This window comes from Eubalaena glacialis, chromosome 2, assembly GCF_028564815.1.
Source record: "Eubalaena glacialis isolate mEubGla1 chromosome 2, mEubGla1.1.hap2.+ XY, whole genome shotgun sequence".
Classification (NCBI taxonomy): domain Eukaryota; kingdom Metazoa; phylum Chordata; class Mammalia; order Artiodactyla; family Balaenidae; genus Eubalaena; species Eubalaena glacialis.
The window spans coordinates 121,206,822-121,415,554 of record NC_083717.1 but is presented as its reverse complement, the minus strand read 5'-3'; the positions used below and the strand labels follow the sequence as shown (position 1 = coordinate 121,415,554).

General features: G+C 51.6%; 21 protein-coding genes across 45 annotated transcripts; 9 read left to right on the top strand and 12 right to left on the bottom strand.

Annotated features, from left to right (window-relative positions):
- The first annotated feature begins 5,045 nt into the window (after positions 1-5,045).
- On the top strand, positions 5,046-10,885 carry TINF2 (TERF1 interacting nuclear factor 2). 5 transcript variants are annotated; one of them, XM_061180705.1, is made up of 10 exons: positions 5,046-5,565; positions 5,708-5,812; positions 5,933-6,034; positions 6,114-6,221; positions 6,326-6,422; positions 6,590-7,052; positions 7,138-7,205; positions 7,313-7,404; positions 7,540-7,624; positions 9,856-10,885. In XM_061180705.1, exons 1-10 carry the CDS (start codon positions 5,374-5,376, stop codon positions 9,975-9,977), a joined length of 1,434 nt encoding a protein of 477 aa, XP_061036688.1. In that variant the 5' UTR covers positions 5,046-5,373; the 3' UTR covers positions 9,978-10,885. The 5 variants fall into 5 exon arrangements, with proteins under 5 accessions (XP_061036688.1, XP_061036687.1, XP_061036686.1 ...); XM_061180704.1 differs by lacking the exon at positions 9,856-10,885 and adding an exon at positions 9,335-9,849 and having other exon boundaries at positions 6,114-6,212; XM_061180703.1 differs by lacking the exon at positions 9,856-10,885 and adding an exon at positions 9,335-9,849.
- GMPR2 (guanosine monophosphate reductase 2) lies at positions 8,282-14,642 on the bottom strand. Its single transcript, XM_061180708.1, has 10 exons — positions 14,494-14,642; positions 13,991-14,111; positions 13,731-13,850; positions 11,540-11,623; positions 11,216-11,389; positions 10,307-10,388; positions 10,109-10,215; positions 9,881-9,923; positions 9,043-9,202; positions 8,282-8,867 (listed from the first exon to the last, which is right to left on the bottom strand). Exons 2-10 carry the CDS (start codon positions 14,075-14,077, stop codon positions 8,678-8,680), a joined length of 1,047 nt encoding a protein of 348 aa, XP_061036691.1. The 5' UTR covers positions 14,078-14,111; positions 14,494-14,642; the 3' UTR covers positions 8,282-8,677.
- Positions 14,643-14,977: 335 nt separating this feature from the next.
- On the top strand, positions 14,978-24,783 carry NEDD8 (NEDD8 ubiquitin like modifier). The gene is made up of 4 exons (XM_061180701.1): positions 14,978-15,113; positions 23,709-23,756; positions 23,925-24,007; positions 24,593-24,783. The coding sequence occupies exons 1-4, from the start codon at positions 15,096-15,098 to the stop codon at positions 24,687-24,689; spliced, it is 246 nt and encodes an 81-aa protein (XP_061036684.1). The 5' UTR covers positions 14,978-15,095; the 3' UTR covers positions 24,690-24,783.
- A 983-nt stretch (positions 24,784-25,766) lies between these two features.
- On the top strand, positions 25,767-27,249 carry MDP1 (magnesium dependent phosphatase 1). 2 transcript variants are annotated; one of them, XM_061180698.1, is made up of 6 exons: positions 25,768-25,888; positions 26,005-26,065; positions 26,139-26,249; positions 26,580-26,687; positions 26,785-26,870; positions 27,048-27,249. In XM_061180698.1, exons 1-6 carry the CDS (start codon positions 25,852-25,854, stop codon positions 27,137-27,139), a joined length of 495 nt encoding a protein of 164 aa, XP_061036681.1. In that variant the 5' UTR covers positions 25,768-25,851; the 3' UTR covers positions 27,140-27,249. The 2 variants fall into 2 exon arrangements, with proteins under 2 accessions (XP_061036682.1, XP_061036681.1); XM_061180699.1 differs by lacking the exon at positions 26,785-26,870 and having other exon boundaries at positions 25,767-25,888.
- A 445-nt stretch (positions 27,250-27,694) lies between these two features.
- On the top strand, positions 27,695-31,510 carry CHMP4A (charged multivesicular body protein 4A). Its single transcript, XM_061180697.1, has 6 exons — positions 27,695-27,805; positions 29,343-29,492; positions 29,583-29,760; positions 30,349-30,463; positions 30,629-30,764; positions 31,191-31,510. Exons 1-6 carry the CDS (start codon positions 27,775-27,777, stop codon positions 31,247-31,249), a joined length of 669 nt encoding a protein of 222 aa, XP_061036680.1. The 5' UTR covers positions 27,695-27,774; the 3' UTR covers positions 31,250-31,510.
- A 998-nt stretch (positions 31,511-32,508) lies between these two features.
- Positions 32,509-34,757, bottom strand: TSSK4 (testis specific serine kinase 4). The gene is made up of 4 exons (XM_061180702.1): positions 34,491-34,757; positions 33,928-34,142; positions 33,151-33,550; positions 32,509-32,703 (listed from the first exon to the last, which is right to left on the bottom strand). The coding sequence occupies exons 1-4, from the start codon at positions 34,710-34,712 to the stop codon at positions 32,521-32,523; spliced, it is 1,020 nt and encodes a 339-aa protein (XP_061036685.1). The 5' UTR covers positions 34,713-34,757; the 3' UTR covers positions 32,509-32,520.
- Positions 34,758-40,299: 5,542 nt separating this feature from the next.
- On the top strand, positions 40,300-46,440 carry TM9SF1 (transmembrane 9 superfamily member 1). Of its 4 annotated transcripts, none has more exons than XM_061180695.1 (6): positions 40,300-40,379; positions 41,035-41,399; positions 42,765-43,386; positions 43,687-43,872; positions 44,929-45,202; positions 45,779-46,440. In XM_061180695.1, exons 2-6 carry the CDS (start codon positions 41,052-41,054, stop codon positions 46,170-46,172), a joined length of 1,824 nt encoding a protein of 607 aa, XP_061036678.1. In that variant the 5' UTR covers positions 40,300-40,379; positions 41,035-41,051; the 3' UTR covers positions 46,173-46,440. The 4 variants fall into 4 exon arrangements, with proteins under 4 accessions (XP_061036678.1, XP_061036675.1, XP_061036676.1 ...); XM_061180692.1 differs by lacking the exon at positions 40,300-40,379 and adding an exon at positions 40,498-40,574; XM_061180693.1 differs by lacking the exon at positions 40,300-40,379 and adding an exon at positions 40,590-40,731.
- Positions 46,441-46,662: 222 nt separating this feature from the next.
- On the top strand, positions 46,663-55,290 carry IPO4 (importin 4). Of its 2 annotated transcripts, XM_061180689.1 has the most exons (30): positions 46,671-46,860; positions 46,941-47,027; positions 47,156-47,235; positions 47,314-47,355; positions 47,788-47,917; positions 48,006-48,185; positions 48,435-48,500; positions 48,606-48,707; positions 48,794-48,877; positions 49,134-49,298; positions 49,399-49,452; positions 49,618-49,727; positions 50,016-50,124; positions 50,286-50,415; positions 50,605-50,718; positions 50,822-50,935; positions 51,176-51,296; positions 51,427-51,538; positions 51,647-51,762; positions 51,872-51,949; positions 52,026-52,083; positions 52,182-52,287; positions 52,389-52,582; positions 52,734-52,775; positions 53,166-53,291; positions 53,400-53,608; positions 53,715-53,847; positions 53,928-54,032; positions 54,749-54,818; positions 54,944-55,290. In XM_061180689.1, the coding sequence occupies exons 1-30, from the start codon at positions 46,792-46,794 to the stop codon at positions 55,072-55,074; spliced, it is 3,237 nt and encodes a 1,078-aa protein (XP_061036672.1). In that variant the 5' UTR covers positions 46,671-46,791; the 3' UTR covers positions 55,075-55,290. The 2 variants fall into 2 exon arrangements, with proteins under 2 accessions (XP_061036673.1, XP_061036672.1); XM_061180690.1 differs by lacking the exons at positions 53,715-53,847; positions 53,928-54,032; positions 54,749-54,818; positions 54,944-55,290 and having other exon boundaries at positions 46,663-46,860; positions 53,146-53,291; positions 53,400-53,602.
- A 16-nt stretch (positions 55,291-55,306) lies between these two features.
- On the bottom strand, positions 55,307-61,499 carry REC8 (REC8 meiotic recombination protein). Its single transcript, XM_061180696.1, has 19 exons — positions 61,017-61,499; positions 60,848-60,916; positions 60,587-60,729; positions 60,427-60,502; positions 60,214-60,334; positions 59,039-59,114; positions 58,605-58,684; positions 58,273-58,366; positions 58,076-58,148; positions 57,906-57,997; positions 57,689-57,738; positions 57,230-57,364; positions 56,855-56,921; positions 56,585-56,751; positions 56,357-56,405; positions 56,028-56,094; positions 55,804-55,935; positions 55,627-55,733; positions 55,307-55,515 (listed from the first exon to the last, which is right to left on the bottom strand). The coding sequence occupies exons 1-19, from the start codon at positions 61,070-61,072 to the stop codon at positions 55,424-55,426; spliced, it is 1,746 nt and encodes a 581-aa protein (XP_061036679.1). The 5' UTR covers positions 61,073-61,499; the 3' UTR covers positions 55,307-55,423.
- Positions 61,500-66,680: 5,181 nt separating this feature from the next.
- On the bottom strand, positions 66,681-71,934 carry IRF9 (interferon regulatory factor 9). Of its 2 annotated transcripts, XM_061180687.1 has the most exons (9): positions 71,349-71,934; positions 70,397-70,577; positions 69,891-70,074; positions 69,521-69,651; positions 69,351-69,432; positions 69,176-69,247; positions 68,217-68,558; positions 67,258-67,373; positions 66,681-67,110 (listed from the first exon to the last, which is right to left on the bottom strand). In XM_061180687.1, exons 2-9 carry the CDS (start codon positions 70,574-70,576, stop codon positions 66,982-66,984), a joined length of 1,236 nt encoding a protein of 411 aa, XP_061036670.1. In that variant the 5' UTR covers position 70,577; positions 71,349-71,934; the 3' UTR covers positions 66,681-66,981. The 2 variants fall into 2 exon arrangements, with proteins under 2 accessions (XP_061036670.1, XP_061036671.1); XM_061180688.1 differs by lacking the exon at positions 69,176-69,247.
- A 95-nt stretch (positions 71,935-72,029) lies between these two features.
- Positions 72,030-82,345, bottom strand: RNF31 (ring finger protein 31). Of its 3 annotated transcripts, none has more exons than XM_061180684.1 (21): positions 81,766-82,345; positions 81,533-81,679; positions 81,227-81,382; positions 80,942-81,001; positions 80,763-80,838; positions 80,358-80,535; positions 79,496-79,883; positions 79,031-79,321; positions 78,525-78,773; positions 78,242-78,427; positions 77,924-78,130; positions 76,275-76,448; positions 76,093-76,191; positions 75,910-75,999; positions 74,385-74,499; positions 74,156-74,274; positions 73,777-74,001; positions 73,572-73,629; positions 72,755-72,851; positions 72,283-72,451; positions 72,030-72,171 (listed from the first exon to the last, which is right to left on the bottom strand). In XM_061180684.1, the coding sequence occupies exons 1-21, from the start codon at positions 81,955-81,957 to the stop codon at positions 72,118-72,120; spliced, it is 3,330 nt and encodes a 1,109-aa protein (XP_061036667.1). In that variant the 5' UTR covers positions 81,958-82,345; the 3' UTR covers positions 72,030-72,117. The 3 variants fall into 3 exon arrangements, with proteins under 3 accessions (XP_061036667.1, XP_061036669.1, XP_061036668.1); XM_061180686.1 differs by having other exon boundaries at positions 73,777-73,890; positions 78,525-78,605; positions 81,766-82,344; XM_061180685.1 differs by having other exon boundaries at positions 73,777-73,890; positions 81,766-82,241.
- Positions 82,346-82,949: 604 nt separating this feature from the next.
- On the top strand, positions 82,950-86,272 carry PSME2 (proteasome activator subunit 2). The gene is made up of 11 exons (XM_061182386.1): positions 82,950-83,074; positions 83,385-83,417; positions 83,855-83,917; positions 84,162-84,248; positions 84,353-84,383; positions 84,470-84,567; positions 85,158-85,226; positions 85,381-85,448; positions 85,613-85,667; positions 85,968-86,054; positions 86,145-86,272. Exons 1-11 carry the CDS (start codon positions 83,027-83,029, stop codon positions 86,223-86,225), a joined length of 720 nt encoding a protein of 239 aa, XP_061038369.1. The 5' UTR covers positions 82,950-83,026; the 3' UTR covers positions 86,226-86,272.
- Positions 86,273-87,280: 1,008 nt separating this feature from the next.
- On the top strand, positions 87,281-89,697 carry EMC9 (ER membrane protein complex subunit 9). Of its 2 annotated transcripts, XM_061180683.1 has the most exons (6): positions 87,281-87,469; positions 87,708-87,750; positions 87,892-87,968; positions 89,050-89,119; positions 89,210-89,304; positions 89,467-89,697. In XM_061180683.1, the coding sequence occupies exons 1-6, from the start codon at positions 87,351-87,353 to the stop codon at positions 89,645-89,647; spliced, it is 585 nt and encodes a 194-aa protein (XP_061036666.1). In that variant the 5' UTR covers positions 87,281-87,350; the 3' UTR covers positions 89,648-89,697. The 2 variants fall into 2 exon arrangements, with proteins under 2 accessions (XP_061036666.1, XP_061036665.1); XM_061180682.1 differs by lacking the exon at positions 87,281-87,469 and having other exon boundaries at positions 87,525-87,750.
- A 4-nt stretch (positions 89,698-89,701) lies between these two features.
- On the bottom strand, positions 89,702-92,469 carry PSME1 (proteasome activator subunit 1). 2 transcript variants are annotated; one of them, XM_061180679.1, is made up of 11 exons: positions 92,278-92,469; positions 91,651-91,683; positions 91,439-91,501; positions 91,209-91,343; positions 91,079-91,124; positions 90,864-90,961; positions 90,556-90,624; positions 90,402-90,469; positions 90,258-90,312; positions 90,096-90,182; positions 89,702-89,922 (listed from the first exon to the last, which is right to left on the bottom strand). In XM_061180679.1, exons 1-11 carry the CDS (start codon positions 92,314-92,316, stop codon positions 89,842-89,844), a joined length of 774 nt encoding a protein of 257 aa, XP_061036662.1. In that variant the 5' UTR covers positions 92,317-92,469; the 3' UTR covers positions 89,702-89,841. The 2 variants fall into 2 exon arrangements, with proteins under 2 accessions (XP_061036662.1, XP_061036663.1); XM_061180680.1 differs by having other exon boundaries at positions 91,209-91,319; positions 92,278-92,462.
- Positions 92,470-94,555: 2,086 nt separating this feature from the next.
- FITM1 (fat storage inducing transmembrane protein 1) lies at positions 94,556-95,813 on the bottom strand. Its single transcript, XM_061182385.1, has 2 exons — positions 95,548-95,813; positions 94,556-95,168 (listed from the first exon to the last, which is right to left on the bottom strand). The coding sequence occupies exons 1-2, from the start codon at positions 95,811-95,813 to the stop codon at positions 94,556-94,558; spliced, it is 879 nt and encodes a 292-aa protein (XP_061038368.1).
- Positions 95,814-98,648: 2,835 nt separating this feature from the next.
- DCAF11 (DDB1 and CUL4 associated factor 11) lies at positions 98,649-106,614 on the bottom strand. Of its 6 annotated transcripts, none has more exons than XM_061180673.1 (15): positions 106,468-106,614; positions 105,633-106,000; positions 104,588-104,715; positions 104,228-104,355; positions 103,889-103,953; positions 103,476-103,576; positions 103,097-103,243; positions 102,830-102,884; positions 102,406-102,474; positions 101,987-102,044; positions 101,715-101,900; positions 101,104-101,257; positions 100,544-100,696; positions 99,590-99,696; positions 98,649-99,492 (listed from the first exon to the last, which is right to left on the bottom strand). In XM_061180673.1, exons 2-15 carry the CDS (start codon positions 105,785-105,787, stop codon positions 99,358-99,360), a joined length of 1,641 nt encoding a protein of 546 aa, XP_061036656.1. In that variant the 5' UTR covers positions 105,788-106,000; positions 106,468-106,614; the 3' UTR covers positions 98,649-99,357. The 6 variants fall into 6 exon arrangements, with proteins under 6 accessions (XP_061036656.1, XP_061036658.1, XP_061036659.1 ...); XM_061180675.1 differs by having other exon boundaries at positions 105,633-105,867; XM_061180676.1 differs by having other exon boundaries at positions 105,633-105,862.
- Positions 106,615-114,488: 7,874 nt separating this feature from the next.
- PCK2 (phosphoenolpyruvate carboxykinase 2, mitochondrial) lies at positions 114,489-122,896 on the bottom strand. 2 transcript variants are annotated; one of them, XM_061180670.1, is made up of 10 exons: positions 122,685-122,891; positions 120,322-120,567; positions 119,701-119,885; positions 119,411-119,614; positions 118,857-119,044; positions 118,367-118,529; positions 117,865-118,083; positions 115,773-115,910; positions 115,379-115,474; positions 114,489-115,145 (listed from the first exon to the last, which is right to left on the bottom strand). In XM_061180670.1, the coding sequence occupies exons 1-10, from the start codon at positions 122,711-122,713 to the stop codon at positions 114,691-114,693; spliced, it is 1,923 nt and encodes a 640-aa protein (XP_061036653.1). In that variant the 5' UTR covers positions 122,714-122,891; the 3' UTR covers positions 114,489-114,690. The 2 variants fall into 2 exon arrangements, with proteins under 2 accessions (XP_061036653.1, XP_061036654.1); XM_061180671.1 differs by having other exon boundaries at positions 114,694-114,813; positions 122,685-122,896.
- On the top strand, positions 121,951-136,390 carry NRL (neural retina leucine zipper). 3 transcript variants are annotated; one of them, XR_009699420.1, is made up of 3 exons: positions 121,951-122,078; positions 126,194-126,323; positions 126,552-126,736. XR_009699420.1 is itself a non-coding variant. In XM_061180672.1 (3 exons), the coding sequence occupies exons 2-3, from the start codon at positions 134,454-134,456 to the stop codon at positions 136,178-136,180; spliced, it is 789 nt and encodes a 262-aa protein (XP_061036655.1). In that variant the 5' UTR covers positions 121,951-122,078; positions 134,427-134,453; the 3' UTR covers positions 136,181-136,390. The 3 variants fall into 3 exon arrangements, 1 of the variants encoding a protein (XP_061036655.1); XM_061180672.1 differs by lacking the exons at positions 126,194-126,323; positions 126,552-126,736 and adding exons at positions 134,427-134,834; positions 135,773-136,390; XR_009699421.1 differs by lacking the exon at positions 121,951-122,078 and adding an exon at positions 123,502-123,555.
- Positions 136,391-139,169: 2,779 nt separating this feature from the next.
- CPNE6 (copine 6) lies at positions 139,170-144,272 on the bottom strand. The gene is made up of 16 exons (XM_061182384.1): positions 144,101-144,272; positions 143,495-143,674; positions 143,070-143,144; positions 142,838-142,912; positions 142,595-142,678; positions 142,415-142,504; positions 141,936-142,040; positions 141,625-141,711; positions 141,327-141,386; positions 140,929-141,062; positions 140,798-140,852; positions 140,654-140,705; positions 140,189-140,322; positions 139,834-140,070; positions 139,461-139,635; positions 139,170-139,361 (listed from the first exon to the last, which is right to left on the bottom strand). The coding sequence occupies exons 1-15, from the start codon at positions 144,266-144,268 to the stop codon at positions 139,498-139,500; spliced, it is 1,674 nt and encodes a 557-aa protein (XP_061038367.1). The 5' UTR covers positions 144,269-144,272; the 3' UTR covers positions 139,170-139,361; positions 139,461-139,497.
- A 3,747-nt stretch (positions 144,273-148,019) lies between these two features.
- On the bottom strand, positions 148,020-164,893 carry CARMIL3 (capping protein regulator and myosin 1 linker 3). Its single transcript, XM_061182383.1, has 40 exons — positions 164,779-164,893; positions 163,245-163,339; positions 162,882-162,932; positions 162,718-162,777; positions 162,517-162,632; positions 162,215-162,312; positions 161,915-161,985; positions 161,738-161,811; positions 161,428-161,503; positions 161,259-161,347; positions 160,718-160,812; positions 160,404-160,490; positions 160,081-160,190; positions 159,864-159,941; positions 159,230-159,306; positions 159,046-159,150; positions 158,883-158,952; positions 158,363-158,444; positions 158,138-158,234; positions 157,935-157,989; positions 157,682-157,854; positions 157,371-157,439; positions 157,054-157,147; positions 156,867-156,965; positions 156,303-156,431; positions 155,992-156,105; positions 155,365-155,540; positions 154,491-154,578; positions 154,212-154,349; positions 153,869-153,932; positions 153,543-153,751; positions 153,043-153,143; positions 152,096-152,411; positions 151,632-151,760; positions 150,579-150,645; positions 150,385-150,474; positions 148,821-148,939; positions 148,555-148,735; positions 148,273-148,383; positions 148,020-148,152 (listed from the first exon to the last, which is right to left on the bottom strand). Exons 1-40 carry the CDS (start codon positions 164,816-164,818, stop codon positions 148,124-148,126), a joined length of 4,122 nt encoding a protein of 1,373 aa, XP_061038366.1. The 5' UTR covers positions 164,819-164,893; the 3' UTR covers positions 148,020-148,123.
- A 791-nt stretch (positions 164,894-165,684) lies between these two features.
- LOC133084297 (dehydrogenase/reductase SDR family member 4) lies at positions 165,685-177,928 on the bottom strand. 3 transcript variants are annotated; one of them, XM_061180667.1, is made up of 8 exons: positions 177,757-177,925; positions 176,435-176,612; positions 172,124-172,213; positions 169,428-169,498; positions 169,281-169,332; positions 168,519-168,653; positions 168,018-168,073; positions 165,685-166,224 (listed from the first exon to the last, which is right to left on the bottom strand). In XM_061180667.1, the coding sequence occupies exons 1-8, from the start codon at positions 177,885-177,887 to the stop codon at positions 166,110-166,112; spliced, it is 828 nt and encodes a 275-aa protein (XP_061036650.1). In that variant the 5' UTR covers positions 177,888-177,925; the 3' UTR covers positions 165,685-166,109. The 3 variants fall into 3 exon arrangements, with proteins under 3 accessions (XP_061036650.1, XP_061036649.1, XP_061036651.1); XM_061180666.1 differs by having other exon boundaries at positions 172,112-172,213; positions 177,757-177,921; XM_061180668.1 differs by having other exon boundaries at positions 166,136-166,224; positions 168,466-168,653; positions 172,112-172,213; positions 177,757-177,928.
- Positions 177,929-208,733: the final 30,805 nt, after the last annotated feature.

The following is a 208,733-nucleotide window of genomic DNA, read 5'->3' as shown; positions in this document are numbered from 1 at the left end:
TCGCATCAGTAGCCCAGGTTCTCCTGAGTGTAAAGACCCAGTATTATCAGTTCCTTCTGCCCCAAGATTTAAAGTTGGGAACATTAGTGTGGACTATGGTAGCTTCAACTGCAGCCCAATAGCAGGGAAGGGAACCATCCCAGCCTTGGAGAACTAGGCTGGATACAAGGGTGCATGAATCCCATGTAGGTGGGTTTGACTTGGCAAAGTCTGGGGCTAATGCTGGAAGCTCCTGCAGCCCCTTAGGCCAGGGAGCAAAGTCTGGACCTGGATATAGAATCCTGAGAGCTCAAGTACGAATCCCTGTCGTTGGTTTTCTAAGATGACATTGAGTGGGTGGAAGAAGCATGGCAGACCCTGTAGGCAGCAGAGCTCTCCCCAAACAGGCATGGAAGCTAGAAGGTCTGCCCTTTTGGTCACAATTCTTAGGAAATTCTGGGAAAGGTAAAAACATCAAAAGGAAGATTTTATCTTCCTGATAATAAACCAGGTGGAGTTAATTACAAATTTAAAAGAAAAATTTTATAAGATGTGACTTATAAATGTTTCTCAGATTTATGGATCAGGCTACAGTGATTGTAATTCATTTTAAATAAAGTTAATTTTTAAAATAATGGCTAGATTCTGCTGTTATAAGGTCCACCCTGGAGAGGGATTTTTGTCTACAGCTGGAGCAGAATTTTACAGGAAACTCTGACTGGCAGGGTCCAGCCATAGTAGCAGATAATGAACCCATTCCTCCACCCATTTAACAAATATCCAATGACATGTGCCAAGCAATGGGCTAAGTGCAAGAACACAGGGCAAACCTAGTTCCTGCCTTACGGAGCTTACAGTCTGAGAAAGAAACAGATTAATTGAATAACTGCACAAGACAAAGGAGAGTACGTACAGAGCTCTGAAGTTTATGGTGAAGGTGTGTGACCTGGCCTGGTGGTGGTGGTTAGGAAAGCTTTACCTAGATAGGTGACCCTGGAGGATAGGTAGGTAGAGGTGGAAGGGAAATCACTCCAGGCAAAAGGAATAGCCTGTGCAAAGATCCTGTGGTGGAAGGGCATCTAGAAGAGTAAACAAGACTAAAAGAAGGACAGTGTGGGGAATTCCCTGGTGATCCAGTGGTTAGGGCTCTGTGCTTCCACTGCAGGAGGCACAGGTTCAATCCCTAGTTGGGGAACTAAGATCTGGCATGCCGCACAGCGCAGCCAAAACAAAACAAGAAGAAGGAGAGGGAGAGGGAGAAGAAGGAGAGGGAGAGGAAAAGGGAGAGGGAGAGGGAGAAGAGGGAGAGGGAGAGGAAGAAGAAGGAGAGGGAGAGGGAGAAGAAGGAGAGGGAGAGGGAGGGGGAGAAGAAGGAGAAGGAGGAGGAGGGGGGGAGGAGGAGGGTAGAGGAGGAGGGGGAGGAGGAGGGGGAGGATGGTGTGGCTAAAGCAAGGAGAGCAAGGGACAGAGTGGAGAAGGTGAAGCTGAGAGATGCAGGGCAGAGCCTTGTGGGGCCCCATAGGCCACTTTAAGCCTTTGGAAGGTTTAAGGAATTGGAGGTGACATGATCACATTGTGTGTTTTGAACAGATTATTCTGCCTGTGGTGTCAAGTAACGGATTGGAGCGGGGCTGGAGTGGATGCAGAGACACAGATTGGAAGACAGTTGTAATATTTTATGCTAGAGATGGTGATTTGGGCCAGAGTAGTGGTGCTGGAGACAGAGGTGGAAAACTTGGAGAAATATCTAGGAGGGAAAATTCACAGGGCTTGGGGAAGGATGGGATGTGGCTGGGTGGAGGGTGGAAAGGAGCAGTAAAGCTAAACACCAGGTTTCTGGCTCATGGAACAGGACAGATAGGTGGTCCCATCCACTGATACAGGGACTAGTGTCCTTCACCAGAGAAAGGAAACTGTGAGGGAAGGTGAGGCTCAGAGACACCCTTTGTATAGCTCTCTTCTACCTGGAAATTTTCCTTTGGGTGACCTTTGGAGGATCTGGGCTTTGGTTTGAATGAAACTGTTCTCTTAACCCAGGATTCTTCAAGCATAATCTCCAGACCACTTGCATTAAAATCATCTGAGATGTTTATTAAGAATTCAGATTTCTGGGCCCCAGAATAAACCTCATGAATCAGAATCCCTGGAGCAGAGGCCAAGAAGTCTGTATTTTAATAATCTCACTAAGGGGTTTGACTCCTATGCACACTAATTATTGAGGACAATGACCTTCCATTTTTCTTCTTTCTGTACTTTTTCCATGCTCTCCTTGCCTCCACCCTTCTTGGGCCAGGAGTAGCCACGAGTTCCCAATGTTCTAAGAGCCGACCTCTAGTCTTCTTGATCCTTTGAGTTTGAGAAGGTTTGCAAGACAAGGGGCTCCTGGGGCAGGACACAGAGGACTAACAAAGGAGCTGCTCATGTTAGCCATGAACACATGAACCGGAAACTGCATGAGGCACTAGTGACATAACATGTATGAGAAAGAAGCAAGTCCTTCTCTCAAGGGGCTCCCAACAGTGGGGGTGACAGACACGAAAACATTCAAAATACAGTAAATGCATATGTAGTATTTACTAGGAGCCAGGCACTGTTCTAAGTGCTTTATATTTACTAATTCATTTAATCCTTACAACAACATTGCAAAATAGATTCCGCATGACAATGGTGGTGATAAAAAGATGTACGGGGGACTTCCCTGGCAGTCCAGTGGTTAAGAATCTGCACTTCCACTGCAGGAGGCACGGGTTCAATCCCTGGTCAGGAAATGAAGATCCCACACACCACGCAGTGTGGAAAAAAAAAAAAAAAGATGTACAGGATGATGCTGAGGAGCCTGGGAAGAGAGCTATGAGGGGTTTCATGGAGGTAGTTATCAGATGAGCCACAAAAGATGAAAAAAAGTCAAGTCCAAGAGGCAAGAAGGACAGAGGAATCATCCAGTATGTGCAAGGCACAAAATATGAGACAACACAGTATATTTGGAAAATGCAATCAGTTTGAAGAGGAGACATGATAAGTGCAAAGTGGCAAGGAATGTTGATGAAGAGGTAAACTTAGCCAGATCATTAAAAATCCTTTTGCCATATTTTGGAATTTGGACTTTCTTTTGAAAGTAAGAGAGAGCTTTCAGTTAGGGATGATATGATCAGTTTTGCATTTCACCAGGTTTATGATGAAAGCAACATGGAAAAGAAATTAGGAGTTGGGCTGGAGGTAGGGGGACTAGAGTCTTCTCAATGTGAGAGACAGGGAACCTGAAATAAGATACAGTCAGTGAGAATGAAAAAAAAGGGGGGTGGGTTTAAAAGTTCTGTAGGAAGTAGAATTGATTAGACTTGGTGAGGGATTAGATTTGGAGAAGAGAGAGGACAGAGTTAAGGGTGATGGTCTTGTTTTCTGACTCATGGGTAAAGAAAGGTGCCATGCACAGAAATACAGAGGCCAGGAGAAAGAGCAGAATTTAAAATGGAAGATAACTTCCAGTTTTCAGTCTGGCATGTAAGGAGCTTAGAAGTTCTCACTCCTGTCCTTACAAGAAGAAGGATGAACAGAGAATCAAAGACCAAGGGAAAACCTTGAACAAAACTTGAGGGGTAGAAGGGGGGACATCTTACCTATAGAGGAGCAGGGATTAGAATTACTTCGGGGCAGCAGGGGAACTTCCCAAGTGGCGCAGTGGCTAAGACTCCACACTCCCAGCGCAGGGGCCCCAGGTTTGATCCCTGGTCAGGGAACTAGATCCCACATGCATGCTGCAACTAGGAGTTCACATGCCACAACTAAGACCTGGAGCAACCAAATAAATATATAAATAAATAAATATTTAAAAAAAGAATTACATCGGACTTCTCTTCAGAAACGATGCAAGATGAGAGTGCAGTGAAATGTTTAAAGTGTTGAAGGAAAAAAAGCCTACCAACCTAGGCTTTTGTATCCAGCAAAATTATCTCTCAAAAGTGAAGGAGTAATACTTTCTCAAACAAAAATTGAGGGAGTTTGTAGCCAGGAGACCTGACTTGCAAGATATGCTAAAAGAAATTCTTCAGAAAGAAGGAAAGTGACATAGGTCAGAAACTCAGATCTACATAAAGGCAGAACTTTACGGAAAGAATAAATTAAGGTAAAAGTAAAAAGGAAGATAACTAGAATTTCGTAGATGTCCGATTTGGGTACTTTGGAACTTCCAGCTAGATGTCCCAAGGGCAGTCGAATGTGTGGCTCACCTCAGAAGACTGATCTTGAGTGGAGACAGGGAGGGATATGGGAGCCATTATCTCTAAGAAAGGAGATGGCCCAAGGAAAGGGTAGTTTCACTAAATCCCTGTAAGGTAGTCAGAGCAGGTAATTAATTCAGTCAACAAAAAATATACACTGTGTGCCAAGGTTCTGTCCCTGGCAATGGAAATAAGGAGAGACACCAGGAAGGGTGCCAAGGAGAAAGACAAGTAAAACGGTCAACTATATTAGGCGGCTGACTGGCGTAAGCGCACAACAGAAATTCGAAAAAGGAAATCTATTTTATTTATTTTAGAACTACACGATTAAAAAAAAAAAGATATCAAACACAGAAAAGCACAAAAATTTCCTGCAGTCTCACCATCTAGAAAAAAACCAGATTAACAATCTGATGTATCTTTTCAAACTTTGAATTTTACTTTTTAAAGGCGGGCGCCCTCTCCCATTCTGTAAAAAAAACAGTTGAACTCTTACTGCAAGCGGCGCGCCGCCCGGGGAAGGCTTTGAAGGCGCTGGTTTGGGCGCTGGGATTTAAGGAATCGTATTTGAGAGGGTGAAGACGATGGAGAGGGAAAGTGGCATAAGCCTCGCTTTACAGACTAGAAAGTCAAGACCTCAAAGAACGATGGGCCCCCTCTGCAGGCTCCGCGAAGAAACGCAAAGGCCAGAGGCGAGGCCCAGGTCCCCAGTCCCCGCCGCCCAGCAGCCGTCGGAAGTGCAGGGCAGCGGGGGCGGGGACCGGCAGCGGCGCCGGATCTGCCGGGGCGCGGCCTTATGACGCGACGTCTCGTCTCCCCTGTCTGGCGGCCCATTGGTTCTCCACTACCACCCTTCTCCCGGGTAGGGAGACTGGTCGCGGAGCCGGAAGCGAAGTAGCCTTTGGGTTCGAGACAGCGGCGGCGTTTAAGGCAGAACGACCTGTTGCCAGTGGAGCTGGCCAGCTTCTCCATTCAGGCTCCAGCCCGAGTTGGAGAAAAACCCCGGGATTCCGGTGGCCCATGGGAGGGCGCAGTCTCGGATCGCGAACTATCCGGCACAGACCGAAATAGCCGAACCTGTGAGGGCCACCGGAAACCCCGCCTCTAGGAGGAGTCGGGAAGCCTTGCCAGAGGTAGGAACCCAAAGGGACGGCTCCTGGGGTGGGGCCCGCCGGCCATGGCCACGCCCCCGGGGGCCGGTCCCGCCGCTCTTCGCTTCGCAGCCGCTGCCTGCTGGCAAGTCGTGCGCGGACGCTGCGTGGAGCATTTTCCGCGAGTATTGGAGTTTCTGCGATCCCTGCGCGCTGCTGCCCCCGGCTTGGTTCGCTACCGGCACCATGAACGCCTGTGTATGGGCCTAAAGGCCAAGGTATTGGAGTCAGTAGGACCCGGTAGAGGGGAAAGGGACGGGATGCGAGGACCTGTCCTGGGCCGACTGCTTGGGGGTGGAACCGGTTGGAAAAGGGCAGCTTGCCCGGACGTGGGGATTCTGAGCTCAGTACCCTTCACAGCTGGTGGTGGAGATGATCCTGCAGGGCCGACCTTGGGCCCAGGTTCTGAATGCCCTCCATCGCCACTTCCCAGCGTCTGGACCTGCAGTGCGGGACCCCAAAGCCGTGAGTCGTCCCTGGAGCAAGCCCTACCCCCAGTTAACACTTGGTGCAACAAAGTTGCTCCTCCTCCCGGTCACTGGATTCTGGTGCCCCTAACTTGTTTGCCTTCCTTACCCTCAACAGACAAAGCAGGATCTGAGGAAGATCTCAGAGGCTCAGGAAACCTTTTGCCAGCAGGTGAAGCAGCTGGCAGAAGCCCCTGTTGATTTGGCTTCGAAGCTACAGGTGGGACTAGCTGCTTTGGAAGCTATGATGTAGCTGTTCTCTCTAGTCCTCTTCTGACCGGCTTCTTTTCCTCCTGCAGGAACTTGAACAAGAGTATGGGGAACTTTTTCTGGCTGCCATGGAAAAGCTGTTTTTTGAATACCTGTGTCAGCTGGAAAAAGCACTGCCTACACTGCAGGCACAGCAGGTTTTGCTAGGGCAAAACACATAAGGGCAGAATGCTGGGGTGGGGGATAGGGGGTGGAGTTGTATCAAGGCCTGTGGTCTTCATGCCTCTCTCCCTGCCCACAGCTTCAGGATGTGCTGAGTTGGATGCAGCCTGGCGTTTCTATCACTTCTTCTTTTGTCTTGAGCCAATATGGTGTGGACATGGGGTGGCCACTTCCAGGTACCAGGACCATCTAGGAGAACTAAGAATTTGGGGGTGGAGTGTTTAGCTTGCGACCTTTTGAGGCAGCCTATTGGAAGGGTTACATGGGCCTGAGGCGTAAGAAACCAGACTGAGTCGATGTGTTACTATATTACCTTTTTAAGGAGATTTGTTTTCTTTCTCAGAGTGCTTTGCTACTGATTCAATGAACATGACAGAGCCTATGGAGCAGAGTCCTCCCCAGCAACCAAGACCAGCACTCCACGACCCTCTGCCAAAAGCCCAGCCTGGCCCACACCTTCCTCAGGGTCCAGCCTCAAGGAAGCACCCGGAACCTTTGACTGGCCACCACTTCAATCTGGCCCCTCTAGGCCGGCGAAGAATCCAGTCCCGGTGGGCATCCACTAGCAAAGGCCATAAGGAGCGCCCCACAGTCATGCTGTTCCCCTTTAGGAATCTGGGTTCACCAACGCAGGTCATATCTAAGCCTGGGAACAGGGAAGAACATGGGACACACACATTAGATCCAGCAGGTGCTGTGGGCACCAGAGCAGCCTCGACTGGCAAGTCTAGGAGTCCGTCCAAGACCCTGGGAGGAAGGGCTCTGAAGGAGAACCCAATTGACTTGTCTGCCTCAGAGCAAAAGGAGTGAGTAGAACAGTTGCTTCTCCCTACTAGCAGCACATGCCCTGCCTGCTTTCCTTTCACCCTGTCTTGCTTGCTCCCACCCTAGGAACTGCTTGGATTGCCCCATGGAACCCCTGAGATTGTCGTTATCGCCTCCTAGGGCCAGGAAGTCAGGTAGGTATCCTGAGTCAGGACCACATCAGACAGCCTCCTCTCTTGGGGACTCCTGAGGTCCTGTGTTCACTGAGAAGAGTACTTGGACTCTGGTTTCCTCCCTGCAGTGCGTCCTCCATCTCTGTGCAGCTCTGACATTACTATAGGGGACCTGGTTTTGGACTCCGACGAGGAAGAAAATGGCCAGAGGGAAGGAAGGGTGAGTAGGAAGGAATGGAAAGCTGGGGAAGGGGATGGGCGGGCAGAACAAGACAGAAAGCCATATGATGCAGGATATGGAGGGCTCAGGGCATGTTTCAATGATGATAGGATCTCCCTGCTCCCTTCTCTGCAGGACTCTCTGGAAAACTATCAGAAGACAAAGTTTGACACCCTGATCCCCACCTTCTGTGAATACCTCCCCCCTTCTGGCCCCAGCGGTGTGTCTGTCCCTGTTCCTAACCATACAGACAGTTCTAGACTGTTGTGATTAGACTGGAATGCCCACGGCACTCTGCCTGTCTCCTTCCTCCTCAGCTCTCATGCAGTTTAGGGGGAATAAAGTGGAAGTCCAGGCTTGGGTTGCCTGACTACATTGCTAAAGTTACTTTGTAATATTTAATAATTAAATTTTGGATTTGTTAAAACACTGTCTTCGTTCGAGGGAGGGGAATTAAGGCTTCTATAAGGTCAGTGTAGGTCATTCCTTAGAAACAGAACCGGCCTCTCCAGGGCTGGAAGGGGATCCCTTTGCCATTTTACTTCCCTTGGAGAGTGTTGTTCAGACATGCCCAAAAGGGTTACCAGGGCTGAGAGCCTGGAAGAGAAATTTCCTTTTGCTATTCTGAAAATACTGTGTGTGGTCTGATGCCAGAATATACTTGTAAATTCTCACGCTGCCAGGTTACCTGGGGGTGGTGGCACTAGAATGGAGATGCTTCATGGGAAGGGCACTCACTGTCCTTGACTCCACTGGGTCAGTGCCAACTCCTCCACTTGCCCTGCAGCAGCACCCAGATGCCAGCCTTGTGCAGAAACCCCCAGAATCTCAAAGTCATTGGGATCTCTCTTTATTGAGGTATTTAAAATACATAAACACTTCTGAGCTTTGTAGATATTCAAAGATCTATTTAATGAATCTGATTAACAAAACATCATTCTAAAAGCCTATCTCTTCCAGACCAAGGCCATATAAAACACTTATGTATGAATCAGCATCTTTTCCTTTTAATAATCTTCAGGATTCTGGGACCCCAGGTTCCCATTTGATTATCTTAACTTTATTTTCTCAGCCTGCCTTCCTTGCTTCCTCCCCAGTGAGTGCCCTGGGCATTTTGCATGTGCAGATAAAGTACAGAATACTGCAGGAGCCCTCAGGAGAGAGAGGATAGGAAATGACCAAGTAATAGCCCTAGTAGCTGGGATGGGAGAGGGGCCCCCTGGGGAGCCCTGTGGTGGGTGCTGGCGCCCTGGGAGGGCAGAACTGCTCAGGTCTAGCTCTTGTCACTGAAGATCGGATTCACCTGCTGGGTGACACGGATGAAGGTAGTTCTCCGGCTCAGCTCCTTCAGCTTAGCTGCTCCCACGTAGGTACAGGTGGAGCGGATGCCTCCAAGAATGTCTCGGATGGTATGTTCCACATCCCCTTTAAAGGGCACCTCCACTGTCTTTCCCTCTGAGGCCCTTAGAAGAGGAAAAGCTTTCTTACCTTTTCTCTCTGGATTCCTTAAGCCCAATGACTCTTCCCCAGTCTCTAGCATTTAGTCCCTGCTCATCACTTTTCTTCCAAGTTCTGCCACCACCTTACTTGGAAAGTCACGCTTTCCAAGAACCCTCAGCTTCTGGCCTCCACACCTACCTGTACTCAGCCACGCCCCCGGCATACTTCTTCATGGCCATTTCAGAACTCATGCCATAGAAGAGCTTGTACTTCTTGCCATCCCTCTCGATGAGCTCACCACCTGACTCGCTGTGCCCAGCCAGCATGCCGCCCAGCATCACGAAGTCAGCCCCTGCCCCTGCCAGCACCAACGAGAGGGGAAAGAGATGAATCTGGCCCAGGTGCCCACATGGTCACCCTCAGAAGCAACGCACACCAAATTCTCAGGCCTGCCAGTGATTCCGGCATCTTCCTGGTTTTGTTTCCCTAGCTGGCCCACAACCCAGTGCACAGGCCTACTCTGCCCTGGCTTCTATTCCTCAGTGGACTTGCCAAGAATTTAAAATAGAGCCTCTGGAGATGCCCTGCCTGGCCTCTGCTCTCTCCTTTTTGCTGCTTTCGCCATTTTCTGGTCACCTCTTTTTACTCTGCCCAGCCGAACAAGACTCACTTCAAGTGTCCCAAGAGCAAAGCTCTCCAACTTCAGTGTGAACAAGGATCACCTAGGAAGCTGGGAAAGTGCAGATCTGTAGCCCCACTCCCCAGAGCCAGATGCCATGGGTCCAGGGTGGGGCTTGGCATCTGCACTGTCCCGCAGTCCAGGGGATGATGCAGATGGCCCTGGCCCACACTAGGAGTCCACATCAGAGTCTCAGGATTTCCCCTGCTGGTTTGCCCCAGATGACACCACAGGCTTCTGGGTCACTAGTCACATAAAAGAATCTGAACAGCTTTCTTAGACTTCCCTAGCCTGCTCCTAGACCCTCAGAGGTGACTCATCCTCTTCTACAGGATCCTCCTTCTGTGCCCTCCTTACCGAAAGCCTTGGCCACATCCCCGGGACAGTTGCAGCCTCCGTCCTGCAAAGTAAGGAGCACTATGAAGAGAGAGCATGGATGCCCCAAGCCCTCTAGGAGGTCCCAGTGGCCCACCTCAAAGCTGACAGGAACCCAGGAGTCCTGATCCACCTCTACCAGAGCCTCCAGACCTGCCAGAGAACCCAGATGTCTGGCAGCCTCACACCCTACCCTGCCCTTGGCCTTACGGAAATGATGTGGCCTTTGAGGCCATGGGCAGCATCTGCGCACTCCATCACTGCGCTCAGCTGTGGATACCCCACTCCGGTCTTCTTCCGGGTGGTACACACGGAGCCTGAGAAGAACGTGACAAGGATGAGAGGGAAGTTCTCCACAGGTGTCTGCCACTGAAGCAGTGGCCAGTGGCCCCCAGTGAACCAGCTTACCTGGTCCAATTCCCACTTTGATGATGTCAGCCCCAGAGAGAATCAGCTCTTCCACCATCTCTCCTGTTACCACATTCCCTGCCTGGGACAGAACCATCAAAACAGAGCATTCTTAGGGTCAGAAAAAGAGGTGATTGCATGCTTCCAGCATTATTACAAAGAAGAGTACCTCGGTTCCCTCTATCTGGGCCCTCTGAGGGCTTTTAGACCAGTCACTTCAAAGGACCCTGCTTTCCAAGCTGAGGTAAGGGGGTGAGTGGCCAGTGTCACTGTTGTACTGGGGTAAAGCGGGGGTCCAACTGGAACAAGCTCACATCTGATTTACAGTAGATTTATCTCCCCCTCCCCTCCAAAAGACCCAAACACATCCTTTGCTTAAGCTGTTATGTCATGAAACCTCTCTGGCTTCCGGGAAAGGGGGAGGACATGGTAATGTCAGCTAAATACCCATCTACACAATTGTCTTTGCTTTTGATGGACAGAATAGAGAGACCCCTCAATGCTGCGAAGAAAGTGAGGCCTTGTCATCACTCCCCTGAGCTTGTAAAAAAAAATAAAATAAAACATCATTTCATGCAACTCCTTCAATATGACTGTAGTATCTGTCCATACTTTTGGGCAGGTGTGTATGTACCAGAGGTATGTACGATGCAGAAATGTTCCACTGTGGTTTAGTGAGTGATGTCGGGCACTGGATTTACAAAGACTAGGTATCAAGGTTTGGAGAAGACGGCACTGGCCAGTACACAAACATTTAAAGCATGGAACCATGGATAATCATCCAGTGACATGATTAAGCGGACTAGGAAATGCAGCAGAGGAGAAAGGAACTGGTGTAACAAAATGGTGTGGCGGGAAAGAGTGGAGGAAGGAGAGGAATGGACCCACTACAGGGTAATAGAGACATACCATGATGGTGTGTTCAGGGAAGCGCTTCCGCACATCCTTTACAAATTCAACAAAGTGTTCAGAGTAGCCATTGGCCACGTCCAGGCATATATATTTCACCTGGGGAATAGCGTCCAGGATCTGTTCCAGCTGCTTAAAGTCAGCAGAGCCTGTGCCTGAGCTGGCAGCCAGATGCTGTGAGAGAAACAGGGCCATTAGCATGTAAGAAACGCCCTGGTTGGTTAGCCAACAGGGGTGGGGAGGTAAGGGTTGGTCCCCAGGAAGCCAAACAAAGATTCCTGGAAGACTGGGCTAAGGAATGGATCAGGGGAGGACCAGTGTTACCTGAAGACAGTCAGGATTCTGGCTAGCAAACTCTTTCCACTGCTCGAGGCTGTAGTGTTTATGGACAGCAGTGAAGAGGGAGAACTGGGAGAAGAAAGAGCCATCAAAAAGGAGGGAACTTCGTTAGAGTCTCTTTTTCTAAAAATAGACCTTTATATTATCCTATCTGAGGGACAAAAGGACTGAAGTCTGGAAAGAGCAACTTGAAGAAGTCAGTGGTTGAGCTCGAACCTCAGTTCCACCATTATTCTCTCTACAAATGCAGTCGGGCTTTTCCCCATAAGCTAGTACTTGCCCAACACTCCCACCAAAGTACTAAGTCACCTGGATTGGATTTCACCTGCCAGCACGTACAGTGCTTCTGAGTTAAAAGGTGACAAGGACAAGCTGTTGGTGCAGTGGGACAAGCAGTAGACAAAGAACCATGAAGAGGCTGGACGGAGCCAGTGTCTGCCTGCACTGACTCAGCCCCTCCTCCTATGATAACCTAGTAGGGAGCTAACCTACTTTCGGTATCTTCTGGTCCATTTACCAGCAGTAATTCAGTGAGCCTAAATGCTCACAAAATCACAAGAGGTAAGGCCTTAAGGTTAACAGTCAATAAGGTGCTACCCTTTCTCCATCTCTGCTAAAGTAAAGGACGAATTTTCTTGAGACATGGACCAACCTGAAAAGTCTATCTCATTCAGTCTATTTCAGTCAACCAAGTTCAAGGATATAATGACTCATCAGACTTGTATTTCCTAGCTCAACAAATTGCAAACAACATGCCAATACTTTGAGAAAGGCATTCAAAGCCCACTTGTGAATGCTGGTGTTTGTGATTTAAAAGTGCAGACATGGAAATAGACAAGACAGCACAAATCTTGCAACAGATGAGAGACCCAAGGGAGTCAAGCATCAGCCAGCAGTAAGGAAGTGCAAACGCTATAATACTCAGAGATCATCATCAACACTACCTAGCTAACGCTGGTACTGAACTGTGCTTTCTCAGCAACACTCTGCCATCAACATGCTAATAGACAAAAATCACTCTAGGAGGTCAGCAGACCTTGGAGATAAACTGGCATAGGGTGGCATGATGAGCATATCCAATTACATACCAAGCTAGAGATCTAGAAAAAGATCCTTGCTTGCATCCAACCTTTTAATTATTACTGAGACTTGGTTGTATCTCTAAAATCTGATTTCTTCAGCACTCAGCAGTAATGAAAAGCCAGTCTCAACATAAAGCATCAAGACAGTCCTGGCAAGGTCCATACATTATAGGACATTTGTTAACACTGAAGTCAGATTCACCATTCCTTAACTCTGCTGGACAGGCCCGGTGGAAAACGGGCAACAGTGGGATTCCTAAGCAGTTGGTAAATGGCAATAGTAATACAGTACTAAAGCTGCATAACTATGAACCTCAGAGAAATGACAGCAGACATTCCACAAAAACTTACAGCAATCAAAAATAGAGAAAGGGAGATGAAGTCCTTAAGGCTGACAGAGCCACAAGCAGCAGCAGAATCCATCAACCAGGGCTACCTGGATTAACCAGAAGAGTGCATATGTCCTCAGGATGCCCAAACTATCTACCTTCTCAGCTACAAATATAGAGGCAGGTAATATTACTGAAAGGAGCAGCAGCTTCCATTTTGAAAATGAGCAATAACCTGTATATAAGAAAAACACATTCCATTTTGGGCACATCCCAGAAACACCCAGGAACCTAGGACTTAAAGAAGAGGAAGATTAAAAAAAAAAAAACAGGCATGAAAGAAAATAAACTTCTTCTCTCTAGGATCTTCTAGTTAGGAATTTTTGAATGCTCAAACTATATCTAGTTTCTGGACTAAAACAGTGAATGCTGATTATCATAATAGTGTAAAGAGGGATGCAGGTGATTTGGAGAGGGTGATCTGGGTGGTGGGAAAAGTTGGCAGGATGTATAAACTGCTGGGCAGGAGAAAAGGGAAAGTTCTGTTAAAATGGGGGCAAAATTTAGCTTTGAATCTCATTAACTCAGATGGCCCTTTAAAGTTATCAGATAAAGGGGCCTTAGTACTACTGCAGAAAACAGAAATTGAGCATCCTGACTGTTAACTGCCAGAGTTGACCCGGGATGGGGGTGGGGATGCAGATACCTCTGCAGTCAGCCCACAAAACTGGACACCATGAGGAAGGGGTATGAGGGAAATCCTACCTTACAGAGAACCTGGGCCATCTCAAAGGTGCCTACGGTATCCATATTGGCTGCAATGATGGGGATCCCAGCGTACATCTGCTTTGAGTTCCGAAATGAAAAGGATCTTGTGAGATCCACCTGCAGATATGAACAGGAAACTAAGCATTTCATTTACCAAAAAACAAGTATTGCAGGAGGGCAAAAGCCAGGAATCTTTCCCAATCCTGGCCCTCCAGGAGCTTGGGATCAAGAAAGAGCAACTAGAGAAGCAGGCTCACCTCACTTCGAGACTTAAGGGTACTGCGTTTGGGCCTCAACAGGACATCCTTGAAGTCCAGTTTGACGTCGTTGTCGATGTGAGGCATGGCAGGCACCTCAGGGTAGCAGCGAATCTGAGGGCTGGAAGGTAGGAAAAGTCAGGAGGCAGTAGCTGAGCCAATTTTCCCTTAGAACTTAATGTTCTGTTAGGGCTGGCGGCAGGGCTCATCTCTCTCCTCGCTTAAATTGTGGAAGGTCAGGGCATTGATCGAGGCATAGTCCCTGAAGACCGTCACCTCAGACCCGTGTGGTTTCACTTACTCTCGGTGTCTTCAACCCAGGTACTATTTGTTGGGGAGAAGAATTGGGATGGAGTCGTGAGTGACCCTAAATGGTGCGTTCCTTACCCCACTACTCTTCTTTCTCCCACCCCTGCAAAGAGCAGTTTGGGATAAGAGGCAGATTTGGGAGTGAGAAGGAGTGGTGGGATCCCATAACCAGCTTCCGGAATAGGGGTACTCACTTCCTGTCGCCGTGGCCAGGTGGCAGTTGACCGAAGCTCCTCTTGATTAGCTACTAGCCTCGCGCAGCCCCGCTGAGCCTTGTGGGCAGCGCTAACAGGTTCCGCTAATTGCCGGAGAGAACGAGTAACTGAGGGATTCCAGCTTCGGTGCTGGAGGCCTTCTGGGTAATAGAGTTCACACACTGAGGATGCCGTTGGATCTGAGGGGCAGGGGACTACAACTCCCAGGGTGGGACGCGCGGAGCTGCCTCCTGGCATGATGGGAGGAGTAGTTCGTTCCGCCCCCGCTTTATACTAGCCTCGGCTCGCTGGGGACTCTCAGAATTGCAGAGGCATCATCTCTGCTGTAACTAGGCGGGCCGCCTCCTTTTCTTTCTTTTTTTTTTTTTTTTACGACGCCACAGAAACGAAACGCGAAGGCATTCCTGAGCCTTTCCGGAACCCCGTGGAAAGAAGGGGGAGGAGCGAGGGGGGAGGGTGGAGCCAGGCAGTGACCCGGAAGCAGAAGTGACTCCCACAGGCTGAGTGCTGGGGAGCTGCATCGGCGATCGCAGCGGTAGAAGCAGCAATTTATCTGTGTGCAGCCCCAAACTGGGAAGAAGATGCTAATTAAAGTGAAGGTGGGAGCACCTCCAGCCTTGCCAAGACGCAGTGGTACTGGGCTGGCCGCTGTGCCTTAAGGGAGAAGCCGGGAAGGAAAACCACGCCTTTCCCGAGCGTGGAGGGGGCTGACAGCCTCGGGGCTGCGCGCGAGGGGTGATGGGGTGTAGGGGGGTGCCCAAAAAGGCTTCGAGAGCAGGGGCTGGCCCAGCCAGACGACCCCGGGGTCTGTGCTGTGCCTGCTTTCATTCCGGGACCGTTCCTTGACCCAGAAGGAGGCCGCCTTTGTCCGGGGTCTCGCTGTGTTCGAACCCCCGCGGTCATAGAGAAGGCCTAGCAGCATCTTGGCCCCCCTCTCTCTCGGATTCTGGGAATAAGCTCTGTTCTCCATCGTTCAAGCCCAAGTTACCTGCTTCTCCCAGCGCCTAACGTAGGCTACTCCGAGTACAGCACAAAAACGTTAGCCTAGGGAACCGGGGCCTCCCAGGAACTAGACTGTGAGCTTTTGCTAGTTGTCGCCAAGGTGTAGTATCTCAGCCGGCCTTCAGGAAACAAAGCTGGGAGCGTGTTCAGTTAGCACCTGACTTTCTGAGCCAGCATCCTGGACCAGCCTCACTTCCCTTGACTGAGGCAGGTTAGTTATCAGTGCCCTAGTTCCTGGTACTAGCAGTGTTTCCTTCATCTCCATCCCGCCTCCCGTGGTTCTTCACCAATTTCCAACCCTCATTAGTCCTATCTGCTATTTCCTCCTTTGTGCCTTAAGAGGGAGGGACAAAAACTAACAATTGATGCAGTGCAACGTTAGTTTAGCCTTTTTTTTTTTTTTAAACTGCCAAGGAAGTCTATCGTTATTTCATCAGCTCCTTAGTGTATTTATCATGCATAATAGCCATTAACCTCTTCAATCCTTCTGAACCACCATCTTAGCTGAGGACTGAGGCCAAGCAGCATGTTAAAGGTCATTGTTTTTTAAATTTTGAGTAATGACCTATAAAACAGTCACTAGTGGTAAAATCAGTTTAATAAGTCCGTGGGTCACAAGCAACAAGAAAAAGAAAAAAATAGAAATATCAGGGTATACTTCTGGGTAAGAGGATTGTTTGTGAAATTTTGGTTTTTATTTTGTATGTATATTACATGCATGGATGTGATATTCGTTCATATGTATTTCTTAGTGTGGGTCACTGTCCAAAAAGTCTTGAGAAACATTAGCAAGTGAATGCTTATGTCATTTCAATACATATGGATTCTCAGGTTCTCTTAGTCCTCCCTTAGTCCAAAGAAGAGGTTATTACTATACTTTTGTTCAATGTTTTGTAAACCTTTTTTTAAATCTCAACCTACACAAAAAAATTTTATCTCATGGTCCCATACAAACACAAAATAACTGTGTGTGATATGCTCTGGTATTTTGAATTCTATTCCAAGTTGATTTCATAACCCACTGATGGGTTGAGACCTGCAGTTTAAGAAAATACTGTATTCTAGATGGGCTTCTCAACTTAAAAATGTGTAAGAATCACCTGGGGATCTTGTTAAAATGCTGATTCTAATTCAGTGGTCTGGGATGGAACCCGAGATTCTGCATTTCTAACATTCTGCATTTCTGCTTGTCTGGGGAGTATGCAAGGTTCTACTTTCTTTGAATCCATTTTTATTTAGTACGTCTCTAAAATTGTCAGGCTCCTTTCCCAAAACACTTTCCTTTCCACCTTCAAATAGGTTTCTCTGTCCATCTTTCTCTTTCTTTTTTGTATGTTAAATACATTTTTGTATGTTAAATAAATAAAGCAATTAGTTAGCTGTGAATTACTATACAAATGATAGGTTTTTTAGCAGGGTTCCTTTGTAAATTATTCATTCTTCCACTGTCGTTCTCCATGTAGGTAACTTATTCCATATCTCTTTTTGCAATCTTTTACAACTAAATCCCTTGTCGACTGAAGGAAAAACACACAACGTAAGAGCTGTGAGTTCAGTTTTATTTGGGGACTTACTGAGGACCTTAGCCCAGGAGACAGCCTCTTAGATAGCTCTGAGGAACTGCTCCAAAGGTAAGTGGGGGAGGTCAGCATGTATGTGATTTTGGCAAAGGGTAATCAAGCACACATCTCGGTAGAAGGTTGCTGCTAGTCAAGAGGAACAGACACCTTAGTTAATGGTTTTAGTGCTTTTCTAAGTATGGGAAGATGTAAGAATTTGGGTTCATAAAATTTTCTCCTGAAAATATCTAACTATCTAAAGGCCTGTTCTATTAATTTTCCCAGAGCACATTCCTGATGTGCCTCATTCCTGCTCTCCACCTTGAACTCCTTTCAGGCTGGGTTGAAGGTCAGCGACTGCAGTGGCTAATGACTTAATTCTTGTAGAACCAGGAGGCAAGTGACATCCTTTAGTTGGCACACTCGTGATTTAAAACTTCTCTTGATACCTCATCTCTGTGTTTCTAAAATTAAATACATCATCTTCTGTCTTAAGCCATCTTCCCAATACTCATCTCATATATTGATCCCATCAATCTACCAGTTACCTGGAACCCAGTTCTTTAAAATCATTGTTCTCTTATAGAACCTAATTTTTCTTTTGATACATCTTTCTGTTGATTTTCTTTCCATTCCCATTACCCTTGTTCTCATCTGGGGTCTCATTAACTTATATCTTTATTTCTCTGTGATACCTCCAGAGAAATACCTCTTGTTGGGATACCTCCAACAAGATTTTCCTACTGCCATTCCCCTCTAAAGTTTAGAGTCTAGGGACTTCCCTGGTGGTCCAATGGTTAAGACTTCACCTTCCAGTGTAGGGGGTGTGGGTTCGATCCCAAAACATAAAACAGAAACGGTATTGTAACAAATTCAATAAAGACTTTAAAAAATGGTCCACATCAAAAAATTCTTTAAAAAAAATAAAGTATATGTATTTTTAAAAAATAATAATAAAGTTTAGAGTCTATACCAAAATATGGTGTACAAAATCATAGTGTACAGGTCTTCTTTAACCTTCTTTTTCATCATATTATTCCCTAACCTCAGATCCTGCATTGATTCCTCTTAGCAAATTACTTTGGGCACCTGTCTTTACTATCTAAGCCCCAGTTTTCTCATTCATGCTTTTTTAAACATAAAATAAAACACAAAGCTCTTAAGGGTTAAGTTCAAGGAGTTTTTAACAACAGTATACCCCCATGTAGCCACAGATCTAGAACATTTTCACCCCTGCCCTCTGAAAGTTCCATAGGTTAGTTTTGCTTGTTTTAGAATTTCATATAATGGAATTATAGAATATATAATTTTTGTGTCTGGCTTCTTTCACTCAGCATTATGTCTGTTGTTGTGTCTGTAGGTCTGTCTCATTACTGAGTAATACTACATTAGATGAGTATATCACAATTTGTTTATCCATTCTCCTGTTGATGGACGTTTGGGTTATTTCCAGTTTCTGGCTATTATGAAGAAGGCTTCTAATAGCCAGAAATGATGATATGAACATTGTCTTTTTGTGGACTTATGTTTTCATTTCCTTTGGATAAATACCTAGGAATGGAATTACTGGGTCATGTATAACTTTAAAAGATGCTGCCAAACAGTTCTCCAAAATATGGCACCATTTTACATCCCTACCTGCAATGAGTGAGCATTCCAGCTGCTCTGCACCCATCTTTATTATAGCTATTTTAGTGGGTGTGAAATGTTATCTCAGTCAGGTTTAAATTAATCACTGTTGATTTTCCCTCACCACAGCACTTTGTCACTGCCCCTTGTATTTTGGACGATAACATTCAGTATGGCATTTCTTGTATATTGGTTTGTTCTATTAATTGTATGTCTCAGTGTCTCTTGGTTGTAAATCTTCACTTGAAGAAGATTGTTGGCAAGGGCTAGGTCACTTAATTTCTTTTATATCCCCTACAGTGCTTATAGCAGAATGTCAGCCTTAGGTTCATCATAGACTAGTTGAATAGCATTGAATGTATTCCCAGGTCACAATGACCAGATTTGAGAGAAGAAATCCAGTATGACATGGTCTTTTAAAATATCTTTTAAAATTGAAATCAAGAATATCTTTTTAAATTGTTCAGTTTTAAATGATTTTAATTATGACAATTTCAAACATATACAACAGCAGAGAGAAGGAATAATGCACCCTATACGAAGCTTCAAAAACAGTCATCTCATGGCCAATCTTATTTTATTTATACTCACCAACTTTCCTTACCTTATGTTTTAAGGAGCAAGTCCCAGATAGCGTAGCGTATATTATTTGTATATATTTCGGTATTTATCTGTAAAAAAGAACTTTTTTTTTACTAACATAACCATAATTATTACACCTAAAAAATCAACAGTGATTTCACACTATCATTGTCTCATTTGTTTTTTACAATTTGTTTGAATCTGGATCCAACTAAGATTCATACATTGTAGTTGGTTGATAAGTATTTTGGGCCTCTTTAAACCTGTAATTCCCCATTTCCCCCATTTTTTTCTTGTTGAATAATCTAGGTGGTTGGTCCCATAGAGTTTCCTATAGTTTGGATTTTGCTGATTACATCCCATGCTGTCTTTTAATATATTCCTCTTTCCTCTGTATTTCCTGTCAATTGGTAATAAGATCTAGAGGCTTGATTAGTCCTTTTTGTCTGTTCATGTGTGAGAATAATTCATAGGTGGTATTGTGACATATACTTCTGTCAGGTTGTTTTGCTTTCTGCGATGTTAGTCATTGCCTAGATCCATTATTTCATTGGCGGTTACAAAATGGGGATATTCTGATTTTATTGTTGCTTCCTACATTAGCTGGGATGCTTGAGCAGTGTCCAGTACAGTGGCCATTAGCCCACGTGCACTATTGACCACTGGAAACGTGGCTAGTGAGACTGAGGAATTCAATTATTTTATTTGTATTTAATTTTAATTAATTTAATATAAGAACTGAAACTTTATTCAGTAGTTGGAAAACCTTTTAACTTGTTTGGAACAAGTTGGGAATGTAAATGTACTTTTTCAACTGTAAATTGTGAAATTTAAATACAGATCAAGTATTTCAGATGATAACTTACCATCTGAATTGAGGTGTGCTGTCAGTATGAAATGCACACAGAATTTTGAAGATATGGTTAGAAAAAAAGAATGTAAAATATATTAATAATTTGAATATATTGGGTTTCAGAATATTAAAATTAATTTCACCTTTTAAAAATGTGGCTATAGAATATTTAATATTGTATATGTGGCTTTCACTAAGTTTCTATCTCTAGTGGACAGTGCTGCTTTACAGAATGCTTTCCTTATACTCTCATCAAGGACATTGTTTTAAATTTTTTTTCTCATCCCAATGTATTCATGGTATTAAAAAATGGAAAATACAAAAAAGCACAAAGAAAGTAATTTAAATCACCCATAATCTCACAACTCAAAATAAAAGCACTGATGTCTATATCCTTCCAAACTTTTCTGAAAGCATATAAATACATGTATGTGTGTGTTTATTTATTTAGTTACAAAATAAGAATTATACTGTTAGTCAAAACATTGTTTGAGAACTGTGTGATTTTTCCCCCTGTGTTTGTACCATAATTTATTTAACCCTCAATTGTGTGATATTTGGATTGTGTTTCTAGTTTTTCAGTTTCAAAAAGTTGCAATTCATTGTCATAGGTATATTTTTGGACAGAGAATTATTTTCCCAGAAGTGTTATTGCTGGGACACCATATGCCAGATTGCTCTCTGGATACATTCATAGGCTTCTATAGTCGATCTCAGAAACAAAGGACCAGTGCTAGAGTTTTAGATTTTATAAACCAATAATTTTTTTCAAATGTCATAAAGCCCAAGCATCTGACTCTTGGGAGAGCAGTTCTAGGCTTTCTGTTAGAGTCTTTTGTACTCTTTAAAAATTGTTATTATTAAATCAGAATGAATATTTATTAATATTCATGTGATAAAGGAATATATTTTTATTAGATATTTTATTAGATAGTACAGATAAAGGGAGAGTTAGCTTTGGTCTCCTCAGTCCTACTCTCCTTCTCAAGGATAATCATAATTTTAGGAGATAGGTATACTTTTAATCCTTTCTTCTATGCATGTATGTATGTATATATTTACATATAGAAAATGATACATAATCATACATTCTCTAGATCTTTCCATGTTAGTGTATAAACTGTTGCATAATAAATGTATCATTCTATGGGTGTACCATAGTTTAATAGCTTTCCTATTAATAGGCATTAGGCTGTTTCTAGTGTTTTGCTTTTATGAAAGGTGTTGCAGTAAACCTCACATGTTCCTCTGAATACGTCCTCAAATTTCAAGTTTTTCCTTTAAGTTAGTTATCTAGAAATAGAATTGTCTGGTTAAAGAGTCTTTGCATTTAAAGTATTATGATCAATAAATTGAGATAATTTGTGGACAACATGGAATTGCATACTTTTCATTTTGTCAGGAAGGAGCCTAAAAAAATACCATATATTGTCACTGTCGTTTCATAAAAGGACATTTTAACACCTGAAAATATTTAGTTTCATGAAAATCTCATTGTTGTCATTACTTTTCTCATTTTACCATAGACTATTGAAAATTTTCAAACAGACCAGCTTGAGTTGGGGTGGAAACTTGAAAATTACTGTTGTAATTTATTCTTTTGCATCCAAACAGGTCAATCCAAAGGACTTACTCTTGCATTTTTTGAAATATCCTTAGTAGTGAATCATTCTCATGGTTGAGAAATTAGATCCTAAGTACTTTCTTCATGCTGGTCTTTGTGAATACCATAAGTAGGAACCATATGTTATTTTGTGAGTCCACCACAGGAGTGTACATTGGGTCTCAATACTAGATCAGCCAGACTTGGGCAGTACTGAGTACAGAGCTGAAAGCTCAGGTTCTGGGGCCAGAGAGTTTGTGTTTGGATTCATACTCTCCTTTTGACTTCATAGGCATGCTTTTTAACCTGTCCAAACCCCATTTTCCTCAGCTATAAATGGTGATAGTAATAGTACATATCTCCTAAGTACTTGCAAGGATTAAATGTATTGAGGCATGTAAGACACTCAGCATAGTTTCTAACTCTTGGAAAGTGTTCAGTAAATGTTAGCTCTGATCATAACATGATCATCGGTGTATTTAGCCGTTCCACAAATATTTATTGACTGCTTCTATGTCAAACACTGTGCTTTGTGCTTAAATTAGGAAGATTGAACAGTCTCTGTCCTTGAGGGAGCTGGAGTATAAATTGGAGAGTTTGACACTTAAACAACTAGCTGTAATGGCTATTAAAGTGTATTGGGGACAAGTCATCAATCTTAAAGTGTCCCTTGAAGGTTTGCAAAAGAGCGGAAGAGGGCATGGCAACAAGAAAAACAGTAGAAGCAAGGAAAATGCCCCTAAATTATGGATTACTGTAGACTGGTGCAGATGGAGTTTGAAGAGCAAGGATGGATAGGAGATTAGATTGGATGAAGCACATTTGTAAGTGTACAATGAGGGACTTCCCTGGTGGCGCAGTGGTTAAGAATCCGCCTGCCAATGCAGGGGACACGGGTTCGAGCCCTGGTCCGGGAAGATCCCACATGCCGCGGAACAACGAAGCCCGTGTGCCACAACTACTGAGCCCACGTGCCACAACTACTGAAGCCCGCACACCTAGAGTCTGTGCTCTGCAACAAGAGAAGTCACCGCAATGAGAAGCCCGCGCACCGCAACCAAGAGTAGCCCCCACTCGCCGCAACTAGAGAAAGCCCGTGCGCAGCAACGAAGACCCAACGCAGCCAAAAAATAAATAAATAAATAAAATTTAAAAAAATAAATAAATAAGTGTACAATGAGTATAATTATTGTGTTTGGATATCAGCAGCCCTTTGCCTATAGAAGAAGTCAAGAAGACCAGAGCTGCAATTTAGGATTTAGGTGGGAGTCTGGAGAAGATATGGGAGAATAGAATGTTGAATTCTAGTATTACTTAAAAAGTTGGTCAGGGACTTCCCTGGTGGTGCAGTGGTTAAGACTGCGCTCGCAATGCAGGGGACCTGGGTTCAATCCCTGGTGAGGGAACTAGATCCCACATGCATGCTGCAACTAAGGGTTCGCATGCCACAACTAAGGAGCCCTCGAGCCACAACTAAGGAGCCCTCCTGCCACAACTAAGACCCGGCGCAACCAAATAAATAAATAAATATATTTTTTTTAGAAGTTGGTTACAGGTGATCTCCAGTGTCCTTGAGAATTCTCTGAGTTATCTGAATGTTAATTTCTGGCATTGGTACATAAGACAAGGTCCTTCTCAAAGGAATACTTTCCTTAGGACAATTCTCATTGCTGTCTTATCAAAAGGAGTTATGGTATTCTCTTGGATTCTAGCGGAATGGGAGGTGAGATGACCTGTGAGATTAAAAGGGTCAAATGGTTTACAGAATCTTCCCCTATCAAAGTTGTTCACAGCCTAAAAATGTCTGAAATCGGGTGTGGTCAAAATTTCTGACACTTCAAATCAGCTTTGAGAATGTGCATTTCTCAGAAGGTAGTAGATCCCCCAAGACTAGGCCAGGATGTTTTACCTAGGAGACAAATTTTATATTGGGCTATAGGATTCATGAAACCCTTGCCTGTTTCAGACGCTGACCGGAAAGGAGATTGAGATTGACATTGAACCCACAGACAAGGTAATGTACGCCCAATACCTCTCCATGCCTATCTCCCTACATGTACACTTGCTTGGGTATGCTGATGAACTGAGTCCTTCCGCTCTCATACTCTCTGCATAGCTCTTGTTCTTTCCCGTTCCACGGTCCTTCCCCCTGAGCAACCCCTGACTACTTGTACCCCTAAAGGTGGAGCGAATCAAGGAGCGTGTGGAGGAGAAAGAGGGAATCCCCCCACAGCAGCAGCGGCTCATCTACAGTGGTAAACAGATGTAAGTTTGGAATGGGAATGAGGGCGTGGCCATCTTATGTGAAGGTGAAGATGCAAGTACTGGAGGTGGAGCAGGCCTGCCTCTTTTTTGTTGTCTCAGACCCTTTGGCAATTTGATGAAGGCTATGAACCCCTTCTCAGAATTAGATTTTTGCAGACATAAGATAAAATGCATGGAATTACAAAAGAAACTAATGGGATCGAAATACACATCACACTACTAAAGCAAGTTTGTGATATATGTACTTCATTAAGATCTAATGATGGATATAATAACTACTATAATTTTAAAAGATTTTCAAGATACCTACAAACAGTTGTGAAATGATAGGAAAATATCTAATTTTTGTTGTTAACAAGTTACCCATATTGCTAATAATACCCCTGTGGGTTTTTTGCCTGTGTTCAAAACTGAAAGAAATATCAAATTTCAGTTAGGGGTTAGTAAAAATATAAAGATGTAATTTTTTTCTCATCTGCATTCATAGATCCCCAGACAGATCCATGAAACCCAGGTTAAGAACCTTGCTCTAGATGGTATTTCTAATACCTTTTTTTCTTTTTTCTTTTTTGCCTCTTCTTGCAGGAACGATGAGAAGACAGCAGCTGATTACAAGATACTAGGTGGTTCAGTCCTCCACCTGGTACTGGCTCTGAGAGGAGGAGGTGGTCTTAGGCAGTGATGGACCCCCCCCCCATTTCACCTCCTTGCCCTGTCGCTCATTATGAGACATCATGTATCCTCTCACACTGTGGGACACCAGAGCCACTGCCCCCTCTCCTGGATGCCCAGTCTTGTGTGTCTGTTGGTGGGAGACTGTGAGGACCCCAGGATGCAGTGTTCCTGGCCCAAAGGGCCCTTGCTGGCTATTGGGTTTTAGTTTGCAGTCCTGTGTGCTTCCCTCTGTTAATGGCTATGTCCCTGGTTGTCAATAAAATATTTCCTAGCCTCCTGGAATCTTTCTTCTATTGCACAAACGTGACTGAAATCAAAATGGGCCAATGCACACTCAGTTACACCAGGCTGAAGGAGTAGGACAGTGTAAGAGAATGTGCCCTTAGAGGGGTTCTCAGACTCTAAGAGTCTACATTCAGTGGTGTGCTGGAGCCAGCTCTTAACCCGCTCCAGAGCTAATTGTTGGCATCTTTCCTAACCCCGTATTAAGTGAGTTCATGTTGGTAGCTTGAAATTGGCCATGGTAGGAATATTTACAGAAATTGACAAACAATACAAATCAGCCCTTCTCCCCAAACTGGTTGTTACATATCTGTCAGCATACTACTGACGTGGGTGGTAGAAACCAGGAGAGTGAATTCTCCCCCATTGTGACCCTACTGGACATTTGGGCCTGGTTCAAGAAAGGCATCAAGAGCTTAGCAGACACTGCATTCTTTTATGGCTGGAATATTGCTGAGGGCTCTAGGCTCTATACGGTGGAGTGGCTGATATGGAGAAAGGATGAGTGTGGAGTGACAAGCTATGATGGATCACTTTAGGACTCGGTGAGATAAAATGAGAGACGGGTGCCAGAAGAAAGGGCTTCCCTTCCTTGTCTCCTCTAGTTCAGTAGAAGCTGGCGAGGCCGGGTGGGGTGGAGAAGCAAGGGAAGAATATCCCTTGGAGAGACTTGAGGACCATTGCGATCCTGTGAGCAGTCGCATTGGCACTTTGCTGCGGGCTTCCCCACCACCACCACCAGAGGGCGCTCTTGCGAGGTTTTGGGGCCGATCTTCCCAGCTCAGGTTGGCGGCGCTCTAGTCGCCGCTTCTCTAAGGCCCGCGGGGCGGCCTGGGAGCCGCGGCACAAAGGCCCGCCTCCGTGCGCGCAGCCTGTGGGCGCGGGTCATGGCGCGGCTCCCGAAACTCGTAGTCTTCGATCTAGGTGAGGGGCTGGATTGGGAAGAGTTTCGTAGGGCACAGTTTTTTCCAAACCCCAGTTGATGCTCTCGAGGCCCTGCGCCCGCCCAGGCTGAGACCTCCCCCTCCTTCCTCTCACAGATTACACGCTGTGGCCGTTCTGGGTGGACACACACGTAGACCCGCCGTTCCACAAGAGCAGGTGAGGCGGGGCTGGGGAGGTCTGGGGCCAGGCGGGGCCCCGCGGGAGCTGAGCACACTCTTGCCCTCTCCAGTGATGGAACTGTACGAGATAGGCGGGGCCAGGCCGTCCGACTGTACCCAGAGGTGCCTAAGGTCCTGGAACGATTGCAGGGCTTGGGGGTGCCCGTCGCGGCCGCTTCACGGTAAGAAGAGCGACTGAGTCGGTATAATGCTGAGAGGTGCATGCATGAGGAGACTTCCCGTGTAACCCCTTGGCTGCAAAAATTTAGGCGGTGCAAATGTGCAGGTATTTGTATATTTTTCGAATTGTACCCTCTCCTGTGCATTTTGTTTGATAAACATTGGCTCAGTGCCACCTGTGTCATACAGGAAGGATATGGAATTGAATCAGGGCGGAGGATGCCTACCCATTCCGGAAGAACAGCAAGTTGATTTCCCCCTGGTTACACATAATTTCACTTGCAGCCTTGGCCCTCCACTCTCCTGATCCCATCTACTACACCTTTTTGCAGGACAGGTGAGGTTGAAGGGGCCAACCAGCTACTGGAGCTCTTTGACCTTGTCAGATACTTTGTTCATCGGGAGATCTATCCAGGCAGCAAGGTCACGCACTTTGAGAGGTACGCTGAGATAAGGGGAGAAGCAGGGAGACAGAAGACCAGAGAGGCTGGAGGAGCTAAGAAGCCAGAGTGGTTACCCTCGCCGTGTCTTGCACAGGTTGCAGCAGAAGACTGGAGTTCCTTTCTCCCAGATGATCTTCTTTGATGATGAAAAGCGGAATATTGTAGATGTCAGCAAACTGGGTACTGAGTGGCAAGGATAGCCATTTGGGGAGTGAGGAGAAAGGGTTCCTAAGAGGGAAGGGGTTAGGTAGATATGTACAGGATGGATAGTTTGCATGCAAGTGACACCCCAAAAAGGTGAGAGTCATAATAGGGAGCCCTGAAGGCCTGATGAAATTGTGGCTTCTTTCTTTCTAGGTGTTACCAGCATTCATGTCCAGAATGGAATGAGCCTTCAGACCCTAACTCAAGGATTAGAGACATTTGCAAAGGCGCAAGCTGGACTCTGAGGTCCAGTCCTGTGGATGAGCCTCATTTGAGGCATAGAACTGAAAGGAAATCAGGAGGGCATTTTCAGGTGCATTTGTAAATTATTAAAGTGTATTTGTGTGTGGCAGAAGAGATCTCACCCAGTGTGTGTTGTTTCTAATTTTCTAGCGTGTGACCCGGGGTGGGCCATCCGGAGGTGCCAAGACCAGTATGTGAGGCATTAGACTGCATCAGGTTCTGCCTTATAAACTTGTGGCAAACCCAAGACTGTGATCCTCTTATGCTCTCCCCATCCCCACACCTCTCCTGAGCTCTGTCAAGGGCATGAAGAACTCTTCCACTGGCCCCAAGTAGTGGGGTGCATTACCCTGCACATTTCCTTCCAGGAAGCAAAGACTTTGTTTTGGGGTGGGGAGGGTGAGGCGACCTTTTTATATAGTGGGAAACGAAGCGCCCTCTTTAAGAGGAGCGCGTGGGTTTGGGGCTGGTGTGTCGGGTCACACGTGATAGTGGTCTCGCTGGCGCTTGTTGATGATGTCGCCGCGGTGCCCCAAGGAAGGATTGGCCGAGGCTGGTCTCGGAGTGATGATTCCCGGGAGCAAGGCGGAAGCGTACGGGACGCCGTAGGGCGGAGGCGGGAGAGGCGAGGGTCGCGATGAGTGGGCTCGGCCGGCTCTTCGGGAGGGGTGAGCCCGGGCGAGACTAGTCCCCGGGAGGTGCTGGCCGCAGGGGGCGGGGGGAGAGCTGGGAGACGCTGTCCTGAAAACGCCGGTGGCCCAGCAAGGCCTTCTCCCGGGCCAGGAGGCGCCGCCTTGTCAGGGCGCCTGGCTCCAGCTGCCTTCCTTCCCCCACCGCGGAGGGAAGAGCTCGAGGCCCGGGAGGGGGCGCGAGTGGAGAGCGTGGCAGCTGCGCTGGCTCCCGCTGTTAAGGCCTGGGGGACAAGTTGCTGCCTGTCGGCATCCAGTCCTTTCCAAAACACTGGTGGCTTCCTTTATGCTGGGCCAGAGGCAATCTGAGGTGACCCAAGAAAGACAGCCCTCGTGAGCTCCTCTGTGGTGTGGGAAGACAAGCAAAGTCTGGCATTTACAGCGTAGTGTGGCGACTCCGTGATGGGGAGTTTCCTAAACAAGCAAAATCTGGCATTTACAGCGTAGTGTGGCGACTCTGTGATGGAGAGTTTCCTAAACAAGCACAATCTGGCATTTACAGTGTAGTGTGGCGACTCTGTGATGGAGATTTTCCTAAAGACCAGGGGTGCATGGAAGAAGCAGGCACGGCGGGTGGTGATCCAGAAGGCTAGAAGTATGCCAGATGGGGGGTTGAGGTTCTCCAGGAAGAGGTAACTGTGCAAAACAGAGGCAGGAAAAAGTATGCTATATTTAGGGGAAAAGAGTTCTGGCTGCCCTGTGAGTGTGTGTGTGTGTGTGTGTGTGTGCGCGCGCGCGCGCGTGCGCGCTGAAGAAGAGCAAAGTAGAAGTGTGGATGGAGAGGTAAACGGGGGCCAGATCATGAAGGACCCTGTGTGTCTTAAAGTTTTTTGGATTTTATTCTGTAGGCAGTGGAGAGTATGGAAGGATATTAAGCAGGCTAGGGCCTTCAGATTTTTTTTTTTTTTTTAATAAGTCTGTTAGAAGTGCAGAAGATGAAGGGAGAAATTGAAATCAGATTTTTTTTCTCTAGCCCCCCTACTTCATTCAGTTTGATCCTGTGGGATGAGGACCTTGAGTATCTCCTAGGATAGCAAGTGGAACAGTAATAAAAAGTGATTGAACTCTGGTGGGGAACACGGTAATGAGGAGGTTATGCATGTGTGGGTGCAGGTGGTATATGGGAAGTCTTTGTACCTTCCACTCACTCAGTTTGCTGTGAACCCAAAACTGCTCTAAAAAAAATAAATTCTATTAAAAAAAAAAAAAACAAAAACTGGAAATGACTTGAAAGGTAACTAGGAATAGCAAAAGAATATTGGCTTTGGAAATCATACTCTCACATTTCAATTCCTTTGCAGTCTCTTACTATAGTAGTTGAGATTTTAGACCAAAATGTTAATAACCTCTTTATGCCTGTTTTCACATTTGTAAAGTAGAGATAGTACGTTCATCGTAGAAAGTTGTTCAGGGATTAACAATAACACAGTCAAGTGCCTAGCACATACTATGCACTCAATAATCGGTGGCTAATATTTTTCCTTCACACAATGTGGGCTGCTCCATTGGACTCCAGAGAAGAAGGAGAGGGGGCCAACCCCTGAAGAGGCAATACAGAAACTGAAGGAGACGGAGAAGATATTGATCAAGAAACAGGAATTTCTGGAGCAGAAGATTGAACAGGAGCTACAAGCTGCCAAGAAGCATGGGACCAAGAATAAGAGAGGTAATGGGGGAGGGAAAGGCACCACCAGGGAGGGCCCGGGGGGGGAGCAAGGGCTTCTGGCTCTGATGTTCAGGGTGTGGGCTGGATCAGCCGCCCTACAGGCTTTGCGGAGGAAGAAAAGGTTGGAACAGCAGCTGGCACAAACCGACGGGACATTATCCACCCTGGAGTTTCAGCGTGAGGCCATTGAGAATGCCACCACCAATGCAGAAGTGCTTCGTACCATGGAGCTTGCTGCCCAAGGCATGAAGAAGGCCTACCAGGACATGTGGGTACGGGGGGAGGGGAGGAGGGGGCCCAGGCACTGGGGAGAGTAGCTTGATATTGTACTGTGAATCTTAAAACCTCTCCAGATGTGAATTTACAGTAGAGTTGCCTGTGATGGCTAGACCCCTGTCAGCCTCCTTGCTTATTGCAAGGCGACCTCTTTGCTGGCTGGGGCATTCTAGGGAGGAAAGATGATTTTCCTCTTTGTTTTGTTTTGTTTTGTTTTGTTTTTTTGTGGTTTTTTTGGCTGCACTGCAAGGCTTGTGGGATCTTAGTTCCCCGACCAGGGATTGAACCCGGGCCCTCCGCAGTGAAAGCGCCCAGTCCTAACCACTGGACTGCCAGGGAATTCCCAATTTTCCTCATTTTTAAAGATCCTTCAGAGAAGAGAGTGCAACCATTCCTCCCCAATGTGTCTTCTTGCCATTTCTTAGCCCAGATTTGCCTCTTTACACTTTTCCAGGGATCTCTTTTACCTAGTAGCCATGGATTTGTCAGTCTGAAGCCACAGGCAGGAGGGTCTTCATTCATGTGAGATGAAAAAGTCAGGGTTGTCACCTGATTTCTGGGCTATGTATCTTGTTCTCAGGGACATTGACAAGGTGGATGAACTGATGGCTGACATCACAGAACAACAGGAGGTGGCCCAGCAGATCTCAGATGCCATTTCTCGACCCGTGGGATTTGGAGACGATGTGGATGAGGTGATTGGGAGTGAGGGGTCAAGGAATATTGGAGAAGGCATGGGACCAGCCAGAAGGAATGCCCAAGAGAATTGTGGGACAGGTTTGGGGGAAACTCCAAAGGTGGTATGTTTTTGGAAGTAGAATTTTCCTTTGTCTTGAGTGATCTTGTCATCCCATATCCAGGATGAACTGTTGGAGGAGCTAGAGGAGCTGGAGCAGGAGGAATTGGCCCGAGAGTTGTTACATGTGGGCGACAAGGAGGAGGAACCCCCAGTCACACTGCCCAGTGTACCCTCTACACATCTTCCTGCAGGGCCAGGTACTCAGGGCTGTTCTGTCATCTCAAGGACTTGAGAGGGTGGGATAGATATGGGGAAAAATTATTCCTCATCCATCCTGCCTGAAAGGATCCAGGCAGAGAGGGTTGCTGCTACAGTTGCACAGGTTGTTGACTGCATAAGGGCACCTGGCTGAAGGGGAATGAGGACTGAAATCAGGCCTGTGCTTCACTCAGCAAACTGTGTCCTCTGGTTTAGGGCTGCAAATGCTGGGAGAAAGAGGCAGCTTCTTCTGATTTGCACAAAGGTGCTGTGGGAATTAGCAGCAGCCAGCAAGCAAGACCATACCCTTATGTTCTTTGCTGGGAGAGAGCGTTTGCAGGCTCTGAGTGTTATAGGAGGGGATGGTTGGAAGTTGCTGAGGCCTTAACACTTCTTTCTTTCTCTGGGTGTCCTTATCCCCAAAGCTCCCAAAACGGATGAAGATGAAGAAGCACTAAAGCAGTTGGCTGAGTGGGTGTCCTGATGAGTCTGGGCTTGTCTACCTGACACTGCCTTCATTGTTCTCTTTTCCTTAAGTGCCAAATGCTAAGCTAAAGGAACATGGCCTTGTTGGGAGGTCCTGCTGAGGGTGGTAGTGTGACCCTGCCTGAGAAAAGGGTCTGTCGCCCTCCCATCCCTGGCTCAACCCTTAAGAAGGATCTTGGTGCAGGAGGAGCCCCTGGGCTCCCTTTGATAGCAGTTACAGTGCCCTCGTTCGCAATAAAATTGGGCGGATGGAACCCTAGTGCTTATACTGCCTTGTCTACAACTGAAACTCGTCTCCTGGTCTTTGGAGCTTTGTTTCAAGAAATGAGTAATAATGAGAGTAATGAAGGGGAGTTGGAGCATAGGAGAAATGGGAGCTTCCATTATCTCAACCTACTAAGTTCCAGGCAGATACTGTTCCATCTCTCAAGCTGGTGTGTCCTAGAGCTGCCTGGTGCTGAGGATGAGGAAACTGCCATCTGTTATTTATTCTAGAGCCGTGTGGAGCTGTCCCTGAGCCTTCCCTCATTGCTTTCACCCAGTTGTGCCTCTGCCGAGAGAGCCCCGTGACCCACCAGCCATCCCCTTACAAAGCCCACTTTCAAGGGTAGGAAAGGAGACGTACGGGGATAAGGGGTCAATAGGTTTCCTTTCTCCAGAACGCATAGTGCATAGGCTTGGTTTGAACTGTCACTTCAACGTGTAGGAGCAATGATGAGGGACCATGATTCACCAGGATTGTTTCAGTAGTGAGTAAGGTGGCACTTGGAGGAGGAAGGAACCAAGATATTACATACCTCCTGTTACCCATCTCTAAAAGAACGAACATTGCCGTCCCCTTGGACTGTAGACAGGCAGAGCTGTGACCAAACTGAGCAATCAGGGTAGAGCAACTTCTGCCCCACTACTTGAACATTTAGAGTGCATAGAGATAGACAAAACTGAGCATGTACTCAGCCAGAATAATGAAGCTTCCCCAAAGCAGGTGTTCCTCTGAGCATGCCCAACCCACTCACCTATGAGCCACATATGCGCTACACTGTAAATTATAATGTTGACTTAACCAGTGTCAAGATGACTGGTTACAAGCTCTGGGCAGAAACACACCTCTCACCCTCAGCAGTGTTCCCTGCTAAGGTTCCCCTGAGGAAAGAATGTGACTCTAGCTGATGGAACTAAAACAGAATTAGATTTATTTTTGGTATAAAAGATTTTTAGCCCAAGACCCTCCTGCTTTGCTCCTCTTTCAACCCCCTCCTTCCGCCACTTTCAGGTACTGATTTCCAAGGATTGGTGACGATTAGTGGTGCTGGGGGGCTGGCACATGGCCTCAAGCTGCCTGATCTCATGGGTGGGTTGCTCAGGCTGGAACTTGAGCACCCAGGGATCCTTGATGATGTCCAGGATGGTGGCACGCTTGGTGGCTTGGCGTAGCGTCTGGAGGACCAGGTTCTAGGGCAGGGGAGAGAGAGGTCTTGGCTGAGCTGGCCCGCATTGTGCCACACAATGAGTAGCTGGACCTAAGAAAGAAGCAGGATAGCCCATCACACCACTCTGGTGAAAGGGAGTGTGGCCCTGACTTTACCCTTAAAAGCCTCCTGTCTGCTCAGAAAGCCAACACCTTGAGGGGAAGGAAAGGAAGGGTTCCGTGGGGGAAATCCTTGCAGAATCCCCTTCTGGCCTAAAGAGATAGAGACTAAAACCTGCTTATCACTCACATCCCAGGTGCAAGCCCAGAGGTTGGCCCTTTAAGCCCTCCCCACTATTCTAGGGCAGGGCAAGGGTGTGGAATGGCCCTGGTATCGGGGGGAGGCTTCCCTGGGGTTGGGAGGTCTAGGTTGGGTATCCCCTCTCTGCAGGTCACCCCTGAGGCCTCAGCCCTCCTGGGGGAGCCAGCACCTTGCACTCCTGGGAGATGGCATAGTTAGGTGGAAAAGTGACCTCCTTCTGAGTCTCTCTCAGCAGTTTCTTGAGATTGGTGTCATCGAAGGGCAGACGGGCAACCACTAGCGTGTAGAGGATGACGCCCATGCTCCAGGTGTCAGACAGGAAAGGGTTGTAGGGCAGGCCTAGCAAGATCTCCGGGCAGGCATAAGCAAAGCTGCCACAGTAGGTCTGGCTGAGGTGGCTAAAGCAGTTCACTTGGCGGTAAGAAGGGCTACTCCGCACAGACTGGTTAGAAGGCACCATCTTGGCGAAGCCAAAGTCCGATATCTTCACGTTCTCCCTCTTGTCCAGCAACAGGTTCTCCAACTTTAAGTCCCTACCAGCAGCAGAAAGGCTAGGGGTCAGGAGAGGGCTTAGTGTTAGACTGGGAGCTGAAGGGCCAGGGGTCAGAGGCTAGAGATAAGGAAAGGCAAAGAGGGAAAGAGATGCCATTATGAGGACACAGGGCAGAGAGGAAGGAAAGTCATGGAGTTATGAGCAGAGCCCAAAGGGAAGAGAGGATGGTACCTGAGGATCACTGGGAGCTCACCATCACTTTTCATAAAGTGCTCTGCTCACAGTGGGTACTTAATAAATGTTCTTGACCGGATGATTAAAATAAAGTGGATGAATAGGCCTAGATACTGAGGAGGGAGGTCAAGGGAAGAAAAAAGAGGGTAGAACATGGAAGACGTGCATAAAACCCCCTTGGGAGCCCAAAGGCCCCAGTCTGGGTGGCAGCGCCCTCACCGGTGCACGATGCCCTTGCTGTGCAGGTAGGCGATGCCCAGGGTCATCTGGGAGAACCACTTGCCAGCAAGGGGCTCAGAGCAGGCCCCATAGTGCTGGATCCACTCAAGGACGTCACCACCCTGAACCAGCTCCAGAATGATGTACACTCGGGATGTGGTCTCGATGGCCTGATAGAAGTTGATGAGATACTTGTGCCGCAGGACCTTCATTACCTGGCCCCAGAAGAGGGACCCATCAAACCCAGGCAGGGAGCACCCTGGCTGCGCTCCCAGCCTTCTCCTACTCTCCCACTGCTACTTTCTTAGAACTTTGCAACAGAATCAAACCCCAGAGGGCTGGTGGCCTATGGACAAACCCTATGCTTTGCACTTTTTACTTTTTGAGGGTCTGGAGGTGAGGTGGAAAGAAGCTGAATTTACATCAAGTAATTTTCCTAGCTGCCTAGTGAGTCATTCAGTTGTGGTATAGGGGTTTCTGGCTCCACCCCCTCCTAACCATACCCCTTTTGAGAAGCCTTAAGCAGCTTGGTACCAGCTCCCTCTTCTAGCCCCCTTTCCAACCTGTATCTCACGGGGCAAGAACTTGTTAAGATAGTCCTCAGAGGCCTTCTTCTTTGAGATGATCTTGACAGCCACCATGACTTTCTGCTTTGTGTAGTAAGCCTCATACACCGTCCCATAGGAGCCATTGCCAATGACTTTGCCCACTTCGTAACCATATTCCTCCATGACAGAGCGGTAGGCTGAAGTGGATCGTGCTTCCAAGGTGTCTCCCTTCCCCATGGTGTTGGGCTTGCTGAGAGCAGGGAGCTTTGCTACTTAAAAGCCTCCTGTCTGCTCAGAAAGCCAACACCTTGAGCCGCTGAAGGCTAGGGTACCAAAGTGAAGTTAGTCTCCAAAAGCTTGCCTATGTAGTCACACAAGTCTGGGATGCTGGGTTCAGCTCTCCACTAGGAGCTTGGAGAGGGAAGAAGGGAGAAGCAGTTCTTTTTGTCTCCACTGGCTGTTGTTACTTCTTTCTCCTCTTGGTTACGGAACTCCCCAAGGTCCCATGTTCCGCACACATCATAATTCACCTTCTATCCACCACTGGCCACAAGGCTTGAGAAGGAAATGCAGTTTGGAACATATTCGTTGCTGGAGGTACCTTTATAATCTGGTGAGACTCGCTCCATGGATCTGGTCCTTTCAACCAATCATGTTTATTGAGCATCTGCTATGTGCCAGGCAGTGTACGGAGTCCTGGGAGAAAATAACCAATAAGGCCAAGAGAGACCCTATTCTGCTAGCGTTGATAATTCAGCATGAGAAACACCTGAGTGTCAGAATATCACAGAGAATCGCAAGGTATTGTAGAAGCATGTTCTAAGGAACCTAACTTTAAAACGTATTCCTTTTTGGGGGTGGTGGTGGTGGCTTAAAATAACAACCTTTTTTTTTTTTTTTTTTTTTTGGACAAATTCAGCTGGACTCAGTTGGGTAATTCAGCTGGTGGCATCATCTCAGCTGGGCTGGTTTGTTTCTGCGTATGATCTCGTTATTCAGTAGAGTAGCCCAAGTTCCCTCACACAGTTTGCACTGAATTTCAAGAGAAAAAAAAAACAAGCTGCATGACCAATTGAGGCCTAGGCTCCAAAATCACAAAACATCACTTCCATACCTTTATATGCATAAAGACAGTTACAAGGATCACTCGGATTTATGAGGTGGGGATGGAGACTCCTCTTAACCTTGAAATGCATTCTTTTTTTAAAATATTTATTTTGGCTGCACTGGGTCTTAGTTGCGGCACGTGGGATCTTTAGTTGCGGCATGCATGTGGGCTGTAAGTTCCCCGACCAGGGATTGAACCCTGGCCCCCTGCATTGGGAGCGCGGAGTTCTACCCACTGGACCACCAGGGAAGTCCCCTTGAAATGCATTCTTGTCTTGCCTTCCATGACCCTGAACTCTACAGTTTTCCTGCCACCCCTCTAGCCATTTCTCAGGTTCCACTGGAGCCTCCCCCACCATCCATCCCTTAATCACACCCCGAGGATTCTATTGTAGGCCTTATTTCCTCAGACCTTTCCGTCCTCCCTAAGAATCTCATCGAGACCCCTCATTTCTTAACTCCAGCAAGCATTCTGCTCCCCTCCCCTCAGTGTGTTCACCCTGAAGTCCAGGGAGTAAATCTGATTTTATTCCCATAACAATTCAGTGCCTCCCCATTCTCCTTAAGATCAAGTCCAGATTCTTTTATGTGGCTTCAAATTTGACCCTGCTTACCTCTCCGATTTTCTCTTGTAACATACAAGCAATGCTCCAGCCAAACAATTGCTTTTCCTTCATTGTTCCCTCTGTTCTGGCAAACTCCTACTCTCCCTTCAGGACTTAGCTGATGATCTGTTTTAAGGAAGCCTTTACTGACTGTTCAGGCCCAAATTAGATGTTCCTCCCTCCTGGGTGCTCCCACAGCTCCAATACTTTCTCTAACATGGTGTCTGTAATTGTTTTTCTTGCTTGCATCTCCCACTAGACTGTAAGGGAGGTCAGCTGATGAGAGAAGGGATATGAAGTCAAAGACTTGAGAAGAAAGGCTTGTGGAGAATGGGAGAGAGCTGATTTGGAAAATGAGCATTACTGGGCAGCACTGAGGGCCCAAATGAGTTTGGAAAACACAACTTATGGACACACAATCTTAACATATCATAGTGTTAAGATTATTTTAGCATTCTGGATATAGGTGCTTGAATATTAACAGACATATTGACCCAAGATTAAGGTTTCACTTAGCAGCTGCCGTGAAAGAATAATGGGAGAGAGGCATCAAGAACACAGGCAAGAATGTGGCTAAAAGGATGGAATGCAGAATCTAAGCTGCTTGGGTTAGGAAGACAAGCTAGAAAAAGGCCAAAGGGCAGGGGGAGGGGTTGCAGGTCTCAGTGAAATGGAACAAGTTTGGTGGGAAAGACAGAGGACAAGAGGTTGTGGTCAGAGGGGTTATCTGGATTTAAGATGGGAGGGAGGGGGTGGCACACAGAGGAAATAACAAAGGAAGAATCAGAGTTATCTTCCATCCTCCAAAGCAAAACAGAAACTCCAACAGATTATACCATAGGCTACTGGTAAATTCCTATTTATTGACAGGCTGATCCTGCTGGCAGGGTGGTTCCAAAGTCCTGTTGGAAGCCAAATCTACATCCTCAGTCTATCAAGATGAACAACTGTCCAGGGCACACAGTGGTAAGGAGGCCCACCCAGCCCCGCCTATCCTCTGCTCCCCTGGATAGGCAGCTTGGTGGCACCTCTGTTCTCATCACGTACAGCAGGTAAACCAGTTCATTCAAGGAATGTGTATTAAGCTGCCTACTGTATACAAAAGCACTGCTAGGTTCTGAGGATACCAAGATGGATAAATTATAATCCTCCTGTGAGGAGTTAGCAATTAGCAAGGGAGACAGACACATAAGAAGTTAAAATAACAGTACGGTGAGATAAAGTTCTATAAACAAAGCCTGTAAGGAGATGTAAGGGAAGGCTTTATAGAGAAGGTGGCATTTGCACTGTTCAAAAGAAGTCTCCAGGCAGGTTAAGTAGGGAATGGTAGATTGAACAGTCTAGGCAGAAGGAACTATATATGAAGCTTGCAAGCTTGAGAAAATATGACATTCAAGATTTCAATTTAAATACAGGATAGGGTTCTAGAGGGGAATGTACCTGGAGAAGTAATTTAAATGCAGGTCTGAGAGGCCTAATATGCCAAGCTTTTTTTGACTCTATCCTACGTACTCATGGTTAAATTTTGCTGTGCATCAAAGTCAGAGCTTGTTAAAAAATGCTGATGCCCAGTCACCTCCTTCCCCAAGATCCTGATTTGGTGGGACCCAGGTATCTATGTTGTTTTTTATAAATTTATTTATTTATTTATATTTTTGGCTGCATTGGGTCTTCGTTGCCGTGCGCGGGCTTTCTGTAGTTGCGGCAAGCGGGGGCTACTCTTTCTTGCGGTGTGTGGGCTTCTCACTGCGGTGGCTTCTGTTGTTGCTGAGCACAGGCTCTAGGCGCGCGGGCTCAGTAGTTGTGGCTCGCAGGCTCTAGAGCACAGGCTCAGTAGTTGTGGCGCACGGGCTTAGTTGCTCCGCGGCATGTGGGATCTTCCTGGACCAGGGCTCGAACTCATGTCCCCTGCATTGGCAGGCAGATTCTTAACCGCTGTGGCACCAGGGAAGTCCCGGTATCTATGTTTTTAATAAGTTTCTAGCTGAATCTGATGCACACCAAGATTTGAGAACCACTGTTGCAAACTAGTGAATTTAATGAAAAGAAACACACACAGATATAGGGAACAAACTAGTGGTTACCAGTGAGAAAGGGGAGGGGGCAATATAGGGGTGGAGGAGTGGGAGGTACAAACTATTGGGAGTAAGATGGGCTCAAGGATGTATTGCACAACACGGGGAATACAGCCAATATTTTGTAATAACTGTAAATGGAAAGTTACCTTTAAAAATTGTATTAAAAAAATTTTTTAAAAAAGAACCACTGTTGCAGGAAATAGGACATCTTTAAGACTAAAAAAAGAAAAAATCCTTGCAGCAGCAGTATGGAAAATGGATCCAAGGGGAGAGATGACCAAGAGACTAGCAAGGTGGCTGTCATGGTAATTTAGGTGAGGGGATGGGGCCTGAACCAAGGCAGCATGGAGGGCAATTTGGAAGATATTCAAGAGAAAAGCAGAGGAGGGTTGGTGGCACTGATCTTATGGGGGGGCGGCTGTTAATTGTGAAAGAGGCCCAGGTTTAGAGACCAGGGGGTTGTCACTTAAAAGATTATTCCAAAGCCACTCTTAAGTTACTTTTCTGATTACAAAATTCATTGATTCTCTAAAAAACTCAACCCCCTACTTCCTGGAACCTCACCTCCTCCTGCGGGGAGGAGGGCTGGGTCAGAGAGGGCAGAAGTGAGTAAATGAAGGGCTTTTCAAGCCAGAAACCGCTTGAGATTTTCCACTTTCTTTACTCGAGGAAAGGAAACCTTAAGTTGCTCCCAGGTGGCCAAAACGAAGTCACGGCCCCTGGGTCTGATCTCCAGAGGAATTTCCCTAATGGCAGATCCCTTGACAGGATAAACTTTTCCAGAATAATCTGCAATACAAAATTAAGAGATGCTCAAACACATATACAGAGAGAAATAAAGAATAAAAACAGAGAGACCGAAGCAAGCATGTCAAGGTTCTTTACCTGCAATTAACAACAAGCGTGGGGTGGGGGGGGGGGGGGGGGCTGGGCTTCCCTGGTGGCGCAGTGGTTGAGAATCTGCCTGCCAATGCAGGGGACACGGGTTCGAGCCCCGGTCTGGGAAGATCCCACATGCCGCGGAGCAACTAGGCCCGTGAGCCACAGCTACGGAGCCTGCGCGTCTGGAGCCTGTGCTCCGCAACGAGAGGCCGCGACAGTGAGAGGCCCGCGCACAGCGATGAAGAGTGGCCCCCGCTTGCCGCAACTAGAGAAAGCCCTCGCACAGAAACGAAGACCCAACACACCCAAAAGTAAAAATAAGTAAATAAGATTAAAAAAACAAACAAACAAAAAACAACAACAAGCGTCAGGCTGCCCAGTTCACGGGGTAAAAGAGCAAATACATACAAAATTAAGAGATGCTCAAACACATATACAGAGATGAATAAAGAATAAAAACAGAGAGACCGAAGCAAGCATGTCAAGGTTCTTTACCTGCAATTAACAACAAGCGTCAGGCTGCCCAGTTCACGGGGTAAAAGAGCAAATACCCGATCTCTTTGCGTGCCTCTGCACCAAACCTGGCCCAGGCTTGCCTATCGTCGGACACGGGACGGTCGCTATACGGTCAGGGAGGCCTCCAGTACAGCCTTGGTAAGATATTTTTATTTACGGCATTTGGTTTTTGGCGAGAGGCCATTCAGGACGGATGGCAGAGCAGCAGTGAGGTGAGATCCGATTCTAGGACCCTTGTATGGGCTGTGTCGTCTGCTGTCCTTCCACAGCGACGCCCAAAGCCTCACCCCCGCCCGGGTTGAGGACCTTGAACCGCCTCTCGGGGCTCGGCCTCAGCAGTCGGTGGCGAGTCCCATTGGTTCAGCCGGCAAACGCTTCGGGCGTCCCCTAGGTGTGGGCGCAGCCGCCGGCCGGGCTCCGGGTCACGGGCAGTCACTGGGCGCGAGCAGCGGGCACTGCTCTCAGGCGCCCAACCCAAACCTTCCCGGGGATAGGCGGCCGGACCCGCGGCAACGCTTATCCAAAAAGGGCGTTTGTGTCCTCGTAGCCAGGTCTCAACCGCAACCCGCCCTGGAGAAACCTGGGAGCTTCGGAGCGGCCTCGGCCTGGGGGGAGTGGTCCACTCCAAGCTCCAGGAAAGGAGCTTTCCGCCGGGCTGAGGTCCCCTCGGGTGAAGGCGGAAGAGGGAAGACTGACGTGTCCTGAGCTGCCCTCAGGTCGCCGGGAGGGCCCCCCACCCCGCTCCTTGCCGGGCGACGGGCTAGCCCGAGACTCGCGGGGTCTGCAGAGCTGGGCCGGGCCTCCAGCCATAGAAATGTTCCCCAGGGAGCACTAAAGTGAGCCGGGCGCGATGTTTCGCGGTGCGGCCGCAGCCGCTGCGATCAGGCACCGCGGCGGCCAGCCCCGTGGAGGTCGGTTGTCAAGTCCTCTCCAGGCCCCCCGCTAGCGCGCGGCTCTAGGGGAGATCCCGGCAGGAGCGCGAGGGCGGCTGCAGGGCCGCAGAGGCCGCTGGCGCCGCCTCGGCCAGCCCTTCCCGCGCGGAGAGCACCCCGGGGCTGCGGCGGGAAGGTGCCGGACGTGCGAGGCCGCGTGGCGTTGCCATGGAAACGGGCTGGGGCGCGTGGGGAGGTCCAGGGCAGGCGGGCTGCCGGAGGGGGGGGACCCCAGGTTGGGAGGACTACATAGCAGAGGCGGAGCCCAGTGTTCGAGCTAGAGGGACATGCTGTGGTGTGGCGGTGGGGAGGTGGCCTCCTGAGGGAGGGTCGGAAAGGCCAAGGGGAGGAATTGGAGCCATTGGCTTCAGTTCAAAGAACCTGACCTGGGGAGTCATTCGATCCCTGGTTCCCATAACTGCAGGACTCCCCCAAACAGGTTCCGCTGCCTTAAGGATGACAGTCCTAGGCCACCCTGGAAGTTGGAGCTGCCGGTGGTTGCCACTCCTGCTGCTGCTGTTGCTGGGCACAGGTCGAGATCCAGGGGTGGAAGGTGTGACACACTACAAGGCCGGCGACCCCGTCATTCTGTATGTCAACAAAGTGGGACCTTACCATAACCCTCAGGAGACTTACCACTACTATCAGCTTCCAGTCTGCTGTCCTGAGAAGATACGCCACAAAAGCCTTAGCCTGGGTGAAGTGCTGGATGGGGACCGGATGGCTGAGTCTTTGTACGAGATCCGCTTTCGGGAGAATGTGGAGAAGAGAATTCTGTGCCACATGCAGCTCAGTTCCGCACAGGTCAGCCTCTCCACACTGACTAGAACTTAGCCCTCCCTCCCAGGACCTAATAACAGTGCCTTAGGTTTATGGTTTTCAAAGCACCTTTATGGAAATGATCTGATTTGATTCTAAGTACAACCTCATGTGGCAGGCAGGGAAGGTAGTATTTATTATTTGCATTTGGTTGATGAAGAAACATACTTGCTCAGAAGTAACTTCTTCAAGACTACATGGATAGTGGATTGCAGAGTTGACATTAGAGCCCAGGGCTCCTGACTCGAAGCTTCTCTGTTGGTAATAAGGTCCCAACTATCACACCTACGTAGTCATTTTTTGCCATTCCTACCTCTTGGCTTCTTTAACTGGCTCCTTTACACACTACCTAATTTTCCCTATCATGCTTTTTTCTTCACCAATTCCTATCTTAGGGCACTTTTCCTTAGTCTACTCCAGACCTTCCTACCCCTCCCTCTCCTCCTAGGCATTCATCCTGTCGAGTCATACTTGCTCATTTCGGAGAATCCCAACATACTAGGGTCTACCCAGTGTTTCTCAACAGGGGGCTTTTGTCTCTCAAGAGACATCTGGCAATGTTTGGAGATTTTTTTTTTTAATTAATTAATTTATTTATGTTTGGCTGCGTTGGGTCTTTGTGGCAGTGCATGGGCCTCTCGTTGCGGTGGCTTCTCTTGTTGCAGAGCACGGGCTCTAGGCGCGCAGGCTTCAGTAGTTGTGGCGCACGGGCTTAGTTGCTTCGTGGCACGTGGGATCTTCCCGGACCAGGGCTCGAACCCGTGTCCCCTGCATTGGCAGGTGGATTCTTAACCACTGCGCCACCAGGGAAGTCCTCTGAATATATTTTTGATTGTCACTACCGGGGGATGCTACTGACATCTAGTGAGAAGAAACCAGGAACGGAGCATCTTACAGTTCATAGGGCAGCCCCCCACAACAAAGCATTTTCCAGCTCAAAATGCCATTAGTGGGGCTGCCCTGGTGGCGCAGTGGTTGAGAATCCGCCTGCCAATGGGTTCGAGCCATCCGGGAAGATCCCACAAGCCGCAGAGCAACTAAGCCCGTGTGCCACAACTACTGAGCCTGCGCTCTAGAGCCCGTGAGCCACAACTACTGAAGCCCATGCACCTAGAGCCTGTGCTCCACAACAAGAGAAGCCACCGCAATGAGAAGCCCACGCACCACAACGAAGAGTAGCCCCTGCTCTCCGCAACTAGAGAAAAGCCCACGCGCAGCAATGAAGACCCAATGCAGCCAAAAATAAATAATTAATTTTTTTAAAAAAATGTCGTTAGTGCTGAGGTTGAAACCCTGCTCTAATCCAATGCCTGGGGAGGCCTTGTCTGACTCCTAACTTGCTCTTTTTAGGTGGAACAGCTGCGCCAGGCCATTGAGGAACTATACTACTTTGAATTTGTGGTGGACGACTTGCCAATCCGTGGCTTTGTGGGCTACATGGAGGAGAGTGGCTTCCTGCCTCACAGCCACAAGATAGGACTCTGGACCCATTTGGACTTCCACCTAGAATTCCACGGAGATCGTATTATATTTGCCAATGTCTCCGTGCGGGACGTCAAGCCCCACAGTTTAGATGGGTTACGACCTGATGAGTTCCTAGGCCTCACTCACACCTATAGTGTGCGCTGGTCTGAGACTTCAGTCGAGCGTCGGAGTGACAGGCGCCGTGGTGATGACGGTGGTTTCTTTCCCCGAACACTGGAAATCCATTGGTTGTCCATCATTAATTCCATGGTGCTTGTGTTTTTACTGGTGGGTTTTGTGGCTGTCATTCTCATGCGTGTGCTTCGAAATGACCTGGCTCGGTACAACTTGGATGAAGAGACAACCTCTGGAGGTTCTGGTGATGACTTTGACCAAGGTGACAATGGCTGGAAAATTATCCATACAGATGTCTTCCGCTTCCCTCCATACCGTGGTCTGCTCTGTGCTGTGCTTGGTGTGGGTGCCCAGTTCCTGGCCCTTGGCACTGGTAAGGTGATAAAAATTAATTAGGGATTTCTCTCAAGGGGTAGAACTAAGTAGGTAGTTTGTTCAGAAAAAGATCTACAGATCTTCTCTTCTGTCCAAGGTGAGGGGCAGACCTAAGGGGTGGAATGGCTCTAGCAAGGATGTGTATATTCTGTTGTGGGTTTTCTGGACAACAGAACTGGGGGATATTGTTTTGATGGAAGCCCTGGGTCTGGGAGAAAGGGTGCTGGCTGATTTCTCTGAATTTGCCGGAAGAGGGATAGGTGAGACCTAATACAGACTTTCCACTACCACGCTGCAGGCATTATTGTCATGGCGCTGCTGGGCATGTTCAATGTGCACCGTCACGGGGCTATTAACTCAGCAGCCATCTTGTTGTATGCCCTGACTTGCTGCATCTCTGGCTACGTGTCCAGCCACTTCTACCGGCAGATTGGAGGCGAGCGTTGGGTGTGGAACATCATTCTCACCACCAGTCTCTTCTCTGGTGAGGACTGCCCTTTCCGTGGTGGGCCAATTTAGGAACTTAGAACACATCATGGAACCTGAGATAGAGTCAGAGTAAGGCTTTTAAGGGAATGAAAATAGGTAAAAGAAACACTAAGGAAACCATTCAAAAGACAAAAAATGCATTTCTTTTTTTTTTGCATAGTTAAATATTAAGCCCTTGAAATGTTTTAGGCAACGTGATAAGCACTTGACATGCCTTCATCTCATTTAATTCTCACACTGACTTTATGAAGTAGGTAATATTGTCCCCATTTTACAGATGAGGAAATTGAACTTCAGGCTGGTTAGGTAACTTGCCTGAGATTATACTCCTAAAAAGCAGAGAATCAGGTTTCAGACCTAGGCAGTCAAACTCTAGAGCCTGTATTCTCAACCATTACACTGAAATAACACTCTTGAATTTATCTTTTGAGACTCCCTTTTTTTCCCCCCCCCCGTTTTTGTTTTGGCCACGCTGCACAGCATGTGGGATCCCAATTCCCTGATCAGGGATCGAACCTGTGCCCCCTGCATTGGAGGCGTGGAGTCTTAACCACTGTACCACCAGGGAAGTCCCTCCCCAAGCTTTTTTAATTTTGAAAGTGGGCCTCCCCACTCTAGCCTTTCAAGCCAGCTTGTCCTTTCAAAGGCAGTAGTAGTTTGCATTCTGAACCTCTTGTGTTTCCAACTGTTAAGTGTCTGATTTCTGTTCTACCACATTTACATTTGAACCAGGGCTTTCTGAAAACAGAGCCTTAATCAAATGAATGTCTCATACTAGGAATCACCAGTGCCACAGCAGGACAGGCCCTTGGAGGCAGGTGGATTTGTGTCACTCTTAGATCATTATGTAACGGCTTGCTTAGATCCTTAATGATAATGGGTAGGGGAGGGAGTGTTGGTAAGCTAAGGAACAAAGAACAAGACATGAAAGGGTGGAGTCAGCCTGGGAGCAGGATGTTTCACTCCTCACGCCTTTAGGGCCAGTCTGATTGGGTGCTCCCAGGGATGTAGCTCCTAGTGCTAACTCTCCCTCTGGGGCCCATCCCTGCAGTGCCTTTCTTCCTGACGTGGAGTGTGGTGAACTCCGTGCATTGGGCCAATGGTTCAACACAGGCTCTGCCAGCCACCACCATCCTGCTGCTTCTGACGGTTTGGCTGCTGGTGGGCTTTCCCCTCACTGTCATTGGAGGTATCTTCGGGAAGAACAACGCTAGCGCCTTTGATGCACCTTGTCGCACCAAGAACATAGCTCGGGAAATCCCACCCCAGCCCTGGTACAAGTCTACTCTCATCCACATGACTGTTGGAGGCTTCCTGCCTTTCAGGTATCCTCCCTTTATTCCATGGCCATAACTCTCGGGATCCTGACCTTAACTTTCCCCTTCCCTACTCACCCTGTACCGTAACCCATTGTCAGTGATAATCCCTGGTTCAGCTGTACCATTAAGAGTTCACTAAATGGTTCCTACTTTCTCCAACCAGGACTGAGCTTGAATCAGTTCAAATATGAGGGTGTCTCACTTGTGAAGCTCTCCAGAGACATTGCTCCTTTCACTGTCTTCCTAGTTTCTGACTTTGGCGACACCACATGGGGCTTAAAACCCATTTGATTACTCATCCAATTTATCGAGTACCTTTTAGTGCCAGACAAATACAGTGGAAAATAGAACAGACAAGATCCCTGCTCTCAACCTACCAAAGAAGATGTTCTTGAAATGAGAGCAGCTAATCATAGGTAAAAGAATCCCCATCAAGCCAGGAACTCCAGGGCAGGGAGTAGAGGGGGCCCACTTTCCACAGTGACCCAGTAACATGGAGGGGTGGTGGCTGGATTTTGGCCTGGCCACTGTGCTGGCAGTGCACAGCCCTTTAATGCTGTGTATCGTTTCTTCTCTTCACAGTGCCATCTCTGTGGAGCTGTACTACATCTTCGCCACAGTCTGGGGTCGGGAGCAGTACACTTTGTATGGCATCCTCTTCTTCGTCTTCGCCATCCTGCTGAGCGTGGGGGCTTGCATCTCCATCGCGCTCACCTACTTCCAGTTGTCTGGGGAAGATTACCGTTGGTGGTGGCGATCTGTGCTGAGTGTTGGCTCCACTGGGCTCTTCATCTTCTTCTACTCAGTTTTCTACTATGCCCGGCGCTCCAACATGTCAGGGGTGGTACAGACAGTAGAGTTCTTTGGCTACTCCTTACTCACTGGATATGTCTTCTTCCTCATGCTGGGCACCATCTCCTTTTTTTCTTCCCTAAAGTTCATCCGTTATATCTATGTTAACCTCAAGATGGACTGAGTTTTGGGTGGCAAAACTATCACTCTTCTTTCCCTTTCTTCATGCCCTATTGATCTCTTACCAACATCTCTTCTGATTGAGTGACTGAGTTGTGTGATGGTTTTGTTGCCTTCCCCTTTGCCCTTTGGGCCTCCCTTCCCCAGAGAGGGCCTGGAAATTATAAATCTCTATTATATAAGGAGTATATATTTGAACTTTTTAAGTTGCCTTTTTTTGGTCCTGATTTTTCTTTTTACAATACCAAAATAAAATTTATTAAGAAAAAGGATCCTGTAGTTGGAGGGTTTGGTCTGGATATAGGAACTCGTGCCCTGCCGTTAAGGGCACTGTCCCCTAGGAAGGCGGGTCAGCCGCGAAATGCACGGAACTCGAATTCTTCACGGAGCTGAGGAACTGTCGGCTAGCGGAACCTTCATTACCAGGGCCCTGTTTCCGCGGATCAGCCGGCGCTCCGCCCAACGGAAGTGGCGGAGCCCGAGCTCTGCGCGAAGCGAATTGAATCACCCTGGTGACGGGAGGGGCGCGGAGCAACGCCCTTTCCGCCGGAAGCGGGTTTCGGAGCCTCCACGTGCTGTCCCTCCCCCAACTCCGGCCCAGCAGCGGCGGCTCCCCTGCTGTCATGGAGCCCGCCGGCCTGGAACAGATCCTCCGGGAGCTGCTGCTGCCGGACACCGAGCGCATCCGCCGGGTATGGGGCCGGCGGGACCGGGCCAGGGCGAGCGGGGGCGTTGCGGTAACGGCCCGACTCTGACCCCCGGCTCTCCCCAGGCCACCGAGCAGCTCCAGATCGCTCTTAGGGACCCCGCCTCCCTGCCCGCGCTCTGCGAACTGCTGGCCTCGGCGGGCGACCCTCAGGTAAGGTTCCTGCCCCTTCCTGCTGAGTTTCCCATAGTACGCCACATGTCAAGCCCCAGCTCCTGCCCATGGCAACTCTCTCAGCACCTTCCTGCCCGGACCCTCACGTGCCTGCTTCCTCGTCCCAGATCCGCCAGTTCGCGGCCGTACTGACCCGCAGACGACTGAGCACCGGCTGGCGACGGCTGGCGGCCGAGCAACAGGAGAGGTGGGCGGGGCCAGGGGTGGGGCGGGGCCAGGGGTGAGGCGGTTCTTGGGTACCAAATACTTGCCACCTGTGTTCCAGCATCAAGTCTCTGATCCTGACGGTCCTCCAGAGAGAGACAGAGTAAGTGCCTACCTGCCTCCTCTCAGGGCCCTAACTGACTCTAGGCTGAGAGCTTCTCAGGGTTTCTGCCTTCTTTTTCAGCTCCAGGCTGGCTCTTGGGGGGCAGGGACTTAGGTTCTAGACCAAGGGTGGAGGAACGACTCTCAAGCTGTATTAAAGATGAAAATTCTTGAGCGTGGGCTGTGATGGTCTGCCAAAGCCGAGTTGGAAGACAGAACTGAAATTCAGCATGAGTGAGGTCACCCTCACCACACTGCACACCCACTGTGCTGCTAGTGTCCCTCTGAGACGTCTTCTGTGTCCCAACTTGGCAGAGGCCCTGTTCGCACACCTGGAGGTTTCTCTCCTGGCCACCCCATGGAGGCAGGGCCATCGCATACAGGGAAGGGTACTGGAGGGTGATTGGGGTTGGGGAATCTCTCCTGTTTGCAGGCATTCTGTGAGTCTTAGCCTGGCCCAGCTCTCAGCTACCGTTTTTCGAAAAGAAGGCCTGGAGGCCTGGCCTCAGCTCATGCAGCTTCTTCAGCACAGTATCCACAGCCCCCACGTCCCTGAGAGAGAGGTACTACCACATGGTTGGTGGGAGGAAGGGACCCAGAGGCTGGATAGACCATGTAAGCTTTTCCCTCTCAACCTCTCTTCCTGGGCAGATGGGGCTTTTGCTGCTAAGTGTGGTGGTGACCTCCCGGCCTGAGGCCTTCAGACCCCACCACCGGGAGCTTCTTCGGCTTCTGAATGAGACCCTTGGTGATGTGGGCTCTCCTGGGCTCCTCTTCTATTCCCTGCGCACTCTGACCACCATGGCCCCTTACCTTGGCACTGATGATGTGGTGAGATGTGGGCCCTCACTTTCCTGGCTTCCTACCCTCGGGCTTTCGTGTCCTCACCCTTGCGGGATGCAGAGCTACTTAAGATTCTTTCTCTGCTTTTTGTCCTGCCTAACAGTTGAGAGGGGATCCTGTGGGTGGCTTTGCCTGGGCTCCTCCTATGTGCAGGCTTCGAGGAAGCTGCCAGCTTCTGGGGCTGGAGATTAGGCTGCATCGTGCTCTCTGTGATTTAGCTCATCTTGTGTCCTCCAGCCTCTCGTGCGGATGTTGGTGCCCAAGCTCATCGTGGCCATGCAGATTCTGATCCCTGTAGACGAGGTGAGGACATTTGGGTAGGAGCTCTGTTGGAAGGAGGGTGCAGGAGCATTCAGCCTGGTCCACTGAAGAAGAGCATAGTAACCCCGTGACTTCTCTGTCTGGCAGGCAAAGGCCTGTGAGGCCTTGGAGGCCCTGGATGAATTGCTGGAGTCAGAGTTGCCCATCATCACCTCCCACCTTTCAGAGGTCCTCACATTCTGCCTGGAGGTGAGCCTGGGGTCGGCACTGTCCCTGCTGCTTGTTCTGCTGGGAGTTTCCTTGCCGGTTTCTGATTCGAGTTGGTCTCTGGACAGGTGGCTAGTAACGTGGCCCTGGGTGATGCAATACGTGTGCGTATTCTCTGCTGCCTCACTTTCTTGGTCAAAGTCAAGAGCAAGGTGAGTGCCTTCTGACACACATCGCCCCACTTCCATCTTCTTCTCCATCTCACTCTTGGAGCTTTCTGTCCATCTGGGGATATGTAAAGTACCATGGCTAAGATGTTCCAGGCTGGGTCTGGACTCAGCCCAGCTCTTGGCTGGGAGATTGGGAATCTCCTGCTGGACCCCCTGTGGCCTGGAAGGCTGGAATTTCTAATGTGAGTCCATCTTGGGAACAGATTCTCAGGGACACCGTTCCATTCTCCCTTTTAAGGCCTTACTGAAGAATCGCCTCCTGCCACTCTTGCTGCACACCCTTTTCCCCATCATGGCTGCCGAGCCCCCCCTGGGTCAGCTGGATCCTGAGGACCAGGATTCAGAGGAGGAAGAGCTGGATGTTGGGCTGGTGGGGGAGACGCCCAAGCACTTTGCCGTTCAGGTGGGATGTGGGACAGGGGCTGGGGGCAGGGGTGTTAGGTCGTTGGGGGAGGTTGGGGGGCAGAGATGGAGTCCATCAAAGTCTCCCTGTCCTTTTCCAGGTCGTGGACATGCTGGCACTCCATTTGCCCCCTGAGAAGCTCTGTCCCCTGCTGGTAAGTGTGGCTTTGTCCTTCCAGTGCTCCTACCCCCGGGTTTGCCTAGCTTCCCGAGCCTGAGAATGTCTGGGCCCTGGTAGGTGTGGAAGGCCTGTTGCAGGAACGGGCAGGAACGGGCAGGCTCGTGCTGGGGTTTCAGGAGAGTGCCATCTGCTCCCCTAGATGCCCATGCTGGAAGAGGCTTTGCGGAGCCAGAGCCCATACCAGCGCAAGGCTGGCCTCCTGGTGCTGGCGGTGCTCTCGGATGGAGCCGGGGACCACATCAGGCAGAGGTATTTGTTCCCCTGCCTCGGAGTGAGGGTGGGCCATGGGAGGAGGACCACACTGCCCACGGCAGTGCTGGTCTCCGCTTGTCCTTTGAGCCTAGTCATCACTAGTGTCTGCTCCCACACTCAAGTGTCCTGGTTTGGAAGATACCCCAGCTGTCAGGGTCAGCGGGTGGTGCTCACCATCTGGTGACAGAAAGCCTTGGTTTTCCCAGGGGAAACAGCAGAATGGCTCAGCCCAGGGATCTCAGGTCCTGCCCCTCAGACTCCATCCTCTTGTCCTGCCCCATCCAGACTGCTGTCCCCACTGCTACAGATCGTGTGCAGGAGCCTGGAGGATCCGTCACAGGTTGTGCGCAATGCTGCGCTCTTTGCCCTGGGCCAGTTCTCAGAGAACCTACAGGTCAGCAAGGCCGGTGTGGGCAGCCACTGTTTCAGAGTCCCCACCTGTCCCAGAGACCAGCTTCCCCTCAGCCCCATCCCTCAGGCATCCCTGCTGCCATCAGTACTTAGGTGCGTGCCTTGCAGTTGAGCTGACTCAGGCCGCCTTTCTCCTTCCCCCAGCCCCACATTCGCAGCTATTCCGGGGAGGTGATGCCACTGCTCCTCGCCTACCTAAAGTCCGTGCCTCCTGGGTGCACACGTCACCTAGCCAAGGCCTGCTATGCTCTGGAGAACTTCGTGGAGAACCTAGGTGGCAATGCCCTTTGGGGGTATGAGGGAGGGGATGGGGCTGTCACTTTGGCTGAAGGGGGCAGGAGGTGCAGCTCCACGAACCACTGCCCGTGGTGGGGAGAGGGATGTGGCAGGGCCACAAGGAGGGTCGGCCTGGAGGCAGGTGGGAGACCTGGGTTGGTTGGTAGAGGGGTGCCCTTTCCCACAGGGCCTGAAGTGCAGCACTACCTCACGGAGCTCATGGAGTGTGTGTTGCAGCCTCTGAGGAACCCCGGCAGCTCCCGGGCCAAGGAGCTGGCTGTGAGCGCCCTGGCGGCCATTGGTGAGTCAGAGGCAGGAGGCGGGAGCATGGGTTCACTCCGGGTGCCTGCGGCAGGTGGTCCCTGCTCACTCTCCAGCTCTGATTCTGTCCTTCCATGCTGCAGCCACGGCTGCCCAGGCCTCCATGCTGCCCTACTTCCCCACCATCGTGGAGCACCTGCGGGAATTCCTGTTGACAGGCCATGAGGACCTTCAGCCTGTGCGGATCCAGAGCCTGGGTGAGCGAGGGACTCCTAGGCGGGCTTCCCAGTGCTGGGGAAGGGCCGATGCTCACCTGTCGTTCTCGAGATCGCCCCGGGGCAGCACAGGTGTCTTCCTGCGCTCGCACCGTACCCAGGAGTAGAAGGGATTTCTGAATTTCTCCCCCGCCCAGCTATCTCTGGTCCCTCAGGCCTTGGCCCTGCACACCTCTGGCCTAGTGCCTCATCCTGGTGCTAACCGAGCCCTTGCCTCTGCAGAGACACTTGGGGTGCTGGTGCGAGCAGTAGGGGAGCCCATGAGGCCCCTGGCTGAGGAATGCTGCCAGCTGGGGCTGGGCCTGTGTGACCAGGTAGACGACCCTGACTTGCGGCGCTGCACGTGAGTGAGCCCTCACCCCGCCCCCACCCAGACCCCAGTCCTCCGGTTCTGGACCATGGGTTCCCCGGGTTCCCCCATCTTGTCTGGCTACAGCAGGTAGGACTATAAAGCTTCCGCCTGTCTCCGCCAGGTACAGCCTGTTTGCAGCCTTATCGGGGCTGATGGGTGAGAGCCTCGCTCCCCACCTGCCACAAATCACCACACTCATGCTGTTGTCACTGCGTTCCACCGAGGGCATTGTGGTGAGCACACAGGGTGGGCTGGGCCAGTTGGGGACGGCCAGGGCTGGGATGGGATCTCTCTCCTGGGCCCAGCTGAGCCAAAGTCCCTGCTGTGCCTCCCCATTCCAGCCTCAGTACAATGGAAGCAGCACCTTCCTTCTGTTTGACGACGAGCGCGGTGGGGAGGAAGAGGAGGAGCTCGCGGAGGAGGACGAGGAAGAGGAGGATGACTCAGAGATCTCAGGGTGCGGAGGGTGCCATTCTGGTCTGGGGGATCCTGGCTTGGACAAGGGCCCAGGGCCAGCTCTGCTTCTACTGGCGCCTGATTGCTGCTGCCTCCCCACCTTACTCTAGGTACAGCGTGGAAAACGCCTTCTTCGATGAGAAGGAAGACGCCTGTGCTGCGCTGGGGGAGATCTCTGTGAATGCCAGGTGAGCATTGGCCTCTCCTCGGCACTGGGAACCTCTCCTGGGAGCCCCTTCCCCATGGTGGTGTGTCTGTCCACAGTGTGGCCTTCCTTCCCTACATGGAGACTGTCTTTGAAGAAGTGTTCACACTGCTGGAGGTGAGTGGGGCAGGGGGCGGGGCGGGTGAGGTCTGGGGGCTAGGAGCTGTGCCGGCCCTGCATGCAGCACACACGTCCTGCCCCTCCTCGTGCTGCAGTGTCCTCACCTGAACGTGCGGAAGGCAGCCCATGAGGCCCTGGGTCAGTTTTGCTGTGCGCTGCACAAAGCCTGTCAAAGCTGCCCCTCGGAACCCAACACTGCTGGTGAGAAGGCGAGGCCGGGTCCAGGCTGGGGCCTCTGGAAGCAGGGGGTGGGTGGGGAGGGGGCAGGGGCTGACCAAGGCTTCAGCCAATCGTGTCCCCAGCTCTGCAGGCCGCCCTGGCCCGGGTGGTGCCATCCTACGTGCGGGCAGTGAACGGGGAGCGGGAGCGCCAGGTGGTGATGGCCGTGCTGGCGGCCCTGACTGCAGTGTTGCGCGGCTCTGGGAGCGTGGCGTTGCAGCCCCCCGGGCGGCTTGCTGAGCTCTGCCACGCACTCAAGGCTGTGCTGCAGAGGAAGGTGAGGGGCCGGCGGGCTGCAGGGTGAGGAGGTGGCCCAGCCTTGGGTGGGGCTAGCCAGAGGCTACCAGTCCAGCTTCCCCCTCCTTCCACCCATGGAAAGGAGAAGGGGCAGGAGAGCCCAGACTGAGCTGAGCGCCCTCTTCCTGCAGACAGCTTGTCAGGACACCGACCAGGAGGAGGATGAGGACCAGGTAAGAGCTACGGGTGCAAACTGGGACCAGGCAGCCCAGTTGGTCTCCACGGGGCGGGGTGGACAGTGTGCTTGGCTTGGCTTGGGGGTACGGGGCTTGCTAAAAGATTGGTAGTGGCTCGGAACAACCAACCCCACTCCCATTAAGGCAGTGGGTGTTCAAGGAAGGCTTCCTGGAGGTGGGGATTTGGGGTAGGCTTGGATTGATAGTGGGAGTAGGACGACCAGGAGGGAAAGCTGGGCTGCAAACAAACCCAGCCTGGAAGGGGCCAGTCCTGTCAACCAAGGGCAGCCCTCAGGGAGACCACCTGCAGCCGTGGAGGAGTACGGTGGGAGGTGTCCCCAGTCTCAGAGCTGGCCCTGGTGTCCAGCCTCTGACCTGGCCCTGCAGGCTGAATACGACGCCATGTTGCTGGAGCATGCTGGTGAGGCCATCCCTGCCCTGGCCGCTGCGGCTGGGGGAGATGCCTTTGCCCCCTTCTTTGCCGGCTTCCTGCCATTATTGCTCTGCAAGACGGTGAGTGCTCTGTCCTCTGGCTTCGAGCCCCATTGGGCCTGTGCCCCCTGTGCCCAGTTCCCCACTTTGTCCCAGTCCCAGGCTGACTCGCACTCCTCCCCCCACCAGAAACAGGGCTGCACAGTGGCAGAGAAGTCCTTTGCGGTGGGGACGCTGGCGGAGTCCATTCAGGGCCTGGGTGCCGCCTCGGCCCAGTTTGTGTCCCGGCTGCTCCCCGTGCTGTTGAGCACCGCCCGGGAGGCGGACCCCGAGGTGCGGAGCAATGCCGTCTTTGGGCTGGGCGTGCTGGCCGAGCACGGGGGTCGCCCTGCCCAGGAGTATCCTCGGCTTGCAGGAGGGGGCCCAGATGGGGTTGGGAGGGTGTCCTTGGGGTTCGGGATGGGAGCAGTCTCCCCGTGTGCCTGTTCCTTGACTGTGGACCAGACACTTCCCCAAGCTGCTGGGGCTCCTGCTGCCCCTTCTGGCGAGGGAGCGCCATGATCGTGTCCATGACAACATCTGTGGGGCACTTGCCCGCCTGCTGATGGCCAGTCCCACGAGGAAACCGGAGCCCCAGGTGAGGGGTGGGGGCATCAGGCAGGGCCAGGGAGCTGAGGAGGGTGCAGGGCTGGAGGCCAGAGTCTTCTTCGTGTCCAGGTGCTGGCTGCCCTGCTGCACGCCCTGCCACTGAAGGAGGATTTGGAGGAGTGGGTCACCTTAGGGCACCTCTTCAGCTTCCTGTACCAGAGCAGCCCTGACCAGGTAACCCCAATGCTGGGGCCCTTAGAGGGGGCTTGATGCTCCAGTCTCATTGACAGGCAGGGTTGGCATCAGTTTAAGCTGCTCTTCTCGGCTTTCTTGTTGGTGTGCAAGGATTGGCAGCCAAGGCGTTTAATGGGAGAGGAGGGGCTTCCTCTCACCACGTAGCATTTTTCCTCAGGGAGGTTTCATTTCCACCCTCTGGTCTGAGTCAGAAGTCACAGCTTTCCTAGGCTGATTTCCTAGACCAGGCTCTTTCAGACTGTGCTCCATGGAGCCTGGGTCCTTTGGGCCACCCCACCATCCTTTCCAGTCAGAGCAGCTCTGCTTTCTGAATGAGATTTGTCTGCATCAAGTGGCTAGCTTTGGGACTCATGTCCCAGTGCTCTTGTGTCCATCACCTTTGTCTTGCATCTTCGCAGACTACTGTGTGGGTGGAGCTCCTGAGTGTCTGGGCGTCTTTTGGTCTTGAGGCCGTGATTTCAAATACCTTTGGCCACAGTCTCATGCTCTCCAAAAAAAAAACAAAAAACAAAAAACATTACTACCACCCTGTTTCAGGGTTCTTCTCATGGTTCACAGTTGTTTGGCGTGTGTGTTATTCAGCATCGCTCAAACAGCCCAGGTGGGAGACTGCCTCTCCGGGGCTCCTACCAGCCACCCCAGTGCTGGGGCCCAGGGGTGCTTCTGCCCCTGAGTCAGCCCTGCTTTCCCCACAGGTTGTAGATGTGGCTCCAGAGCTCCTGCGCATTTGCAGCCTCATCCTGGCCGAGAACAAGGTCCCACCAGGTGAGGGTGGCAGCTGTGGGCAGGGCTGGGGGGAGGCGGGGAGCAGCAGGGCTCAGGGGGCCTGGGGCAGCTAGGGATGGGGGGCCAGCCCTCCCCAGACTCCTCCCCCTTCACTCTCCACCCAGACACCAAGGCGTCGCTGCTGCTGCTCCTCACGTTCTTGGCCAGACAGCACGCTGACAGCTTCCATTCAGCACTGGGCTCCCTGCCTGGCAACAAGGCCCAGGAGCTCCAGGCCATCCTGGGCCTCACCTAGACTGCGGGCTGCCGCTGGGCCAGAGAGAACAGAGCCTGCCCACGCCCGAGACCAGCTCTCAGCCCAGTTCCAGCTCACGCCTTACCAAAGATTCTGGGCCTGGGCCTGGGCCTCATACCCACTTGGAGTCTCAGCCCTACCTGCTGCCTTACGGGGGTGTCCCCTAGGGCTGGGTCTGTCGTGCTGTGGGACAATACAAACGGAGTCGTGACACCATTCTGTAATAAAGGCAGTTTATTTTCTGCTTGAACAGTAGCTCTGGGAGCAGGAAGGATAGAGATCCGTGTTCAGAAGTGAGGCAGGACATTGTTTAACGTAGCCGGTTCCCTGGCAGCTTTGTAAATTGGCTCTAACCGCAGTGGAATCGGGGCCCTGGCTGGATCAGGAGGCGCCCATATGGCTCCTCTTGTTTCACACAAAGGATCTGCTGTGCAGCAAGCACTGGTCAAGAGGGGAGGAGAGGGCTGGTCAGAGGAGAGGGTCCCTACAGCAGTCTCTGGCCTGTGTGTCCACTCCCCGCCCCCCACACAGGCACACACGTTCCTTGCTCACCCAGGAGCAGGTAGAAGACCCGGGCAGCCACCCTGCGGGGACTGAGAGGTGGCACCAGGCTGCTGAAGTCAGGCTCCCTGTTGGCCTGCAGCTCCCGTGCCACTGCCCTGTGGGGGTCAAGAACTGTGAGCTGAGGCTGCAGCGCAGGCACCCATGGAGGCACGCCCTTCCTGGTACCTGTGCACAGCCTCCAGCGAGAGCGGCTCAGGCTCTGGGGGCAGCTCCACAGGCAGCTCCACAGGCACCTCAGGGAGCTCAGGCACCACGGGCAACGCAGGGGCTTCTGGCAGCTCCGCCTCAGGCCAGGGCCTAGGAGAACACGGGAGTTGGGTGGAGCAGGAAAGGTGGCAGCTGTGACAGTGACGAGGGGCACACCCACCCTAGCTGGGGCTGCTGCTTACCACCGTTCTTCCAGGGGGACGAGACTGATGCGGGGCTTCTCCTCCTCAGCCGCTTCTAGGGAGATCTCTGTCAGGGAGAGGAGAATGTCCTGAGTGGGTTTGTTTGCATCTGAGCGGTTGGGATTTTGGGGCCACCTGGTCCACCTGGGTGCCAGAGCTGGCAGTGACTTGTTAAAAGCACCCAGGGGGTGGGGGGAGGGGATGAAGAGTCTCAGTCTGTGCTTCCCTATGTTAAGTGAGCTGACAAGAACTGTCAGCAATGGGGGCACCAGGTTCCTGGCACAGTGGTCAGGGTGGTGGTCTCCACCGTCCCTTCTCCAGGTACTTACCTGAAGGCAGCACGAGGGGCCCACTGGGCTCCAGGGCCTCCCTCAGGACCTGGAGATGAGAGAAAGAGAACTAAGACCCCAAGCATCACAGAAGCACCGGGGGCAGGGATGAAGCAGGCCTAGCCCTGAACCAGCCTGGCTGGGACCTGGTGCCCATGGCTCACGTGGGCAGAAAAAAGCAGCCTGTTGGAGCTCAGGCAAAGCAGGAAGGAGTGAGGGTGCCGTTACCTCGATAGCGCTCGGAATTTCAGCCCTTCTCCTTTCCTCCTCAGCTGCCGCCTCCCTCTCAGCTTCCTCCTCCTCAAGCTCCGGGGGCGGCCTTCTCCGGAGTGCTAGTGGGAGTGGCTGGGCACAGTGGGTCCAGAAAGCCAGCAGTTCTTGGGGTAGCCGGCCAGCTGAGGACGGGGCAGCAGGGAGAGGGTTTGAGGCGTGAGGAACACCAAGAGTGAGGGATAGGGGTTCAGAGGATCCCACACACCAGCTCCCACCATTCCTCACAGTGAGTCGGGGTTCGGAACAGCTCTGCGGGGCTCGTGATCATCCTCTCAGGAGGCTGCACCATTGGCTGTGTGGTGGGAAAGGCCGGAAGCCCGGTTAGGAAGGAGCCACTGCCCCTTATCCACCTGCAGTGCCTTGTTCCAGGGTCTCTGGTCTTCTAGCTCTTTCAGGCTCATGCTCCTGCCTGCTCTGCTCGTTGCTAAAAGGACTTTCAACTGATGCCCTTGGATGTGCTAGGCGGGGTAATGAAGTGGTATGTGGGCAAACCCCCAACATGTGCACTTTGGGGACTGTTCTCAAGGCCCCCCCAGGAGTTTAGGAGGCCCGACGTGCACCTGCCTCCCTCCATCCCTCCAGAGCCTGGGCTGTACTCACACACTCCCGGCAGTGGGCTCTGGTTTGCATTTGTTCCTGGAATTCCTTCCGGGGAATCTGGGTCTCCCGGTCCCAGAATAATAACCGGCGGCGACGGCGGCGGCGAGCAGGTGGGGGGACTGGGGGCCTCCTCCGCTGAGGGGGGAGGGGAGGTGGGAGCAAGGCTACCCGTTACTCCTTTCCCTGTGGTCCTCGTGGACTGCAGACAGGTCCCAGCCTGCCGTCCCTAGCGGTGCCCCGGGAGAGGGCTTGGGTGGGGCCTCTGGGAGCGGGTGCAGCTCCCACCCTGTATGAGGTGCCCATCCGGAAAAATGGGGTGTGGACAGGGGCACCTTTTACTAACTTGCTCAAAGGCCTGTGGAAGCTAGCAGTGGCCTTCGGCTTGGGGAAACTGAAAATGGGTGAGCAGTTCTGGCAGAGGAGGGCGAAAAGGAGGCGGCTTGGAGGAGCATTACTCACCTCTGGGCTGGGTGGGGCTGGCAGACGCAGCTCCGGCGGGGGGGTTATCTCTGCAAAAACACTCGAGGTCCCAACTCTGCCCCACACCCTTTGCCCTCAGAGCCACCCAGGCGAGATGCTAGAGAGTCCTCCCTTCAGCAAGTTAGAATACGGGGCCACTGTCTGCAGCAGCTGTGCAGGGACCCCCGGGAAGGACCCTGGCATGGCAGGTACTCACCAGGAAGTAGGGCCTCGGGCTCCCAGCCTGGTGGCTTCAGCTCTTCAGGGGCCAGGACCTCAGCCGGAAGTAGCTCTGCAGCCTCCTCCACCCTGAGGGGAAATGGGCAAGAGAATGAAGATACCCTCCCAGCAATGACCCCTACCTGGCCCAGGGGTTCCTGCCCTTACTCTGCAAGAGCTAGAGGTGAGGGCGGGGGGACTGCGATCTCCCTCTCTGGGGCCAGGAGCTCCTCTTTGTACTCTGCGAAGAGAAGGTCAGGGCTCAGAACACAGAAGAGATGGGAACACTGCCCAGCCCAGACTGCCCGTGCCGGGGGCCTGACCATCCAGCACTGGGCGGGCCCTACGCGGCCGGATGGACCTGCCTAGCCGACGTTCCTCTAACAAGATGGCTTCCTCCTCCTCTGCGATCAGCAGCTCCAATTCCCGGCGGCTGACCTCTGGGAGTTCCCGTTCACCCTGTCAGGAGAAGGAGAACCAAGGCGAGGGGACTCAATTCCATTTCTGTCTGAGAGACATGCCACAGGGCTGGGCCAGACCGAGGAAGCCCGTGGGTGCTACGGCGCTGGGGGCAGTGGTGGGGAAATGGAGGTGGAGAAGGCAGGACTCTGGAGGCAGAAGGAAGCAGATGCAGGGGGGCTGGGCCATCAGAAGCAGGACTCGGGCCTCAGGCTCCGTGTGCAGGGGGTCAGCTCACCTCAATCTTTAGCATACGTATGGGCTCCGCCTCCAGGAGCGTGATGGCCTCGGGAGACGGTGCAGTGATCAGAATCCTTTCTGGAGGGGAGGGAAGTCACACCAGCCCCTGTTTCTTTCCAAGTCCCCCCACCCATGTGGTAAAGCAAAAGCATGGACTCTGGAGTCAAGTCCACCTGAGTTCTAGTCAGGCCCCGGCTAGTCACTGGCAAGCTGACCCAGGACACATCGCTTAACCACTATGGGCTTCACTTTCCTCATCTGTAAACTGGGGATAATTCTGATCTCATAGGAGTCTTGTGAGCAGTGACGACATTATACACATACAGTGCCCCTCACAGGGCCTCGCTCCTGAAAGAAGCTCAAAGACAGTGATTTCTTCAGCTCTTGGACGTTCCTCTGCCTCTCACCAAAAAGAAGGCTCTCTCTGCTCACCTGGCTCTATAGGAACTTCAGGAGGGATCTCTTCAAGAACTCTCTCTGGGATCACAGCCTCTAGGAGGTGTCGAATCTTTGGGGAGGGGTTGGGGACAAAAGATAGGGTTCAGCTTCAGCGCCCTGCTTCCCCACTTTCACAACCTTATTCAGACAATGGACAGTGATAGCCCTTTATGCCTAATTCTGTGGCACTGACAGCAGCATGCGGTGAACCCACTCACCATCCGGTTTCCTTTCCTCCCATTCCTTCCCCCACCCAATCATCTAGACTGTGTTAATTTGTCTGTGAAAGAAGTACTGCATCCTTATGTCAAGTGTTGGGGACAGAGGGAACAGAAAAGATTCTTGATCTTAAGGACTATATGGTCTAGTGGGGAGACGAGTTTGTATACGACCCCAGCAAGAGCCAGCCAAAGGATGCTGTACACCCGAAAGTAGCACAACACCGTAAATCAACTACACTTCAATAAAAGTTGTTTGTTGTGAAAAACAAAATAAATTAATTTTAAAAAAAAGAGTCAACACAAAGGATAAACAAAGCCCTAGTGATGTGCTGAGTTCTAGAACAACGTTTGGTTCTGGCCGGGAGTGGTGTAAAGGCTTGATGGAAAAGAGTAGCAATTGAGCGAGGTCTGTAAGAGAACAAGGGGTGACCATTATGGCCTAGGGAAACAGCAAAAGCAAAGAAGTAAATGTGGCATCTTTGGGGCATAGGGGCCAGGCTGGTGTTTGGGAGCCAAAGATGCCCAGGGGATGTGCTGAGAGAGGTCTAGGGATGGCTACCTCTGGACCAGGGTATGGAGAACCTTAAATGCTAGTATTCTGTTGGCAGTGGGGAGCCACTGGAGGTGTCTTTGAAGGAAGGAAGTAACACTGTCTAAGCTGTAGGGGTGTTAGGAATGGATGGACAAGGACATGGGAAACCCAGTGCCGAGGGACACTGAGGGCGTGGATTGGGGGCTTGGCTCTTGGAATGGTGTGGAGACAAGAGCTGCCTCTAGGTTGGTCCTGAATAGGTAAGTGCAGCAGGCTTGTCTGGATGGGTCCACCATGGCAATTGCACTGCAGTGACTTCTGTGGGGCAGAGCTGTAGCAGGCTCCCATCCCACCCCCACCCTAATGTCAGACTGGCAACTCATCAGTCTGAGGTGTCCAGGGGGAATGAGACCTACCTGAGGGATATTCAAGGGACTGGGCAGTCTGGGTTCCACAGACATCATCCCAAAAAAGGGGTCTGGAGCAGCTTCCAGAGTCTCCATCCTGGCCAGGTGATTAGGCAGTAGCAGGCTGGGTCTGAGGGAGAATGGGGGCTGTCAAGGACTGAGGCCAAGCAGGGAGTTTCCCTTCCAAAGACTGGGTGGTCCCAGTCCCAGGGACACACTCACAGCTCAGTCTCCACCATATCAATGCGGATCTGCAGCTGGGCCCGGTGCAGGCGCTCCAGGATGTGCTGGATGTCCTCTGCGGGCAGGGAGGGCAAGATATGGCGCCAGCCCATGGGAGGACCACTCAGCTCTGCCCCACCTCAGAGCCTTCTAGCCTTACCTACAAGGTACTGGCATTGTTGAGAGTAGACCCGAATGACGCCGATCTGGAGCTGGGCTGAGAGGTAAAGGGAGAAGCGGGGCCGCGGCAGACCTGGCAGCGGGGGCTGCACACGTACCAGCACGTAATTGAGGATTTCCTCGCTGGGGGAACGACGCGCCCTGATCACCGCTGCGCCAAAGACCAGCCCCACAGCCCAGCGTTAATCCATCCCCTAACCCACGATGGCCCCAGGCCACTCTTGCCTTTTCTGGGCCTTACCAGGTCTTCACCACGTTCACCTTCAGGTATTCGCGCTTCACCAACCGGGTGCCGCGCGTTGCTGCCAGCCTGGAAGAAGGACGAGGAGTGAGGATGGAGGAGAAGCCCTCAGGCTGGGATCCCTGGGCGCCCCTCCCGGTGCGCCCACCCTGGCTCAGCCCTCCCTTACCAGATGGTGGCGAAGCAGCCCGTGTGGCGCTGAAGCACGCTGGGATAGTAGAACATGGTCCCTCTGGGGTTGCACCCTCGTCTACCCCACTCTTCCGTTCGGATCTCAGTCCGAATTCTTTAGGGCACAGGATTTTCCAACACCGTCGGAGAGAAGGATGTGGACAAGCGGCGCAGCGAGTGCACCCAGAATGCCAAATAAACGAACCGATAAATGATGGGTGGATAAACGATTAAGGGGATAAGTAAATGGAGACGCACACTGGATACACAGGAGCAGGGACACCCTCTCCGTCCGCCCTGAGCCGGTTCGCACGCTGCGTGGGTGCTTCGTACTTACTGGAGCCTCGCGGGTTGGGTTCCAGATTGGAGATGCACAGCTCCGCGACGGGAAGCCCGAGCTGCGACCCAGACCAGGTCCGGAGAGAGAACGGGTGTCCTCCGCAGAGAAGCCGGTCTCTCGGCCTTTGCACAGCTCCGGCCCCTGCCCGGTCCCGCTGCTGCAAGGCTAGATCCCGCCGCAGGGAGCTCGTGCTCTGCACCTCCCTCCTCATTAGATGGCGGCGGCCCCCAGAGCAGCCAATGGGGAACAGGGTCAGCTTGGGGGCACTCGCTGCAGGGTGCCAAGTAGGCTGCCTGGTTGGAGGCCACAGGGGGCTCCCGAGGCAGGCAGCGAACCAATGGGAAGAACCCTGCACACGCGCGGGGGGCGGGGGGAGGCGGGGGGGGGGCATTGTGAGGTGTCCCGACCAATGGGCTCTCGTCCTCGCCTGGGCAACAGGGGTTCCTCAGAGGTGCTTCTCTTTGGACCAATGAGCGGGGAGCAGACCCCAGCCTCACCTGCGGCGAGCCTGGTAACAAGGGTGCTTCAACTACCGGGGAGGTTGCGTCATGCCAAGGGCAACCGCCACGCCCTGTTTGGGGCGCCTGACCTGCGGTTAGACCTTGCCCTTTTCCCCAAATCCCACCGAGTAGCAATTGGTTGGTCCGCCTTTGTTCCCAGCCTAGGGCCTGTGGTGAGCTAGGGAGGTAGAAACGGGTGTGAGGTGGCCTTGGAGCCGCCCCAGGTCGTTGGGGAAGAAAGACCTCACAGGAAGCAGCGAGGGCACTGGCCGGGTCATTTCCTAAATTTGAACAGTCTAGGTTGTAGCATTCCTCACTTGGCTGTTTTCCAGTTGTGAATGTTTTCCTGGCTGAGACTTTAGTTTTGCTGGATGCAGGGCATACTTCTCAGCGTACAAAAGCTGTTTTGTCTCAAAAATTCTTTGTGTAATATAAGTTGTATGGTTGTAGTTACAAATATCCCATTCCCCATGCCTCCTGCCTTTGCACAGCCATTTCTTTGGCCTAGAATATCCTTCCCAGTCTTGACTCCAGGGCATGCTTCTGCCTCTTTATTAAGACTCAGCTCTTCACACCATACACAAAAATAAATTCAAAATGGCTTAAAGACTTAAATAAGACATGACACCATAAAACTCCTGGAACAGAACGTAGGCAAAACATTCTCAGACATAGACTGCAGCGATATTTTCTTAGATCAGTCTCCCAAGGCAAAAGAAATAAAGCCAAAAATTAACAAATGGGACCTAATCAAACTTAGAAGCTTTTGCACAGCAAAGGAAACCATAAACAAAAGGAAAAAACCTACTGAATGGGAGAAAATATTTGCAAACGATGCGACCGACACAGGCTTAATTTCCAAAATATACAAACGGCACATACAACTCAATATCAAAAAAAACAAAAAACCCAATCAAAAAATGGGCAGCAGACCTAAATAGTCATTTCTCCAAAGAAGACATACTGATGGCTAACAGGCACATGAAAAGATGCTCAACATCTCTAATTATTAGAGAAATGCAAGTCAAAACTATTTATTTTACTTTATTTTAAAATATTTACTTTGGCTGCATGCAGAATCTCTTAGTTGCAGCATGCAGACTTCTTAGTTGAGGCATGCAGACTTCTTAGTTGTGGCATGCGGACTCTTAGTTGGGGCATGCATGCGGGATCTAGTTCCCTGACCAGGGATCAAACCCGGGCTCCCTGCATTGGGAGCACGGAGTCCTACCCACTGGACCACCAGGGAAGTCTCCCCAAACTATTAATACAATAAGGTATCACCTCACTTCGATCAGAATGGCCATCATTAAAAAGTCTACAAACAATAAATGCTGGAGAAGGTGTAGAGAAAAGGGAACCCTCCTACACTGTTGGTGGGAATGTAAATTGGCATAGCCATAATGGAAAAAAGTATGGCGGTTCCTTAAAAAACTAAAAATAGGGACTTCCCTGCTGGCTCAGTGGTTAAGAATCCGCCTGCCAATGCAGGGGGCACAGGTTTGATCCCTGGTCCAGGAAGATCCCACATGCCACAGAACAACCAAGCCCTGCAGAACAACTAAGCCACACGCCGCAGAACAACTAAGTTGTGCGCCACAACTACTGAGCTTGCGCTCTAGAGCCCGTGAGCCACAACTACTGAGCCTGGGTGCCACAACTACTGAAGCCCGTGCACCTAGAGCCCGTGCTCCGCAACAAGAGAAGCCACCGCAATGAGAAGCCCACGCACCACAACGAAGAGTAGCCCCCACTTGCCACAACTAGAGAAAGCCCACACACAGCAAGGAAGACCCAACGTGGCCAAAAATAAATAAATAAATAAATTTATTAAAAAAAAAAACAAACTAAAAATAGAGCTACCTATGATCCAGCAATCCTGCTCCTGGGCATATATCCGGAAAAGACGAAAACTCTAATTTGAAAAGACATGTGCACCCCAATGTTCATAACAGCATTATTTGCAACAGGCAAGATGTGGAAGCAACCTAAGTGTCCATCAACAGATGAATGGCTAAAGAAGATGTGGTACATATATACAATAGAACACTACTCAGCCATAAAAAAGAACAAAATAATCCTTTTGCAGCAACATGGATGGACCTAGAGATTATCATACTAAGTGAAGTCAGACCGAGAAAGACAAATATTATATGATATCACTTATATGTAGAATCTAAAAAAGAATACAAATGAACTTATTTACAAAACAGGGACAGACTCACAAACATAGGAAAAAAACTTACGGTTACCAAAGTGGAAAGGGGAGGGAGGGATAAATTAGGAGTTTGGGATTAACAGATACAAACCACTATATATAAAATAGATAACCAACAAGGACCTACTGTATAGCACAAGGAACTATATTCAATATCTTGTAATAACCTATGATGTAAAGAATCTGGAAAAATATATAACTGAACCACTTTGCTATACATTTGAAAGTAACACAATATTGTAAGTCAACTATAGTTTAATTAAAAAAAAAAAAAAGACTCAGCTCTTATTGCAGCCAAGCTGACCCTATTTTATTTTGTTCCTTCAATCCGGGACCTCTTGAGAGGTTCATGTTTTTTCCATTAGTGCCTGAAACTTAGCTCAGCAAATGTTTGTCAGAGGAATTAGCAATTGCCCTAAATTTACAACCACAGAATATCAAGGCTGAACGGGATTTCAAAATCTAATCCAAGACTTGCCTTTACAGATGAGAAAACAGAGGCCCATATGGACGGTTTGTTCCAGACCACACAGCTCCTTAGTGGCAGCCTGGTTGGGAACTCTGCTCTTTTGAATTCCAGTGTTCCCAATCCCTATTCCATGGTGCTCGGCTAAATTGGTTTCTACATGATACTTACAAATTGTTTCGATCACTGTACATATATTGTCAGTGTTCGTAAGTGTTCACACTGGGGCACAAATATGATAAAGTGGGGTCACCTGCCCTTAAGGTGCTTAGGACCTAGTTTAAGAGATAAAGGACACAGTAATTTGCTCATTCATCTGTCCATTCATTCAACAAGTATTTATTACATGCCTACCATGTGCCAGGCACTACTCTAGACACTGGGGATATAGCAATGAACAAAACAAGTCCCTGTTCTCATGGAATAGGGAAGGAGTGATGATAAACAAGTAGACAAATAGAAATGTGTGAAGTGGTAAATAAGTGTTATGAAGAAAAATGAGGCAGCATAAGAGAATAGAGAATAGTGAGGGCTGCTATTTGGGTTGGGTGCTCAGGGAAGCCCTCTCTGAAGAGAGGGGGCAAGTCATGTGCTTACCTGAAGGAAGAGTGTTTTAGACAAAAGAACCAGCAAGTGCAAAGGTCCTGAGGCAGAAATGTCTGGTGGGTTCAGGGAGCCTGGAGCAAAGTAACTGAGGAGAATAGCAAGGGGTGAGGTTAGAAAGGAGAAGAGGGGCCATATCACCTTGAAGGCCATTGTAAGGATTTGGGCTCTTACCCTGAGTGAATTGAAAGCCAATGGAGGATTTCAAGCAGAGGAATGACATGATAAGATTTATGTGTTAAGAGGATCTCTTCTGTGTTGAGAATGGGCTGAAGGTGGACAAGAGTGGAAGCAGAAAAGATGTGGAAGGAAGCAGAAAGAAGAGGTGTGAGAGATGATGGTGTTTGAACCAGTCTTGGTGAGGGAAGCAGAGTCAGATTCAGGATAGATTTTGAAGGAAGGAATGATAGGATTTGCTGATGGGTTGGATGTGGGGTATAACAGAAAAATGAAGTGAAGGTCCAGGAGGGATTTCAGCAGGGCCTGTGCACCTGCACACTCAGTACCCAATTTCCTCACTGCCTATGCAGATGCCTGTTGGGGCTCCTGGCTTCTCAGGATGACGATGAGAGAGACTGAAGACAAGGAAGGTCCAAGGAGGCAGAAAGGCTCAAAAGCAGTGAAGTTTGTCAGGTGAGACAGCAAGAAGTTCCTCAAGAATCTAGACATCCAGATTTGATTATGTCAGTGAGCCACTCAAAGCTTATAAAAGTGACATGACAGGAAGGAGCTGGTCTGGGAGGCTACCTCTCCGCCAATTTGGTGTCATGTACGGGAAGCGGGAAGCTGGAGGCTGTGGCAGTCGGGTTAAGCGGTGAACTAGTCTGGTGGAGATGAGTGTAGGATGAGGTAGGATGACCGGTGGCCTTGTGAAGAAGAACTACCAGTTTGGGAGCAAGATAAACACGGGGCAAGGGAGAGTGGTGTTGGTGGATTTGGACCCCTGGGATCCCAGCAGACAGAGCGCTGGTGATGTGGCAGTCTAGGCCATGTTGTCTGTCGTGGCGCTCAGGTAGAGTGAGGAGACCTGTTTGGGAGCAGCCTTCAGTTGGGGTGGCAGTGCCCCAGGTACTGGGAGAAGAGGCACCAGGGCACAGGAGGCTCGGCCACTCTTCCCTCTGATTTCCTCCCCTGCCAGGCCCCAGGGCCTCTAGCTCATCGTTTCAGGTCTGTTCGTTGAGACCTCCAGGCCAGAGTCCAATCCTAGGCTGAATCGGAGGCCTCTAGCCAAGGACTGTGGACACCGGATTTCCCTTATGAAGGTGGGTACAGTGGCCATAGGCTCAGTGCCCCTCTTTTTGGCTGACCCCAACCCTCTCCCTAATCCTGGTTGCCTAGAGGGTACAGAGAGCCAGGCCCAGAACCCAAAGCTTCCTAGTCCAGACAGCTTGCTAGCCCGAACCTGTGGTTGGAGGAGAGGAAAGGGGCCCAGAGATGCCAGCAGGAAGAGAACCCGAGTGCCCTGCCCTCAGGTTACATCCCCATCATCTCTCTGTGACCCTGCTGCCTTCTTCTCTCAACAAATCCGATGCTGATTCCTTTTCAATAAAATTTTATTTTTAATCCTTAGTGAAGATCTAAGAAAATATAAAGTGCTAGGTTTTAGGGTTGCGGGCAGAGGGAAAGGCCCCCTGAGTTCACGCCATCTGGACTTGCCCAGTTCAGTTCCTCAGAGACGAAAGAGGGTATATCTCAAAATCAAAAAAAAAAAAAAGTCATCCTTGAGTTCCCCACCAACCAGGGTCTATGAGGAGTTCAAGGACTAAATCACCACAGACAACCAATGAGAATGATCACCACGGGAGGCAGGTCAAGAGTGTGGAGGAAGAGGCTCTCTCAAAGCAGATAGGAGGAACAGAGAGAGGAGAAGGAGGCCGGGTCCTCCACGCTCTGCACCAGGGACAGGATGGCTGCCTGATCCTCTGGAGTCTTCTCCAGTAAATGTCGGGCAAAGGCCTGCTCCATCTGCACGAAGAGGTGGGGAGAGGGGGTTGTGAGCACGGCAGGCAGGGCCGGACACTACGCCCAGGGGCTCTTTCCCCGGGAGGCCCTCTTCCTCCTGAACACCCCACTCCCATGCAGGCAGGCTGTTCTTGCCCTATCCCGACTCACCTGCACTGTGATAAGACTCTGTGGGGTGTGGTTGGGGCCAGGGCTCTCCTCCCAGAAATTCAGTGTCACCTGGAACTCGGGTGCGGGGCCCAGGCCCTGGAAGTACCTGGCCAGGTCTGAGAGAAAAGGTCAAGAGTTGGAAGAAAGAGAAGACAGAGGGTCTCAGGCAGGGAGGGATTGGGGAGGGTCCCATAATGGAGAAAGAGGGGTGGCAGGGGGGCCACTCAGAGACCAAGGCCAGAGCAGGAGCCTCGGGGTGGTGAGGCTATTGCCTGGTGCCAGGGGAAATGCTAGGAACTAAGCTGCTGCTCACCTGTGGACAAATAGGGAAAGGGGCCCCCTTTTAGAGGTAGCCAGTCATCACACAACCTGAAACCTGGGGGAGCTGGGGGAGCTTACAGTCCTCTCGGCGGCAGCCCTGGCTGCTAACACAGCTGGGCCACACCTCTGTTGCCTGCTCACAGCCTCCCTGCACTAGGGCACCCTGTGGCCCTGGGTCCCGTATACTCCGGGCCCCCACTCCCGAAGTCCAATTGAGAGTGGAATGGAGGCAGGAAGTGGGATTCCAAGCGTGGATGGGAGAGGGGCAAGCTGAGGGGCGGCTGAGCGGTGGGCGAGGGCACGTGATGCGCGCAGCTCTCGCGAATGTGTGAGTGGTCGCTGTGCAGGTGTGTCCGGTGGGGGTGCCGCGAGGCGCACCTTCCCATGATTACTGTACGTTCCCATGTGGCGGTGCTCACGAGGCGTGACACCCTGGTGCTGGGCTTACCTGGTCCTCATCTTCCGCGGCCTTGGCTGGGGAAGGGGGGCTGCCAGGGCTGAGCGCTGCACGAGTGCAGGGGCCGTGCCTGGGCTGTGATGGGGGATGTGCTGGAGGGAGCGCAGGGCGGTGGCCGGGCCCACGGAGGGGGAACAGAGGTGGGGGAAGGGGCTCAGGTGCTTGGTGGGAGCAGCCTCACCTCTGCAGAAATAGGCGGTTCTGAAGAGCTCCACGCACTCGTTGCTGGGCAGCAGGTGCGGGCCTGGACCAGGTGGAGCCTGGGGCGCATTCCAGGAGATGGGGATGGGGCAAAGGCGCTGCACAAAGAGGCCTCGGGAGTTGCTGGCCACCAGGACCCCTCTCTTGAGCTGGCTCAGCAAGCGCTGGGTGGGCTCTCGTGGGCCGGGTTTGGGAAATATCACCTGCTCCATGCCGTACTGGGTGCTCGAGGGCTCAGCCACGAGGCGGCAGTCCAGGCTCTGCACCTGGGCCTCACCCACCACACATCCATCGTAGATGAAGGTGAGCAGCAGAGAGTAGTCTGCGGATAAAGAAAGGCCAGCTGCACCGGCGCCCCTCCCCAGGGGCCCACTGGCCCGCAAGAGGCTCTGGAGAAATGAAGAGGGGCTTCCTGCAAATCCAGCACCCTCATTTTGCTGGCGAGGAACGTGAGGCTCAGAGAGAGAAACCAGGTAAGGGCTGGTGAGGACCAAGCAGGCCGCAAGGTGAGGGCGGCAGCCGCACCTTCTAAGGATAGAGAAGGCGCCCTCCCTCCTCATCCTCACCGCCAACCCTCGGCAGCCCAGAGGGCTTCCCATCATACTTTCCCATCGCTCAGGAGAGGAGCTAATACACAGATTCCCACTGAGGCCTTAATGGCCAGGGCCTTACAGTTTACAAGAGGGTCCCAGAGATCGGTCCTCTACTTAACCCACAGAATCAATGTCTCAAAGTGGATTTCCAGGGAACACAGTATGTAGGGGGTATTTTTGAGAAGTCAGCTGTTTGGAGTGGTGGCAGGTGCACTGCCTAGAAACCAGTGCCTCTGAGTAAGGTGGCCCCAGTTTGCTGCAAGCCCTGACAGATTAGGTAACACACGCATAGCCACAGGAGGACAAGGGAGGACGGGGGCAGGGGTGAGTCAGAAACACCAAGTACCTGAACCTGGAGGGGGCAGAAGCTCTGGGGACACCAGATCTCCTTGGAGAGGGGCCTCAGCTGTGTCCCTACCTGGGTGGGAGGCAGAGGCACTGGTCATTCAGAGCAGACTGGGGAGTCCAAGGGCCAGAGGGTGTGGCATGGAGGATAACACAAGAGGCAGGGCACGTGGTACCTTCCTGAGGCTCAGGGCTGTTGCCGCTGCTGCTGCTCCCGGAGTCTGAATAGGCTGCTCCCCCACTGGTCTCCACCAGCTCCTACAGATACAGTTTCTATCGTTGGCCCACCTCTCCCCCAGTTACTGTTCTGCCCTCAGACCCACCTGGTTCCCCCACCAGCTCTCACATTTTTGAGGGGGTCCTGGAGCAAGGAGGGGCTGAGTATGCAGTTCTTCGTGGTAACCTCGTCCTCCTTCCTCTCAGAGGACATAGAACTGTGGTGTCGCTTTGATGGTGATTTCTGGGTCCCTGGCTGAGCTGTGGAACGTTGAGAGGGAGAGGAAGGTCAGAGCCTTAAGTGGGCACAGAGGGAAGGGGAGAGATAGGAGGCAGTGAAAGGATGGGCAGGACTGGCAGGGAACCTGCTCCCCAAGGACAGGGCAGAACTCTGACCGAGGGGCCTTGAGGGAGGCCACCACCTTCCCAGGAGGCGCAGGGCTCCATCCTTCCTCCCCAGGCTGCTGATACTAGGAGTGGCGGGGCAAAGGGACACCCACCGGGGAGGGTTCCGGGTGGCAGCAGCCGGTACACCTTGTAGGGCTCAGCCCCATCCCTGTGGCCATTCTCAGGAACCTCCTGGAACTCAGAACTCTTGTTCAGAGCACAGCGCAGACGAGTCTTCCAGATAGCAGGGCCTTCCGAGTCCCCGTCCTTGTACTTTCCCTTAAATATCGCCCAGGCCTAGGACACAGCAGAAGTAAAGAAGAGGCAGCATGTTCTGGACCGCAGATCCTTTACTGAGGCTGGCTTCACGGATGTGTGGCCTGAGCGCTCACACAGAAGGGCCTATGCTAGGTTTATGCTCAGCTATTGCCACCTTGAGATCCTTACTAAGGTTTGCATTTTCATCTTGCATGGGGCTCTGACAATTACGTAACATAGCTGGTTCTACCCTGCAACTTCCCCTTTATCTGAAACCCAGGTGGACGCAACCGCTTGAGGGTGACAGTGCCAGTGTATATTCCATCCCTTCCTCCAAGGGGCCGGTTTCCGGGCCTTTCACCTTGAAGAAGGCGGCATCCTGATCCTCCCGGAAGTCCTGCTTGCCTGCGTGCTTCCAGGGAATCCGGAACATGGTCTTGGCCGCATCTTCCCAGCACACTCCTGGGAACTGCCCGCTCTCCACTTGCTCCACCACCCAGCTCCGGAGCTTTCGGGTGCAACGTGCCCTGCCCGATGCCATCCTGGGGATAAAAGCAGCAGGAAGTGTCAGGGGAACTGATACTTTGGGAAGAGTGAGATCCTGGCCCTTGGGGTTGGATTCCGGCAAGGGCCCCTAGAGATCTCATCCATCTTTTGCCTCTATAGACATAATCTCAAACTTCTGAGGCTGAATTATTTCTGCCGTCACTAGCGATGACCAAAAATACTTTCTTTTTAACATCCCGAGCTGTGACATCTGGAAGGGAACCTTAGGCATTGGTCTTAATTTTAAGGTTTTTCAGGAATCTATTGTTCCCCTGGTGTCCTGCTCCTGGTGAGAGGCCCTGTCTGGATCCCCAAGTATTTACAGACACAGTGGCTGCTTGTGATGCCTCATCAACCCTCTTCACTCACCACCCCCCACAACCTATCCTTCGATGCCCCCCAACCTTCCCCTCCCTCTGCTTGTCCCAGGGGTAGGTGGGGCAGGGAGCTGGGGGCAGGGGCAGAGCTGTGGGCGGGCGGAAGTGGGCAGGACCAGGAGGCAAGAAAACAATCAGGGTAGAGCAGCAGAGTCTTCTTCCCCAAACAACCTGGTAGCAGGTCCTCCTGTCCTTTGCCTAGAGGGCTTGGGACGCCGGCCCCCCCATAAGTCTTTCACTCATGCCAAATTCCAGCTCCCCGGCTCACAGGCCTTCTGTCTATTCCTCAGTCTAGCAGAGGGGTCCCCAGGAGCCTCTACCCACCACCTCCAATCTAGCCGGGCCTTCCCGCCTAGACCCAGGCTGACACCTATTTTTGGTTAATCTTACCTGAGCTGCTGTGCAGTCTGTCCCAGGGCTCAGCCGACCTCAGCTCAGCTCCCGGCTAGGCAGCTCCTGGATCTCTCCGCCCCTTTCTACAGTCCCCACCCTAAGTTTCAGTTCTCCTCCAGGGAGGTCCTTTTCCCCGAAATCACGTGGTCTCCGAGTTGCAGGGTAACTGGTTACCACCAGGGGGAAGCAGCATCTGAGAATCTTATCGTAGGAATCCTGCGGTCAGAGTCTGGATGAGGGACCCTACTGCCTCAGGCTCATTCCCTTTCCTCCCTCAAGATACTCCTTGCTTGTATCAGACCACCTCTATGACACTGCTGCTTCCCCAGGGAGGCCGCAGTGTCCCGGAGTCAGGCCTGGGGCCTCTGGATAGCTCTGTACCACTTGTGCATCTGTGTTCCCCCATGGTGCCTGCTTGGTACCTACTAGGTCACCCCAAATATCAGCTGAATTCAATGAAAGAAAGAAAGGAGGCAGGGAAGGAGGAAGCCCAGGCCAGGTGGCTGGATGGGGAGGGCTGCCCTTGGCCTCCCACAGCGTCAATTCCTTCTGCCTGAGTCCAGAGAGGGTCAGGTGGCAGGCTGCAGGGGGCCTTTAGCAAAGTTCTATTCACTCCCCCCCCCTTTCCCCGGTGCCCGCAGATGGTGGGGTCAGGAAGGAAGAAGGACCACCAAGAAGCCTGGGCAAGGAAATGCCTCTTTATTGGTGCTGGAGGTGTTCCCGGGGAGTCAGATCACAGGACCTTCATTGGGACCCTTGCCCTCAGCTACTTCCTCCTGCGGGGGATACTCTGTCCCAAGGGCACCTCTTCTATCAGCTTCTGTAGAAGGAGAGAGAAGATGATGATACTGGAAGCCTGAGGCTCAGACACAGTCTGGACAGGGGACTTCTAGAGAGTGGGGTCAGAGGTGAGGCTGGGGGGAGGCTTTACCTGTAACAAGCGGGCGTGGTAGGTGGCGGCATCCTCCCCAGGCAGTGGCTGTGGGCGCACATGCAGGTAGCGCTCGGCAGCCGTCTCCAGCTCCTCCACCTCATACAGGGTGGCTGGGTCCAGCGAGTGGGCATTGATGAGGCTCACAAGGTACTCTTTGTAGTGTGCCCTGGGGAGATGAGAGGGTGGAATATTTGTTCTTCTGAAGTTTGGCTGATATCAACTGAGTGTGTCCAGCACTGTGCTGGGCACTAGCATACTCAGATGAGCAAGACCGACACTCGTCGCCAGTTGCTCTTGTAGGCCCTTGCCAACCTGTGCACACCACCTTTCTGTGCCCTTGCCTAGATAGGCCCCTCCCTCCCACTTCTTGCAGGACCTACTGCTCGCAGAGACCCACTCTTCTGCCCAGGCACACCCCCAGTGCTCCTGTGCCCCCGACGCCGTGCTCCACGCCCTGCCTGGCACTCACTGGCAGAGGCCGGCATAGCCAGCAGGAGTCTCCTTGCCGCAGGCTTCGTCCCGGAACCCGTCGGGAACTTCCTTCTGCTCCATCACTCGGCAGCCACCTAGGGGTAAGGGAAGGAAGGGACCCTTTGTCCGGAGGGGGCCACTGAACACAAAGGCCCAGGAGAACTAGGATATGGACGGAGGCACGGGAGGCAGCCTCTAGGGAGGGGACTGAGGACAGGAGCCCCTGCTCTAACAGCTGTGCCAGAGATGCCACCGTGCAGACCACTTCCGACACAGAAGCAGGGACCTTGGTGTCCCTGCTTTTAGCCAAGCTGACTTCTGGCCCATAATCATATACTCCCTTGAGACAGCTCTTTTGGTTGTGATTTAGCTCTTGCGAGGTTAGCTTATTCTGTGAAGGTCTTATTCTACACAGATGGTAAGAAGTGGGGCAGATTAGAATCATATACAACATCTTTCTGTTGCCCTCATGGAACCTAAAACAGTGCAACTAGTAAGTCTTTAATTAAATAGTCACTGAGTTAACTATTGAATCACTATCCTTTGGGAATGGGAGAATAAAATTAGCATCGAGGTGCCAGGCGCTTGAATGTGGCCTTACATAAAACAGCTTGGCTGCAAGGTGGATACGGTCCTCACTTTACAGAGGAAGAAACAAGCCTGGGGAGGCTGAGTCACCAAAGAGCACAACAAGCAAGCACAGGATGGGCCCTGCGTCCTGGTCCAACCCCAGACCCAAGCCTCGCCTTCATCCATCACACAGGGGGAGCCCAGCCCCTCCTCTTGCCTTCTCCCAGGCCTGTCCCGACACTCACCTCCAGGCACTGCCCGGGCCCCCGCTGGGGGCTCTGTGTTGAACATGACGTTATTGTCCTGAGGAAGGCAGAAGGATGGGCGTTAGCTTCCCTTGATGCCAGCCTGCTGGATTTCTCGGCATCCAGGCCTTTCCCTTCCTGCCACCCTGTGCCCTGCTTCCTCTCCTGGGCGACTGGCAAACCAGCCAGGCTGGCTGCCCCTGACCTGAAGCAGCTTCTGGAGCCGGAGAGCCGTCCAGTCCCGCAGGTAGAAGAGGCAGTCGCGGGGGTGGTGGCCATGCAGGGACTTCTTCACCCTGCAGTTAGGGTCTGGACATTTCTGGCGGAAACCCAGATGGGAGAGGGGAAGTTGGAGACTGTTGGGGTCCTGGCCTCTCAGGAACCCCTGCGTGAGGGGTGTAGGGGTGGGGGAGATGAGACATTGGAGGGTCTGGAGCAAGCAGAAGGGGAGAGAGGACAGAGAGAGGTGCTTTACCCCCCACTGTTCTCCTCTTCCCCTGGGCTGTTCCTCAATGGCCTCCACCCCTCACTCCCGACGGCAGCCCCACCCAGCTAGCCCTTCCATCCCCGTTCTCTGGGCTCACATTCTTGGCGTAAAAGGCATTGTAGCAGCCACTGCAGAACTGGTGGCGGCACTGGGTGCAGTGAAAGTGCATGCAGCCTCCTCGGGCCAGTGCGTACGAGAACTTGCACTTGGGGCAGTCTGCAAGGGACAGCAGGTCAGGGTTTGGGCTGCCACTGCTCCTCAGGCCCTCAGGAAGAGAGCCGCTGCAATGGGCAATGAGAGATTACTGGGCAAACAGGCAACCTTACCTATGCCATTTTCCTGAAGGTACATCGCCAAGCCCTGGGCCTGGTATTCCGGGTCATTGGTGCGTTTCCAGTTCTGGAAATCTTCACAGCTCCGGCCTCGATGCTGCTCCTCCCACTGCCAGAAGGAAACAAGCTTCCCATGAAAGCTCTATCCCAGGCCCTTCTTGCTGGCCCCTCCACTCAGATCCAGCGGTCCCTGGCTTAGTGTATGGCACTGCCATCCACCATTTGCTCAAATCCCAAACCGAGGGGCCAGCCTTGGTTCTCTCATCTCTTCACACCCGAAACATTCACCAGCAAGTCTTGTTTCCACCACCCAAGCCTAGCTCAACCCTGTCCTTTTCTTCATCCCTACTGTGACCACCTTTACTCCGGGCCAGGTCAGGTCTCATCTCGATTCCTACTCTCTATGCCTCCACTCCTGCTCCCCTATGGTTCAGCCTACACCTTGCAGCCAGTGTGCCTTTGAACGTGTAACCAACTGCACTGGGAGTGTTCTAGCTTGGAGGTTTGGTGGTAGGGTCGCAGGTGTTCATTTTATTATTGTGTTTTATAAGACAGATGTGCCACCAGGGACTTAGCCGGTGGCACAGTGGTTAAGAATCCGCCTGCCAATGTAGAGGACATGGGTTCGAGCCCTGGTCCAGGAAGATCCCACATGCCGCGGAGCAACTAAGCCCGTGTGCCACAACTACTGAGCCTGCGCTCTAGAGCCCGCGAGCCACAACTGCTGAGCCCACGTGCCACAACTGCTGAAGCCCATGCACCTAGAGCCCATGCTCCGCAACAAGAGAAGCCACCGCGATGAGAAGTCCACACGCGGCAACGAAGAGTAGCCCCTGCTCACCTCAACTAGACAAAGCCCGCACGCAGCAACGAAGACCCAACACAGCCAACAATAAATAAATAAATAAATAAATTAATTAATTAAAATAAATTTAAAAAAAAGACAGATGCGTCTTTTTGGTATCAAATATTAAACTTTCTAAAGGTAAATGAGAGAGCATCACCCCTTGCTCAGTCTTAGAATGAAAGGCCGATCCCTTGCTTGACTGGCCTCACGGCCTCTCCTGACCTGGCACCTAGCTCCTCTCTGACTGCCAGCCACTCTCACCCTTGCTCTTGAGGCTCCAGCCACACAACACTTTTTCTGACTTTGGCCTTTCCATGTGTTGTTCTTTCTCTCCCAAATACTCTTTGCATAGTTGGCTTCTTCTTAACTTTCATGCCTGAGCTTAAATCCAGCCATTTTAGAGAAGACTTGTCTAACCTCTCGATCCTATGTACTAGGTAGGTCCATTCTGTTATTCCTAACCTCAGATTCCTATTTGTTTTGTTCATAGAACCCATGGCGATGTATAATTCTGCTCTCTCTCCTTCCCTCACCCCTCCTCCCTCCCTCCCTGGCTAGCCTGTAACTCTTTGAGCCCAGAGCTCACGTCTGTTCTGTTCTCCAGCACACCCCGCGTCTAACAGTACCTGCGGTGGCTCAGCAGGTATTTCTAAAAGGATGGATGTGCCTCACCTGGCGCTTACAGCGCACGCAGAAGGTCTGGTGACACTGGGGACATGTTGCCTCCAGCTGCTCACGCTCGTATATGAAGCCAAAGGAGCACTGTGGGTGCAAGAGCATAAAGCTGTCTGAGGCCTGACCAGGCACCACTCCCCACTCCTCCCTCCGGTCAGCAGCTCTGGGCAGGCCTCTGACCTGGGCACACCACAAGAACTTGGGATCTCGCATGAGCACGCCCTCAGTCAGCTTCTTGTGGAACAGCGCATAGGCATCTGGCTCTAGGCTCTCTCGAAGCTGGGAACAGGATGTGGAAGTGGCGGGTGGGCAAGGCTCCTGTTCAAAGCCCAGGGCACCCTGAGTCCTAGGGACTGCAGTACCTGGATATCAAGGGTGGAAAAGTAGCTGAGCAGCTGTGCGTCATCGGTGAGGTCGGGGCGGCCACAGGCAGGGCACACCATGTCTGTGATGTGTTTCTCCTTCAAGGCAATGGTGAAGTGCTGGCGGAAGCAGTCGGGACAGATAGTGCACTCACAGGAGGTCAGAGCCTGCATCTGGTGGAGGGGAAGGGAAGGGAAGGGACGGAAGGGGGTAAGAAACTACAGTTGCCAGCCGGGGGAAGGGGCAGGAGCCAGGGGTCTGCTATGAAACCGGGGTCTAATTAACAACTGGGCAGGCAACCTAAATGTCTGAAGACCTTCAGATGGAAAAAAACAGACAATGGTGAGACCTAAGGTAAATGGAAGAATGGCCTCTAAAGGCATCCACATTCAATTAAAAGCAAACACACAATAACTGAATCACTTTGCTGTACACCTGAAACTAACACAGCACTGTAGATCAACTGTACTCCAATAGAAAATAAAATTTTTTAAAAAGTTAATTTAAAAAGGAAAAAGCAGCTGAGGGGGGGGGGGCGTGGATTCCCTGGTGGTCCAGTGGGTAGGACTCCGCACTTTCACTGACGAGGGCCTGGGTTCAATCCCTGGTTGGGGAACTAAGATCCTGCAAGCTGTGTGGCACGGCCAAAAAAAAAGCAAACACAAACAACATCCTTGAAATGACAAAACTATAGCAATGGAGAACAGACTAGTGGTTGCCATATGACAGGAGGAGGGGAAGAAGGTTACAACTATAAAGCGGTAGCACAAGGGGGCTGCATTGTGGTATCTTGATTGTGGTGATGGTTACATGAATCTACATGTGGGATCAAACTGCATACAACTACACATATACACACTGATGCACAAAATGAACAAAGCCTGCGGTCTTGCTAACATTGTACCAATATCTATTTCTTGGTCTTGATATTGCACTATGATTATACAAGATGTCACCATTGGGAGGAGGTGGATGAAGAGCACACAGGATTCTGTACTATTTTTATAACTGCCTGTGACTCTACAATTATTTTAAAATAAAGAGTAAAAACAAAAAACATACAGAGCCAGCCTAACTAAACTGGGCTGTATTTTGCCAAAGAACTGCCACTTCTGACCTAGAGTAAGTCAGAAGGGGCTCAGGAGATAAAAGGGGCCTATTCCTACCAACTGGGTATTTGATGATCACATTAAAGAATTACTGGTAATTTTTTTGGTGTGACAGTGGTATTTGTGGCTATATTTTCAAAGAGTTTTATCTTTTAGAGATACATATTGAAATATTACAGATAAACTATCTGACATCTGAGATTTGCTTCAAAATAATCCTACATATGTGTAGATGAAGTGAAGATTGGTCATACATTAATAATGGCTGAAGCTTGATGATGAATACATGGTGCGGGGAGGGAGAGTGGAATCCGTTATACAGTTTTCTCTACTATTGCATGTTCGAAATTTCCCATAATAGAACATTTAAAAAAAGAGAGGGAGGTGGCCTATTCCTGCCCTCCCCTTCCCAGAAGGCTTCAGGGGCACATGGGCAACTGCAGAGCAAAAGACAAGATCAGAGACAGGGGCTGGGGTAGAGTGGGGGTCCAAAGGGAACAGAGCAATTCTAAGGCCAGGGGCAGTGGGGAGGGACTTACCCGGTTGCGGGGCAGGGCCCAGCTGCACACGGCACACTCCTGGGCAAGCAAGCGGCGCAGGAAGGCCCGGTCCTGGCTCTGCCTCACAGCTTCTACCACGTCCCCCAACTCATAGTTCCTGGGTGTTTCCTGCAGTAGCGCCAGTGCCAGCTCCGCCCGGCCCCAGCTGGGGAGTGCGTGGACTGCCAAAAGCCGTCTGACCAGGCTCTGCAAGGCGATTCAGGTGGAGAGGGAAGAAGTGGCTGTCAGACCGCAGAGAGCGTACCCCTCAGCCTGCCCTCAGCCCTACTAAGTGGGCTCTTCACCTCCTTCCAGCACCTGCTTATCTGGCCCATCCCAGGAAGGGGTGGGCTCAGGACCGCTGTCCCAGAGGCGCTGATGGAAGGGCTCTAGGCGCTGGCGCTGTAGCTCAGTCAGGGCTCGTGCCACGTCACCCCCGTGTTGGAACAAGGCTTGAAGAGACCCCTCCTCAGGCTCAAAGCCCAGGGACCGGAGCTCCTGCACCTGTGAGTTGGGAGGGGCGAGGAGTGAAGAAGAATGTGAGAGGCTCTGAGATCCACAGCCCTCAATCCTGCACCCCCCCCAGCACAGCTGCTACTACCTTCCTCCGCCGGGCCCTCACACACTCTTCCACAGCTTCATCCAGGTTGCCGTGACGATCCAGCCAGGCATTCCGGGCCTCCTGACAGGAAAAGGCACCCAGCCTCGGGTCCTGCTGTCCAGCCAGCTCAGCCACCATCTCCAGCACGTAGGGCAGCTCTGAGCGCAGCCACTGCAGGGGCACCTCGGTGCCCGAGTACTGCAGAGCTGAGAAGACCTCCTCTGGACAGGCGCCTCCGGCTTCCCCTTCCTAAGGCACAGTCCCGCCCAGACAGAGCGCCCATCAGGAAGGGCACAGTCCACCCACCCTTAGCCCGAACCAAAATGCTGACAGTGCTGGAGCTCAGATCATGGATCACGTGAGCAGGACACAGCATGATACCTGCCCTGGGGGAAGGGTTCAATAAGAGGCAGCTGCTGCTAACAATGACAGGTTTTGAGAACTTGCATCAATCAACTGCAGCCTCTCCCTTCCCCCACAAGCTTATCCCAGGCCCAAATCCTCACCCGGATCTTGAGCACTAGTTGGAGACCTTCCTCCCGCATCTTGTCTTGGCGTTGCTTCTCAAGGTCCCCACAGGAACTGGCCAGGGGGGCACTGAGGCGTCGTGGAGGCCCTGGTTCAGGGAGTCGCTCTTCCAAAGAGCTGGCAAGGGGCCGGGGGGTACGCTGTACTGGGATGGGGCTGCTGGTCCGGTTGCACATAGCACACACCCAGCCAGGGCCCGAGTTGCAGAAGGTACAGTGAATACAGTACCACACTGGAGTCTGGGCAGAGGAGAGCAAAGTATCCTCCTGCTGGGAAGGCAGAAAGAATTATCCCACTGAAGGTTGGTTGAGGCTCAAGATGGCAATATAGAAAGCTAGGGGGAAGATACTGGGGAACTGAAGGAAAACAGGGGATGAAGAAGTAGAGAATGGTCTGTGGTAACAGGTGCAAATAAAGAGCTGAGAAGGCCAGGAACAGGTTACCTGAAGGGGCTGTAGGCAAACGCCAGCATCCTGAGAATCCACTACCAAGCTGGGAGGCTGAGCCAGCCGAGGTCGCTCACATATGGCACACAGCACAGCCGCAGCCTCATTCTCAAAGGTACAGCTCTGGCAGGCCCAGTGACCCCGTGCAAGCTCAGGTTCTAGGCCCCCAGCTCCTTGGGGACCCTCAATCCCCAGCCCCAACCCTTTACAGCCTCGGGGCCGATCACAGGCCACACAGAGTACTGCCCAAGGTTCATTCAGCATGGCGCAGGCAGAACAGTGCCAGGGAAGACGGGCACTTGCAGGATCAGGGGAAGAAAGAGAGCTGTCTCCCAGGGCCAGCAGGGAGGTTGACTGAGGCCATGGTGGAGCTGAGGCAGGTAAGCTGTAATGGAAAAGCAGACACGGCCTGCTGAGGGGGTGCCTGGGACCCTTACCCATGGGCATCCCTCATTCCCTGCAGGACAACACATGGCTCTGGCCTTTGCACATGTCTGGAACACTGCCATACCCATAGCCTGTTCAACATTTAAATGACAGCTTAAAGTCCGTAGCTGGCTGGTAAATATCCCTAACATAGGGCCTGACCCCTATTAGGTGCTTAAAATACTACCAACTGATTGAGCTGATCCTTCTGACTAAGCTGCATCCTCCTACTACCTATTTGCACACCCAAAAAATCTATTTTGCTATGACTGCTACTTGCTTGACATGTATATCTATGATCTCCTGGAGGGCAGTAACTGGTTGCTTGCTCTCTATGAGACAGTCTTTAGCACAGAATCTAGCACATAGTAGATACTCAAATGATTTTAAGTTCTCTCAATTTCGCTCCCACTCAGAAGAAAAGGCCTCTCACCTGGGGGTCAGGTGGGTAGCCTGGGGGGCCCCAGGCAGGGTCTGGCGGAGGTGATGTGCACGGTCTGGGTGTCCATGGAAGAGGCGATCACAAGTTGGGCACAAGGCCTGTTTACAAGCTGAGCAGTGCAATGTGCCTGGGGCAGAACCACAGAGGAAGCAGGGACCAGGAATGGAGGCTGGAGAACAGGAAAAAATAGAACATCTTTCTAAAAAGGACCAGGTTACATTTGAATCTGCTGTGGAGGGGAACAAATCACAGACAACTTTTCAGCATATCTTTTCAACCCAAGGAAACGATTTTAATCTCTTTTTAAAAAGAAAGGAAAATAACCAAGAAGACAGAGGAAATTTCCATCAGTATGATCTACTAGCACTCCCACTCCCCAATATAGGACAATAATACCTGGGGCAGAGGGTGTGGTGAGGGGGTCAGGAGCAATCTCTCTCAGTAAGGGGGCAAACTCTGAGAGCTGCAGTATCTGAGGAAAAAGGACAGGGAATGAGCAAGGGCTTGGGGACAGAGGCCCACAACAGGTTCCCTTTGTTCGCCAGGCCCCAGAGCCCCATTCCTGCCTTCCTTACATCATCTTCAACCTTGTCTTTCAGCAGCTGCTCCAGTGTTTGTGGTTCTGGATGAGTATTCTGCAAACAAGATAAGAAGAGTTCTCACCTAGAGCCTTGGAACAAGGCCCTCCCTCAAAGCCCTGGTCCCCCAACGTTCACAGGGTGAAAAGTACAGAGAGATCCTAAGTTACTGTGGGGACTATGCCTATGGTTCAGCAGCATGGGAGTCCCCACACTGGCTTTGTTGTTAGGCTGGGATTCCCAGCCCTGATGCTTAAGTCCTCAGGACTAGAGATACCTCACCTGTAACAGCAGGCTGAGCTCTGTCCGAAGCAGCAGTACTTCCAGTGTGACTGTAGCAACTTGTCGCTCATCCGGCTCCTTCTGGCCCTCAGGGAAGCTCAACCCATCTGGCTGCTCCTCTGTGTAGCCATACAATCGCAGAACATCCCGGCCCCCCTGCCACACATTCAAACCAGTCACCGCCCGGCAGGTCCCCTTCCCACCAGGGCTGGACCTCAACCCATTCAGCACAGCCTCAGGCCCTTTCTAGTCAACCCCCAGCCCAGGCTAAGTTCCCTTCTCCCATTAGGGGCCCAGGGGCTTCACCTGAACAGCATCCACCGTACTGCGAAAGACAGGGTTATTAAACTTGACCCCGCGCCAGTACCGGGGCCGCTGAGGGCTGAGGAGGTTGCGGCCATATTTCTCCAGGATGTTCAGGGCCGTGGAGAGGGTGTTGAGGTAGTTTCGGGGCTGGGAGCAGTCAGAGAGCAGAGAGCTGTGAGCCCCGGCCCGGCCTCCGGTCCTCTGCCCTCCTCCCAACCCGGGCCGGGCCTCACCTCCCCATGAGCGTTGCAGCGGACCAGGCGTGCAGCATCCAGCTGCAGGTAGCGGGCTGCTGGCGGCAGAGAGGTGACCAGTAGCGGCCGGAGCTGCTCCAGCGAAAACGCCTGCCCGGAATCCCTCCTCAGGGCGCTCGCCAGCTCCTCGCGGGCCGCCAGGAAGGCCCGCTCCTCCTCCTCCCCCGGCATCCTGAGACAAGAGTCAGCCCCAGCCCGCTGCCCGACGGGACCCGGCTCAGGCTGTGCGCGGCCCGAGCGCCGCCAGGAGCGCCTGGGGTCTGGCTTCACGGCCCGACCCGGTCGGCTCGGACGCCCCGGGTCACTCAGCGTACGGTCACTCTTCGGCCCCGGGCCCAACGCCAGGGTTAGCGGGAACAGGAAGTACTAGGAAAGAGGGCGGGACTGCGACCCAGATTCAGGGGAAGGGGCGGGGTCTAAGCTTGAGGAAGGGGGGGGCCAAGTAATCGGGGGGCGTGGCCAGGGTCCCAGCCAATGATAATGATAAATAATCCATGGCTCCTCCCCCAGAGCGCCTAGGCTGCAAACCCTGTTCTGGCGCTCTTCCCCTCCTTGGTCCAGGCTGGTCCCACCCCTCTCCGTATAGACCCCGGTGCGGGGTTACTTTATTCCCCTCAAAGCCCTCCTCTCTATCCGGGACCCCACAGGGGAAATCCCACTCAGCTGGGGACTCAACTCTGGCCGGCCTGAGCCCCACTCAAGCCCCTTCTCCAGTCAGTCTTGAAGATAGGGCGCCCTCCGGGAGGAAGCCCCCGCGCCTTCTCTCTTCCATATCCTCTGTCCCTTCTCCCTCCTACTACCTCTCCCGCCCACTCTGATCCCTCTCTGGCCCTTCCCCGCAGTCAAGCCTTCCTGGGGGAGCCCCACCACTGAACACCCCCTTTCCCACTCTCCCACCCTTCTCACCCCAACCCTGACTGTCCTTGGACGGTTCTTTCCCCTTCTCTCTAAGCCCCTCCCCTTCTCCGAGGGACAGCCCCTGTTCAATCTCCGCCGGTCCCACTTGTCCTAGCCCCTCCCCCGGACAGCCCCTGGGTTTGTGACCGAGTCAGCACCGCCTCTCCTAGTCTCACAGGCCGAGAATGGCAGAGGGGCTCCCTACGGTTTGCGGCCTTCCAGGGGGAGGGGGAAAAGAAGGAAGGGGGTGGGGCTGAGGGGGGCGGGCCTGGACTTGGGGAGTGAAAGCGAAAGCCCAGGCGGCGAACAGGGAGACCGGAGACCTAGCAGCAACTGGAGCAGCATGGCCAAGCCTTGTGGGGTGCGCCTGAGCGGGGAAGCCCGCAAACAGGTAACGGGGGACCGGGAGGCCAGGAAGGGGCCGAGGAGCCCTCCTGAATGGAGGCCAAACTGGGTGCTCCGAGGGACCAAGGCCGTGCCAGAGAAATCTCCCAACCTCTCTAAGTGCTTTCACTTCTGCCCGGGGATTACCAGATTCCTGCCCTCCGGACAATCTCTGCACTGAGCATGGGCTTCCAGGGAAATCTGGCTTGTGGTGGGAAAGGACTGAGCCAAGTTGGAGGGCATCCTATTGGGGGGTGGGATCTTACTCTGGACAACTGAGACCCTTAACCAACATCCGGGTACCGCTCTCTGTGCAGGTGGATGTCTTCAGGCAAAATCTTTTCCAGGAGGTAAGTCTTCTGGATTCAAGCGATTTGACCCAGAATCTTAGGCCAATACTTGAGGGTTGCAACTTCTCAGACTGATCCCCAAACCCACCCTCCACCCGCGCCCTACTTCACTTATCAAGCCTCCACCCAAGACAAGCCCTTAATTATTGATCTCTACTTTTACTTGTACCCCTCTTAATACCTTCCGCACTTCCACCACTTCCTCTCCCCTCTTTTGGTGTGGAGGGAAAAGCCATGGCCCCAAAGCAGGAATACCACAGTTCTAACCTTGGTTCTGCTGCGTCCCAGCTTGGGGAAGTCCCTTCAATTTTCAGGGCTCCAGTTCCCTCATTTATAAGTACTGGAGTCAATGATTTCCAAGGGCCCTTCCAGTCCCACTTCTCAGACATCTCACTGAACGTCTTCTGTGATTCTGACCCTTGTAATGTAACCCACAGGCTGAGGAATTCCTCTACAGATTCTTACCTCAGAAAATCATATACCTGAATCAGCTCTTGCAAGTGAGTAGTGTGGACCCTTCCTGCCCCATCCCATGGCCTCTCTCCTCTCCATCCACCCTCTCTAGCTAACAACTGGGTTCCGAATGTAGAGAACAGTCGCAAATGGTAGACTGGGAACATTAGGATAGTGTGAGGCCTGAGCCTAGGTTGGGAGGCAGAGGGTGGGTGGGATGTGTGGAGGGAAGGCTCTGACTCAGGATGAGGGGAAGAGGCTGGGCAGCCCCTGACAGTGAGCTCTGTGCAGGAGGACTCCCTCAACGTGACTGACATGACTTCTCTCCGGGCCCCGCTGGACATCCCCATCCCAGACCCTCCACCCAAGGATGATGAGGTGAGGCACTCATGGTGTAGGGCTCGGGCTATAAACCCAGTGTAAATGATGGCCCTCCAACCTCCATGACTTTTCTAAAGCTACTTTCCCCTTTTTTTCCTTAGATGGAAACGGATAAGCAGGAGAAGAAAGAAGGTAAGAGAGGAAGGGGTGGCTAGGAAAAGGGAAATGGCACACTGACTACTGGATGAGAAAGGGTCTAAGTCCCCTCTTTCTCACAGTCCCTAAGTGCGGCTTTCTCCCTGGGAATGAGAAGGTCCTGGCCTTGCTTGCCCTGGTTAAGCCAGAAGTCTGGACTCTCAAAGAAAAATGCATTCTGGTAAGCTTGGAAACTGGGGGACAGAGAAAACGAGCAAGGCCAGGCCCTGGTCTCCTTCAGAGATTCAATTCCTTCATTTAGGAAACTATTCCCCAAATAGGACGCTTCCTTCTGTGCCTTGGGTATAGATACCTTTTGTTCTCTATCACAATGGTATCCCCAAATCAGACTGTGCTGCATCCACCTCTGTAACCTGAGAACCTACTGCTGTACCAGGTACAGAGCACAGATACTATGATACAGTGAGTTGGTTTAAGAGCTTGGGCCCTAGAGGGAGACTGCCTTGGTTCAAATCCTGACTCTATCACTTACCTAACTGGTTACTTTAAGTAAGTAACTTAGACATCCTGTGACTCAGTTTTTTCATCTGTTAAGTGGGTACAATAAGAATATATACCTTGAAATAAGCATTAAAAAAAAAGAATATATACCTTGAAAGGTTGTTGTGAAGATTAAATGAGATATATAATACATAGCACAGTGCCTGCCATATAATAAGTACTCAGTTAAATGTAGCTATTATTAGGAAGTAGCAGTAATCAGAATAGAGGATTTGTTGAATGATTCCTACACGATATCTCTTAATGTAGGTGATCACATGGATCCAGCATCTCATCCCCAAAATTGAGGATGGAAATGACTTTGGGGTGGCAATCCAGGTGAGAAAGGGTGTGTGAGGATGCTGACAGCAGGGAGAGACTTGGGGAATAAGGGATAGGAGCTAGACAAGAACTGGGAGGAGGAGAGAGACGGTGAGTGAAGGAGGGAGGAGAGGAAGGCTTTTCTTTGCTTTCCACTCTTTTGTCACCACAGGAGAAGGTGCTGGAGAGGGTAAATGCAGTCAAGACCAAAGTGGAAGCCTTCCAGACAACCATTTCCAAGTGAGGGCAGCTGGAAGGCCAGCACCGGGGTCTGCAGGGACATTTCTTTGGGACTCCCAAAGCTGGGCATGCCTATCGGGATGAAGCGGGGCTTTGGGAAGGGTCTGAGGGAGTATCTCTCGCTGAACATCCATTCCTGTGGTTACTCCTTTTGCTTCCGGCAGGTACTTCTCAGAACGTGGGGATGCTGTGGCCAAGGCCTCTAAGGAGACCCACGTAGTAAGTGGACAGTCCACCAGCCTTTTAGCTGAGGCTGCTGGGGATGGGGGGTGATGAGAAAGTGGGGGATAGAGGTCCTCTTTGTCTCATTTGTGACCTTCCCAATGTGGAGAATATTAAGCCCAGGAAAACTGATTTAGGCTTCAAAAACCTTGACCCCTTTCTCTGTTTGATCCTCTGGGATCCCATTTCTTGGCTGAGAAGGGGCTCATTCCTCAAGTTACCTATTCCCTGTATGAGGAACAGACTAATGTCCCAACCTCCCATGGGGCTGACTCAGCTTTGCCTTCCACATCCCAGATGGATTACCGGGCCCTGGTGCACGAGCGAGACGAGGCAGCCTATGGAGAGCTCAGGGCCATGGTGCTGGACCTCAGGGCCTTCTATGTGAGTGTGGAGTAAGCCCCTAAGGGAGGTGGATGAGGGGGGCAGGGGAAAGGCCAAGAACCTGACTGTTGCCCTCTGGCCTTCTTCCAGGCTGAGCTTTACCATATTATAAGCAGCAACCTGGAGAAAATTGTCAACCCAAAGGGTGAAGAGAAGCCATCTATGTACTGAGCCCAGGGTTAGAGGGGAAATAAATGACCTATACTTTGTGTGGATAACCTCTGGTGTGTGTCATTCATTCAAAAACATTTACTGAGTGTCACCTATATCCAGACACTAAATGTGAATGTGGTGATGAGAAAGGGAGGGGTGCCAGGAAGATGAAGATGAATTAAAGGTCCATCCTGTTCTTAGGAAGTCATCCTAAAGAACAGGGTGGGAAATGTTACATGCCATGACAGCCATGAAAATAACCTGTATTGGGGAATTTCACAAGATTATTTCCATCTGGAGGTGTCATGAGTGCTTCCTGGAAGAGATGGCATCTGGGCAGAGCCCTTATAGGAATAATCAGGCTTTGCACAGACTGGGGGAAAGCTCTGCCGCTGAGGTCAGGGAATGAAGAAAGGCACAACCCTTTCTTCAGCTCAGCAAGCCTGGAGGGAGAATTAGATTTCACTGGGAAAATTATGGGTAAATGGTTGGACTCCTTCTCAAGGGCTGGGAGGGGAAAAGACGCTCCCAAGGCATTAAGGCGAAGGAAATTATACTACAGGACATTATGGGAAGGATGGTTCAATAAAATTCTTTTTGACCTTTACCGTCCTCCTTCAGCCAATGCCATCTTTATTTCTGCAGTCATTACACTGAGGAAAGCAAGGGCCAGATAACCTGTAGTTGCAAAAGTGACACGGCTTATTAGTAAGTGGCAAAGCCGCTCTAGAGTACAAAGCCACTCATTCCAAAGTTGGAGCCAAGCTGTCCGCTACGTACCGACATTCAAAGCTCCGCGGCTCAGGGAGACGCCAGATGAGGGGCGCGGGCTCCACCCAGGTGGCTCAGCGGGGCCTATCGGGGCGGGAGGCAGAGGTAACAGACGCAGCCATCTTGCAATCAAGAGCCGAAGTGCGGTAGCCTAGCCAATCAGCGTGCGGGTAGCTCTCTTTACAGTCAATGGCGGGACAATATTGGATGCTGATTTGGCAAAACGAGACCCTCTAAGCCTATCAAAGAGCACCACGTGGGCGGGACTCCAGAAGCCGGTCCGACTTGGAGCCCTGGTTATGTGTCCCCAAGGCAGGCGCAGCTCGTCTGCCACCGCTTGGGGGCGGGGGAGGCGGAGCTCTGTGCTGCAACATGCAATCCCGGCCGCCTGCATTCGGGCCGGGTGGGGGCCGGGGGCCGGGCGCCGGGCTGAGGTCGGCCGGAGCCGGCGGGCTGCCTTCGAGTCAAGTCAGCGTCACCGTCGAACCTAAGTGAGGGGGCACGGGGAAGGGCCCAGGAGGGCTTGGGGGCGCTGGAGGGGGCTTCGCGGACGCGAGCTGGGGCCCCGCTCGCCATGGGGGAGGTGGAGATCTCGGCCCGGGCCTACGTGAAGATGTGCCTGCACGCCGCCCGTTACCCGCACGCCGCTGTCAACGGGCTATTGCTGGCGCCAGCGCCGCGGTCGAGAGAATGCCTGTGCCTCACCGACTGTGTGCCCCTGTTCCACAGCCACCTGGCCCTGTCTGTCATGCTGGAGGTCGCCCTCAACCAGGTGCCGCCGCTGGACGCCCACCGACCACCGCGAAACCCCCCAACACCCCTAGCCCAAGGCCATCCCTGGCCTCTTGGCAGTAGTGCGCACCCATAGGGCGGGCGGCACGATTTAGTTACTGATGGCGCTTTCCCATGGCAGGTGGATGTGTGGGGCGCGCAGGCCGGGCTGGTAGTGGCAGGGTACTACCATGCCAATGCAGCTTTGGACGACCAGAGGTGAGTGGGGAAGCCAGAGGCAGAGGGCTAAGGGTTATGGGGTGGGGGATGTCAAGAGAGCCCCTCTTGGTCATTCCTTCCATCTTTCCTTCATCCAAGGCTTAGCCACTGTAGAGCTAAGGTACCTACTAGGCTGGGTAGGCAGTGAGAAAATATAAAGAAATGTTATTTTCCTGGAGGAGCTGCGGTGGGGTGGCAAGGACAACAACAGGCTGACACCTGCTGTAACTGAGATGCCCCCCAAGTGCTGAAAACACAAAGGAAGCCCAACCCGCAGCTTCTAAAAAAAGGAAGTTTCTTTTTATATATACAGTTCACTGTTTAACAACACGGGTTTCAACTACCTGGGGCCACAAATAGGCGAAATTTTTTCACTGAATAGGTACTCCAGTACTACAGGATCCGAGGTTGGTTGAATCCCGACGCAGAATCCAGAATAGGGAGGGCACACTGTAAAGTTACCTGCAGATTTTCAACTGTGGGAGGCTCTGTGGCCCCTAACCCCCTCATTGTTCAAGGGTCAACTGTATACAGAAAAAGTTATCTACTTATACAGTAATCATGTATTTGGAGCAAATTATACTGTTTTGTAATTTGCTTTTCTCTCCTTAATAAATATTTGACATCTTTCCATCCCTACACTAATATCTACCTTACCCTATCAGCTATATAGTATGAACATGGATGTACCATAATTTATTTAGTGCCTTACATTAAACATTGAGGTTGTTTCCAATTTTTTTTTTGTTATTACAGACACTGTCCTATTATTACAGTAAATTCTTCGTAAGTAGGGTTTCTGGGTTAACATACAATATAAATCTGGATGGTTATGCCAAATTACTCTCCAAAAAGACCATCTTAGATTTCCACTCTCACCAGCAGTGTCTGAGCAACCTGTTTCCCACAGCACTCAAGCATAAGTCTTGTATGAAGCGTCAAGCAGGCCTGACGCCCCCAGGCCAACTACAGGGAAAGGCAATCACTGCCTCCACATCTATGGGCCCTGGGAGGCCCAGCTCAGATGGACGGGGTCTGCCCACAGGAGGCTCTTCACAACTCTTATCTTCCTTCTACACAGCCCTGGGCCCTTGGCCTTGAAAATCGCTGGGCGGATTGCAGAATTCTTCCCTGATGCAGTACTTATTATGGTGAGGCTTGGGTTTCAGAGTGGGGAGTTGGAAATAAAGTAGGAAGGGGGAATCCTCGAAACCCTCACCTGCCCTTCCTTGTCCACACAGTTGGATAATCAGAAACTGGTGCCACAGCCTCACGTGCCCCCAGTTATTGTCCTGGAGAGCCATGGTCTCTGCTGGGTCCCCAAGGACAAGAACTTGTGAGTGCCCCACTCCCTCCACCTCTTCTTGGAAGCCCACAGCTCCTGAGCCTCCTCTGTTGTTGGTTCTGCCCTAAGCGTCCTTCTCTAGAAGCTAACCTCTGCCAAGTGTCTGGTTCCTCTGCCTGCTGAGTTTGACCTCCATGGGGGTTATTATTTCAGAGTGATGTGGAGGGACTGGGAAGAGTCACGGCAGATGGTGGGAGCATTACTAGAGGGCCGGGCCCACCAGCACCTTGTGGACTTTGACTGCCACCTTGACGACATCCGGGAGGATTGGACCAACCAGAAGCTCAACGCCCAAATCACCCAGTGGGTTGGTCCCACAAATGGAAATACCTGAGCCAGGGCCAGAGGGGAGGCTCAGGATCCAATAAAGAGACTTGGGCTGTTGGGCGATGGTATGACTATATTTATTGTGCCTGGGAGGCAAGGTGAGGGAGAAACCTCAACAGACAGAAGGTGGGGAAAGTCTGGAGTCCCCTGTGAAAGTCAGGAAGGTCTCTGCTGGACCCATCACAGAATGAGAGGAGGCTCTCAATAGATCATTCCTTTTGTTTCTCCCCTGGGCTTCTTGAGCTTCTCGAAGTTCTTCAGGATGATGTCATATAACACAGCCTATGGGGCCAGGGAGGAGTGGGGGTCAGCCGCAGGTCCCCAGTGGCTCTGTGCCCCATTTCTAGCCTTGTGGAGAGGTCGAGCTTTGTTACCCTTCACCCCCAGCCCGCAGGGTCAGGGAGTGGGTGGCCTGGGAAAGCTGCCTCTGCCCACCCCTGCCCTCGCCTCCTCACGTAAGCGTTGCGGATCTCCATGACCATCAGCCGGATATCCCGGTACTCTGCCTCATCCAGTTCGTGCACCAGCTGCCGATAATCACCCTGTGGGAGACTCGGGTCAGGCCTGACTTCAAAGGTGTCCCTCCTCCCATGCACCCTGACCTGGGCCTCACCTACCACGTGGGGCTGCTTAGCCGCTTTGGTCACAGCATCACCTCGCTCAGAGAAATACCTGTGGGAAGTAGAAGGGTGTGGAGTAGGAGGAGGAGGGAGCACAGGCCTCAGTCCCAGCCAAAGGCAGAGCAGTGGGCAATCACTCACTTGGAGATTTGAGTGTGGAAGCCTTCCAGCTTGGTGTGAAGGGTGGTCATCAGCTCAAACACCTTCTCCTGGGGAAAGAAAGGAAGGGGGAAAGTGGAAAAGCAGCATGGATGGGAGAAATAAGGAAGGCAGAGGAGTGGGGCAGTGTCCTCACCTGGACGGCCACTCCAAAATTGTTCCCATCCTCAATCCGAGGTATCTGCAGTTGCAACCAGGTGGTGACCTGGGAGGAGGGAACGGCATTGAAACCCCATCAGCCCCCAACCCAATTCCCAGGTTCCTGTCCTCCTTTGTTTCCCTGCCCACAGTGGGTGGAAGTATGCCACGTCTGTCCTGAACCCCAGGGCCTGGAATTCTGGCTTTACTTGCTGTGCCCTCTCCTGCTAAGACCTGGCAGGTGCCATGCCCAACTGGCAGGGACGAAGGAGGACAAAGGGTGGGGGTGGAAGTGGGAGGGCTCACCAGGTTGAGCTTCTCAATGACATCCTTGATCTCAGGCTTCAGGCGCTGCAGGAGGACCACGATCTTCTCATTGCAGTTCACTGGGCCACAAGGAGGACCTAGGAGGTGGGCACTGGGTCAGTCACATGACTGGGACTGTGCAGGGCAGGGAAGAGGCATCCTTAGGGAGGAGCTCCTGGGAGGTAAGACACAAGTCCCTTTCACCATAGTGATACCTTTGTCTTCATCTTCCCCTTTCTTCTTTTCATCCTTGTCTTCCTTCTGTAGGGAGAGGGTGTCTCTTAGGCAGGCCTAAGGCTGATTTTTTCCGTATTGGGTCCCTCCTCCCAGCTCTTGCCAACTTGCCTCCTGTTGTTTCTTCCGCTCCTCCTTCTCTTTCTCCTTGACTGGATCAGGCACTGGGATGTCCAGCAGGGCCTTCAGATTGCTCAGGTTGGCTTCATTGAGAGCTGGCTCCTGGTGCAGGGGGGGGGGAAAGGGCTGGAGGCAGGGGCGAGCTCTCACCTCCTCACTCTCATGGCCCACCAGGCTCTCCCTTTGGCCCCTACTCTCTACTCCCTGCCCAGCCCCAGTACCTTTAAAAATGCATCCAACTCAGAAATCTTCTTGGGGAAATAGCTCCCGAGCAGGTTCTCTGTCTGTGTGTAGGGTAAGGGGAGGGGAGGATGGCGGTCAGAATCAAATGCCCCTCCTAGGCAGTGAAGCAGGGCTGCCACTGCCCAGCAAGTAAGGGCTGAGCAGTGGGACTGGGTAGGGAGGGGTGGGGTGATGAAGGGGCAGGTCTTACCTTAGTACATAGGTCTTCACGGAACACATCCACCTGTGGGACACAGGCAGCCCTTCAGACAGCTGGCTTTATGGCCAGTCTATTCAAGGACCCTTAGGGTTGTATAGGGTCTGACTTGGGGAAGGGTGGAGTGGACCCAGGTGGGGCGGGATTTGGGAAATGAGAACATTCCTGGAGGTGAAGGGCGAAGGGTTCAAGCGGAAACAGATCCCTAGGGTCTCCAGGGCTGTGGGAGGAGGGATGTAAGAGAGCCGCTGCGACTGGGGAAGGGTCGGAGTGCCCTGTGGAGTGGGCCCCGGGGCCTCCCGTGGTGGCAGGGCAGGGTCCGCTCCCCGTCTGTGTGTGGGCCTGGGCCCGGGGCCAGCGGACTTCCCCCTCCACGCCAGCGCTCCGCTTCACCTCACCCCGCTGAACCTCGGCCGCCTCGCCTCTCTCTCTCTCCCGGCAGGCAGACCTGGCCGGGCTCCCCGGGCTCAGGTGCTCTGGGCACGGAGGCTCACGAGGGTTCGGATGACTGACCCCGACTCGAGTCGGGGGGCTGGGTGGGGAGGGGCGGGTCACAGACGCCCTCAGCCTCTCGGAGCCACGCCTCCTTGATGGGCCCTTCCTCGAACCCGCAGCGCTCACCTTGGCTTGGGCTTCGGGCAGGACCCTGAGCGTGGTCATAGCCGGGGCGGCGGCCTAGGGCCACACGCGGAGCGAGGACGAGCACGGGGAAAGGAAAGCGAAAGCAGCACTCGCTCCCCGCGCTGCCCTCCTGCGTAGTGGGAGTGGAGGCACTGGAGGAGGCGGGGACAGACCAGAGAGAGGCGAGGAGCGGAAGGGCTCAGGGAGGCGGCCCAGCCGCGGCTCCCCCTAGAGCCCGAGAGGCGCGTTTCCAGCGCCCCGCCTCCCCGCCTCCCCGCCTCCCCGCCTCCCCGCCTCCCCGCCTCCCCGCCTCCCCGCCTCCCCGCCTCCCCGCCTCCCCGCCTCCCCACCGCTGCCAGTCTTTCGACTCCCCGCCTACCGGCTCCGCCCACCCCACCTCCTCCCTCCCCGCCCGGCTTTCTACGCCCCCGCCTCCCCGGCTCCAAGGCCAGTGCCCGCCTCTGAACTCCCCGCCTCCCATCTCCCTGCCTCCTGACAGCCTTCTGGCTCTCTTCTTTCCCTGCTCGTCCTGGGACAGTGATTAGCCTTATTTGGCTCTCTTCCTTCTTTTCTCGGTGCTGGAGCAAGACCTGGCCTCCCTTCCTTTGCCCTGGCAGCGTGGACCCCTGGCTCCACGGGCATCGTCTGGCTCAGTGACATTCAGACTCTGGCATCGCCACGTCACAGGGTCATAAGAGAGGGTCAGCTCTCTTATTACCCTTGTGGGCGCCATTCCTCTGTAACCCACTCTCCACACAGCAGCAGGATTCCACCTTGCTCTTGCTTAAAACTTTCTCAGCTTCCTGTTGTCCTCAGAATGAAATCCAAAGGACTTTCCTGGCCCAAAAGGCCTGTCTGGCACCTGTTCCCCTTCAACTTCACTCTCCACTGCTTTCTCCCTCTTTCATTTCAGTTATAACTACCTGGACTTCCAGCTGTTTCTCAAACCTGTCTGCAACATGTTCATTCCTGCCTCAGGGCCTTTGTCCTTGCTAATCCCTTTGCCTGACACACCCCTTCCCCTGCCTCAGGATGTCATTCCGTCCTCAGCTTAAATGTCACTTCTTCAGAGAGAACTCTATCTTCCTTATAAAGTAACTCCCTCCAAGTCTATTAGAAAGCAGCCTGTTTTAGTACCTTCATAGCACTATCTCTCTGATATTAGCCAGTTTATTTTGGGGGGATAGTGTGGTTTAGACCAGGGGCTGGCAAACCTTTTCCGTAAAAGGCCAGATAGTAAATATTTTAGACTTTGTAGTGCTAGTAGCAACTACTCAACTCTGCCATTGTAGCAGGTAAACAGTTAAATGGATTAGCGTGGCTAGTTCCCATAAAACTTTATTTATGGACACTGGCATTTGAACTTCATGTAATGTTCACCTGTCATGAAATATTCTTCTTTGATTTTTTTTCAACCATTAAAAAATGTGAAACCATTTCTTAGCTCTCAGGCCATTCAAACACTGGCCACAGGAGGGCTGTAGTTTGCTGATCCCTGACTTAGAACACAGACAACAGACCCATACTGCCTGGGTTAATAATTCTGGCTCCGATATTTACTAGTTGTGAAAAAGTTACTTAAACTCTGTGCCTCCATTTTCACAAGTGTACAATGGGAACGCTACCAGCCCTAGCACATAGTGTTGTTGTGGGGGCTAAGTACGTGAATTTATAGACACTTAGAATGGTGCCCGACACAGAGTAAGCACAAGTGTTTGCTATTATTATTTGTGAGTTTATCACCAGGCAGTAACCCATGGGCCCCCAAACAGCAGAAACCTTGTCTTTCTTATTCACATGGCAAGGGACTATGCTTGGCTTAATGAACATCTTTTAAGTAAATGAGCACATATAGACCCCCTACGGGAAGACAGGGTAGGAAGGGTCCGTGAGTAGGGTGCCCAGATAGGCAGGCCCCTGAAGATGGCGGAGGGGGATTCAGGGCTGGAGGCAGGGAAAACGAATCAACCAGGCTGGAGATGGAGCATCTGCTCAGTGGGAATGCCGCCCATACCTAAGGGAACTGCTACCTGACCTGGCAGTGCCAGTCCTTGACATCAGGGCCCCAAAGAGCTTGACGTCTGCAGGGACTAGGAGACTGAAAGAACAGGAGGGATAGCGATCAAGCACAAGGACATTCAAGGTCAGTGACAGCAAGGTCTGGCTGAGGAAACCTGGCGACCATCACACTCTCTTCTTACCCTTCCCACCCTTTGCAGTTCCCACCAGCCCAATGATGAGCGAAGCCAGAGCCAGGCCTGAAGTGCCTTTATTTCTTTCAGTTATGCTTGTGGCTGGAGTGGGGGTGAGGGAAGAGCCCATGGCCCGGGATCCCCGGAGACCAGGGCTGATGATACCAGCTGCCGTAGGTGAGGTACCAGGCAAAGGTGCCCACCGCGGCGCCTACCACCTTGTGAGTATATTGGTGGAAATAGATGACGGTGCAGAGCAGCAAGAAGTTCCAGAGGCCCAGCAACAGCGCGTTGAGCAGGAAGACAAGGCGCAGGGGCGCGCCGGCGGGCAGCCCGTGGGCCAGGTACTTGGCGAACACTGCTGCTTCCTCGGCCATGAGCAGGCAGCAGAAGGTGAGCAGGAAGGTGTGGGAGGAGATGGTGTAGCCCCGCCACTGGTGGCCGGCCGCCAGGCAGCTGCGGCGGTCCGGCAGCTCGCGGAGCAGCAGGCCCTGGGGCAGAGGCTCGAAGCAGGAGCCCGTCAGGTCCTCGATGAGCAGGAAGGCCCGGCCGGCACCCCGCCACACGGCTGCCCCAACCACCAAGCGGCTCAGGTGCCGGGCAGTCACTGCCACGCGCCGTGTAGCCAGGAACACCACCAGCAACACGAAGCCCCCCAGGAAGGTGCACGTCCAGCCCCACGCCGAATTCACAAACTTTCTGTGGCAGAGAAGAGGGAAGGCTGCTGAGCCCCCTCAGCCCCATCTCCCCACCCTGCTCTATGTTCCCATCACGGCTCTGCCTCCAGTCGCATCTGTCGTTCCGGTTCTCTGTTTCCTGGGCCCTCTCCCCCCTCTCCCCCCATCCACTTGAACTTGGCCATCTTCTTAGCGGCCCACTCAGCCTTCTAGGGCCCATGTTTCCTCTTCGGCGCTGCTCCTGTATCCCCATGACTCTGTTCCCCTCCCCCTCTGACCTTCTCCTCAACCTCCTAGCCTATTTTTAGTGTCCTGGACTGGCAGGAGCACAGAAAGCTGGAGGAGGGAGCTGGGATCCCAGAGCCCAGGCAGCCAGCGCCCACGGCCTCGAGTGGACTCACATGTTGAAGAAGTTGCCATGGCTGGCAAAGATGGTCCGAGGGTTGACATGGAACTGCAGAAGAGGCCCGAAGATGACCACTGCTGCCAACCAGGCATGGTAGAGGCGCCGTAAGCAGGGGCTGCCCAGGAGGCGGGCAGCCTGTTCGCTTCCAAAGTACAGCAAAGCAGAGGCCACCCAGAGCAGCACCCTGACCAAGCAGCCCAGCAGTGCCCAGATCTGGGCCCCGGCCCCCCGCCCTGCCCCCACCGCCGGCCCCCGCTCCATGTTCCCTCCCCTCCCCACTAACCGCTTGCTCTGCTGGGCAGCTGAGGAGGGGCTGATGGGGCTCCCCCTGGACAAGGACAGGCAGTGACAGGTGTGGCAGACACAGGGCAGAGCCCTGTTGGCAGCTGGCAGGCGGGGGAGAGGGGCGGGGGGCAGTAAGGGGCTAGGGCGGAGGGCTGCCACGTCAGCAGTGTTCTTGCCTTGGGTGTGTGTCCTGACAGCAGCCTGTGTCCTTCCCTGTTAGTCCTGTGCCTCCTTGACCCTCTTGGCTGGAACCATGTCCTAGTTCATGTTTCAGGGCCACGCCCGAAACATGGGATGTTTTTGGCCACGGCCTGTTTGGGTCTGCCTGTCTCTGTTTGGTCAGCCAAAGTCACCCCCACCCGGCCCAGGTTGGACTCTCAGAGCCCCGAAGATCAAGTTCACTCCCAGGTGAGGGGTGGTGGAGACCCTAGAAGGAAGATCCCCAGCCTGGAGTCCATCAAATCCTTAGGTTGTGTCCCCCAACCAATTACCCTGGGACTTGGCCTCCCAGCCTGACCACTGAGGCTGGACCCATAGGGCGGTAAGCAACCTACCCAAGGGAAGTCCCTGATATTCAGTAACTGTTTTGAGATCCCTTTCTGTCTTCCTCATTCCTCAAAACTGGTAGTGGGATCTCAGAGCACAGTGGAGGCCCATGAAGTAGTGAAAGGAATGAGCAAGAAAGGGCACCTGGGTTCTGGCCCAACTCTGTGACTTTGAGAAAATCAACTAACCATCCTTGGTCCTCAGTGCCATCATCTGCAAACTGACCGAGATGGATTAACCAATCAGGATCCTTCCAGATCCTACAGCCCATACCTTGACATAGTCTGTGCTCAGGCATCCTATACCTGAAGACCTACAGAAGCACTCACACATTTTTAAGTTGACACAAAATTTTTCATTGTAATTTTAAATAGTTGCAAAGGACATAATTTCCAGTGTATCGTATATGTTGACATTTCAAAAGTAAAGCTATCTTTATCACTCTTTTAAATATATCCAATGGAATCTAAACACTACAGTGATTATATACCTCACCGTTTTTCATTTAAAAACATGTGACAAGATCTTAAGAGTCAGAAAGAACATTTCCATTCTTTCCCCACTGAAATTATCCTAATGTTTTTATGCCTGAAAGTCTTTCATTGATCACACTTCTCTGCCAAAAGGAGTAGATAATTTGAAACAATTTTTACACATTTCCTGTGATCACAAGGTTAAACTTTTTTTCTGTACTGAATTTCCTATTTTTTACTAGTACAAATTTAAAAATTGTTAGTAGTACAAAATGTATTATTTGTACAACAAACATTTCACACAGTTTGATAATTAATAATAAACTAAAATTGTATTGGAAATGCATTTATTTTCAAATGGAATTTATAAAGTTTTCTTTTTAAAAAAATTTATTTTATTTATTTTTGGCTGCATTGGGTCTTCACTGCTGCGTGCGGGCTTTTCTCTAGTAGTGGTGAGCGGGGGCTACTCTTCGTTGCGGTGCGCGGGCTTCTCAATGCGGTGGCTTCTCTTGTTGCGGAGCATGGGCTCTAGGTGCACGGGCTTCAGTAGTTGTGGCATGTGGGCTCAGCAGTTGTGGCTCACGGGCTCTAGAGCACAGGCTCAGTAGTTGCGGCGCACGGGCTTAGTTGCTCCATGGCATGTGGGATCTTCCTGGACCAGGGCTCGAAGCCGTGTCCCCTGCGTTGGCAGGCGGATTCTTAACCACCGTGCCACCAGGGAAGCCCGGAAGTGCATTTCTTAATGAGAAGAATAGACAGCCCTTGGGGCCTTGACTAAATGAGGCTTTGAGGACACTAATAATTTTAATTGGCCTCTACCTTTGGCATGCTGGAGGTAAAACAGTTCTGGGTGAGACGGGTTGGCATCTCTGGGTGAAGAGGCAGAGGGGGAACGAAAAGGGCCGGTGGGAAAGGAGATCTGCATGACAGTTTCATGCAAGCGGATCAACTGGAGGAAAGAGAGCATATGGAGGCCAAGCATCTGGACAATTTATTCTTTTATTTAAAAATTTTTAAAATTTATTTATGTATTTATTTAGGCCGCACCGCGAGGCATGTGGGATCTTAGTTCCCCTACAAGGGATCGAACCCATGCCCCCTGCAGTGGAAGCTCAGAGTCCTAACCACTGGACCGCCAGGGAAGTCCCTTTATTCTTTTAAAACTACCTGCTTTGCTGCTGAATAGGTACATCTTTTAACCCCTTGCTGTGTCTTTAAGACCCCCTGGAGGTGTGCATCCAGGTTCCTTAGAGATAATGGGGAAGATCAATCCGAGCTGCTCCCCTACTGACCATACCATGGGTCTGCCCTGGGCCATGGTGCTTGACCTCTGCACACTTCCATTTCCTCACCTGTAAAAAAGGGTGGCTGTGAGGTGGATAAGGTTCTAAGTGTGAAGTGCCCAGATGGGATCTGGCATCACTGCCCACCACTTTAAAGTGCTCTCTTTTCCCAGTCAGTGCTCTCTGACTCTGGGCTACTTCCCTCCATAGACTGGACCAGTTCCAGGGCAGAGCTGATGTGGGTGTTACAGGTTCTCATCTAAAACGTGTTTATTTCCTGTTATCTCGATTTCTACTTGCTGGGAAGTCTCTGAGGTTGGTGAGGGACTCCCTGTTGCAAAGCTCAGTTAACTAATGATTTTGGTATTTCCGTGCATCTTGGGGCATCAAAGCAGTGTTTTCTCCCACAGATGAGCATATCTGAAGGCTCTGTTGAAACTGTTTTCTTGAAGTGAGAGGATAAAAGATCTCAGACAGAAAAAGAGAGAGACAGACGGACACTGAGCTAGGTTCCCACAGAGAGTTTATTGAGGGAGCCAAAGCCAGTGAGAGGACGGGTCCTACTTCAACATCCCTCCTCGAAGCTGCTGGCCTCCTGCACGAGGGAACACTCGGGGAGGGGAGGGCCCACCCTGTGTGGGGTCACACGGAGCCTCTCACACCACAGCCTGCCTACCCCAAAGACCCAGACACGTGAGAGAGAAGCCGTAATTCCCAGCCAGGGAGGGTGCTGAGGACACACCTTACCCATCCCCCCCTCCCCTGAGGGGCTAGAGCTCTAGCCATTAGGACCTCTGGAAGAAAGGCCAGGACACCTGGCCCTGATTGACCAGTTTAGTCCTCAACGTGAAGGCCTGGGCAATGGGCCTGGTTCAGTTCAGACCTGGCCCCAGGCATCTACTCTAGGAGCTAAGACTTAACATCCAAACATGATTAAAAACACTCAGGACGTTACTCCTGCTGACCAGATAATGGCAGTCCTGCCAGACCCTGACCAGAGACAGAGACCCAAGCTGATGGGTGTGAGCATGTGAGAAGACCACTCTGCCCCAAGGGGAGGATCTCCTCCCGGGGCTTAGCTAGGGGGCTGAAGCCTGGGCTTCTGTTTCTCCCCACCCAATGCCAGTGATTCCCCAAAGATCCCCCAGAAGGGAGAAAGGGAGGAGGCGGAGAGATGTCAAGAGGCTCACCCATGAATGGGGCTGGAAGTCAGATCTACTGGGGCGAGGAAAAGGCTGTAGAGGGGTGGGACATTGGGGCAGGGGTGCTCAGGTGTTCCTCAGACTCTGGCATGTCATCCTGGAAGTACTCAGCCTGGCGGTACTGCCACAGACGCAGGTTCCCGTCCCACTGCGGGGCAGAAGGTGGCAAGTAGTCAGGGGGCACTGCCCTCTCCTGGGTCCAAGTCCCAGACACACACTGGCCCCCCTAACCCCAGCATCCTCACCGAACTGCTGACAATCTTCTCCTCGTAGGGGTGCCAGCTGACGTCACGCACACAGGCCTTGTGGTTGGTCAGCTTCTTCACGATGTGGCCGCTGAGGAGGTCGTACACTGTGCAGGAAAGGCCAGAGTGGAGAGGGGCTGCCAGAAGACCTTCGAGCCACCCCTCATCTTCTCTGAGCAGTACCACTTACCTGCCTCTCAGGCAACTTCCCATTTTCCCAGCGGAGCAAAGCCCACACCCGAGGATGGTGTTAGTTTCTTTTCCCTACCTCAGGTTGAGGGTATGGTCTAGCAGAGCTTGGGCATCTCTGGCCCTTAGCTAAATGTCACAGGGTCTACAGTTAAGAAAATGAAATGTGGCTTTAAAGTAGCCATTTTCTTAAAAGCCCACAAGATATGGAAGACACCACAAAAGTGAACAACGGGCTGTCTCCACAGACATGTGAACGTGCTGTTCCTTTTCTGGACGTGGGTGCACCTTTCTCTCTCTCTGGATAGGCCTCCATCTCAGGGCCTCCCTAGGTTTGGCACTGTCTTAGGCTCCTGTGACTGTGTTTGTGACTGTGTGTTTCTTTTTGTGCATTCCTCCTACTTCACTAGCTGTACATCTTTTACTACTTGCTGCTGTCTTTTTGTGTCATTCTTTTTGTCTCTGTTCCCTCCTACCTTTCATCTGCAATCTCTTCCCTTGACTGGCTGAAAAACAGAACTGAGTGTATTTTTGGTAATCTAGTATATTTACTGACTAGAATTCTGTGTTCCTTTTCTTAATTTAAAATGCTGATGAATAGAATGTTTTCTCTTTCTCCGTTTAAGCCTTCCTGCTCCAGGCTAAATGAAATTTCACTTGTAATTGTCACTGGGTTTCTTAAGGTGGTCACTGGTGGTTACAGGTAGAATGCCAAGGGAACACTGCTGCCCTTCCCGAGGCCCCCTGTTCGGACACAGTCCTTACCGACCACTTTGCCAGTGGAGCAGCCACTGTAGATGAATTGCTGGCCGGTGCTATGGGTGGGAGAGAATCGGCAGCGGATGAGGGTATGCAGCACCCCATGGCCCCGGTAGGTCATCAAGGAGCTGTCCCCTGGGAGCTTCAGCTTCCGCCAGGCTGGGGAGGGATGCAGGGTGAGCCCTGGGTTAGGGAGTCTGGATTCCCCTGTATCACTGGTCCTCAGCAAAGACTGATGCTCAAAGACAATCGCCTTTCCGATTCCCAACTGGTGGCTCTTTCCCCATCTAACGGTCAGCTGATACACACCAATATGGCTCTGCTGATGGTTAAGACGCTGAAATACTTTTGCATTCGTAGGTTTGGAGGGATCCCCAGCCTCTACACTGGGAACCCCTGGCTCTCCCATGGTTCAGCAAACAAAGAGTTAATGCCTGGCAAGGGGGAAGGCTCCAGGCTTTGGCCCATCCACGGTGCCCATGCCAGGCCTTGCCAGGGGTTAAATGTTTTAACTATCACCCCCGACCCTTCACTCTCCAGATCTCGGGTTCTACTTCCGCTCTCACCTTTTTTGGGCACCTGCTGCCAGCGGTAGTCCCAGTTTTGCTGTGTGGCAGCCTGGCGAGAGGCTTCCATGCCTTCCCGGCTAGAAAAGCGTCGGATATCCCAGAGCTTGATGGTCTGGTCTTTGGAGTTGGAGATGAGATACCGGGCATCTCCCTGTGAATCCCAAGATGGATAATGAAGCATCAGAGCTTGCAGATGCCAAGGTCTGTCAGTCCAGCTCCCCCTCCCCAGTTGAGGAGTATGAACCCTGGTCCTTTGACTTTAGTTGCCTCTTTCTTCATCCAGGTGGGCCTTACCATTGGTTTCCTACCACAGACCCCACACCCTGGCTAGGTTTCCCCTTCTTTGCCTAGGGCGCTGGCTGGGCTCCTGTTCTATATTTGGTCAGATCGTCTTCTACTTTTCTTGTACAGAAAGCCCTGATCCTTGAGGAATGGTGGGTACCGATGGACCTCACGTCTTGTGGCTTAAGCCTCTTCCCTAAACTCCAGCTCTTGCAAACCTTGGCTAATGAGGAGCTTGGCGAGTTCCCACACCCGTCCACTCTGACGCCCTCCTGGACAACCACAACCTCAGTCGCCTGGCTGTGCGGTCCTGACTCCACGCCCACCTTGCTGTCAATGAAGGTGATGCCGTCTTGATGTCCAGCCAGCGCACCCACGGGCTTGGGGTCATCCTCCCGCATGGTGCGTCGATCCCACACTTTGCAGATGGCATCGTCACCCCCGGAGAACAGGATTTGGGAGCTGATGTCAGCAAAGGCCACTGCATTCACATCATCCTCATGGGACTCAATCTAGGGGAGAAGGGGGCCAGGTCTTTCTAGGTCTTCCAATAGGCCAAGGACCAGGAGGCAGAGACTTGAAGTCTCGGGAGCAGTACCTGAAGGGTACGTCGGTTCTGTTCTCGATCAAAGACGTACAGGCAGCCATCATTGGCCCTGAAAGGGAAGGGAAAAAGAGGGTTCTGGAGCCAGGACCGAGAGGACCCATGCTACGTGTGCTCTGGAGAGACTGTTGCCTCGAAGTCCTGCTGAGGGGAGAGCCCTTCTCTCTTCTTACACAGGAGGTGGGAGAAGAGTCAGCTGTGTTTGCAAGGAGGTTTGAGACCTCCCATCTCATGCTGCGGAAATGGTGAGTGAGAAGGGAAGCAACTCATAAACCTTGGCCCCGGAGAAGGCCTGGTTGCTCTCCACAGCTGCCTGGGTACGGGTGGCCAGTGCAGTCTCTGTAACGGCAGAGCTGGTCTCTGGGAGAACTCCTATCTCATTAAGTGACATAGGCATCCCCACAAACACTCACCCTCCTAGCACTTCTCGCCCATCTGAGGAGACAGTGATGGAGAAGACAGCAAAGCGACGCTCATCTGGCCTGAAAAGAGCAAAGGAGGAGCTGCGTTAAGTGGACTTCCCTTTAGCCCTGGTTAATCTCTACAGAATCTGATGAGGGCCGTGGGGCACACTGCTGAGAGAAAGAGAAGTCGTGCCAGCACGTGCCAGAACGTGGAGCACCTCAGTGAGAAGCCGGGAAGAATCCTGCAGCCATCTATTTTACTCTGGTCCTCTGGCTGACAAGCTGGGTGGTCCCCTCCCAGGAATCCACAAAGAGAAACTTGCAACCAGTGTACTTTTCCCTCTAAGCAGGAGTTCCAGTTCAAGAGGTTTGCTCCTGGAGAGCCTTCCTTGAGAAGTTTCTGATGAGTCTAACCAGGAAAGGAAGCCAGTACCTTAGATCCAGAGCAGTATGTGTGTCTCCCTCCCCGTAGATGTTGCAGATATGAACTAAGAGAAGCAAGAGAAACAAGAATCTTTCAGGGCTGAGGTTAGGAGGGTGGAAGTGAAGCTAGGGAGGAGATGGAACAGAGGGGAAGGATGTTGGACCCTGGGAGTGATCTGCCCAGGAGAAGGCGTGGAGTCATGGCATGGAGGAGATGGGCATTTGGAGACCTCAGGTCCCAGGCTGAAGAGATGATGGTGGTCTGGGGCACACTCACTGTAATCAGACCAGCTGGAGTAAAGGAAATGGTTCCCATCAGGGGTGAAGGCCACATCCAAGACGCTCCAGCCTACATCCCGGGCCTTGATGCTCTTGAATTTATGAAAGCGGCCATACCGGCAGTCATACAGTCGGATTGTCTGGTCTGTGTGAGTGGGGATCAGGCAGAATTAGGTAACACCCTCCTGGAATCCTCCCTAGATCAGACCTCCCTCACTCACCACTGATCTGTGGAATCTTCCCTTGATCATGGGACATGTGTTCTAGCTAAGCATCCCTAAGCCAGGGTCTGAGCTCCCTGGGTCTGGGGCTTTCTAGCCTCAGTCAGGGAGAATGTCTGTTGTTCTAGGGCAGTTGGTAGGACTAGGGTCTGGTACCTTGGCAAGCAGACATGAAGATTTGACCATCTTTGCTGTAGACGCCACAGAAAGCCTTCTGAGAGTAGGTATCAGTGAAGCCCAGATCATTGGGCAAGAAGCTGGGAAGCAGAGGGAAAGTGAGGGTAAGGGGAGCTCAGGATGGGGAATGTCCCAGTTTGCAGAATCCTAACAGAGCTGGATGTGAGTACAAGGGCATTCTTCCCTTTGGCTTTGGGTATAAGCCCCTTTCTTTGAATCATTCTATCATCCTCTCAATTACTATACTTTTCCACTTTGTTCACTCTCAAAGCCTCAACCCCACATAACCTAAAATTAATATCCCTGAGGATCCTTTAACACTGATCCCTTCACAGTTTAGGAAATAAGACCTATCTGGCCCTTGGAACCTCTCCACCAAGCCCCATACTCACTGAGACATCATTCGAGACCGTTCTCCAAGGGAGAAGCTTCCCTGGTGGCAGAGGCCCCGTTCTCTCTAAAGGAAGGGATTGGGGAATATTGCTAGCAGAAACAGAGGGCCACTTCAGCCACACCAACCCCCGTCCTCCAAAAATATTGCTCTTGCTACAGAAACGAACCCCACACACAGTAGTATGTCCCACCAAACTCCAGCTCAGGCTGGCTAAGAGCTCTCCAGCTCCAGCACTTGAGGCGTCCTTGGGAAGTTTACTTCCCTCTTCTCTGGGATTGTAGCTTCTGGCTGCATTGATAGGCCTGCTGCCAGGCTGGCTAGAAGTAGAGAGGCCTACCTGGTGCAGCATTTGAGGAAAGCTGTGCTCCCGGGCTGCCCGCCTAAGCCCCAGCCGCCCTGTGGCCAATTCCACTTGTGTCTTGATCTCATTGCATTCCAGCTCCCGGGTGTCAGGGGTTGCATCCACTGTGAGTACCAAACAGAAGTTTCATCCTAGGTCTTTTCCAGCCTCAGAGGACAGTTAGCAGAGCTGTGCTCAGTCTACTCAATGTGGCTGAATATACTGGGGCTGCAAAGACTCCCTCATTCCCTGAATTATCTCATCTTTTTCTTTCAATTTTTGCTGAAGTTAGTTTTAAAAAAAGGCTTTCTAATGGACGTCCTCTGATATTAGGTCGCAGTCTGCCTTTCCTCTTACCGGGTGGGTTGTATCGGTCTCCAAGACGACCATCCCAGGCACTGTCATGCTCTTCCTCCGAGTCCGAGAGGGCCTGGATGAGCTGTAAATTTGCTGCACCTCCTCCCTGCACCAACCTCACTTGGCCTCTGTGGAGAGACCCCCCCATGATAAAGGGGAGGATCCCTTCCCCAAATCAACCAAATTCAGAGTCAATAGCTATGTAGTTCTTAGACCACCTTGTCCTCAAACCCTCATACTGTCCCCATTTTGAGGTTTGAGGCTGACTAGACCTTGGCTGTTATTTTGTCTCCTATAAGACACACTGGGAAACTAATTCTCACTCTTACAGCAGGAGTAGAAAACCCCAACATTGCATGGATGTTGACAGATCTACTAAATTGACTTCCCAGCGAGCTAAAAATTCTGAGAGCATTTCCTTCTGAGCCTCTGCCCAAGGAGTCCAGCATAGAACGTGGTTTTCTGAAGGGATTCCCAAGCTCGTCTTCTCCCCAGGGAGCCATAGCTAAGAACCAAAGCCAGCTGCACCCCTTTCCAGTCAATTCCTGGTGGTCACTTCCCTCAAAGCATTCTTTCCTCAAGAACAGGATTAGAGTTAGGTTAATTTAAACTTGTTTTTCAAGTAAATCCACGTGGTCTCATATCATGTGTCAATAACTTCTCTTAAGTTCAACACCCACTTCCCTAACTCTTTTCTTCACCCCTCACATCACTCCCTTCCCACCAGGGAACCCCCCCACCCCCCCTTTTTTTTACTTACTTGGAAAATAGGTTACATTTGTGTAGTCATAGGTAGAGAGACTCCCCTGAACAGTCCCCTCAAACACAAGAGCCAGTCATCCTGTTGACCCTCCCTAGGCAAGAACCACTCTTACTGGGTATGAAGCTGAGTGCGGTGAGTGTCCACCAGGGAAAGCGGTTCTGCTCAAACAGAACAGCTGTCCTGGGCTAATCTCATTCCCTATTCTCTGTAACTTCCCTGACTGGAGCTGGGATCAAGGGGCTGTGGTGGCACCTGGTGGAGACACACCAGGGGGTAAGTTACCTGCGTAGGAGATAGGCCAGTACCTGGGCCAGATCCACATCTTCATCCTCCTCTTCCTCTTCCTCACTCCTACGCAGGCCAGTCCCTCTTCGGGGCAAGCCCTCGGAGGGGTCTCCGGACCCAGTTCCTGCGCTGCTGCTGTTCCGTGATCCCATCTTCTGGTCACAGCATCCTTAAGTCCTGTGCAGGGACTCCTCCTGTCACCTCCTTGGATTTGGTGAAAGCAAAGCCTGCTCTAGAAACACCAGAATCTCCTGAGATACGATAGTAGCTGTCTCTAGGAGGGCGACCCTTCCTAGAGACTGAGATCCCTTCTCCGTAGCCTGTAACAACTCCCAAGGCTTCGGGAACACAAACCTTTCCCGATCCTGTGAAGCAAAAAAAGCAGAGTGAAGCCTAGGGCACGACCCTAGCTCACCAGAGAGAATCCTTTGAAGAGAAATTTCTCAGTTTTCTACCTCAAACTCACCTATCAAAGTCCCTGGGGTGGGGGTGGATTCCCAGGTAACCTCTCTGGCCGGCCAATCAAAACCCCTCGCGGAAGAAAGCGTCTCAGTAGCTTACCCCATCTAACCAATCAGAAGCCTTAGGAGTCAGAGACACCCCCCCCCCCGAAGCCCCCCCTTACCGGCCAATCAGAGCACTCCTTTGCGAAAGCCGGCGGCAGCAACAACCAATGAGGTTAAAATTCGGCCTACACCCCCCCCCCTCCTTCCTTGCCTCACGCCCACGTGGTGTACCGGGGGTGTGTACACTAAGCGGGGGTAGGCAGAGAGGAAGCCGAGAAGCACCTCCCACAAAGCCGGCGGTTACCGCCCCGCGCGAGACCACCCACCAGCCAGGAGCGGTCGCAGGGGCCCGAGCGGCGCGAGGCCTTGTTTACAACGACTGCCGCCGCGGCGTCGGCCAACCGCTTCTCCGTCACGCGCCTCCTTCGACACTCATCTCCTGGCTCCGCGGCTGGAGGACTGTAGACGTCACGCGACGCCCCTGATGGCCCCGCCCTCTTGGCCAGCTCACTGGACAGCTGAGCGCGGTGATTGACAGATGGGCGGGAGAAAGTGCGCAAGGGGTTTGAGGGGAGGAGAAAGAGCGCGACCCAGTAGGGGCAGTAGCTCCTTGTTGTGGGAGGAGTAAGTAGGGAACCGGCTGCTTCCTGAATCAGAGACAACGGAACTAGACTTAATGGACGAGGGGCGGGGCTTACAAAAGAAGATGGTTTGCTTCCGAGAGGTGTCTTAGCAAGGGGTACAATTTGCTGTCGGTCCCTTAGGTTAATTGGGCTTCGCACTTTTCAGACGATCTCTAAGGGCCTACTCTTTCCTCCCCTGGTCCCTGTCCGGCTTTAGCTTTTCTCTTTTCGCCGGCTGCAGCTACAGCCGTCCTTGCCCTAAGGGGTGCCCGGCGCTTTTGGAATGTGCTCGTCACAGGCCTTCGCACCCGCCCTTCCGGGCTTAACTTCCGGAAGCCTTGTTCTTGTGGGGACCGCCCTTTCTAGACCGCCCGTTAGCCGCTTTGGCAGCTTTTTAGATGACCCCTGGCGTCCCTCCGCGCTCTTTGCAGACGCTCCCTAGCACTCCCACGGGTCTCCGCCCGTCTTTCATCTGTTCCACTCAGACGCCTCCTGGGCCTTCAGGGATTTGCGGACTTTTCGTAGACCATCTGTCCTTGGGGTGCTTCTCCGCTCCGGGCCGCTGGTCCAGGGTGTGCACGCGCGGCGCCTCCTACCCCCTCCTCCTGGTTTATGAGTAACCTGGCTGAGTCCAAGGCCAGGACTTGTGTACCTCGGGATCCTCGCCCGTGCTGGGTGGGGTGGCGGGGGTGGGTCGAGCGACCGTGCCGGGAGCATAGGCCCAGGGTCCAAGCTTCACCTCAGCGCCCCCAGCCCACACTCTCCTAGAAGTGCTGCGCAGGGGAGCGGGGGCCCTTGGGTTCCCTGGCATCTCCTTCTGGGGCTCGCTCTCCCTCGGAGGCAGAGGGTGTGGTTAGTCCTTCGGGTGATGCCTCCTGGTTTCTAGATCGCTAGATCGGACCTTAGTATCTGTGGTCACCAGGGCGGCTTCAGGGGCCCACACTTGCCTTAATGTTCTGCTGTCACCCTTTGAAATTCTTAAAAGTCTTTGAGCAAGCGCCCCACATTTTCCTCTTGCTCTGGGCTCTACTAATTATGTAGCCGGCTCTGCCAGTCAGCCATCTCCTATTGCCAGGTTACTTAGTATCTGCCCTATAGTACTGTCTCAATAAATCTTAGCTTTATTTAGAAATAAATAAATTCTAAATTTATAAATTATAAAATAATTCTAAATTATAAATCACAGAATCTTAGGAGTCTGGTTTCTGGGTTGTCCAGCCTGGAAAATCTGGAATCATTTTCCAAAATGATCTTTCCCTCCTCTTTGCCCTTTTAATTCAGTTCTTCAAGTCCTATGGATTCTTAGCTGATTTGTTGAGGTGGTTTTTCAGGGTCCTCACCCAACATCAAATTTTCATTATTTCACACCTCTCCTAGTTAGTTGATCTGCTAGAAGTATTCTTCTCTAATAGCATTTAGTACTTAAGAACCTACAAATGGTTCACTATTGTTTATTGTTTCAAATACAAACTTCCAAACCTGGTTGTCTTTTTTACTAGCCTCATTTTTTTGTTACTTCTGCCAAGCAAATATGGCCATAAATTCCTTGCTTGTTTCCCCCTCTGCACCTTCCCAGGAGAATTTATTATCTGGGGGAAGCTTTATCTCTACCAGTCAGACTCCCTTCCTTATGACCCAGTGGTGTCACTTCTAAGAGATCTAGCCCTGACCTCTATGCTAAGTCTAGCATAAATGTTTATGTTCAGCAGAGCAATTATTGATAGTAGTAAAACACTGGAAACAAAATAGATCCAAACACACTGCTACGGGATGGGATTGGTTAAATAAATGATGGTCCATATGGTAGACAAAAATGCCAGGTAGCCATTAAAATGATGTAGTCTTCTATTTTTACACTGTGGGAAATTGTGCAAGTTACATTTTTAGGTTTAAAAAAGGTGGTAGTTCTTCTGGTGACATGTGGTGGATGCAAAAACAATATGGTTTAAATTTGCATTTAAAAAGTATAAAAATAGGAGCTTCCTTGGTGGCGCAGTGGTTAAGAATCCGGCTGCCAATGCAGGGCACACGGGTTCGAGCCCTGGTCCGGGAAGATCCCACATGCCACAGAGCAACTAAACCCGTGCGCCACAACTACTGAGCCTGCGCTCTAGAGCCCGCGAGCCACAACTACTGAGCCCACGTGCCACAACTACTGAAGCCCGCGTGCCTAGAGCCGGTGCTCCGCAACAAGAGAAGCCACCGCAGTGAGAAGCCCGCGCACCGCAACGAAGAGTAGCCCCCTCTCGCCGCAACTAGAGAAAGCCCGCGCGCAGCAACAAAGACCCAGTGCAGCCAAAAATAAATAAATAAAATAAATAAATTTATTAAAAAAAAAAAGTATAAAAATACCTGGGCTCATTACATCATTAAACAAATAATAAAATGGAGAAGGCCTTGCATGAACTAATGGCAAAGATACAGTATGAACAAAGCATCATGGTTAACACAGTTCGACCACCTGAGGTCCACAGAAAACAAAAACTTCTGTTACACTCATCTTAACTCATTTTTATTATTTATTTTTAAATTTTTAAAATAAATTATTTATTTTTGGCTGCCTTGGGTCTTCATTGCTGCACGCGGGCTTTCTCTAGTTGCGGCTAGTGGGGGCTACTCTTCGTTGCAGTGCGCGGGCTTCTCATTGTTGTGGCTTCTCTTGTTGCAGAGCACGGGCTCTAGGCGCGCGGGCTTCAGTAGTTGTGGCAAGTGGGCTCAGTAGTTGTGGCACGTGGGCTCAGCAGTTGTGGCTTGCAGGCTCTAGAGCTCAGGCTCAGTAGTTGTGGCACACGGGCTTAGTTACTCTGCAGCATGTGGCATCTTCCCAGACCAGGGCTCGAACCCGTGTCCCTTGCATTGGCAGGCGGAGTCTTAACCACTGCGCCACCATGGAAGCCCTTAACTCATTTTTAAATTAACCTCTTTCCTCTTCTTCTCCTTAGCTTACAAATCCTTTTACTTTACAAATGCAGTTTAAAACTGAATAAAATCTAAATTCAAGCCTTTGAAATATGGAATTTGTATATTATTGAATAAGACATTTAAAAGTCATGGTAAATGTTAAAAAGAAAAATCTAAGGTTTTATGGCCAAAACGAGTCTTTAACATCAAATGCTAAAGTATATAGGATTTCATCTCTGGATCCATTGGTTGATTTTTGAATGTAAAAAAGATTTTTAAGCCTATGAAGTTGATATATCACTTGTGACTTACATTATTTAAAAAATGTATATGAGCTTTTATATGTTGGGCTATACTATGTGTTTCATTGAAAGACAATGGCGTTTCTTTAAAAATAATGAAGTCATTTTGATAAACTTTATTGGCCTTCCCTCTCATGATTTTGAAATTTGGCATGTTGCTTGGTGACAATTTGTAAGTGCTTTTCATTTGGGCAGCCTCCACTCTCCCCAGCTACACTTAAAGCCACTTGAAGCCACAGAGAGGTTTTCTACCTTTAGCACCCATTTTAGGACTGGTTCTAGTAACTGCTCTGTACATGTCAGCTAGCTGACTTCCCATCTGACCTGCCTTGGGCTGTTCCCGGCTCATTAGCATCTCCACCAGGGGGCGGGCTGAGCTTGAGAGGAGAGAAGGAAAGCAAATTTTTCTTTCTCTGGCTACCCCTGTCCTCTCTCTCCCCAGTCCCAACTCCCAGCCTGGTGACTGCACAGAGCTCCTGGGACACGTGTACAGCTTCAGGCAACACAAGGGAAAGTTCTGTCTTCCGAAGTGACAGATGACGTGTGTTTATAACTTATCTTCTTGCAGCATGTTCAATGTAGAAGGAACGGGGGAAGTATGCTAATTTGCCCAGGACTTAAAATGTGTTGACTATAAAGAAATTGAGTGATTATGGGATTTCTAATACTCTTGTCTCCTATGTCCTTGGGAACCAGAATTTTTTGTGTGGTGATAGGAGTTACAGATGTGATATAGAAGTTAAAAACCCTTTAGCCCTGAGTTTGAATAGGAACTATCAAACTCAGTTCATGAGTATGAACTCATGAGGTGTTTTATCTTCCTATCCCTATTCACTGAAAAGATCTAGAAACAATCTAGTAGCAATAAACACTCCTACCACCTAAATCTTAAAATACCATTTCCCATGGAAAGAAACCAGAGCTTGGGGTAATGGTTGATTCCAGGTCTGGGGTAGGAAATGTACAAGATGAGCATGGAACAACTTACCATTCCAGGTAGCAAAGAAGCCAGTAAACATTATCAGGGTAATGTCAAAAGGACTCAGGAGCCAAGCTTATGGCCAAAGATGGGATAATTTGAGCATTATAAGGATAATTTAATAAACATTAAGTATGTTTAAAGCCATGAGTTCATAATGGGTGTGTGTGTGTGTTACTAATTGATCATCTTTTTGAAGAATGATATGAAGCCAAATCATTATTTTGAAGATGGTAAATAAAGGAAAAGAATCAAGCAGTTACTTGCTGTTCTTATATAAACTGTACCTTTGAGTAATGAAATAGAAGATAAAAGGAGTGTCCCTTTGTAAAATTATTCCAACTATTATGACAGAGTTTGAGTAGAGGTGTTTTGAAATCCCTAATAAATGAATGAATCTAGGCATTGAGCATCTAGGCCTGGATTCTTCAATGGTTAAACTGAAGGAAAATTAAAGAGTGGAGGGGGAACCTGTAGATTGAAAGTGACTTAAAGGGCATATAAATTTTTTTTAAATGTGCAAGACTAAACTATAATGTCTAGGGATCTGGATTTGGGTAATACAACTCCAGGGGAAAAGAAAAAAAAAGCAAGGATGTGACTATCATGAACCATGGTGTCCATTTCCACCAGGAAGGAGGGGCTGTGATGAAGATGAGGAGCATGGCAAGGGGGTGGGGGGGCTTTTAGTGTTTGTTTGGCAAAGTTGTTTCTTTTTCTGGGTAATGGTTTCAAGGGTGTTCCATTTATATTAGCTTATTAAGCTATACTTTTGTTTTGTATGGTCTTCTTTATCTGTGTTTTATTTTGAAATAAAAAGGTTAACTAAAATGTGTTAACTATATTTTATCATTTATCTGGAGCTGCAGGGCATGGAGCCCAATTTTATTCTAATTGACAGAATCATTTTTACTGGGGTTTTTCCAGACTTTTTTTTTTTTTTAATTTTTAAATTGAGGTGTAGTTGATTTACAATGTTGTGTTAGTTTCAGGTGTACAGCACAGCGATTTAGATACGTGCGTGTGTGTATTCTTTTTCAGACTCTTTTCTTTTATAGGTTATTACAAAATATTGAGTATAGTTCCCTGTGCTATACAGTAGGTCCTTGTTGGTTATCTATTTTATATATAGTAGTGTGTATATGTTAATCCCATCCTCCTTATTTATCCCTTCCCCCCTACTCCCCAACCTTACCCTTTGGTAACCATAAGTTTTCTGTGTGTGGGTCTATTTCTGTTTTGTAAATAAGTTCATTTGTATCTTTTTTTTTTTTTTCAGATTCCACATATAAGCGGTATTATACGATGTTTGTGTTTCTCTGTCTGACTTACTTCACTTAGTATGATAATCTCTAGGTCCATCCATGTTGCTGCAAATGGCATTATTTCATTCTTTTTTATGGCTAATATTCCATTGTATATATGTGCCACATCTTTTCTCCATTCATCTGTTGATGGACATTTAGGTTGCTTCCATGTCTTTTTTTTTTTTTTAATTTTTAATTTATTTGTTTATTTATTTTTGGCTGTGTTGGGTCTTCGTTTCTGTGCGAGGGCTTTCTCTAATTGCGGCAAGTGGGGCCACTCTTCATCGCCGTGCGCGGGCCTCTCACTATCGCGGCCTCTCGTTGCGGAGCACAGGCTCCAGATGCACAGGCTCAGTAGTTGTGGCTCACGGGCCTAGTTGCTCCGCGGCATGTGGGGTCTTCCCAGACCAGGGCTCGAACCCGTGTCCCCTGCATTGGCAGGCGGATTCTCAACCACTGCACCACCAGGGAAGCCCCTGCTTCCATGTCTTGGCTATTGTAAATAGTGCTGCAATGAACATTGGGGTGCCTGTATGTTTTTGAATTCTAGTTTTCTCTGGATATATGCCCAGGAGTGGGATTGCTGGATCATATGGTAACTCTATTTTTAGTTTTTTAAGGAGCTTCCATACTGTTCTCCATAGTGGCTGCACCAATTTATATTCCTACCAATAGTGAAGGAGGGTTCTTTTTTCTCCACACCCTCTCCAGCATTTATTGTTTGTAGACTTTTTGATGATAGCCATTCTAACCGGTATGAGGTGTTACCCCATTGTAGTTTCGTTTGCATTTCTCTAATAATTAGTGAAGTTGAGCACTTTTTCATGTGCCTGTAAGCTGTATGTCTTCTTCGGAGAAACAAAATCTTTTCTTTTTTTTTTTTTTGGTTGTGCCACGCGGCATGCAGGACCTTAGTTCCCTGACCAGGGATCGAACCCATGCCCCCTGCCGTGGAAGCGCAGAGTCTTAATGACTGGACCGCCAGGGAAGTCCCCAAAATCATTTTTAAGGCTAACACCTTCCTACCCCCTGTGCATTTACTTACCAGAGAGGTGTCTGGAACCCCAGTTCCCTGCCTCTTACCAGGAAGGACTTATTTCCAAACCTATTTTTCTTTCTCCTCTAAATTGTATTTACATTGCTTGTTTTCCTCTTAAACTGTGGAGCCAGCAATGTATAACATATGCCTACGGGGCCCACTCTAATCAGTGTAGAGCGGAAAGGTGAGGATAGCTAACATATATTCAATGTTTATTCCTTGTCAGGCATAGTTCTGAGTGCCTGGCTTCACTGACTCTTAATCCAAACAACACTGTTAGATGTAGGCACATCCCCATTTTACAGCTGAAGAAACTGAGAGGCATCCCTGGCCTGAGTCTACTAGGTGCCTAACATCTATACTATGCTGCCTCTGATCATATTGTTTCAGTTATCACATGCTATTTATGAAGCTGAGGATTTGGCTAGATATTTTTAAGTGCAGTGGACTCCACTGCTGTGTTTTAGCATGTGATCCACTCTGACCTTTAGATTCTTTTCTGCTCTTACACATTATAACTGGTTATTGGCTGTTTTCTATGAGAACACTTGGTGTTTCCTCCTCCAGTGTTTTCTTCTGAGGGAATTCCCCGTTTTATTATTCCCATTTTTAAAATGGTAATTTTTATTTTGTTAAAATTTGTCCTGATTTTCTGGGTACATACTTCCCTCGTACCCATCTCAGTTTATACATTCACTCAGCCTGATCCAGATCACGGGTGAAGTTATTCTCAGCTGACACCCCTGAACAGCACCTGGCACACAGAAGGTACTATGGAAGCTGCCTTAATATTGAATAAGCTTTCATGAATACTTTGCAGGTCCCAATTTCAGGTCAGGCAGGAGGAAGAACAGGTTTGACAATGGAACTGCTTCACTGGTGAGTGGGGTTATAGAGGCTTCTGTGTCTCTGATGGGAGACTGGGAATTTTAGGCCTGGAGGCTGTACTGAGCAGCTCACAGAGGCCCCACCTTTTTAAGACCTCAGGACATGAGTAGTTACTGCTTTCTCCCAGCAATTCCTACTCAGTGGCTCGGTGGTAGAGATGCCTGTGAGACAGGTCCTTATACCACCAGGCTGTGCCAGGCCAGGCTGCACTGGGACACCAGCTACTTGGAAGGGTTGGAAGAAGATTGTGAGATTGGTGTTAAAGGGAAGGCTGTGAAGACAGGCAGGAAATGAAAACAGCACAGATGTTATATTAAATAAATGAGCATCTCATTATTGGGCAGCATGTGGGGGAAGGTCTGTGGCCTGGTCTCATGGCACCCAGAAGATGATAGTTATGTCAAGTTGCTCATATTTTCCGCAAGTCTGGTAGCTCGCTTATTCCTGGGAGGGTTGGAGCGGGTGTGGCGGGGGGGCGGGGCATGCTCTCTCGCTAGCTGTAGCCTCAGGTCACATTCTGCGCACACGTCCCTCCAGGGCCTCCAGCTCAGCCACCACCTCCTTGGGCAGATCCTGGTTGACTTGCTCTGTCAGGTAGCTCCGAATGTCACGAACCTCCTGTTCCCAGAAGTCCTTGGGGAGCGAGAACAGTTGGGTGGTGTCTATGGCTCCCAGGCCGCTGAGATCCAAGGCACCTTCCTTTGGCACCAGCCCAATGGGCGTTTCTTGGGCACTGTCCTCCCCCTCTAGCCGCCGGCAGATCCAGTCTAGCACCCGAGCATTCTCTCCAAAGCCTGGCCACAGGAAGTGGCCTGCCTCATCGCGCCGGAACCAGTTGACATGGAAGATGCGGGGCAGCCGGGCCCCTTTGAGGCCCTCCATGCTCAGCCAGTGTTCAAGGTAGCGCCCAAAGTTGTAGCCAAAAAAGGGCCGCATGGCAAATGGGTCGTGCATGATGACCTTCCCTGGGGAGGGGAGCAGGATGGGTAAGGAACCTCCCTTCTTACTGGAGAAGAGAAAGGTATCCCGCCTCCAGCCCGAGGAAGCTGTGAAATGTTGGCGGTTCTGGAACATCCTCGAGGCAGGGTGAGGGGAAGGGAATGGGGAAAAGATACATGTGGGAAGGGGTGGGCAGGAGGAAGGTCTGGTTCAGGAAGGGAGAGAAGAGGCAAGCTGGGCACACAGGAGTGGAACTCACCTTTGTGTTCAGCCGCGGCAGTGGCCTCTGAGCGCATGGCGCTGCCCACAAACACCCCATGGCGCCAGTTGAAGGCCTCATATACCAGGGGGACTCCTGGGACACCAGTGCACATGGTCAAAGGCAGCCCTTATCTTTGTACGATCACTCCATCCCTTCTGGTGATCTTGACTCTTACTCTCTCTCTCCTAGGACCTCAGCTGCCCATGTTCAAACCCCATGCCTCCCCACTCCACCTCGATTTTGCATTCTCCAGGCGGGTGCTCTAGAGGCAGACAGCTGTAGTTGGCGATCCAGGCTTAGGCTCTCTGAGCTTTAAGTACAAGAGGGAGGCGGGCCCTGATAGAGAGCCCAACCCTTAACCCAGATGGCATGGAGCCCACACGATGTTTACCTTTGGGTCTGCGGCCTCCAAAGATGATGGCGTCAATGGGGACACCCTCAGGGGCCTCCCAGGCGGGGTCTATGATGGGGCACTGGCGAGCCGGGGCACAAAAGCGAGAATTGGGATGTGCACAGGGCTCCTTGTCACCTGGCAGAGCAAATACAAATACTATCACTTCCAAGGGCACATCCACCCCCAATACACACAGACATTTGTAGACACTCTTGCACAGTTTCTTTTTGCCTCATCAGCTCCCCACAATCTCGGGTTGGAGGTTGGTAAGGAGCAGGGAGAAGGGAGCCAGGACATCTCCCCTGAAGATCAGGTTATTTATCCATAATGGTACTGCCAGCTGAGCTATGGGAGAAAAGAGCGAGAGAGGAATTGGTGTTTAGCAGGACACTAATGTTTATGCCAAGCTACAGCCACTTGACACTGAGCAGTGCTCAAGGGAATGGGGTTAAATATTGGCATAGGGTTATAATGGAAATTTTCCCCCAGGAACTCTTCTTTTAATTTATGGGATTATTATTTAAATAAACACTCAAACCTAAAGCAAAAACTGAGACAGGTCAGTATTTCAGATAACCGACTTTCTTCTTTGCTATTGTCTTTGTTGTCGTTGTGTTGTTTCTTCAGTTTACAGACAACTGACTTTCCATCAGCAAATAGCGGAAGACAGAATCTCCTGAGCTATCAGAATGCGAAAAGGAACTGATTTTAAAGCTAGTGGGGTTTTGGTGGTTTCCCTGGGTCTGCTCAGACCCGGCTGGAGTGATAGGGCTTGAAGAACTCAGATGAGGACATAAACTGGGCAGTCATAACCTGAGGAACCCAGGTCATTTGGCCCCTTCAGGTGTCTGGAGAGGAGTTGGGACCGAGTCAGTGGCATATGTATAAAGCACCATCACGGGGGCCCTGAATGGACACAGTGCTTTCTCTGCCAGAGGTTACTGGTTGGACCTCGGGGGGCAAGGAAGTCACGGAGCCAGCGCCCCCGCCCCCCTCTGACCTCCAGCTCCTGCCTCCACTTTCATGTAAGAACCATCCTTATGCTTCTCTCTTGCACTTTCATCAGCCCCCAGTTGAGGACCTAGCACAAGGTATTATTCTGAGAACTGAAGCTGGGCACAACATGCCCTCGTTACACCCCTGAATCCAGAGGTGATGAAAGGGTTGGGCAACTAGCCTGTGTCGAAATACGAAAGTTTCTTGGATTTCTCAGTTGGGTGGGGAGGCTAAGGAGGGCTTAATGATGGTGTTAGAGAAAATGAAGGATGATTAAATGAGGGGGGTGACTGCTAAGCCAGCCTGGAAAACTTGAATGTAGGCTTCAGTGACCACAGGCCACCCTCCCCTGCTAGGCTCCTCTTTGCTCCCACCCCTAGGTCTGGGCTCGCGGAATGCCAAAGGCCACTGAAAGCTGAAGGTCCAGAGTGCAGGGCTGGAGGAAGGGGCAGGGCTGCAGGGCACAAGGGAGTAATGACAGGGTTGAGAAACTAGCTTCTGGGAGAGGCTAAAGAGCTGGTCTGATTTTGTTCGGAAAGATGGGGGTGTATGTGTTGGAGGGGCAGGGGAAGGGTGAGGGTAACAATACTGACCTTTAGACAATGGTTATTACATGGGGAGCGGGGTGGGGTGAGGGTCCAAGTGGCAGGGGGAGGGGCAGGCTTCTTCCTTCCTAATGGGTCAAACTTTATGACTGTGCTTTGAGTCCAATTCTTTCTGTAATAATTTCCAAGACACCCCCCCCTTTAAAAATATCCAGCTTATATTAATTGAGAATTTACTACGTATTTGGCACTATGTTGAATCCTTTGCATGCATTATTTAATTTAACCCTCCAACACCTTATGAGATAGGTACTATGATAACTACCCCCATTCATGTGATGGGGAAACTGAAGCTCAGGAGGTTAAGCGACTCAGCCAGGCCACAAACTGAACTGGGACGTGAACTGAGATCTTGCTTAGGGTTGCATAACTCCCTTTGAGTCCCAGAGGTCCTGGCAGATGGCTGCAGGTTGAGGAAAAGGCTTTTACATCATCAAGGCGCTGAGCCCTGGGGGCTGACTTACACCCCGCCCCCCCCCGCCCCATACCAGGTTTCCAGGGTTTGCCCAGCCAGGAGGTCACGGTGACGCCGGGTGAAAGAGGCTGGTCAATGCCCTCCCAGTATACGCCGCCATCGCTGGTCTCAGCCACGTTGGTGAAAAGGGTGTTACTCTGGATTGTGGCCATGGCATTGGGATTGGTGGTGGCAGAGGTGCCAGGGGCCACCCCAAAGAAGCCGTTCTCAGGGTTGATGGCCCGGAGTCGACCTGTCGGGAGGAAAAGTGAAAAAACGGAAGGACTAACCAGGAAGAGTCGAGAGGTTCAGCCTCGGAAGGTCCTGCTCAGCCCCTCCCTGCCCCGAGCTGGACCCTAGATCTGAGGGGAAAGGTTTTGGCGTCTCCAGGGCGGCTGGGCTGCCAGGAGGCATGGGGGAGTGCTGGTTGTTCAGGAGAAGGTTCTCACTGACAAAGTTCACCCTGAGCAGTGGAGGCGAGAATCCTACACTCTGGTAAGAACCAGAACAGCGAGTACGATCCAAGGGCCTCTCACCATCACTGTCAAACCTCATCCAGGCGATGTCATCCCCCACACACTCCACTCTCCAGCCTGGCAGTGCCGGCCGCATCATGGCCAGGTTTGTCTTGCCACAGGCGCTGGGGAAGGCAGCTGCCACATAGCGCTTCTTCCCCGCGGGGTTGGTGATACCCAGGATCTGCCAGGTGGGGAGAGGGAGCAAGGAAGAGGTCACCAGAGGTTAGGCATGGTCTGCATGGGAAGGACAGCTAGGGGTCAACAGGGAGGACCAATGTTTATTCATGAAACAGGTGCACTGCCTTGCTACAGGGCCTGGGGTGGCAGCAAGGGGAAGCCCCCCCCCCCGACATTCAGCAGCCTCGGGCCAAAGCTTCGGGCATTTGCGCAGAGTCCCTGGTCCGCCAGTTGGGCACCTGGCAGTGGAGAGGCGAGGCTGAGGCTGACTGGCCAGGCCCCGCCCTTGGCCTGCCCCCCGAAGCTGCCCAGATCCTCACCAGGCCCTCACCAGCATGTGCTCCGCCAGCCAGCCCTCATCCCGGGCCAGCCGAGAGGCGATGCGAAGGGCAAAGCACTTCTTGCCCAGCAGGGAGTTGCCACCATAGCCGCTGCCGAAGGAGACGATCTCCCGCTGGTCGGGCACGTGGCCAATCAGGGTTTTCTCTGGGTTGCATGGCCACTGGCTCACCGGCTCCCCTGGGGACAATGGGGTCATGGGGCTGCTGGCAGGGGCATCAGGCACTGGGGTGTCAGGGGCCCGAGGGATCAGGGGGTGGCAGGAAAGACACTCGGCAGCAGTGGTGGTGTCAATGGGTAGCTAAGGCCTCCTACCTCATAATATGTATCAGCTCCCATGCCCCTATTCTTGGACATGGATAATTCACTCTTCTCAATCTTGAGCAAACTGCTTTGCCAACTCAGCCTCACCCCCAGCGCACTGCTGCCCTAGCTCTTGGGAATTCAGTATCTCACTAATCAGGATAGGTAGGATGCGGGGTTCCCTCTGAGTACAAGCAGGCCTCTGTGTACCCGCCCCCCGCCCCGGGCAGAGCAGGTGCTCACCTTGCCCAGTCAGGGGCTGGCCCACGGAGTGCAGACACTTGACAAAGTCGCCATCTCCCAGGGCCTGAAGCACGGGCGTCCCCAGCCGGGTCATAATCCGCATGCTTGCCACCACGTAGGCGGAGTCCGTGAGCTGCACTCCGATGCGGGACAGTGGGGAGCCCACGGGACCCATGCTGAATGGCAGCACATACATGGTTCGGCCTGTGGAGGAAAACACCACCTGGCTGAAGGGTTCCAACCTGATTATTTCTTCAGTGCCCCTGCCTCTGTGTCCCTGCCCTGGTTACCTTGCATGCAGCCTGGAAACCTCTCATCCACGGCTTGCTGGAACTCAGCTGGGGACATCCAGTTGCCCAGCTGCCCACGGGCCCCGCCAGCCGGGAGGGGCACTGTGTCCCGTTGAGAAGGAGTTACAATCACCGTCTTGCTCTCTACTCGTGCCACATCCTTGGGGTCTGTGCGGGCCAGCCAGCTGGGGGAGAGCGGATATCAAGAAGATAGTGGCCAGTAGATTTCCCTCATCCCAGACCCACTCTTTCAAGTCCAACTTTGTCTCTAGGTCTTCTGTTGGCCTTATTTTTTCCCATCCATTTGCATCTCAGTTGCTTCCTCCAGATTTTGTCCCAGTCTAAGGGGTAGTTCCCTTGGCCCCAGCCCTGGTAAAAACTCCCTGAACTTGTAAGTAAAAAAAAAAAAAAAAGCAAAGGATTTTATCTGTATCAGCTTATTCACTTAACATAAAAATACAGACCAATCCCAATAATTCCTGATTGTTTCCTCCAAAGCTCCCATTCTCGCTCATTCCATTGGGATGGTCTACTTAAATTTGATTTCGTCTTGGTAAACCCAAAGTGGCCTCCGTCCCCGCAGCTGCCCCCATCTCGCAGGTCGCTGGGCTCAGGGCTTACCAGTTGTTGTACTTTGGGAGCTTTCGGATGAGTCCCTGCTGTTCCAGCAGGGTTAGTGTGGCAGTGTTTTCTGCCTCGGTCCCATCACAGATGTGGATGCTCTCTGGTTGGCACAGGCGGGCACTGTTTTCCACGAAGTCTCGAACCCTAGCAGGCAGCTGGCCCAGGTCTCCACTCAGTACTCGCAGGGTCTGGATACTGCGCTGTGAGGGCCAGCCCCAGGGGCTCAGCCCACGCCATCTAAGCCTGCGAGAGAAGAAATAGAGAAGTAATGGGCCAATGTGTTCTCGTGGAAGATGAGCAAGTCAAGGGGACAGAAAGCTGGGCTGCTGGGGATGTGCTAAAGTAGGTCTGAACAGGCACCATGATGAAGTCGGAATAGGTAAGGGAGATGGGTTCAGGCCACGTCTGTCTTGTGGCCTTTATGAGGCTTAGTGAGGGTGTCTCCTGATTAGCAAGGGACAGGTATCACCAAATGAGCATAACGACACATGCTTGGCTGTGTGGCTGTATGTATAAGGCATGCTGATGTTATTGTAGGCTTAGCTCATGCCAATTTTTTACTATGTCTGGTCAATGTTTGGAAATGAGCAGGTGTCCTATGGCCCAAATGTCAGTAAACTGTGCCCAGTTGACAGCTTCATGTGTCTGGTGTCCTTTTCATTCTCAAGTATAGTTTTTATAAGTCAAAAAGGCAGCTGTTTTCATTCTTTTCTTCTGATGTGCATGCTGTTAAGACTGTGAAAGCCTCAAGCAGAGGACTAGGTCTTTGAGATGGTAAGTCCCATGTTTCTAGATTTGGGCCCTTGCACAGAGAGTGGGTGATTGGATGTCAGGGTTCCAGGCACTGGATCTGCGATTGCCCACCTGGGCCAACAAGAATTGCATAAAGTGCTCCCACTGGGTAGGTATTTTTGAACTGTGTGGAAGGCTGACTGTTGGAGAATGTCACTGGCTGGGGTGCATGCCCTAATTCTTAGAACAGGGTCCCTGGAGTCTGTCCCTTCACACCCCTAGGAGAGGGAAAGGTAAGGTCTGCTCCAGTTGGCCTGGACCCAGGATGGAGTAACCCAGAGAGAGCAAAGGCCAAGAGAGAGAAGCTGTCCTCCTCTTAATGCCAGGGCCTTGCCCGCCAGAAACTGTGCCCCACACGCCCAGCACTGCATGACCCTGTCCCTCCCTTGGCTCTCTTTCCTAGAGAACACATGCCTAGAACTTTGGCTCTTGGTGGTGGGGTGGAACATTAGACTGCAGGGCGCTCAGACTCGCAGGGAATAAGCCTGGGGAAGGGAGGACGCTCAGACCCTGAATGTGGGAGCTGGGTGGCTTCACTGGGCAGGGCAGGGTGGAAACCCAGTGTGGCCCCAGGGGCAGAGGTGGAAGCCTCCTGGGACTTGGTTCTGTTCCCCCTCAGAGAGAAATTTCCCCCAAGCATTAATTTTAAAGGCAGACAGCCTTGGGGAGAACCTGTCTCCGCGGGGAGGCTGGCTCAGGAAGTCTCCTGGGAAGCTCCCTCCCCCACTCCCCCCCCCAGCCTCCTGAGTAGGACCTTCTCCTTTTCCCCTTCTCCAGAGACCACCCACAAGGGCTGGCCAAGTGGAACCAGCTGTGGGAGAGACAGAGGGTCAGCTCAGAGCCTGGGACAAAAGCTGAAAAGGGAGGCTACAGAGGGAAGACAGGAAGCTGTGAAAACGGGGAGAGGGCAGACAAGCAGGGCCTAGGGGTTCCCGTCCTGGACAGGGGATGAAGCCAGCCAGGTAAGAATGAAGGCAACTCGGCCCCCTCTTCCACCTTGCCTCCCTCCTTTCCCGGGCCCCAGGCCCCTCTGGCTGTGCTGGGCTTCCCGCCAGGTTCGTCTGCCAGGATCCAGTCGTGGGGAGGCTGGGGAATGGCTGTTTACCTTCTACCTTCTTTAGGGAGCTCTGAGCTCAATCCCCAGGGGCTCATGCACCCTTGACCCCAAGGCCCTACTGCTCCTCACCGCAACCTGGGGCACAAGCGCTACATTTGTAAAGCAAAGGAGGAGACACGGAGAGCGGGCCCAGCGAGGACGAGCGAGGAGGGGAAAGGAAGTTCTGAGGGTGGCAGAGAGAGACGGTGTGGTCAGGGACCAGCAAAGCGGGGGGTAGGGGTGGGGTGGGGACGGAAACCGAGAGACCCGGAGCGGCTGAGGCCGCCCCGATCTCCAGTGAGACGCACGACCCGAGAGGCCGTGGATCCAGACGCACTCGCCACCTGCCCGCCTCCTCCTCCTCGGAGGCGAAACCAGGCGGAGGAGGGCGAGCAGGAGAACGCAAATGGCAGCCCCGAGGGGTCAAGCGCGGCGGAAGGTGCGGGTCGGCCCCGGACTGGGGGTCACTCACCGCAGGCCGGGGCGGTACACAGCGGCCATGGCACCTGGGCGGGGGTTGCGGGGTGGCCACGCGAACGGAGCGGAGCCGGGGAGACAAGGAAGGCGGGGAAGGAGGGAGCGCGGCGCAGAGAGCGGGAGCTCAGGCTAGGCAGGAGGCGCTTAAAAAGGAGGAGGGCGGGCGAAGGGGCGGGACCCAGCAGGGCCGGCGCGACCCTCTCTCCGCCGGGTGCTCCAGCCCCAGGTCAGCCCAGCCATGGCCCCACCTCCTGCATCTTAGCCCCCAAACCCTTGTCTCCCATTGGAGGATTGGGTCCTCTCCTCGGCTCCCTCCTCCCCGAGGCCCCGCCCCACCGCTACGCCTCGCCCCCCTGCACATGATGTAACGTTGAGGACTCTTGCTCTCGGGAGAGAGCGACTGGGAGACGTTGGGTGACAAACAAGCTAAGAACAAGGGGAGGGGCCATGGGCTGGAGCCCACGCGGCGCTGGAAGTCTAGAAGCCGGGGGCTGGGCATTGCCTTCCCCCTTCTTCCCGGGGCTTGGGCACTCTGAGCCCAGGCTCTTCTGTTGTCCGGGGCCCTAATGCCATGGTTCCCTCAGTCCCCAACTCCCAAATCTTTGTTTCTTCTCCCCGTGATGAGGGCTCTCTTCTGCCTTACCATGAAGTGGTGATGTCTCTCCACCCCAGAATCTCTTCTTTGGGCCTCTGGCCTGGTCATTCTCTCCACATTCCCCTGGAGAATGCATCTGCCCCACCCAACCACCACCACAAAGTCCTCTGGTAATTTCTCAAGTTACGTCTCCAGCCAGACATCTCTCTTCAGCTTGAGACCATGGGTATCACCCCAAAGGCCAGAGCACCTCAAACTCAACGTGGCTATGGTAAGCATTGGTCCAGCATCCACTCCCCCTTTCTGGTAATAGCACCCTGATGTTCCTTTGGGGAACCACCTCCTCAGTCTGTGTGGTCTTGTGGGTCTCCTACCAGTGCGCTCTCAGCTTGGCCAATTTGTGTGTCCGTCACTCTGGCCACAGCCAGTGGAAATGTTCAGGAATGGGCATGAGGTCTCTCTCTGGGGCTTTTTCTGTCAACTTTCAAAATGAGATCTCCTGCTGGAGTTGCTGGGCTGGTAGAACCTAAGCCTGATGCTGCTGGGTGTCAGCTTGGCCCTGCAAAGCAGGAACCTGCCTGAGATGGAAACCAGCCTAGAGGAAGCAGGCTGAGGGATGGAGAGTGACAGATTCCTAATTCTGGGTATAGGAGTCAATAAATTTCTTCTCTTGCTCAAGCTAATTTCAAGTGGACTTCTGCTATTTGCAACAGAAACAACCCTAATTCTCAGATTTCTCAGAGTTCTCTACTGGAACATAATGGGACAAAAGAGCTGGCCTCCAGCCTTGGGCTTGCTGCTGACCCTCATCTCTTCCACCCAGGCTCCATCCTGGACTCAACCTCATGTGTATGTATTTGGGACTCTTCCCTCCAGTCCCTACATCCAAAGTCTGTTCATACCCACTCCACTGCAAACAGCTCCTCTTTGGTCACTCTCTGGGCCTAAAGATGTGCACACTGGTGGCATCATGGCCAAGCTATTGAAGGTCGTCATCTCTTCTGTGATCCTGCACCTGCTCTCATGGTTCCCTATCTCAGCAAATGGCACCACTATCTAGCCATTGCCCTAGAGGAACCTGAATCAGTCTATACTATTCCTTTCTTATCGTCCAGTGAGACACCAGGAACTTTGGATTTGTATTTCACAATTAGCTCTCAAGTCTGTGTCTGTTTCCCCTGGCCACTGCCTTAGTTCAGGGTTTATCTCTCACTTGGCTTCAAACAATAGCTTCCAAGCACCTTCTTGGCCTCCCACCTCTCCAAATGCCACCCCCTCTCCCTCCCACCAAGTTATTCTCCAAACTCTGTGCATAAGTTCACTTTGGAAAATTAAGAGAGAGGAATATTTATTGTATGGACACCAGGTGCCAGGCTCTGAGCCAGTAGCTTTACATGCATAATCTCATTCAGTTTCACAATAGCCCTGTTTTACCAATGTGGACACTGAGGCTTAGAGGTTGTCATTTCTTCAAAGTCACACAGCTGATCAGCAGGAGAAATGGAATCTGAGTCCAAGTCTTTCTGACTCTAATTACCAAGTTTTTTTTTCCCCCTGCAATCCTATACTGTCTCCTTGATTTGTCCTTAAGGAAAAAATGAGATCATATCACTCTTAGGCTTAAAATTCCTTCAAGGCTTCCTACTACACGGCAACTGATGTCCTTCATAACCTGGTTCCCATTTATCCAATGGCATCACCCCCACCTCCCTACTTGCTGCCTTCTCTCCTATATACCAAACTCTGCAGTTCCCAGAGCACTTCTGTGAACCTTTCTGCCCTTCAGATTTAAATTAAACATCACCTTCTGTGTGAAGGTCAGTGTGCCCCTTAGAATTAACATCTGTCTCATCTGTGTTGGTTCAATACTGTGTACATACCTATATTTTTAAATTAATCACACTTTATTGTAGTTGTTTTTGTATCTCTGTAATCCTCACTGGAGTGTTAGCTACTTGAAAAAAGGACCCAAATTTCATTTTATTTTTTAAATATTTATTTATTTATTTTTGGCTGTGTCGGGTCTTAGTTGCGGCATGCGGGCTCTTCGTTGTGGTGAGCAGGCTTCTCTTTAGTTGTGGCACACGGGCTCCAGAGTGTGTGGGCTCTGTAGCTGCGGCATGCAGGCTCACTAGTTGTGGCACAAGGGCTTAGTTGCCCCACGGCACGTGGGATCTTAGTTCCCCGATCAATCTGGGATCGAATCCACATCCCCTGCATTGGAAGGCGGATTCTTAACCACTGGACCACCAGGGAAGTTCCAAAAGGACCCAAATTTTAGTCTTCTTTTTATTCTAGCTCCTAGCAGAATCTGGCCCATAATAATTAGGCACTTAGTTAACATTGGTGGAGTGAAAGAATGAATGAATCCCACATTTCTTTTTTTTTTTTTTTTAAATTATTATTTATTTATTTATTTGGCTGTGTTGGGTCTTCGTTTCTGTGCGAGGGCTTCCTCTAGTTGCGGCAAGCGGGGGCCATTCCTCATTGCGGTGCGCGGGCCTCTCACTATCGTGGCCTCTTTTGTTGCGGAGCACAGGCTCCAGACGCGCAGGCTCAGTAGTTGTGGCTCACGGGCCTAGCTGCTCCGCGGCATGTGGGATCTTCCCAGACCAGGGCTCGAACCCGTGTCCCCTGCATTAGCAGGCAGATTCTCAACCACTGCGCCACCAGGGAAGCCCGAATCCCACATTTATAATCCCCCGCCATTCTGCCTTAGCTTTAGGCAGACTGAACAAGGGGCTCCCTTGAGGGTTTCCTTATCCGATTCCCCTTATCCGCCTCACAGTTTTGCTCAGTTCTCTAGCCCTCCTCCTAGCCTGGTCCACCAGCTGGCCTAGTGTCCGCGGCCACCACCAGGGGGCAGGGTGTGACCAGCCTTGCCTTGGTCTGCATTTTCTGATCCCCAGGGCCCTCTGGATCAGCCCTTGGGTGTCTCACAGACCCGCTGCAGTGGATGCTGGGGAGTGTGGCCCAGATCCCCCCTTCAGGATCATGGCATTCATTGAAAGTGAGCAGGACCCCGTGGGGCCCTCCCAGGTACAAATCTTTTTTGTGTCTCCAGTTTCTTAGTTGTAGGAAAAAGGCTTCAGCCTCATAGACCTTCCCCGAGTACCAAAGGGCAGATTCAAACAGTTACTAATCAGGGAGGGGAGGTAAGGCAGAAACAGAGGAGGAACAGTCAAGAAACAATAGTGCAGCGATAAAGCAGGGTCCTGGTTCCTCCTCAAGGGATATACATAACTATATCTTTGAGCTCTTCTGCAGGAACTAACGCCCCCACCCAGGTGGAGAATGGTAACTTCAGGCTGAGCACAAGATCCTTGGAACACTGCCCTGTTATCTCACCACCAACCAGTCAGAAGAAAAGTCACATACCCTGCAGCTCCCATCCCAGATTTTGCCTATAAAAACTCCCAGAAAACCACTGGGAAGTTTGGGGTTTTTGAGCACAAGCCACCCGTTCTCCTTGCTTGGCCCTGCAATAAACCTTTCTCTACTCCAAACTCCAACGTTTCAGTTTGTTTGGCCTCACTGTGCGTTGTTGGGCACGCGAACGTGTGTTCAGTAACTGGGGCAGGGTGTGACCAGTTTTGCCTTAGTTTGCGTTTTGTCCTCCCCAGGGCCTTCTGGGCCCAGCCATTGGACGTCTCACGGACCCCCTGCAGTGGGTGCTGTGGCGTGCTGCCCAGATGCCCCCTTCAGGATCATGTCCCAGCTGCTGAGTGTTGGCTGCTGATGGTGCAAAGCTGAGCACTTCCCTGAGCACCACCTGTGGCTGAAGGGAGCTGTCTTGCCAAATGCCCCCTTTCCTGGGGCAGCTGGTATCCAATGACTGGTTGATGCAGGGCTCCAAAGTCCTGGCCCCCTTGCCTCAATTTGGGACACTCTGAAGGTCCATCCTAGCTCCAGAGCTCCTATGGGGTCAGCTGAAGCCTCTGTTTCAGCTGTAATGCTTTTCAACTCTTCCCTCTGCCCAGTCCCACTTCTCTCACTGACTTGGAAAATCCTCCCAACAAATCACCTGTACACAAGTTTCCATCTCGGAGATTTTTTTTGTTCTTTGGGTTTTTTTCCAGCTTAAGATATCCCCCCAACTTGACTTGGATAACTGCATTAACCCCCTAATCTGACTCTGATTCCATTTTCGCCATCCTCCACCATAGATCCAAAGTGATCTTTTCAGACACAACCTGATCATTCCACATCCTTGCTGAAAATCCTTTAGTAGCTTCTCATTGCTCTTCGAGTAGAGCTCACGTCCTAAACTTGGCCTACAAGGCTCTGCATGATCTGGCCCCACCCTCAGCTACTGCCATTCTTCCCACTTTCCTTGGTATCTGCTTTCTGGCTACACTGGGTTTTTTTCAGTTTCATGAATGTGTCTACCTCTTCCCTGCCCAGAGCCTTTGCATACATTATTCCTGTGGCTTGGAATCTCCATCTTCTCCACACCACCAGGCATGGTCACTTCTTACTCCCCTGACCAGTCTCAGTTTAATGTGACTTCTTAGGTGAGCTGTCCCTGCAATGCTACCCTCTCCCCTGCCCCCACGTTAGATTAGGTCCTCATGAAATAAAGTCTCATAGCCCCCTGACCTTCTCCTGCATAGCACCCATCTCGTTATGTTAGGGGAACCACTGACCGAAACTGCCCACCCTGGCCAGGCACCACACTAACCCATTTGCATGAGCTGTTTTATGACAGGAGGTCCTGGTAAGGAACATGGAACAAACAAGCCATCACCAACCAGAAGAATTTGGGAAAGGTGAAAAGGTGATGCCAGTCCATATGTCCTACCAACCTCCCAGAATCCTCCTAGCTGGAATCCATCTTGGCTGAGCGATGCGTGCACCACCAGGAAGGACCCTGAGTCAGAATGATTGGCCAGAGACAGCCCAGAAACTAATTCCATCACCATAAAACTCGAGACTGCGAGCCACGTGGCAGAGTGGTCCTCCTGGGTTCCCTTACCCTCCTGTTCTCCACCCAGGTACCCCTTCCCAATAAAGTCTCTTGCTTTGTCAGCATGTGTGTCTCCTTGGACAATTCATTCCCAAGTGTTAGACAAGAGCCCATTCTTGGGCCCTGGAAGGGGTCCCTCTTCCTGCAACAGTTATAATGGTTTTTTGTGTTTTTTAAAATAGATTTTATTTATTTATTTATTTGTTTGTTTATTTATTTATTGGCTGCGTAGGGTCTTCGTTGCTGCACGCGGGCTTTCTCTAGTTGTGGGGAGTGGGGGCTACTGTTCGTTGTGGTGTGAGGGCTTCTCATTGCAGTGGCTTCTCTTGTTGCAGAGCACAGGCTCTAGGCACACAGGCTCAGTAGTTGTGGCGCACGGGCTTAGTTGCTCCAACGCATGTGGGATCTTCCTGGACCAGGGCTCGAACCCATGTCCCCTGCATTGGCAAGTGGATTCTTTACCACTGCGCCACCAGGGAAGCTCTAATGGTTTGTTTTTATGTAGGCCCATCCCTAGCATATGTAGGGCCTGGGGCAAGAGTACAGATAGAGGCTCACAAACCTTGTGTTTAAATATTTTAAATGTATGACTCAAGCTAACAAACTATTAAATAAAATATATTCTACCCTTCTACCTCGACAAATATACACACAATGGTCTGGAATTTTGTTCAAATTTGGATTTTGTTTGGAATCCTCAAGATTCCACAGCAGAATGTGGTGGTGTGGAGAGAAGCAGCTTTCAGCCACTGGCCTTCGGGCCCACTTCTTTTCCCACCTCTGACACCATATTCTACTTCTACACCTCATGTGCATGCACGTGGACCTCCTGTCTATACATCCCAACTCTGTCCACAGCCTCCTGCAAACAGCCACCCCTTGGCCACCCACTGGGTCTAGAAATGTGTGTACGAGTAGTGTGATCTACCCTTAGGAGGACAAACCCAGGAAAGAGGTCCATGTGGGCCCTAGAAGTGGGCTTGGGGCTCTTTGGACAAGGAATTCCTAAGTATCTGGAGTGTGGTCCAGAAGGGGTTTGGGGTGTGGGCAGGGGACGCCTGGACCCCTCACTCCAAGGGACACAGCCAGAAGAGGGCCAGAGTCTTTCAAAGCACAGCCTTTCAAAACACAGGGCCTAGGGCACGGGCCACTCCTGCCTGGGCCTAAGGGCAACAAATTGACTTTTCTCTGGTTTGTCAGTCTATAAGCTCCATGAAGACAGGGCTGGTGTCAGTCTGATTTACTGAGGTGTCCCTAATGCCCAGCACAGTGTCTGGTGCGGAGTAGGTGTTTAATCAATATTTGTCAAATGAATGAATGTATGAGGTAGACCAGGAAGAGGTTTGAGGATTTGGATCCATTACTGAAGATCTGGATTCCATAAGCCAGAACTAGAAATGAGAACGGGTGGTACAGGGCTGCAAAAATGGGGGTGCAGGACAGAGGAGAATGGAATCCTGGATTACTGACTCTGTCTCCCGTCCTCTCCTTTCTCTTTGTTTTCTACCCCACCTCTCCAGGCCCTTTACCTGCCTGGCCCTCTCTCCCCATGATCCAGCATCCCTCTGTCCATATCCTTTGACCTTTTTGTCCTTTGTCCATTGCTCTTTCTCTATGGCCTGACCATCTATCTGTCTGTTCTTCTGTATTTGTTTCTAGTTCTCGGTCCCCAATCTTTTTTTTTTAAATTTATTTAATTAATTTATTTTTATTTTTGGCTGCATTGGGTCTTCATTGCTGTACGCGGGCTTTGTCTGGTTGCGGCGAGCGCGGGCTACTCTTCGTTGTGGTGCGCCGGCTTCTCATTGCAGTGGCTTCTCTTATTGCAGAGCACAGGCTCTAGGTGCGTGGGCTTCAGCAGTTGTGGCACGTGGGTTTCAGTAGTTTTGGCACGCGGGCTCAGTAGCTGTGGCGCATGGGCTTAGTTGCTCTGCAGTATGTGGGATCTTCCCGGGGCAGGGCTCGAACCCATGTCCCCTGTATTGGCAGGCGGATTCTTAACCACTGTGCCACACTGTGCCGAGGGAAGCCCTCGGTCCCCAATCTTACTTTCCTCTCTCCCTTCTTCTACCACTTTTGCTCTTCTAGTCACTTGTTCCCATCACCTCTTACTCCCTCCTGATCCCCTCCCAGAAGCTTTCTTCTCTCTTTTAGTTCTCCATGGGCCTTTGCCCATCTCTTCCATGTGCCTACGTCCCTCTGTCTCCCTCAATCCAGATTCCTGGGGAGCCCCTGACTAGTTTGCCCTCTCTCCTAGGTCTACACCTACAGCCTCCTTAGCTAAGTCTTCTTGCCTCCCTTCCTCTGTTTTTTCCTTTGCAGAGTCCACCTGGTTTCAACTTTTTCATCCCCATTTCTCTGTCCCCAAGTGTCCTTGAGCCAGTCAGTCTCAGCGTGCGTCCCCCTCCTGCCAGGAAAACCCATGAACCACCTCCTGGGTCCTCACTGACCAATGTGCTTCTCCTCTCTGTGCCCTTGGTCCTTTCCCCTGGTCCAGCCCTCACCCCTCAGACTCCTTTCCCTGGTCAGTGGTGCCTGGTCTGAGCCCCGAGCGGCTCAACTCGCCTGAGCTTGTTTAGTCTGACTCCTTCAGCCCGTTAGCAGCTTAGCCCTCCCACGTCTCCTCTGAGTGCTCCAGTAAACAAGAGGATCAGCGCAGACCTGACAGCTGCTGGGGGGCAAGTGTCTGGCTGCAAAAGGGGCTGCAGTCAACACTTGCTATTCCTTCTTCACCAGGGAAATTCTGAGGTCTCTTTCCTGGGTATTTACCTTAGAACCATATTCCATGTGCATGTGATGGGCTCTGGTCTCCATGGTCCCCATTCCCATTTTGTGGCCTTGTTCCTAGGCCTTGGGCTTTTCGATTCTTCTGCAAAAACAGCACTAGATTCAGGCAATCACACCGAGAAGCCTTTCCACTTGAATGATGACAATGGTCTCTGCTCTATAAAATGGAGGCCAAGTGCGGGAAGAGAGATGTCCTCTGATGTTGGTCTTCTTATATGTGTGTAGAGAGCATGGTAGGAGAGACCAAACACACACACACACACACACACACCCCAAAGGAATCTGAGTTGACTATAGGCACTCTGTAGATCAGGGGTTCTCAAACTTCAGTGTTCATGCAAATTACCTGGAGAGCTTACTAAAACATAGATTTTTTTTGGTGCCATCCCCAGAGTGTCTGATTCAGTAAGTTCGAGGTGAGGCTAGAGAATTGCATTTCTAGCAAGTTCCCAGGTGGTGCTGCTGGTCTGGGGACCCCGGTCTGAGAACCACTGTCTTAGATCATCTGAATCTACCAGCTCTTTACCTAACACCTATGGCTGGGACCAGGTTAATTTTTATAATTGATCCTTGGGGCTGATGGACACCCAGGTCTCTCTCTGGGTTGGGAAAGAGGACATGTTAACCCCAGGGGAGTGTTTGGAAGTCCTTAGAAAGTAGGAAATAGCTTTTAACTCCTGGAGTTCTATTCTAGTACAGACCCTATTTAAACAGCTTCAGACAGGTTTAAACATCTCCTTGGCTAATTCCTAGTATCTCTGTTCCAACTTCTACTTGGGGATGATAGCTCTAAGAAGTGTTAGGGGATTAGGCTGAAAATGTAGGTCACCCCCCAGCCATCTGGGAACCAGGAGGAGTGAGAGAGGAAGAAAGAGGGACAGAGACACACACAAGGAAAAGGTGAGGGGAAGCAGAGGGCAAATGAGGACAGTTACAAAAGTGTCTCTGACGGATTGGTGGTGATTGGATTTCAGTGTCCCGAGGTGTCCTGGAAGGAAGGAAAAGGGTTCCTCATTCCCTCTTCCGTTCCTGCTCCCAAGCTGGCCTGCCTGTCCTGGGGCTGGGTCCGCAGGAATTGGAGAGGCTGAGACTAGGATGGGCAAGTCCTGGAGGGTTGTTTATCTTTCTGATGCCATAACTGTGAGGGGCATGAGGCCAGATAAGGTGAGAGCGAGGCAGGGAGCAGAAATGTGAGCATTCCTGAAAACAGGAAACAGACCCAACAGGCCAGGTGAGAGTGGGCTTGGGAGAGCTTATACTCCCCTAAAACACCCACAGGATGCTGCGGAGCCTTGGAGGGTAAAGGTGCTGGAAGCTTGTCTGGCCCTCTTTTCCAGTCCCGGGCTTTCAGTCACCAAGGACTGAGGGTTGTGTCCTCATGAGGGTGCCGGCGGGGGCCAATGTGGCACTCTGTACTGGGGAACTGAGAACAGTGAGTCAGACCATCAGTGAGGCGCTTTGTTGGGGAAGATGCCCCCTTCCCTTCCTTGAGAACAGGCAGACTTGTCCTCTCCTCTCATTTCCTGCAACCCCTCAGGCCAATGAGATATGCAAATGATCCCCTTACCTCATTGGTTGGAGGCCTGAAAACCATGGATGACCTCAGAGAGCTGGCCCTTTAAGAGTACCCAGTGGGCTCTGTGCCCACAACCCCTTGTTCTGAGCACAGAGGCACCAGGCCCTGCTCAATGGGGCCTCCAGTCTCTGGGGAAGCTGTGCCTGCCTGGCTTTGACACTGACCAATCATCTCTGCCATCCCTAAAGTGAGTATGTCTGAGGCCTACTTGGGTGCCAGGCCTCTCACCTAGAGCCCCCTCCTCTGACACCTGCTGTCTGTTTTCTGTTGTTTGTTTTCAGGAATCTTCACACTTCTGTCCCCTGCTCTACTTCCACCCTGACTGGCTTTATGTCCCTCACTGCTATCACATCAGAAAGATAAACAGCCCTCCTCACTTAGCTTTTCATCCAATTCTTTCTGGACACCTCTCTCTAGGTCTCACCTTCTCCTCCCTGCCAAAGATCAATTCCTTCAATCTGTGTTTTTGTTCCCATCCCCTCTGCCTTCTCAAGGGTGAGGGGCTCAATAGATAGGGCAACACCTGGGACAGGAAGAGAGAGAGGACTTGTCCCTCCTGCCACCTCTCTGGGCAGAGCCTGGGGGCCTGAGATGTGGTTGGAAAGTGGGTTACCTAGGTTTGGACATCGAGATGGAGCCAAACTCTAAGCCCTGGGGATGAGCACTTTCTGCCTTGTCCCTCCTGGGGCTGTTGGAACTGGGAGTTGGGCTCAAGCTTGGGACTTCCAGGCTGGGAAGGCTCTCCGAGGTCACCTAGCCAGAGGTGACTCAGGTGGGCACATGCTCCGTGGTTGATAACAGGGAGGAGGGTTCCTGGGTGACATAAGTTTGGGACACTCTTGAAGTTGAACAGATGGTTTACCGAAGGACTTCTCAGATTACTATGCTGCGGTGCTCTGTGAACCTGCAAGAGGTTCACAGGGATGGGAGGCAGCATTTCTCAGAATGATCTGCGTACAGACCCCTTCTTGGATATTTCTCAGACTTCATGTTTCACAGAACACTCTCTGAGAAATGTTAAAGTCCAACTACCTTCCTTGAACAGAAGGGGAAACGAGGGTCAGAAGGGGAAGGTGACCTGATCAAGTTCATACAACATCGCAGGTCCTGGATAGAAGGAGGAAAACCAGTCTCGTTGGTTTCCCTTGGAGAGATTAGCCTTGGGGAAAGATGGTCACCACTCTGTCCTGATCTTTCTAGAACTGATTCTGGGGCCGTTCTTGTTTTCCTTGAAAAGTCTCTTGCTTCTAGAAAAGGGATTCATCGATTAATCCATAGAATGAATGTGCATTGAGGGTCTACTATGTGCAAGGCATTGGCCTGGGTGTTCTGAGAGAGAGATTACAGCATGTTATCAATCTATTTTAAAATCCACAGCATATGTGCCTTTCCATTGCCCTAAAATATACACATACTCTGTCACAGTTAATTAAGCAACACTTTTTAATTGCTTGGAAATGAAATGATGCCTCTTGAGATGAGAGAGATGCTCAGCATGTCCCAGCACTAGAGTTGGGAGTGCTGCCACAGTCTTCTTGTTTTTCGTAGATCCCAGAGGCACCAGTGGGCCAGAGGCTCTGCTATCCTCTTCTTCACTCAGGCTTTAAGCTGCTTTCCCCCTGGTCAGGAGGCCCTGCCACCTAAGAAGTTGTCCCTCAGCCCGTAGGTGACTGTGTAGGGAACAGGCTGCGCCATCACCCCAGCTTTCCAGAACTCTGTCCCCAGGGCACTTGGGCTTTGGGGGAAGCGGATTTTGGTCAAGGAGGCTGGCAGGCAGCCTCCAGGTGCTCCAAACATGTCCTCTTTTTTGCAGGTGCACCCCTCCTAATCCAGCCCCAGAATGGCACTGCCTCCCAGTCCCCTGGCCATGGAATATGTCAATGACTTTGACTTGATGAAGTTTGAGGTAAAGCGGGAACCCTTGGAGGGGCGATCTGGCCCCCCGACAGCCTCACTGGGCTCCACACCCTACAGCTCAGTGCCTCCATCACCCACCTTCAGTGAGCCAGGCACGGTGGGGGCCACCGAGGGCACCCGGCCAGGCCTGGAGGAGCTGTACTGGCTGGCCACCCTGCAACAGCAATTGGGGGCTGGGGAGGTGCTGGGGCTGAGTCCTGAGGAGGCCGTGGAGCTGCTGCAGGGTCAAGGCCCAGTCCCTGTTGAAGGGTCCCACCCCTACTACCCAGGGAGCCCAGAGGAGACCGGAGCCCAGCATGCCCAGGTGAGTGATCAGCGAGCTGGTCCGAGGGAGGGCAGGGTGAAGGAGGAGGCCAGCCCAGAGAGGAAGGAGAGTCCCCGGAGAGGGTTACCGATTGGGAAAGGGGTAGAGGACAGGAGAAGGGAAGAAGGACTTCTAAAAGATATCAGGTAGAGACAACTATTTTCTGGCCCTTCTTTTTTTCTTTTTTCCAAATAGAGAGAAATGAGTAGCCTGAATCAGGAGGAAGAGGGAGAAGACAAGGTTAGAAGAGGATCGACCAAAAGGGGAGAGTTGAGAATTAAAGGGCGTCAGGAATGGTTGATTAAGGGAGGTATATAGATACTCAGTCTGGGGAACCACGGAAAGGGTTGTGTGTGGAATGGAGCAGAGCTGAGACTGTGGGAACCGGAATGAAGTTGGCCTTTTCAAGACTTCGTGCTGCCCCAGCCCCCAACCTTCTCAGGAAGGATTGGGACTCATCCTATTAATTATAGACACAGACAGGGGTGTTGAGGGCATTAAGATGTAATCCAAATCCTTTGAGGGTCACAGGGTTGCAGCCTTCAGGACAGGGGAGCGAGGTGTGTTGGAGGGGAAGGGTCTGTCTGGCCCGAGCCCACGGGACACACGTGGGCCAGGAGCTGGATGCTCATGACCCCTCTAGGTCAGTGTGGGGTTCAGGGGCGCGACTGGCTCGCCCGACGGTGGGTGGGACACGCGGGGACCACCCAAAGGGGTCGGGGACCCATGGCGGGGGTGCGGGGCAGGGGAGGGCGTGTTGGGACCTGGAACGGGATCTAGACTGCGGGACAGATTCAGGGGAAGGCGCACATTCAGGTAAAGGTGGGAGCCGGGGGCGGAGCATTCCCGAGGGCGGGGCCGGGTGGGCGGGGCCACCCGAGCTTGGAGCAGGGCGGGAGCCGGCGCTGACTCGGGCCCTCTGCCCGTTCCCTCTGCAGCTGGCCGAGCGGTTTTCGGACGCGGCGCTGGTGTCGATGTCTGTGCGGGAGCTAAACCGGCAGCTGCGGGGCTGCGGGCGCGACGAGGCGCTGCGGCTGAAGCAGAGGCGCCGCACGCTGAAGAACCGCGGGTACGCGCAGGCCTGTCGCTCCAAGCGGCTACAACAGCGGCGCGGGCTGGAGGCCGAGCGCGCCCGCCTGGCCGCCCAGCTGGACGCGCTGCGGGCCGAGGTGACCCGCCTGGCCAGGGAGCGCGACCTCTACAAGGCTCGCTGTGACCGGCTGGCCCCGAGCGGCCCAGGGCCGGAGGCCACGCCCACTTCTTCCTCTGAGCCACTGGCCGCGGAGTGGTGGAGTCGGTGGGCGGGTGGCGCGCACCACCCGGGAGGCGGCTGTACCATTCACTAGATGGTTACAGAGCGCCTTCTGGTGCCAGACACTCCTTTGGATGACCACACAAATATCCCCAAACTTCCTGGACCCTCAAGGCATGCTCCGAGGTTAGATGCCGGTCATTTTCTGGAAGAGGGGTCCCGTTCCCTCACGCAGGACGTGCAGAGAAACCCTTCACCTTCTGCCCCACTCTACATGACCAGGTCACTGAAGTCTGCAGGAGTCAGTGCCAGGCACTGGGCGGGGGGCGGGGCGCAAGGAGGTGTGGATGATGCACAGTGAATGGGAGGTGAGGGAATGGTGCAGCTCCCGGCTCAGCTTAGATTTTAATTCAAGGTTTTCAACCTGTAGTGCACTACGGTGGTAATTAGCAATGAGGCTATGTTTTCATTCCAAGGCTTGTAACCTCCCCATTTTAGGACTACTGCATTTTCAAGATTTCAATTCCCAATATCAAGACAGACCAGGAACTCTATTCAAGAGGCTTTCTTGAAGAAAGCCCGTGGCCTGCAGGGCCCAGAGCAGCAAAGGCCTGAGGAGCTCTGGGGGTGGTTGGTGTGGGCTGGGAGAGAACCCTGGGCAGGAGTCTGCAGCCAGGCGTGCTAGTCTCAGCTCTGCCACAGGATACCTCGCGGTCACCTTGAGCAAATCACTTGCTCCCTGGGTCTTGATTATCTCATCTAATCCTCATTTGGATTGGATGACTTCTGACACCTTTCCAGTTCTGGCCTCTCCTTAGTGTGGGAGCCCCAATGGTCTCCCCAAGAAGCCCCGAATTCAGCCTCACCAAAGGGACTTTCTGTCCTGCTCCAGCTTCCTGACTGCAGCATAGGCCCATGCACTGGTCCTCTGTTGCTCCCTCCATGCTGCCTTGGCCTCCAGACCTGCATAGGGTGCCCCTGCTCCCTCCTGTCTCTCTGAGGGCTGAGGTGAGACTTCCCCCAGCCTGACAAGGAGCTGAGAGAATGCAGCTTTTGTGAATTAAACTTGAAGTCTAGGCACAACTGTACGCTATTGGCTAGATGTTCTTGCAATTTAAGAAGTGTTTATTCTATATCCTTGCTCCAGGCCTGTGTGTGTGTGTGTGTGTGTGTGTGTGTGTGTATGACAGAGAGAAAGAGAGGGAGAGGGAGAGTGAGAAGGAGAGAGGCTGGATAGCCCCCACCTGGGCGGAGTGGAGCATCTCAGTTCTGAAGCCCCAATGAAAATGGGGGGGAGGGGCGGGGATGGGGCCAGATGGAGCCTCCCCCTCCCACCTCCACTGCATAGAAGCCCAGGAACAGTAGTGACCCGGCCAGGCCTGCCTGTGGCTATCCTGGCGGCTCACAGTTGCCATAGTAACCCAGCCCTCTAGTTCAGCAGCCTACAGAGAGAGTGGGCGGGGGCTCTGGGCAGAACAGAGGCATTGGGCTGGGAGCAGTTACCTGGGAGCAGCCTCTGTTGTAGGTCCTCTAAGGGAAATAATAAATGGGGAGAAGGAGTTGGGTGTGGGGGAAGAGGCTCCCATATGTCTCTCTTCCTTTCTGCCCCCTCTACCCACCCCCTCCCCAGCTGTCTCTTCCCATCCCCATTCTTGTTCCCTCCTCCCCTCCTCTAGCCGAGCTCGTCCCTCCTCCACTCAGGAGCCTGCCATGGGAGTCCTCTCCTCTATCTCCACCAGGATTTCTTTCTCTTCTCCTCTCCCTTTCTCACTGCTGGCTACTGGCCACCCTCTTTGGCTCTGGCTCCTCTCTCTTGAGTGGCTCACGGCACCTTTAGCCTCTCCTCCTCCATCCCCTTCCACGTGCATCGTTGAAGGGACAGGCTGGGGCAGGGAAGGTCCTTCTAGGAGCCCAGCTCTTCTTCCCTCACTCTGGATATCCCTCAGATCTTCACCTGCTCTCTACAGCTGTGATCCAGACCCACTACTGCTCTTGCCTGCCTTCCTTAACTGGCTGAGGCTCTGCACGGCACACATATGGGCAGAGATGCCCATCCATACGCACCTACACCCGTACACACAACCGGGCCATGTTTACACACACTTGGGTCACAAGCTGAGGGTCACATGGATTCACCTCAAACAAAAGTTGCACACTCATGATTAAATGTGGGCCCTTTAGTCAGATGGGCCTGGACTCAAGTTCCAGGCTTATCAGTTCATCTTTGACCATGGGTGAGCTTCAATCAAGCTTCATTTGCTTTGTCAGGAAAATGGGGAAAATAACGGTAACTACCTAGTGAGAGTGAACGCATTTAAAACACACTAAGTACAAAGCTTCACACATGCTAAATGGCAATGGTATTAAGAGTACACAGGGAGTTCCCTGGCGGTCCAGTGGTTAGGACTCAGAGCTTTCACTGCGGGGGCCCGGGTTCAATCCCTGGTCAGGGAACTAAGATCCCACAAGCCGCAAGGTGCGGCCAAAAAAAAAAACAACAACAAAGTACACAGCTGGACTTCTGAACCACTAAAGGCCATACTCTGGAGAGTCAGGGATATGCAGAACATGAACACACACACACACACACGTACACACACACATTCACACACCAGGAAAACCAGGCTGCAAAGACCTTAGATACCCCCTCTGTATTCATAATTCACTAGCAGACCTGCTGCCCTCCTTCAGTCCCGCACCCCATCCCCCCCGCCCCTTCTCAGGCTGCCTCACAGCTGTGTGAGGGCTGGAGTTCAGCCCCTGGGGGGCTCAGCTGAGCTTCTCTGAAGACACCTTAAGAGGGCATCAACTTGCCCCCTTGACAGCCCCTTATTACCCCTCTATCTCTGGTAATTAACCCCCAGGGGGCCTGGGCCCCCCTGGGGTTGGGAGTTGACGGTAGGGACTCCTCAGATCTCACTGACACATAGTTGGGGTGAAACTGCAGAGCCACCAGGCTATCTGGGGAGCTCTGGCTCAGAATTCAAAAGGTGCTGGTCCTCATTTCTTAATGGTGTGTGTGGGGTGCTATGGACTGCCCAACGGGCATCTGAGGCATGATGGGTAGAGGCTGAGGTGCTAGGAGTGGTTCCCTTTATTAACGGCTAGAAAGTCAGGATCACTGAAGAAAGTCACTGAGGGGCCACAAGGCTGAGGGGTATGGGGCCTGGAGAGATGGAGCAGGGCTCACCACTCACTTCCAGTACCCAGGGGGCACAGCTGGTCCAAGAGGGAGAGGCACTGGTCACTTGAGTCACAAGGGTCAGGACAGGCACCTGGGGGAGAGTGGGATAGTCATAAGCACCCTCGTCTACACCACACCCAGCCGAGATGGACTCCACCAAGATCCACCCCCCTAGCGTCCCAGGACTCACTGAGAGACTGAGGGAGTGTCGGTCTGGTTCTCGGCTGTCACAGGCTAGGGCTGGGCGTCGTGCCTGGCGTGCAGGACCTGGGAGGCCCGGGGCTGATGCCCTGGCTGGCGTAGTACTCCACCACCTGCCGGGGCACCTCGGCCAGGACGCACTTAGCTAGCGCAGAGGGTGCGGCCTGGGATGGGGACGGGGATGTGGTTAGGGGCGGGAGAGTGGGGGAAGGAGGGGCTCAGGTAAGAGGCGGGGCTTCGGGTGGCCAGCTGAGCTCCAGCGTCCTTCGCAGGACATCAATCAAGTGAGGGAGGCGGGTCAGATTTGGGCGGCAGGGGGAGCTGAGGAGTCCTTCAGCCGGGAGGGGCCTCCGGGCACTCACGTCCTTGAAGTCCCGGAAGGGCACGAACTGGACGATGTCGCGAGCCGCGGGCACCCCTCGGGGGCAGCGCAGTGGACCGTCATCGCCGTCCAGCAGCCGCATGTCGGAGAAATCGGCGTTGCCCACGCCCACGATGATGATGGACATGGGCAGGCGGGAGGCGCGCACGATGGCGGCGCGGGTCTCGGCCATGTCGCTCACCACACCGTCCGTGAGCACCAGCAGCACCGAGTACTTCTGAGGGCAGGCAGAGGGGGAGGAAGGGTCAGCTCTGCGGCCTTGGCACCGGCCCCAAGCCCGGGCCCGGGCCTCACCCGAGGACACCAGGTTGCCCGCTTCAGCTGGGGCTCCTCACCGTGGCTTGGCCAGTGCTCTGCTCCCGCTGGGCTGGCCCCGCCACGCGGTTGATGATGGGGGCCACGTTGGTGGGGCCATAGAGCTGGATCTGGGGCAGGCAACGGCGATAGGAGGTGATGACCCCCGAGATCTCTGTGGGCAAAGAGGTGAGGAGGGCAGAGATTAGCAGGGAGCCCTTCCTGAACCCCCTTAAAGCAAGGAGGTGCTTCTCTGTCTGAGGACTGCCCTGCCACCAAGTTCTTCACTAAGCAGGAGAGTTGGATGGTCCAGGTGCTGGCAGAGTTGGGTGGGCAGATATTGGGCCAGGGGCTGGAAGTCTTACCAAATGAAGGCAGGTGTTGGATGGGTGAAGGGGCAGGGAGCAGGGCCCAGGGGAATGGAGTCTGCTCCTGCATGGGGTGTACAGGAGTAGGCAGCAAGCTGCATGCAGGGAGGCGGGGCTGGTGGGAATCTCCTCTCTTACCTTCACATTCAGGATTTTCCGGGTCAAAGTTGATAGCAAAGTCATGGGACACCTGTGAGGGTAGGGTGAGGCCAGCCAGGGGATGTTTTTCCTTCTTGTCTGACCCTCCCAACATCTGCTCCCTTCCGCTCGCACCCAGCCTACCTCAAAGTTGGGGGGGATTCGAGCCCCAAAGCCAAACGCTGGGAACCGTTTGTCACTGGGGAGAAGAAGAGTCTGTGGGGGCCCATTGGGCAAGGCGCCCCTGCCTGTCCAACACCCCGACCCCCTGCTACCTGTCGTAGTCCTGGCAGATGCCTCCCACTGCACGCAGGGCCTGCAGGTAGTGGTTGGGCTGGCGGGGGCTCAGGCAGTGCAGGGACTGGCTGCTCCTCGGGTCCCCATTGGAGGCGGTGAAGTCAATGGCCACCTGGTGGAGATGGGGAAAGTGTTATGGTGCATCCGTGAGCGCCAACAGAGAGGCTGGGCCAGAGCTAGGGCCTGTAGGGAGGCCTAAGGTGAATCTAAACAAGCCCACAGGTAGTCTCATCATAGAGTCGGGTGAGGGGAACAAGCTGACCACGCTAAGGCTCATGAGAGGTCCAAGTAGGGGCAGTGGGGATTCTGGGCTCTTCTGTTCACTATGGGCCTAGCCCCTCCCCCTTGGCCATGTCCCTGTCCCCTGGGCCTTTACCGTGAAGTTGATCTGGCAGCCACCCATGATGTAATCCAGGAAGGTGTGCACCTTCTCCACCTGGTGGGAAGGGGGGAGTAAGGTGGAGGGATGGTCCCTTGAGGAGGAAGCTGGGTGGGGCTTCTGTAGGGGAAAGGGAGGGGCCAGAGTTTTTGAGGTTGAAGCTGGTGGTGGATAGGGCAAGGGTTCTCAGTTCCCAGGAGCAGGGAAATGATCTTTGAAACGAGGGCAGGGTTGAATCTGAGGTTGCCTCGGGGGTCGGGGTGGGGCAGGGTTTGAGGCGGGCACTGGAATTTACCGTGCATTGGGCCAGCACTACGGTCCCTGAGCTCTTGTAATTCTTCTTCTTGTCCCGGTACTTGGGGTTGATACAGTCCCACTGCATCTAGACCCCACATACCCCACAAGCCCAGGGTCACATCACGTGACCCTTCCTCCCCCTTCCAGCGGAGCCTCCCAGAGTGAGACCCCCATGGCTCAGTCCTCAGGCTGAGCCCAGGGCTTTCCACCCTCTCCACCTCCTATCACGTGTCGGGGGGCTCTTCAGCATCACCCTCAGGATTCTCCCAGGGATCTTGGTGGGATTCTGGCTGAGGTTCTTTTTGGTACCTCCTGCCCAGGGTTTGCTGTTCCTTCCTGCATCTCCTGGAAGGTGCTGGTGAACTCGCCGATGAAGTCATGCTTCCCACTGGAGTCATAGTCATACACCAGGAACTGAGAAGGAAAGGGGGGTGGGGCGGTCAGGGTCAGGGAGGCTTTGCAGAGGTTCCTGGGGGCAGGAGGAGGGACTCAGGGTGGTAGGGGCCCAACAGTCGCTAGGCCCAAACAGATGTCCTCAACCTGCCTAGAGAAGCCACTTGCTGAACTTCATCCTTTGGCTCAGCCCGGCAGGGACTTTGGCCTCTGCTAGAAGGCACACACATAGGAACATTGAGCTGTGATTGGTTCTTTACCCGCAGTGGGAAGGGGTATCACATGGGGGAGAGGGAGGGGCTTGCCACACTCGGGGGTGGGGGTGGGGGTGGGGGAACGGTCTCCGGCAGAGGCCGGATGCTCCAACAGGCCGCCCTTGTTTGCGGGGGCCTCACCTTGAGAGGCCGGTGGACATCGCAGCTGCACAGGGAGTGCAGGGACAGACGGAACGGCTCCCAGCTGGGGTTCAGATTGTTCTTCACCACCTTGAAGAGGCACAGAGAGCTGGTCACCCCTGATCTAGTTTCCCCTGCTCTCCCCTTCCTCCCTCCTTCCCCCCAGCCCCAGGCACCAACCTCTGTCCTCCAGACCAGCTGGTCGCTCTGGTCCCCATTGGTCTTATAGATCTCCATGAAAGGGTCAGACTTGCTGAACAGATCCTGGGGACACGGGGGAAAGCGTCCATGAGCCTGGTGAGGTCTGAGGGGGAGGTGGCTAACACCAAGAAGGGAGCAGCGCTGGGACCTGGGATTTGTCCTGAATAGGGGGGCTAGGCTCCCTAACAGTAGAGATGGGGACCTGGACTCTGGGTTTCCAACCTTGTTGTCCAGCTTGTGGGCTCTGAAGGTGAGCTGCACATAGTCATTGGTGCCAGATACCTCTTCGGCCACGATCTGCAAGGGGGACACAAATGACAGGATTCCCCCACACCACTCCCACAAGGCCCTTTCCCTTAGGTGGGAGCTAGCCCTGGGCATGATGTCACCATGGATGTCCATGCAGGGGCATTGAATGCCCTGCCCAAGGGTGAGTACAGGTGACTTTGCCTACCGTGATGGTGGACTTGCCCGCGTTCTTCCCATTCTTCAGTAGCAGTGGCTTAGTGACCTTGGTCTGTGACACAACCTGGGGATGGAGGTGGAGGGAGACCCAGCTGTGACGCCCCCACCTGCTTTGGCCAGGGTACAAGGGACAGGGTAATAAGTGCCCTTTGAGCTCTCACAGGGGCTGCACTTGAGCTAGGATTGGACTTAATTTCCGCAGCAACCTTAACGGGTAGGCACTGTGACCCACATTGTTTAGATGAGGAAACTAAGACTCAGAGAGGTTAAATATCTAGCCCAAGGCTGCACAGCTGGTGAATGGTAGAGACGGGGTCCAAGCCCCGACTGAACTAGCTCCAGAGCTTATCCTCTGTCTTCTTTTGGCTTCCAGAGGCAGAGCGATAGGGCTTGGGGTGGGGTGGGAATGCAAACCTGGCCCAAGGTGCACTCGGTAGAGCCGAGGAAGGTGTCATTGCGGGGGCTGGTGGCTCCGTCCTCGGCGTCAAACACGTGGAACTGCAGGGGCTGCTTCTCCTCAAAGAAGTACTCGAGGGCCAGCACCCGGGAGAAGACAGGGCTGGAGCAGGAGCGCAACACCTCTGTGCGCTCCACCTGCGGCAGAGGGGAGCGTGCCTTCTGGGAACCCGGGCTGCTTTGCCTTGCCCTGGACCACCCCAGTCTTGCCTGCCTTCCTCAGGTTTCCGCACCCCAGCGACTAGCTCTTCTCTCCCTGGGCTGAACCCCAAGCTCAGGGTGCTGCCAGCCCCCGGGACCATCAGCCTGCTGGGGCTCTCATATTTGGGAGTGGTGCCACTGACTTCGGGGGCGATCTCAGGACCCAACGGGACTCTGTGGGCTTTGGAATCTGTAAAATGGTTTGTGTGTGTAATGATGGCACCCCCATCTGCAGGGTTACCCACACAGCCTGGAAGAGGCCCCTGGGAGTCCTGACAGTCCCCCATGAGGCTTTCACTGCCCCCACCAGCCTCCTCCCTCTCAGTCCCGGAGGTGAGTGAAGGAGATCCCAGCCGCTCTCACCTCCACCCACTGCTCATCGGAGTGGAGTTTGAGCAGCACACAGGGGTGAGGCTTGGTGAGCGTGTCTCGGTCTAGGAGGCCGTGGCAGGACACCCGCAGCTCCACTCTCGAGGCCCCCAGCGTCATGGCTGGGGGCTCAGGCACCCATGCCATCTCCGGGCCGGACATGTCCCTGTGGGGACAGAGCAGATGGCCTGGACGCTGGAAGGGGAACACCTGCCAGGGGAGGGGTCTGTCTCTGGGAACCAGGGCCCCACCCCCTTGCCCTTCTCCCTGAGGCCCTGGCATCTCATGGACCTGCTTCCCAGTGACCTCGCTCAGCTTCCCCTGAGCACTGAGCTGGGGAGGGTGGAGGACCCGAGCCCCACACTCCTACATAGCCCAGTGCCCCTGTCACCCCTGCTGGCCTCATATGCGTGGATGGGGCTGGAGAGGGCTAGAGGGCTCGGGGGGTTCCTGGCAGCCTTGCTCCTAGGCCATCAATTGATCCACACTTTTTGCTACCTCAGCACCTTCTGCTATTTCCTGACTGATGTCTGAGTCAGCGCTGCACTCAGTCCTGGCTCGAAGGAGCTGAACTGGGGCAAGGGGTCCCTGCCAGTCTGAAGAGGATGGTCAGGAATGGAGGCTGCAGTGGGCAGGAGGAGGCAGATTGGAAGGTACCCTGCGGGGCTGTCCCCATCCACCTCCCCCGACTCACCTTCTGGTTGGCTGACGGAAAGGGAGGGATGGTGGGCTTGCAGAGTGAGAAGCAGAGCCCGGTCCCTGCTGAAATCTCCTCCAGGTTCCTGGCAGTGGCTCCCACTATGACAACGCTGGCTTTCCGCCCCACCTCCCCTGTTCTCACACTTCTTGGCAGCACTGGCACTGTCTCTTAGCGACAGGATTTTTGGGGAGCTTCGGCCCCCTCCATGCAGCCCGTGGGATGCACGCACGCCACCCTCCCCCAGCAGAGGCACCAAGCTTCGGGCAGCAGCAGGCAGGGGTCCGCTGGCCTGAGTTCATGGCGGGGCCATCCATCTATCTTTGTCTGTCCACATCTCAGGGTGAGGCTGTCTGATCCCATGTCGTGCTTCCCCAGCGAGTGTCCGTTGGTGTGTCTGAATGCCCCCACCCCGTGTCTGTCCGCTAGTCGGGTGTCTGTCTTCAGGAGGGTGTGACAGTTCCCGTACCTCCCTCAGAACTGGGACCCTGGCTGGGTACCCCCTCCCCACAGCGTGTGCCTTTCTGGATACGTGAGGGAGGGTCTGAGTTGAAGGGGTCCTCTGCATTCCAGCCACAAGTCTCCCAGCTCTCACAGGTCCCCTGAGTTGGGCAGGGGCATGTGATGGTGAGGGTATTGGGCAGGACTAGAGACCTCTCTGGAGGCTGGGGGCGATGTTGTTATGGAGACTGGGCCAGGCTGGGCCGGGCTGGGGCTGGGCTAGGGAGGAAGGGTGGGCTCACCTGGGCTCTAGTCGGGGGCTCCTCTCTCCAGCTCTCTGGCCCTGGCCCTGACTCCCTTGCTGTTCCAGCCGCTGGCGCAGGCTCCGACTCCGGCTCTGCAGCTATTTATGGGGCCTGGATGGGGAGGGGTGGGGGGGGGCCGCAGCACCAGCTCCCCCCGCACAGACCGGTTGGGAGGGAGAAGAGGGGAGGGGCAGGGCCACTGCCTAGGAGGAGCCACAGAGCCGGAGGAGGAGGGCGGGCTGGGGGTGGCTCAGACGCAGGACCCCTGCAGACACAGTGACACACATCCTCCCCTTCATGCCACACCCACACCCAGCATCACAGAGATGCACACGTTGCAGTGGTGCGTGCACACACACACATTCACGCCGGGAAATGATGGAGACATATGCACACACGACTCACAGGCTCACACATATCTTGACACAAACAGGTGCCAGCACATAAACTCACCGTGACACCATGACAGTTACAGCCCTACGGATACACATAGGGAAACACACCCGGTCTCACAACACTCTCTGTATCACATTTGTTAAGGACATTCACAGTCACATATAAAAGAACACTGGGCTATACTTGTCACACACAACATACACTCATTCACGCCAACCAACCCGAATACGACAGAATGGAGATCTTCACGTGCTTCTTAAAAACCATCCTGTACCATGCTAAGGCTCATAGCTTTGAGAATTCAAAGTTCCCTAGCCACCTTTTAACAGGGAGACGAGGAAATGGACACAATTGCTTAAGGGCACACAGTGTCACATCCTGGTCGCGAAGCCCCCTGAAGATAGGGGGAGATGTGCTGGACTGATTCCTGAGGTATCTTCCTGGTACCCACAACTCAACCCTAAACCCCGAGATTCAACTCATATGGCCACATCCTTGTGGGACGGGCCGTGCCACATACAGATCTCGAGGAAACAAGACAATCATTCTCTAGTGAGGCCAGGGGAAGTGAGCAATTGCCCGGGAAGCTGCATGCCACGCATGAAGGCATTCGGGTACATGGTGATCTGGGATGCGTATGACAGAGGGGTCACCAAGACGTCTTCACCCGCCATCCCCGAAGCTGCTTGTGTACTAAGGTAGCAGCCATTTATTGAGCATCTCCTGGGTGCCAGGCACTGTGCCAGAGGTTGGGGCTACACAGGTAATTAAGACACAGCTCCTGCCCCTGGGGGAGGTGCGTGTATATGGAACAAAAATCACACAGACAGAGATGATCAGCCAATGCACAAATGAAATGAGGTATGACAGGTGCAAAATACGGACCTATTCAGGATGCAGTGGGCCACAAAGAGGGAGGGCTCAATTTGGATGAGTCAGGGGAAGGCATCAGGAAGGGCTTCACAGAGGAAGAGGCTATTGAGCCCAGTCTTTTTTTTTTAATATAAATTTATTTATTTATTTATTTTTGGCTGCATTGGGTCTTCACTGCTGCACGCGGGCTTTCTCTGTTGCGGTGAGCGGGGGCTACTCTTCGTTGCGGTGTGCGGGCTTCTCATTGCGGTGGCTTCTCTTTTTGCGGAGCACGGGCTCTAGGCACGCGGGCTTCAGTAGTTGTGGCATGCGGGCTCAGTAGTTGTGGCACACGGGCCTAGTTGCTCCGCGGCATGTGGGATCTTCCCCGACCAGGGCTCGAACCCGTGTCCCCTGCATTGGCAGGCGGATTCTTAACCACTGTGCCGCCAGGGAAGTCCTTGAGCCCAGTCTTGAATGCCAAGCTGGCATTTGTTGGTACACTGATGAGAAACGATTAATTTTAATCCTTGATCTTCTCCTGCCCTAGGCACTTCTGCTCACATGCAGGCCACTCTACTGTTGAGGTTTCTGACTACTGATGGTGCCCCCAGGATGACACAACACCATTTAATTCCACCATTAGTGAGCCTGCCTGTGTGTAAACACACACACACACACACACACAGAGCACACTGCTCCCAGTCTCTTCCTGGGACACTGGGATCTCCCCAATCCCACTGCACCTCCCCAAAGCCCAACACACACTGGTGTTGGTTCCCCCCCTTCTCCAGCCAGCTCAGCCAAGACCCTGCACATAACAGCCACCCTGCTTGGGGACTTCTGAGTCCCCTCCCATCCAGCAGCTCTCCAGTCTTTCCTACCTCTCCCCTTAGAGCTCTAGCCCCATCTCTGGGGGGATGTTCCCCACTTTTCCCCACTGTGGGCCTTGAGGGAAGGGGAGCAGCTGGTGGGGATGGGAGCAGAGAACGGGGAAAACAGCAGAGACTCGGGCAGGCGGTGATTTTGGTTTTTTTATTCTATACAAGTGGAGAGAGAGCCCCTGGGGACAGAGGGACAGATCTGCCCTCCCAGGTGAGGAGACACCCCCCACCCCCCAGGTCTGCAGAGCAAGCAGAGTCTCTCTCTCCAGGCTGCTCCCTCCCTTCCTGTCCCCCACGTCCTGTCCCCCAGGCCTCGTCCTGCGGTACTGCGCCCGTGAGGCAGGGGTTGGCAGAAGGGCCTGGAGGTGCGGGGATGGGTGGGGGTCTGAGTCCTTGTGAGGCACATGTCGAGAGGAGGGCTGGGGGGGTGCTGCAGCGGCTGTCACCCTGTTGCTGGCTCGCTGGCTCCTGCTGGGGGAAATCCAGGGAGTCCTGTTTCCCAGGCAGGGAGAGCCAGCCACGCCGTGTGGGCGGCCTCGACACATGGATGGGTGGGAAGGGGGACCACCCTCTAGCCCACCCCTCTGGCACCTGTGGGGTCAGGGGGCTGTCTTCTATCAGGCTCCAGCTTGTCACAGGACTGTGCCCGCCGTGTCCTCTTGGGCTTCAGGGGGGCAGTCCGGCGGCCCAGATCCGGGAGCCCTGAAATGACAGTCAAGGCAGGCCTGGCCCATGAGTGGGGCTCACAGGCTGGGCACTCATCCAGGCTATGACTTCTGGCTGTCTGTCACTCATCCGGTGCCCAGGAAGGGACCCGATGTGGGCAGCAAGGCCCCAGAGGTGCCCCACACCCCCTTTAGCCAGGTGGCAGACCTTGGACCTCAGGCTCCTCTTGGTCCTGCTGGGATCCCAGCCTCAGTCGGGGTTTGTTCATTCCTGGGGCCGCACCCCCAGTCTCAGCCTCCTCCCTGCCCCCTGGCTCCTGAGGGAGCCAGTGGCCCCTGTGCACAGCCACCGGCTTGGGGGGCCGCAGAGCTAAAGCAGGGTCCTGCAGCTGGCACAGAAGGAAGATGCTCAGTCGGTTAGTTTGTCCTTTTGCCTCCTCAAAGTGCCCTACCCACCGCCTTGCTGGCTCTCACCTTGGCGTTCCTGGCAGGAACCGTCCTCTCTGGGAATAGGGCCCCCTCCTTCTCCTCCTCCCCATCTTGGGATGCTGGGCTGGGGCTCTGGCAGCTGTGGTTGGGGGCGCTCTCCTCAGCTGGGGGATGGGAAGAGAGAAGAAACTGCAGGAAAAGACATTCTTGCACAGCCCTCCCTGTCCCTTGTCCCTGTGAAGCCCTGGAGGCCAGGACTTTCCCCTCCAAGCCCATTTGCTCCCATGTCTCTGCCTCGGATGTCCCCTCCTGCTCTCACAGTCCCCAGGATCCTCCTGAGCCTGTCACCTCTGCAGGGGGCTCTGGCTGACCCTCTTGAAGAGCAGGGACAGAGCCAGGGCCCGCGGCCCGCCGGGTCCACAGGCATGGCTGCCCATCCAGGGCTGCAGTGCCCCGGCGCCCTGCCAAGGCTGCAACCTGGCACTCCTAGAACTCTCTGCCAGTCTGATTTAGATGGTGAGTCTGGAGGAGAAATGCCTGGCACCCTCACCATTCCCCCTACCCTGCCTCCGTGGCTTTAGGCAGCCTGGACCCAAGGATGTGCCACGTGTTTGGGGTTGCCTGTGTGTGTATCTGTGAGGTGCGGGTGAGGAAGCCCAGGAGGGTGCCGGCAGTTAGGGTGTGCGCAGGGAGCACCCGACAATCACCGCCTCCTAAATGAAGGGTGGAGCCCCTCTTCCGGTGTCTTAACTAGTCTGTGTGTGGGATGGGATCATGAGCGAAGGTGACCCCAGTGCTGGGTCGGCCTTGGAGGACGGGGCAGGAGCACAGGCACTGCCAAGCCTCGGGCCAGCCTGGCTCTGCACCGCGCCCTTATGCCCTAGCCCTGGGGTGGGAGTGGAGGAGGGAAGGGAGTGTCAACCTCTCCAGGGAGATTTGTCCCTGTCACTGTTGTTGGAGGGTCACATTCCAGACCTGGTGGAACTGAGGCTGATGCCGAGCTGACCGGCTTTCCTTTAGCTGCTCCCTAAGTGAAAGGTGCTCTGAACCCAGCAGAAGGGTGGTGTCATACTATGATCCCCCCCGCCCTTTATTCTGGAAGGTGAATAACCTGTCAACACTGTGGGTGGTGACTGAGCCGGCACTAACACCCAGGGTGTCTGACCTCTGAGGCAGGGGGCTCTTGCCCCTGCTGTGTGGTACCTTTCTGCGTGAGCGGAGGATGGCCTGGTGAACTATTTTTGGGGGAGACTGGAGTGTTGTTAGGTGGGCCTGGTATGGCTGGTACTGCCCACCCTTTCCCCAGCTAGGGTGCAGAGAGAGTCCTTCTTTATAGAGGGTGCCATTCTGCTGATGGCCCCCGCTCTAGAGAATTCCCCGAACCACCCACAAAGTGTTGTTCCTTGTAGGCTAAGCCTGGCAAAGCCACTTCTGTTCCGTGGGACCTTTCTTTGGATTGGGTTGTTTGTTTCTTTTGGATGTAGTTTTGTAACTATCCTGAAGCATTTGCACAGTGTTGACATTTTACTGCCCCGCCTTAGTTGGCTTCTGTCTCTTTGGACATAACCCGGGCCTTCAGAGCTGCTGCCAGAGAAGAGGCTTTCCATACCTATGTGCCACGTGGCCTCTGCTCGGCGCATGGCACTGAAGCTCGGCTTGGTGCTTTGGGGTGGTGGTGGTGGCTTCCAGGCTCCAGGCCCTGGAGTGGAGGGAGGGGATGGGAAAGGGGAAAAGGGAAAAGGCATGTTAGCAGGAGCCTTGAGAGACAGGGCAAAGGAAGGACGTGAGGGCGATCATTCTCACCTGCATCGTCCGAGGAGCGCCGTTTCTGCCAAGGCTGGACGCTGCCCTCCAGGTCTGGGCCTGGGCCCTGAAAGGACAGCTGAGTCAGGTCATTAAAAAAGTCCCTTCTGTGTGGGGACTGCAGTTAGCAAGGGGCTTCTGCTCTAGCATCTCATGTCATTAGTCCCTAGACATTCGGACTGTTTTCCCCAAAGAGTGGCACTCATACCACCCCTAGGGGCATAAGAAATGGTTTACACAAATGAACATACGGTTATTTTAATATGTGTTTATTTTATGTGTAGTAGAAAAAACATGACTAGTACAACAAGCCTGTGATTCTAAAGATGATAATGCTTAGGTCCAGACTGAGTTTAAAAAGGTGAGTTGAGGGCTTCCCTGGTGGCGCAGTGGTTAAGAATCCGCCTGCCAACGCAGGGGACACAGGTTTGAGCCTTGGTCCGGGAAGATCCCACATGCCGCGGAGCAACTAAGCCCGTGCGCCACAACTACTGAGCCTGCACTCTAGAGCCCGCGAGCCACAACTACTGAAGCCCACGCGCCTAGAGCCCGTGCTCCGCAAAAAGAGAAGCCACCGCAATGAGAAGCCCGCGCACCGCAACGAAGAGTAGCCCCTGCTCGCCGCAGCTAGAGAAAGCCCGTGCGCAGGAACGAAGACCCAACGCAGCTATAAATAAATAAATAAATAAATAAATTTATTTAAAAAAAAAACAACAGGTGAGTTGATTTAAATAAAAATATTATGTAAATAATGCCGTGGTATGTGGAGAAGGTAAAAAGCCATCATAAAGGTGGTAATCAAGTCACCAAAATTTGGGAAAACAGCTCTAGAGGTAAGTATTTTTAGGGCCACACACTTTATGAGGAAGCAGAGGCTCCAGCGTGACTTGTCCAGGGTTGCACAGCAAGTGTAGGGGCAGAACTGCAGCTGACACCTTCTACTCCAGAGCATCGCTCTCTCCACTGACCTACCAACCGCAGGGCCGTGGGGAGGGGAGGGTGGTATGCAGGGACCCTTGGGACCCTCAGTTCGCCTCCCCAGGTTCCGCTCACCTCTCGTTTCCCATCGAAGCTCCAACCCTTGGCTCTTCCCAACCCAGGGAGGGCGACACTGTGGACCCTTGGCTGCTGTGCTGTCCCAGGGGCCTGGCCCCCCTCCCCAGGCTCTGCCCCGTCGGTGCCCTGGAACAAGGTTTCGGGTTTAGAATCAGTTCCCGATGGAGAAGGGGCTCCACAGGCAGCAAGGGAGCAGGGGAGGGCCCCAACCCCTCAGAGCCCCCTGCCTGGGGAAGCCCTACCCAGACCCTCTGAGGAGTCCTTCCACTGCCCTCATTTGCATGGTGGACTCCCAGCATACGCTGGGTCACCAGGCTTAGCCCAAGGGGCCCAAGAGCGAGGAACTGGGATGACCAAGTTCCCGAGTCCTAACAGTCTCCCGTTAAGTGCCTAGGGTGGGGTGCATGGATGGGCTACGTGTGGGGCAGCAAACCAGGACTCGGCACCCCTGCCTCACTTACCATCTTCCTGCGGAAGGAAGGCCCCCGGCCCCTGCCAAATGCAGGAAGGAGCCTGCTCTCCTCCTCTGGGCTCCAGCAGGGGGAGGAGTTATTGCCGAGGCTGCGGGGACCTGGGCTGGGGGGGCTCTCCTGAGTTGGGGGCGGGGGCGGGGGCGGAGGGAGGAGGAGCCCGGTGGTGGGGGACCCTGGCCCCCTGTCCCCCTTGAAGCTCCGGGGCCGGCGAAAGTGAAACAAGCCTCGGCGCCTCTTCTTCTGGAGTGGAGGGAGTGGCGGCTCCGAGAGGCCTGGCCGCAGGGTCCTCAGAGTCCGGGGGTAGCTGGGCAGGGTCGGGGTGAGTTAGGGACAAAGTCGTGGGGAGATACCCAGGTCAGATGCCGAGGTCGTTCAGGGCCCAGGGTGGTGCTGGCGTTAGGCCAGTCCTGGCTCTCCGGGACCTCCAGCTGTCCTGTCTCATCTAGTCTTTCCTGCCGTTCCATAACCCTTTCCACCTATTCTCAGGGGACGGTGTCCTCACCTTCCCTGTCACAACCCTCCAGCAGCCTCTTCCCTCGCAGGCACCCCTCCCCCCATCTCCTCTCAGCCTCTCCAAGTGACCCAGTTCCTTGTGGAGAGATGCCAGGGAGTCTGTGCAGGACAGTAACAGAACACACCCTCCAGGCCTGGTACCACTAACCGTCACCCCATTCCAGGGCCTGCTATCCCCCCAACCCCAATCCCACTGTGGTGGTTCACTCCGGCCCCATTCTTTCCTGCTGTCCTGAGGGGATTCAGAGAACATGGGAACTAAGGGCTCGGTGTGGAGGAAAGAGAATGTGGGGGAAATCTCCCAGAGAGACTGGCTTTGGGGCACTGCCATTGGAGAGGCCTCTCTGGGAGATGGGTGGACACAGGAGCCCTCCAGGGCCTCGGGGCCTGCTGAAGTTGGGGGGTGTGCCTGGGCACCACACCTGGAGCTTTCATCCATAACCCTTCGGCTGAAGAAGTCCTCCAGCCCCTCATCCAAGCGGGGGGCCGTCCCGTTCTCCTGACGGGTCCCAGGTACTGGCGCCTGCTGGGAGGAAAGTCCTGTAGGATATACCATCTGGGTGAGGAAGCCCTCCTCCCATCCACTCAAGGCCTTCCCCTTTGGACTTGGACTTGCCTCTTCTTGGCCCCATGGAAACTTAGACTTCAGGATACCTGGGCATTTCTTAAACTTGGTGGCTCTTGACTCTCTCTCTCTCACCAAAATGAGAACTGCCACTGTCTAGCAGACAGAGGTTTCCTATCTGTGACAAGGTCTAGCTCCATCCAATCCGGATAACTCCTCTTCTGTTCCATGGCCTGTCTGGGCCCCTGCCCGATCCCCCAAGGCTAGTACCTCTGGCATTGGTGTCCTAGAGCTAGAATCTCTGGCTCTGGCACTGCTAAGAGAAGTTGGTCCTCTTGTGAGGCTTTAGGGACTCACGCTGGGCCGACCAGGTCCCGGAGGGGTGGTCCTGGGGGGCCGGGGCCTCCCTTGTGTTTGATGCCTTAGTTTGTAGCCATGAGTGGGCAGCTCAGATAGACCTTCCCAGGAGCCACTAGCTGTGGGCTGGCTGCTCCCGAGTCCTGAGAACCAGCCAGGGGGGATCCCTAGGCTCCCCAGCTGGCTTTCCACGTCCTGAGGGCTCCCACCTGTGGAGAGAGCAGCGTTAGAGGGACTAGCATGAGGGACAAGGAGAAAGCAGGCTGGAGAGGCAGAGATAAAAGAAAGGGAATCAGGGCCATCAGCGCGGAGGCTGGAAGACTCACTAATGAAGGCAGACACCGGCCGGATCTTGCGGCAGCGCTTCTGCTTTTTGATGGCCATGGTGTCCTGCAGAGACGGAGGCATGCGGTGGGGCCAGGTGGCAAACCCCAGGAGCCTCGCCTGGAGCCTCCCATTCCTCATAAAGCCTTCTCTTTAGAGTGCATCCCGCTTCCCTGTCCTTAGGCGGCTGAGGCAATGGGACAAGGGAAGAGGCTGGGCGGGATCGGGGCGAGGGGATGAGACCCGGCGAGGGGCAGAGAGTGGAGTCCAGGGAAGTAGAAGGGGACAGCGTTTTGCAGGGTCAGGGGCAGGACCAAGGTTAAGGAGGGAAGTGGGGGTGCTCACGATGTTGGTCCCAAGTTCATCATCTGTGGTCTCGTCACGGTCATGGTTCCGGCCTTGGCCCCGGGAGGACAGATCCTGTCCTTGGCACGGCCCTCCTGGCGGATCTGACAGTGTTTTTAGCTGGGCCAGGTGTCGGGCCTAGGGAAGGACAGGTGTGAACAGGATCCCAAGGAAGCCGCCCACCGCCCAGGACCTTGACGGGGAGGGCTGGTGGGGGGAGACGCGGGTGATGCGGGGTGGAGGACAGGTCTGGGCCGGGCTGAGGCTCAGAAGTCTTACCAGGCTCTTGTGGGAGTGGTACAGCTCCTGCAGGATCTCGTCTACTATGGAGTTGGTCAAGTAGGTGACGACTGAGAGCTTCACTTCACTGTGGGCACAGGGGGGCGGCTCAGCTCCTCCTTCCCTGTCCCTGAGCCTCTGCCCCAGCCTTCCCCAGACGCCTGAGGGAGCGGGCCGGCCGCCCTGGCTGCCCACGGGGAACACAGCTGCTGTACGAGGCACCTGGGATCCACCACCCAGCTCCACCCACAGCCCTTCCAGCCTAGGGGTGTGTGGAGGGGGAGGGTGGACGGAGAGGAACTGAGGGGAAGGAGGGGCAGAGGGGCTCTGGGTCCGGCCCCTGGAGCTCCAGTGGAACAGAGCGAGGTAAACTGAGGTGTTGAGTGAATTCTGCCCGTCTCTGCTGTAAGAGCAGGAACCAACACTTCTTGAGCTTGGCCATTTCACGGGTTTGTGTAATAATTTTCCTTCATTTTAGTGAGAGGTGGCACCCAGACTGGAATGAGAGAGAGCTCTAGGGGCCATGAAAACTTGGGGGGATGGGCAGCGCAGTCCATGCACCCCTATTCTTTGTCCACACCTCCGAGGAAGCTGTGCTCTGTTTCTAGAGGTCAGTTCCTGGGGGTATGTGCGCGGCTGTGTGTACGTGTACACGTGTGTGCACTGTTCGGACTCCTAAGCCCCAGCTCAGCATTTAGACTGCTAGGGCAAGGACGAGTCAGACCCTAAATAGCAAGGTTGCAGTTGGTTAAAGATTCATCCCTTGTAGCGCAGATTGTGTCATTCATTATTCATTGCTGCTGGCTGGGCCCCCGAGTCCCTAAGCGCTCCAGGCCAAGTCCAGCCCCCCTCCAGCCCCACCCCCGCCTCTCACTCCAGCTTGTTCTGGATGTCCTGCCCCGCCTGCTCCAGCAGCGCCCCTCGGATGAAGTTCCGCGGCACAGTGACGCGCTCGGCCACATTGCTCAGCATCTTGTTGTGCCCTTCAGCCACCCGCATGGCCACGGGGCATAACTCTTGCGTTAGGCTGACCATGGACTCCAGGATCACCTAGTACGTGGGGAAAGGAGGCCAGAGCCCCAAGGAGGGCAGGGTCAGGGCTGGCACCACAGCGGAAGAGACTCCAGCCTGTCTATTCCAGCCCCCCGTGGGGAGACTGAGGGGCCGGCCAAGGTCACAGGGCTGGTTAGCAGCAGAGCCTTGGACACTCAGGCTTCCCCACATCCTGGTCAGTGTCCTTTTCATCCTACCACATGGACACACGGACAGGGGAGAGTCAGTCCAAGGATCAGAGTCCAGAGGGAGAGCTCAGAGTTCAGGGGCTAAGGTTGAAACGAGCAGCAAATATCCGAGGCCGGTTCTCTAGCAATGCCTTGGCACAGTGGGAGTGTAGGTGGTCTCAGCTCTGTAACTCCTTCTTGCCCACGGTAATCTTCCCGTGCTGGCCTCGGCCCTCGGCTTAGGGCCTTGGTCAGCACTGGGCTCCCTCCCCAGGACTTGCCTGCAGCTCCTTGTCCACAGCCTTGGACACCTCACTGGCTACTGACTCCAGCCTCTGCCTCACGGGTCCGTCGTTGGCCAGCATGTGGCCCAGCTCATAGAGGCTGGGAAACAGCTGGGGAAGAAAGGGGTTCTGATCAGAAGGTCAGAATCTGGCCTCGCTGGGTCCCTGGCCTAGGAGGCCGTGAAAACGTGGGGGGATAAGCAGTGCCGTCCGTGGGCACTCCTGGGCCTGGACGCTCCTGGGCCGGCACGCTGGCCTTCCTGGGCTCCCTAGACTGTCAGGGGAGGGCGGGGCTGCGGAGGGCTCACCGCCCGGGAGTTCTTGGCGTCCTTGATGAGGTCCCGAGCATAGAGCAACTCATCCTGCACGGGCTCCAGGGGGCACAGCCTCAGGGCCCGAACCTCCTCTTGCACCCGTCCGCACAGCCGCTGCAGCATCTGCAGCACAGGTGGCGTGAGTGTTAGGGGGGACTCTCGCATCTTCACCTTCCCAGGTGGGCCCCCAGGCGCCCCATTTCTGGGCCCCCTTGGGCAGTGCTACTGGTGCTGGCACTGACAGGGGTAAGGGTGATGTCTCCCGATGGCCTGTTCCCTCTTCTTCTTGGGATGCCCTCTTGAACACTCAGTGGAGCTCCCACAGTCCTGGGACCCCTTGTCTGGGGACCCCTGCTGTTTGCCCACGTGTCCTCTCATGTTTGGGGCCCACATTCTGCACGTCCTGTCTTTTTGCTCTCCCACATGCTCAATCCACTTATGGGCACCACACGATGCCTCTCTCATGACCCCTCCCGCCCCGACCTGCGCTCCATCACATCAGCCCTGTGCCCTGCGTGCCCCACGTGTGCCCCCTGTGTCTCGGAGGGAAACGTTTACTTGCTCGGCGCTGCTGGTCACCAGGCCCTGCTGCAGCCTGAAAGCCTGTTCCTGCGGGCACGTCTGAGAATGGTTGTTCCTCACCAAGCACCACTGGATCTGGAGATGATGATGGGTGGGTGGGGTGAGGGCCAGGGGATATGGGCTGGCCCCTGCCCCTCGGGTTCCACCCTGCTCAGGCCGCCACCTTCTGCCAGACGTCCTCGGTACGCTCAGGGGCGCTGCGGTAGGCTTGGGAGATGTCGCTCACGGGGAAGGACATGAAGCGCAGAGTATGGTTGCTGTGGGACAGAGTGGCACAGCTGGGTGGGATAAAGGCGGGCAGGAGAGGCTCCTGCTCCCCAGACCCCACCTCTTGCTGACCATTTCCCTCTTCTGTGGTCCTTCCTAACATTTCTATGCAACTAGGTCAAGTGGACTGGGGTGGGGCTGGTGTAGTTCAGGCCTGGTCCAGGTACAGGGAAGCTGGGGGCTAGGATCAGGGCAGGGCCCTGGTCTACTCACCTCTCCAGGGCCCTTGCAATGTCCAGAAAGCCTAGGGCAGATGTATTGTTCCGATCCCATAGGATAGTTCTGGGGAAAGGGTGAGCATCAGCGTATTACCCCTTCCTCGGGGTCTCTCTTAGGCGGAGGGGACACATCCCCCTCAGGAGCCTTCCCTCCTTTCCTGGGTAATGAGGCTGACTCAGAGATGGTCCTGGGACTAAGGGTCTCCTGGAAGCTGGGGTACAGAGCAGTGAGGCAGCAGGGAGGGCATGTATGTGTGTGGGGGAGGGCTGGGGCTCCAGGTGAAAGGGTCCAGGTGTGGGCCCCACCTGAGGGATGAGTTTATCTGCAGGGCCTTAGACAGCATCTTGGCCCCGATGTCCTCCATGCCATTGCCGCTCAGATCCACCTTCGCCAGGCAGGTGTTGCTGCCCAGGGCGTTGATGAGGATGCTGGTGCGAAGCTTCAGCCGGGAGTCTGCCACTGACAGTGACTGCAAGGACTGTGTGGGCAAGTGGGGGGTTTGGCCCAGTCCCTGCAGCCCCTGTCACTGCAGGTCCCCTCCCAGGCCCCGGCACTCACACAGTCCTCTTCCTGGATCAGCTGCACCAGCTTGTGGAGGATCTCCTCCAGGGTCCTGCGGGGAGTCGGGGCTCAGAGTAGGAGGGGAGGGGGCTGGGGTCATGTTAGTGGAGCAGCGGAGAGGCGGTCAAGGGTAACACAGTGAGCCACAAGGATAGGCGGATGATGGAGTGAGGGTCTGTGGGTATGGGGGGGGGCCTCACTTGGCCTTGACGTTGAAGTTCTTGCCCAGGAACAGGTGCTTGAGGGACTTGTTCTTGCCAAGTGCGGGCACCAGTGTCAGGAGGTCCGAGTCGAACCCTGGCCAGTAGATGGGAGAGGCCTGGCCTTGAGGCCTGAGGCTCCCTGGAGTCTCCTTAGGGCTTCTCCCCCGTGCTCTAGGCCCCTGTCCCCACCTGGCCCCCAGGAAGGGAAGTGCCCCCACTCACCATTGTCTGACAGATCCAGGCTGCCCACACAGGTGACAGCCCACAGCTGCTCCTGCAAAGCCTGGGCTCCAGCTGAGCGGAGCTGCAGGGACGGGGTGTGGGTGGAAGACAGGGCACCTTTAATGCTTAGAGATATGAGGAGTCATGCCAGGATTCAAGGTCATACCAGGTCTTCTCGGGTGTGAAATCTGGAGGCCCCTTCTCTATACCAGATCCTTCCCTAGGGCTCTCTCCCCTCCCTTCAGCCAGAAAAATCTCCAGGCCGCTGCTCTGGAGACAGCTTGCTCCTGCCACCTGGTGGGAAAGCTTGGTATCTCCCACCCCAAAGCGGTCAGCGAGGAGATCCTGGAGACTGAAAATGACCTCTAGAAAGAGGGCCGCAGACCACAGACGGAGAGGGGCAAGTGGGGGTGAGGTCAGGGCAGGGGGTCGCTGAGGGGTAGCGCGGAGGCAAGACGGAGCCAGAGCTTGACTTAGGGAAATGAACGGTGGGGTGATGGGGGGGGGACTGAGGGCTCACCTCACAGCTGCTGAGGTCCAGGTGCAGATCGCTGAGGTGACTGTTGAGGGAGAGGCCCTGGAGCAGCGCCCTGTGGGAGGAAGGTCAGCAGGCCCGCCTTTACCCCCACCCCCTTCTCCCAGGGTTCCCCCTCGGACACCCCCCAACCCTGCACCCACCCGACCTGAGGGCCTCCAGGGGCAGCCTCGTGGCCGACAGGTTGATGTGGCTCAGAGTGTAGGTGCTGCTGAAGAACTGCTTGAAGGCAGGCGGGGCCTCCCGGCCCTTCCTGCGGAGATGCCTGGGGTCAGCAAGGGAGGGGGCGCCCACGACTTGCCCCGCCCCTCGCTGCACCCCTGTGCTCCCACCTGTGGGAGCAGCTGTTGCGCGCCAGGTTGAGGTAGGTGAGGTGGGAGCAGCAGCCGTGGAGCAGGGCGCCCAGAAGCTGTGGGGTGGAGACAGGGTGCGTCTCACGGGGCTGGGAGGGCTGCCGGGAGGGGCGACGAGGACTCCCTCCTCCCTCCCCACCAAGGCCCTGGCGCTTCGCCCTCTGCGGTCAGTCTGTGCGAGCCCCGCTGTGCCTGCCCACTTAGCCTCTTCAAGCCTCAGTTTCCCCTCTGTGGAAAGTGGGTCTACTCCCACCTGCCTGGCCCCCAGGGGGTGAGAGGCTCATAGGCAGTGGATGTGTAAAGCCAGGGCGCCCACAGGCTCGTAAGGTGCCTGGTTCAAGTTAGGGAAGGAGTCCTTTCCTCCGGTGGACTCAGCGCTGCGCTGGGGCTCACGGCTGAGGAACGGATCCGGGCTGGCTTTTAGGCACAGCCGGCACAGCCTTGGCGGCGCACGGATAAAGTGCTGCACAGGTGTGAGCTTTGGCGTTGATTTGTAATTCAGCTGAACCTGAAGCCATCCTGCCAGCTCTGCCCACCGCTGTACTCAAGGAGGGGGTGACCCACCCCAGCCTCCCCAGATCACAGGCTGGCTCCCCCGTCACCAACCCCTCACCAAGTCGATGGCGCAGTCAGTCCCCGCCAGGTCCAGGTGCACCAGGGCATTGGGCTGGGCCAGGAAACTGTAGAGGGCCTGGGAAGGAAGGACAGAGGGGTTGCAGGTGAAGGGGTGACAGAACCCCTCCCCTCCCCAGGGCTAAAGGGCAGAGACCCCAGGCCCTGAAGCCCGGCTGGGCCTCTGCAGGGGCTTGAGGCTATATTCGTGGACTCACGTTGGCCTCATCTGTGGCGAGCAGCCCAGGGTTCTTGCTCAGGTCCAGGTACTGAAGGGAGCTGGCAAAGGCCGGGTTGGCCCCGAAGGTCTGGCCCAGCGCCTGGAGCCCTGAGCACAGCGGGCACTGGGCTGGGTTGGCCACCCCACCCGCCGAACTCTTCCCCTTGCATACAACTCTTCCCCACTCTCCAAATGTGGCTCCTTTCCTTTCTTTGATCCCTGGGATGCTGTGTGAGTGTATGGGTACACCTCTGGGACTCGACACCCAGGCAGTGCTGGGGGAGGGTCAGAGTCAGAGGTCAGGGGTCCCGGGGCAAGTACCTCGAGGGGAAATGGCAGTCTTGGCCAGGCACAGTTTGGTGAGGCCAGTGGGGAAGCAGAGGAGCTGCTGGCTCAGGCTGAGGAAACCTGGGGAGTGGAGAGAGAAAGGGGCCCACTGAGAGATGGGCAGTGGGGGCAGGTGGTGCAGAGTCAGACTGGGTGCTTGAGTGGGTTATGGGCCTGGAGTCAAGGATGGCATATTGGGGCAGGGGCTGGCATCAGGTCGGAGAGCCCCTGTTCAGACCGGGTTGGGCTCTGGGCTGGGATAGGGGTCTGTGTTGCGATGGGGGGTAGGATTCAGGGCTGGGGCTCACCCTTGTCCTCGATGGGGTTGTGGGACAGAGTGAGGGCATGCAGCACACAGCTCCCGTTCTCCCCAAATACCCCGGCCAGCTTCTGGACAAAGTCCCTTTGGGGAAGGGGAGGAAGGATGTGTTTGTCCAGGCCCTGGGCTTCCCCTCCTCCTCCACCTGCCTGCCTGGCTGGGGCTACAGTGGTCGGAGGCCCCCGCAGGTGCGGAGCAGCTCGGGGCCTGCCAGGGAGCTTGCCGTCACTCCGGAATACCTGAGAGGTTGTGCTGAGACAAAGCCCAGCTTGGGGTCCTCGAGACCGGAGCAGCGCACCCTGCTCGGTGGCTGATGGCAGAAGGGGACGGGGCATGGAGATACGGGGGAAGGCTGTGGAGCTGGGGGTCAGGAGGCTTAGGCGTGACTTGCTTTGTGCCCTCTTTGGGCCTCTTCTGTACGGTGAGGAGCTGGATGAGACGGTTCAGAGGCCCATATCATGCTCTGAGGCTCTGGGACCCTAAGACTACATCAAGGGGGTACCACTGCCCAAGGAGGAGGATGGCCTCACGTCTTAAGCCCGGCGTTGTCCAGCACCAGCTCTTCGAGGCTCCCCGACTTGCTCAGGGTGTGTAGCACCTGTTCTAGCACTTCAGAGCCCTGAGGACAGAGGGGGTCATGTGATCAGGAGCCAGAGAGGGCAGTACTCTCCCCTCCCCACTGCCCCTCCTAGACCCTACCAGCCGCAGGTCCTTGCAGTAGAGTTTGGTGAACCATTGGTTGTAGGCCAGGGCTGCCACCATTAGGGCCAAGTCTCTGTGGGGAGATTCAGGGCAGCAGGAAAGTGGTGAGCAGGTGGCTAGGGCTGGGAGGGAGAGACTAGGGCTGGGGTGGTTGGGCTGGGGAAAGCCTAGATGGGTGGAAGGCAGGGGGGGTGGGGGCTGGGAGACAGAGCCGGGGCTGTGGGTGGGACCAGAAGGGAGAGCCTAGAAGGGCCAGGGCTGGGCTGGGGCTGGAATGGGGGCTTGAGTCTCTACCCCATCTGCTTACCGGCTCTCCAAGTGGCTGAAATCCAAAAGATTGAACTCCCGGTTATCCTCGGCATGATAGATGGTGTCCACATCCTTGGAGAGGTGGAAGTGGCTCACACCTGCTTCCCTCCTCCTCCTCCTCTGCCCCATCCCTCTGGGTCCCACCTGCCCGCCTGCCGGTCCTGGCCCAACGCACCCATTGCACCTCCTCACGGCAGTGCAGCCCATTGTAGTCGCACAGGGCGGCGTAGGTCTCGGAGAAGCCACCTGTGGGGCAGGAGATGGGCTGGCTCCTTGAGCGGTAAGGGGGTGGGGAACAGGCTTGGAGTTCAAGGAAAGGTCAAGGTCACTTTATGCACCAGTGTCCTGGGTTCATGAACCTCTGAGGTCTGGGAGCCGTGGAGTCTCAGGGCAGGCAAAGCCCCGTACACAGAGGACTCTGAGCAAGGGGCAGGGTGGTGTAGGCCCCACTTTCCTCAAGTCTGCCCCTGCTCACCGCAGACACTGTGAGCGGTGGACGTGGAAGTCTCAGAGTTGGGGGACGTGTCTCGGGGCCCTTCTGGGGTGTCTGCATTTCCACGCCGGATTAGACTCCTGGAAAATGAACAAATCCATCCCAAGGTGGGTGGAAAGAGGCTCTCAATTCTTACCCTGTTATAGCTTCTGGATCCCCAGGAAAAGCAGGAATAGGGACACAAGAGCTCTTCTCCTTGATGTCTCGGGGGCCCAGGGGAAGGAGGGAGGGAGGAAGGAGGTCTCCTTGTCTGACCCCTGAGAGACTCCTCCTTTGCCACTCACCCAGGGCCAGGGCAGACCTTGGAGAGGGCAGAGCTCACATGTCGTGTCACCTGGTCCACACTCTCAGCTGATGGCAGCCGCATGCTCACCATGCCACGCTCTGTCTCCACTAGGATCTGGGGGAGAGGGAGCAGCAGGGCCTCAGATGCGGGCTCCCTCCTCCTGCTGGCCCAGGAGTGGGGCCCAAGCCCTGGTGCTCACCTGGTTCTGACTGAGCGTGTTGAAGGTGCGGATCTCCAGGACATTGAAGGAGCTCTCCACCTGGGGGAAGGGGACACGGGGATGCCCAGCTCATGGTCAGGGCCTGGCTGCCGGGCTCAGAGGGGAGCACGCCAGGTGCTCTCCGGCTCATCGGCCCAACTCACCTTGGCTGGGACTTTAAGGGGGAAAAGGTGGAGGCGCCAGGAGGTCAGGACCTTCAGAGAGGGGAAAAGAACATCAGCAGCAAACGGCAGCTTCCTGGGCCCTAGTCACCCTGCCCTCTGTTAGCCCCCCTCAGCCTGTGTGCACCCCCTGCCAGCTGACCCTCTGCTCTGGAAGTCCCCCCTCTCTCACATGCCCCACCCTAGGCTCCTAGACATCCACGCAGTCCAGCCTCCCCCTGCCCCCAGGCTATGTCTTCTCAGCTCTCCCCCCACCTCTGTCTCCCCTGTCCCCCCAGGCTCCTTGCCCTCACCAGCCCAGGTGCTCTTGATCCCCCCTCCCCTCCCCCAGCCCAGTGTCCTCACCAGCACTCGGTCCTCGAACTTCTTGGGCTTCGTCTCCAGCTTGACACGATGTTGTTGGAGCACAGCCGCTTGGCTCAAGCACCTCCGGATGCTGTCTGCAGGTGGGTGGTGGGCTGCTCAGAGCTCCCCTGACCCTGGCCGCCCCCGCAAACCCGAGGCTCTCCAGGGGCCGGGGCAGAGGAGAGGAGAGAGAATCAGAGAGAGACCGAGAAGGACAGGGACCGAGACCTTTCCTTCTTGGGTGACTTTTCTCTTTCCATTAGAAAGGCAGTGGGGTGTGGAGAAAACTCTGGCTCCTGATGTTCCTGAGTCGGGGGACAGTAGCTGAGTGACACCGTGGGAGAGTGTGAAGGATTTTTCCAACCCGTGCACTCCAGCAGCTGTCAACACAGAGTGAGTCAGTGTGTAGGGGTGTGGAGGGTGTCCCTTCGGCTGCACTCTAGGTGGTCTGGGTGTGAGTGTCTACCTTTTACTACGCATGTAAAGAAGATGCCAGGGAGCCCGTGTGTGGCATTGGTGGGGATGGGTAAGTGTGAATGAGTATGCTGTGTCTGCAGTTGTGAAAGGGGCACAGAGCCAGCCAGCTCTGGTGTGGGTGGGAGCTGCGGGGTAGGAAGGAGTTAGTGTTTAAATGAGTTCCATACCCATCTGCTGGCAGAATCATCCAGATATCCCAGTGTGTGTGCGTGCGTGCGTGTGTGTGCAGTTTCTGTAAAGATGTGTGTACACACATCTCACGATTGTGCTTGTGTGCCTGTGGAGCTGTGGGAAATCGCCACGGTGCAGCATGCCTCTGAGTATCCTTGAGCGTCCTGGTGTCTGCGTGGGCTAGCCTGTGCTGCCGCCTCTGGGGGTCAGGGTTGGCAGCGCTGGGGGGTCGGGCCTTGGTTTGGTCTGAGTCTGAGAACCAGGCAAACAGGAGAGGCCGTGAGGTGTGGGTGTGGGGTGGAGTGAAGGGGGCAGGCTGGGATGCGGGCTGTGGTAGATAAGCTTCAGTAGACCCTGCTCCTGGTTTTAGCCCCGGTCCAGGCCCTTTTCCCTGACTCCCTTCTTTGCCCCACTGGCCGGGGCGCTAGGGGGGCTCTCGAGCCAGTTCCGGGGCCGGGCCCAGAGGAGGGAGGGTGTTGAGGCCAGAGGAGGTCAGGACTGGGGCAGCTCCCATCACCCGGCAGGGCTGGCCTGGCCCCGCCCGGCGGGGAAACGGGGATTCTCCGGAGGGGACACTGGATGCTTCGCCGAGGGGTGGGCCAGAATCGCTGAGAGTCAGCCCCAGGGAGCGTGAAGGGACTGCACCTGTCACTGAAGATCGGGACGGGCGGCTCTGGGACACGTAGGTCCTGACGGGGTGAGGCGAGGGGGGCAGCGGAGGATGCTGTGGGACAGTGATGCCCCGAGCTGGGATGCAGGGGCAGGGAGCTGCCTTGGAACCGGATGCATGAGGGGCGGGAGGCACCGGGGTGTACCGCGGGGAGGAACGCACTGGGTCTGGGAGGCTCCCGGACGGGGCGTCCCGGAGACCACCGCAGCCTCGTACCTTGCAGCTCGCGGGAGAGCTCCGCGCTGGACTTGGCCATGGCGGCCGTTGCTGCCGCTGTTGCTGCAGAGGAGCCGCCGTCGCCACCGCCGGGGAGACGCGGCACATGCTAGACCCGGCTCCGGCAGGGCCCGGGCGCTGAGCGCTGCAGCAGCCGCTGAGCCCGCTCCTGTGAGGGGCGGCTGCGCGAGCGCTCCTCACCCCCCGCCTCGGAGAGCCGGGTCTCCCGCCCCGCCCGGAGAGGTGCCGGACTGAGCATGCGCGCCGCGCCTCCGAGCCGCGTGAGACCCTGAGAGCGCTCGCGCCCACCCCTCCCGCCGGCTCTAGCGTGCTACGCCCTGTGCGTGTCGCCTGCAGCCCGGGCCATCTCCCGGAAGGGGGGCAGCGTCCCCACTTTCCGTGTCACCCACTCCTCGGGCACCGTGAGCAGAACCCACTTCTTTTGGTCGTAGGCCTGGGTACCCCTCGCCGGGTCATCCTTGCAAGGCTCCTCCCTTTTCACTGCTTGCTCAGGACCCGTCCAGCGCGTCCTCGCTGACCCTCGAAGGAAGGAACTCTAGGCCGAGGGCGATGCCGACAGAGGACATGGTTGAATGTGGGGGAGTTCGTCCTTCGTTTTCCGCTTGCCCAGCCTCGGGGATCCCTGCGGTGTTCTTGGCACCATCCCCGCGGGTGTGAGGCCGAGAGCAGCACCTGGGAATTCCCGTGCCACCTCCTCCCAGCTGGCAGCTCTGCAAACACCTCCACACCCAGCATTACGCTCAGGTCCTGGAGACAGGGAGGAGGGTTAGGAGGATCCAGACTTAGTATCTGGGGGGATCTTAGGGGAATCCAGTCCGCTCAGATTTATGCTTTCTGCTCGGCTACCACACCTACGCACCGTACACTGAAAAACGAACACATTGATTCAAAGCATCATGATCATCTGTATTTTATTTGGACCTCATTTGCGAGTTGTTAATTTCCAACCCTGTTCCTTCCACTCCAGGTTCCTTCTCTCCCATCTCCCTCAAATTCCCCTGATGCCCAGAAAAAAAATATTAGTTGGTCTTTGCCGCGGTAGACTAAGCCCTCTCAGCAGGCCTGCCCTGTGCTCTCAAGGGAAGTCTTTATCCAAGGCCACAGCAACAGTGAGAATCCTCATAAGACCACACCTTGACAGCAGAGAATGCTGGAGCTTTTCACAGGGCAGAATTGATATGGGGGGGTGGGGTTAGGGTGTAAGGTGAGCAGTACGCTAGGCAGAGGTGCGAAAGGCCAGTAGATGGACGCTGGAACAGGACCCAGGAGATGGAGCCCAATCTCTGCGCTGGTGGATGTTCTCCAGGTCCTCAGAGGCGGGATGGCATCCCTCCAGCCACCACCACTGTCTCCCCAGTGATATAGCTGGCGTCTTCGGAGCAAAGGAAAGATACGATGCCCGCACAGTCCTCTGGCTTGCCTATCCTGGGGAGGAGGGGAAAAAAGGAAGGGAGTAAAAATCAAACAGGGAAATGAAATTTGCTTAATCAAGAAGCATCAGGTGATTTTTCAGGACCAGTGTACTGCCCATAAAATAGGGTTACCATGAATATAAGCTGTTATAATTCAGTATAAGCATTAATACTGTACTCTGCAAAAAACACTGCACATTATATTCATATAATATAGAGATACTTTGTTTTTTAGAGAACTCAGGACACCAAAATCCAAAGTTATATAGATAAACTGATGAGCAGCTATTTCATTCTTCAAAGAGTTTGTTTCACATGTGTGCATACTATTCAAATGTCAGGGAGTCTGTGAGACAGTAAATGATTTGTTTAAAATGATTCCATTTGTACAGCTTCAATTCACAGACACCTTTTTCAGGAATCTATTTTTGTCCCTTAAAGTCATTTTGTGAGACTGTGCTGATCATCAGTGTTTGTATCAGTGATTGCATAGTTAGGGAACACTTTAACCTAACTGCCATAGAATGTTCTAGAGGTGGGTAGAGTGGGTACCTCAAACCTAGAAGGCCTGGATTAGTAGTTCTCCATCCTAGCTGCACACTGTAGTCGTCCGAGAGACTTAACTATCCCCACCCCCACCCCGGCCAAAGATGCCTAGGTTCTACCTTGGATCAATTAAAAAAGAATCTCTGGGAGTGGGGTCTGAGCATCTGTGGTTTCACAAGCACCCCAGCTAATGTGCATCCAAGACTGAGAAGCATGGGGCTGCATCATTCACTGTGGCTCAAGGGTGACAATACCCTGACTTATTAATGAGTTGTGAACTAGGCCAGCAGCTCATGCCTGACATCAGAATGGCTTTGGGAGCACTGGAGGGTGTCTCCCTCCTCAAGTAGGCATTGCTGGTATGTGTCCTTGAGGAAACAAGGCGGAGGAGCTAAAGACAAGAGAGTTCCCAGAAGCCAGAAGCTGGAGAGAGGCAGGGAACTTAGAGGAAAGAGAGCCAGATGAAGGTGCCTGAACAGTTCGGCCAACCCTTTGGGGAAGAGGCTAGTTTTCTTAGGCAAAGGGAGTTTTGGGACTTGGTAAAGCTCTTCATTCCTTTTATTTGGATTGTAGGATCATCAATTTGGTCCCTCATCCTTAGGGATGCCCAGAGGTAGAGGCAAACACCCAGGTGGAAAGAGGGGTCAGGGCTTCCCCCAGGGCTCTGCTCTGCTAAACCTGGATGCCTCTGTGTTTCGTTTTTGCAGTGGAAGCAGACTCCTTGCACACGCCACTGTAGTGATGCTGTGTTCAAGAACTTGTGAAATCTGTGTGTTTGAAGCAGAGGAAAGCATGCCTGTGTTGTCTGCAGGACGGAGAGTCGGTGAGCTGTGGGCTGTGAGGGACCACCTTTATCCCTCCTCGCCCTCCCCTGTGACAGCCTTACCTTTTTTTTTTTTTTAATTTATTTATTTAATTAATTTATTTTTGGCTGCGTTGGGTCTTCATTGCTGTGCACGGGCTTTCTCTAGTTGCGGCGAGTGGGGGCTACACTTCGTTGCAGTGCGCGGGCTTCTCATTGCAGTGGCTTCTCTTGTTGTGGAGCATGGGCTCTAGGCGCGCGGGCTTCAGTAGTTGTGGCACACAGGCTCAGTAGTTGTGGCTTGCGGGCTCTAGAGTGCAGGCTCAGTAGTCGTGATGCACTGGCTTAGTTGCTCCACGGCATGTGGGATCTTCCCGGACCAGGGCTCGAACTCATGTCCCCTGCATTGGCAGGCGGATTCTCAACCACTGTGCCACCAAAGAAGCCCCCAGCCTTACCTTTTGATCTGCATGGTTGCTTTTAGGCTCTCCAGTCTTGCTTGGTCATCCCACAACTGCAGGAAAAAGGGAAATCTCTTCCTGTGAGGGACAGCGAGGGGAGAAACTGCCTGCCCTCACATCAATTGAAAGGACGATGGAGAGGCACCCCCTTCACTTCCTAGTCCTTCCCAGCTCCCAGTCTCTACCCACTTCCCTCTTCTGCTCCATTCTCTTCAAGTTCTAGTGAGGCATTTTCCTGGGTCGCCCCAGGTCTCACCCACTTAAGGAGATATGAAATGGCCTGAGTGGTATCTGAATTCCTCAGTCTCACTGTGCACCTCAGGAAAGGATCATGTGGGGGTCTGGTCTGGACACGTGGCTGGTATGGAGGGGGGATATGGAAAAGTGCAGAGATGGGGGGTAGAAGTGGTTGGGAGCTCAGGACCCAGGAGCTGGGCTTTTCTACCTGAGAAGATGCCTTTTAGGGTCCCAGTGGGATGCAGGACTCCCCTTCCTCACCATACGGCTGAAGTTAGTCTTGATGAGTCCAGGTGCCAGGCAGTTCACCCTAATGTTCCTTTGGGCCAGCTCTAAGGCCAGGTTCTTGGTGAGGCCCAGCAAGGCTGTTTTACAAACATTGTAAGGACCCAGGCCCTGGGGAAAGGAGAGAATGGGTTAGTCTCTTCAATTCCAGTTCATTCTTGGTTCTTTTTTTTTTTTTTTTTTTTAATTAATTAATTATTTATTTATTTTTATTTATGGCTGTGTTGGGTCTTCGTTTCTGTGCGAGGGCTTTCTCTAGTTGTGGCAAGTGGGGGCCACTCTTCATCGCGGTGCGCGGGCCTCTCACTATCGCGGCCTCTCTTGTTGCGGAGCACAGGCTCCAGACGCGCAGGCTCAGTAATTGTGGCTCACGGGCCTAGTCGCTCCGAGGCATGTGGGATCTTCCCAGACCAGGGCTCGAACCCGTGTCCCCTGCATTGGCAGGCAGACTCTCAACCACTGCACCACCAGGGAAGCCCTCATTCTTGGTTCTTAACATAAGATATAAAGGGTTATAAACAGATAATAGGGTGTCTCTTGTAACGGAGGGTCCCAGTTAGAAAACTGTCTTGTTAAACCTCCCCTAGGTTAGCGTTTGTGGAGGCAAGGCCTCTATTTTGTTGGAAGGTACTCGGTGATGTGATTCCAAAATGGGACACAAACTTCTTAGGGTGACTGGAAGGGTAGAAGGTACAGGATGGAGGAAGGGATAAAAGTAGCAGAAAAGGAGGTTCTTACAGGAAATGGTCTGTAGGCTCCTACGGAGGCCACAATCACCACTGAGCCGCCTCTGGAAAAAGAACAGAATGACCCTCTTCCCATGGACACCCTCCCCTCAGCATTCATGGGGCCCATCGAACGCAGGCTCCCTCTTGCTCTCTGTACCCTCGTTTCTCCATCTCTGGCACCACTGCCTTTGTCATCAGGGCTGTGGCCTTCACATTAATGTCCAGAATCTGCAATAGAGAGAAGAGGGGGAACAGCATGAGGGAAGAGGGCTGCAGAAGGCAGGGCAATGGGGAGTTAGAGTGTGGTTCCCAGGATCTGTTTTTAGGGCTGGCAGAGATCCTAGGGATGATTTACTTGGCCTTACAAGTGAAGAAATCAAGACCCAGGGAGAGGTGGCTTTCCCCGGTTTATTCAGTTAGAGAATGACACATTAGGTTCGGGTGAGAAAGAATGGAGCCTGGTTCAGCTTGTTTCCTAAGTATGATTTGACCCAGAATGGGCCTGAACTCTCAGGGCTGCCTTGGACTTGAGCTGGATTTTCTGTGTGTCTTCCAACTAGGGAGAGCCTGGAATTGGATGGCTTCCTGGACCTGCCCCAGAGTGCGCCGTGTTTCTCAGGGGAAATGTGGCCTGACCTCAGGCACCTGGGGTTGTTCCAGCACTTTTCTGGCTTCTGAGCTTAGGGAGTGAGATGCTCTTGGCCCTCCAGGATGGATTGTCTGGCTGGACATGTATTGGCAAGTGGGATCATGAGAAGGCACTTGGGGGGAGCTGGAACACAGTCTACAATCAAAACCCCACATCTGTAATTTAAAACAAATGCATGACCCTTGTTTACATTGTCCCAGGCACTGCTGGGATAGTCCCCTCCCATAACCCCCATGCAACTTCTTATTTAGAAATTTTTCACTCTTACAGAAAAGTTGAAATAGAAGGACAATGAATATCCAGATATCCTTTACCTACATTCACCAACTGTTCACATTTTGTACCATTTGCCCTATCTCTGTACCTATGCAGTTTTTTCCTTACCCTTGGAAGGTAAGTTGCAGACATTCTAGTGCTCTAGCCCTAAAGACTTTAGCATTATTTCCAAAGAATAAGGATGTTCTTCCACACCACCATCCATTATCACACCCTAGACGTTTAACATTTTTTTTTTAATTAATTAAAAAAAAAATTTTTTTTAACTTTTGGCTGCGTTGGGTCTTCGTTGCTGTGCGCGGGCTTTCTCTAGTTGTGGCGAGCGGGGGCTACTCTTTGTTGCAGTGCGCGGACTTCTCATTGTCATGGCTTCTCTTGTTGCAGAGCACAGACTCTAGGTGCGCGGGCTTCAGTAGTTGTGGTATGCGGGCTCAGTAGTTGTGGCACATGGGCTTAGTTGCTCTGCAGCCTGTGGGATCTTCCCGGACCAGGGCTCGAACCCGTGTCCCCTGCATTGGCAGGCGGATTCTTAACCACTACGCCACCAGGGAAGCCCAACATTTAACATTGATAATCATGATTTTACCTAATATACTGTATATAATAAAACTTCCCCAATTGTCCCCCAAATGTCCTTATTTTTTTTAAAGTCCAGGGTTCAATCAAGGATCAACCATTGCATTTAGATTTGATATACTGTGATATTAAAAAAAAGCCAACTAAACCGGTTTGCAGGGCAGAAATAGAGACACAGATGTAGAGAACAAACGTATGAACAACAAGGGGGGAAAGTGGCAGGGGGGTGGCGGTGGTGGTGTGATGAATTGGGAGATTGGGATTGACATGTATACACTGATGTGTATAAAATTGATGACTAATAAGAACCTGCTGTATAAAAAAATAAATAAAATAAAATTCAAAAATTCAAAAAACAAAGCCAACTAAAAAGAAAAATTACTTGGTTTATAACTGATTTTCATGTGGTCTCTGTTCAGACTGCTCATGAAAGATGTTTCTCTACTTTGAAGAATATCAATCAGGAACTGATTCACTGAAGAGCATTTTGGCACTTTGGTCTCTATGTCTGTGAAACACTGATAAACTAGAATATTTTAGTATCCTTAAACTTCAGTGTTGAGAAATTATGGATGACGTCAGGGTAAAAAGCAAAACCATGGGAGATCATGAAAAATTTAGCATTTTCAAATCAGGTGGGAATATTAACCTCAGTAAAGAAAGACAAATAATTTAATTAAGGCTTTATAATTAAAGAATGTAGGTGTGTGAAATATATTATAAATATAATGTAATTGTACACATTCACATGAAAACTAATATTCTGGTTCTTGAATTTAGACATCTGGATCTCAGGTGTTCTAGACATTGGAGTTAAAAAGGAAAAAGCGCAGGTCTTTTTAAAAGGCTGTATGTTATAAAGTGGCAACTTAGTTAATTTCACCAGAATTGATATTTCACTTAACTAGCAGCTATTCAAGTTTTCCAACTAATGAAAAATCATTCTTTTTTGGCAGCTGAAAAGGGGAGGGGTGGCGTGTAAGTCTGAGCGTACTAGTCATTGGCATATTAGCTGCCCTGTCTGCTGGAAATAAACCAGGAAGAAGAGCCTGGATAAGCCCACGGGGTCGGGGGTGGGGGAGATGGGGGAGGGAGGCAGAAGACGGTTAGCAAGGAGCAAATGAAGACAAAACTGGGGAGAAGCAGAAATGAAAGAGAAGGGCAGGGACAGAGGAAGCCCCCCACCCCGCCATTCGCCCTTTACCAGGTGCACTGCAGGCGTGTGGCAAATTGCAAGGATTCCTCACATTTACACTGCACTTGACAAATACATTCTAAAAGCAGACTGAGTGTGTGCTGTCTTCCGAGGCCCACCCCCTGCTGCTCTCATCCCCTCTCACCTTGTCCCATACCTCCTCGGTGACATCCATTAAGTTTCCAAAGAAAGGGATGACGGCAGCATTGGAGACCAGGATGTCCACGCCCCCGTGAAGGTTCACAGCCTAGAGAGGAGTAAGGTCTGAGTTAGGGCTGCAGGACAGTAAGGGAAGTGCATTTATCAGTGTTGATAAAGAATTCCTTCTTAGGAACAGTTGTCAAAATGACCTCTTTTCCTTAAAACATTTTCTCTCCAAAACACCCCAAGCTCTGCTGCTAAAACATTTAAGGTCGTCTCATTTCTTTGGCAGTCTTTTCTTCCTGCCCCCACTTCTGAGGCTGTCACTGACCCTTTGTTCTTTAGACTTTCCCTCTGGGAGCTCCTTTATTCTCATGGCCTCAGCTCTCACCTCAAAGTCCACTTCTAGACCCTTCCTCTTTTTTCCCAGCCCCATTTCTCCCAGGGCTTACTGTCCAGTTCTCCTTGAATGAGTTACCATTATCTCAAACTCAGCCTGTCCACACGTACCTGAACGGAGAAACAAGTTTAAATAGACCTATAGGGACTTCCCTGGTGGCGCAGTAGTTAAGAATCCGCCTGCCAATGCAGGGAACATGGGTTCGAGCCCTGGTCTGGGAAGATCCCACATGCCGCGGAGCAACTAAGCCCGTGCGCCACAACTACTGAGCCCGTGTGTCACAACTACTGAAGCCCACGCGCCTAGAGCCCGTGCTCTGCAACAGGAGAAGCCACCGCAATGAGAAGCCCACGCACCACAACGAAGAGTAGCCCCCGCTCGCCGCAACTAGAGAAAGCCCGCACAGTCACGAAGAACGAACGCAGCCAAAAAAAAAATTAGACCTATAGAAAGTTGCCACTCGGGCCTTTGAGATCACCTAGCCCAATGTCCTCATGGTGAAGGTGATGAAACTGAGGTCCAGGGAAGTTAATTTCTCAAGGTCATATAGCTCAGTAATGACATATCAGGGCCAGCTAAGAAGAGGAGGCCTGCTCTTTCGGTCTCTGGGAAAGGTGAAGTGATTTGCTCAGGGCACAAGGCTAGTTAGTGGTGGCAGAACTTACACTCTAACCCAGAGCTAATTCATAAGAGTCCTTCAAAAGTGAGTCGGAGTCACTATGAAACTGGCTACCCAGGAGAGCCATGATGGAGAGGATGTCGGCCTGCGCTTAAAGCAGTTCCACACTCGGTTATGATGCCATTTCTCCCTTCCCCCCACCCCCTGCTTTTATTTTTTTGGCTGGAGGCATGGAAGATTCAAGGCAGAAACTGAGATTTAAACTGGGAAAACCAAGAGAGGCAACATCTCACCTCCTTAATAAATTGTAAGTAGGTGGTGAAGGCACGTGCTGCAGTAACGAGTAGCCAAACAGAATCTGCCAACATTATGCCGTGCTGCAACCAGACTTCGCATTGGCCCAGAACTGGCAATTTTGATGCCTTGGGCAAGCGGCACTAAATGGGCCCTCAACCAACTTTGTGCTTCCGGATTTGGCACACAGAGGTGTGTTATTAACAATCTGCTAGCTCCTGTTTTAACTAATTATTCTTGCTAACTAGGTGCTAAGCTCAGTTGCTTCCACACTGCTGAGGGGATGCCTGGGCTGTCAACATGTAAATTTAACAAATTTTAAAATCACATAATCTTTGCAAACCTGTATCAATAGTCTCGTGCACTCTCTAAATTTTGGTGTCCCGGCACAAAGTCCCAGTCACCTGCCTTGGCTCTAAGTTTCATGATGAGGAAAACACGGTATGCGTTAGAAAGTGATGTATGCTGGGCCGTGTGCGGGTGTGTTTGGGGGTGGGGAGATAGTGGATTGCAGCAGAATCGCCTGGAGCGCTTTTCCACTTCTGCTGTGTATCCTGTCCCCTTCTCTTTCTAGGCCTATCAGCATAGAGAGGAGAGAAGGCTGGCTTTTGACTGAACAGACAGAGAACCCTGGAAAATTAATGGCAAAGCTACTCTGACCACCCAGGTGTCTTCTAAGGCTTGCTCTAAATTGTGTGATTGCTACTCTGTGTTCTGACAGGTCTATTTTTTATTTTTTTAATAAATTTATTTCTTTTATTTATTTATTTTTGGCTTTGTTGCGTCTTCCTTGTGGTGCACGGGTGTCTCATTGTGGTGGCTTCTCTTGTTGCAGAGCACAGCCTCTGGGCGTGCGGGCTCAGTAATTGTGGCACCCGGGCTCTAGAGCGCAGGCTCAGTAGTTGTGGAGCACCGGCTTAGTTGCTCTGCGGCATGTGGGATCTTCCCGGACCAGTGCTTGAACCCGTGTCCCCTGCATTGGCAGGCGAATTCCCAACCACTGCTCCACCAGGGAAGCCCAGTTCTATTTTTCTTTTAAAAAGTAGAATCAAGTGGAAAAGCAGCTAATCTGGTTTCGGCTCACGACACCTTTGAGAAGCTTTGAGGTGCAGATTAGGAGGCCACTGGGGAGTAATCATCCTCAGGGCAGCAGCTTCCCTCATCACAGGTAGTGGCTGGCAATAGGCAGGACGCATCTCAAACTGCTAACAAGTATCCTATCATTCTCCACTCGACACTAACCATTCAAACTACTTGAGAGTCAATTTTGATTCATCCCTCCTATTTCCCATTTCTTGACACTGGCCAGGAAAAAGAAAATCTTGGTTGGTTCCCACTAAATGTCTCTTGGGCACATCTGTTCTGGTCCTACTGCCACTGCTCTTACCTAAGTGACAGCATCAGCTTCCTCCCTGATGTCCTTGGCTCAGAGTCTCCTTTTCTCCAATATATCCTTCCTCCCAGTGCCAGATTATTGTCCTTTAATAACCATTTTCACCTTGCTCAAAACCTCACATGGCTTCGTATTTCCTCCAAGAATGTCTAAACTCCTTTGGGAGGCCACGGAGGGCCCTTTCCCCCATCCTTCCCACCCGGCCCATTTCCTACCAGCCCTCTCAAGCCTGTGCTTTCTCTCTGCTGTGGGTTCACAATGCTCCCCTCTCCCCTTCCGTCCCTCCTTGGCAGTCTGCTCATTTTGCAGCGTCATCTGGAATCCCGGCCCTATGCCATCTGCCCAGCCCCACGCACTCTTCAAGGTCTAGTTCAAACCCCACTTCTGGGCCAGAGCTGCAGGATGGGTAAAGTGGACCTGGTGAGGGTCCAGAGGTCATTTTCCCAGCAGGATTTTGACATTAAGTGGCCACATACATTTCATACGGCTAGTCACTAGTTGGCCCAGGATCCCAGGTGGCTCCCTCATCCTGAGGATCAAGATCTCAATCTCAGGCTCTGTCCAGCTGCCTATGCCAGGCAAGGTGGCTTTCTTGGACCCCCATTTGGCTCTCTCCAGTGCACATCTGAGCATTTGCCAAATGACTCCTGACAAATGGAATAACCTTATGCTGTCTACTATACCACCACCTACCATCATTTCATGTCCTCCTTGTCTAAGATTACCCAAATTATTTCACCATCTTTCATTCTGTTAGCACAATATCCTTTGCTTTCCATTCTTGGGCAGATTCTCCCTTTTACTCCAAGAAGTAAAGGGTGTGCCCTGAGCCTAGGGAAGAGCAGCCTCCTTTGCAAAATGTTCATATTTTCTGGTGCAGCTGGAAGACTGGTGCCAAGCACCAACTCTGACACCGGCTTAGACACTGTCTTTGAGGCTAAAGTCCAAGTGGGCACCTAAGGCCTGACCTGATGGGGAAATGCCTGGTAGTCTGTAGGTAGCTTGGCAAGTCTGGGTTGGCTCACAGCTCTTCTCTTACTAACTGTGGGACCTTGGGATGTTGATCCAGCTTTCTGAACCAGTCTTTAAACAGGGAGACTAATCCTGGCCTTGCTTGGGTTGTTGTTTGGAGAGAACCTGCAAAAGGCTCGAAACAAAGTGCATGGCACACAGTAGGTGGTTGAAACCTGATGGGCTGCCTCCTGTAGGTTCCCAGAGACTCGACTTTATAAGTTGAAAAACAGGGACTGATTGTTTATTAGCTCATAGTGGGAAAACCTATTTTGCAATTGTATTTACCCTTTTTATCTGCCCAATTAGATTGGAAAGCCAGGACCAGCTGTTTTTTTTTTTGGGGGGGGGTGCCCCAAGGCACAATGCAGGGTTGAAACAGTAGAGTGGTGTTTTGATTCTCTCACTGAGATGGGATGATTCTCGGAGACAGAACAGAAAGGCACACAATAAAAATGTGCTGGTGTACTGGAGTGGGTATGCAGATCGCACTGTTGTGTTTTAGTTAACAGTGCTGGCTTGGATTACACCCGTGTTGTCCAGGAAAGCCAGCTCAGGCTGGCTCCCTTCTGCTACCTCCTGGCTCTGCGCCCATATCCTTGCTGCTCACCGTGGCTACCAGCCGCTCTCGGTCCTCGCCCTTCCCCACATGGCACACGGTGCCCGTCACACTCAGCCCCTCCCCGTGCAGCGTTGCCACCGCCCGGTCCACGTTCTGCTGCTTCCGGCTGCTGACCACCACGTGGGCCCCATCCTGGGCCAGGCGCCGGGCGATGGCGAAACCGATCCTGTGGGCAGAGAGAGATAAGGACTTTTAAGTTGGTACAGGAAAAGAGGGTGAGAGCGTGGGCTCCTGAATCAGATTGCCTGGGCTTTGAATTCCAGCTTTCTCTCTGTAGGACCCCCATGTGTTAGATAGGGTTAATGGCACAGCCATTACCATACAGATGGACATGCTTAGCATATTTTTGGCACTGGTTTACTTATTTTTCTTATGGTTTTGGCCTTCAGTCTAGGTTCCCAGGAAGTGATATCACCTTCCACAGGTGCCACCATGGGTCACAGGCCCCATACCCTGTAGGGACTGAGGAGAGAGAGATGAGCTAGGGGTATAACAAGCAGCAGCTATTTCCATGATTGGAGGGTCTCACTCAGAAAAGCCTCTACCCCCAAATATCTTCCTTACTAGTCTACATCATCTCCATATTCTATCTTTAGTTACGTTTGGGGGTACATGTGAAAGTGGGGGTCTCCGGTTACAAATGTAAATTTTTTACATACTCCCCTGGGAGAAAGGGTTACACATTTTGCACTTAGCCATTAGCATTTCCCATTCATTTGTATTTTAGATTTGTGAAGAGCTGGCATCTAGCAGGGTTCTGTGGGAGTGAGAAACCGGGTAGACAACAGTGGTTGGTGAGACACGGGCTGGGCAAGAGAGGCCAAAATGTACTGAACTAAACAAGAATGTGGACACAAGGCTTTTGTGTCCCCTCTAGGTAAGGGGCGCAGTTCTATGAGACCCTTGGGGTGCCAAAATGGGGTGTCTGGAACATTGCCACCGTCGGTGCAGGCAGTGGATAGGATTTTTGGAATGTGGACTGTCTTGGATTTCTGGTCTTCCCAGACTCTAGGTGGGGCCAGTTGACCGGGGCAGCCCAGAACCCTGGGAGATGAGATTGACGGGGGCGGGCAGCACGCAGGTGGCACAGTCGAGCCAGAGGCAGCAGTGACAAGAGGGCTGGCAATTGCAAGGTTGGGGGGGGAGGGGATTCCGAGGGGACTGCAGGCCAACCACGTAGTTCCTTTCTTCCCGGGCCGACTCTGGCCACACGTGAGGCCTGAAGATGGGGCACGGGAGGCCAAGGACAAGGGGTTAGTACCTGTTTGCAGACAGCGGGGGGCCTCCGAGACTCGGGCTCGGGCACTCACCCGTCAGTGGAGGCCGTTACTAGGGCCACCTTATTCTCAAGCGGGTTCCGGCGCGCCACCGCGGAGCTGGCCATCCGCACCGACTTCCACGTCCGCGCACAGAGACCCAACAGCAGCCCCGCCTTTTGCATGGAGGCGGCCGGTTCAGGGTTCTGCGCCGCCTAGAGGAGGTGACGGGCAGGGCGAGGGGCAGGGCGAGGGGCAGGGCGAGGGGCAGGGCGAGGGGCAGGGCGAGGGGCAGGGCGAGGGGCAGGGCGAGGGGCAGGGCGAGGGGCAGGGCGAGGGGCAGGGCGAGGGGCAGGGCGAGGGGCAGGGCGAGCCACCTCCCCGCCCGGCTGCCCGCTCGGAAGCCAGATCCCCTGCTCGCTCCCAGCTCCCCACCAGTCCTAGAGCGGGACAGCTCGTCCTGCTCCGCGCGGGCCCTTGGCGCAGGGAGCCGGCTGTGGCCGCGGCGCCCTTCAGTCCCCTGCTCGCCCCGGCCGGCCGGTGTGGGACGGTTCCATCGGTTGCGGTTCCCTGTAGGGCTGCCCCCGCCTCCGGGAGTCCGTAGACTTCCCTGTCCTCCCGCCCCTCCTTCCACATCTGCTTGCCCACGTCTTTTCCTGGGGGAGAGGGGACTTTGAGTTGGTTGCTTTTGCTTCCCAGAACCTCAAGATGGACTTTGTTTTCCAAGAAAGTCTGGGTCCACATTTGTGACAGCCCACAAGAGGGCAAATGTTTTGGGTTTGCCCATGGGGGTGAGGCCCGTAGCCCCCATGGAACCCACCACGTGAGGGTCTCAGGTGAGGCTGCAGGAGCCTGGGAGAGACACGAAGTGGGGAGCAGCTGGGTAGGCCTGCCCTGCCCTTTATTCTGGCTCAAGTTCTCCTCCATCCCCACAGGCCTGGAGGGCAGACTCCGATCACCAGTGGTAACCAGTGTGCAGAATTAAAGATCCTGACAGGACAGGATCTCTTATACCCTCCACTGCAAGAGGACTTCTCCATTTTCAGGCCTAAGTGGTAGCAAGGAGGCTAGAGGGTCCCCCAACAAGTGGTGGAAATCCGGAGAACTCAGGAGCACTCAAGTTCTCCATAATCACTATGTCCCCAGGTCTTAGCCTCCATCCTAGTTCAATAAATATTTGTTGAATGTAAAAGCACTTTATAAACTGTAAACTACTAAACACATAAGTAATTATTGCCACCATAGAGTAATTATTATGGCCGCCACAGGCCAGGCTCTTCGTTTGTAAACTGAGGGTGCTGGAGTAGATAATGGATAAGGTCCTCTCCAGCTATAAATTCTGTGTCCGAGACTTCAGCCTCCGCTTCTGCTAAGTGGGCTGAAATGATCTCCCTCCTGGGTTTCTGGGAGAATTAATAAATCTGTATGGCTTATGATACACTGTAGAAAGGCCCTGACAGACCCAGTGTCAGCATCTGAATTGGTTTAATCCAGTGGCCTCCAAATGCCAGCCTGAGAAGTTGTGCAGATCCATGGCAAAGTTTTCACTAGTTCAAGGCAAAAAGAGAAAAAGACAATATAGTGTTTCATAAATCTAAGCTTATTTAACTTAACAGGTAATCCTTTATTCTGGGATATGCTTTTGCTCCTTTTTTTTTTTTTTTTTTTTTTTTTTGGTGTTAGTCTTTTTGTTAAGAGAAGATGATGAAAGCAGATGGGTAGGTTGAGAAAAGTGTTGTTAGTTGGTGAAATCACCAGTCTGGCAACCCGATGTCAGTCCCTACAATTAGAGGAGAGAGAATCCTGGTTTGTGAAATTCAGTTCTGGGGATTGCTGCTTAATAAAATTCATACTTGCTAAAGATTCGTTTAGTATACGTGTAGGTCAACTGAGCAGCCAAAAAGCATTTCAGCATTCAAAAGGGGGTGTATGAGCAGCGAATGATATAACAAGCATGCACTGGATCTACAGTTTATTCCTCAAACTAGATGTTACAGCTGTGGTACTTAGCTCATCCTGATGAGATAAGAGAGCTTGAGTCTAATTTTCCCCATGTCCGGGGAAAACTGACTCTCTGACTGGTGCCCCTCAGTCTGAACCTCATGAATTATTGACAACAGAGGCTGGATAGCATGACACTCCTCTTCTTCCTGACCTGTTCAGAGCTAATGCACTGTGGGAACCCTTCCCACTGCTCTGCACCTGCCTGCAGGGCTGGGGGAGGGAATGTAGGAGGCCTGGAGCAGAGCCTCTCAGGGTTTTGGTCCAAAGGGACAGGCCTGCAGGGTGTATTTGATCTCTCTTCCCCTCCTGTCCAGAGGTGGGCAGCCAGATCCAGGGGTTGAGGTTGGCAGGGAGGCTGAGGGAGACCACACCCCAAAGAGCAAAGGGTTTGGAAAAAAGAGAATTCTGGCCTGCGAGCTCGTGAACATCACATGGCCCCTCCCTGTCTGGGCAGGGTTGATATTTGGCCTCCAGCACCATTTCTTTTGGGAGAACACAGGGGACACTAGGGAGGGGATCTGTGGACAGAAAAGGGTAGAGGGAAGGCAAGAAGAGTGGGAGTCTCCAGCTCCTACTACTCATCAAGATGGCTTGTTGGAGATGAGGGTAGGAAATCTTTGGGGGAAATACATATGTGTGTAGGAGTCTCTTTGAAATGGGGCTTTTAATAGGTAATGGGATTGTTCTTGTATGGAGGTGGTACCATCTGCAGATCTTGAGGAAATGCCTCCATGATTGAGGACTACACTCCCATCTTCTTCAAGGGCTGTGTTGACTTAAAAAAAAAAATCACAATGTGAGAGTTGCGAGTTAAGTTTTATTTGGGGCAAAATGAGGACTGCAGCCCGGGAGGCAGCGTTTCAGATAGCTCTGAGAAACTGCTCCAAGGAGGCGAGTGGAAGAGCCAGGATATATAGGAGTTTTGCAACAAAGGGCAGGTAGTCGGGAGTGTCAAAGGATTATTGTTAATTAAAGAAAACCAGATATCTCAAGTTAAGTAATTTAGCGCTTTTCTATGTATGGGAAGATGCAAGAGTCTGGGCTCACTGAAATCATTCCTTTGATATGCACCTCAGCTATCTGGGGCCGGTATCCTGTGTTTTCATATCCTGAGTTTCCTCAGGTCTCACCGTAGGGAGTGGCTGCAGTCTGCTGGCTGCTAGATGGTATTCTTTTCAGCCCTGAGTTTCCTCCGGGCTCACCGGCTCGTGTTGGAGGGCTACAATCGTTGATGACTGTGACATCCTTTGTTTACTGATATGGCAGGAAATATTCCATATATAAATATTCCATTCCATTTATAAATATTCCATTTATCAGCTGACTGCAGTCTGGAAGGAAATTCACCTAGGTTGGAATTTAAGTCTTGCATCTTGCAATAGCCATTCCACATTGGTCATTGATTCATGCATCATTGACACAAGTCAGGCTTGGGTGGTGTAGGAGGGCTGTGTGATAACAGCGACTTTTATTGAATACTTACTAAGTGCCGACAACTGTTGGGTGATTTTTATAAATTTTATTGAATGTGTCTAATCCAGTGAGGTAGGCAGTTTTACTTCTATATGTGAAATCAAAGTGAGTTATGACAGCTTGACCTGCTGTCAATGTTGAATAGCTACTTTTAATTTTTCTGACGTTGTTAGAGAATGACAGTTTTCTTGGAAATTAATTTTCTCTTAATTGGAATTTTACTTTCTACATCAATTCATTTTTGTTTTAATCATTATTTTTTAAATTACAAAAATAACACATGTTCACAATTTTTAAAAGAGACACAAGGTTATAGAGTGAAAAGTAAAAAAGCAGCTCTTCCCTATGCTTCTTTTACCTGCTCCCCATATAGCTCTTGGTCTTGTGTATCATCCTTCCAGAAGTTTCCTATGCATTTACATGCATATTTTCCCTTTAAAATGTTTCCCATGAATGGAATGACACTATACATAATGTCCTTCAAATTTCTTGTTTCTTTTCTTTCTTCCTTTTCCCCACTTCTCTCTTTCATTTCTTAAAATACATTCTTGGAGATTGTTCTGAGTGGTACACAATAGATCTCCTTTATTCTCTCTCTCCCTTTTAAAAATAGCTGTACAGTATTCCATTGTGTGGATATTCCATAATTTATTTAGCCAATCTCCCACCGATGAACGTTTAAGTAGCTTCCAGTGTTTTGCCATTTCAAACAACGCTACAATGAACAACCTTGGATGTATATATATTTTGTATTTGGTGCAAATACATTTGTATCCTGGATCAAATGTTTTCAATTGATGGCTATGGTCAAATGACCTTAAAAGAGATTTAACCGGTTCTGATGGAACTGGTTTTTCTAAACTGAATTTAGGGACTTCCCTGGTGGTCCAGTGGTTAAGACCCCGAACTCCCAATGCAGAGGGCCTGTGTTCAATCCTTGGTTGGGGAACTGAGATCCCACATACCACTACTAAGCCCGCACACTCTAGAGCCCCTGCGCCACAACTAGAGAAGCCCGTGTGCCGCAACGAAGACCCAGTGCAGTCAAAATAATAGATAATAGATAAATAAATAAAATAAACTGAATTTACCTGCTGCCCTACCCTCTTATACACTGTGTGTATTGATAGAATGGTTTAAACTGTGGGTGATGGCGTAAGCTCGGAGTGATAAGAGGTAGCGTGCCTTGGCCTCAGTGGCTGGGAACCCATGGGGATCGGTGGGTACTCCTGACCTGCAGCTTGCAGACCTGAGGCGCGCTTAGTTTCATTCATGTTTGTCATTGACAAGGCCAGCCCAGCATTGCCAGATCTTAGGAATTTTATTTATTTATTTTGTTTGTTTGTTTGTTTTGGCCACGCTGTGCAGCATGCAGGATCTTAGTTCCCCCAACCAGGGATTGAACCCGTGCCCCCTGCATTGGGCGCGTGGAGTCTTAACCATTGGACCGCCAGGGAAGTCCCGATCTTAGGAATTTTAAACAGAAGGTAGAAATCTGGGTTTTAATATGAAATATTTAATTTTTAAATGTTGGCAACAAATTTACTAAAACAAACAAACAAGATAACAAAACTAAACAAAAACAGTGAATGTATCTGTAGGTGCCAGAGACTGACACAGTCTTTGCCTATTTACAGGTAATGGATTATTAATTTTGTGAGATATTGCTCTATCTAGAATCTCATAACTCTACTGTATAGCTTATTCAATTTCTAGTTTTTCAAAAGTTTGAAAAACTTTGCCCTGTATTTAGGCAGTTGTTTGTGAACACCGTTCAGAAATCATCTACCCAGTGTTTGTACAGGTTCTTTTCAGGAACTCTGTACAGAAGCAGGCAGAAGTTCTTACAAGACAGGCGTTGGTTTCTCTTTTCCCTCACGCCCAGGATTGCTTCCTTCTGCTGTATTTGCGAAGGGGTGGTAGTGGTGGTGGAGTTTCCCCCTTTTCCTCCCTCAGAGACAAGCCCTGTGGCAGATGTGGAGATGCAAATAACAGCTCAGATCCTCCTTCTAGAAAGGACTCACTCTGGCTGCTGGGAGTCTGATTAGCTGTCAGCTGCCAGCTGGCAGTTAACTCCTTCCAAGGGTGGCCCCAGCCAGTGACTGAGCAGGATGGTGGCACAAGTACCTCACCACTTCTGCCTAACGTGGGGCTCCTCTAAGGGGCCGTCTTTGCTTTGGAGCTTCCTAGTGGGCTGGCGTTGGTCAGATCTGCATCTCAGGGTCACACAGATCCTCCTTCTCAATCCTGCTTCCTCCCTTTTCCTTTCACAGATGTTACTCCTGAAACCGTGCACTTCAGATTGGGACTTGAACCCATGCAGCAGGGACTTGAACCCGGCCAAAACCGACAGTCTTCCAACTGACATCACACACCTGGTTTCAGGACTTAATGAAGCTCAGGTTCTTGATGTGTCATCGCAGAAAGAATTCCGTGAGAGACAAAGTGATAGGTGAGAAGTGGATTTATTTAGAGAGACGCACACTCCACCGACAGAGTGTGGGCCATCTCAGAAGGCACCAGGGTATGGGGTTGTCAGTTTTTAGAGGGGTGGGTAATTTCATAGGCTAATGAGTGGGAGGAGTATTCCAGCTATTTCGGGAAGGGGCAGGGATTTCCAGGAATTAGGCCACCACCCACTTTTTGATCCTTATGGTCGGTCTGGAACTGTCATGGCACCTGTGGGTGTGTCATTTAGCTTGCTTATGTGTTACAGTGAGCGTATACTGAGGCTCAAGGTCTAGTGGAAGTTGACTTGTCTGCCATCTTGGGCCCACTTGGTTCTAATCAGGTTATGTCATGCCCTTGGGCTATGTCATTCTTTCAAAGGTTGTGCCCTGTCCCCTTCCCTCTTGTTTCACTCCGACTAAACCCTTTGGTCTCCTAATTCCATCTGAAATGGATAGGTGCCGTGCTGGGGGGGCTCCAAGGAGCTCCAGTCCTTTATGTCTCAATGCAGAAAGAAGCCAGAGGGAAAGTGATAGATAAGAAGTGATTTATTAGAATAGATGCTTGTGAGGCTTACAAGTGGGTGGGCAAGTGGTGCTGCCCAAGAACTTAGTGGGCTACAGTTTTATAATCAAAGGAAAAGTGGGGAGGGGGAAAAGACCACCTTCTTCCTCATTCTTAAGTAGACGTCACGCTTCCATCATCAGCTCCTCCTCCAGGTTGGGCAGGGGAGTTTTCTTGTCCCTACATGGTCAGGCTAGGACTATCATGGCACTATGAAAAAATTATTTTAGGTCTCAGTACAATGAGAGTCTTTCACTTTGAAATGTCACCTTTCCATAAATTATTGCTTTTTATGTGTACAGAGAGCATGTCTTAAGGGTCATTAACTTACTGAGCTCACTGGGCAGGATGTGGGTCTCATGCCACCATTGTTTTATTGCTTTGGGGCATGTCTTGTGCTTCTGTTGCATGGTTTTGTTGTTAAGCAAGCCTGTTTGGCTTTGTGGTTAAGCAAATCTGCTTTCTTGAGTAATCATTAATTTACAGGGGTGTCCCATACTTTTTTCTGCTTACAATCCCCTAGTGAGATTAACTATTTAATCACCTACTTTGTCCCTTTACTCTGTCCCTATCACAACCAGGCATCTGCTTTGCTGGGGACTCACAGTTTCTTTCCTTCAGAATCTTTCCAGTACAAAACCCCACTCTCAACATACAGGGGATGTTCTCCTAGAGGATCTGTCCCTTCCCCCCCCGCATCAGAGCATCAGGGCACTCTGAAGCAAGAATCCTCTGTAACTGCAGTTCCTGCCAGTTTAAATGTTTCTATGGGGGCTTGAGTAGAAAATTGCAGGATGGGCTTCGGCAGTGTCAGGCCAGCACAATAGTGCAAGGCCAGTCCCGGAGCTCCACATGTTTTCCTTGAGAACTCTCCGCTGGTATGAGATGAAGAAATGTTCCCTGCCCGCCCCCCGCCCCCCGCCCCCGAAGTATTTCATTTTCCTGTAAATTTCTGGATCAACTGAACACACACATACACACACACACACACACACACACATACCCCTTCCAAGAACCATCAACAATTCCTAGGGACAAGGCAGTCTAAATCCACAAAAGAAAGTGAACCATTTCCCTAGAGGTGCCAGCCTGCCCTCTCTGGAGATAACATTTGCCATTATTATGCAAAGCAGTTTCACTTACCCTGTCCTGCTTTTAGAGCAGCATAAGAGGCCTGTGGTATGAAATGAATAAGGCCTATCACAAACCTTGCTGAATGGACAGAGCAATCTGCTTCTGAGGGCTCTCTTTTTGTTGGGCCAGATCAAATTCTTGAGCAGCATGCATTCTTTTTAATCTCTGCAAAGGAAGTAGGGGTACTTTAAGAATTTCTTATCCTTCTGTCTCAAGCAAACCCTTAGGAGTGAAGGGGGTGGGTGGGTTTGTCCTTCTAGTTACATATGCTTTTCTCACTCATTTTGAATTTAATGACAAAGGGACTGTTCTTACCTTTTGATATTTTGTAAAAAAAACCAAGGAATCACACAATACACACTTTCTGCACCTTGTTTTTTTCTTTTTTAAACTTTTTATTTCGAAGTAATTATAGTCTCACAGTAATTATAAACTCAAAAGTAATACATAGAGTCCCTATGTACCCTTCCCCCAACTTCCCCCATGGTGACATCTTACAGTGGGAACATCTGTAGTGCAATGTCAAGACCAGGACACTGGCATTGGTGCAATGCTGTTAACTAGACTATAGACCTTATTTGGTGTCCATCATTTTTTATGTGCACTCATTTGCGTATGTCAGTGCATGAACTTTCCCTAGCTTGTTGGCATGTGTTGGAGATCTTTTTTTTTTTTAATTTTTAAGTTTTATTATTATTTTTTTAAATTTAATTTTTATTTTTTTGGCTGTGTTGGGTCTTCATTGCTGCGTGCGGGCTTTCTCTAGTTGCGGTGAGCGGGGGCTACTCTTCGTTGCGGTGCACGGGCTTCTCATTGTAGTGGCTTCTCTTTGTTGTGGAGCATGGGCTCTAGGCATGTGGGCTTCAGTAGTTGTGGCACGTGGGCTCAATAGTTGTGGCTCGCAGGCTCTGTAGTTGTGATGCACGGGCTTAGTTGCTCCGTGGCATGTGGGATCCTCCTGGACCAGGCATCGAACCCATGTCCTCTGTATTGGCAGGGAATTCTTAACCACTGTGCCACCAGGGAAGACCCTGTGTTGGAGATCTTTGACCAGCAGTCCATACTTCGTCTTTATTCCTTCTTTCATTATCTGGATAGACAATCATTTATCAGTTACCCATTGAAGCCCACTTCAGTTGTTTATGCCTTTTCTCTGTCAACTTAAAAAATATTGCACAACGTGAGAGTTGCGAGTTAAGTTTTATTGGGGGTAAAATGAGGACTGGGAGACAGTCCTCAGATAGCTCTGAGAAACTGCTCCAAGGAGGTAGGGGGGGAGGTCAGTATATATGTGATTTTGGTGAAGGGGGAAAACATGCAATCAAGCACATATTTTTTGTAGAAGTTTTCTGCTAGTCGCGTGAAGGTTACTGCTAGTCACGAGGAGCAGACGTCACCATGAAGGATTTTAGTGTTTTTCTAGGTATGAGGAGATACAAGAATTGGGCTCATAAAATCAGCTCCTGAAAATACCTAACTATCTGAAGACCTGTTCTGCCAGTTTTTCCCAGAGCACGGAAGGCCTCATTTCAGCTCTCCACCCTCCACACTTTTCAGGGGGTGTTGAAAGTCAGCAGCTGCAGCAGCATATGTTTAATCCTTGTAGAGGTAGATGGCAAGTGCCCATGGTAAGTGCCAATTGTAGTTGACATCGCCAATAAATATGATGTTGCAATAGCATCTTTGTTCACTTAGGTAGGAGAACTTGTTTGTACAGGCCCAAATAAATAGTTGAAGCAATAGGGCAGAGGGTATGTGCCTTTGACATTTTGAGAGAAATTGCGAATTGCCCTCCAGACAAGCTGTGCCCTATTCCAGTCTCAGACACCCTTCCTGAGAAGGCAATTCTGTGTGATGGTATCCATTTCATCACACCCTCATAACACTCAGTTTCACCAAACATTTTAACTTTTGCCAATCTGGGCGAAAAAACTATTTTCGATTTATACTTCTTTATCAAGATTATTTTTTCATATGTTTACAGGTATTTGTATTTCTTGTTTCATAAACTACTTGTTCATGTCCTTTGTCCACTTTTATTGTTTTCTTATTTATTCTTATAAACACTTCATGAAAGGAAATGAACCATGTGACTGTCACGTATGGCAAATATTTTTCCCAGTTTGACTTTGGAGTTTATGTCTTTAATATCATGTAGATGTTTTAAATCTTTATGGAATCAAACTTATTTATCTTTTCTCTTATGGCTTCTGAGTTTTAGGTCATGCTTAGAAAGGCCTTTCTTACTCCAAAAATGTAAAAAATTCACTCATGTTTTCCTATAGTTATGCAATGTGGGTTTTGTGTGTGTGTGTGTGCGTGTGTGTCTGTTAACATCTTTGGGCCATCTGATATTTGCTCTCGTATGGGAAGTGAGGTAGAGATCCAGGTTAATTTTTTTTCCTAAAGGGTTAATCAGTTATCTCAGCACTGTTTGCATTTTCCCTCTATGCCTTGATTATTTTTATTATTCCCACATGTATTTGAGCCTATTTCTGGATTCTATTTCATTCCATTGATTTGTGTATCTGTTCCCATGTCAGGATTTTAATAGATACTGCAAAGAGGTAAAAGGAAAGTGGAAAAAGTTTTATAAAATAATTTCAAATAGAATAACATGTCAATTCAGAGGAGGGAGAGAGTGTTTTTAGTTGGGGTGGTCTGGAAAAGCTTCATGAAAGAGGGACATCTAAGACAAAGCTTGGACAATGGGCGACATTAGTCAAAGGGAATAAAGAGCTAAGGCATGGAGTCAGGAGGTGGTGAATATTTGTGCAGATGCCCGTTGTATCTCTGCAAAGGAGCCCATACTCCACCACCTGTGTTTTTATGCACGCATGTCTTGAATATGTCAAGAACATACAGACATTTTTGTATTACTTTTTCCAGGCATTTTGAAGATATATTTTTTAATCATAATAGCTACAAGTGGAGCACCTACTATTTGCTAGGGTTATCTATATCGATTCTGATTTTCACCACAATGAACAAACTTGATATTCTTATTCCCATTTTAGGAATGAGGAAAAACCTCAAACAGGTTAAATAACAGCTCAGAAGTGGCTGCACTGATATTCAAATCCATGGCCAACAAGTTAAAGAACAAAACAAAGCAAAACCCGAGTAGAAAACATCACAGATTATCACTCATGTTTAGGGTGTTTGGAGCAGGTGCTGTCCCTTCTGCGACCATGTCACCTGGGATTCCTTTACCTTTTCTTTTTTAAAATATTTATTTATTTAATTTATTTATTTTCTTTATTTTTTTGGCTGTGTCAGGTCAACTGCAACTAAGGTTGCAGCACGCGGGATCTTCGTTGAGGCATGTGGGATCTTTCGTTGCTGCGCGTGGTCTCTTCATTGCAGCACTCGGGCTTCTCTCTAGTTGTGGTGCGCGGGCTCCAGGGCGCGTGGGCTCTGTAGTTTGTGGCACGCGGGCTCTCTCGTTGAGGCGCGTGAGCTCAATAGTTGTGGCGCGGACTTAGTTGCCCCGTGGCATGTGGGATCTTAGTTCCCTGACCAGGGATCGAACCCACATCCCCTGCATTGGAAGGCAGATTCTTTACTACTGGACCACCAGGGAAGTCCCCCTTTACCTTTTTAAAAAAAAATTTTTTTTAGAGTTTGGTCTAGGAGAGAAACTTTTTTTGTCTTTTTTTTTGGCTTCACTGCGTGGCATGTGGGATCTTAGTTCCCCAACTAGGGATCGAACCCATGCCCCTCGCGGTGGAAGCGTGGAGTCCTAACCACTGGAATGCCAGGGAATTCCTGGAAAGAATCGTTTTTTTAAAAAAATTTTATCGAAGTATAGTTGACTTACAATGTCGCGTTAGTTTCAGTCTCTTTATCCTCTTTGTGCGCATCAGCTGAATTCCAGTGTGCGTGGCCCTTGGCCAATGACTGTTGGGGACGGGGATGTACACACTCCAGCTCTATTGCCCTCTCATTGGGATGATTTTGACTGCAAGTCATTGTGACCCACAGTGCCCCCAAGCTCTCTGTGGGAATAAGTCAGAATTATCCTCTGTGTGACTTGGCTTGATATAGCACCCTTACTCGGCCCCTTCCTGGGCCAACTTCCTCATTCCTCTCTTTCACCTAGAAATATTTCCTAATAAATTACTTTCACATGCATCTTCCTCTAAGGCAGTACTGTTTCAAGAAACTTTTGTTTCAGTTATGTGGAGGCGGGTGTGTGTGTGTGTATGTGTGTGTGTGTCTGTCTCTCTGTGTGTCTGTGTATTGGGTTGCCATATAACGTGCATTTCTTACTACGAAGCTAAAAAGTTTGAAAGCCACTGTCCTTTACCACATTAAACTGTCTTTCTATTTGTGTATGGTTCATAGAGTTGGAAAGTCTCCTGGACGCCCCAGGATCAGAACTACAGATCAGATTCCAGGTCTTATTGCCTGTTTGAGCACAGCGACTTAAAATATACTGGATAAAAAATATCTTAGTCATGTGTCTAGAGAATGCCATCAACTTTGACACAACTGGCTAAGCTGTTCTTTGAACTTCTTTGGGCAGTCAAGCCTGCCAATTAGCTTTCAAAGTCCAGATTTCCCTTTGCTAAGGTTGATAAATGTGGTATAAAGGTCATGATGGTTGATTATTAATTTTTTGTGGGCTAGCAGAAGCAGGAAGACCCAGTTTGTCTTGTAGCAGAGCCAGATGGTGTGCCTGAGCACGTGGCAGGGCTGCCATCCCAGAACTCTGGCCCTAGGCTTGGCTTAGATGGGGAGAGTGGGGTGTTCAGAATTGCTCTGCATTTACCCCCAAAGACAGTGCAGTTAAAAAGGAAAGAGAGCACATCACACACTCACTAACAACCAATGAGACCTAGCTAAGAGGTCAGGCAAGTCTCTGTCGGTCAGATCTGCAGGAATCCTGGGGCAGGCCTGGCTGCAGGAATCCACTGGAGGCCATGAGTGGAAGGCAGAGAGCACCAATACCCAAAGTACGGTGGTGATGAGTTCTGGAAGGCAGTGCCGGGGAGAGGGCAAGACACCCATCTTCCCAGGAAAACCTTTCAAGCCCTGCCATCATCCTTATTTGTCAGTACCTATGATGTAAGATTGGTTCCATATTTAGAAAACAACAAAAATATGTTGAAAACCCAATGGCATGATTAAGGAAAAAGGAGGCGACCTCAGCTTATCAAGTTTAGGATGAAGACTGCTGTGAGTTAAGAATTCATAGGGTCTCTAGTGTTGTCCCAGGGAAGAGCCATGCTTTCTGGTCGATGTGACATTCTGGTTACCCCGAAGGTGTGCTGCAGTGTGGGGAGTGGTTGCTCGTCAGCACGGTCGAGGTCTGGTTGGAGGACCCTCAGATCTCTTCTGATTCCACATTCACTCCGCTGCCTTCTGATTATTACTCCAGGTAGGAGGTACGGATCATGGACAACTTCTTCTCATCACTGGAAGGGCCTGTTCCCTACCCAGACTGAGTCCACTGGCTTTTGAGATTAAATCAATTTCATGTGTGTTTGGGGTATGAGAGTCAGTACCACATCCCCCCGAGGTGTTGACTCTCCAAGTTCCTGGCTGACCAGTCTGAGAGCCACGTGGGGCTCAGGACCCTGTGGGACTTAGCCTAAAGTGGGCAGTCAGATCTCACAGGCTCCAAGACCATGGAGGAGTGCCAGCTCCTGCCTCATCCTGAGGCTGAGCTGAGACCCCGGGGCTAGGCAGTACATGCTGATTCCTGACTGGGAGTAGCAAACCTGGACTGTTGGTGAGACTCTGAAGTCCAGCACGAAAGGGGTGTTCACATGGGGGTGGGTGAGAGAGACCTGTGACTCTTGGTAGCAGAGCAGGCGTGGAAGGAAGATGGGGTGGGGTGGGGGTCAGTTTTGTCCTCAGTTTCTGTCTGGCCTGCCGTTCCTAGAACGTTAGGTGAGAAAGAAGTCTTTGGGCTCTGTCTCCAGGGGAAGCTCTGCTCAATTTCAGTGGTGACGAACTTCTCCCTTATTCGGGCTTCTCTGTCAGATGTCCAGGGTGGGGTGGGTGGCTCCTATGAGGCCCAGTACGGGGTGATGTGGGGAGATCCTTGTCTCGTAGCACACAGGTAGTCAATGTTTTATTTATTTATTTAGGGCTGTGTTGGGTCTTCGTTGCTACGCGTGGGCTTTCTCTGGTTGCGGCGAGCGGGCGCTACTCTTCATTGCGGTGCGCGGGCTTCTCATTGTGGTGGCTTCTCTTGTTGCGGAACACAGGCTCTAGGTGCACAGGCTTCAGTAGTTGCAGCACACGGGCTCAGTAGTTGCAGCATGCGATCTCTAGAGCGCAGGCTCAGTAGTCGTGGCTCACGGGCTTTAGAGTGCAGGCTCAGTAGTTGTGGCGCATGGGCTTGGTTGCTCCACGGCATGTGGGATCTTCCCAGACCAGGGCTCGAACCTGTGTCCCCTGCATTGACAGGCGGATTCTTAACCACTGCGCCACCAGGGAAGTCCCATATTCAATGTTTTAAACCTTATCATATTCATCCAGTACTTTCGAATAAACCTTACACTGTAATTGTTGCAAGGATACGCCATTTTTTTTTTCCACCAAAGCAGATTCTAATTAATCAACAGTATGCTGATGAAGCATCTGTAGGAGAAGCACTGGGCTGAACACTGTAGTAGATTAAAGATTTACAGCATAAACTTAGTCCTTGCACTCAAGGAATTTACAATCTAGCTGCAGAGATCGGACATGTCAATGAAACACCTAGAAAACAACAGTTTAAAAAAGTACTCAGCTAAGTGTTATCTGCATCTCCTTTCCACCCTTTCCACTGCATCTGCCCCATGGGGAGGGTCTCCCTTGCCCCAGGTGGTGGAACCCTGCAGACAGTGCACAGATAATAAGCATCTTCCCTCCGTGCCCCACCCCCTCCTCATGCGGTGGGACTTAGTCCCCTATCTTCCCATTGGGCTTAGCACCCATGGCTGAGAGTAGGGTTTTGTGTGGAGATAATTCCAGAAAATGGACCCTGCAAAGGGGATCCTGCCCAGATGAAAATAGGTTTAATTCTTCGATCATCTTCTGTTAAAATTGGATGGGTTAGGTTAGTTGAATGGTCAGAGGGACAATAAAAGGCCATCAGGAGACCCAGGTGTGGACTTCCTGGGGGCTCCTCTGGTTGTTTTGCCATGTTCTCTCACTATGCTTTAATACCCATATTCTTAAAATAAACATACCCCCTCCCCCACTTGTGCTAATGCTTGTGGGTAGAACCTTTTTTTTTTTTGGCCGCACCCCGCGGCTTGTGGGATCTTAGTTCCCATCGAGGGATCCAACCCGGGGCCCCAGCAGTGAGAGTGCCGAGTCCTAACCACTGGGAAGCCAGGGAATTCCCCTGGGTGGAATCATTCGTGTATGATCCTTTGAATCAGACAGGTTCAAGAGAGTGACCAAAGCATTACTGGGACCAGCTTCTGCTGTTGGGCCAGGCTTTCTCAACAAGGGTTCCAGGAGAGAATGAAAGTTTGTAGAATATTATGAGAGTGACTATTTTCTCAGTTCTCCCAAGGACGGTACATAGCTGGTACCATTCCGGAAGCATAAGAGATAAAAGTTAATTCATTACATATAATAGATGCCTTAGGGCTTAGTTGTCTCATGGAACCCAGATCGAGAAGGGCTGCTCCAGGCCCACGTGCCAGGGTCTCAAGCAACACCTGAGCTCCCTCCTTTTCTTGGCCTGCCTTGGTTGCCACAACTGACCCATAATGGCTTTTTGAGTCATGAGTTTTGATGATGTAGACTAAGTATAATTGGAGTTCGAAGTAGAGACCAGAGACCTGTGGGTGGTAGTATGCTGAGTTACAACGTTTTTAGATGTGCTAAGTTCCAGTATTGACCTACAGTAGGCAGTGAGCTGGGAGGGGGGAGCAGATCCTCAAACTTTGCTCTCTCCCTCCTTCCACACTGGGAGCTCCCGCAAGGCAGGGTGGCTCTGAATGGCCGTGCATTTGAGTCATGATTTTCCTCTATAGTATGGAATTGGAAAGCCTTCATTTAAAAAACACACTTTAGATCTGGTAAACAGTGATTTAAGTGGCAAAAGTGAAGAGAGTATGCCTCTCCCATCTGATACATAAATCCAGAGCTTTTATGATTTGGCAAGAGGAGTCAAGGTGTTGAGTAAATCTGGAATTCTTCAGGATAGAGGGGTAGATGGAGAGGATAAAAGTGCCCTGAGCTCACCAAGGCACGAGTAGAAACCTGTTGGGACAAAAGAGCACAGCTGGCTGGCCCGCCTGCGGGGGGCAGCGCTAGGGTGGGAGGAGGCCTGGGAAATACTGGAATGTTGGAGCTTAAATCTTTGGGAAGGCATTTTCTCTGAATCAGGCTTGGCCTGGACATTGCCTGACTCCTGTGCTTTGGAGGTTGCCAGGGGGACAATACATTCCTCCAAGATTCTGGTTTCTCCCCTGCCTGGACCAGGCAGAGCCTAATTTTCTTTGACCCCTGAAGGCTGCCGGAATAACTCCATCTCTGCTTCTCTGCCACTACTGTGCACTGAATCCTGCTTGAAACCACTGACTTTCTTCTTTCGCTAGGGCCCCTTTCTTTCTCCTCTGATGGATCCAGGAAGGGTGAGAGGTAGCATTAAAACTTGCTGTGCTGCAGCCACAGCTCATGGGGCTATGTCTTTGTGTAAAGACCCATTGACTTAGGGTTTCTAGTGTCACCTATAGAACTATTCTTATTCTAGGTTAGGTCTCTCTGCTGTATGTTTTTATATACTTATCTTTTGAAATACTTATCATGCTACTGATGGTTGGTTTAACATTTGTTTTCCCTGATAGACTATGAGCTCCATGAGATCTGGAATGGAGCCTGTCTTGCCCACTGCGATATCCTTATTACCGAGTACAACAAAATCATCCTGGGCATTTCAAAGAGGGAATTTAAAACAGGGAATTGACTACACAGGAAATGCACAGAGGTGAGAAGCTGAATGCTACTACCACGAGGGCTTGAAGGACACAGGAGAGGGATGGTGTCACCAGAATCAGAGGCTGAGGCTGTCCCATGGCTGGGACTGGCAAGGCCCCTGGAGGGAAGGGCTGTCTGATGGGGAGCTGGAACCACTATAGGAAAATGATGCTCAAAACAGAGAGAGAGGGCCAGCAAAAAGAATCTGGCTTCTCCTTACTTTTCAACCTCCAGTCTCTTGCCAGTGCATCCCACTGGCCATTCCTGCTGGAAGATAGTTGGCAAGGATAAACAGGAAACTGTTTTTAGGAGAAGGACAGGGAAGAGATCTGAGAGCAAACAGGCAATGACTGGTACAGTATGAACTAATAAGTATTTGTGGTTTGCATGAATGAATAGGCATAGAGACATGCATTAAACATTGGCTGAACAATAAAGTTGTCACAACCCTCCCATTCTCAGCCTGTCAAAATAATTCCATCCCTCACTTTTCTGCTACTAGTTGCCACAGATATCTTCTTGAGACGTGAGTTTGGACAATGTAAATGAAGTGTAATTGAAGTTCAAAGGAGAGACAAGAGCCCTGAGGCTGGCAACTTCATTCTGAAGCACTTGAATTTAAGTGTTTTTCTTCTGCTGGGAGTAGCCAAAATACTAGTAAATATGTAGGCCATTTAACATTACCCAGTTTGAAATCCAGCCTAGTTTTCTTGAGCCTCAGATCTAACGGCTGCAGGGATAGTGTGCCTCAAAATGACTCGAGGCACCATTTGCAAGGCAAAGACCTAGGGTTTCAGGTCACTGGTGCCTTTCTGGATGCAGAGGAGGCTGCAGTTCCACAGTGTGTCCACGAGAGGGCCGCAGGGCCTCCCCTCGCAGAGTCCAGACTGAGCTGAGACTTGGTGCCCCATCCATGCCTTGGCTGCCTGTGGTGTCTACTCTTAGGTACCTCACGTGTTGGAGTACATCTGGGGATGCAGAGGCCCTGATTCCAGAGGGAGGAATTTCCTTTTCACTTCCCTTATTTTCCCTTTCACTGGTTCATTTTATGTTTAATAACAGTTGATTTGAAAAATGTACAGGTGGGGAAATCGAAGTAGGCCTGTGGTGTGTGTGTGTGTGTGTGCGTGTGTTTGTGTGTGTGTGTGTGTGTGCACACATGCACACAGACCCATATGTACATTTTGAAGGTGGGGTATCAGGAAGTGGGGATAATTCTGGTTACCAACTCATGCTTGAACCTGCAGCTTAAGTATTATTTAATGTAGAAATTCAGGACTGGAAAAAGACCTTGGAAATAATTTAGCACCCTCCTCATTTATAGCTAAAGAAACCAACCAGCCTTTGCTGCTTGCAAGATGCCTGGAAGATTCAGAATGCAGTTAATAAGTAGAGTTATTAAGGGGTTCGTGGTAAGATTTTATTTCAATATTCCATCCTTGCTCCCCCTCTCTTGGGCCCAGCCTGAGCCTTGACAGCAGCACCAAAGCACAAAAAGGCATCTTCCAGTTTTCTATTAAAAATGCTTGGCTCTCTGGTTTTAATCCCATCTTTCACCTGTGGAGTCTTTCCAGACTCTATTGAACCAGAGGATAGAAAGATCTGACACGGTAGGAAAATTATCCAGGAAGACGGTGGAACGAGTAGAAACCCAGTCAAACTCCTAAGCACAAATTCTATTGAAATCAATCAGAAATTTTACTAAAGAATTTTCAGTAGCAGAGCAGACATCAGTCACTAAGGTAACTTAAGGGAGAATGCAGTAAACTGGAAAAATTAAAGCAGACTCCCTGAAAAAGTTTCATTACTCCAAAAAGACCAAAGAGTGTACAGAAAACTTCTTAAACATTAATTCTGCAAAAGAGCAACTGCAGGGAACCACGCAGAGAATTCAGAAACTGGTTGGAGCCTTTTTTCAAAGAAATGAAATGAACTCTACATCCTCTCAAGTGAGGGAAGGTCAGAATGAAAAAGAATGAAGGTAAAGATCATTGCAAAAGACAGACTGAAAATATTGTTTCAGCTGCACACAGCAGAAATGGCACTTAAATAAGTAAAAAGAAAACCTGAGCAATATAACCAGAATTTTAAGAAACTGAGAAATGAAACATTTCGGGAAGGCAGATCTGGGGAGTAGAGTTCAGCATTGCAATTTCTGAATAGTTAGGCTTCCTGAATAAGCAATCAAAATCAAAGGCACGAAATCAATAATTAAAGATGCAATAATACATTTCCCCAGAACCAGTAAGAGATTGGATCTGAAATAGAGGAGTCATATGGTCTAATAGAACACGTATGAACATTTGAAGAGTGACTTCAATTTACAAGACAGTTCTCCTGTTGCAATGACCATATGGTTTTTATCCTTCATTTTGTTAATCACACTCATACATCTTTTCTTTTGATCTTCACAACAACTGTGTGAGGTGGATAGATACTATTAATCTCTCATTTTACTGATAGAAAATAACCTCCGAGTGGCTAAATGATTTGCTCGAGGGATAGAACTAGTAAGTGAAGAGCCCTAGGTCAGGTCCGGGTCTTGCTCTCCAAAGTGTGAGGGTCTTATACACATTTTAAACAGTAAGGAAAACACATCTGTGATAACAAACAAAAAGAGAAGAGTGCTTTTAAAAGTATGAAAATTAGAAAGAAAGAAAATTAGAAAGCCTTTTCTAGTAACAAAAAAAGAGCTTGGTGGATATGGAACGTTAGCACCAAGAATGAGAAAGAGAGAGAGAGAGAAAGAGAGAGAGAGAGATTGTTCGCTCTTGACCTTGCCAAACTGCCCTTCATGCGGGATGCAACAAAGACTCGTAAGCTCTTCAGGGCCTTAGAAATCTAACCAGTCACTCACCTTATTCCAATTGGCTCTAGGGACTGCTTCAAACGGAAGTCTGCATTAAACACAGAAACCTAAGCAGATATGGTGGCAATTGATGCACCTACATTGACACATCATCGCCTAGAACCAAAAACTACTCTAAAAAAATAAAATCTATTAATTATCCCCCCACCTGCAACTGTAGACTTGTGTATGTTGTGTAAGGAAGTATGTGCAACTGTGTACTGCTGTGTTTTGTGGAGACAAGCAGTGCTGTCTGGAGTGTGACTCTGACCCTGGGCCCCTCTCTCTAAGTTGCCTGGCAGTGAGCCAGCTCTCAGACTCAATGTCCCACAGGACTCGAAGTCTCCAAGGTCTGGAAACCGCCGAGGCATCCCAGAGAATCCCCCTAGACAATGGGCACCTAAAATAAGAACTGCTTGGTGTACATAAATAAAACGTCTAATCCCCAGGTGAGGCCACTTTCATACACATCTCATAAAACAGAAGCGTCCCAGGGGTGCGTCCGAGCCCTCTGCGGCTCTTCTCCGTGGCACTTGCCTTTCACTTGCCCTGGCACACCTCTCCAGAGAACACGGGGACGCAGGGACCTGGCCCCGCTGACCCTGCTCCCGTGAGTCCCACCCGCACCAGGGGACACTGGTGGGTGTCCATCCTGAGCCCTTTACAGAACAGCTGTGCTTAGTTCAGATCCTGAGGAAATACATGATTTCTGTAGATAAAGGGACAAACTCTCTCCTGTGACTCGCGGTGTGGAAGTCCATTTCAGCTAGCAGAGGAGAATTTACTGTTTCATCTCATAACACATGTATTTTAATTATTCCCACTACCAAACTGAACAAAACCCTAGAGTTAAATTTAAAGTAGAATGAGGATTTTCTGAAGACCCTGTATAATAAGTGAAGTGAAATATTAAGTGAAGTGAGTCAGACAGAGAAAGACAAATATCGTATGATATCACTTAGAATTTTTTAGAATCTAAAAAAATAATATAAATGAACTTATTTAAAAAACAGAAATAACTTGCAGACGTATAAAACAAACTTATGGTTACTAAAGGGGATAGTGGGGATCGGGGGGGGGAGATAAATTAGGAGTTTGGGATTAACATATACACACTACTGTATATAAACTAGATAAACAACAAGGACCTACTGTATAGCACAGGGAACTATATTTGATATGTTGTAATAACCTATAGTGGAAAAGGATCTGAAAAAGAATATATATATACATAATATATAAATACATATATAACTGAATCTTTTGCTGTACACCAGAAACTAACCCAACATTGTAAATTAACTATACTTAAATTAAAAAATGGTTAAAAAATAAAGTAGCGCAAGGATTTTCTGAAGACCTGTATAATAAGTTCCAGCCATATCGTCCCATTCACAGAATCTGAATGACAGCTAATTACTTTTCTTACTATTTTCAATGGGAAAAATTTTTTAGATCTCTTTCTCCTCAGGTCTCCTGAATAATGGGGGTGTATTTTCTCTCTAATGGCATGGAGAGGGCCCCTCTGCTGCTGACTTTATTGATCGGGTTTGAGCTAATGGTAGTGGTTTGTTTGAAGTAGATTTTTGTATGTGTTTGTTTGAGGTAAAATTCACGCCAAGAGACAGGTGAAATAGTCCTCTGGGTTCTCGCTGTGACCAAGAAGGTTTTATCTTTTTTTATTCCCCTTTCTTCCCTTTGGGAATGAAAATAACACTTAAAAATCTTAGTTGGCTTTGTAGTTGGTCCAATTATTGGAGTTCAAACAAATCTCATGAATGACATTACTGGGTTTAACATGACTACATTTATATGATGACAAGGACCAGTTGTATTTAAAAAACATTTATTTTTGATGAAAACATAAATACTTTTTAAAGCACTCTGACTTTCTTTTTTCTGGTAACTGCTACCTGAAAATATCTCTGAATACTGTCCGTAAGGGAAAATATTTTGAAAAAAGTGAAAAATTATGTGAGAAGGTATAGAAATCACATGCAAATAAAAAAGAGCCAAAATATATAACCAGTATGTGTGTGTGTATGTTTGTGTATCTATATATAGATATACACACACATATAACTATATGTATATATAATATGCCATATACTTTCTTCCTTCTGCTCTGCAATAGAGAATATTATTCTTGTCTCGTATACTCAGGAACACAATTAGTAATGACATATTTCTAATGATCCCCTAGAAATCTTGATAAGGTTGACTAAGGGTAGGAACCTGTAATTAAGCTTTGTCTTGGTGGCACGAAATAAAGAAGGTGGCACAGGAAGCTGAGGGCAGGATCCACTATCTCTTTCTCTACCCTGTGATTCTATGCGGTTCTTGCAAAGCCACCCTTAGGCTGATGACAGTAGTGACAAGGATGTTGAACCTGGAGATGAATCAGAATGAGGCCTAGAGACTGAACTATCAAGAGCTCTGCACCCAGTAGAACAAGGAGGAAAATTCCAGTCAACCCTTTCTTTTTCTTTTTTCAACTTCCCCACATTAAAAAAAATTATTTTTTTAAGTGTTTTTCTGGGAAGAATGATTAGAATGTCCAGGGTGGAAATGGGGAGAGAAAAGTGGTTAAAAAAAGCATTTACTATAAAGGGAGATGCAGAAAAAAAAAAAGAACGGAATTGCTCTGTGGCTGGTGGAGTTCTTCCAGCTCTATCTATGATAAAGACAATGGACAATTGGGGATTTTCCTTCCGGACAATTATTACTACGCTACTACTGTGATCAGAAGCATTGCCGCTGTGGATGCCTTTGAAGAGAGTTATTATTGAGAATCATTTGTAATGGGACTTTACTTCTAGTTATGGAAAACTTGATAACCAAATTTATAATACAAATGATTAAAAAGGCCAAAAACTCTTTAATGGCAGAATTTGTTAAACGATGTATTAATCATAAATACCAGTATCTTTCTAACTCATGTGCCTTGCTTGGGCATATTGAATGTGTAACCTGTGATCTATCTGGACTGAAATAGGCCGTGTTAAGACAGCATTCTGGAAGAGACTTTTTTCTCCTGCCCACTACTAACCTGAAGTTTTACTGTAGTCATTTCTAGAAGATATTCAACAAAATTTCTTAGATTGATTGCAAGCATAGTTCAACATTTATTAATCTGATAGCAGGGAAATTAAGGAGTGTGCTGGTCCAGAAAGGCTATGAAAATAGAGGGTTTTAGAGTTGGCAAACAATGCTTATGTAAACAGCTAGTTTAAAGAACTATGGAAGGTTGCAGTTTCATTTCAAAGGTCACCAAAATATCTAGTCTGCATTGTTTATTGGAAAGGAAGCCCACACAGGATGGTCTGAGATGACAGGCATGCAGACTTCCAGGCCCGGTGAAAGTAACACATCTCAGAAGCAAATGACAAGGGGCTGCAGTATGGCCAGTAATGGAAAAGCAAGATTTCACCCCCAAGTTACATTAGGGCTAATAACCAGCAAGCAAGAATGGCACTGAGCCTCCAGGGGAGCCACCAGGTAACCAGGTCTGAAGTTTGAGCTGCCCAAAGCCAGTGGTTTTTCTCAAATACAGACAAATATGTCCATTTCTTAATTTGGGGACACTTTTTTTTTTTTTTAACTCCTTTTGACAAGAGGCTTTTTGACTTGAAACTGATTGAGAATGACTGAAACAAAATAGCTTGGATTCTGTTTCAACCCGCACTGGTCTGACACCACCTGGTGTACTGCAATCCAATTCTGATACTAACCCCCTGGAGTTACTGCAGACCACACCAGGTGGGAACTCAGTCCTCCAGAAGACTGCCCCCATTTCAGATGTTAGGCATACTTCGGGGGTTCCCAGGTCACCCACACTTTTGACCAACAGGCTACAAATCCAGGAGGTTCCCATGGCCCCCTCAGTTTTGTTAGTTCTCTGGAATGACTCATGGAACTCAGGAAAGCACTATCTGATTACAATTTTATTATAAAGGATACGGATCAGCACCAGCCAAATGAAGAGACACATGGGGCAAGGTCTGGGAGGCCCCCGAACATAGAGTTTCCCTGCCGTCTCCAGGGGAATCAGGACAGGTCACCCTCCTGGCACATTGATGTGTTCACCAACCAGGACTCTCCCCTGAGCTTCAGTGTTCAGCTTTTATTGGGGCTTCATTACATAGATATGACTGATTAAATCGTTGACCAGGTGACTGAATGCAGTCGCCAGTCCTGCTCCCCACCCGGGGAGTAGGGCTGGGCTGGTCGCACATCATTTAAAGACCTAACCTTCTAATCGGGTGGTTGGTCTTTCGGGTGACCAGCCCCCATCCTGGAGACCCCCTGAGTCAGTTAGGAGACCCCCTGAGTATCTTACTAATATAAACTCAGGTATGGTCCAGGGGCTCAGGAATAACAATATCACTTGGGGAATTCCAAGAGTTTTAGAAGCTCTGTGCCAGGAACCCGGGACAAAGACCAGACGAATCCTTCATTATACCATAGCATGGGAATATAGGTAAGGTAAACATGTTTTGACATAATGAACTTTAAATGTCATATAGGGGGTTCTGATACATTTCCCAAAATGGAACCAGCATGATCTTTTCAAGCCAATATCTAGTCATGTCAGCCCCTGCTTGAAACACTTCAGGGGCCTCTTAATGATCTTAGAATAAAGAGTAAAATCCTTAACCAGGTCTCTGAGGTCCTGTGTGCTCTGGCCCCTGTCCTCATGGCCAGCCTCGGCTACCACACCCCTCTCCCTTGCTCTTAGGACCTGGCATTTTAGTTTCTTGAATGTAGATTGATTGTTAGGTCTAATCATTCTGCTGGAAAGTTATAGGAAACAGACACAGAGAATTAAGTAAATTTTACCTGAGCACACACAGCTAGTTAGTAAAACAGTGGAATTAGAATACCAAACTCCTGGGCTTCCCTGGTGGCGCAGTGGTTAAGAATCCACCTGCCAATGCAGGGGACACGGGTTCGAGCCCTGGTCCGGGAAGATCCCACATGCCGCGGAGCAACTAAGCCCGTGCGCCACAACTACTGAGCCTGCGCTCTAGAGCCTGTGAGCCACAACTACTGAAGCCTGTGTGCCTACAGCCTGTGCTCCGCAACAAGAGAAGCCACTGCAATGAGAAGCCCGTGTACTGCAACTAGAGAAAGCCCACGCACAGCAACAAAGACCCAACACAGTCATAAATAAAATAAGTTAATTAAAAAAAAAAAAAAAAGAAGCTTTAAGAATACCAAACTCCTGACCTCATATTTAATGGTCCTTTCTAGTCTACCCCTGAATTGGCTCACATTTGTGAGCAAATGAGTAGAAAATTGTGTTGACTATCTCTCTACCTAACAAAGTGTGTGGAACCACAGCAACCATTTTCCTATTAGTTTCACCTCATTAGATTCTTGGACTGCAGGAATGGGAAGAAGCAATTAATAGCAATAAACTCAACTTTTCTTAACTGTAACCTTCAGAGGTTCTGAGCAAAGAGACAAAAACCCAACTCACCCGAAAGCTCCAATTAAAGGGAACTTGACTGCATACCCAGATGTTAAAATTGCTGCCAATCACCCCAAGTTTCCTCTTCAGTGTCCACTTTGTGAAAAGTGCCTGGTGAATTCATCCATATCAGACACTGATAGGTTCATACCTTCAGTTTTTATTAAAATCAATGCAAAAAAGACCTCGGTTTACCCACCTGAGATAAGAAAGGGTTCTAAAACTATCTTATTATGAATGACTTGTTTATGGACACCCAAGAGGTTCCATAAAAGATGAAATACAGATATAATTTAGGGAAGATGGGAGATGAAGTTTAGGGTTTTATGAGATTAGAAAAAAGGATGCAGAGAAAGTTTCCAGCTTTTCTAGTAGATCAGACGGATGACTGAGGTCTTGATCACCTTGATCTATCACCAGCAGTCCTCATGTTGAAATGAATAAAATAGAAATGATTAACCCAAAAATAGGCAGGTCATCTGACCAAGAGGAAGAATAACCATCTGCCGAGAGGACCTGTCCTACTGAATCTTCTGTATCTCCTCTAAGGTTTAAAGACATTTGTCTTTCTCATCAAGCTTCTCCAGTGTCCTTGCTCAAGCCTTCCTGCCATAGACACCTGCTTCCTTATTCCACATTCACGCAAATCCACCAGTACCGTGTTTCATGACTTAGAAGAGTTTTTCCCTTTTTAATGAGGATGCACTCAGGATGAGATCTGCAACAGCAGCAGTTTTAGAATTAATCATTCTCCTTGTTTGTTTTTAAAGCCCAAGTTAATAACTCCTTCAAAATAAATCTCAAAACTGAGTAGACCAATTATAATCAAAATTCTGGTGCATAGCCTTGCACATCACAAACCACTGCCTTCCCCAGGTGTGCTTCTGAATCATTATATGTTGTTTTCTCAATCTGTTCATGTCATTAATAGAGGCAGATGGAAAAGCAGCTTAGCTCTTTGTCCTTTTCCCCTGTTGGCTCCTGCATTAGTTGTCTTCTTTTTGCCCCTTCAGACCCACTTTCCACCCATCCACTCCCAGCCAGGGAGGCTGGCGCATATGGACATTATCAACATACTCTGATGCCTCCAGCTTCTGGTTGGGATCGGCTGGTGGAAAGCATCAGCAGGACATGGAGATGGAGGGCTCAGAGGAAGGTGCAGGTATTTACTACACCGGTTTGTGCCCTTCCAGTTCAAGAGGGATACCTGCATCCCACTTCCCATGGGTGGCCCTTTTCTTGTAGCTACTCCCTGGGTGCCCCAGAGCTCCCTTTCTGAGACTCTTCAAGCCAGAGGTGGTATCCATTGCAGTATCCATTGCTGGATACTGTAAAATTCAAAAATTCCAAATTCAAATACAAAAATTCTTCCAAACCGGGAGTTCTCCAGTGTATGATCTCCTCCGAAAGGGAGAGTCACACACGAAAAAGACAAATACTAGACCTGAATGTAGACTAGAGATAGCTAGTGGTTGAACCTTGGGTGTCTCTAGCAACGCCTTTAGGGCCCACAGGGTGGTTCTTAGTCTGTAAAGTGAGTGGGATAGGCCACATTTACAAAGTACTTTCCTTTATAGGAGGAGAAGGGGAGAAGGTCCTATTTGTCCCTGCTTGCTGCCCTGATGGGCAGGGCTTCCTCCACGTGGGACAGAGCCTGGGGGCTCTGGCTGTCTCTCCTACGCAAAGGATCAGGTAAGTGAGATGCGGGGGGCCTGGAGAGACAGGAGTGTTGTGCTTGTGTGAACACAGCTGAAGTTCCTTCCCTCGCCTGAAGGGGTCAGCAAAGGCCCAGGAAGGGTAGACACATCTTGCCTCCCAGGAGAGAGAAAATTCCTGATAGGCCATCAGTTCCCAAGGGATAGGCCCTAACTAGCCACTGTGTGATTTCTCTGCTTGGGTGTGGACCGATCCTCCCACAAGGCTCCCCTAACTGCATGGAGATGCTGGCGCTGGCCTTAGCTGTTGAAGAATGGGCATCTACGTGGGATACAGGAACGGGAGTGGGCCGGAGGGCCCAGATGGAGGGGGGGCACAAGGGTGTAGAATCCCCCAGCTCAGCCCTCTTGGACACTTTCCCTGGGTTGTCTGTGCCCTGTCCAAAGCCTGTAATCAAGCCATCAAAACTAATAGGATGATTTCCACATTAAATGAAATTGTGGATGAAGAATGGGGATGGAGGAAACCGACTAATGGTTCTAATGTTTTTTCCCAACCTTTCACTTCTCAGTAAAGTGCAGTCATCTGACTCCTTGTTTGTGTGCTAAGAAAATGATGACTCCTCTGAGAAGCTCTTAGCAATAATCGTTTTCTTCCTTGTTCCCTTATGTCTATTGGGTGGGTTCAGGCAGGAGAAACCATGGCAGAGATGGGCAGTAAGTCACAGTCTGCCCCTTAAGAGAGCTTCTGGCTTTCCACCAGTTTCACTGCTTGACATATGTGTAATAGTCAATAATATTTATTTTTTAATTACAGGAGTATGACAAGAATACACTTTTTTTTTGGCCACGCCGTGCAGCTTGTGGGATCTCAGTTCCCTGACCAGGGATCAAACCAGGCCCCATGGCAGTGAAATTGTGGAGTCCTAAGCACTGGACCGCTAGGAAGTTCCCCAAGAATACACTCTTATTAAAAAACAGAGGGAAAACAAAAAACTTCTTTTTACTTGACTCCTCTAGTCTATTTCCTTCCTCAGAAGTATCTGTCATTGTTGATTTGGGAAATTTCCTTCTCTATATATGTCGTGGTTTGAAAATACATCCACAATTATTTGATACTATTCTTCAAAAGGTGAAGACTAATCCCCCACACCTTAAGTGTAGGAGGTACTTAGTGACTTGCTTTCAAAGCATAGAGTGAGGCAGAAGTGGTGGTTTGTGGTGTCTGAGATTAGGACTGGAATGGTGTTGAGTCTTTCTCCTCTTTCTTGCTCTCTGGGACCACCTGCTCTGGGGGGAAGCCAGCTGCCATGTTGCGAGGATACTCAAGTAGACCTAAGGAGAGGCCCATGTGGTGGGGAACTGAGGCCTCCTGCCAACAGCCATGTGACTGAGCCATAAAGAAATTATTATAATATTAGGTTCTGCCTCTGGTGAGGGCACAGGTTCTCTTGATGTCAGGGTTTCCTGTTCTTGGGAATGAGCAGAGGACAGAGCACATAATCCCCAGGGACATTTTTCTGTTGACAAGGATACCTGAGGGTTTATACAACAGGTATATTTAGCTCCAGAGCTTGGGTTATGTGGTGGTTGCTTATATTTGCTGCGCGAATTACCCTTCAGGATTAGAAGATTTATTATCTCAGCTGCTGGGAGAAAGCCGTCAACAGTCAACCCCCTTAGGGATTTCTTTAGCTGAAGAGCGCCCTTCTTCCAGCAGCCCACATCCAGTGATCGATGAATGAGTGGAAAGGAGCCCAGCCCTCTCACCCCAGCTCAGGAGAGCTCTGAAGGGTCATCCCATCTTCAGAGCTCCCCACAGGACTGACTGAGACGTTCCCTTGAGACTGCATTCAGCTAGACTTCATCCTTTGCCCAACCCTGCTTCCCTCTCTTCCTAACAAACCTCCTACATGTTAATCTCCATCTCAGAGTCTGCTTCCTGGGAAACCCAAGCAGGGATAGTGGGTACCCAGGAGTGGTCTAAGACAACAGATGATGAGACAGGGTTTTAGAGCTGGATTACTGGCCACCCAACTGGCATCACTGTTAGGAGTGGTTGCCTTTCAGGAATGAAATCGGCAAGTTTTTTTTAAAGAAAGATGTATATCTTTCTGTAATATTTGAATTATCATATCCACGTATCATATTGCTTTCATTTATAAATGGTTAATTGCAAATGTCTGAGATGTGGTATTATAAGCCATTTAAATTTTATTCTTTACATTTTTTGTTTTAAAAATGATTGAATGCTATTTAAGAATATCGAGAAATCAGGAAAAGAAGTGGGGAGAGGGCTAATATTTTGTTCCTGCCTTTGGGGCTTCAAATCATATGTCAATTAAATTCTAAAACTTCAGACAATGCAGCCTGGTAAAGAATCCATTTGTGTGTCTTCACCTGGCAACTTCTCCAGCCACCACTCACCACCTCAGCCTTCCCAGTAAGAGGAGCCACCTCCTGGTGGGTTATGTGTGGGTATAAAAGGTGTGCGTGTGCATGTGTGTGTTGAGTGGTGTGGAGGGATAATGCCCTCTCCCCTGGGTTACACCCAGTCAAAGGGTACCACGTAGTGACTGACACAGCCTCCCCATGTTACCACTCAGAGCAGCCCTGAGCCCGTCTGGCGAGGCATAAACCTGATTTGGGGCTGACAGGGTCAGGGCAGTTTCTGGCATCAGTGAGTCCTCTTTCCACCGCGACAGCCTCCTTCTCTCCCTCCACGATTCTCTCTCAGGGGCCACATAAGTGGTCCTGCCAGCTGGTCTTGGTCAGGGAAACCCCAGCTCCTCAGAGATACTGTAGGAAACTTGGCTGTCAAAGGGACTCAGCTTCCTTCCTCTCAGGGGTCCTGCTTCCGTGTAAATGTGTAGGAGCAGAGAGATATGTTTGGGTTTGTTTGGAAGCCTGAGAGCATCCAAGAACTACGTACAATATCATATTCCAGTGGGTATATCAGAGGAGGCTGATGGGACACCATTTGCCTACAGAGTCTGAATCCAGGCCCTCATTCAGGTTAATATCCTTTTACTGTTATAACAATAATTCACAAAGGGAGGAATCACTCCGTTGTTAAATCCTGTTACATTCCTGGTAACCAGGGTTAGATTCGCCAGGAAATTACTAGGTTTGGTCAGTGCCCTCAGGTTACGTCTCTCTTTGTCTCCCTGGGAATGTCATGCCTTCCCGGAGAGTATCAATTCCTCAGAGGCCCTGGGGGAAGGTTAATGATTCTGCATCTCCAGCATTTTGGCTCAGACACAGGAAACATAACTGGACAGTGTGTGGGGCTGGGGAAAGGAAGAGTTCTTCCTTCTAAATTTTATGCCAGCACTTCATGACTCTGCAGCTGTCTGTGGAACCCCTGCTCCTGCTGTGGGATCAGCTGTCCTCTTTCTGTCTTAGGATTAGTGTGGCCACTGGTTTCTCTTCACATCTGATGTGGAGATGCTAAGGGTGTGCCTCTAATCCAAGCCCTCTCAATTATCCCTAATGATTCAACAGAAATTTATCGAGTAGCCCTATGTGATGGCCAAATGACCCCACACTGCCTTAGGCTTAGAAAATTTATATGCCATTGGTAAACAACATCATTGCAGTGAAAAAACGAGGCAGGTGTCCAGGGGTGGAGAAGGTCATCCAAGAATCTGCTTATAGCTTCAATGCCTTCAGGGCATGAAGCCACAGGATAGCTAGGATGGAGCTAGGAAGGATCAGGGCAAGCTCTAAATAGGAGGAATAAAGAAATCTACATGTACTTAACTCATATCCTGGATGGCCTCTGGAAATAGGCTCCCAGCTCCAGTGCCCTGGTGGATAGCTGTCCATTGTAGTATTATGGCATCTGAGTCTCTGCATGTGCTTCTCCCCTAAAGCTGTTCTTCCTCATGAAGTTGGTGGCAGGTGGTACCACCTGGGAAGTCAACTGGGGAGGCCATAGCCCTTGTGAGTAGGAGGGATTCTGCCAGAAGGAGAAGTCATGGCCATCGAAGTGACTGTCACCAGGGAGGCAAGAGGCCATTAGGAGACTCCTGCCCCCAACTAAGACCTGCCTAGGGAGTCCAATTCCTTCCTTTTTCTGGGCTTCAAGGAGTCTATGCTCGAGGTCACTACTAGTGGTGGGGAAAAGTGGCTGCCTGACCCTCCTCCTCCACACTTGCTTATGGTAATAAGGCAGGCTAGGCTATGTTAGATAATAAGCAATCCCCAAATCTCGGTGGCTTAACCCAATAAGAATTTCTTGCCTGTGTCACAGTGCAATGCAGGGTCTGTGGCACTCCTGGGCAGCTTTTCTTCAAGTAGAAACTCAGGAAGTCTGGCTGTTTCTATCTGGCAACTCCATCATTTCAGAATCCTTCACTTCCAACCATACAAACTGGAGAGAGAGGGTGAGCCAAGGTTCTTGGGGGACAGTTTAGGGGACAGGCACAGGCAGAAATTATGACATAGCTTCAATATAGTTGTCAGGGAGGCTGAAGCTGCAGCCTTTCCACGTCTGCGG

Coding starts and splice junctions, on each gene's coding strand:
- TM9SF1 (XM_061180692.1), top strand. CDS start 40,514: ATGTTTCGCGGTGCGGCCGCAGCCGCTGCGATCAGGCACCGCGGCGGC. Junction 41,400..42,764: donor TGCAGCTCAGTTCCGCACAG/GTCAGCCTCTCC, acceptor TGCTCTTTTTAG/GTGGAACAGCTGCGCCAGGC. Junction 43,873..44,928: donor CACCACCAGTCTCTTCTCTG/GTGAGGACTGCC, acceptor CCATCCCTGCAG/TGCCTTTCTTCCTGACGTGG.
- PCK2 (XM_061180670.1), bottom strand. CDS start 122,713: ATGGCCGCTGTGTACCGCCCCGGCCTGCG. Junction 119,886..120,321: donor CTCCCAAAGTACAACAACTG/GTAAGCCCTGAG, acceptor GCTCTCCCCCAG/CTGGCTGGCCCGCACAGACC. Junction 115,911..117,864: donor GGGCAAACCCTGGAAACCTG/GTATGGGGCGGG, acceptor TTGCTCTGCCAG/GTGACAAGGAGCCCTGTGCA.
- EMC9 (XM_061180682.1), top strand. CDS start 87,553: ATGGGGGAGGTGGAGATCTCGGCCCGGGCCTACGTGAAGATGTGCCTG. Junction 87,969..89,049: donor GCAGCTTTGGACGACCAGAG/GTGAGTGGGGAA, acceptor CCTTCTACACAG/CCCTGGGCCCTTGGCCTTGA. Junction 89,305..89,466: donor GTCCCCAAGGACAAGAACTT/GTGAGTGCCCCA, acceptor TTATTATTTCAG/AGTGATGTGGAGGGACTGGG.
- RNF31 (XM_061180684.1), bottom strand. CDS start 81,957: ATGCCGGGGGAGGAGGAGGAGCGGGCCTTCCTGGCGGCCCGCGAGGAG. Junction 81,002..81,226: donor AGCTCAGCCTGCTGTTACAG/GTGAGGTATCTC, acceptor TCTTGTTTGCAG/AATACTCATCCAGAACCACA. Junction 72,172..72,282: donor ACCACGCCCGCTTGTTACAG/GTAAAGCCTCCC, acceptor CTCCTTCTACAG/AAGCTGATAGAAGAGGTGCC.
- LOC133084297 (XM_061180666.1), bottom strand. CDS start 177,887: ATGCAAAAGGCGGGGCTGCTGTTGGGTCTCTGTGCGCGGACGTGGAAG. Junction 168,654..169,280: donor GAGCCTACAGACCATTTCCT/GTAAGAACCTCC, acceptor TCCTTTCCCCAG/GGCCTGGGTCCTTACAATGT. Junction 168,074..168,518: donor AGACTAACTTCAGCCGTATG/GTGAGGAAGGGG, acceptor TTTTTCCTGCAG/TTGTGGGATGACCAAGCAAG.
- FITM1 (XM_061182385.1), bottom strand. CDS start 95,813: ATGGAGCGGGGGCCGGCGGTGGGGGCAGGGCGGGGGGCCGGGGCCCAG. Junction 95,169..95,547: donor CATGGCAACTTCTTCAACAT/GTGAGTCCACTC, acceptor TCTCTGCCACAG/AAAGTTTGTGAATTCGGCGT.
- PSME2 (XM_061182386.1), top strand. CDS start 83,027: ATGGCCAAGCCTTGTGGGGTGCGCCTGAGCGGGGAAGCCCGCAAACAG. Junction 83,418..83,854: donor GGCAAAATCTTTTCCAGGAG/GTAAGTCTTCTG, acceptor TGTAACCCACAG/GCTGAGGAATTCCTCTACAG. Junction 85,227..85,380: donor ACTTTGGGGTGGCAATCCAG/GTGAGAAAGGGT, acceptor TTGTCACCACAG/GAGAAGGTGCTGGAGAGGGT.
- NRL (XM_061180672.1), top strand. CDS start 134,454: ATGGCACTGCCTCCCAGTCCCCTGGCCATGGAATATGTCAATGACTTT. Junction 134,835..135,772: donor CCGGAGCCCAGCATGCCCAG/GTGAGTGATCAG, acceptor TTCCCTCTGCAG/CTGGCCGAGCGGTTTTCGGA.
- CPNE6 (XM_061182384.1), bottom strand. CDS start 144,268: ATGTCCGGCCCGGAGATGGCATGGGTGCCTGAGCCCCCAGCCATGACG. Junction 143,145..143,494: donor CCGAGTGCACCTTGGGCCAG/GTTTGCATTCCC, acceptor CTCCATCCCCAG/GTTGTGTCACAGACCAAGGT. Junction 140,323..140,653: donor GGAAAATCCTGAATGTGAAG/GTAAGAGAGGAG, acceptor CTTTGCCCACAG/AGATCTCGGGGGTCATCACC.
- PSME1 (XM_061180679.1), bottom strand. CDS start 92,316: ATGACCACGCTCAGGGTCCTGCCCGAAGCCCAAGCCAAG. Junction 90,625..90,863: donor TCATTGAGAAGCTCAACCTG/GTGAGCCCTCCC, acceptor CCCTCCTCCCAG/GTCACCACCTGGTTGCAACT. Junction 90,183..90,257: donor CGGCTAAGCAGCCCCACGTG/GTAGGTGAGGCC, acceptor AGTCTCCCACAG/GGTGATTATCGGCAGCTGGT.
- TINF2 (XM_061180703.1), top strand. CDS start 5,374: ATGGCCACGCCCCCGGGGGCCGGTCCCGCCGCTCTTCGCTTCGCAGCC. Junction 5,813..5,932: donor CAGTGCGGGACCCCAAAGCC/GTGAGTCGTCCC, acceptor TACCCTCAACAG/ACAAAGCAGGATCTGAGGAA. Junction 7,625..9,334: donor CCCCCCTTCTGGCCCCAGCG/GTGTGTCTGTCC, acceptor TTGTTTCCCTAG/CTGGCCCACAACCCAGTGCA.
- REC8 (XM_061180696.1), bottom strand. CDS start 61,072: ATGTTCTACTATCCCAGCGTGCTTCAGCGCCACACGGGCTGCTTCGCC. Junction 60,503..60,586: donor ACAATGCCAGTACCTTGTAG/GTAAGGCTAGAA, acceptor CCCTGCCCGCAG/AGGACATCCAGCACATCCTG. Junction 58,149..58,272: donor GTTAGAGGAACGTCGGCTAG/GCAGGTCCATCC, acceptor TTCTCTTCGCAG/AGTACAAAGAGGAGCTCCTG.
- CHMP4A (XM_061180697.1), top strand. CDS start 27,775: ATGAGTGGGCTCGGCCGGCTCTTCGGGAGGG. Junction 27,806..29,342: donor CGGCCGGCTCTTCGGGAGGG/GTGAGCCCGGGC, acceptor ATTGGACTCCAG/AGAAGAAGGAGAGGGGGCCA. Junction 30,464..30,628: donor TTGGAGACGATGTGGATGAG/GTGATTGGGAGT, acceptor TCCCATATCCAG/GATGAACTGTTGGAGGAGCT.
- CARMIL3 (XM_061182383.1), bottom strand. CDS start 164,818: ATGGCCAAGTCCAGCGCGGAGCTCTCCCGCGAGCTGCAAG. Junction 159,307..159,863: donor CTGACTGCGCCATCGACTTG/GTGAGGGGTTGG, acceptor TCCACCCCACAG/CTTCTGGGCGCCCTGCTCCA. Junction 156,966..157,053: donor CCGAGGACGTCTGGCAGAAG/GTGGCGGCCTGA, acceptor CATCATCTCCAG/ATCCAGTGGTGCTTGGTGAG.
- GMPR2 (XM_061180708.1), bottom strand. CDS start 14,077: ATGCCTCACATCGACAACGACGTCAAACTGGACTTCAAGGATGTCCTG. Junction 13,851..13,990: donor CCCTTAAGTCTCGAAGTGAG/GTGAGCCTGCTT, acceptor TCATATCTGCAG/GTGGATCTCACAAGATCCTT. Junction 11,390..11,539: donor AGAATCCTGACTGTCTTCAG/GTAACACTGGTC, acceptor TTTCTCTCACAG/CATCTGGCTGCCAGCTCAGG.
- IPO4 (XM_061180689.1), top strand. CDS start 46,792: ATGGAGCCCGCCGGCCTGGAACAGATCCTCCGGGAGCTGCTGCTGCCG. Junction 47,918..48,005: donor CCCACGTCCCTGAGAGAGAG/GTACTACCACAT, acceptor CTTCCTGGGCAG/ATGGGGCTTTTGCTGCTAAG. Junction 53,292..53,399: donor CATTATTGCTCTGCAAGACG/GTGAGTGCTCTG, acceptor TCCCCCCACCAG/AAACAGGGCTGCACAGTGGC.
- NEDD8 (XM_061180701.1), top strand. Junction 23,757..23,924: donor ACATTGAACCCACAGACAAG/GTAATGTACGCC, acceptor GTACCCCTAAAG/GTGGAGCGAATCAAGGAGCG. Junction 24,008..24,592: donor ATCTACAGTGGTAAACAGAT/GTAAGTTTGGAA, acceptor CTCTTCTTGCAG/GAACGATGAGAAGACAGCAG.
- TSSK4 (XM_061180702.1), bottom strand. CDS start 34,712: ATGGGGAAGGGAGACACCTTGGAAGCACGATCCACTTCAGCCTACCGC. Junction 34,143..34,490: donor TCTTGCCCCGTGAGATACAG/GTTGGAAAGGGG, acceptor TTCTGGGGCCAG/GTAATGAAGGTCCTGCGGCA. Junction 33,551..33,927: donor AGCAAGGGCATCGTGCACCG/GTGAGGGCGCTG, acceptor TCTAACACTAAG/CCCTCTCCTGACCCCTAGCC.
- DCAF11 (XM_061180673.1), bottom strand. CDS start 105,787: ATGGGATCACGGAACAGCAGCAGCGCAGGAACTGGGTCCGGAGACCCC. Junction 102,475..102,829: donor CATACTGCTCTGGATCTAAG/GTACTGGCTTCC, acceptor TGCTCTTTTCAG/GCCAGATGAGCGTCGCTTTG. Junction 100,697..101,103: donor GCAGCAGGTGCCCAAAAAAG/GTGAGAGCGGAA, acceptor ATCCCTCCCCAG/CCTGGCGGAAGCTGAAGCTC.
- MDP1 (XM_061180698.1), top strand. CDS start 25,852: ATGGCGCGGCTCCCGAAACTCGTAGTCTTCGATCTAG. Junction 26,250..26,579: donor CCCGTCGCGGCCGCTTCACG/GTAAGAAGAGCG, acceptor ACCTTTTTGCAG/GACAGGTGAGGTTGAAGGGG. Junction 26,871..27,047: donor TGTAGATGTCAGCAAACTGG/GTACTGAGTGGC, acceptor CTTTCTTTCTAG/GTGTTACCAGCATTCATGTC.
- IRF9 (XM_061180687.1), bottom strand. CDS start 70,576: ATGGCATCGGGCAGGGCACGTTGCACCCGAAAGCTCCGGAGCTGGGTG. Junction 70,075..70,396: donor AGGATGCCGCCTTCTTCAAG/GTGAAAGGCCCG, acceptor GCTGTGTCCTAG/GCCTGGGCGATATTTAAGGG. Junction 69,248..69,350: donor CAGCCCTGAGCCTCAGGAAG/GTACCACGTGCC, acceptor CCTCCCACCCAG/GTAGGGACACAGCTGAGGCC.